Source organism: Haliotis rubra, unplaced genomic scaffold, assembly GCF_003918875.1.
Source record: "Haliotis rubra isolate DU_JTF1 unplaced genomic scaffold, ASM391887v1 Scf645, whole genome shotgun sequence".
NCBI lineage: Eukaryota > Metazoa > Mollusca > Gastropoda > Lepetellida > Haliotidae > Haliotis > Haliotis rubra.
The window spans coordinates 202,441-452,256 of NW_025767352.1; the positions used below are offsets into that span (position 1 = coordinate 202,441).

At 41.1% G+C, this 249,816-nt stretch overlaps 10 protein-coding genes and 3 long non-coding RNA genes across 23 annotated transcripts; 6 read left to right on the forward strand and 7 right to left on the reverse strand.

Annotated features, from left to right (window-relative positions):
- Nucleotides 1-5,785: 5,785 nt before the first annotated feature.
- Nucleotides 5,786-19,450, reverse strand: LOC124256963. Its single transcript, XR_006893145.1, has 2 exons — nucleotides 19,223-19,450; nucleotides 5,786-5,993 (listed from the first exon to the last, which is right to left on the reverse strand). It is a non-coding gene; the product is annotated as an uncharacterized LOC124256963 (long non-coding RNA).
- A 4,166-nt stretch (nucleotides 19,451-23,616) lies between these two features.
- Nucleotides 23,617-28,339, reverse strand: LOC124256971. The gene is made up of 5 exons (XR_006893151.1): nucleotides 28,215-28,339; nucleotides 24,603-24,745; nucleotides 24,085-24,204; nucleotides 23,869-23,933; nucleotides 23,617-23,727 (listed from the first exon to the last, which is right to left on the reverse strand). It is a non-coding gene; the product is annotated as an uncharacterized LOC124256971 (long non-coding RNA).
- Nucleotides 28,340-30,205: 1,866 nt separating this feature from the next.
- On the forward strand, nucleotides 30,206-42,946 carry LOC124256955 (kelch-like protein 20). Of its 3 annotated transcripts, none has more exons than XM_046690915.1 (10): nucleotides 30,206-30,329; nucleotides 30,787-30,919; nucleotides 31,538-31,715; nucleotides 33,885-34,001; nucleotides 35,169-35,330; nucleotides 37,363-37,533; nucleotides 38,427-38,538; nucleotides 39,380-40,005; nucleotides 40,753-40,915; nucleotides 42,555-42,946. In XM_046690915.1, exons 1-10 carry the CDS (start codon nucleotides 30,319-30,321, stop codon nucleotides 42,607-42,609), a joined length of 1,728 nt encoding a protein of 575 aa, XP_046546871.1. In that variant the 5' UTR covers nucleotides 30,206-30,318; the 3' UTR covers nucleotides 42,610-42,946. The 3 variants fall into 3 exon arrangements, with proteins under 3 accessions (XP_046546871.1, XP_046546872.1, XP_046546870.1); XM_046690914.1 differs by lacking the exon at nucleotides 30,206-30,329 and adding an exon at nucleotides 30,453-30,574; XM_046690916.1 differs by lacking the exon at nucleotides 30,787-30,919 and having other exon boundaries at nucleotides 30,213-30,329.
- On the reverse strand, nucleotides 31,121-48,069 carry LOC124256959. Its single transcript, XR_006893144.1, has 3 exons — nucleotides 46,398-48,069; nucleotides 34,506-34,511; nucleotides 31,121-31,131 (listed from the first exon to the last, which is right to left on the reverse strand). It is a non-coding gene; the product is annotated as an uncharacterized LOC124256959 (long non-coding RNA).
- A 232-nt stretch (nucleotides 48,070-48,301) lies between these two features.
- LOC124256958 (monoacylglycerol lipase ABHD6-like) lies at nucleotides 48,302-61,924 on the reverse strand. Of its 4 annotated transcripts, none has more exons than XM_046690920.1 (9): nucleotides 61,810-61,924; nucleotides 58,066-58,248; nucleotides 56,940-57,102; nucleotides 55,618-55,731; nucleotides 54,916-55,048; nucleotides 53,767-53,930; nucleotides 53,014-53,068; nucleotides 51,527-51,621; nucleotides 48,302-50,119 (listed from the first exon to the last, which is right to left on the reverse strand). In XM_046690920.1, exons 2-9 carry the CDS (start codon nucleotides 58,215-58,217, stop codon nucleotides 49,955-49,957), a joined length of 1,041 nt encoding a protein of 346 aa, XP_046546876.1. In that variant the 5' UTR covers nucleotides 58,218-58,248; nucleotides 61,810-61,924; the 3' UTR covers nucleotides 48,302-49,954. The 4 variants fall into 4 exon arrangements, with proteins under 4 accessions (XP_046546876.1, XP_046546874.1, XP_046546873.1 ...); XM_046690918.1 differs by having other exon boundaries at nucleotides 58,066-58,265; XM_046690917.1 differs by lacking the exon at nucleotides 61,810-61,924 and adding an exon at nucleotides 61,643-61,739 and having other exon boundaries at nucleotides 58,066-58,265.
- An 8,993-nt stretch (nucleotides 61,925-70,917) lies between these two features.
- LOC124256969 (G8 domain-containing protein DDB_G0286311-like) lies at nucleotides 70,918-76,676 on the forward strand. The gene is made up of 3 exons (XM_046690927.1): nucleotides 70,918-71,146; nucleotides 74,856-75,413; nucleotides 76,062-76,676. The coding sequence occupies exons 1-3, from the start codon at nucleotides 71,080-71,082 to the stop codon at nucleotides 76,532-76,534; spliced, it is 1,098 nt and encodes a 365-aa protein (XP_046546883.1). The 5' UTR covers nucleotides 70,918-71,079; the 3' UTR covers nucleotides 76,535-76,676.
- Nucleotides 76,677-81,719: 5,043 nt separating this feature from the next.
- LOC124256975 (deleted in malignant brain tumors 1 protein-like) lies at nucleotides 81,720-95,569 on the forward strand. Of its 3 annotated transcripts, none has more exons than XM_046690932.1 (10): nucleotides 81,720-81,878; nucleotides 84,523-84,593; nucleotides 85,188-85,438; nucleotides 86,283-86,396; nucleotides 87,017-87,142; nucleotides 87,795-87,973; nucleotides 89,067-89,266; nucleotides 93,455-93,646; nucleotides 94,590-94,834; nucleotides 95,335-95,569. In XM_046690932.1, exons 1-10 carry the CDS (start codon nucleotides 81,804-81,806, stop codon nucleotides 95,556-95,558), a joined length of 1,677 nt encoding a protein of 558 aa, XP_046546888.1. In that variant the 5' UTR covers nucleotides 81,720-81,803; the 3' UTR covers nucleotides 95,559-95,569. The 3 variants fall into 3 exon arrangements, with proteins under 3 accessions (XP_046546888.1, XP_046546890.1, XP_046546889.1); XM_046690934.1 differs by having other exon boundaries at nucleotides 94,590-94,820; nucleotides 95,335-95,558; XM_046690933.1 differs by lacking the exon at nucleotides 86,283-86,396.
- Nucleotides 95,570-99,812: 4,243 nt separating this feature from the next.
- On the reverse strand, nucleotides 99,813-112,219 carry LOC124256972. 2 transcript variants are annotated; one of them, XM_046690928.1, is made up of 8 exons: nucleotides 111,935-112,217; nucleotides 109,061-109,387; nucleotides 106,699-106,959; nucleotides 106,084-106,122; nucleotides 104,888-104,995; nucleotides 102,564-102,594; nucleotides 101,404-101,504; nucleotides 99,813-100,549 (listed from the first exon to the last, which is right to left on the reverse strand). In XM_046690928.1, exons 1-8 carry the CDS (start codon nucleotides 112,167-112,169, stop codon nucleotides 100,443-100,445), a joined length of 1,209 nt encoding a protein of 402 aa, XP_046546884.1. In that variant the 5' UTR covers nucleotides 112,170-112,217; the 3' UTR covers nucleotides 99,813-100,442. The 2 variants fall into 2 exon arrangements, with proteins under 2 accessions (XP_046546884.1, XP_046546885.1); XM_046690929.1 differs by lacking the exon at nucleotides 109,061-109,387 and having other exon boundaries at nucleotides 111,935-112,219.
- An 11,105-nt stretch (nucleotides 112,220-123,324) lies between these two features.
- LOC124256968 (leucine-rich repeats and immunoglobulin-like domains protein 3) lies at nucleotides 123,325-146,136 on the forward strand. Its single transcript, XM_046690926.1, has 11 exons — nucleotides 123,325-123,493; nucleotides 124,819-125,145; nucleotides 125,951-126,229; nucleotides 135,692-135,871; nucleotides 138,713-138,853; nucleotides 139,967-140,014; nucleotides 142,513-142,620; nucleotides 143,968-143,998; nucleotides 144,679-144,791; nucleotides 145,096-145,213; nucleotides 146,002-146,136. Exons 1-11 carry the CDS (start codon nucleotides 123,439-123,441, stop codon nucleotides 146,030-146,032), a joined length of 1,431 nt encoding a protein of 476 aa, XP_046546882.1. The 5' UTR covers nucleotides 123,325-123,438; the 3' UTR covers nucleotides 146,033-146,136.
- Nucleotides 146,137-146,321: 185 nt separating this feature from the next.
- LOC124256949 (protein PBMUCL2-like) lies at nucleotides 146,322-146,855 on the forward strand. The gene has a single exon (XM_046690908.1). It carries the CDS (start codon nucleotides 146,322-146,324, stop codon nucleotides 146,853-146,855), a length of 534 nt encoding a protein of 177 aa, XP_046546864.1.
- A 4,148-nt stretch (nucleotides 146,856-151,003) lies between these two features.
- On the forward strand, nucleotides 151,004-179,950 carry LOC124256964 (hemicentin-1-like). The gene is made up of 9 exons (XM_046690925.1): nucleotides 151,004-151,294; nucleotides 153,270-153,599; nucleotides 154,425-154,703; nucleotides 170,812-170,991; nucleotides 173,412-173,552; nucleotides 174,740-174,847; nucleotides 176,172-176,202; nucleotides 177,300-177,415; nucleotides 178,352-179,950. The coding sequence occupies exons 1-9, from the start codon at nucleotides 151,222-151,224 to the stop codon at nucleotides 178,456-178,458; spliced, it is 1,365 nt and encodes a 454-aa protein (XP_046546881.1). The 5' UTR covers nucleotides 151,004-151,221; the 3' UTR covers nucleotides 178,459-179,950.
- A 1,583-nt stretch (nucleotides 179,951-181,533) lies between these two features.
- LOC124256961 (tubulin alpha-8 chain-like) lies at nucleotides 181,534-221,716 on the reverse strand. Of its 3 annotated transcripts, none has more exons than XM_046690924.1 (8): nucleotides 221,599-221,716; nucleotides 187,649-187,874; nucleotides 186,716-186,864; nucleotides 186,179-186,331; nucleotides 184,970-185,273; nucleotides 184,039-184,299; nucleotides 182,981-183,121; nucleotides 181,534-182,435 (listed from the first exon to the last, which is right to left on the reverse strand). In XM_046690924.1, exons 1-8 carry the CDS (start codon nucleotides 221,599-221,601, stop codon nucleotides 182,311-182,313), a joined length of 1,362 nt encoding a protein of 453 aa, XP_046546880.1. In that variant the 5' UTR covers nucleotides 221,602-221,716; the 3' UTR covers nucleotides 181,534-182,310. The 3 variants fall into 3 exon arrangements, with proteins under 3 accessions (XP_046546880.1, XP_046546879.1, XP_046546878.1); XM_046690923.1 differs by lacking the exon at nucleotides 221,599-221,716 and adding an exon at nucleotides 198,753-198,849 and having other exon boundaries at nucleotides 182,981-183,118; XM_046690922.1 differs by lacking the exon at nucleotides 221,599-221,716 and adding an exon at nucleotides 198,753-198,846.
- A 20,785-nt stretch (nucleotides 221,717-242,501) lies between these two features.
- LOC124256952 lies at nucleotides 242,502-245,065 on the reverse strand. Its single transcript, XM_046690911.1, has 3 exons — nucleotides 244,597-245,065; nucleotides 243,645-243,852; nucleotides 242,502-242,797 (listed from the first exon to the last, which is right to left on the reverse strand). Exons 1-2 carry the CDS (start codon nucleotides 244,952-244,954, stop codon nucleotides 243,683-243,685), a joined length of 528 nt encoding a protein of 175 aa, XP_046546867.1. The 5' UTR covers nucleotides 244,955-245,065; the 3' UTR covers nucleotides 242,502-242,797; nucleotides 243,645-243,682.
- Nucleotides 245,066-249,816: the final 4,751 nt, after the last annotated feature.

A 249,816-nucleotide genomic window follows, 5' to 3' on the forward strand; every position in this document is an offset into this window, starting at 1 on the left:
ATTACGACTGTCAACAGCTGTGACAGCCAAATATGGTTGTATACTTGGTCCGGTCTAGTAAATTCATATTTGGCGGTGGCGCAATTTGGAACCAGAACTGGTTTTTCAATATACGCTTGTCACCGGAGATCTGGTACCGGAAGTAAACTGGACCCCTTCTGGAGCCGGGAAGCAGCTTAGTACCGGAAGTAGCGCCTCGAGAGACGTTCAGGCCCTATTAAAATGTTTGGTCGTTATACATCCACTGCAAAGCCACAGACGTATCCCTATATCCAAGTATATTCGGAACATACCATCCTGTATATTCATGCAAGCTTCTCGTTACGTCATTCCTTCTGATTCGCATACTGCAAATTACAAATAAAGTCACAAACCCTTTCCATATGTATGAGAAATATCTGCTGAAAGAGGAATGAGTTGAACGAGCTACATTGTAGGCATTTTTTTGTCATTAGTTCTTTGGGATTCAAAAACCCAAGATCTTGTCGGAATTCAGGGTTTGTACAGATTATCAGCCGATGTCCTCCCACTTCACCTAAGTTTTACCCATTATGTACGGAAAATTAATTAATTAATTAGGTGATGTGAGTATATCATGCCTGGTTGATTACTCAGGATTAGGTAAAGTGGGTATGGGATAGTTCATTTACTGTGATCAGAGGGTATTTAGCTACCATGTGGAGTAAAAGAATATATCGTATATGTATTTTAAATATTGGATATTGGAACTTGGATACATTTTAAGGGTAGATATTTTACTTGAAAAAAGTTGACGGAACTCTGACAAATTTTGTCAGGAACTATAAGGTTCTTTTAACAACGATTTATGCGTGTCTGCAAAATAGTTACATTTAAATAAATAGTGAAACTCATCTCCAATCAAATGTGAATCACATAAGTTACAAAATCTGTGTTTTGGGGGGGTATTTTGCCATCTCCCAGTTTCTGTGAGAAGTTTATGGTTACAGAAGTTTTAAGTTTAGAAATATCATCTGAGAGAAGTAGGTATTGTTCAACTTTGGGAGAGCGCTTCAGAACTTTATAATATATTCCTTCAGAGGAATTTTGCATATCGCTAGTCCATGATTGTACAAATTGCTCTTTTAGAATTGATTCAACATTTGAAATGATCCATGAATTTAAGGCTGAATTAATAGAGAACGGGGAGAAGGACACCCTCACTTGGAAACATAGCCTGCTCCGGCCAGACGCCACGGTTCAGTGGTTACAGATATCAGGCGTTCTGGGCTCTCTGCTAATTAGGTGATGTGGGAGAAGGTTAGGCAGGAATATTAGATGATGTGGGGATACTCCTATCCGCCATTACATTTAAGGTCCTTTAGAGGCTTTTCAAAGTCCAATCACCAATTTCAAAGAAATATAGAAACACAAATAACACATAAGTAGTTGAATACACAAAAGGTTGGTACAGTGGAATCTGTCAAATCCGGACTCTGTGTAATCCGGTTTTCTCCATAATCAGGACGGTTTACTCCCAAAAGTTAGACGTTCCAAAAGTCAGACATCCCAGTTGTCAGACGAATCAATCAGGCGTGACTGTGATTACAACCTAGTCTTACCCACTGATAAGATGAACCTGTCCCATACACTAACGAGATGGTTTTCGCATTTGTACAGAAATACTTTGATGAGAATACTGATGTTGACTTGCTTACTCAATCACTGGGTTCTCCAAATGTGTTTTCACAATGTTCAATTTTATCATAACAGGATTATAAATTTTGCATACTTGTTTTCACAACCTTCCCTTTGATAAAAACAGGATTGTTTATGTTTTTGAGTTTTCATTACTTCATTCCTGACATTGTTTTTCCAACATAAACAATATAAAATATAAAAAAAAGTTCAGGGTGTAGGGTTAACATTCAATTATAACTGGCAAATAATAGGAAAACATTATCCACTCTACTAAATTCAACAAACACTAAATGCAAAATGTAAAAATTAACCACCAAACACGCTGAACTGATGTTGCTTTTTATCAACTTCATTTTTTAACCTTTTATATGTTCATCGTTATTCACTTAATAAATATGTTTGTTCACTGGCGATGTGGAAGAGGAAGAGGGTCTACAGGGAAACTGAGAAACTGAGCACAGCCTGATGCGTCTGCAAGAGAGACAGCGTGCAGGAGGGATGACAAACATGGAGTTCCTCGAAGCAGTTGGGCATTTGCTCAGGCTTGGTTGACATACTTGCCTGTATAGTGAATGATGTGATAGATGTGAAATGTTAAATCTTGACCATTTAAATTATCCTGTTAAATTATCTTATTTTGTTTTTATGCCACACATACATTTTTTTATTTGGACTAGTCCATTAATAAACGAAGGTAACAGTGTAGTGAACCTCAGTGCAACCAACCATAACTTTTGTTGTTTTAACGCGTTTTAACTTTTGGGAGGACACCATCAGGACTACTCGTTGAGTCCCGGCAAAATTGTTCTTAATATATACATATAAGGTTGGTACATGTATAATGTGAGACCGACCATCAGAGAAAGAGGTTAATTAACACCCACTGTCATTTGTATTAAAGGTATTATTTTGTCAAAGGTATTTTATTATGTATTAGTTTCTGGTAAAATCATAAGTTGACAAGTTTTGCTACACATAGGGCCTGTTTAGGGCAAGTCACTGGCAATTAGGGCTTTTCAAAGCTAAAACAAATTAGAGCCTTTTAAAGGTAAGATGTCCAAATTTCAGGCTTTCTTAAGTCCAATATAGAACAAACTTTATGGATAACAACTTCTTTTATTCGTGAGTGCGACGTTTCGATACAGATTCTGATGATGAAGAAGGGAAGTGTATATATACTGGATGTAACAATGTAACAAAGAAAACAACATAATTAACATAATTGGCTGGGCCGAAAGCTGATGAAACCAGAGAGTAGACAAAGGACAGGCGTGGAAGCCAATGATGTACAAATAATAATGAGATGTTTATACAGCAGAGTTTATACAGTAGATCGGGCTTGGTGGATGAGAGCATCATAAGCGGATGGAATGAAGTATCCTTGGTCTCGGTTGATGGTGGGCTTTTGGCGTTTGATGTGGATGGCTTCGGTGAGCTTGCGTTTAGTAAAGTCTGTTTGTTTGTTAGAGAGAATGGTGATGTCAGACCACTCTATTTGATGATTTGGGCTTGCTTTGATGTGGTCGGAAATGGCTGATTTGCTGTCGGAATTGCTTCCACGCCTGTCCTTTGTCTACTCTCTGGCTTAGTCAGCTTTCTGCCTAGCCAATTATGTTAATTATGTTGTTTACTTTGTTACAGTGTTACATCCAGTATATATACACTTCCCCCTTCGTCATGTTCCATTATGCTTGACAACGGTACAAGAATCTGTATCGAAACGTCGCACTCACGAATAAAAAGAAGTTGTTATCCATAAAGTTTGTTCTATATTGTACTTCCCAACTTCTAAAATGCCACTCAAATAAGTTTTAATCCGGACTCTGTGTAATCCGGTTTTCTCCATAATCAGGACGGTTTACTCCCAAAAGTTAGACGTTCCAAAAAGTCAGACATCCCAGTTGTCAGACGAATCAATCAGGCGTGACTGTGATTACAACCTAGTCTTACCCACTGATAAGATGAACCTGTCCCATACACTAACGAGATGGTTTTCGCATTTGTACAGAAATACTTTGATGAGAATACTGATGTTGACTTGCTTACTCAATCACTGGGTTCTCCAAATGTGTTTTCACAATGTTCAATTTTATCATAACAGGATTATAAATTTTGCATACTTGTTTTCACAACCTTCCCTTTGATAAAAACAGGATTGTTTATGTTTTTGAGTTTTCATTACTTCATTCCTGACATTGTTTTTCCAACATAAACAATATAAAATATAAAAAAAAGTTCAGGGTGTAGGGTTAACATTCAATTATAACTGGCAAATAATAGGAAAACATTATCCACTCTACTAAATTCAACAAACACTAAATGCAAAATGTAAAATTAACCACCAAACACGCTGAACTGATGTTGCTTTTATCAACTTCATTTTTAACCTTTATATGTTCATCGTTATTCACTTAATAAATATGTTTGTTCACTGGCGATGTGGAAGAGGAAGAGGGTCTACAGGGAAACTGAGAAACTGAGCACAGCCTGATGCGTCTGCAAGAGAGACAGCGTGCAGGAGGGATGACAAACATGGAGTTCCTCGAAGCAGTTGGGCATTTGCTCAGGCTTGGTTGACATACTTGCCTGTATAGTGAATGATGTGATAGATGTGAAATGTTAAATCTTGACCATTTAAATTATCCTGTTAAATTATCTTATTTTGTTTTTATGCCACACATACATTTTTTTATTTGGACTAGTCCATTAATAAACGAAGGTAACAGTGTAGTGAACCTCAGTGCAACCAACCATAACTTTTGTTGTTTTAACGCGTTTTAACTTTTGGGAGGACACCATCAGGACTACTCGTTGAGTCCCGGCAAAATTGTTCTTAATATATACATATAAGGTTGGTACATGTATAATGTGAGACCGACCATCAGAGAAAGAGGTTAATTAACACCCACTGTCATTTGTATTAAAGGTATTATTTTGTCAAAGGTATTTTTATTATGTATTAGTTTCTGGTAAAATCATAAGTTGACAAGTTTTGCTACACATAGGGCCTGTTTAGGGCAAGTCACTGGCAATTAGGGCTTTTCAAAGCTAAAACAAATTAGAGCCTTTTAAAGGTAAGATGTCCAAATTTCAGGCTTTCTTAAGTCCAATATAGAACAAACTTTATGGATAACAACTTCTTTTTATTCGTGAGTGCGACGTTTCGATACAGATTCTGATGAAGAAGGGGGAAGTGTATATATACTGGATGTAACAATGTAACAAAGAAAACAACATAATTAACATAATTGGCTGGGCCGAAAGCTGATGAAACCAGAGAGTAGACAAAGGACAGGCGTGGAAGCCAATGATGTACAAATAATAATGAGATGTTTATACAGCAGAGTTTATACAGTAGATCGGGCTTGGTGGATGAGAGCATCATAAGCGGATGGAATGAAGTATCCTTGGTCTCGGTTGATGGTGGGCTTTTGGCGTTTGATGTGGATGGCTTCGGTGAGCTTGCGTTTAGTAAAGTCTGTTTGTTTGTTAGAGAGAATGGTGATGTCAGACCACTCTATTTGATGATTTGGGCTTGCTTTGATGTGGTCGGAAATGGCTGATTTGCTGTCGGAATTGCTTCCACGCCTGTCCTTTGTCTACTCTCTGGCTTAGTCAGCTTTCTGCCTAGCCAATTATGTTAATTATGTTGTTTACTTTGTTACAGTGTTACATCCAGTATATATACACTTCCCCCTTCGTCATGTTCCATTATGCTTGACAACGGTACAAGAATCTGTATCGAAACGTCGCACTCACGAATAAAAAGAAGTTGTTATCCATAAAGTTTGTTCTATATTGTACTTCCCAACTTCTAAAATGCCACTCAAATAAGTTTTTTAAGTCCGTGCGAGCCCTGGAATTGTACAATGGACTCTGCTAAGAAGGGTAGGAAGGGGCCTTGAGCCCACCGTGTTGAGTTGCAGTTACATGTATCATGTGACTTTCACACCATCGTATGAAATTAAGGCTGTGGTAATAGCGTTTGTGACTGATCTTTGGTGTGGTAGTACTAGTGATAAACATAACCAAGTAAAGAAACTCACTCACTCACGCTGATGCGCTCATAAAATCTGGGCTATACTGACAAAAATGTGCGACAACATGGATTGAAGACAACACGGGAAATAATCCATCTGTTTAATCAGTCAGGATTACAGGTGACGCAGGGAAGAGACAGATCCCTGTCACACATTCACTGAAGCCGTCGACTCAGGGAGTTGAAGCTAAGCAGCACATCCTGCTTCGGGGTCCGAAACACAAACCCGCCACAATGCCGCCATCTTTACACATCTCTACGAGCATGCATGTTCCTCCAATCTTAAGACAGGGAGCTGAAAATATATAAAATATACAAGTGAGTGAGTTTTGTTTTACGCCAATTATTTCAGCAATACAACGGCGGGGTACACCAGAAATAGGCTTCACATGTTGTACCAATGTTTGGAATCGAAGCCGGGTGACGCGAGAACGCTTTAACCACTAGGTACCCCGCCGCCCACAGCATACAAAATGACTGAGTTTAGTTTTACGCCGCACTCAGCAATTTTCCAGCTATATGACTGCCGTCTGTAAATAATCGAGCCTGGACCAGACAACCCAGTGGTCAACATCATGACCAGTGGGGAACCGACGACATGTGTCAACCAAGTCAAGGAGCCTGACCAGCCGATCCCGTTAGTCGCCTCTTACGACAAGCATGGGTTTCTGAAGACCAATTCTAACCCGGATCTTCACGGGTTACGAAATGGGTACAAGCCCTGAGCAATGTAGCTCGAGCTCACCACAGTGTAACCATTTGTTTATGAATGAGCTGCAGTTTTTCAAATCTAGATGACAAGTTAAACTATCACAGATGACATCATACTCAGTCTAAGTAAACTTAGGCTCAGTATAATTCGTTACACTGCTATACTGAGTCTAACAAAACCTTGTGGAAGGTCGCGTCAGGTAACCTTTTCAATGGACCAATCAGAACACAGCTTACCAAATCGCGAAAGTTGACATTCGCACATACCTTTTGATTTTTTACCCGAACGATTCCGAATGCTATTTTCCGTACGATTGCTTCCGAGTGATGCACATGGAGCACGCCACAGCAGTGAGTAAACAGTCGCTGAGAATAGCGTTTTGTCAGTATTCAAGGATGTCAGCTTGCGGAAATATTAGCAAATGATAGCCATGTCAACAGAAACTCAAAAGCGTATATTCTGCATGTCATATATCTGTGTTTTTTATGCTGGTTTTCATTTGTTATGAGATCAGTGTTGGCGACCGGGGAAGAGAAAATCCATTTTGTAAGTCCCGCCAAACCCTAAATAGTAGCCGTTGTCTGATTGGTTAAATCCGTTCGGCCGTCTCGCGTTTGATTGGACGGTCATAGGTCGCTCAAAGGTTACCTGACGCGACCTTCCACAAGGTTTTGTTAGACTCAGTATAGCAGTGTAACGAATAATACTGAGCCTAAGTTTACTTAGACTGACATCATACTGTGCTAGATAATAACACCATTGAATAGGTTCGAATATGACAAAATATAACTTGAATAATCGCCTCTTCTTCCGTTTAATACTCAATACAATTTTGAACATTATCAAAATGCAGATTGCATGAAGATACATGCGAGGGTGCAGGTATGTAATGAGCGGCGTATAACGTTCTTAGGTGCACGACAGTCAATGGGCACCTGACCTCATCACGAGTTATTAGTTAGTGAGCGAGTGAATGAGTGTGGTTTACACATCTTTTAGCAATATCACAGCAATATCATGGCGGGGGACACCAGAAATGGGCTTCACACATGGTCGAACCCGGGTCATCGGAGTGAACCTCTTATTGATAAAATCAAACTGCGCATGTTGTGTTTTTGGTCTAAAATAGTATCCGGAAAATGTGATTCTACGTTAACAGCATTATATCAAATATCATTAACAAACTCAATGAAATACAACCACAACTGTAACTGGCTCAATTACATTAAAACCATATTAGATGATATTGGTATGTCCAATATATGGCACTCTCAAGATATAGTTTCCTTTTCTTGGTTCAAAAATGCTGTCCAACTTAGAATCTGAGATCAATCGCTTAAATTGCTTAACAACCCCATAACATCTTCCTCTAAAGCTGTTATCTATGAATGTATTAAATCTCATTATGATATCTCTTTACTGGAACGTAAATTAGGAACAAAGGACTGTAATATTTTAATCAAATTTAAAACCGCCAGCCATAAATTACCTATTGAAACAGGTCGCTGGGAAAATATTCCCTCAAATAAACGATTCTGTCCGTCATGTCCCTCCCAACTCGGAGATGAGTTTCATTGTTTATTTCAATGTAATAAATTTACTGCTTCCAGAAATATGTATTTAAAGAATTATTATGTAAACAACCCTAACTATTATAAAATGATATGAAACTCATAATATGAAGCAATTAAGAAATCTATGTAAATTTATTTCCATTATAATGTCTGTCAGCATGACATGATTAGTTTATCTGTACATAATTGCTGGATTTGTTTCAAGTCATAGCCTAAAAGTGATATATTTTTGAAAAATACCCCCCATGATGCTTTGCATGAATTTGTAAACTTATGGTAATAAAAAGGATGATGATGATGATGATGATGATGATGATGATGATGATGATGATGATGATGATGATGATGGTGATGGTGACGTGTGCATGACGTCTATGGATAGTATTTAGCTGTGTCAGACAGTTTAAGCATGTTTTGTTTGACTGGTTTAACGTCGCACTCACGAACGCGTTAACCACTAGGCTACCCATTCTCTCCCCACAGAGGTTACTCCTGTCATATCTTCCTACGTAGGAAGATATGACAGGAGTAACCTCTGTGGGAAGAGAATGTAGGCTACCCCACTCTCCCTGAGTTGTTAGGAACCTATTCCTGGAAATAACAGAGTGCAAGTAGGTATGCAATGTGGGTATGCAAAATAAGTATCTTTTACACATAAAATAGCGATACAACTTTACACGCAGGACACTTTCAATCTGTCCCTGCAATATGAGATAGTTTGCTGAGTATAGCCCTAAGTAACTCTCTCAAATATTATTCACAATCGTCGAGACATTGAAGGAAGAACCTTTTTCACATTCACATAGTCTCTGAAGCAAAGCATTTGCTTGAATCAGCAACCAAAGAAATTAGCCAAGTAGCATTTGCCACAGCTTTGACTTTTCAACCGTGTACACAACTATCCCACACAACAAATGTTAGGGAAAATCTCCTACCTTGATCCATGCGGAATTTACATTTAAACGTGATAATCATACACATATATTTACATCTCTATCGGAACGACTTGTCAAAAGTAAATACAAATCCCATCTTAAGTTTTTGGAAAAATCAATAAAAGTAATGCTTGACACTCACTGATAACATCTGGGTGAAATAGACGGATGACATGGAGGCAACAAATTGGCTACGACATGGGTACGAATTGTGCTGTCCTTTCTGATGTGTTTCTTTGAGCACATTCATTCTTGAATTAGTAACATCTTGACAGGGAGATCAGAGTTGAGTGAGTGAGTATGATTTTTCGCAATATTTCAGCAATATCACGGCGGGCGACACCAGAAATAGGCTTAACACATTGTACCCATGTGGGGAATCGAACCCGGGTCTTAGGCGAGATGAGCGAACGCTGTAACCACATGGCTACCTTACCGCCCCGAAATCTAAGTTGAAATTTAGGTGTAACGTTTATGTGATATCGTCAGAAAGTGTCAAACAACTTATTCCGTTCCACTGATTCATTCACCTCACGAGAAATGTCACATATGCATTCATTTTGAGAACGACAAAATGTAAGGAATACATTTAACTGTCGTCTACTCAACTGCCCTTTAACGTTGAGGACCGCCTCCGTGGTGTAGTGGTTAGAGCGTCCGCCCGGAGAGCGGAAGGTCGCGGGTTCGATCCCCGACCGCGTCATACCAAAAGACGTTAAAATATGGTACTTGTTGGTCCCTGCCTGGCGCTCGGCATTAATGGTACAACAAGGACTGGTCGGCTCGGAGTCAGTATAATGTGTCTGAGTGGGGTATCTATGCTTCACTACGGCATGGTATCTCAGTGGGCTAGCACTATAAAACCAGCTTCAGTCTGGGCTGGTACAAGCAGTCGCACATACACACACACGCATGCACGTCGTCATATGAGCGAAATATTCTCAAGCACGACGTTAAATCCAATTTCACCTCACCTCACCTCAACTTAACGTTGAGCAGTGATGGGAAAGTTGACAAAAATCTTCTCTTCCTTGATGGGCATTTTAGGAGAAGAGGTGATGAAGAATGAAGATAATCTAATGGATATACAAGGAACACAGAGTGGTTGAGTTTGGTTTTATGCCGCTTTTAGCAATATTCCAGCAATATCACGGCGGGGAACACCAGAAATCGGCTTCACACATTGTACCCATGTGGGGAATCGAACCCGTGTCTTCAGCGAACGAGCGAACGCTTTAACCACTAGGCTACCCCACCGCCCCACAAGGAACATAGAAAGGAACCCGTCAGACTACAAAACTCGTGAAGTTTTGTAAAGGGTGCACATTAAGAAGATACAGAGATGAAGGTACTGCATGCCTAATGCCTACTATCACTTGCTTAAGTAACCATATGCAATTATAACTGATATCAATAATTCATAATTAATATTTCTTGTGTACATTATCTGATTCTGCCTTCAAACAACCTTACTTAACATGTTTTCAAGCTCTGTACATCAGTCACATCTATTATGCAAACATTCATCTGGCTTCCAATCATTTGGTTAATCCCTGATTCAATCTTTGTACGTCACTTAACTGGAACCCAATCAACTTACTTAAAGGTCACATGCAACGTAAAACACAACTTTGCAGATTCTGATACCTTTCGGTATGGACTTACCGAAACAAATCATCAAAAATGCAAATTCAACTTATAAAGTTGAAAAATAACGCGATGAAAAAAAACGCGCGAAATCGGAGTTCAAACGATTCACTAATTTTCCCCCAGCGCTTGGGAGAAAAGTGGTTTCAACAGCATGGGCTGCGCTCATAGCACATGCACAGTGAAATAGGTTCGCGCAGCTTGTAAGCGGGTTGTCCGGGGAATATTTGGTGAAGGCTTTGGTGTGAGCTATTTTTCTAATGTTTTGATATTTCACAGGCACGAGCTTTTTATATGTTATGACAGTAGATTACCGATTTAACTTTTTTATATAATTTCATTTGTCTATTTCACCACACGTTCGTCTTATCCGAGTCACTTTCTCAGTTCGATACTTAAAAGCAATGTCATTATTTAGCGTTGACAGAATTTCATAATGTGATATAAACTGAGGGGCAAAAGAAACGTCCCCGATCATTTTTGTATCATAAAATGATACAAACACGTGCAATTCAATGTTGAAATGTTTGATATAATTTTTGAACATATTATGCAGACTGTCATTACAGAACAATTGAAACAATTTGCTGTAAGTAGAGTTTTTGTGACGTTTTTTCACAGGAGGTTCAAATGTCCGGTTTTCGATCATGACAACACATGCACATCAGTACTGACAGAGTGTCTTTGAGTGTCCAACTCCTCAGTAGCGAGTTTGTCCACCTCTTGCAGCGATACATGCTGCCACACGACGTCGTGCTGAGTGCACAAGACGTCTGATCACGTGATGTGGGATGCGACGCCATTCTTCCTGTAGAGCTTGAGCCAAAGCGTTTCTTGTCTGTGGGGAATGTTGACGTTGCTTCACCTGACGGCCGAGATGATCCCATAGGTGCTCAATAGGTGATAAATCGGGGGATCTTGCTGGCCAAGGAATGACGTTTACGTTGTTGTTGTTCAGGAAGTTCCGGGTAACAACAGCAGTGTGGGGAGTAGCGTTATCCTGCTGAAACAACACGCCTCGATTCTGCTGGAGGAAGGGTAACACGACAGGTCGTAAAACAACATCAATGTATCGACGGGCATTCAGGTTTCCCTCTATCACTAACAAGTCAGTCTTCCTCTCGCCACAAATCCCCACACCATCACACTACCGCCGCCAAACGTCTCAACTTCCTGAACGCAACAACGTGCTGTGCGTTCGTTCCGACGTCTGTAGACTCGTACCCGACCATCAGCTTTGTTCAACTGGAAGCGGCTCTCGTCACTGAAGAGTACCCGGCGCCAGTTCCGCGGCTGCCACTGCCGAACTCTACGTGCCCAAGCCAATCGACGACGTCGATGTTCACGCGTTAACGTCACGCCCCGGAATGGTCTGTAGGCTCTGATACCGAATCGGCGGAGTCGTCTGGATATGGTCCTTCTACTGACTGGATGGGTAAGGCTGGTTGTTGCTGATGACGTCACAGTCAGGAATCTGTTGCGCAAGTGAAGCACCCGTAAATGGCGGTCTTCCTGAGGGGTGGTTACGGGTGGTCTCCCTGTCCTAGGCCTGTCTGCAGTCCGACCTGTTGTTCTGAAGCGTGTCATCAGTCTGGTGATGGTTTTCTTGCTGCAACCCATGATTCTTGCAACGTGACTGTGAGAAGCACCCAGCTGCAACATCCCAATAGCTCGTTCTCTCTGTTCTGCCGTGAGTCGAGGCATGTTCTTTGTGTCCAACGTATTGAAGTGATGAATTCGAACAGTCGAGCATAATTTTTATACTGTACTTTCATACGGGTATGTTTCCACAGAAGCATGCAAAAAAACGTGAATAAAAGCAATTTTCATGCTTACAAAAAACTCCACGTGGATTTCCTTTCTGTGAGACGTGGGGATGCGTTCGGGAGATGTGTTCCTAAATAAATTTCCGTAATAACGAAAACAGAAGAAATGTTTTTTACAATTTTACTTTGGGGACGTTTCTTTTGCCCCCTCAGTTTAGATATGTCGTTGTCACAGACAAAGCTCAATGTCTGTATTATTGACGCCTATGTGTCTGCCTGCCTGTCTGCTAATGACAATATTCAATTACATAACGGAGAATACAAACATTATGTGTTTCTGTATTTACAAGACATTTCAGTGATGTTTTGCAAATGAGTAAATCTTGTTTCCCGACTTAATCCTGTATGTCACGGTTTGAACTAGCATGAAAACGGCATACCGCCCGGGAGAAGAGTGCATTGATGATGCTGTGGTTAAATTTACTTCATCCAACGTTGCAATCCTATCATATTTCTTAATATCCTGTTGTAGATATATTCCTAATATGTTTAAACTGTGCAAACCGAGTTACATCACAATATTATGCAATGCATCTCGGTATTACAAATCAGCCATAACGCTTATAAACTTGTAGAAACAGTTAATCCTGCTTGATGCACGCTTTAATCATGCTCGACATGATATGAAATGGCATGAAAACAGATATGCACGAGAAAGGCATGCGATATTGACATGGCGCGACGTGATTCACGTGTAAGTTTCTTTTTCATGATGTTAGCTTGATTGTATTGGGGATTTTCTGTTGGTCTCTTGTGTGTGTTTTTTCCCCTTCACTTTCATGTTATTGAAGTTAACCAACATTATACGACAAATATATATGTCTTCTTTGATTGCATGTGTTTTAGTATGCAGGTTTACATCTCGTAAACGGGTTTACAATTTCTTTTCACAGTTAGTGTTTCTAAATTTAAGAGTCGTTTTCTTGTAAACTCCATGAATGTCCTTTTTCCCCCTCTCTACCCGGCAGATCATGGTTATAATCTGCCTTCTTACTTTTTACCGTCCTTTACAACAATTACTGTTCGTGACTTTCCCCTTCATGACAAATGATCTGAGTTCACATAGTGCATGCATGTTTCTAAATGTTATATTTTGTATTCAGAATGTAATTAATTGTTACCATTTTTGCAGACGTGACTTAATTCATGTTTCGTGGTCAGTTTATACCAGTTCTAGCTTGTATCCCCACCATTTTCGCCATTCATTTGATCTCATAACGACCGATAATGCCAGTTAACATTTCTCAATACAGGCAATCGGTGGGTTTGTTCTCTCTAAAAATCTCTTCTGAAAAAACACATTTATTAAACTTTCGAAAGTTTGTAGTAATGATGACGTGCCTTTACGATGCTAGAATATCTCTGCTCCTAACCTTATTGCTATAACTTTGTGGTGATATCCATCCCAACCCAGGACCAACGTGTTATACTGATCTTAAAATTATCCATTTAAATGCCTGTAGTGTTAAAGATAAAATTGAACTCATAGGTTTTAGAACTGAACGAATATGACGTTATCTGTTTGACAGAAACCTGGCTCCATGAAGGTATTTTAGATAGTAATATTTTTATTCCAGGCTTTCAGTGTCCCTTTAGAAAAGATAGACTTACACGGGATGGTGGGGTCGCTGTCTACGTTAAGAACACATTCATCGCCAAACGAGTAGAAACCTTAGATAAGATTGGTCTGGAAGCATTATGGATAGAGCTCCGCTACAAAAGCAGGAAGTATCTAGTGTGTGTATTCTATAGAGCAGACAAAAGTGAGCAGTATTGGAACCTGATAGATCAATCGATTGGAGATGCAATGGATATGGATTTAGATACAATCATTGTTGGAGATTTTAACATTGATATTTACAACAAATTAGACGCTAAAATAAACAATCTTATGGTGGCTTACGGTTTGCATCAACTTATAAACTCACCAACCAGAGTCATCCAAAACAGTAGAACCCTTATTGATTTGATATTTGTTTCTCGTCTCGATATGGTAAAAGACCCGTGAAGATCCGGGGTAGAATAGGTCTTCAGCAACCCATGTGCTTGCCATAAAAAAGGCGACTATCTTGTCGTAAGAGGCGACTAACGGGATCGGGTGGTCAGTTTCGCTGACTTGGTTGACACATGTCATCGGTTCCCAATTGCGCAGATCGATGCTCATGCTGTTGATGACTGGATTGTCTGGTCCAGACTCGATTATTTACAGACCGCTGCCATATAGCTGGAATATTGCTGAGTGCGGCGTAAAACTAAACTCACTCACTCACTCACGATATGGTAAAAGAGTCAAATGTTTTAGAACCTTTTTTGTAGCGATCATTGTCCAGTATCCGTAACAATAAAAGAATGTATGAAGTCAACGAAAATATATCTGAGAAAAGTTTACGATTACACATTGGTAAACAAAGACGATATCTGCTTCCACGTTGATAATACTGATTGGGAAAACGTACTGTCATCACCTGACATAAATGTGAGCACAGGTGCATTTGTGAAAACCTTATCTCATATCTGCCATTCCAATATACCAAACAAAATTGTTACAATAAGATGTAAAGATACTCCCTGGATGAATAATAACATTCGCAAACTCATGCGGAAACGAAATCGACAACATAAAATAGCGAAACAAAAAAATGGTGAAAATGACTGGGCTACTTTTAGATCATTAAGAAATCAAGTGACTTCTGCAGTTAGAAAAGCCAAGAAAGATTATACAACAAAATTAGACACTCAAATAAACAATAATCATAGCACTAAACTATGGTGGCGTTTAGTTAAAAACTATATGAACAGAAAATCTGAAAGTACCTCCTTTCCTCCTATTACCCACAATAACGAAGTCTATCAAGAACCAGAATCAATAGCAAACGTTTTAAATAATTACTTTATTGACCAGGCAACAATCGCTGACCCTAATAAGGATCTTCCAAATATGACCTTAAACAATAATAGTAAATATATGAGGAATTTATATCTTACAAAGCAGGATGTTGAAGATGAAGATGTTCTATCATCGTTAAACATTACCAAAGCGAGTGGACCAGATGGTATTGGAAACCGCTTCCTACGTTTGGTATCCCCCTCCTTGTCACTAGCATTAACTAACCTCTTTAACAAGTCACTTCAAACATCAGTTTTCCCAGACATATGGAAAGAATCATCAGTTATACCAATCCACAAGAAAGGTAATATTAACGACTGTTCTAACTATAGACCCGTTGCCTTAACATCTTGTTTATCCAAGGTCTTTGAAAAATGTATATTTAAATATGTCTTTAACTTCATGAGAGATAACAATTGCCTCTCAGATTTACAATCTGGATTCATGCCAGGAGATTCAACAGCTTACCAACTCACGCATTTGTATAATTTTATTGCTAAAGCTATAGACAACGGAAAAGAAGTAAGAGCTGTATTCTGCGATATAAGCAAGGCATTTGATAAAGTTTGGCACAAAGGGATTATCCATAAACTAAAATCATGTGGGATAGATGGGAACTTACTGAAATGGTTTGGAAATTATTTGCAAAATAGAATGCAAAGAGTAGTTATCCAAGGTTACAAATCAGAATTAAAACCGATAATAGCCGGAGTGCCCCAAGGATCAGTCCTCGGACCTCTTCTATTCTTAATATACATAAACGACGTAGTTGATGGAATCGAAACTAATATACGCCTTTTCGCAGACGACACATCACTCTATGTAATAATCGACGATCCCCATACGAGTGCATTTATTCTTAACTCAGAATATCTAAATGGGCGGAAACCTGGCAAGTAAAATTTAATCCAAACAAAACTGAAACTATCCAGTTTTCACACAAAACGAAACTTTCTATGAAACCTCCCCTCTCGATGAATGGTACACCTATAAATGAAGTGCAGATTCATAAACACCTAGGCATTATTTTTCAGGAAACCTCCTCTGGCATTCCCACATTAATGAAATGATAAGGAAAATTAGCCCTATGATTAATTGCCTTCGTAGTTTTAAATATAGACTATCACGCAAAACTCTCGAAACAATGTATAAATCCTTTATCTTACCTCTGTTTGACTATTGCTGTCATCTCTGGGACAATTGTACAAACGAACAGTCCTTGTCACTAGAAAACCTTCACTTAGATGCCTTACGCACAATATGCGGTGCAGTTAGAGGTACAAGCCATGCGAAACTATATCATGAGACAAACCTGACTTCCTTATCGAAACGGAGAGAAACTTCTAAATTAACATTATTTTACAAAATGGTAAACCTATACGGTTCCTGACTATCTTTGTGATCTTGCTCCAGGGAATGTTTCTGATAACAGTAACTACAATCTTAGGAATAATGAACATTATCAGACTATAAGATGCAAATCTACTAATTATGCCAAATCGTTTTTGCCCGATACAATTAAACTGTGGAATGACCTACCTACAAATGCTACAAACGCTTCCTCTGTTGGACAGTTTAAGAATTCAATCACACCACAAGTTAATACCATCACAATGTTCGATCTAAATTTTGGTAGCCGATTTTTTCAAATAATACACTGCCGCCTTAGATTGGGATGCAGTGACTTAAACAGTAATAAGTATAATCGTTTCATTTCTGATAATGCTTCTTGTTCCTGCTCACAAGATTATGAGGATGTATTCCACTATTTTTTCATTTTTTCTTGAATAGAATAAAATATGTTTAAACCATATTCAATACACAACTTCGATCACTGACCACATGCAATTTGAACTTAACACCTATCAGGCTATACGCCATAAACAAAACGCATTGATTTATGGCCCGAGTTCGGTCTCTGTCACATTATGTAATTACACAGACGGGCAGGTGTGATGCTTGTACACATGACATGTTATGATGTCTGGTGATTGCAAAATGTTATACACAAAAAATGAGCATGTATTTACAAAACCCAACATCTCTATATATACACACACAATGAACCGTGAAGGCATCTGCAAATGAACCAGCCGTTACACTTGAGTGCACACCCACCCGCTCTGACTGGGTTCGGTATCCCGGCTGCTTCGTTTCTTGGGAAGTAAACCCAAGTACAAAATATTGCACTTTTGATTTGCGATTGTAATCTTATAATTTTGTTTATATAATTGTTCATAACCAGCAATGTATATTATATGTCACGAATAAGTGATAATTGTGTTTTAATTATGTTTGATTTTTTGGTTGCATGTGACCTTTAAGGGATTAACGAAAGGATTATCGACTTACCTAGTCGAAATTGTAGTGGTGAACACATTTTAAATCATGAATGTTTTTGGTGAAAAGTGAACCTTTTTTCACGTTTAGTTTTATAAGTATGTGTCATCGTGAGCTTATATCAGTTAACTATGATAGCAAGACAATTAAAGTTTCTTATAAATGAGTCTGTTTCGAAGATTACCATCACTATCATCATGGCGAATGCACAACTCAAGAACAAATATCTTCCCTCTTGTAAAGGTGGCAGATATCTCTGTGTTGGAAATTATATGTATCGTATTAGTAAGCGAAAAGCAAATGATGTTGATTATTGGAGCCCACCCGAATATTTTCGAACTGATTCAATTCCTGATGAAGGATCATAAGACAACAGAAATGCATTTGGTTCAATACACCGCTGGACAACGCCTCCCTTCTAAAAACAAGAAGTATCAAGACCTTCAGCGAAAACTGGATAACTTGAAGACCAGACTTGACACTGGGCACGTCTTTGTCATCGATTATGCTGAAAGGGCATCGTACGCTCTGAAACTTGCTTTATGACTTTTTTATATGCGTCACAACATGTGAATAAATTTGTTATTGTTTGCCAGAAAAAAGCACAATTTGTCATGTAACATTTAATAAAATATCAAAATGAACTAGTTGTTTTGTTGTCGACATCGCCTCTTCATGCATGGAAGGGACTTGAACAAACATTCGCTCGCCCATTGTTTATGTTAATTGGAAAGGCGACAGCATTCGCGGGAAGGCGAAAACGAAATTCGCTCAATGTTTATACACGCTAAAAAAAGTCGCCTTAACGCGAATGAACCCAGACAATGAGGGTGGTGACGAAGTGTGTTGTGTTTGCAAATTGTTTCATTCGAAAGAACTGCATAATTGTGTCTCACAAAGAGTATTCACAAAAGTGGGCGCAGTGTTCGCACCCGAGTTGTCATCACTGGGTACATCTCAAATACTGTTCGCAGATGCGCGCTGTGAGATCAGCAGCAGGGCCTAGATTTTCGAAGCTGTCTTTGAGCTAAGATAGTCGTAAGTGCCATACATTAACTTACGACCATATCTTAGCTCTACTTACGACCATATCTTAGCTCAAAGAGAGCTTCGAAAATCTAGGCCCTGAATTCTGGTGTCCGTGTCATTCGGAAAACTCTGAGGAACAGAGCCCGTTTGTCGACTGAAGTTACAATTGTACGGACGTTTTAATGTTTGATTCATATTTACTGTAACTCATCGTGTCATAACAATACATGTACGCTTACGGCAGTGAGACGACAATGTGCCACAACTAACAGTGAAATCATATTCACGAGTCACTGTGCTATATTGTGCGGGCTCGAAAAGAGGTGACGTCACAATAACATGGCGATCAACTAGGTCACTTCAAACCTCGAGGTATGTTCTGCTGCAAACACACGTACGATACATCTCCTTAGCTAACAAATTCAACAGCAAAACAAATGTAGTTCAAGGTAAGATAAATATTATTAATGCATCCCAAAGCATTTCTCATGATTGTCGTTGTTTTCCTTCTGGGCTCGAAAACACCGTACGCCAGGATATATAAAGATATCACAAAAAAAGAAACAACACTTACTGTCGCCGTAGCAGTCGACAACGAGGAGAAGAAGGACAGTAAGGAGAACGTAGTTGTAAAACATAATGCAAGCTCGATACGTTGATCTGTGTCTCGAATGCCTTGTCAGTAGGTAGTGCTGATGTGTCGACTCGCACAATTGGGGTCGTATTTATATGTTGCGTAACCTGTTTTTATACAGCTGCTGCGGGTCACGTGAATGTGCTGGCAGGGGTGTTGCATATTCATGTTTACCAAGAACATCAGCTGAATACATTCAGAGAATACTCAGTTCCTGCAGGACGAAGAAAACGTAGATCCTAGAAATATGCTTGACCTCCTTTGGAATGTCAATACATAGTGGACCGCCTCCGTGGTGTAGTGGTTAGAGCGTCCGCCCGGAGAGCGAAAGGTCGCAGGTTCGATCCCCGACCGCGTCACACCAAAAGACGTTAAAATATGGTACTGGTTGGTCCCTGCCTGGCGCTCGGCATTAATGGGTACAACAAGGACTGGTCGGCTCGGAGTCAGTATAATGTGTCTGAGTGGGGTATTCATGCTTAACTGCGGTTGGTATCTCAGTGGACTAGCACTATAAAACCAACTTCAGTACAAGCAGCCGCACATACGCATACACACGCATGCACGTCGTCATATGAGCGAAAATATTCTCCAGCGCGACGTTAAACCCAATTTCACCTCACCTCACCTCACCTCACCTCACCTCACCTCAATAGATAGTGAGTGAGTTTAATTTTACGCCGCTTTTAGCAATATTCCAGCAATATCACGGCGGGGGGACATCTGAAATGGGCTTCACACATTGTGCCCATGTGGGGATTCGAACCCGGGTCTTCGGCGTGACGAGCGAACGCTTTAACCACTAGGCCAACCCACCGCCGTTGTCAATACATAGATCCAGATAGACCACTAAATGTTGTTTTTCAGTTTGTACAAAACGAAACATGAATGCACGCGCACTTAAGCAATTTAAGTAATGCTTGGATTATATCTTGTTTACTATGTTTACGACCTTTTCACAGCATCTTGTTCGAAAGATCATTTTTTGACGATGGTTGGGAATGGGATTTGATCAAAATGTTACTTGTTGCTTCAACAAATATGATATTTTGATCTAACATAAACTGGAAGGACAAAGATTGCATCTGACCCTGTTCAATTGTTTTAAAGATGTCTGTGAATAATTGAAGATAATTTAATTTCTCAAATCCAAAATAGAATTACTGATATCTCAAAATGTTCTAGAGATATCAAGAACATATTCGAGATAATTCAATTAATTAAAGATATCAGTATTTAATTGCATGATATCTGTAACCGAATTACAGATACCTTAAAAACATGATTTTGTACACATCTTCAAATCTTATCTTTAAACCAATTAAAGATATCAGCATTTCGCTTCAAGATATCATTTATGTGCTTTAACATATTCTTAATTAATTTCTCAACATCATGAATTGTATTGCAGATATCTATAATTACCCCTATTTAAGATATCTTTAATTCATTTAAAGATATCTTCAATGCAATTCAAGATATCTTCAATGCAGTTCTAGATATCTTCAATTCAATTCTTGATATCTCTGTTGTCATTCAAGATGTCTTTAAAACAATCGAAGATATCTTTAATTTCTCAGTAAATGTGAAAACGGCTTGCCATAATGGAACATAAGATTTAGCCAGCTGACGGCCAGGCACTATGAGATGGCTGCCAATGAGTCACAAGAACCACACACCTGTACCAACACCACCTGAAATGAGCCAAATATGGTCAAATGGAAACAGGACTGTCAGTAAAATTACAAAGTATGAATCGATATAATGCAAAAGTACATTTAGTTACCTGTGTGTGAGTGAGTTTTACGCCGCTTTTAGCAATGTTCCAGCAATATCACGGTGGGGGACGCCACAAATGGGCTTCACACATTGTACCCAAGTAGGGAATCGAACCCGGGTCTTCGGCGTGACGAGCGAACGCTTTAACCACTAGGCTACCCCACCGCCCCGAATGTTTTGAGAGTGCATCACCACTTGCACTCCCTTATGACGATAGTTGTTTGTCAAGTAAGTGCTCTTGAAAGATGTTTGGTGTATGACGTGAAATTTGCATGATTTTCATTTTCAAACAAAAGAAACGGCTAGAAACAAATACTAACAACTGTGTGATGCAAGATGATTGTCATTTGTCGACCTCTTGATAATTAAAATTGGACACCCTGACGTGCATCCCATGCGTTGTGTTTTGGGGTGGTGAAAAGTGAAATGGGGTTAACGTCGTACTTAAGAATATTGTGCAACAGGTTCCCCCACATTATTAAGATCACCCGTTCCGGATTACAATTGTTGTCACTTTTGTTAGTAATTTTGCAACACATTTGGTACAATGAGAAGACGGTGGCTCTGGGCCAATCTCTAGTATAATAATAGTACTAGGGTAGTTGACACGCCCCTGTGGTCTGTGGGGAAGTTAAGGATGTAACCACCGAAATGGCTCTCTATTACAGCTGGAGACCGATGAATTGAAACAGCCAAACCATATTTTGGTAATCAAACAAGCACATGAAATCGGTCATTTGTCTCATAATTTTGGAAATTTCAATTCCACACGAGGGTTGACCACTACTACTCAGTGAAATTTCAATTCCACACGTACTACTCGCACACCTGGCTGTTCTACCAGCAAGTGGCCCCTCCCTAGTAAGAAAAAGCGAAAAGTGGCAGTGGTTTGGATGACTTAAACGGTCATTATGCACTTTGAGGTAGTTCTCATAAAAACAAAAATGGGAAGACTATAGATGTTAATACTAACAACGATCTGTGTATCTTTAATGATAATTCGAACTTTCGCACGAGGTTAATACTGAGAGGTTCCCTTTTCTATATAGCTTCATAGGGGCATTGTATCATTGGAATTCGGGTTGTGTCCTCGTTTGAATTCAATTGGCCTGTCAATTTACTGTGAAATGTGTCAGTGTATTGTAGTACATGTCAGTTATAAAAAACTGACAGGTGTTCTAATATTGGTTTGAACTCAGTTAAACGGGTGGGTTTTTTTGCACATACGGCGTTTGTTCAACAGGTATGCTGGAAATTGAAACGAAGCTCTTAACGTTTCACAGTTGGTAATTAGCAGATGGCAAACAAGACATCGACAGAGAAATAGCGTTGATAACAGATGTTGATCTGGACGACCAAGGCTTTTTCACAGAACGATTGGGCTACGAACAAAATTGTCAAAGTGCCTCTTAAATTGGCGATGACCTTTACAGTTGATATATATCTGTAACATTAATACTTGGGAAAAGGGCCATAGAGTGTAACTTCGGATGCAGATAGTCATCGCTCTCATGTCATCCAACATTGGTGTAATAGCCAAGTTCTTCCCCCTGGTTCAACAACTTAGAAATAAACAAGACCATTAAACAGCCTCATCTGTTTCCTATGCTGAAGGGTTCCAAAGACTGACCAAAAGGAGTGACCAAAAGGGGTGACCAAAAGCTTCCACAAAGACTGTTTGACAACGGGGTGATTTCAACTTTATTATTGTCAAAATGTATACAGTACTATACCACTGGACCGACAGAGCGAACCATCAGTGTCAACATGTTTGTAGGCTCATTATTACACACATCTTTGCGACATAATCAAAGGAAATTGGCATGATCACTGAACGAACTTTACCACTTGTAAGATTGCAACGAATTCAGTATCTGCAGAGGTGATCCAATCTTAGTGTGAAATGTGTTTTGTGAGCAATGCGGAGGGCATTGTTCCAAGTTCCAAATATGACATCGTATGCTTGTGACTGATTATGCACGATTGAAGATGACTATTTTTCAAACTATGATATAGGTTGAGTATTATTCACATCTGCACGACAATCAAAGGAGATTTTTGTGCAATGTGAAGGGCATTGTTTCATGTTAAACCAAAGCTATCACATGTCAAACATCACTGACATCATATACATTTGGCTGATTATTCACGATTGCAGGTCACCATTTTTCACGAAATGGGTGTTTTGGTTGTTGCTGTTTTTTTGTGGGTTTTTGTTTGTTTGTTGTTGTTGTTTTGTGTTGTTGTTTTGGTTTTTGTTGGGGGTGGGGTGGTGGGGGTTATTTTGGGGGTTTGTTTTGTTTTTTGGTGTGTGTGTTGGGGTGGGGTGCATGATCACGGCAGGAAGTTTGTCACTTGTCACATTGAAACGGATTCATTATGTCCAGGGGTGATCCAATGTTATCTGTTATGCACGATTGCAGATCACCATTTTTCACGAGATGAACGTAGTGAAGACAATGTACATGTACATCAACTACAAGAATTACATATTGGATCACCTGCTGTCTTAAATTACTGTCGTTGAGTAGTCTAATGAACAAGACGCGACAAAGTTGATGGTTATGATGATTTATTGAAATCATACACTTGGAAGGAAATTATTCAGAATCATTTACGAGATCATCTTCAATGTTGTAGTGCCACTCTCTCTACAATCGGGTTATCTGCAATAGAAACACATCGAATTATGTGATGTTCCACAATTTGACATAAAATGTTAAACATATATTTCCTGATCTTCTATGGTGGCAATGGTGTCTACCTAATAAAACAGAAACATTTCTGTAAGATTTCATATTCCTTACCTCAATTCATTCCTCAATGTTCTCGATGCTCCTGGCGAACTCTTCCAAACTCACGCTTGTGTCTCCTACATGGAGAAATGTTGTTCAGGTCAGTGACAATATATATTCAGATACACAAGCATTCATCTTCCATCTTGTCAACACTTTCTGACTCATAAAACATATTTCAGTAAAGATTGAATTTGTATAATTGACAGAGTATGCAAAAGCTCTAACCATTTTCATCTGCAAAAGAGAGCAGCTCCGTGGCCGATCGTCTGTCCATTATCGTCTCAGCTTCTGATTGGTCAATTGTTCCATCCATGTTTGTATCAAGGCTTGCCACATCACGTTTGCCTTGAAGGAAAAATAATAATGTTTGGAAAGATACACAGTGAAAGAAAATGATTTCACCTACATGGAACATGAACGGTCTGTTTGTTTATTTGTTCGTTGTTTGTTTAAAACCCTCAGTTACATTCAAGGTATATAACGGTGGTCAGGAGCCGACGGAGTCTGGACCCGACATTAAGTGACTGAATCATGTGACTTGAGCTACGCAGGTGACTATTAATTCTCTTCATTTTGATCTGGATATGAGTCTCAATATGAAATGAACCTTCAAATGTCCGCAGAGCCATTCCATTACACCACGACAACGTATATAACTTTTCAAGCGAGATTCTAAGATATATTTTAAAGCAAAAATCTAACAACATTCCGGTTCACTATGTTTGTTTCTATACGGCACTCACCCAACAACCCAATTGCTACTTTCCCAGCTATTCTGCCAACTCTTCGCCATCGAATACGTCTGAATCTCCAGGCATCAGACTCTGACACCATCACTGTGGCCACAAGCAGGAGGACAAGGAACAAACGCATTGTGGGCTGTACTCTGTAGGGAACATAAATAATCCTTGCACGATTTCAGAATTTTGTAAACAATGAAGTCATGTTAACCTGTTATTATATATATATTCTAAATAATATTTCTATCATAAAGTCACCGAACAAGGAGCATTGTGGAATGTATTCTGCAGTAAACATAAATGAACCTCGAAAGATTTCAGAATTTTCTATACGCTGAAATTTCGTGAAAAATGTCAACTATATGCGTATTACGATGTAATTTAAGCTATATTAACGTTTATAACTTGCCCCAAAATATACTGGGAAATGACGTTTCCTTAGCGTTAGCGTGTTGATAATGCTACGCCACATAAATCTTTCTTACCTGGTGGAGTTCCGATATTGACAATTGATTATCATTACAAATAGACCCGTGAACATCCGGGTTAGAATAATTGATCTTCAGCAACCCAACTTGTCGTAAAAGGCGACTAACAGGATCGGGTAGTCAGGCTCGCTGACTTGGTTGACACATGTTATCGTATCCAAGTTTCGTAGATCAATGCTCATGCTTTTGATCACTACATTGTCTGGTTCAGACGCGATTATTAACAGATCGACACCATATAGCTGGAATATTGCTGAGTGCGGTGTTAAACAACAAACCAACCAATCAAACATTACGAATACCCTTTAAAGCTACATGCACAATAGAATATATGTAACCCTGGGCAGCTGACATTATTTAAAAAGCTTCTGCAAATGCTAAGACAATCAAGACGTTTAGTGTAATAATTAGGGCTGCGCAATATAACCGGTTTACAGGTATTTACCGGTTCAGACATGAAAACGATACGCGTTGCGTTACGCTGATCGAAAACCGGTATTTTGACTTGCATTCGGAAAACTTCGTAACACTCGGAAATCTTCGGATATTTCCTTGTTTCATTTGTGCCAAATACTATTTACATTTTTATTTTGTCATGATTAAAAGTTTTTATTGAAGCTTAATTAAGAAATACAGTTCGCTCCATCACCATGTATAGTGTAATAAAATACACTTTTGCCCTGAACTATTATAGTTAAAGCACGAGGACGCTTGCGTCCGAGTGCTTTAACGTCATAATAGTTCAGGGAGAAAGTGTGTTTTATTACACTATACATGGTGGTAGAGCGAACTGTATTTCTTTTCTAAGATGCCAAATTTAATACTTTCTAAGGATAATTACGATTAATTTAAGGCAGAAAACAAACGGCGGTGTCGGTGACCTAAATTAAGAATCCTCGCACAGGGCTAACTGGCGCGCTGTTCTATTGATGTGTCTGCCCCCCTACGTTAAGACGAACGTTACCAGAAAAAAACAAATGATAAACAGTTTCATGACGGTTTACGTTCGGATTAAATATATTCTCTAAAGTATTTTAATTACATCTGTGATTAACGTAAACCATGTGAACGTCGTATTTCTACTACCAACGTATGTTTAGATCAGTACATCCAGACGAAGCTGAGTAGTCTAGCGACATTCCACGATTGCATTGTGGGAATGTAAACATTGCGAACGTTACCGTGTCGCTGAAAACTTGCGAGTCGAATTGACACATTTAAAACGTCGTAAAACATAAACGTAATGTTTCCACCAGTGATGTTAGGTGAGTGAAGCAACTGCAAACCAAGAAACGGGATGCAACGCAGTAGTTTACTGTAGGAGGCTGTACGAGGCGCCCTGAAAAACTATTATAGTTAAAGCACGAGGACGCTTTTGCGTCCGAGCACGAGCTTTAACGTCATAATAGTTCAGGGCGAAAGTGTGTTTTATTACACCATACATGGTGGTAGAGCGAACTGTATTTCTTTCTAAGATGCCAAATTTAATACTTTCTAAGGATAATTACGATTAATTTAAGGCAGAAAACAAACGACGGTGTCGGTGACCTAAATTAAGAATCCTCGCACAGGGCTAACTGGCGCGCTGTTCTATTGATGTGTCTGCCCCCTACGTTAAGACGAACGTTACCAGAAAAAACAAATGATAAACAGTTTGATGACGGTTTACGTTCGGATTAAATATCTTCTCTAAATTATTTTAATTACATCTGTGATTAACGTAAACCATATGGGGGCAATGAACGTCGCATTTCTAACCAACGTAAGTTTAGATCAGTACATCCAGATGAAGCTGAGTAGTCAAGCGACATTCCACGATTGCATTGTGGGAATGTAAACATTGCGAACGTTACCGTGTCGCTGAAAACTTGCGAGTCGAATTGACACATTTAAAACGTCGTAAAACATAAACGTAATGTTTCCACCAGTGATGTTAGGTGAGTGAAGCAACTGCAAACCAAGAAACGGGATGCAACGCAGCAGTTTACTGTAGGAGGCTGTACGAGGCGATGACAACTGACATGCATCGTGACGTCGCTTACACTGTGACGTAATGTAAAATGGTTCGATTACGAGGGGGCACACTAGAATGGCGCAGTGACGGGAAAACGTCATTCAATTGTTACGTCATAAAAAAACTATACCTGTATTTAAGAAATACACTTCGCTCTACCACCATGTATAGTGTAATAAAACACACTTTTGCCCTGAACTATTATAGTTAAAGCACGAGGACGCTTGCGTCCGAGTGCTTTAACGTTATAATAGTTCAGGGCGAAAGTGTGTTTTATTACACTATACATGGTGGTAGGGCGAAGTGTATTTCTTTTCTAAGATGCCAAATTTAATACTTTCTAAAGATAATTACGATTAATTTAAGGCAGAAAACAAACGACGGTGTCGGTGACCTAAATTAAGAATCCTCGCACAGGGCTAACTGGCGCGCTGTTCTATTGATGTGTCTGCCCCCTACGTTAAGACGAACGTTACCAGAAAAAAACAAATGATAACAGTTTGATGACGGTTTACGTTCGGATTAAATATCTTCTCTGAATTATTTTAATTACATCTGTCATTAACGTAAACCATATGGGGCAATATGAACGTTGCATTTCTACTACCAGCGTAAGTTTAGATCAGTACATCCAGAGGAAGTTGAGTAGTCAAGCGACATTCCACAATTGCATTGTGGGAATGTAAACATTACGAACGTTACCGTGTCGCTGAAAACTTGTGAGTCGAAATGACACATTTTAACCGTCGTAAAACATAAACGTAATGTTTCCACCAGTGATGTTAGCTGCGTGAAGCAACAGCAAACCAAGAAACTGGATGCAACGGTGTAGTTTACTGTAGGAGGCCGTACGAGGCGATGACAACTGACATGCATCGTGACGTCGCTTACATTGTGACGTAATGTAAAATGGTTCGATTACGAGGGGGCACACTAGAATGGCGCAGTGACGGGAAAACGTCATTCAATTGTTACGTCATCAAAAAACTATACCTTTATTGTCTGATAATGTATTTTTTTTCGATTGTTCTAACCGCTAGGCATCTTAGCGCAATATATCGCAATATGAAATTTCTCTGCAATACCCACCCCAAGTAATAATGTAATACTCACCAGAAGTAGACAAATCACAACACAGTAACAATGATGGGATATTCCTTGTATTTATACTCTTCCCTGTGACACTCCTGTGACCCCAGGGTAGTGTGGGCAATGTGTTAGGTCCGTGGTTAAGAGAAGCGTGTAAAAGTGCATATATTGTCCGATCACAAAATATGGCAGTTCACACGTGCTTGGTGTCCTTTTCCGTGAGGATTGTGTTTGATGTCTGTTTGCATCTGTTGCAAGATAGACTGCGGTTCATCACTTTACACATTTATTTTTTTGCATCAGAGCTTGACAGGAGGGGATAATGTAATCCATTAGTCACAGATTATACAACATTCATCTTAAATGTCAGTGGCTAGTATGATTGGTGCTTACGGTTGTGTACTGGAGTAGGATCTGCAACATCTGGCGCAGGAGTTCCGTCCACGTCACTGTCAGCATAGTGGACAGATAAGGTATGTAGAGAGATATTGTGGTTGTGCAAACCAAGGCATGATTGCGATTTAGCAAATCCATAAGCACAGCACACCGAGCAAATGCAAATGACCAACACAAGATGGGATTTACGAACAAGACCAAAAGGGGTGAAAATGAGTGACCAAACACTTCCACAAAGATGGTATGACAACGGCGATGACTTCAACTTCAAACTGTACACAGTGCTATAAAAACAGGTTGGGCAGATCAAACGAGTGAGTGGGTGTGTGGGTTTGGTGGGTGGGTGTGTGAGTGAGTGAGTTAAAATTTATAGTCACTTAGGTAATATTTCAGCCATATCGTGACTAAACAGGGCACACGTTAATAATTCATAATTTATAACATCTGTCGCCAAAGGACAATAAAAGAACTAGAATATCACAGTTAGACACGTAACGTAACTGTTATAGCACTAGCTGTAGATCGCCCGCAAATGAAATAAGAATCACCATACTTGGTAGACAACGGGGACTCAGCTGATGGCGATACTGACAAATTTAGCCATGAATACCATAAATTAAACGAACACATATTCTACTATTAAAACTGCAGTCAGGTTAAATATACTTTCAAGGATGTGGTCTTATTTACACTTTCAGTAGGACAATCATTTCACAATACGTTCCACCTTTGATGATACAGCCACTGGTGTTGATATGTGTGTATATGATACACATCTTTACGACATAATAATTGCGATAAATGCGCAACCAGCATTACAATGAATTTTCAGTCAAATTATTGAAAACTGATTTCTGTTCGTAAAATAATTATCACAAATCTCATTTACGTCTTCGTTTCTAGTCTTTGCTCAAGTGAAGTCGGTGATGACTTTCTTTTGCCCTGTAATCTTTTAATGTCTGGCTAAATTGGAGTACAATCGCCAACGGCTTAAGGGATGGTGTAATTCCAGCTAGGGTCCATGCAGGTAGCAAAAGTACTGTAAACCCCGTGTTCCCTGGTATGGTGATCAACCTTCAGTCGCTGGCGATCTATAGCCTGTTTTTATATTGTGTATTGTCCAAATAGTGTTATTATGTTGCCGACAGGTGTATATAATATACAATTATAGATGTATAATATTTATGAATGTCAAATTTGTTCTCGTCCCGGTATGGCTGAAATATTGCCGATGTGACCCTAAATTTTAACTCACTCACTCAAATTGGACTGTCAGCTGCATTTCTTTAATGCTTTGCGTCATAACTACATGTATGTACGCTGTCTGCGTGTTCTTTCAAGGTTCCTAATAATATAGGACAGATTTGGTTTGGGAATGACAAATTTTACTTTATACTTTAGGAAAGGATTGGAACGTTATTATACGTGTTGTTGTGCAGTGGAAATGTTGGATGGAAAGCGAATGGTAGCGTAAAACAAACCAGGGGGTTGAAAGGAGTGTGAAAACAACTGTGGTCATTTTGGAACCGAACCAGCTTCTCTGTTGTACTAGCGAGCGGACACTCAAAATAGCGAAATGAGAAACAATTACTACAAGAGTTACCAGCCCCTGGCGTGCATCTTATAACCCATAGGTGTCGCATTGATAACATCAACAAAGAAATCCGATGACGCTCAGATAACACCACGACGTTTATTTGAATTTTACGGTAACAAGCATCATATCGCCGCGATGCCGCCGGGGTAAGGTGTTTCCACCCACTTCTCGATTAACTAACAGTAATCTGATGACTCTTGTACATATTAGCAAAGTAACGACGTTGATCCAAGATAAGATAACTCTTGATTGTCTTACATACCGCTAAGAAACAAAAGACAATACGTATATTTCACAGGCGATCGATGCATGGGATACGCCCCTTATACTACTATAGGAACAAGGCACAGGCGATCGATGCATGGGATACGCCCCTTATACTACTATATTTGTAAACGTTTTCTAACATAACACTGTATATACTAACAGTTTTTAGGTTTGGGATATCTAAGATACATGGACTACCTTTAACTGAAATGAAATATTTTTCAACTTAATGATCAATTTCTATTTAAAGGTATTATTCTAAAGGTTACTGAGCCAATGATTGGCCAATACCTCTTTCCCATTGAAAAGTACCCTTTATCATCTGTTCTCTTCCAGGAAACACAACAACTTTGTAATTAAAGAAAGCAATGATGGCCATAAAATTACAAACAAAACAATAAGCCAGAAGACATTAACTGGTTTGTCAGAGTTCTGGAAGAGCCAGGAGTTGTGTGATGTCACATTGAGTGTAAGTAATATGTGACACACATCTGTAGAGTTTTATGTTTATTATTTTATCATATCACTGAAAGTGCTATCAAATGTGAAAAACCCATCTGATAAATTTGGTATCATTTTAACATTAATAAGGAAATGAGATGGAAATTGCTAATTTCAACTTTCCTACATAAATGTGCAGCCTTCTTTCTCCAAACTCTGTAGTCTAATGTGGAGATTATGCTTAGATAGGGGTTTCCTAAAGTGTAACCCATGAAGATCCAGGTTCGAACTTATCTTCAGCAACCCACACTGGTCTTAAGAGGCGAATCGTCACTATATGGCTGAAATATTGCCGATGTGACGTTAAATATTAACTCACTCACTCACTTAAGAGGCGAAGCATCATCATATCCCAATTGCGTAAATTGATGCTCTTGTTGTTGATCATTGGATTGTCTAGTCCAGGCTGGAATATTATTGAGTGCAGCACTAAACAACAAACAAATAAATGTTAGAGGCGACTAACTCTTCTGATACTCTCTAAATACGGACAATAATGCAGTTCATATTTTGTTAAATCTGTCCTCAGTTATATATAAGCAATGTGAGATTTAGTTAGATGATAATATATCTTTCATAATTTCAGGTCAATGGTGAGGAGTTATCTGCCCATCGTCTGGTTTTGGCGCTTAACAGCGACTATTTCCGTGCCATGTTCACAGCAGGCTTCCAGGAATCCCAGACCGGCCTCATCACCATGGACAACCTCAAGATGGATGCTGTACGCCGACTTGTGGAATACATGTACTCCGGTATCCTCACAGGTGGGTGTGATGTGTGTTATCAGTACAGACCCCCATCAGTGTTATAATGCTGTATTTCCTCTGGGCTCTAAACATTTTTACCTTCTGCCTACTATTAAGTCAAAGAGAAAAGTTAGTAAACAATGTTTAGAACAAACCTGCCCCTACAGACATTATACAGTAAACTATATGTGAAGGATCAAAACCGGAGGGGAGGTTTATCAGCCCTCCCCAATTTCCCTCTGCCCCAGGCTTACTTTTTCAAACGAAACCTAGGAGGAGGTTTTGATGCTACTTATGAACCGACCAAAGATATACTTTAGACATAATTTCAAAATTTGGTATTAAATGTTGAAATCAACTGGGATGAGACTGGCAGCCGATACCTTGATACATGCAATGCACATTCTCTGCATGCGCTACCCGTGTCCTGCACATGCGCTGTCTGCACTACCCATCTTGTGAGGAGCACACGGTTCATACTGACAAACAATCATGATCTTCACAGCGATCCTTTGTAGCCTAGTGGATAAAACCGCCAAGCTAGTAAGTGAAGGGTTGCTGGTTCACTGCAGCACTGTATGTTGGAAGTTTTCAATATTGTGATATTTTGCGAACATATTTAGTAACAGCAAGACAAAGTAATATCAATGTTCAAAACCTGTACAAGTAAAATAATTCAAAATCAATGGCTATTCCTCATGAAGACCCCGGGCATTCTGTAGAAAATCCCCAGGATTTCTTAGAAAATGACCGCAAAACTACTTGTGGAGGTTTACTCTGTAACAGGAGAAGTGGGCGAGACAATAGGGTGACGTCACTAGAGGTTTGTAATGTAATGAGCTCAAGGGACCACTACGTTTAGTTCATTATGACCCTTGTAACCTAGATTCATCATGCACAGTTTGGACCCATGAAGATCCTGGTTAAATTGATCTTCAGTAACCCATGCTTGACATAAGAGTGAGTGAGTACTGTTTTACGCCGCTTTTAGCAATATTCCAGCAATATCACGGCGGGGGAACACCAGAAATGGGCTTCACACATAGTACCCATGTGGGGAATCGAACCCGGGTCTTCGGTGTGACGAGCGAACGCTTTAACCACTAGGCTACCCCACCGCCCCTGCTTGTCGTAAGAGGCGACTAATAGGATCGGGTGGTGATGCTCGCTGGCATGGTTGACACATGTTGTTGTAATCCATTTGCACAGGTAGATGCTAATGCTGTTGATCACTGGATTGTGTGGTCCAGACTCAATTATTTACAGACCACCGCCATATAGCTGGATTATTGCAGAGTGTGGCGTTAAACAACAAACCAAACGAACCAAATCATGTTTCTGATCTTTTGATTTGCCTGTAAAGACTGACAGTGCTGCTCTTTTGGGGACTTTTTATGTTGTTTATAATTTATGTAATTTTGTGGAAAAACATACTTTTTCATGTGTTCAAATGCTGATGCACAACTTGTATAGACATGAATAGCATTGCAGTTTGAATATGGTTTTGTAAGCAGGTTAGAGTTACCTGCCTTGGTTGAAAATCTGATATACTCAGAGGCAAAAGTTGTGACAGAATATTTTCATTGGTAATCATAGGTAATGAACTTTTGGATTTGAATCAGAGAATGGTTGAAGAGACAAAACCAGCCTTTTGTGGACATCATCGCCTCTTTCCTCTGTCCTGGTAACGATGTCCATTTGCACTTTCAGCATATGCTTGTAGGGCTGCGCAATATAACCAGTTTACCGGTATATACCGGTTCAGAAATGAAAACGATACGTATTGCGATACTCTGATTGAAAACCGGTATTTTGACATGCATTCGAAAAGACTTTGTACCACTCGGACATCTTCGGATATTTCCGTTTTATAAATTGTTCCTTTCTTTTTTTATTTGTGCCAAATATTATTTACATATTTATTTTGTCAGGATTAAAAGTAATTATTAAAGCTTAATCAAGCATGGTGATTTTGTTGTGTTTTTGCTTTATAAATCAAGCATTAACTCGATTATAAGTATTTTTTTGTTAATATATATTGCAATATGAAAATTCTCTGCAATACCGTGCCCTATATGCTTGTATGCTCAGATATTTACTTGTTCTTAGCATAATTTGTTGTCTTCGGCTTCCAGTCAAGCATTAATTTCAAAAGCTGCTCTTATGGATAACACATATCTGTTTCAGTGACCAGAGACAATGTGCAGGATCTGCTGGTGTCTGCAGACATTCTGCAGATGTCTGATATCAAGAGGATCTGCTGTGGTTTTATTGAGAAGGAAATTGATGCCTCTAATTGTCTAGGTATTATTGCTTACATTGAAAGCTTATTTCATTCATCTGTAGAAATTTTTGATGTCAGGGATACAAATTAGATCTGGGACAAATCCAGATTACCGCAGGTACCGGACATATTTTGTTTTGTTTGTGTGTCTCTCGTCTCCAAACTTAATCAGTAGGAGTGCAGGCCGGCAAAAAACATTTATGAATATATACATTTGATAAAAATATGTAGTGAACTAAGAGTGTAATTAATTTTATGAAATTTTGAAATATCTACTTGGTAGTAGTCTTTTAATTCATTTATGATGTAGAATGATTTGCTTTGCTTCTGAAACAATTTCTTAATATATGTAGACAAAGAAAGATCAAGCATATCAACTTTTATAAAACTTAATGTTTTGTATATAGCCAGGCTTTTTGTATGTCAGATCATTTTTCAGTGCAGATTGAAGAAGCTGTTTTTTACGACAGGTTTTCTACTAATCAGTATGAGACAACAGTGTCCATACATGAGATACTATCGACATGATGCTTTTAAGTCATTTATCATAAGTTGTGACAACTGAGTGTAAACAGAAATCAGTCTTATTTTCATGTGAACGTGTTTGTTTTAAGGTTTATATGTTATAGCAGTGTATGAAATAAGGCCCGTCCGACCGCCCGAGATGGACTAGATTTCTGCCGGTCGGTCTAATTTTACAGCTAGCCAGCCCGATGGACGGGTGAAAACAATATTCAGATAACGTGTCCACTGGCACTGTCTGTTTAGGATTTAAGAAGGACTGGTTAAATCTCTTCCTGTCTGGCTGGCTTTTGGGCTTCTTTCATACACTGGTTATAGCTTACGAGAAATTTGCATGTACTCAGTAAGGTAGCTGTGAAAATCTTGGCACTAATATTTCTTTATGCAATGGGAAAGTATCCACATAACATTTCTTGAAGTCAACATATATACCATTCCAAAAAATTAGGGGATATTGGATTTTCAAGATTGATAAAATGCAAATGATGAAGAGAAATTAAGGGAAAATGTGACCATTTATTCCATTCCTTTGGAAATGTTTCATCTGTATGGATATATATTACTTTTTCTCATGCATTGGCATTGTCTATTAGTATGCTCGAAAAATGGAATATCCCCTACTTTTTTTGAATGGTATATGACTGTTCCTGGAACATTCCCCATAGGTATCCAGGAGTTTGCAGAAAGTTTTGAGTGCACTGAACTCCAGGTCAAGTGTGTTCAGCTGGTCAAGTTGCGATTCCCTGTCGTCTCTAAGACAGAAGAGTTCCTGGCACTGAAGACCGAGGCACTCATCAGAATCCTGCAGTATGAAGACTTGTGTCTAGGTAGGTCAGACTCCATTCCTTCAGAATCTTCTCTCATGTAAGATGGTTAGGTCGTTAAATCGTGTTAGTCTTTATTTGCACTTACGAGGCCACAGGCCTATAGTACATGTATACTGACTATATTATTATTAGGCAGTAGAGAGTACCCCAGATAGCATTCCAACGTTGGCCCAACGTTGGCAATGGCTTTGCCAACATTGCCAATGTTGGGCCAACGTCCGAATGCTATCTGGGACATTTCTCCTGTGTAGAAAGGCATGGTTGTTAAATAGTACACTTGGTTTACAAATTTCATTATTAAGAAATAGGGCCAATGTTGAGGATGGAAAACTAAAAATTGGTTAAAATCTCACAAAACGGTACAGTTTTTTGTTGCATCTTCAAAAATAGATCCATACTTAGTATTCGTTGTTTTTATGAATGGAATATCTTAACATACTACTGTATGTTGACGTGAAAAGCCATATAGTTAAATGTGTTTATTTTTTTTGTTCACAAGTATTTTTATCACTTCAATCCCAGTAGAATTCCACGGGGATATATCCTCATGTTATGTGTCTACTTCGCACCCTTTAGAAACATTCATTTTCTCGCTAGTCACATGAGCAGATGTAAAACCTCTGATAAAGACAACTTTACCTTAAAAACAAGCCAATATTTGAGTATTTACTATATCTGAGTAGTGAATGTAGTACATGTGTATAGCACAAATATACACTGCCATCTGAAAATGTATGATGTCTGAAAACATGATTCAAGGGTTTGGGAAATCACAATAACATCCATTACTATATTCATAAAATGTTAAAATGTTTTGCTCTTTGTTTTAGTATTTCTGATCTATGGTGTATAGTACAGTATCAGAGCTCCAGATAAGATTTGGCTCATGTGGGTACTGTACCCACTGTATTTTTTTGGAGTGGGTATTATGAATGTTGAGTGGGTATTTCATTTTCCGTTACCCACTGCTTTCAAATACGTGCGTATTTCAGTCATTTTACTCACCTAAGTATTATGTCATTGAGTAAGTTTACTAAGCAGGTATGTTCTGCCTTATGTCATACCTAATCAAAACCAACTTAAATATAATGGAAATGATTTCATAAAAAATCACTAGTCCTGTACTGACAGTACAACACTAGTCCTATACTAACAGTACAACTTGATAGCAATCATGTCTTTTTCATTACGCAAGCGATGTTTATAAATATATTCCGTACGCATTTGTTTTAAACTTTTTGCATATGTAACATTTTAAATGCGTAATCGGTACACAACAATTATTTTTCAATGCATAATTGTAAATTTTCTATGCGTATTTTACCCGGATACGCAGCTTATCTGGGCCTCTGCAGTATTAAAAAAAACCTGCTGTTAAAGATCAGGGTTAATGAAACATTAAATTTTGTAATTTTCAAGAGTATTAAGCAAAATTATTGTCATTTTCGAATATAAACAAACTTCGGATGTTGATCTGTAATTTTTCGTGAACACATCTCAACTGACTATAAACACATGTTATAGTGTACAGCGATGAGCCAGCTGTCACAATAAATGATGGACTGTTCCCTGTAGTGTTCAGATCAATTGAAATAATTAAAGATTGGTCGTAGTGACCAAACAACCAAGCGATCGATCACGTTTTCTCATAATCGAACACAACGATTTTGCCACTACTGTTTTAGTGTTTGAAACACTTGACGATGGAACATATGTTAGAAGCTGTCAGTGTCTGAAAACCTGTTTAATTTTAGAAAACTCACTTCACTGACTGAAACATTATGGCTGCATATTTCTTAAAGACTCCAGGATGTTTATGTTCATGATATATTAGTAGCAAGTTGGATGTGAAGTTTGCCAATGAAATTTGCGCAGTTTCTAAATACATAAAAAACAACAGAGACCCAGTTATACTTATCTGCAATAACAACCTGAAAAGGAAAATCTGAAATTTTTTCGATGATTGCTCATTTGTAATCATCAATTGTGAGATTTGAACCAATTCCTAACACTACTGTTCCCCACACTTCAGGATTTTCTGGTGAGGCTGTCGTGCTTGAGGCCATTGTCAGCTGGATGGAGCATGACCCAATGTCCAGGATCCTGGACTTGCCAGACATTCTCAAATACGTGAGACTACAGTGTATCCCAGACAACCACCTGAGTCGATTCAAGAACAGCGCAGTAGTTGTGGAAAACCCAGGTAGGATATTGTTGCCATGACACCGGTTTTGACAAATTTAAACATGAAACTCATGCAACCGTTGTCATAACCTTATGTTGCAAGATACAGATTTTGGTGGTCGCCAAATTCAAATTGAGTGAGTGAGTGAGTGACTTAAGTTTTACGCCGCACTCAGCAATATTCCAGCTATGTGGAGGCGGTCTGTAAATAATTGAGTCTGGACCAGACAATCAAGTGATCAACAACATGAGCATTGAACCAAGCAATTGGTATACTTGATATGTCAACCAAGTCAGCGAACTTGACCATCCGATCCCATTAGTCGCCTCTGACGACAAGCATGGGTAATTGAAGATCAATTCTAACCCAGATCTTCACGGTTCTCCCAAATTCAAACACTGAAGCAGCAAATCTCTAGAACCAGATGTGCCCCATAGTCATGAAAATCATGACTATATACTTGTTACTATTAATATTGCTTGGCGACTGGGACCGCCTCCATGGTGTAGTGGTTAGAGCGTCCGCCCGGAGAGTGAAAGGTCGCGGGTTCGATCCCCGACCGCATCATACCAAAAGACGTTAAAATATGGTACTTGTTGGTCCCTGCCTGGCGCTCGGCATTAATGGGTACAACAAGGACTGGTCGGCTTGGAGTCAGTATAATGTGTCTGAGTGGGGTATTCATGCTTCACTGCGGCATGGTATCTCAGTGGGCAAGCACTATAAACCCAGCTTCAGTCTGGGCTAGTACAAGCAGCTGCACCTACACATACACACGCATGCACGTCAGTCATATGAGCGAAATATTCTCCAGCGTGGCGTTAAACCCAATTTCACTTCACCTTGGCAACTGGTCATTTAAACAACAAACAATCGAAACCAAATCTTACTCTGTCATGTTTCTAACTCAGATGTCAGGTTAGTCATTGAGAACCAGCTCAACTCCACTGGAAGTATCCAGGACAAGCGCAAGGCTGTGAAGTTCGTCTACAGCATTGGGGGATATCTGCAGTCTCGCACAGGGCAAGTTTCACATACTGGCAATGCTGGATTTCCAAATCTTTTATTGAAGGAGATAGGACTTTTCAGTTGCTTTTGAATGGATGTGTTTTAACTGAGGTTGAAGTAACTGATAACTTTTATCTTCCTACATAATGCTATTTAATGGGGTCCTCGTAAAATTGAAGGATTAAAAAAGATTGTTACATCGTTAGTCCCAATAACATTATAGTATATCCCCATTACATGACAACTGGCTAATTTTGTCAGCGAGGCGATGGAGCTTTAATATTTGGACATTGTTTTAATTTATGGCTACCATTGTCTACTACAACTACTAGTGACTTTTGAATCCTGTTGGAGAATCATGCAGGAAGCAGAAAGGGTTAGGTATTAGAACAGAGGTTATGAGAAGATTTTGTTTTGTTTTGATAACTTTTATTGCAAAATTTAATGGGGGTTCTGTCGGATAATAACATTTCAGTCAAGACAGCTGGATAATATATTTGGACATTGTTTTAATTTATGCAATCATGCTATACAAAGGTTAAACACAATAAATAACTTTATAAATGCATGTGTCAGACAGCAATAATATAAAAATGCATTCAGATCAAAAAACACAATAAAAACTTTATAAATGATGTGCTTCAAAAAAGCGACATACATCGTTTTCTTCAAGAGAAGCTTTATTAGATACCTACCTCATAAATATTGAGCAGCTTAAATATGGAATATATTTTTTCTTGATAGAGGCAAACTTGAGTGGTGAAGATAGATCACTTTTGTATTTCCCCTATGTCTTACGTTTAAAATTGTGTTGCGTTTATTTACCGTATGAATATAAAGTCAGTAAATATTTCAGGCCATTGTGTCCGAGATTGAGGTCAGTGGAGCGTTACGACCTTCGCCAGAACAGTTGGGACAATGTAGAGAACATTCCAATTCTTGCATCCAGCGTTCAAGCCTTCAACATCTATGGTCGACTGTTCTGTACAGCGTTCGAGTTGACAAACTCTCTACAAATAAACCCTGACACAGAACATGCCGGTTTCTTTGAATACGACACTCTTCAGAACAAATGGCACGATGCGACAGAGTGTTTTTCATCCGAAGCAGTAAACGTCTTACATGACTGTCTCAGGAAATCAGGGGCAATAACTCTCTGTCCTTCTTCTAACAAACTGTACACTGTAACAGAAGCAGACGTCAAGTGTGTTCACATCGAGCTGGAGGACGGAGACTTGGCGTGCAGGAGAGTGGAAACGATGCCACAGATTGACTTTTTCAAAAGTGAATCGGACTGTCGGTCCAACTACGCTGCTGTTGTGTGTCAAGGGAACCTGTATGTGATCGGCGGGGATGAACGCTTCTCACAGATGGAGATATTCCCATCGGCCATTGTGTGTATGTTTGACCCAACAGAGAACAAGTGGGTGACCAGGGCTAGCATGATGGAACCAAGGGCCAGATTTGATGCAGTGGAGATGAGTAAGTGAGATCACCTCCTTAAAGTTTGTTTGTTTGTTTGTTTGTGACAGCTGTCAGTAAATAATCCACTTCTGGCGAGACAATCCAGGGGTTAACATCACGAGCATCAATATGCGATTTTGGAATTCACTGACCATTGACCATTACTATGTTAGGCTGATCCAAAGAAAACAGTAGCATGGAGGGATGTAAACAACTGCCTTGAAATTATTATGAAAAAGGTTTCAGTTACAGCGACATTTGAACCAAGTTTACTCGTGTCAGCTTGGCCTATGACAACAAATTAAATTTTTCTTACAGCACCCTTAAAGTAAATTTTGGTGATTATGGTGACTTAAATATGAACTAGAAAAACCCAGTTCACTCGCTCACAATTTCTTGGGGCTTAGGGCCATGGGGTTGCCTAGTGGTTAGATCGTTCACTCGTCAAGCCGAACACCCGGGTTCCATTCCCCACATGACAGAGTAAAACTAAACTCACTCACTCACTGATTTGGGTTTAACATGTAACATACCTCGTAAGGATGAGAAAGCCGCAATAACTCAGTGCGCTTAGTGGCTGCAAGAGTTGCATGATGCCCAGGGAGTTGAGATTGATAATGCGATGTGCCGTTGAGATTGACACCAAATGATCAAGGGAAAAATTACAAGCGCCTTGAGCATGTACTAGTTGCGTGGATATGTGCGTTATATCAATATCCTATAATAAAAAACATCCTCATTGATTTTGGTTTTGCCATTCCTCAGACGGGTACATTTATGCTGTGGGTGGGTTCAACAACCGACGTCTGCGCAGCGTTGAACGTTACGACCCACGCTCCAACTCCTGGACGTATGTCACAGCCATGAACAAGGAACGAAGTCATCTGAGAGCAGTGGTGCATGATGGGAAGATTTTTTGCTATGGGTGGTGAGTGAAAGAGTTTCTTTCTAGATTGAAGTGCTGCAATAACTCAATATGCACCTAATTGTGAATCCTAGAAACTTCTAACTCATCTGCCATGGCAGCCATATTGGAAATACCTTTATGGCCTTTACTGCTTTGTCGTTTTGGTTCAGAAATGAACTTTGGTTTGTTCTGTGTTTGTTGTTTAATCTACATTCAGCAGGTGTACGAAGAGAGGACATTTAGTATATGGGTTCAGTGTATATGTTCTGTTTGTTTAAACATTCAAAATTATCACCTTGATTTGACTTTGAACTTTGCCGTTATGGTAAACTGAAACTTCCATTATTCAGCCACTTTTGTACATACTGTAATTTGGTGTTTGAGTGTGGTGTGTGGTTCAGTTGATCGGTCTACGTATCCAAGTGTCTTATAGCGTGGTGGCTGATTGGAGGGTATTGTGTGGGTCATTAAAACATGGCAGACGTTATGTGAAGGATCAAAACCGAGGAGGAGGTTTTGTTGAAAAAGTAAGCCCGCGGCAGAGGACTCCAACTTCTGAACCCACCGAAGATATACTTTAGATATGATTTTAATATTGGGGATGTACTGTTGAAATCAGCTGGGATGACACTGGCAGTCAATACCTTGCCTTCCACGCGTGTCCTGCACGTGCACTGCACGCACTACCCATCTTGTGAAGAGCAAAGTTATATCAATCTTCAAAACTTGAACAAGTAAATAATTCAAAGTCAAGGGATATTCCTCAGAAAATCCCCGGGCTGTTCTGAAGAAAATCTCCGGGACCCAGGCAATTGTGTAGAAAATCCCTGGGACACAGGCAATTCTTTAGAAAATCCCCGGGATTTCTTAGAAACGAAACTGCCTGTAGAGGTTTACAAGGTAAAGGGAGAACCTGGCGAGATATTAAAGTGACATTACTGGAGGTTTATAAGTATAGGATAAAACATGACCCGCGGGCATTATCAGGAGTAAGGATGTTTTCCCGAGAGAACGCCCGAGGGCATTCCTCGAGGGAAAACATCCTTACTTCTTAATAATGACCGAGGGTCATGTTTTATCGTACTTATAAACCGACCAAAGATGTACTTTAGATATAATTTCAATATTCGGTATTTACTGTTGAAATCAACTGGGATGAGACTGGCAGCCGACACCTTGCCTTGCACGCACAATGCACGTGCAATGCTATCCGTGTCCTGCAGGTGCGCTGCCCGCATGACCCATCTTGTGAGGAACACATGGTTCATGCTGACAAACAATCTTATTCTCACAGCGATCCTTCGTAGCCTAGTGAATAAAACCGCAAAGCTAGTAAGCAAAGGGTTGCAGGTTCGAAACCAGGTATCAGCACTATATGTTGGAAGTTTTCAATAAAGTGATATTTTACGATCGCGTTCAGTGATAGCAAGACAAAGTTACATCAATCTGCAAAACAAGTAATATTGCAGTAATATCCCGGGGCAGAGGGACAATATTTAAGTAATGCCCCCTGATCGACGGCCATCGGGATATGACTAGAAATACTACCTTGCAAGAACAAGAGTGATGTCACTGAAGTGAAAATGTGTGCTTTTTTAGGTGAATAATTGAATGCAATTGAATAACTACCAATGTTCATAAACAATTTTGTCTTTTGTAGGAAAGTCCTATTCATTCCGTCTAGGCGGGGCTCGCAAGGTGCTGAACAGTTGTGAAGTGTATGACCCTACAACAGATACGTGGACCTTCACACAGCCCATGAAGCAGGCCAGGTGTATGTTCGGTGCAGTTGTGTTGTAGCAGCCCTGGACCTCCACACAGCCCATGAAGCACGCTAGGTGTATGTTTGGTGCAGTTGTGAAGGAGCTACCCTGGACCTTTCATGTGTTTTTACTATTATTTCTCAATGAGACACAAGACATATTGTAATAGCTGAAGACTGTGATGCATTTTAGATCTATTTTTGTGATCTATTTCAATCTTAAACCACATGATCACTCATACTTAGTCTGTAAATAACAAGAATCTTAATAAATGCTCTATTTATCATAACAATTTTGTTGTAATATTTTGGGGATAAAAAGGTGATTTCAATCTGAAGGTATGGTCTGTAGATTGGATTTCTCTTAATTTGGTTTTGACAAAAAGGGCAAGAAATTGTATTACAATAGCAGTGTGTGTGTGTGTGGTACATAAACCTTTCAAGGTTTTCCCCACAGAGATGATACCCGTGAAGGTCCGGGTTAGAATTGATCTTCAGTAACCCATGCTTGTCACGAGAGAGGTGACTAACGGGATCGGGCGGTCAGGATGCTTACTTGGTTGACACATTGTATCCCAATTGCATCGAACGATTCTCATGATGTTGATCACTGGATTGTCTGGTCAAGACACGATTATTTACAGACTGCCGACATATAGCTTGAATATTGCTGAGTGCGGCGTTAAACAACAACCAACTCTAAGTTTAGCAGCTGTTGGTGTATATTCGAGCCATATCACCATCACAGGGGCCAACTTGCTTCATACTTCACGACCCATGTTATAATGATTAGATATTGACAGATAACATGTCTCCATAAAATGGCCATTCATAATTTATGGCCAGGGGGGTTGATGATTCTTTTAAGGGGGGTCACCCATTTTGTTCTTGGGGTGTGTGTGTGTGTGTGTGTGTGTGATCAGCAATTTTGTACACATGTACTAGGGGAGGTCAGTAATTTTGTACATAAAAATACTACAATATTATGCTTAAAAAATATTGGGGGTCATTGATTTTGTACATGATATGCAAGGGGTCACTTTCTTACTTTGTATGTAAATTTTTTTTTTGGGAGGGGGGGTCATTCACATTGTACATGCTTCTGAATAAAAATCATAATCACACACCCCTTGCCATAAATTATGAATGGACCCTAATGAATTTCTCGTTCAACCATTCCAAAAATAGTCCACCACTGTAGCTGTCATGGATGATCAGTCAAGTCATTTTCAGTCTCGTGACCTTGGGAGGAAAAAAGCTTTTCTGACAGTAGTCTGAATTGAAAAGCAGATTCACGCACAGGCATGTTGTGAGTGAGTGAGTTTGGTTTTACTCATCATACCACTTTGTGTTTCAGCAATATTCCAGCAATACCAGCCTCATCGGTAACGTTTCCAGGTTTTTCATCATCATACCGTGCTCGTGTGTTTCACTGGAATGGTGAGTGAGTGAGTTTGTTTTACGCCGCTTTTAGCAATATTCCAGCAATATCACGGCGGGGGACACCAGAAATGGGCTTCTCACATTTTACCCATGTGGGGAATCGAACCCGGATCTTTGGCATGGCAAGCGAACACTTTAACGACTAGGCTACCCCACAGGCATGTAAATCACTATATAAGTGACATAATCATGATAATAATAACCACAATTACAAGAATATCATATAAAACATTTATTGACACAACAATCTTTCACAGTGTATATTTACATTATTGCACAGATGTGTCAACGGAACACCATTCCTCTTGGAACAGCAACATATGCATGGAATATCAGCCACCAAATGAACGCATATGAGATGAACACATTGGAGCATAAAATAGCTCATGAAGTCATGACAAGGGAGGTAACTCTGAAAGACAAGTGGATACCACCAAACATATTTGTACATGAGAAGCATCATGAGTATCACAATAGCATCAATAGATTGCTGGGAAACTTGGAACCATTAAATACATTAGAGTAAAATCTGAGCAAATCAACACTGCGACAGATGACAAGTAACTTATGACAGTGTCTGTCCTGGCTTCTGTTAATACTTCAAGGGTTTGCACACACATCTTTCCCCCCTCATTTGTGAAAATAAATTTACATACAATGCAGCATTTCCCTATACATTTAGTGAAATAATACTGTACAGAAGTCGCCTGAACTTGATACCTCATGTTTGTATCAGTGTTTCTTAAATCCTACCACTGCCTGATATTGAGTGAGTGAGTGAGTGAGTGTAGTTATACTCTGCGCTTAGCAATATACAGCATTATCACAGCGGGGTACACCAGAAATGGGCTTCATACATTGTACCCATGTGGGGAATCGAACCCGGGGCTTTGGCGTGACATACGAACGCTTTAACCACTAGGCTACCCCACCGCCCTGATATTGAAGCAGGGTGTAGAGTGGATGACCACAAGGGTATAGTACTACGTAAGATTTGAAGTGCAATGCTACCTAAGGATCTAAGGTAAAGAAGATGCTAGATTCATTCTTGATGAAACTAGGCTGTAACTTTTCATTTCTTCTAAAATTAAGATCATCAAGATCATATTTGCCTCAGAGATATCAGGGTCACTGACATACAGAGGCCCAGATAAGCTGTGTATCCGGGTAAAATATGCGCATAGAAAATTTCCAATTACGCATTGAAAATCAATTGTTGCATACCAATTACGCATTTAAAATGTTAGATACGCAAAAAGTTTAAAACAAATGCGTACGGAATATATTTATAAAAATCGCTTGCGTAATGAAACAGACATCGATTGCTATCAAGTTGTACTGTTAGTATAGGACTAGTGATTTTTTATGAAATCATTTCCATTATATTTAAGTTGGTTAAATATGACATAAGGCAAAACATACCTGCTTAGTAAACTTACTCAATGACATAATACTTAGGTGAGTAAAATGACTGAAATACGTGAAATATGTGAAATACGCACATATTTGAAAGCGGTGGGTAACAGAAAATGAAATACCCACTCAAAATTCATAATACCCACTCCAAAACAATACAGTGGGTACAGTACCCACATGAGCTAAATCTTATCTGGAGCTCTGGACATACTTCCATAAACCAGTGTAAGTGTGCTGAATATTCTAGTGGCCCAAACTTTACGTTAGAATTTCAACAACCACAAGTGGGCTTTGAGGGGACACTTTACCTTACATAACATATAACATTAGCAGGTTAACACTGGCATGAGAAAACACCAATGAAACACAGTTTGTGGATGTGTTTTTGTGTAGTTCAATGGCTATCACACGGTTTGGATTTTCTCAGATTTTACTCAACAAAACACTAAATATTCACAGAAACATATGATTACTGAAAGACACAAATGGTCAAGACTAAAATATCTGCCATAAACACTTGACATATGATTCACAGTCTCATGTCCTTAAAATGCTTTGATAGTGTTGAATACTGCTGCCTCAGCATTTTTTCAGCCATTTGCAGCCATCTTGTTTTTTTAAAAATGAAAACAATGTTATATCCAAGGAATCAAAAGAATACAAACTCTAACATGAAAGAGACAAAGAAACATCCTGAAAATCCAATAGACAATTGCTTTCTGGGAAAACTTACTTGAAATCAAGCACAAAACTACTAACAGAAAGAGGTGAATATCAGTTTGTAAAGGTTTATAGACAGACATGTGTCCTCAGCTTTGTGACAAGACAGATCACTCGTGGCCATTGCTTGCCTGCTTGGAGAAAGAAAATACAATCGTACACTTGGTTCCTGGGTTGTTGTTGGTTGTTTTGCGACAAGTCCATGATACTGAGAAGGGAGAGCTTGCACAACGTCATTTTTGTACCAAGACCATAATAACTCCCATACTTGAACATGGAATGGCAAGTCTTAGTGCTAACCTCATCTTACCTTAAATACAAGGACACTAAATGACAAGTCAAATATATGGACACAGAATGACCAGTCTTATGGCTAAGATCACTTTGCCTCTAAAACTTATCAATAGCCTTAGTACTAAGACTGCTCCATGGGTCTTGGACCTCTTCTGGAATTGAGTCCACAAAGCCTAGATATAGTGTTAAGAACCTCTAGGCTACCCCATAGCCCCCTTAACAATAGCCTTAGTACTAAGGCTGCTTCAGGGCTCCTGGACCTACTCTGGAATTGAGTCCAGAACCAGCGTTTAGAACTTCTGTGCACAAAGTACAGATCTGTGAATGATAAATACACTGAAGCACAAAAGCAAGACACACAATTGTACGGCAGAAAGACAATTCATAAGAGAAAAATATGTATACCCAATATAGGAATTAGTAGAGAAAGTACATAAATAGCCAATGAGTGAGAAACAAAATTTGTTCCGATGCCATTTTGAAGAGATATTCAGTTGTATTGCAGCCAGTCTGTTTAACATGGGAACATGCCCACAAGTCTCAGATATCTGATGCAATCCACAAAACCTGGTCATGGTGCCAACAGTCCAGTGGTCAGAAAATACATGGAGAGTCTGCAGTTGTTAATACTGGACATGGGATGAGATATGCAGCATGGTGATAAGCAATCATTAGGCCACTGCCCCACGAGACTACTATATACAGTTTTGTTTAATATACTACACATCAAAAGTTTAGACTCAGTAGTGTAAATATAGCCACTTACTTCAGGCAACTGTTCTAAACTACATTTTGCAAAATATTCCATAGTAAAGGTACTGTTGACACATGAACTGATGAATTATAAAACAAATTCGTAACGTTGAAAAGATTATTGTCACAAGTTCAATAAATGATGAAACTTGGAGAAAATTGGCAAATTCTTAACAAAAGTTTACACCAAAACGCAGCTGTTCACATGTATACACAATATTTCCACATAATTTTCAGCAATTTGATGCGTGATCCTCCTGCAATTCATCTGCATAAGGTTTGCAGTTGGTTCCCCCAAGTTAGTGGAGAAATTCATCTTCGATGTAGCCATATAGATAATACATGACATATAGTGAGTGCTTTAAGTGAGTCTAAACTTTTGATGGGTATTACATAAAGACGTTGAATGGCATTTAGAAATGATACACATAAGGGGGAGAATTCATGGATATCAACCTAATTTTCATACAGAACACAACGGATCATTCTCTTCCCACAGAAGTTACTTGTCATATCTTCCTACGAACCTCTGTTCTAATACGGCCATAATTCCCGGTTCTCGTAAACCCCAAGCGGCAAAAAGTCGCAACACGAATTATCTCCCTTCTTTTTATCCAATCACAACACGTCTTACGTTATTTAGATCCAGCTTGACTAATACAAACAAATGTGGGGCCACAAATGTCCCCCATCTGCAGGGAATTGTGTTGATGTGACACACAAGACATTAAATGGCTAGCTTGTCCGTTGTCAACGAGGGCGATGGAGACGCCATTGATCCGCCATTACATGACTGAGTTCTGTCTAGAAGAAACGTTTGTGCATCGGGCAGGGGAAGAGGTTCTAGTTTTCCCGAAGCATACGGAAATTACCGAGGCCTTGCGAATGATCACTTTTGAACTAAATCTGATTGCAACCAATCACGAATCCTGAACACTCGCACCATGAAAGGGCCGTATTAGAACAGAGGTTCGTAGGAAGATATGACAAGTAACCTCTGTGGGAAGAGAATGACAACAGATACGCTAAGTAATGAATCAGCATAGATCACGTTGACATTCATAAATCATCTCCCTTGTAGTATGATCTGATTGTATGGTCGTTGATGAAAATATTTAAAGCTATTATGATGATTTGTACATAATGAGGACGACGATGATTATCTTATGATGATGTACATATCATTCACTGATTAAAAGTTTTGATTTCATGTAAAAATATACATCATTCAATATTTGTCTGGAATTTTTTTCAGAATCAAAGTTTCAATAAACAAATAATATTGTCAGTGTTTATCCTGCAGCAAAACAAGTAAATACACATATTAAGTTACCAGCTATCCAGTGTGGTAAATGCAAGCTTGTGTCGACACAAAGTATCGACACAAACTAACACACTGGACAATCAGACCTAAGGCAAGTATCAGGAGACAGGTGGACAAAGGTTTTACATGTAATAATTTCATTGGTAAGTATTAGTTACAGGTGATAAAATACTAATGGTCGCACATTACTACTTTTGAACATTTAATAACATTTTTCATTTTGAAAGAAGCATTTAGAGAAAACAATGATGTCTGTGAAAAGAAAATGTGACCATCATGATACAATGATTCTGCAAAAATACAGAACTTTCCGAAAATTACAATTTGCCTTATGGCTTATATTTTACCAGTTCTTTTGGAACAAGAAAAATCTTTTCGCAATGTCCGAATATATATAAGTCAGTATTTAATGCTCTTAAATATCATTTCATTCTGCATTGCTACTGATCAAAACAAAGAAAAGATCAGGCATAAAAAGTTTGTTAAAGAAAAATTTCCATGGTCAATGAAGAGATGGTTGTACAATTTCTGGGTTAAAATATGTTGGACATATCTTGTTTTGGAGAACATTGACAAAATTCTTCATGGCTTCAAACGACTGCTCCACCCACAATCACTATTGATAGGGACACTGGCAGCATTTACTGTTTAATATCCTCAGAGTACATTAACTCATTGTAAAGTGTTTGTTTAAGTAACTGCTTGTGTGACTTCCCTGACGAGTAACACTTAAGTCAGACTAATACTTATTTGAGTCTCATTTCTCATTTCCTATGTTTCACAACATAAATCATAAAACTTTGAACCAATTTTTCATTTTAGAGGATGCATTCAAATTTTAATGTACCATTCTTGCCCTGACTAGGTTAATCACTAAATACTAAAGATATTTTGAATGTTGATGGTACTGACAATACAACAGCGCTTTGAGCATGCAATGTGCATGGATAAATGCTCAATATAAATTTGACTATTATTATTATTATATTATTATCATGCAGACTATCACACATTTTTACAATTTTGGCAGAGGACCCGTTTTACAAATAAAATATAATTCACAAAATGTGCCCCAGAATACTACAGCAAAGCAATAATTTTATATGTCATCATAGCAAAGTATAAGCTAAATCCCCTTCCATAAACTGACATGTATCCTTTTCTCAGCCACACACAATTTCCTAAACATACATTACGACTTCTACTATTTGACGGACAAACTGCATTGTGCTGCTTAATGTATATCAGAAAAGGATAAACAATACTTCCAAGACAAAGTTGAACTAAAATCGTCAAGACTAGAAAACTACCCTGAGCAAATTGTTGTGTAGGTCTTTAAAATGCTGTTTCATGTGTGAGTTGTCTCCCTTGCTGTCCAATACTCCATGATAACTCGTGTGTAGGTCTCTGGTTGGTCAAGAGTTATGGCGTGTCCACACTCGGGAATTATGTCAACACGATCTACCTTGGACAGTCCAGTCTTCAAGGCATCTATGCCGGACAAATCTATGATCTGAAAATACATAAATCACAATAAGTGAGTGAGTGAATACGAACTGACTGACTGACTGAGTTTAGTTTTATGCCGCTTTTAGCAATATTCCAGCAATATCACGACAGGGGACACCAGAAATGGGCTTCACACATTGTGCCCATGTGGGGAATCGAACCCGGGTCTTCGGCGTGACGAGCCAACGCTTTAACCACTAGGATACCCCACCACCCCAAGTGAGTATGAAACTTTAGCAGCTTTTAGCAATATTCCAGCAATATCACAGCAAGGGACACCAGAAATGGGCTTCATACATTGTACCCATGTGGGAAATAGAACCCGAGTCTTCAGTGCGACAAGCGAACACTTTAACCGCTAGGCTACCCTATCATCCCTTAAGCACAATAAGAATACTGACTGACTGAATTTGGTTTTACGCCGCTTTTAGCAATATCCCAGCAACATCACGGCGGGGGACACCAGAAATGGGCTTCACAAATTTTACCCATGTGGGGATTCGAACCCAGGTCTTCGGTGACGAGCCAATGCTTTAACCACTGGGCTACCCCACCGCCCCCAATAAGAATAGGAATGGGAGAAGGAGAAAAACATTGTCTACAGGATAACTACACTAATATAGTGATGTGTGCCTGTCAGTGTGTGTCTGTGTGTTTAGGGTAGTCTATCTCATGTTCCTGTAGCTGCTCATATCAGTCCAGACCAACGCCCACTGAGAAGGTTCTTGTAATGATACCTGGGACTCGAACCACTGACCCGCTGCACTCTGAGCAGACACATTATCCACTACACCACGGAGACAGTCCAGTCCGGATGAAATAAAAACTGTATACAATATGGGAACCTGTTAAGATCCAGGTTAGAATTGGTCTCAGGCACCCGTGCTTGTCGTAAAAGGCAACAAATGGAATCTGGTGGTCAGACTCGCTGACGTGGTTGACACATGTCATCGTATCCCAATGCTGTTGATCATTGGACTGTCTGGTCCAGGCTCAATTATGTACAGACCGCCGCCATATAGCTAGAATGTGGCTGAGTGCAGCTGAGTGCAGGTTCCATGACTCTAATTCCTGAGACAGACTTAGTTAAAAAGCTTTGATTATTGTGCTGAAAGTGAAACAGACATCTGTCACAAGCATAAGCTACTTGGACATATTCTCGCTTGGATCGGAACCAGGATGATGTCTTCTAGGTAAGCTGCACTGTGCCTCAACCATCTGTGGGGCATAATATATCAGATAGAGTTACCTTCCTTGCCTTCCAGATGAGCTGAAATCTGACCTCCACTTTCTACATGTCTTGAGATATACCCTACAGAGTTACCTACCCTGACCTCTCTCCTTCAGATTAGCTCCACCTTTGACCTTCACCTTCTACATAAAGTGAGCCATACCCTATAGAGTTACCTACCTTGTCTTCCTTTCCCCAGATGAGCTGTACAGGGACCTTGACTTTCTGCAGATTGTCTTCAAGAGTGTTGCGTTGATGAGTGATGCAGAGGAATACTAAAGGATAAAATCATAAACAAGATATTATCATCACATGGATAAACATTAAAATGGGAATGCTTAAAACTGGTTCCTTAAATTACTTTTTTCTTTAATTTCTTAAACAAAACAAATCAAGTCCAAAAACTTGTGAAAGCTGGAAGTTCTCCAACATAATTATTCCCCGGGTGCATTATGAGTATTTTACCATCTTCATATTCAACAACCAGCTTCACACTCATCATGGTAATGAAAATAATGTTTTACCATTTTTGTCTTTTACCAAACATATTGAACCCCATTTACATACAAATAAAAGACATAAATACTTAACATTCCAAATAAGAGGATGCTAACAATCTCTGCTGTTTGACTCATTATTACTAAATCCACATGTAGCCTGCTTTGTCGCAGTCAGTGAGATTTTATTGGTATTTAACGACGCACTCAGCAATATTCCAGCTATATGGCAGCGGTCTGTATATAATCGAGCCTGGACCAGAAAATCAAGTGATCAGCAGCATGAGCATCGGTCTACGCAACTGGGATATGATGACATGTGTCAATCAAATCAGCGACCCTGACAGTGACACCCAATCCCATTAGTCTCCTATTACGACAAGCATGGGTTACTGAAGGCCAGTTCTAACCCGGATCTTCACAGGTAACTAACTCAATGAAATAATTGGCTGGGTTCAACACACCTTTGAACAGTATTAGACACTGTGTGTCTGCATAATGTTGGAGGAATGTCCAAAATGACAGTTTGTGACAGTTAACTGATCAAACTAACTGGAAACATGACAACCGAGATTCAAACGCATAATCATAGGTTCCTGGCATGCCCAAGGGACATAACTCTGCATAGTAAATTGGGGTGCTTCAGACAACTGGCCCATCTTTGTGGGTGGCAAGGATGGGATACCGTTGGTTCATGTCTAAATCTATGAAAACATACAAATGATTACATTGGTTGGTTGATTGTTGCTGTTTGAAGCCGCACTCAGCAATATCCCAGCTATATGGCTGCTATCTGTAAATAATGATCTGGACCACAAACCAGTGATCAACAGCATGAGCATCGATCTACTATGTCAGCCAAGTCAGCGAGCCTGACCACCTGATCCCGTTAGTTGCCTCTTAGGACAAGCATAGGTTGCCGAAGACCATTTCTAATCTGGATCTTCACGGGTAGGACTTACGAAAGGAACCGTGAAAACAATGAAAATTCCAGATAATGCTCTTTCATTATTTTCTATAATTCTAAAACCATGATAACAATCTTCAAGATGTGAACGGAACGGAACAGCTTTGTTCAATAATGGTAAAATCAGGAAAATGAACTTATTGTACAGGAAAACGTCCCTCAGCCTTTTCTCAAGCAACCGAATGTCTAACAAACTGACTTACATTTCAGGTAGAAGTCGTTCTTCTTTTTCCGTATGTCAGCAGCACCTTGTAAAATCTGCAACCGACAGCAGTCTCCATTACAAACCTCATCTATTACAGTGAACAGTGACAGTAACGTCGCTTTAGACATCCTACAATTACTAACTGGCTGGACAGTTTAGACTGCTGTTCATGTTGTCATATACTTATAAATGACAGTGGCATCGAAATACATTTCTTTATCACTTCCTTCTCAAGGTACAGTCATCCCTCTCCATTATGAGACACCAGCATTATACATAACATGGATTGGTTGATAGGCATTTTCTCTTGGGAAACTCTTTGGGGGGTGGGTGGTGGTTTATGGGAGCCACAAATTGCCCCGCAGTTTAACTAACACCGCGGTATCACAAAGAGTGTTATTGCAAGGAATGAATATTACAAAGTGCACACAAGTCCTAAAAACTCTCAGGAGTCTAGCTGCCAAGCATGGCCACCCATCAAAGGACTCTCGATGACCAACTGTGCTTAACTACAACTGATTTGCGACCTGGGTTCCAAGCACAAGACCACACACCACCATAAATAAACATAAACACAAATCACACACCACACCAAACAAAATCAGTGATGGTGATCAGGCAGATGCAGACATTACTGCAATGTCGCCAAGAATAAACTCGATTATCGGTGACTTCTGTGTAAAAATTAGCATGGGGAGATGGGAACAGAGTCTGTCTGTCCGGAATAAGGTGGTGAAAGGGAGGTAAGTACCTGGTACGGGAAGGTAGTCTTGTAAAATCTGCTGAAGTTGAGCATCTCCTGTACCTCGGCTCCATTCTGTGGCAACAAGATGCAACTTGTAACGTCAAAGTCCCTGCCATTTTCGTGATGCTGTCTCAGTCCTTCTGCAAATGGACTTGGTGTTGGAGTGATCACTGAAAACGAAAATTCCAATAATGTGCTTTGTTGTCACTAGTAAATCAAATTTCGATCAGTGCCATAAATTCTTCAGGAAAAATATTTATATTTGAATTTATTTGATTTTAGAAGTGATGGATTTGTAACTGTAGATTCAGTTTAAATCAAGATGATTTTCTGAATGAAGAGGTTTTAATGACATCATGCTTGACTTCGTTCAAGACCCAGAGCTACAGATAACTTTTTGGGTCATTGAGTTCATCTCAATTGTGTTCATCTCAATTGGGTATCCTAACTTTCCTTAGAGTAACCAAATAAATTGTACTCACCTCATTTAAACTCAATTGGGTATTTTGCCATCTTCCATTAATTTTGAAAATCAAAAAAGATTAAATGCTAGTTTTTGTATAGAACCTCTCAGTATGCCTAACTTATTTTATCTATCCACCTTAACGCAAGCTAAGATTTGACATTTTTGTGTGTACGCATGTAAGATCACATTTATTGAGTATTTACCAAAATTCAAGCGTACTTGTACGTAATAGTCTTAATGGGAATTGAGTTTTCACATAAATATTTGCGTAATTTAAGCAGATACGCAGCTTATCTGTACCTCTGAGACCATTGCACAAGTGAGTGAGTATGGTTTTACGTCGCTTTTAGCAATATTCCAGCAATATCACGGCGGGGGACACCAGAAATGCATTATGGGCTTCACACATTGTACCCACGTGGGGAAATGAACCCGTGTCTTCAGCATGACAAGCGGATGCTTTAACCATTCGTTACCCCTACTCCCAGTCAAAAACATGATAAATTATTTTGGGCTTGTATAAAATCAGGGACTAATTCGCATAAATGCTAAACGATCAAACCATTTCTGCTTTAAGTTGCATTTACAAGCCTAGCAATCGAAATGGAAAGGATAAACCAAACTCCCAGGCAGTTGGGAAACTGATTTTTCTAGTTGAAACTGATTATGACATTTAGATGTTCACTTACTAGATGGACATGAGAGGGTCAGTTTCTTCACCAGCTGGGGGTACTCAGCAGCGAACAGTCCCCCCAAGGCCGCACCCATCGACAGACCGACAATGTGGAATGGTTGCTTGTCCAGACCAACTAACTCCACAAACTGGAAAATGCAAAATACTAATTTCAATAGCTGGATTCGGTAGTGTTTGGTTTTGAGTGAGAGTGTCTGAGTGAGTTTTGTGTCTGTGTGAGAGTGTGTGTCTGTACATGTGGGGACCTGTGAAGGTCCGGGTTAGAATATAGATCTTCAGTAACCCATGCTTGTTGTAAGAGCCGACTAACGGGATCGGCCGGTCAGGCTCGCTGACTTGGATGACACATGTCATCAGTTCCCAATTGTGCAGATCGATGCTCATGCTGTTGATCACTGGATTGTCTTGTCCAGACTCGATTATTTCCAGACCGCCGCCATATAGCTGGAATATTGCTGAGTGCGGCGTAAAACTCAACTCACTCACTCAACTGTACATGTGGGCGCTGTTTACCGCTATACTATTCCAGCTAAATGACTGAAGCCTGTCTATCCATAATCAATCATTAGATCCACCAACAAAATCAAAAGTATGCGAATAATCACATTTCACCCATTTCTAATGAATGCTAAACATGAAACAGTCATTGTGGATGTCACTTTGAGTGACTGATGACCCCTGCTCATTGGCCACTAACCTTCCTGATCATCTTGACCTGAGAGGTGTAGTCAAGGTCATCCTCCTCTGGTTCACTGCTGCCACCATGACCTGGACTGTCCAGGGCGATGACATGCACACTGGACGGGATTCGCTGACCAAACAAGAGATCAAATGATTAGATAACAGCCATTATCATTTTCACCACGCTTGGAACAATAACTTGATAGGTGGGTGAGTGAGTTTGGTTTTACACTGATTTTAGCAATATTCCAGGAATATCACTGTGGGGGACACTAGAAATGGGCTTCACGCTGTACCCATGAGGGGAATCAAACCCGAGAATCGGCATGACGAGCGGGGACTTTAACCATTAGGCTACCCCGATTACCCCAATAACTTGATGGTTGTACAAGTGCCCTTTCTGTCCCTCAAGAAAGAGGTTTAACCGTTGACTGCCACCACATGTATACTCGTAGTATCAATGTCTGGCCGAATTTGCCACTACGAGTTATCTCGTAGCTACATCAATGGTATTTTGAAACAAGTTTCACATGTTGGCAAAACAGGCACAAGAAGCAATCGTCTCCTGGCGGTGCTTATTTTGCCAACATGTGAAAACATGTGCCAACAGAGTTATATTTGGCCAGTATTGATACTAAGAGTATACTATAGTGATAGGCAGTCAAACTTTTAACTTTTGCGATTGAATACATGACTGGATGGGTGGGTGGTTGAGTTTGTTTTTAATACCCCCATCGAAAAGTATTTTATTTACAACCTAGCCAGGTCAGAGTAATTTGTGAGGAAATCCTGAAGTCATGAAGACCTCTGATGTTTACAACTTTGGCAAAACCCTCAAGAATGAATGGTTTTGTCGGACCAAGAAACATCAGGCTAAATAAAAATATGTTGTGGTTCCGATTACACCTCTTAAAAATTTGGGTAGGTAGGTCGGAATTTTTTATATTTTTTTACGTATTTTTTTAGAAGTAAAGTACAAACCAATAACACATTTATCAATGTGTAATTGTTTATTCAATCAAGCTTGCAGCAATCATAACGACTTTATCTATCAGAATGGCAGATATCTGTTGGTGCCGGGAACAAACAATGGTATCTGAAAGCTTATTTTATTCATTCCAGAATTCAAGGGTCGGTTGGGTAATTGGAACCACAACATTTTTTTTTAGGCCTCACCCCAAACAAGGTAATCAAGCATATGATAATAGCCATTGGACATGCCCAAGGGAGGCAACTCTGCACAGGGAATGGGAATGCCCTAGACGACTGAGCCACCCATGCCCAAGGCCTTTTAGAATCGTTTGTGTACGATTATGGAGGCTAACAAGAGGTCCTCACCTTCACTACTGGGGTCCACATGAAGTGGTCGGCGGTGAAGCCGTGGAGGAACAGGAGGCTGACGCTGCCCTCACGCTGTTGTCCCTTCTCTCCGTAGCAGAACTGGAACTTGCCGTCGGGAGACACGAACTTAACCTTCATGCCGCTCCATAGCACGGCAAATCTGTCAGTGACAATGAAAACCAGTTTAACACAAGAGATTTTCTGATCCATGATCCAGTGACAATGTCACATTACGTCCCAAAATCTGTGAAAGGGTAGAACATGATTTTGAATGTTGTCCCAGTAGCTTACACAAATCAAACTGATGTTGTGCCCCACTCAACCATGTTGACAACTGGTTGAGTACAATTCTGCCACTACAGCTGTCTTGTTGACAAGAGCTAATATTGTATTTCAATAAACATTAAAAAGCAGATCAGCTTCATTCTGCACCACTCTTGTTTGCAACATACCAACATCACATTGAAGTTTCAGCATGCCTGTCATTACGTAAGATATATTTGTGTAACAGCTAAACAATAATTGTGTGCCATTCATATTCACAAACCATGAACGTATATCTTATTTCAACAAACATCCTAACTGTGCACCATGTATGAATATGCATAAGCTAATTGTGAAATGTCTTCACATCTATTTAATGAGATGCAGTAATTCATTACAGAAATAATCTATTTTACCGCAATGCAGGGTCGTAGTTTCAAAGCTAAAAAGTAAAATGAATTAGGGTCTTTTTAGAGTAAATATGTCCAAATTTCAGGCTTTTCAAGCCTGTGCAAACCCTGTACTGTTACATATTTTACTAGCATGATACACATGATGAATTATGGGTTGGCAGGGGTGGAAATAACTTTAAAATTGATAGTGTACTCCGGTACAGTGGCACATGTAAAGTCACTTGCCCTGATATTTTTCCCACTATACCGACCGTTTTCTTGCTGATTTTTTAAAGAAACAACATAATTAACATTGGAATGTCAACTAAACACCGTCAAGCGTGATATACAAATTAGCTCGCCCGACAGAAAAAAACACTGGACTCGGACGTCGGGCAATGGGTTATTTCCATCCCTGGTTGGTTGCCTTTACTTTTCTATGTTTTTCTATGTCAAAGTAGACTTACTTGAAATACACCTGGAGGATGAGGCTTGGGCACATGAGATACACCCCTAAACCCATCATCAGGTACAGACTGACTGTTGCCACGGTGATCGTCATGGCAACATCGGACACATTGGTCACCCCGAGAACTCCAATGAAGTCACTTCCAGACATCTTGTTTTGGGCGATGTGGTACCTGTTCAGCCTAGCAGAAGACAAACCCTGTAAGGATATGTTACCATGGTTATTATTGTGCTTATTACCATACAATCATGTTGGTAACAATATGCATCATTTATTCAAATCTTTCTCATTTGAATCTATTCTTCACAGATATTCTATGAGTGATGTATATGATGTAAGACAATTTCAGCTAACACATAATGTACTCAGCACTTGGTTTGTTTGCTGCTAAACAAGAATATGCAATGTTCCAGCTATGTGGCGGCGGTCTGTAAATAATCGAATCATGACCAGACAATCCAGCGTTCAACAGCATGAGCATCAATCTATAGATGCAATTGGGATACAATGACATGTGCCAACCAATTCAGCGAGCCTGAACAAGTTGGTCACCTCTTACAACAAGCATGGGTTACTGAAGACCAATTGTCACGTTTTTTCCATGGTTACTCAACACTAGGCCTTGCATCTATATAGATCGTGGAGATCACTAATCGTTAACTAAACATCAACTGATTATTGATAAATATCAGAGAATTAACTTTGAGCAAAAATGCAAACAAAAGTGTGAAAGAAATCAACATTCACATCACTAGTCAGTGGTGACATATTTAGGCATGGATTACTAACAGGCTTGTAGTCAAAAGGGCCGAAGGACAAAAGGGCCGAAAAATAAAGTCAAAAGGGCTGAGGCTAAAAGTCAAATGGGCCGAAATGAAAAGTCAACAATGGTCAAAGGGCCGAAAAATAAAAATTTAATAAATTACATAGCAAAATAGTCTAAATAGTTTTCAGTTTGTTGTTTTTGTTATTTAAATGGAATTTGAACATGAGACTCAAATGTTTTCATTGTGAAGCGTGTTGACTCAGTGTCATGACCAATCCATATGGGATGTTTGTTTTTGTTGTTGTAAGTTTTTAATCCAAATCTAATTAAAACATGGGAGTCTAACGTTTTTATTGTAAAGTATTGCCATTACATGAAAACTTGGCTACATGCTTGGCTATTACTATGCCATTACCATTTTATTAATGTTATGATGATATTATGTTTCCATGATATATGTGTCAATAAATAATGTATAACCTTTCTAAACTTTTTTTCTGTTTGGCCCATATGACTAGGAATAAGGCCCTTTTGACTTTTTGTCACGGCCCATTTGACTTTTACCTCGACCCTTTTGACTTTTTTCATCGGCCCTTTCGACTTGGCACTTCTCGGCCCTTTTGTCCTTCGGCCCATTTGACTAGTTCCCATACTAACAAAACAGCATCCTGAACATAATTAGAACTAGCCCATAAATAAAGGCGTAACTTTGTGTATTGTGTGAGTAAATTAAAAAAATTTGATGACAAAATTTTCACATCACTCATTATTACCAATTCTTCCCATCAATGATATTTCTGTTTATCAATCTTTTTAGCTAACCCTGCTCAACACGTTGGTAAGATTTCCTACTGCTCCTACCACTTAAAGTCAATAAAATCATATGCCATTTTCATTGATCAAGAAATATATCTAAAAGTAATTGAAGGTGAATTAGATGAATTAAATCAAGGTTAGGGTTAGGAAAATCCAACCTGTCCACCAAATAAAAAGTTGCAGGAACAGTTGGAATTCTTTTCGGGAATACAAAAATCATGATAATTCTGTCACTCACTTCACAAAATCAGTGTGCACATCCTAATATCATAAACTCTATGTGTGTTCTCCAACATTCATTCACCTGACGAATGGGGACAAGTAAAACCATTAACATGTTAAACGTGTGAAGAAGAACCCTAAGAATGTGCTTACATATACTGGACAAAAATAGTTAGGGATATATGTCAATTTTGAAATTATGAATAATGATCTATTTATTCATTGACACGTTCAGAAGATATAAATCATAGAAATACCAATTAATATCCCTAACTTATTTTGTCCAGTATATATTAACAATGCTTAACATGCAAAACTTTTTATTAACATGATTAACACAGGCTGGTATCCTAAACCGTTCTTGTCATATGACCAGATTCAGATAAAAACAATACCACATTTTCCTATTCGTCATATTTCTATGACATTTTAGAATCCTGAAGAAGCAGAATGAAATTCATTTGTGTCAGACCATATTTTTTGATGACTAATCATGTGAATAGCTGTGATCACTACTGGCTAGCGAACAGTTATCGCCGTGTAACAGTTATCGCCAATACATCAGTATCACACGTGCGCAGTTGCGGTCAAGTACAATTCCGGTATTTTTTCCTACGGTATTTGACAACAAATTGAACAATACAGGGCAGCAAAAGAAAATTCTTCACGGCAAGTAGAATAAGAGATAAATTACAGATCAAGTTATGAACCCAATAAAAATTTTTAACTTAGTCGGGGGGGGGGGAGGATGTCCCGCAACCTACATAATAGCAAGGTCAAGTTCACAAGCCATTAATTGTTTCATTCCCTATTAATCTACTGTAAAAGAAACACTGAAATAGTCCCACAATCAATTATTCGAGGTTACTGTATGATATAAATATATATTATTATTTCACGAATGTCATGAGAAATTCTGAATGGCGATAACTGTTACAGTTAGTTGTGAGAAAACATCTACTTATACTTCCATGATTCACTTCCGCCACATTATATTACAACATGATCGGCGGCAGTGAACGGGCTGGACACATCGGTGAATAGCTAATTAAGTATCATAATTAATTCTGTTTCATTAATTTAAGAAACAGTGGAGCAATTTTGTAAATACCGCTAAAATATGGCGATAACTGTTCACTAGCCAGTATAGTTACCAGAACTGAAAGCTGATGTCATCAACATTATCTAATCATTATCTTCTAATTAGCTAGAAGTACATAATTATAAATAACGGAAAGAGTTTCTTAGGTACCCCCCGCCAAACATGATCTAGTTTATAGGTAAAAATTAGGTGGGGGTACGTTAGGGAACTCTTACTTATACAGAGAGTAAAGCTAATGTGATAGACCCATAGGAATTGTCAAAACAAACAACAATACTGTAAGGTCTTGTTTAGATATATCACTGGCTCTACTGTACGATAAAAATTCATAAACAATATCTTGATCTTAGGCCATTTTAATGACCCGTTGTTTTAACTGAAACATACCTGTCAAAAAATTCACCAAGGCTAGATCAAATTACTGGCCAGTGTCCACTTATCCACTGCTCGATCGTCACCCCCTGAAGCCACAACTGATTTGGTGAATTTGGAAGCCACAAATCTATTCGTGGTTCGAGTCATCGCCTGACTCTGTGTGGGGTTCAAAGTCCACTTGTGGGACCATGAAGGCTTATAACTCGCGTGTTATGTCAAATATCCACGGTTGAATAACACTCGTATTAGTTCTAGATAATCGTTTATATGTCGGTGATAAGAATATACGTTCACCATGTTTACGATTCAGTATCCATGTGTTGTGAAGCCTGTGGTCAGTCTCACAACGATCGCTGCCACCTGTGCGAGATGTATTGACTCGAATCGGGACGACTGGAAACAGGAAATGAATGGGATGTGTTACCTGTAGGATCTGTTCTCCATCAGTGAATGAAACTTACCAGTTAATAAGCTACGCTAACACACCAAGTGAACTCTCAAAGTTCACGGCCTTTCTTCTCATCGTACGACTTATCAGCTGACAGTTGATCGCGGTGTCCCGCCCTGTTTTCAACAGGTGCCAGTATGGGTTATCTCCCCTGGTCATCGGCACTCAATTTCCATCGCGTCAGAGGTTTCAGACAGGTGTTAGCATTAGAGTCAGTACTCCGAATACCGTACACGTTTGGCCACCGGTATCCCCTGAATCGCTATAATTCATGGCGCATGCTGTTTAAAAGGTTGTCCAATCATCTTGCCTGCCCAGTAACATTGAACATTATTTTCTTGAAATTGGCTTTATGTCTTAGGGGGGTGTATTTACTTTTATAGACATACCATTTACAATATAAGGAATATTTAAATGTTTTTACTTTGTTTACCGATATTTTGTTGAAAAATAAATGAAAAGGCGGGCGAATAGAATAAATGAAATAGGCTTTCAGATAAACCAAGTATAATTATCAGGTCTAGTATGTGTATAATATGATATATCCCGGTCCATTTTGAGTCGTTTTGTATGAGCTTCAAGCATGGAGACTATTCAACAATTCATTTTGTCAAATACAATTAAATCCTTAGATTTTAAACCAAGTAGTTTTTGTTTTGTTTTGCCAACATCCATTTCGTACGCATGAACGCCGACCACCCTAAGTTAATTTGTTCTTGATGGTGGCTGTTTTGTTGTTGTTTTGTTTGTTTTTTCCCCTTTTTCTATTTACCACCAGCAGGGCGTTATACTGCTGACACATTGCATAGTATGGGTTGAAACAAGAGGTGAGGTGAGGTGAAATTGGGTTTAACGTCGTGCTTGAGAATATTTCGCTCATATGACGACGTGCATGCGTGTGTATGTGTATGTGCGGCTGCTTGTACTAGCCCAGACTTAAGCTGGTTTTATAGTGCTAGCTCACTGAGATATCATGCCGCAGTGAAGCATGAATACCCCATTCAGACACATTATACTGACTCCGAGCCGACCAGTCCTTGTTGTTCCCATTAATGCCGAGCGCCAAGCAGGGACCAACAAGTACCATATTTTAACGTCTTTTGGTATGACGCGGTCGGGGATCGAACCCGCGACCTTCCGCTCTCCGGGCGGACGCTCTAACCACTACACCACGGAGGCGGTCTTGAAACAAGAAGCAAACACTGTAATGATTATTTGTGCTTTGAGTGGGTTTTCATTTGCACTCATAACAAAACATAACAATATCCGAATCGAATTGGTTCAAAAGCTGAATCACATCCCGTTAGTCACCCCACACAACAAGGAAGTGGGTTGCTGAAGACCAATTCGTATCCGGGATCTGCCAGGGCGCTGTTCTAGTTCCTTGACAATATTCTTATGAAATTGTTTTGATTCTTGTGCATTCAGTAACTAAGGTTAAAGAGACAATACATTTCAGTCAATATGTAAATATAAATACAGATCATCCGTAATTTTACAATTCTGCTGAATTGAGATATTGAGGTAGAATTATACATCTTTGAAAAAACTAATTTCTTAGGGAACACCACCCTCAATTACCCACTATATAATCTCTCTGTGAGAGAGTGACGTTTCGTGAAAACAAATTTCTATGGGAACACCACCCTCAATTACCCACTATATAATCTCTCTGTAAGAGAGTGACGTTTCGTGAAAACGCCGCTTTTAGCAATATATTCCAGCAAAATCACGGCCGGGGACACCAGAAATGGGCTTCACACAATGTACCCATGTGGGGAATCGAACCCGGGTCTTCGGCGTGACGAGTGACGCTTTAACCACTAGGCCACCCCGCCGCCACAATCTCTCTGTAATACAAAGTATAAAAAGTATAATACACAGGCAAAAATAGGAATGAGGATCCAGGAAGCTGAAAGTATTGTATTCCATGTAAACTTCATGTTATTCATAATATAATAAAAAAAGCAAGGGGCGGTGGGATAGCCTAATGGTTAAAGCGTCCGCTCGTCACGCCGAAAACCCGTGTTCGATTCCCCACATGGGTACAATGCATGAAGCCCATTTCTGGTGTCCCCCGCCGTGATATTGCTGGAATATTGCTAAAAGCGGCGTAAAACCAAACTCACTCACTCAAAAGAAGCAAAGTGATGTTTACCTTTTATTTACAAAATAATTTAAAATAATGTGAAGCCTTCTTTAAAAAGGACATTGTATTTACACTCCTAGGCAATATAAAGCAAACACCTGGAAATGAGATTTGACCAAAATATTAAAAAACGTTTTCAAAACGATTCTAGATGTTAACGGTCGCAAACGTATATTACAATACATTGATACTCGTATCAAATGTATCAACACAAAATATATATAAATTTCACGTTTGTTTCGTTGCTACCACAATCATTGGTCTTCACTAGCTTTCATCCCAGCAAACGACCCGTGACTTGAGGTCCGGGTTAGAATATTGGCCTTCATTAACCCATGTTTGTCGTAAGAGGCGACTAACGGGATCGGGTGGTCAGGCTCGCTGACTTGGTTGACACATGTCATCGGTTCCCAATTGCGCAGATCGATGTTGATCACTGGATTATCTGGTCCAGGCTCGATTATTTACAGACCGCCGCCATATAGCTGGAAAATTGCTGAGTGCGGCGTAAAACCCAACTCACTCACTCACTCATCCCGGCAACTGAGGTCACATCTACTCAGCCCGGTCTCCGGTTTAGAATACGTCCCGCGCACGATACGACCAGTGATCGAAATAATCGTTTTTGTAAAATAAAAATGCAATTTAAGATTCAAAGGTGCGGGCAGGCAACATTTATTGGTCACCTACCCGACTGTCTGGTTGAGTTTGAAAATTATTTCGATCACTGCATACGACGGATGACTGGTACGTTCTGAGCCTCAGAGAGAAAGACTTGGCCTAAACATATATCTGCTTTAGTTTTCCACATCATCCTCTACTGTACTGTTTGTTGTTTAACGCCACACTCAGCAATATGCCAGACATATGGCGGCGGTCTGTAAATAATCGAGTCTGGACCAGACAATCCAGTGATGAACAGCACGAGCAATTTACGCAGTTATGATACGATTCCCATGTGTGTCAACCAAGTCAGCGAGCCTGACCACCCGATCCCGTTAGTCGCCGCTTACGACAAACATGGGTTACTGAAGGCCCGGTTCAATCCGATATTGACAAATATTTTGATATCGTGTCATCGTTCCTTGACGTAAGTTATCGCAATACACTTCCTATCGTGATACACGCATCGCAATAAGTAACAGGTCAGGTTTTCTTGCAACCCTAATATGCAGTGTTGACGCCAGGGTATATGCAGACTTCAAAAAAAAGAAAAAGATAAGCTTTGGTGATTTTGAGAACATTGGACTCAGGAAGCTGTGGCAAAAACAATACAAATATATTATTTGTGTGATTGCAAATAGCTTCAGTGCCAAAACGCGTCAATTTTAACTTTTGTACCTTATTTTAAAAGCACAGGTTTGGAGAAATATTCACCAAAACGTTACCGTGCAAAGCAAAATGCACGCGCAAGTAAGCGGAAAAGCATGCGGCATCGATCACTTTAAAAAGGCAAACGTTGTGTTTAATTTTGTCATTCGTGTTTAGGCCGCCTCCGTGGTGTAGTGGTTAGAGCGTCCGCCCGGAGAGCGGAAGGTCACGGGTTCGATCCCCGACCGCGTCATACCAAAAGACGTTAAAATATGGTACTTGTTGGTCCCTGCTTGGCGCTCGGCATTAATGGGTACAACAAGGACTGGTCGGCTCGGAGTCAGTATACTGTGTCTGAGTGGGGTATTCATGCTTCACTGCGGCATGGTATCTCAGTGAGCTACCACTATAAAACCAGCTCCAGCTTAAGTCTGGGCTAGTACAAGCAGCCGCACATTCACATACACACGCATGCACGACGTCATATGAGCGAAATATTCTCAAGCACGACGTTAAACCCAATTTCACCTCACCTCACCTCATTCGTGTTTACCTGGAAAAAAGGAAATCATCATGCCACGACTGAGTGTCGCCAATCGAAACATCGCCATGGGCCGCCTTGAAGCTGGGGAGTCGCAGTCTGCAGTTGCCCGACATTTCAACGTTCATAGAGCACCTTATCTCGCCTTTGGGATCTCTTCCTGCAGATCAATTCCGCCAAAGATCGCCGGAGAAGCGGCCGTCCAAGAGATACCACCCAAGCTACATCCGGGTTGCTCACTTGCGCCATCGTCTGGTTTGAGAAGAATTTCCGACCAAACTGCCAGGAATCGATTGCAAACCGTCCATTTTGTTTCGACACCCATCCAAAGGTCGCACGTACGGGACCTAACCCTTGCCATGGCCTTCCCGATCGCAAAATCTAATCCCGATAGAACACCGATCGGATGAACTCGATCGACGTGTACGTCAACGTCAAAACACACCTCAGACACTTCCACAACTGGCCATCGCATTGCAGGAAGAGTGGGGAAGAATTCCGCAAGAGCGACTTCGTCGACTTAACCAGACTGTGCCGAGCAGTAATTGCTGCCAATTGTGGCCATAAAAAGTCCTGACTTTAACGTCACCTTGTGGAATCAAGTGAACAAACACATAACAAAAAAGGCTGCTGTTGTGTTGACGAACTCTTTGTGTACAGACGTGTGAACTTTCATATTTTTACCATTGAAATTGCATGAAATAATTTGCTCTTAAACTAACGCCGTAAATTCTTCTTACAATGGCTTATTCGTTTCTTTTTTTAGTAGAGTGTATACAATACCAATGTATACTGATGTACAAAGCACACACCTGGTGTTTTGAGACTATTAAAACAACGTAAATATTTTGCTAGCAATGTTCCATTTGGGTACGATATCTATGGTGTTATAGCAAAGCGTACACAATGTTTGTGACTTATGAGTCGCAATCAAACACTTTTCTAAATATTACGCTGTTTTCAGGAAAACATTTTACCAAAGCATCAGGTGTGTACTTTCTTTTGTACGTCAGTTTATATATTATAGAGGATGTATAAAACTCTCCCTCTCCCCCCCCCTTCCCCTCCCTCTCCCTCTCCCCCTGAGAGAAACTACAGATTCACATTACTATCGTGCACGGAACTTGTGTGTCTAAATGTAGCACAACACGATCTTTATTTCCGAAATAGTTAGATTTCCTGACACCTCCTTGTAAATTGTCAGCCGTGTGGCTCTCTAAGGACACCATTGTTATGACGCATAGCTTGACCAACGTGACGTGCGTTACTGAAGGATCTGCAATCCCTTTGTCTCACTATAATAGATTAACAACAAACAAAACAACAAAGCACACACACACACACACACACACACACACACACACACACACGCACGCACACACACACACACGCACGCACACACACACACACACACACTGTCAAGCTAATCACAATGTAATGACACTAATAACCAAAGTACATAATATAATAATCCCCCGTGCCACATCATTGAAATCAGTATTACAATTTTGGAGGAAGATTTAGAAGTTTTATAAAGTTATGGTACACATGACTGAAGTTCTATTAGTAATGTAATACATGATTTTGAAACGACAGAAATTCATAACATTCATTTAAAAAGTGTGATGGACCCGACTGAATGGCCAGAGCTTTCTCTTGATTCATACTGAAAGGAAGAGGTTCGAAAGAGAAGCCGCAAATCTTGCTGGATATTTTTACAATTTTGTCAATTCTGTTATGTCGCTGCGTGCCCTTGGGTTACAGTCTGGCACGAATGAGAGGCACGGCAATGGAGCAGATAGCTGTTCCAGGAAACGGCGGTTACGAGAAATGTGGCTGAAGAGAACGGCGGTTGGGAGATACATGGTTAAATGGTATGGTGATTGGGATAAGTGTGGTTGACGGCAACGGCGAATAGGAGAGATAGGGTTGGAGGGAATGGTAGTTGGTGGTGTAGTGGTTGAAGGGGATAGCTTTTGGGAGTTATGTGGTTGGAGAAGACGTGCGTTGGGAAAGATGTGGTTGGAGAAGACGTTGGTTGGGAAAGATGTGGTTTGAGAAGACGTTGGTTGGGAGATATTTGGTCGAAGAAGACGTTGATTGGGAGAGATGTGGTTGGAGAAGACGTTGGTTGGGATAAATGTGGTTGGAGAAGGCGTTGGTTGGGAGAGATGTGGTTGGAGAAGGCGGTGGTTGGGAGAGATGTGGTTGGAGAAGGCGGTGGTTGGGAGAGATGTGGATGGAGAAGATGTTGGTTGGGATAAATGTGGATGGAGAAGACGTTGGTTGGGAGAGATGTGGTTGGAGAAGGCGTTGGTTGGGATAAATGTGGTTGGAGAAGACGTGGGTTGGGAAAGATGTGGTTTGAGAAGACGTTGGTTGGGAGATATTTGGTCGAAGAAGACGTTGGTTGGGATAAATGTGGACGAAAAAGACGTTGGTTGGGAAAGATGTGGTTTGAGAAGACGTTGGTTGGGAGATATTTGGTCGAAGAAGACGTTGATTGGGATAAATGTGGTTGGAAAAGACGTTGGTTGGAATATATGTGGTTGGAGAAGGCGGTGGTTGGGATAAATGTGGTTGGAGAAGGCGTTGGTTGGGAGAGATGTGGTTGGAGAAGGCGGTGGTTGGGAGAGATGTGGTTGGAGAAGGCGGTGGTTGGGAGAGATGTGGTTGGAGAAGACGTTGGTTGGGATAAATGTGGTGGAGAAGACGTTAGTTGGGAGAGATGCGGTTGGAGAAGACGTTGATTGGGAGAGATGTGGTTGGAAAAGACGTTGGTTGGGATTAATGTGGTTGGACAAGATGTTGGTTGGGATATAAATGTTTGGAGAAGGCGTTGGTTGGGATAGATGTGGTTGGAGAAGGCGTTGGTTGGGAGAGGTGTGGTTGGAGAAGGCTGTGGTTGGGATAAATGTGGTTGGAGAAGATGTTGGTTGGGATAAATGTGGTTGGAGAAGATGGTGGTTGGGAAAGATGTGGTTGGAGAAGATGGTGGTTGGGAGAGATGTGGTTGGAGAAGATGGTGGTTGGGAGAGATGTGGTGGAGAAGACGGTGGTTGGGAGAGATGTGGTTGGAGAAGATGGTGGTTGGGAGAGATGTGGTTTGAGAAGATGGTGGTTGGGAGAGATGTGGTGGAGAAGATGGTGGTTGGGAGAGATGTGGTTGGAGAAGACGTTGATTGGGAGAGATGTAATTGGTGAAGACGTTGGTTGGGATAAATGTGGTTGGAGAAGATGGTGGTTGGGATAAATGTGGTGGAGAAGACGTTGGCATGTATAAATGTGGTGGAGAAGACGTTGGCATGTATAAATGTGGTGGAGAAGACGTTGGTTGGGATAAATGTGGTTGAAGAAGACGGTGGTTGGGAGAGATGTGGTTGGAGAAGACGGTGGTGGTATAAATGTGGATGAAGAAGACGTTGGTTGGGAAAGATGTGGTTGGAGAAGCCGTTGGTTGGGAGATATTTTGTCGAAGAAGACGTTGATTGGGAGAGATCTGTTTGGAGAAGACGTTGTTTGGGATAAATGTGGATGAAGAAGACGTTGGTTGGGAGAGATGTGGTTGGAGAAGACGTTGGTTGGGATAAATGTGGTTGGAGAAGACGTTGGTTCGGATGATCGTGGTTGAAAAAGACGGTGGTTGGGAGAGATGTGGTTGGAGAAGGCGTTGGTTGGGAGAGATGTGGTTGGAGAAGGCGGTGGTTGGGAGAGATGTGGTTGGAGAAGACGTTGGTTGGGATAAATGTGGATGAAGAAGACGTTGGTTGGGAGAGATGTGGTTGGAGAAGACGTTGGTTGGGATAAATGTGGTTGGAGAAGACGTTGGTTCGGATGATCGTGGTTGAGGAAGACGGTGGTTAGGATGAATTTGATTGAAGAAGACGGTCGTTGGGAGAGCCATTGTGAAATATGACGACGGTTAAGAGAAATGTGGTTGAAGGGAACGACAGTTTGAATGGAGCGGGGATGGGGAGAGTTGTCGTTGAAGGGAACGGCAATTGGGAGAGATGTGGTTAAAGGTAACGGCGGTTGGGAGAGATATGGGACCAAACGGAATTGATCAGAATGGAGGTGGGAACAAAACTGAGTGGGAACAGACGGTGTTGATAGGAACAAGGGTGGGGACAGGGGATAAAAGGGAGCAGTAATGGGGTAAGATAGGAACTAGCAGGACTAGTAAGGCTCAGGGTAGAGAAAGGTTTTGGTAGAGTTTTGGACGCTGCCGGGAATGTCGGCTGACAGAGCGCACAAGGCGGGGAACACCAGAATCTTTTCAGACAGGGGTTGAAAACCGAACTTGATGTTTGAATCAAATATATTCATACAACCATCGTATTTTACAGAAACCATCAATTTACACTGATTTTTCACTTCGTTTACATATCAGATCACAGGATTGGTTATTAATTAAAACATTTAATCAATGCTTTTGTAATAACATTTGCAGCGGGTTGTATAATGTGTATATAGTTTGCCAGCATGTAGGTAGATACATGCTATCAGTAGTCATGGCATGAGATCAAGCTCTGAAAAGCAAAGCTTTAACAATGAGAAATATGTCATCCTCCGTGTTTTAATCGCAGAATATGTGATCTTCTAATGCATGGCTAAATGGAGTACAATCGCAAACGTCTGAAGGGATAGTGTAAATCCAGCTTGGGTCCTTGCAGGAAGCAAACGTTCTGTAAGTCCCCATGATGCCTGGCAAGGTGATCTACCTTCAGTTGCTGGCGATCAGTATCCCCCGTTTTCTATATTGCATTGTTACATAGGATAGTAGTTAATTTTAAATCTCTGTTATGTGATAATCTAGTTATTTTACTGTCCTTTGTTGACAGGTTTTAATTTGAAATGTATTATTTTAAAATATCGCCTTACTGTATAACTTGATCAAGTCGCAATATGGCTGAAATTTACCAACGTGACTAAAATTTAACTCACTCACTCACTTTCACACTGAGAAACAACTTTGCGAATTCTCCAGAGTCGCTTTTGTCAATAAACAAAATATTTACATCTCAATTAGTCAACAATCTCAGTCGGGTTAGTCTGTTTGTCCAAAATTGAGTCATTAACGGAAGTACGAACGGAAGCGACGCTTGCAATGATAAGCGACGGGGGCCAGGCAGCAACGCAATGTATCGAGGATCAACTGTCTCCTGTTTTCACGGATAGGGACAGGGGGTTCATGACAAGCAACGCCAAGATACATCCTCCTCAGAAGCTGGCGAAAGACACAGACCTACGACAAATATTCTGTGTGAATCGTTTGTGTGAAGATGAGAAGCATTCTCGGTTCATTCACATTACTTGTATTCATTCACTGGACGCTGGTCTCATCTCAGTGTGAGTAGAACCTATTTCAATAATTTATTAAGGTATGCACATATATACTGGGGTTTAAGTGAAGGGTCTCCTTGCTAAGTGTGGGTCGGTCTCTCTCTCTCTCTCTCTCTCTCTCTCTCTCTCTCTCTCTCTCTCTCTCTCTCTCTCTCTCTCTCTCTCTCTCTCTCTCTCTCTCTCTCTCTCTCTCTCTCTCTCTCTCCAGTTCAAGTGTATGTATATTCATTTAATTTAATTATTAATTTTTTTAATTTAATCAAGTTAATTCTTCTGGTGTATAAACATTACATGGAAATAAAATAGAGTCCAGGCATTTGTGCTGGTCAAAACTCCTTTTTATAAACCTCATGTGAATTTCTTTAAGTGGCATTTAGAATCTACCTTGGATGATGAACAGGAATAAATTATTAATTGACCATGTCTTGTGAGGTAATTGTTATTGTGTGCGAAATTACTTCATATCAAGTGAAGGCTTGTTTGGAAATTTTACGTCCAGAAAAATATCCGGGAATTAGAAAGGAATACATGATTATAATGTCCGATGGAATTCTCAGGCTTATTTGTAGTCCACATAACGTACAAATAGACCATGGACCCTATCCTCAAAACGTTTGTAGCAATATGCCATTCATAAGCCTATGGTAAAGTATAGAGTTGCGATAGGTCGTAACGTTACAAATGCTTTGTGGATTGGGCCCCAGAAACCGTACAAGAAATAACGAAACACCTCGAATTAGCAATTATCAACTGTTACAATGATATTTTTTTCAGATACATTACAAATTGAAGTTTAGTGTAATGTGCACCTTGTCTCGGCTGTTAGTTTCATCAGCGGGAACAAAGACATTGTAGACGAAGACATTTTTGACGTACGGAGCTCTCATGGTCTTCGCTTTTTACAATGTCGGAAACGGATGTATTTTGTCTTTCTGGTGAGCTCTTGTAGGTTCGAACCCTTTCACTTCTGAGTCCTGAAACAGTAACTCTTAACTAAGAACTGTTAGTGTATACACGAACACTTTAATTTACAAACCGCCTGCGTGGTGTAAACTATGTGGTTACACTCTTTTGCTATCAATTGAAGATGTCCGCCCGGAGTAGCTATGTTATAAATCGCGGGTTCGATTAACTTCGACAGAATGAAATTACAATACTCCCGTCGATTAAAATGTGAGTACTTGTTTAGTCCCTGCCGCACTCAGCAATATTCGGCATTAATGGCGGCGGTCAAGGAATCGAGTCTGGCTCAGAGTCAGTATACTGTGTCATGAGTGGGGATTCATGCTTCACTGGGACATGTGTTAACCAAGCCAGCGAGCCTAACTACCCGATCCCCTTAGTCGCCTATTACAACAAGCATGGGTCACTGAAGATCAATTTTAACCGGGACCTTCACGGGTCAAAAGTGTTAAGAACAAAAACCCACCAGTTACACGTATAATGCTTCCCACTTAACCGTATTCGTCCCTCCAGAACTACACAGAGATAATTTCTTGTATTTTGCATTGCTTTTAAAGGTATATATAAGCTTTAAATACGTTCAATGAATTTCTAGAATAATCCAACACAATGAAATTATAACGTTACCCCAAAAATGAATGTCATTTTCATTTCACTCGTTAATCCGACAATGACGTTAACCTGACAAACCAATGGAACCATTCAAAATAGTGATTATTTGTATAACGTATGCCTATAAAACAAATACACTAATATTCTAAATACAGACTTTGATTATCACTAAGACCAGAGACCATATAATAGATAATACTTCAGCTCATGCTTGTCGTGAGGGGCGACTAACGGGATCGGGTGTTCAGGCTTGCTGACTTGGTTGACACATGTCATCGTATCCCAATTGCATAGATAGATGTTCATACTTTTGATCACTGGATTGTATGGTCAAGACACGATTACATTACAGACCGCCGCCAATTTGTTTTGTCTTACCACTAAGCCTTATATTTCTAGAAGAAACACTTTCGATTTCTCACGCAACCTTGGGGGATAATTTACGAAGCTTAATTTACCGCCTGGATTAGTCTTCCATACGTTTTCAGAGTAAAGGAAACACATTTGTCCAGTGTGATTCCCATGCAATCCTGTAATCTGTGGGGACGTCATTAACCACAGACTCCTGTGCTCCTTAGTTAAAGCCAACGCTAGTCATAGCTGAAGACAATGGTTCGATTCAATACATGGGCCCCATTTCCCGTGACTCTTGCCGTTATATTGCGGGAATATTGCGAAAACGTGGCGTAAAACCATACTTACTCACTTCTTCCCTTCAAGCAAAGCAAAATAAAACCCCGTGAAAGAGACATTTGAGAGAAATATTTGAAATTCATAACAAATTCGCACGTGTATTTTTTAATAAACAAGGAAGAGAACGCAACTTGTCACACCTACCATACACATGCATGTTAAATTTACAACAATTGTTTACAAAGTTTTAGAAAAATTAGAAACACGCACAAACATAACGTTTTAACAACTTAATTGTTAATTTTATTAATTGAGAAATTTTAAAATATTAATCACATGAACACTTTACTTGCCAAAAAAGAGAAGAATCCAACAAATCTCTTGGTCTGTCTTCTCTTACAAAGTTCTCCTTCTCCTGGAGAGATTTTGACCGTGTGATTAACACTTCCGGCCCCGTGTCCATCACTCCATCTTATTTCATCACGACAACGTCGGACTTCCCCATCACTGAACACATTCCAGATACACCCATTAATTTTAAATTTCAACTTGATTACAATGCTCCAGCTATACCGGACACAGCCAATGATGAGGCATGGAGCTTGTAAAGCCAAAAACTGGCATCAAAGTATATAGTCACCGCCACTGAAACTCTCATCACTATATAAACGGTATTGGATGCAACGAGGTCAACACACCAAGTTCGCTTCAAGACGAATTTAACAATGCTGTCTGTATATACCTCTATAAAACAATACACGCACTTCAAGACAATAGAATATTTCCCTTAAAACTGAGACATAGCTTTCCCTTAAAACTGAGACATAGCTTTCCCTTAAAACTGAGACATAGACACATTAACGAAGCCGTACTGTGGGAGCTAGGGTCTTTGGAAGCTCGAAAAATCGAGATGTTTTGATTCGGAGCCAAAATCTCTGCTTTGAATTTGTATCGCCAACTCACCGAATTTCTTGTTTATTGCATCGTGTACTCAAACGACATGCATTAAAACGCGTTCAATTGATGACACCTGTCATCGCGCCAATAGACATTCTTTCCGAAACACTTACACCAAATTGTCATAATGAGTTTAGATACATTTATTCATAGCAATCAGGCCTGGGTCATGCCTGATCATCATTGACCACCATGGCCATGACCGATCCCGCACTGAAAAGAGACAGCGATCTGAGTTTCCATAAATACAATATGTCCCATCAGATAGCAGTCGACTATTTTTGCAAACATGACTTAATTCTTATAATTTCCTTTCATTGCAGCTTAAGAAACTCCGATGAAGGAGTAAAGATATGCTCCGAAACCTTGCGCTCCTCATAGTAAAGAAGTTGACATCAATAAAACTGTCTTCCTTCTGTGTATCACTTCTTCCTACCATTTAAAGACCCGAATCATAGAACGATTTTCGTCAGTTTCTCACTGTAACAAAAACATAATTAAGAGCAAAATTAATGATCACAATATTGTATGTTTGACGCACCTATTTCAGCATGCCCGTCAGTGAAACGAGACCTTGTCATCCTGCTGGACAGTTCAGGCAGCTTGACCAAGGAGGAATTCCATGAGGCAACGGAGTTTCTGGCAAGCTTCATCGATGACCTTGAAGTCAGTGCCGAGGCCTACCAGATTGCTGTCGTTCGTTTCTCAGATAACACACGTCGAGAAGCAAAGTTGGGCCAGTTCAATGAAAGGAAGGAGGATCTGATGTCAAAGGTGGTGAAGATCTACCACAATGGCGGAGGGACAAACACATCCAAGGCTCTGAATTACGCTCTGACGAAGATCCTCACCAAGGGAAACAGGAAGGACGCGTCGGATCAGATTCTGACTCTAACGGACGGCGAATCTGACGACATGAAAGCCACAGCTCGAATGATAGAAGTTGCGCATAGAAAGCAGGTGGAGATGATCTCGATTGGGGTGGGAGCGGGCGTGAACGACATAGAACTCCGAAACCTAGCGTCAAGGTCAGAGCTTATGTTCAAGGTCAAAAGTTACGCCGAATTGAGCAATATCAAGAGTCAACTTGTCGCCTCTTCATGCGGACGTAAGTATCACCCTAATATATGTTAAATTTGGGATAACACTTTCTGAGTGGGTTAGATTGTTGACTTTGTGTGCTTGTTCTTATGTACATCACTCTGAGTGTGTATGTTCGAATCCTGGAGGGACCCAACCACAACAAAATGTACCGGAATTTGTTACGATACATTTGACCACTTTCTAAAAGGCATTGTGTATTCTAAAATCTAACTGTCGTGTCATTACGTTTTATAGGTATTTGTTCTCTAAGGCGACTAACTGGATTGTAATTTTAAGCGATTATTGACAGACCGCCGCCATTTCGTTGAATGCGGCGTTAAACCACAAGAAACAAATCTTTGACGTGTCTGAAGCAGACAAACACGTGATTTTATCAAGAGGATGGTTCCATGCAGGCTGGTATGTTGACGTGCATCAACCATAAGCGTGCCGATTCTTCAATATTTCAGCAATATGACGGCGTGGGACAGAAATGGGCTTTACACATTTAACCCCTGTGGGGAATCGAACCCCGGCAGATTTCCTCTTATAATATAAAAATTTGAGTTTTACAAGTCATCACAGAAAACCTACTGAAATATGAAAGAACAATCATAAACTGTTACACACTATTTGATTTCAAATTGATAATTCATGAAACTATCGTTTACAGTGACGATGACAGTTCCAACAACCACTTCAACTACAACCACAACAACGACGACTCCAACGACAACAACCACGTCACCTACAACAACGACCACAGCTACATCCACGATAACCCCGCCTACAACAACAACAGCGACAAATCCAACAACGACCTCTACAACATGGGAAACGACAACGTCATTGGCCACAGACACACCAACTCTCAACTCAACATCGACGACGAACATGTCGCTTCCTTACTCTAACTCAACAAATGACGAGGCCTCCCGAGACGCCAACTACTACAACCACGAGGTCATCAACCACGGCTTGAGAGAGAAGCGTAATATGGTAGAATCGGCATCGGCGCATTGGCAGAAGGTGATGGGGACGTCTGTGGCGGTGTTCGCGCTCACTGCGATCATCTCAGGAATGATCGCGATAATCGTAAAAAATCGGAGGAGAAAACGCAAAAAACACACTCTCGACACACTTTGAACATAGCGATCTTCTAACGTCATTTTCTTCTATATTTTGCGTACAACTTATTAAAACCTAATGCCATTGAAAAATATATGTCCAAAGTATTTGTAACATGACTATTATCATTATTATCATTAAAGTTCCCATAATTCATTTTCTCAAAGCTTTGTTTGAATTACCCTCGAAGGTTCGGGTTAGAATGAACCTTCAATAACCCATGCTTGTCGGAAGAGGCGACTAACGGGATCGGGTGGTAAAGGTTCGCTGGCTTGGTTGACACATGTCATCGGTTCCTAATTGCGCAGATCGGTGCTCATGCTGTTGATCACTGGAATGTCTGGTCCAGACTCGATTATTTACAGACCGCCACCATATAGCTGGAATATTGTTGAGTGCGGCATAAAACTAAACTCACTCACTCACTCACTTTGTTTGAATCTGTGCATGTCGCTCTGAAGAAACAGCATGGGTGTCACGTTGTCACGTGGTTCTGTGTAAACGACACTAACGTCACCTGTTTCGGTGTAAGCATCATAAATTACCCCACACTCCGGCCCAGTGATGACTTTGCATAACATCACTGCCACAGGCTAATTTGTGTATCACGTGACCGGACTTTTCGCTTGTTTGTAAACAAATGTGCATATTCGTTAGTAAGAGACAGTTCTAACGTAAGCTCTTCGGTGCGATCTTCATAATGTTTTACATAGATATTCTTCTACAACAGCTACAATAAGGATTATGACAATACATTTTTATACATCAAAGTGGCTGCATCGTTTGCTCTCCGATGGGCTTCGATGATGTGGAGCCTTACATGCCATGTAAACAAAGGATCGCTACTCAAATCGAAATAGTGTTGCACGTTTTAGGATATTTTCTCATAACATCTTTCTGGCCTTTGACAGAGGTACTATGCTGGCCGCATGGAACTCTTGGTAAGAGATTGAAATTTCCTGTGATTCTGTGAAAGCAACAGGGACGTCACATTGTTCTGTGTAAGGAACAGGGACGTCACATTGTGCAGTGTAAGCAGCATGACGTCACATTGTTCTGTGTATGTAACGGGGCCGTCTCATTGTTCTTTGTAAGGAACAGGGACGTCACACTAATAGGTTGTACCTATTAATGCCGAGTTCCAGGCAGGGACCAACAAGTACCATATTTTAACGTCTTTTGGTATGACGTGGTCGGGGATCGGACCCGCGACCTTCCGCTGTCCGGGCGGACGCTCTAACCATTACACCACGGAGACGGTCTTGTGCTATGTTAGCAACAGGGACGTCACATTGTTCTGGTAAGCAGCACGTCGTCACATTGTTCTGTGTAAGCAACGGGGACGTCACATTGTTCTGTGTAAGCAGCATGACGTCACAATGTTCTGTGTAAGGAACAGGGTTGTCACATTGTTCTGTGTAAGCAACAGGGTCGTCACATTGTTCTGTGTAAGCAACAGGGACGCCACATAGTTCTGTGTAAGCAACAGGGACGTCACATTGTTCTGTGTAAGCAGCATGACGTCACATTGTTCTGTGTAAGCAACAGGGACGTCACATTGTTCTGTGTAAGCAACAGGGTTGTCACATTGTTCTGTGTAAGCAAAAGGGACGTCACATTTTTCTGTGTAAGCAGCATGACGTCACATTGTTCTGTGTAAGCAACAGGGTCGTCACATTGTTCTGTGTAAGCAACAGGGTCGTCACATTGTTCTGTGTGAAGCAACAAGGTCGTCACATTGTTCTGTGTAAGCAACAGGGACGTCACATTGTTCTGTGTAAGCAGTATGACGTCACATTGTTCTGTGTAAACAGTATGACGTCACATTGTTCTATTTAAGCAACAGGTCGTCATATTGTTCTGTGTAAGCAACATGGTCGTCACATTGTTCTGTGTAAGCAACAGGGACGTCATATTGTTCTGTGTAAGCAACAGGGTCGTCACATTGTTCTGTGTAAGAAACAGGGTCGTCACATTGTTCTGTGTAAGGAACGGGGACGTCATATTGTTCTGTGTAAGCAACAGGTTCGTCACATCGTTCTGTGTCAGCAACAGGGTCGTCACATTGTTCTGTGTAAGCAGCATGACGCCACATTGTTCTGTGTAAGCAGCAGGGACGTCACATTGTTCTGTGTAAGCAACAGGGACATCACATTGATCTATGTAAGGAACACGGACGTCACATTGTTCTGTGTAAGCAGCATGACGCCACATTGTTCTGTGTAAGCAACGGGGACGTCACATTGTTCTGGTAAGCAGCACGACGTCACATTGTTCTGTGTAAGCAGCATGACGTCACAATGTTCTGTGTAAGCAGCATGACGCCACATTGTTCTGTGTAAGCAACCACGACGTGTAAGCAGTATGACGTCACATTGTTCTGTGTAAGCAACAGGGTCGTCATATTGTTCTATGTAAGCAACCGGGTCGTCACATTGTCCTGTGTAAGCAACAGGGACGCCACATTGATCTGTGTAAGCATAATGATGCCACATTGTTCTGTGTAAGCAACAGGGACGCCACATTGTTCTGTGTAAGCAACAGAGACGTCACATTGTTCTGTGTAAGCAGCATGACGTCACATTGTTCTGTGTAAGCAGCATGACGCCACATTGTTCTGTGTAAGCAACGGGGACATCACATTGTTCTGGTAAGCAGCACGACGTCACATTGTTCTGTGTAAGCAGCATGACGTCACAATGTTCTGTGTAAGCAGCATGACGCCACATTGTTCTGTGTAAGCAACCACGACGTCACATTGTTCTGTGTAAGCAACGGGGTTGTCACATTGTTCTGTGTAAGCAGCATGACGCCACATTGTTCTGTGTAAGCAACCACGACGTCACATTGTTCTGTGTAAGCAACGGGGTCGTCACATTGTTCTGTGTGAGCAGCATGACGTCACATTGTTCTGTGTAAGCAACAGGGACGTCACATTGTTCTGTGTAAGCAGCATGACGTCACATTGTTCTGTGTAAGCAGCATGACGCCACATTGGTTCTGTGTAAGCAACAGGGACGTCACATTGTTCTGGTAAGCAGCACGACGTCACATTGTTCTGTGTGAGCAACAGGGTCGTCACATTGTTCTGTGTAAGCAGCATGACGTCACAATGTTCTGTGTAAGCAGCATGACGCCACATTGTTCTGTGTAAGCAACCACGACGTCACATTGTTCTGTGTAAGCAACGGGGTCGTCACATTGTTCTGTGTAAGCAGTATGACGCCACATTGTTCTGTGTAAGCAACCACGACGTCACATTGTTCTGTGTAAGCAACAGGGTCGTCACATTGTTCTGTGTGAGCAGCATGACGTCACATTGTTCTGTGTAAGCAACAGGGACGTCACATTGTTCTGTGTAAGCAGCATGACGTCACAATGTTCTGTGTAAGGAACAGGGTTGTCACATTGTTCTGTGTAAGCAACAGGGTCGTCAGATTGTTCTGTGTGAGCAACGGGGACGTCACATTGTTCTGTGTAAGCAACAGGGACGTCAGATTGTTCTGTGTAAGCAACAGGGACGTCACATTGTTCTGTGTAAGCAACCACAACGTCACATCGTTCTGTGTAAGCAGTATGACGTCACGGTGTTCTGTGTAAGCAGCATGACGTCTCATTGCTCTGTGTAAGCAACAGGGACTCCACATTGTTCTGTGTAAGCAACGGGGACGCCACATTGTTCTGTGTAAGCAACAGGGACGTCACATTGTTCTGTGTAAGCAGCATGACGTCACAATGTTCTATGTAAGCAACTGGGACGTCAGATTGTTCTGTGTAAGCAACTAGGACGTCATATTGTTCTGTGTAAGCAACAGGGAGGTTACATTGTTCTGTGTAAAAAGCAGGGACGTCAGATTGTTCTGTGTAAGCAACAGGGACGTCACATAGTTCTGTGTAAGCAAACACGACGTCACATTGTTCTGTGTAAGGAGGATGACGTCACGGTGTTCTGTGTAAGCAGCATGACGTCTCATTGCTCTGTGTAAGCAACAGGGACTCCACATTGTTCTGTGAAAGCAGCAAGGACGCCACATGGGTTTTTGAAAGCGATTGGGCGTCACTTGTTTCTGTGAAAGAAAACATATGGACGTCACGTTGCTGTAAAAGACACAAGAATCAGTCGTGGTTCTTGATAGGCAAGATTCGCTCCACATGGATAAATGAGTGAGTGCGTTGGGTTTGACGCCGTTTAGCAATATTCCACCGATATCACGGCGGGGCGTGGTTATTTGAGTGAGTGAGGGTAGTTTTACGCAGCTTTTAGCAATATCCCAGCAATATCACGGTGGGGGAATACCAGAAATGGGCTTCACACATTGTATCCATGTGGGGAATCGAACCCGGGTCTGCGAACGGCGTGACGAGCGAACGCTTTAACCACTAGGCTACCACAACCGCCCCTGGTTATTTGGATGAAACTAGGATGACAACATGCAGAAATGTTTACGTTCGCTTTCCCTTTCCACATCTTTACTATGTTTGTTGATAGGGTGGACAGGTTTGATGGTTCCTGCTTGGAACCATGCTCATGATGTCAATCACTGGATTATCTGGTCCAGACTCGTATATTTAGCGACCGCCATCTTATAGCTGTTCCAACTGAAAGATTCACCATCAGGGAGTCTGACCACCCGATCCCGTTAGTCGCCTCTTACGACAAGCATGGGTTACTGAAGACCAATTCTAATCCGGATCTTCACGAATGGCTGCTCTATAAGGGCTCGATAACAGAATAAAATTTTGTGGTGAGAGTAGTTGAATTTAACTTTATACGAAATATTGTATCACTCAACACTTCAAAACACAATAGACCCGTGAAGATCCGGCGTAGAATAGGTCTTCAGCAACCCATGCTTGCCACAAAAGGCGACTATGCTTGTCGTAAGAGGCGACTAACGGGATCGGGTGGTCAGCCTCGCTGACTTGGTTGACACAATTCATCGGTTCCTAATTGCGCAGATCGATGTGCTCATGCTGTTGATCACTGGATTGTCTGGTCCAGACTCGATTATTTAGACCGCCGCCATATAGCTGGAATATTGCTAGTGCGGCGTAAAACTAAACTCACTCACTCACTCACTCAAAACACAATGCACAGTCACTGAAAGGGAGCCATACCTTTCTTTGGGGCATTACTTTTTAGACCATCCAGCATGTCAAGAGAACGATCTCTTATCAGGAGACAAACAGGTTGTAAGTATGTCATAAGGTAGTGGCCCTCTATCAGTTGAGGTGAAGCCAACTGGAGAAGTTCACATACATACTGGATACCAAACTACCTCCCAATATGCCACAGTTGGAGACAGTCTCGCTGTGGATCCTTCTATTATTCGTGCTAGCCCAAGTTGACGATGCCGTACAGGTAAATGCACTATGTTGACTTCACTGCGTTAAAAAGCACACGGACCCATGACGATCTGGGTCGGAGTTACTGGTCTTCACCAACCCGTGCTTGTCGAAAGGGCGACTAACGGGAACGGGTGATAAGGCTCGCTGACATTGATGATACATGTCACCGTGTCCCATTGGCGTAAATCGATGTTCATTATGTCAATCACTGTATTGTCTGGTCCAGACTCGATTATTTACAGACCGCCGCCATAGAGCTATAAAGATTAATTTCGTGTTAGTCGTATGCTGTATGCTTGTTTAAGGTAACTATTCACTAGTATATATGTGACTGTTCAAGTACCAATGTCTGGCTTCGAACCTAGAGACTTCTTGTAGTTTGTCAAAGTTTAAATAACTAAGTTACCCAACCGCCCTTCTTGCACAAAGGAAGAAAGAAAGCCATGGAATATACACTGTATATTCTAAATATATGCCTATTTACCGTTAAATATACACTGCATTGGTCTTTAAATGTGCACTGTATTAGACTTTAAATAAACACTGTATTAGCCCTTAAGTCTTAGATGCAACCAAAACAATAAACATAATTAAAACACAGTTATCATTTTTGCATGACATATAATATACATTGCTGATTTTGAAAAAACAAATAAACAAAATTATAAGCGTACAATCGCAAATCAAAAGTGCAATATTTTGTACTTGGGTTTACTTCCCTCGAAATGAAGCACCCGAGATACCGAACCCAGTCAGAGCCGGTGGACGTGCACTTAAGTGTGCATTGGCTGGTTCATTTGGCGATACACTCAGGGCTCTTTGTGTTCGTATAGAGATGTTGGGGTTTGTAAATACATGCTCTTTTGTTGTGCATAACATTTTGAAATCAACAGACATCATAACATGTCATGTGCACAAGTATCACACCTGTCCGTCTGTGTAATTACATAATGTGACAGAGACAGAACTCGGTGCACGAGCCACAAATCAATGTGTTTTGTTTTTGGTGTATAGCCTGATAGGTGAAGAATGAGGACTATTTTTTTTATGGATATACAACTTCTTTATTCTGTATAGGCGACGTTTCGACATAGTTTCTAATGTCGTTGTCAAGCAAGTGGTGACAACGACATTAGAATCTATGTCGTAACGTCGCCTATACAGATTGAAGAAGTCGAATATCCATAAATAATAATCCTCATTCTTCATCTACCCAACTTCTAGAATACCAAAGTAGCCTGATAGGTGTTAAGTACAAATTGCATGTGGTCAGTGATCGAAGTTGTGTAGTGCATATTGGCATTATTGCATATTGGCAGGAAGACACATAGGTGTCAATAAAACAGACATTGAGTTTTGTCTGTGACAGAGGCATATCTATATCACAGTCAGAAATTCTGACAATGCTAAATAATGACGTTGCTTTTAAGTATCGAACTGAGAAAGTGACTCGGTAAGAAGAACGTGTGGTGAAATATTCAAATGAAATTATATTAACAGTTAAATCGGTAATCTACTGTGATAACAAATAAAAAGCTAGTGCCTGTGAAATATCAACAAAATATTAGAAAAATAGCTCACATCAAAGCCTACTCCGAGTACTCACCGCCAGCGAAGGTTTTCTGTCTTGAACTGTCGAACGCCTCACTGGTTGACACATAGTTGTGTAGATCTAGATCCTTAACAAGGTTCTTTTGTGTAACGAGTAGATTATTTACTATTTGTTGTTTGTGTACACAACCAAGATTAGACTACTCCTGCTCACGACCTTATAATTATGGCATCCCGCTTCAAGCTGCGCTAATCTATTTACTGCGCATGCGCTATGAGCGCAGGGCAGCACAGCTGTTGAAACCACTTTTCACCCAAGTTGGAGCGAATTTAGTGAATCGTTTGAACTCCGATTTCGCGGGGTTTTTTCATCGCGTGATTTTTCAACTGTATAAGTGCATTTTTCATAATTTGTATCAGAATCTGCAAAGTTTTGTTTTGCGTTGCACGTGACATTTAAATATACACTGTGTTAGCATTTACATATACACTGTATCCGCCTATACATATACAGTGTATTCGCCTTTATATATTCACAGTATTCGTCTTTAAATATACACTGTATTTCACCTTTAAATATACACTGCATTAGTCTTTACATATACACTGCATTAGCCGTTAAATATAAACTGTCTTAGTCCTTACATATACACAGCATTAGCCGTTAAATATACACTGTATTCGCCTATAAATATACAGTGCATTCGCCTTTAAATATTTACAGTATTCGTCTTTAAATATACACTGCATTAGCCGTTAAATATACACTGTATTAGCATTTAAATATACACTGCATTAGCCTTTCAATATACAATGTATTAACGCTTAAATATACACTGCATTAGCCTTTAAATATACACTGCATTAGCCTTTCAATATACAATGTATTAACGCTTAAATATACACTGCATTAGCCTTTAAATACACACTGTATTAGCCTTTAAATATACACTCTCTTAGTCTTTACATATACACTGTGTTAGCCGTTAAATATACACTGTATTAGCCTTTTTGTCCACGTGGTGCTGCTGCACGTGATTCATGAAGATTATTCCTTTTTTCCCTCATCATACACATGTGATCGTTGCGTCTTTGACATGTTCCAGGATGGCAACGTGTCACTGATCCTCGGTCCCGACCCCCACACCGGCCTGGTCCAGATCACGCACGGAGGGAGGTTTGTTTGTTATTTAACGTGACATACACATTCCCATATGACGAAAGGAAAATACTTACACCTGAACCAGACAATCCGGTGATCGTGAGCATCGATCTGTTCATTTTGGACAACAACCATAAACCAAGTCAACGGGCTTAACCACCCAATCTCGCTAGACGACACTTAAGCGTAACTCGTGACTTTACATTCTGACAGGCATATATCAGTAAACTCACGAGTATTATATGTCAGTTGCGAGTGAAGATATGTTAGTCCAATCAAACAGCACCCGATTCAGAGAGAAATTGCTGATGGCGGTTGGAGCAGATTATCTTTGATAGGGTGTCTCCCAAAAAACACGTATTATTTCGTTGTTAGTTTTACCTGGATTTCTTTGCAGTGTATTTGGGGAGAAAATAAGGGGTTTTTTTTAAATCATCCACTCCAACCCCCACAAACCCCCCACAAACAATGGAGTTAGACTGAATTTTTTTGTAGCTAATCGCTGATACATATTTCTTGATCCCTACCAAACACTTCACGATCAGTAATAAAATGCATCCAGTTCTTAGTTCAGTGTCTCATGACCTTAATTGTTTGACGTTCGAGTAGAACGGGACTTGTGTGTGATGACGGCTTTGACGTTCACGCCGCTGAGATCGCCTGCCGTCAAGCTGGCTATCCGACAACTAACCCCCAAATAGTGGTTGCCGGAAAATTCCATGAACTTCCGCCATCGATGACGTACATCCTTGATGACATCAAGTGTTTCGGGAACGAGGCTACCCTCTCCGATTGCCAACACTCCCCATGGTTTCTGGAGGACTGTGGGTCGGGAGAGACGGTCGCCGTTTACTGTGAAGGTAAGCCAGAAAGAACGTTCGGTTTGTCTGTGAACAAACGTGAAGTCAGTACACGAGTGAGGATTCATTACAATCTACCCGTGATGACACAGGTTAGAACTGATCTTCAGCAAAGTGATGTTTCCTTGTATCTTGTTGTTTTTGTTAACGTTTTTTAAATATTTTAGTCAAATCATTGAAAAGAGAGCTTCACATTATATTATGATGTGAAGCTCTCTTTTCAATGATTTGTAATGTATATATATAATGTGAGGCTCTCTTTTCAATGATTTGACCAAAATATTTAAAAAACGTTAACAAAACGATTCTAAGATAAAATCCCTGCAGCGTCGTCAACCAAAAGTCCATCCGTACAGAAGGAACCCGTGAAGATCCCGGTTAGAATAGGTCTTCAGCAACCCAGGCTTGTCGTAAGAGGCGACTTATAGGATCGAGTGGCCTGACTCGCTGACTTGGTTAACACATGTCATCGTATCCTAGTTGAGTAGATCGATGTTGATGCTGTTGATCACTGGATTGTCTGGTCCAGACTTGATTATTTCCATACCATATAGCTGGAATATTCCTGGGTGTTGCGTTAAATCACAATCTATCTTAGGACAAATCAAATTCTCACATTTCACTAAAACATATGCCTTTATCTTGAGCACATTTCGACAAACGTGGTCTTCAACTTTCTACTCCAACCACCGACCTGATGTCTGTGTGTATGCAGATAGTATGTCGTGTAAACTGTTTTAGTTGGACGAATCTGTCGAGATATAATTGCACCACAGACCCAAATTACAAACAGTGACTGGACCACATCCATAGCTGTATCTGAGTGATGTCTTGATATTGGCAGAAAACCCGTGCGCGAGCGCTCCCTGTGGCCATAATGCTTCATGTACCAAGGTCACGACTCATAACTTCCTGTGCACGTGTACTTCCGGTTATACCGGAAGTCACTGCGAATCTGGTATGTGGTACACTTTAACTCTTTTGATTTGTGCATAACTGTATGTGATGTAAACTAAGTGGATCGAGAATGATCACACAAATATGACATATTTAACTGTGTAAACTGTAAAAATCCATAATCTGAGTGTGAGTTATAAGTTAAAGTCACATAGGCAGTATTGTGCCTATATAATCTGTGTTAATGAAAACAAACTTAGACGAAATATATACCTGTAAGGATAGTAAGTGTAAATGGAAAAAATTGTTTTCGAGAATGATCACACACATAGTGACAAGATATTTCACTTTGCAAAATGCAACAGCCCTTTTATGATGCACATATATGAATATATATATTGTCTTTTCTTGCCAGAGAACATTGTTTTCCTGAAGGTGTTGAAAACATAACGTGATATATAAATAATCTTACCCTGAAAAACACATTGTCATTGAGGCGAGCAGGAAGCAGTTTCGCCACACACCTGTTTGGGATATCATGTTATTTTATTTGAATGAATATCGATTTGATTTCGTCAGCTAAACAATATTTAATCACTAAATTCTGAATACAGTCTTCAGATAAATATTAACACAATTGTCCATCTAAGATGAAAACATGACGCTTCCTTCTATTTGCAGATATTGACGAATGCGCTTTGCAAAATGGTGGCTGTAGCCACCAATGTGTGAACGATATTGGCGGTTATCGTTGTGAATGCCCGGATGTGGAACTGGACCTGTCACCAGACCATCACTCGTGCGTTGGTACGTTATTCCTGTTAGCGTTACTTTGTTTACAGAGTATTGAATGCGTTATGAATCCAAGAAACCCTATGCTCTCATATCACAGTCACAGATTTTATGTCCAGGTTTGATGGATGTGTGTAGATAGGTATTTTATTTTTGAACCAAGGCCCTGTTTTACGAAGCGTTCGTAGAGCTACGACTTCGCAAGCCTATGTTAAACTACTGGCCATCGTCCTACGCGATCGTAGCCCTACAACTGTCGAAAGGCATTATTAAAATGTAGGAGTTACGATCACGTAAATTCTACGATCGATTCGTGGAACGGGAGCCTGGTGGTACGATCATCTCTGCTCTGCTGTCGCTTTGTAAAGTCGAACACAGGCTGGGTGTCTTTCTACGAACTTTTAGTGCTCTTGATTTCGATTCCTGATTCTGTTCTTAGATTTGTAAGCCCCATTCCCATGCTCGTGGATTTCGCCAAAGCGGAACCCGTTTCAGATCAGCATACTTTGGAATTTCCTCCTGAATCTAGGTAGTACTCTGATATAACTGGAATTGTTCGAAGTTATTTTAAGCCAAACCCACGCACCTTTATATAAATAATATTGAAGGTGGTTTGTCTCACTCACTCACTCACTCACTCACCCACCAAATGTGTTCTCTGACCCAGCCACTGGGGAGTCCGTCAGTTGCACCTCACAGTCCATGACCATCACCTTCGACAAGGGTCACTTTCCAGGCCTTCATGCTCAGCACGTCTCCTTGACCGACCCCAGCTGTCGCGCCACCAGCAACGGAACCCACGTCATAGTAACCGCACCCCTAGGGGGCTGTGGGACAAAATCCACCGTAGGTATAACAGGAAAATACTGTGTTCTAGTCCTTTGGCCAGAGTCCATCAGGCTTAGGAGATTGTCTTCCATCAGTCCATTGGTATGCTTGACAAGTCAGTAGTGTACATGCATACTAAATACGTAGTATATGAACTGACGTATAAAAGTAAGTACACACCGGGTGCTTCGGGGTTAATTTTAAAAGTAAAATTAAATATTTTTTAAAGTAACTTACAAATCGCAAACATTGCGTACCTGTTGCCAAGATACCACGTACAGCAAAACGATCCGAAAGCAGCTAAAATCGGCCGGATATATACTGCCGATCTATCAGACGTCTGTTGTTATGCCCAGAGTCGGATGAAAGTTAATGGCTGTTTGCCGATGACTGATGTATATGCAGTGCTTTTTTGGCGCCAATTAGTGGAGGGTAATTGATGGTGTAGGGGTGCCTATCACATAACTGTAAACTTGACTTTGTGACGATCAGACAAAATCTAAATCGACAACACCACGTCAGTGACATCCTAGACAGGGTGGTTGTACCACACTTTAATGATCATCCTCTGAACACTGGGTCAGTCTTCACGACAATGCCACGCTTGTCAATGGTTAAAAAACAAAAGAGACAATTCAAACATAATTATAGAATATTAAGCATAAGTTGATAAAAGAAATTAAAAGATGATAAAAATATTTTTTTAATTTTTCAAGTCAGCAAGCCTGACCATCCGCTCCGGTAGTAACCTCTTCCGACTAGCATGGGTTGCATAGGCGGATCCAGAGGGGGGGTGCAGGGGTGCGCACCCCCCCTTTTGTCCTGAAAGTTTATTAAATGACCATTGAAACTCGGATGAAAATGAAGTGTGCACCCTCCCTTTTCTCAATAGTGTGCACCCCCCCCCTTTCTCAAAAAGCTGTATCCGCCCCTGGGTTGCTAAAGGCCGTTTAGAACGCTGACCTTCCCTAGCATTTTGATGTGAGTCATTCTTGTTGTGAGGGAAGTACAATTCCGTCTGTTATTTCCTGTGTTGTGTATACATGTGAAAGGATTTCAACCACAACAAACAAAAACGTCTTCCTGACCCCAGCCACGCTCTATGTTCCAGAATCTTGGCGGCAAGATCGTGTATGCAAATGTCGTGAAATCTCGAGAAGAGGTAATCGACGGCGTGATTTCACACGTACGGAACATAGAGGTTCCGTTCCAATGCATCGTACCCCTGTCTGAGAATCTGGAAGTACCACTCCGTGTCGACAGGGAGGTCCTGACGTTCTCAGCGGAAGCAAGGGGGCAGTTTGATACCAGGTATATACCCCCAACATCCCCTCCAAACACTGTCTCGATCATAATGCCATAATCGGTCATACCAAAAGACGTTAAAATATGGTACTTGTTGGTCCCTGCCTGGCGCTCGGCATTAATGGGTACAACAAGGACTGGTCGGCTCGGAGTCAGTATAATGTGTCTGAGTGGGGTATTCATGCTTCACTGCGGCATGGTATCTCAGTGGGCTAGCACTATATAACCAGCTTAAGTCTGGGCTAGTACAAGCAGCTGCACATACACATACACACGCTGGCACGTCGTCATATGAGCGAAATATTCTCAAGCACGACGATTTCACCTCACCTCACCAAACACTGTCTACCCAGTCGAGGACATAAAATTTGCATTGTTACTACAATGGTTTTAACGAATTGCAGAACGATATCTAATCACGTGGTGCGTGTCTATACCCGGATGAAATAACTGCAAGATTGAATACTGCAAGTGCATCCCATGGCAAATTGTGACTCCTCTCAACTGTTAAGATTGTCCGTGCTTGTTTCTGTGTTAGCCAACCCCGCCCGTCCTGAATTTTCATTCCTACGTGAAACAATGATAGGTTTTCTTATCTCAATTTTCCCCGCCGCCCTTGAAATTTATGTCCTGATGTATTATCAAAAGTACTTTTTCTCTTGCAAGCCACAGCTCAGCTTGATCTTTCTTCATTAGCATTGGTCATCAGCATTTCGTTTGTCTATCATAAGATACTTCAATCTCCATAAATGGTAACCGTGCGTATCGTTACTGTGACCGTTATATTGTGTTCATTCGTCACCACTCGCCCCTTTCCGTAACCTCCAAGAAGACTCGTCCCCACTCTCGATGTTTGTTATGTGCGAAAAATGCAACACCAATCAGGACGCGCATAATGATGGCGGTGCTTTGATAAAAATAATCCCCATTACTTAAACCGATTATGGCATTATGTGTTTGTTTAAAAACACCATTACAATATATACCGTACGTCATAAGAAGGATAACGCGGTTGACGGTGGGAGATTCAAATACACGTACGTGCGTTTGTTGTTATAAGGGGTTTCATGGGTCCAATTTAGGGTATATCTGACGATCTTGCGGGCTTGTTTTGGAGATTTACGTGCGCTTCCAACATATTTAGGAAATGCAATTATAAATCTCTACGAGTTTCAAAACAATATTATACCTGTATATAACTGATCAAGTTTAATCTTTAACATTGGGCTTATATTTCACATCTCTGGGGATATTTTAGTCTGACTTTCTTTTGGCCATTCATAATTTTTTAAGCGAATTCATTTCAAATTCCGTCAGGGCTATAACAGCAAGGTTATACGAATGTTTCAGAAATAGTTTAGTCATATTTGAGTATCTGATTTTGGATTTAACATAGCTATAAAAAAATTAATTTATTTGCATATTCAATAAAACAATTACCGTTTGTGGTTATTAAACCCTGTTTAGAAATATAATTGAAAATATAAGTGAACAGCTGGTTATAATTACGTTAGAATGTGTCTTTAACAAATATGGTTTTCTCCTTCTATTAATTGTATCAAAGAGGTTTAATTGTTTAAAATGAATAAGTAAAAACAAAAACAGCAATACAATGTACGAGTGCTTCGGTGAGAGTATCTATGGAATCAAACAGGCATAGAGTTATCGTTCTTGTTTAAAGTAGTTCTGATGTTCATGCGCCAATATGAAATCCTTCCAGAGGGGCACGAGTCTAACGCGAGTTGGTCACGAATGATATTGCGTTGTTAAGTTACGACCCAGGTTGAATATAGTTTAAAGGCACAATGTCACGCTTTTTCGACAATATTTTGGCCTGTATTTTATATATTGGAGGCATATGCCCTCACTTTAGCTTCCTGTTGATGCAATAAAAGACTTAGTATCCCTTACGTTTTGCCTGGAATCAATCATTGAAACTTCGAGGCGAACAGCTTCCAAACAGAAACATTTGCCATATATGGAATGTAATTGCTCCGTACATCGAAAACTGTCGCACACTGTGTTGTTGGTGTTTGCTGAACTGGTTTCAATCGCAAGTTGTGCGTAGGATATTCGTAAATAGCGCTTTAAGGGACATAACTCTAAAGGCTTCGCTTGAAATACTGTTCGGCCGGTAGAGGGCGCGAGGGTCGATTTAATGCAACGTTGCATTAATTCGTTCGAACTTTTTAATTTAATGCTGTAATCTAAATACGATATACCATATAAATTCTGTTTTGGGGAATTAATTATTTTGTAGCTTCCCAGAGAGCTGATAGTTAGTATTATTGAGAGAAATGCATTATGTATTTTTAAAGAAATGTGGTGTGACATTATGCCTTTACACAAACGTTGGGAATATATATATTTGACAGTATGGTGGTCATAAGTTTCTTTTAGGCGGCTTTTCTGTATTTGCTTTAAAATAAACAAAATAACTACGAAAAGTCACTTTAACAAGACTTCGACACATTAAAATAAAACAAATATTTCATTGAATGCTTTGATAGAGATTGACAGAGTTTAGTTTTACGCCGCACTCAGCAATATTCCCGCTATATGGCGGCGGTATGTAAATAATCGAGTCTGGACCAGACAATCCGCTGATCAAAATCATGAGCATCGATCTACCCTATTGGAATACGTTGTGTCAACCAAGTCAGGGAGACTGACCACCCTATCCTGCTAGTCGCCTCTTACGACAAGCATGGGTTGCTGAAAACCAATTCTAACCCGGATCTTCACGGGTAGCTTTGATAGTAATTAGCTTTACATATTTTCGATACTAGATGATTCCGTTTACAAGTTGAATATAATATCACATATGTAACTTTAATTATCATCTACGTAGATGATCTACGTCGATGTGAAAATACATTTGACTGTGACACTAATACACTTCTATACCTAGCCTTAATGTAACCTCGAGACGCGAGCAACATGTTCTGAGAATGTAACAAAGACGTCACGCCCTCTGAAGGAGCTTTGAAGCAGATTAACAAGGGGGCGTAACTCTGTGTACACTATGCGCACTGTTTCCCTTCGGCTTGAATACTGATAAGCTATTATACACTATGCCCTTCAGTTGTGGAAATTAGTATTAAAAACTAAATTCAGAATTTCTAGTGCTGATATTACGTTTACAAATCGACTGACATTAGTCAGTGTATATTCCCGAGAGGGGCGGTGGGGTAGCCTAGTGGTTAAAGCGTTGGCTCGTCACGCCGAGGACCAGGGTTCGAATCCCCACATGGGTACAATGTGTGAAGCCCATTTCTGGTGTCCCCCCGCCGTGATGTTGCTGGAATATTGCTAAAAGCGGCGTAAAACCAAAACTCAGTCAGTCAGTATATTCCCAAGTAACGGATTGTTTTTAAAAAATATTTCTTCCGACCGACCACAAGCCTTGACGTTTACATTATGACAAGAAACATCGTACGGACGGCCTTACGAACACGTGCCTGCTAATTGTAGATTTTCCCATATGTTAGCGACAATTATACGAGGCAGAAATAGACAAAACGACACATTGTGTAAGGTTGTATGAAAGGCCTGCTAGTGTGAGATCATTGGTTATGTCTGCATTCAGTTCTTGTGTGAAAGTTGCGTTGCCTCATTTCACAGCTCCAGAAATATGCAATATAAATATGTCACATATCTCGAAATATGCAATATGAATATGTCCCATATGTAGAAATATGCAATATAAATATGTCACATATCAGAAATTATCTGCGTGGCCTCATACTGCATAGAATCATCTTTTAAGCCACAGAAGCTTACTAATTTATACTCTCAGAGTGCATTGTTTATGTAAAAAAAATTAGAAATTGTTGAAATATATTTAAAGAATTTCGAAATTATCAGAGAGAAAAATGATTCATCACAAACATCTCACACATGGAAGGCACTGATGGGAGTCCAAGAGTTACTTCCCTTTATACAATATACAAAAATATGTTTTTATATATTTGTAATTATGTATTCCCCTCGTAGACAGATACAGTGAAACTCGTGATTCTCTGGGGCGGCGGGGTAGCCTGGTGGTTAAAGCGAACGCCCGTCACGCCGATTCCCCACATGGGTACAATGTATGAAGCCCATTTCTGGTGTCCCCCGCCGAGATATTGCTGAAATATTGCTAAAAGCGGCGTTAAACCATACTCACTCACTCACTTGATTCTCTTTTGTCAGACTGGAAATATTTCAAGACGGGACCTACCAACAGACTGTCCCCAACTCCTTCCTAGCGACCCCAGGTGACGTCGTTTACGCACAGGTTTTGCTCTCCTCTAACGGAAGTGACGTGAGGCCATTTCCGGTCCGATGCATTGCGACGCCAACACGCAACACATCGTACAACGTGTACGATCTTATCGATAATGGGTAAGCTTTAAGCTTGTAACGACACATGATTCAATCATAATTAGCCCCTTATGCGGTATCAAGGTAAATATTAAATTAATGGTAACACTTTGCCTTTGATGCAGAAGGAGGCACATATATAGTTGTCTATAAAGGTAAGGCACGTATATAAGAGTACTTTTTGTTTACTCCTGCTGTTCCTGTTTGGTAAACCGCCCTAAAGACATCAACGTCAAACTAGTGCAATAACGAAAAATAACTGAAGATTACGTCATCCATTTTAAGCGTCACTCTGTTTGTTTGTTGTGTAACGCCACACTCAGCAATATTCCAGCGATATGGCGGCGGTCTGTAAATAATCGAGTTTGGACCAGACAATCCAGCTATCAACAGTATGAGCATCGATCTACGCAATTGGGATACGATGACGTGTGTCCAACTCGGATTTTCACGTCGCCCTGATAATTGATAAAAATGTTATTGGTTCCGTTTAGATATCCCTAAACCCTATACGTCTTCATGGCACCCAAATTTGGCTTTAGGTGCGTTCGATTATTTCCGAGTCCACTGATTTTACCAAATGTCTGGTAATCTGATTCAACCTAAAGCAACTGCAGTATACTATAGATATAACGAACATTAGTCCTAGTTCGTTATAAACGTGTTCGGTATGTAGGTAGTTAACTGTAAGTGTAAACCAAGATAACTTACGACAGTAACCGAAATAGAACGCATAAAACCAAACCTTTGAGATAAAACAAAATGGCAGTCTGGAGGAGAAACAAACAGTCGTTTGTATTGCTGTAGGACATCATTATGAGAGGTGAAGTGTTTCATTGCCTGAAAACGCTGTAAAAAAACAAACAAACTAAGCATAAATAATACATAAAGTATAATGTATAGACACTAGCGCTGAGCAGTGAAGAACATTTGTTTGACATCAGATTCAACTGCGTTGTTTCAGGTGTGCGATAGACACGACCTTGACCTTCCATTCATCCCATGATGACGCCAAAGTACAGTTTTCACTAGAGGCTTTCAAGTACCTAGACAACTCCCCAGCTGTGTTCCTCAACTGTGACGTCACCATGTGTATGACGTCAGACACTGCGTTACGCTGCAGTCAAAATTGTTCAGCAACACATCGACGGAGACGTTCCTTACCACACGTGAACGGCAAGGGAGACAACCGATGGCATGACAACAACGGTAAATATTTTCTTATCCAAGCAAATATGTTTCTTTGCTTCAACTCCGGATCTCGAATAACCGCAATTATTCGATGGGCTTTGATTGAAATCCGGTCTGTCTTTTCATGGGCGATATTATCCATATTATTATTTTTCGAATGAATATCGGCTTCGAAAATTGTTTGAAGCAAATATATGGCCGAGCGTATAATGTGGGAAATACGGTATATGACAGGTAGCGACTAAACAACTAAATATGTTGGAAAGCCTGGATTTGTTGATGTGTAGAAGCCTTAGTCCATGATGGAGTTTGAGGGAGATGTTCACTCTAGATTCACTCTTGTCAGGTCGATCAGTATTTTAGTTTCGAAAATTGTACCATACATTTCTGAGAGTTTTAAGTATTCGCCCTTGCATGATTAGAAAATTGGAATACTACAAAATGTTCGATTGCTTATGCTGTACACATTTAATCTGAATTTCTTGATAAAGTACAATGCAGCTTTTCTATTTTTGCAGGAGCGCAAACTGTTTTTGACGAGTCAACACTCAGCCAATCAAAAGCTGTTCTGATAACTGGGATTGCGTCGTCGCTTTTGTCCTTGACCTTTCTGTTGTCTGTGAAACACCGCTCCGTAACATCTTCTCGAAAACACATGAGTCAACCAAAACATTTCCCTTTGACGTGCGAAATCAGGAAATGCATCAGTCGCACTAACTCCGTAATAAAGAATGAAAAGTAATTTATCATGTTTGATGTTTTACTATTTATCATTTAAATGAATTTCACGGATCTCTGGCTAACATTATACATCCGGGTTACTTGTAATGAACGTAAACAATGAGCAGTCTCACGAGTGGCGACATCCCCGCCCCCCTCCCCGAAGACTGTAACAAGTAGCATGTAAATTCAGCGCACTGCAGTGCGGGGGCTGCTGATGGTTGCCAAAGCTTCTATGGATTCTCGTGTTTGGCAGATGCTGCATGAACGTCAGCCTTCCACAACACGTCAATGATATTGTACCGTCACGTTTTTGCACGACACATATTCCAGCACGACCAATTTAAATAGCGACTTTTTTAGTATTTTACTTTTGTTTGTTGTTTAACGCCACACTCAGCATTATTCCAGCTACATGGCGGCGGTCCGTAAATAATCGAGTCTGGACCAGACAATCTAGTGATCAACAGTATGGGCACCGATCTACGGAATGGGGATACGATGACGTGTGTCAGCCAAGTCCAGCAAGCCTGATCATGATCACCCGATCCCGCTAGTCGCCTCCTCCGACAAGCATTGGTTGCTGGAGATCAATTCTAACCCGGATCTTCACGGATAGAAACTGTACAATATGCCTACAAACTGCGTTATGTGCCTCTGTGTAACACATGATTATACCTCTTTTAAAATAGATTAGAGATACATGGAGATAGATACTGACGTGTCTTTGGAATCCTTTGTCTGCCATATGCATGGTCAAGCCACACACACAATATAAATGAGGCTCGCTACCAAATCTTCATAAAGAAGTGCATACCCAAGGGAGGACAGACTATGACCAGCTCTAATGGTGTAGACATGAGACTCCTTCCACCTTGCAGAGACTCCCTACACATGTACATACAGACCAGCCCTTGGTCTGGGTCAATGCTGACAAGAATCACCCCAGAGTTGCTCGTCCCGTGGACACTTGGTGGCTGTAGGAGGGAATAAATGCCCTGAAATGTCAATGGACCAAAGGCAACTTCCTTCCACAAGCGTTGACTGACATGATATCCATCAAGAACTTAGATTTGACTGGAATTGAGTATTAAACGAAATTGAGATTGAGAGTCTTCTGGACACAGTCTATGATGAATGGACATAAAGGTACATACATAAAAGTAATGGTGAATCAATGTTATTGAATTCAAAAGTGAGAATAAACCATCACGCTTTAAGTGTAGCTGTAACATTAATTTTGATCATTTTAGAAATATTGAAGCACGAATACCATCTTAAAACAATTGCCTTCTAGAAAGTGTAGAAAAAACAGCTTTAAAGTTTGAATTTTCCATTAGACCCAATGCATTTATCAAAGTTAAAATGCGCCTTTAACTAATAAATAGACCTTAATTATTTTTATTGTTCCTGATAGAGATCAGTTATTAGAATGTATTTTGTGAATAAAAAAGAAAAATACATTTTTCCAAATTTGTACCCCCTGACCCCCTCTTGTTTTCTCACGCTGTGCAGGTGAATTATCACAGTTCACAGGGTAGTGGTCTAGGACAGGACAAACGTTCAGAAATGTTTCATATTTCTCTGTCAGCTTCGAAAACATATCAAGCATACATTACACCCCCTTTCTCTTTTGCACGCACACATACACACACGTGCATACACAACGTGACATGTGCACGTTGATATATAACTGCAACGGTCTTGCACCGAAACTGAAAACCCATTTCACCTCATCTGCTTGTGAACTATATTTGTTCGAAGGAGTCACAGAAAGGAGGAACAATGACAAACATGTTTTCCACAAGATAAACGAACACATATTTCATAAACGGATCCTGGTCGGACATCAGGAGCAAGTGTCACCCACCAGATGCTTCCCCCAATCACCATATCCTGCTTTCTGCTTTTAGCAAATGTCAACTTTTTGTCGAGAGCGATATGAGTCAATGCAACGTTTTTTTGGAAAAACATTACCATGGGCCTTGAACCAACATCGTGGGATTTGAAAATGGGAAATACTTGATATTTGCTACTTTTGTGTGGACCTGTGAAGATCCGGGTTAGAACCGATCATCCGCAAGCCATGCTTGTCGTAAGAGGCGACTAACGGGATCGGGTGGTCATGCTTGCTGATTTGATTCACACATGTCATCGTATCCAAATTGCGTAGATGGATGCTCATGCTGTTGATCACTGTTTTGTCTGGCCCAGACTTGATTATTTACAGACCGCCGCCATATAGCTGGAATATTGCTGAGTTCGGCGTTAAACAACCAGCTAATCAACCAACAACGTTTGTGTGACATTATCTAATATCCTTTAAAATATTTGTTAATCTTAAGAACCAGTTTATGTAACGCAGATCCCATAATATTGGTACCTATAACGAAGTTAAAGGTATTAGAAAACCCGTTGTTGAGAAAAATTTGATTGAGGCATGTTTTCCACAGTTTTATTAAAAGCGCCAGAAACATAACCATTATAGTCCGAAAAAGAGACTACATTGTACGCTTTCGACATTCGACATTCGCAATTCTATTAATTAAAAGTGACAAACATTTTCATTATCATAAAAAGTACAAAACAAAGAGTACATGGTAGCACTGACATCAAAAGCGCGTGTTTCCGTTTATGAATCACCATCAAACAGCGTTGACACAAGGTGTTTGCCACCAAGCGATTGTATCCAGTCCCACCGGCTGTTCTCGTCAAAAACACATGCAAAGGCAAGGCAAGTATACACCTGAACAAGTGTGAAGATATGGTAAAAGTCAAAATGCTGATTTGAATCTGATGTCAGTTTAGTGAACATTGAGTCCACATGTCTACTAACATAGAAGTCATGAAGTCATGATTATCTTAACTCGCAAACTATGGACATTTACAACCTGAAGCATATTTCTGGGTTTAATAGTTGTGTTTTACGATTGTGTTAATAGCTCACAAAGCAGAATTAAGACAGTTACCGCCATGACAAAGTGGATTTTGCTGCACTGATATATATCATAAGATGACACATAAGCAAATAAATAAAGTCGCAGTTACAAAGTGAACAATATCTAAACTGCACATCTGAAAGTTATGTTCGAGACTTCCTAACCGTAACAAAGGCTGAATACTTATCAATTATTAATCGATAGCACAAACGACCATCACATACATGTAAATCGCCTTGATATTGCCTTTCAAACACTGCAAAAACCAGTTATTTCCAGATATATGTAACATCCAAACACCACAAAATCATGGACACTAACATTTATAAGCCTTCTGATATTTGTTATGGAGTGACTTTTTACATTTCTATCGTTATAGATAGCATATTATGACATTTACCAGGCAGGCAGTGGTCTGGTATATGTCGTAAACGATACGAGTACAGTACACGTGCGCGTAGACTAACGCTTAAGTCTCTGAAATATATAATTTTGAAAGTAGCAATCAAAATGGAAAAGGAGCCCCAGTGAGAAGGGAAATACAGAGGAAATCTAGACTTGCTTCATTTAGGGCTGCAGCATTGCAGGGAGGGCGAGACAGTTGGGAAACTAATGTGGTTCATGGTTCTGTTGTACAAAACAACATTAGCGCTAAGACTACCTTAAGTCTGTGTTAAGGTATGGGAGTTCGCCTTAGCGCTCAGATCGGTTTGTACAACGGCACCCAGGGACTGTGAGACAGACTAACGCGCAAAAAAAGTGTAATGATCTTGCAAATATACTAAAAGATAGATTAGATAAGAAAGGTAGACAGCCAGGATTAATAGAGACCAAATGTCACAAACTACATTGATAAGGCTGTCTAGTACGACACATCCCTACACCAGACTGGTAGAACCGTGTCAACAGATATCCTTAGAAGATCATTGAAACAGATGTCCAACTATATGATGTCAGAGTGAGTGAGTTTAGATATTGTATGAGGTATCAGTGAGTGAGTGAGTTAGTTTAGTTTTACACCGCACTCAGCAATATCCGAGCTATATGGCGGCGGTCTGTAAATAACCGGATCTGGACCAGACAATCAAGGGATCCACAGCATGAACATCAATCCACACAATTGGGATACGATGACATGTGTCAACCAAGTCAGCGAGCCTGACCACCCGATCCCGTTAGTCGCCTCTTACGACCAGCATGGGATGCTGAAGATCGATTCTAACCCGGATCTTCACGGGTAGAAACTGTACAATATGCCTACAAACTGCGTTATGTGCCTCTATGTAACACATGATTATACCTCTTTTGAAATAGATTTAAAATGTTGGTGTTCCATCCCACAGAATGACACTCTGAAGATAACTTCACACTTCTTCTGCAATATAGTGCAACTATGCGTATGTACAAATCGGTTTCCACAAACAAGAAACACAGTCTTGAAACTATTCACATACTGAACAGCAAAAGAAACGTAAGTCTGGCTTTTTTCACTTTACCATGAACGTTCCATCAACATGGACGCTTACTTTTAGAGGTTTCATTTTTTTTCGAAACCGGCGTCTCTTTTGCTGTTCTATATACATTAACAGAGTGCAGGAACCAATTTTATTGTTTAATGAATGTGATGTGGATTGGCATCTGGGACACATTTTATTCCTCAGCATCAGTGCGTCTCGCAGCCGATTCAATTCAATTCATTTGCTGCCCTTTTGTGAAGGACCCAATGCAGAGCAGATCGTGGAGCCTCTTTACTGTGAAGAAGTATAACCTCAATGTCATGTTCATCAGATCTGTACCAGAAGGTAGCTTAACACAAACAGGAAACACGTGTACTGCTTAATGGAACATGTTGACGGTGACAAAGAATCTATAGTATGGAAACGTCACTGATGCATATGACGTTGACGTCAACGTTCAATGTGACCTTGGTGACCTCTATGACCGCCCATGTGAGTCCGGGGTTGTTCTTACTTAGGTAGGACCCTGTCGTCGTGGATGAGGTCGTAGACCGGGTTGGTTGCCGTGATGGTGTTTGTGCCGTCGGTTTCTTTTGTGTCAACCTTCCTTGTAAACACTACAAGGACAGGAGATACTGGGTCTTAAGGTTGATGGGTCTGTTACAAGACTAATGCCGCTACTATCACCACCACCATCACTACTACTACTACTACTACTACTATGACTACGACTACAACAACCACTACTACTACAACTTCTACCACTACCACTACCACTACCACACCACTATTACTACTGCGGCGACTAATACTGCTACAACCACCACTACTTCTACAACTACTACTACAGCAACCGCCACTACTGCAGTTTCTACTACTACAAGCAGCACCACTACTACAGCCTCTACTACCACCACCTCCACTACTCCTTCGGCGACTACTGCTTCTACAACCACCACTACTACTACAGCTTCTTCTACTAGTGGCATCACTACTACTACTACCACAGCCACTACTACTACAGTTTCTATCGGTACTACTAGAAGCACTTCCACGGTTGCAAATACTCCCTCTACTACAATTACTACTAGCCTAGTGGTTGAAGTGTTGGCTCGTCACGCCGAAGACCCGGGTTTGATTCCGCACATGGGTACAATTGTGAAGCCCATTTCTGATGTCCCCCGCCGTGATATTGCTGGAATATTGCTAAAGCGGCGTAAAGCTAAACCCTCTCACCATTACTCTAAGAACTATTAAGTGTATTACCTCTGTATCACTAAATATAGTACACGCATCTATTACCGCCCCAACCCCACATCACCCCTACCCCCACACACACACACACACACACACTCACACTTCACCCTCCCCGGATAGGATCTCCCCTTTTCCTTTCCTTCCCCCTACACTTCACTACAAACATTCACAGGCGGCATCAGCGTAATTTCTCAAAATGAGCATAATTCCTTACCCTCAGCGCGGTCACCATCCGCCAGACTGTATCCCCCATCAACCAGTTGGGGGGTGGGGAGTTCCTGGTAGTGGCTGTGTTCCATTCCAGCATTGGGCAACCTTGACAAACAGTAACGTGACGTGACAGATTAATTACAGTACTTTGACAAATATGGGTTGTGGTTGGGCTGGGTTGGGTTGGGTTGGGTTGGTAGCTGATTGTTCTGTTACATTCTCTCTCTATCTCTCTTACTCTCTCTTACTTTCTACCTTTTTCTTTCTTTCTCTTTCTCTCTTGCTTTCGTTCCATTCAGTCATTCAGTCATTTCTTGCAGATATAATCAAGTGATCTCTTCAGGTGTATAAGCATTACATACAGTCGAACCCCAATATTTCGAACTCGGTTGAGACGAATTCTCGGTTGTGTCGAACTCATCTCTCGGCCCCTGCCGATTTCCTTACATTTATCATTGTTTTTACCCTTATGTCTCGAATTAGATGTGTCGAATTAACGGTTGTGTCGAACGCTTTTTAGGGTCCTCAAGAGCCCTAATAAGTACAATGTATATAAGAGAGTCCAGATATTCCTTCTTGTCAAATCCCCTTTATCTACATAAGAGCTTGTAGTCCGATGAGCGGCGTACGAACTTGTGTATATAAAGGAATTTTTACAAGATAATCTCTGGACCTTTATATATATACATATATCAGTGTAGCAATAAACATGGGCCAAGATTTTCGAAGCTCTCGTAGCGCTAAGATAGTCCCAAGTTACTGTTAATGTATGGCACTTACGACTATCTTAGGGCTAAGAGAGCTTCGAAAATCTTGGTCCTGAACTACATAATTCCACGAACATAACTGGGTGCAACACATATTACATGCTCCAGGTCATCGACATTGTACAGTGTTTGGTGTCAGGGGCATAATATTTTGCCTTCCAGATAAAACTGTTGTAACTATTTATCAGAGAACATTTACATGGGCGCGATAGCACTGGGAGTCGGGAGGCAACTGTTCCGAAGCCTTACACAAATGTCAGTTTATGGGGCGTGCTAAGTTAACACACTGTATATCAGTTAAACTTGTACATGTTAAATGTCATGTAAAATATGTGAAGCATTTTGGGAAATTGCGTTTGGTCCAGCTGTTCCGATTTCACAGTAAAGCTTCACATACTGCTGCGTGGAGGCGTACGGGAAATCCACAGCTGAAAAGACAAAAAAAAGATGTAAATCTTCTGGTTTCTTTTCTAACACAGTCACACTTTGAATTGATTAAAACATATTATCTCTGTGTGTTGTAGTGGTTTTTTCGCATTTTAAGAACTAATTCATAACCCTACTAAGCACTTTAAAAGTCTCGATCAGAAACGTGTCAGTTTAATACTGGAACTGGGGATTTGAACAAGTTTGAAGAAACTGAGGGCCCAAATCCGCTGTGACGATCAGTACATCCTGAACATGTTAAGGGGCACAACTCTTCAAGCCCATACGCGATACATTAGATTGCTTGGACACAGATAGTATCAAGGAGCTTCAGATGATTTGTATGCAGTGTTTCCTGTGATGTATTCATGTTAGCAAACCCTGTGCATCTTAGATTCGTTCGTTCGTTCGTTCTATGACGGCTTCGGTTATATGACTGCGGTCTTTTAACAGTCGAGTCTGGACTAGACTATCCTGTGATTGACATGATGGTCGCGATTGGGATACAATGACAAGCATCAACCAAATCAGCCAGTCTTACCCCTCAACACCGTTAGTCGCCTCGCAGGACAAGCATGGGTTGCTGAAGACCAATTCTTGCACGGATCTCCACGTGTTAGCTTACATTTGAAACACCCTTCGGTACGTACTATAGTCTGTTTGCAACGAAAACGTACCGATGAATTTCAATGGAAAACAAAAAGTAAAACAAATAAAGTGAAATTAAGACTGCGAATCCTCATAATTTTACCTTGCCAATTGCCATCGCTATTTATTGGTTTGTATTACAAGAGGGTATGCACATCAAATGAAACACCGAGAACGACAAGGGTTGTTCTAAGTTAACGCTCATCACTTACCCGGGTTCATTTGTTTCACTGTTCCAACTACTGCGCTTACCCTATTGTAATAAACCAGTAATAGCGATTTGAATCTATGATCGTTTGATAAACAAATTTTATCCTAGTTGAACAAAATTCTGAGATTTAAATGTTTAATTGGCAAGGTAAAATTATGAGGATTCGCAGTCTTAATTTCACTTTATTTGTTTTACTTTTTTGTGTAAAGTGAAATTCATCGGTACGTTTTCACTGCAAACAGACTATAGGTAACAGTGGCAATGATCATTTCGTGTGATAGAAACCAAGAACGTTCGTGTCTTTTTGAAGACCTTACAATCAGGATATTGCTCAAATAAAAAAACATTGCCTGGTGAAATACACAATCGTAATTAAAGAATACATTATTTTCGTGAATGACATTGTTAGAATACGTCTTCAATACATCTGATGAAAACACAATGGCGTGGAAATAGAAATGACAAAACCCTTTCCACATCCAAAAGAAATCTCTTCAAAAGGCAGAGTCGTTTGTGCAGTTCTGACTATATCATGAGTATCTGTTTGTTGAGACCGCATTCATCTGTACGACGCTGTTTGTAGACAATCTCGATTGTAGCTGCATGATTGGCATTTAGAAGTTGGAGTGAGTGAGTGAGTTTAGTTATACGCCGCACTCAGCAATATTTCAGCTATATGGCGGCGGTCTGTAAAAAGTCGAGTCTGGACCAGACAATCCAGTGATCAAATGCATGAGCATCGATCTGCGCAATTGGGAACGGATGACATGTGTCAACCAAGCCAGCGAGCCTGACCACCCGATCCCGTTAGTCGCCTCTTATGACAAGCATGGGTTACTGAAGGTTCCTTCTAACCCGGACCTTCACGGGTATTAGAAGTTGGAAGGTAACATAACAACGTATGGCGTGGATTTATTTACAACACGACGTTTCTGGGCTATTTCTTGTCCCTTCATCACGTGAATGGATTCAGAACATTTGACCAGCCTTTGCATGTGTTTGTGACGCGTGTCATCGGTGGATCAGGATGAGCTCATCTGTTTGTGACACCTGGTATCATTACTATTTGCTACTGAGTGTGCATGGGTGTTACGTCAGTGTTACATGAATTCATAAATAAATACGTTTGAAGAAAGAGCATACGGACCCCATTCACCCGATGAAGGGACAAGAAACCTAGAAACGTCGTGATATAAATAATAAAGAAGCTGTAAATCCATACCATACGTTGTTATGAATCTCGATTGTGCTTCACACCATGAGGAGTGTCTATGAATCACTGTCAAATATACCACGAATGGAATCTCAAGGTGTGTTATAAATTTGAAAAATAACGTTTATTGTCAAGGCAATGCCTTCAACCAAATCAGATGTGTAAAAGTTCACTATTAATGAATAATAACGTTAACTGCATGAACGGAATTGTGGATATTTACCCCTTTTCATCCTCCGGTATTTTCTGAGGACGAGGCAGGAAACGATTATAACGACAACCACACTGCCGGCGACGCCAGCACCCACACCAAACCCAAACATCGACAGTCCTGGAAACAGAGACATCATGTGTCATCACCACGTGTCGCTGCGTTTATATCGATAATGAACAATGTGATGAAGAGTGATGAACATATACCACTATATAACAGAACCATCATGGCCTGGCACATTACACCTGTATCAATGTGAGTGAGTGAGTTTAGTTTTGCGCCGCAATATTCCATCTACACGACAGCGGTCTGTAAATAATCGAGACTGGGTCAGACAAGTCAGTGATCAACAGAATGAACATCGGCCTACGCAATTGGGATACGGTGACGTGCCAACGAGGTCAGCGACCCTGTCTATCTGATCCCATTAGTCGCTTCTTAAGACAAGCCTGTGCTACTGAAGTTCAATTCTAACCCGGTTCTTCATGGGTCCAATTGTTCTGGAGTTTGTCCAGCAGAACACTTGACCTGCCTTTCCATGTGTCTGTGACGGGTGTCATCGATGGGTCAGGTGTCATCTTTTCGTGACACCTTTGTCATTACTATTTGCTACTGAGTGTGCATGGGTGTTACGTCAGTGTTACGGGAATTCATAAATAGATATGTTTGAAAAAAAGAACATACGGGCGTCCTCCTGAGATGAATTAATTCAAGATTCGTTGTGTTATAAATAGTTCATTGCATCGCTAATACACATATGTATCACATCAATGCAACAGCACAACATCCGTCACTCTCGTCGTAGACAGAGGCTGCTTCTGCATGTGGATAAGGTTTAGCCGATTGTATATATGTTAAGTCGTCTAATTTAATTTGGATAATGGTTGAATCTGTGATGCTATTTTATTACGTTACCGTAATGGCAGCAACCGTAACAACATTCATATCGTATTCTGACTTGTTTTCTGAATTATGAATTCAGTTAACATGATATAAAGATCTGAGCCTCTTTTCACAAAGCACAAAGGTGATCGTAAGTCACTAAAGTAACCTTAGTGAAATGTTAAAGAATGGGAGTTAAGGTTAATCTAAGTAAAGGTTGCTCGTGAAAGGAGCCCCTGGTAATAATGTATTCTTTATAGGGTGTTATAATATATCACACGACTGTGATGCTACTACTCTGTAAAGAGCAGTCCTCGGCCTACCTGCATCAGCAGCCACGGGGTCATGGGATGGAGGAACATCTAAAAATGTACAAAACAATACAGAAAAGTAACGTACTTGCTTTTGACTTCTAAACGATTGAAAATGAACCATATGACACAAATATATGTTAAGAACCTTTCAGGGTCATTAATGTGAAGAAAATACGTGGATGCCAGATTGATGACCCTAAATATCTGTAACGACAATTTAAGGATCCCAAAATTCTTAAAAGAGTTTAAGGATGCCAAATGTTCTTAAGATAAAGTGATGATACTAAGTTGTGTATCCCCAAATATTTGTTCAGAATATATGAGGATTATATGACCATGCCATTTACATATGCAAAGACAGCTATTTATTATGTTATCATTCAGGTGAGTGAGTATGGTTTTACGCCACTTTTATCAATATTCCAGCAACATCACGGCGGGGGACACCAGAAATGGACTTCACAGACTGTACCCATGTGGGGAATGGAACCCGGGTCTTCGGCGTGACGAGCGAACGCTTTAACCACTAGGCTAACATTTTCATCTATCGATTCCGCTTATATCAAGGAATATTGAAAAAGGGACATCAAAAGAATAGACACATATTCATTTTATTGTACGTACTCTGAACATATGATATGCTGTTGGTGTGATTTGACAAGAGGTTGACGGCTGTGCAGGTGTAATATCCACTGTCCTGCTTCCTGAGTTCTAAGACTTGACCCCGACTCCCCCTGGTTTGACTGGTCAGATCCTGTCCACTCTTGGTCCAGCTGTACCGACAATCAGGGAGACAGTTGGCCGAGCAGGTCAGGTTGACGACGTCTACGTCCGTAGTCGGGGGTTCTGTCTTGCCCAGTTGTATCTGTGTTGGACCTTCAGGTTCTGGAATCAGTGGATCAAGATTATTAAAAGTATTCTGAATTTAAATCATATTTCCAGCTAAAACAATACAACTTTCAGAAACCTAGTTATGTATTAAAAACCTTCATAATTAAGTAGAACCATATTCATAATGATTTATGTGCATCGCGTAAAACGCTGTTATGCCCACTAAAGACGTCCTTATGTTCAATTCCATTGTTAGACTAACAACTAGTCTCTGAAATGAACATTTTTTACAGAACAAAATTTTATAGGAAAAAAATAAATAAAATACAATGAAAAGGAGCCCTTAGACTTTCTTCATTTTCAGAAGCTGTGGAAATCTAGACTTGCCACATTTTCTAGACTTGCGTGGTCTTTCTTGGATATATTTGCTTCAGGGTCTGTATGACAGACTCTTCCATTTTCTACAATGGTTTCCATGGTCTGGCAGATCGAGCATCTGCCTGGATAGCGGAAGTATCTCAGTTCCTTGGCACAATAATACCGGAATTATACCTGACCAGTACTTGCAAACACACGTACGTACGCACGCACGCACTCATACATACGGACAACTTGGTTGCTACACTCGATATGGACAAGTGATAACAGCTGCTCCGACTGGACACACCCAGGAACATTTGACCAATTATTAGCCGAACTGTGATCACTTTTATCCAGAGTCAACTTCAGGACAATCTCCGCAAACATTTGGTCTCATACCTGATACAATTTTCAAGGGCAGTGCCATGGCTTAGGTTTGTCTGTCACAGTGAAGGAATAGCATGAATGATTACTTCCAAATAGTTGAATGGGCGATAGCATAACACTGAAATACGTCAGTTGGGGAAAGGTATTAAGGTGAGGACGAACCCCCGTATTGTGGTAAGGCAAGTGACAGTAGTTGCAGCTGCGGACTGTAGAGATGAAGAACACCCCTCTCTCCAGACCTGGTCCTCTCTTCCTCAATGGGAAGACATTACTGTCGCCTTTTAATATCAGTTAAAATGAAGATGCTAGCCGCACTACTTGGGTAACTTGTGTCAGAAATATTTTATTTAAGTATAGTTTTGAATTTGCATGGATCAGTCAGGATGTTGGCAATGTTGATTATTTCATATCTTTGTTTAAGCCAGAGACCATATACCGGTATTTGGTCTCTGGTTTAAGCAGAGACTTTCGGATAATCTTAAACAATGTTGGTTCTCTTCAACTCAAAATCCTAACAAATGTTTTTACTCCCAATTTAAGACACTTTTGTGGAAAGATATTTAAATTCTGATATTCCTTTACAACTCAAGTCTGCACTGTCGAAATTTAAATGTGGTAATTTTAACTTAGCAGTTGAAACTGGAGGATATAAAATGTTAATTACAATTAGAGATTATGTTTATTTTGTAAATTGAATGGCAAAAATGTTAGTGAAGATGAATTTCATGTACTCCTAAAGTGTGAACGTTTCTCCGATTTAAGGGTAAGATATATTCAGGAATATTTGACGGATTTTGATCCAAATGCCAATCTTTTTAACATTATGAAAACACATAATGACTGTATCATAAAAGATGTTAGTATTTTTCTGTATGACATACTTCAGCGCATTAGAAATGTTCCTCTTAAAGAGCATGTGCACTAACCTACCAAAATCATATTTATGCAAATGACCGTATGATGGGCCTTTTACTGAATAAACTTGTCTGTCTGTCTGTCTGTCTGTCTGTCTGTCTGTCTGTCTGTCTGTCTGTCTGTCTGTCTGTCTGTCTGTCTGTCTGTCTGTCTGTCTTTGATATCAGTTAATGTTTGTCAATGTTTTATCTGAATACGTTTATGTCAATATTAAAAAGTCAGGTTGTTTGTCAATGTTTTATGTCAATACGTTTATGTCGATATTAAATAGTCAGGTTGTTTGTCAGTGTTTTATGTCAATACGTTTATGTCAATATTAAATAGTCAGGTTGTTTGTCAGTGTTTTATGTCAAATATACGTTTATGTCAATATTAAATACACAGGTTGACATGGACGCTTTTGCTAAACACAGACCCCTCCTGCGTTTTTGAGATGGTTCATCAGCAAGGTAACGAAGAGAAAATGGCAGGACAAATTTACGTTAAAGTTTACCTGTCAGATTAACATGGATGATGTTGCTAAAACCGTAATGTTCACATCTCCAGTCTCCAACAACGTCGTCGTGTAAGGAAGAGGCGTTGAGGATGTAGACGTAGTTACCGTCATCCTGCTGACCACATCCACAGGAGTACTTGGTCTTGGACTTCCTGTCGGACGCGTATTGGGTACAATCACCTCTCTCCACCGAACACTTGTTGAAAGTGTTCCTATGGAAGAGTAGAGCTCCAGATGTTGTGTTTGTCTTGAGATGACACTTAAATTGAAGCGACAGTCCCAAGAAAGCGAGAGGAGGCGTTTGGGTCATGTTCAGTGACGTACCTGAATTATATTTTAACAAATTTAATTAAAGTAATTAATTAATCAAAATAATCAGGCAGCATATAAAAGGCATCTCAAATACCTCTTAAGATACCATTACATTGATATACTGTAAATCGACAAAGTTTTGAGGGCAGGAAAGTTTTGCTAGCATTGCGAATGAACTCCAGGCGCCAAACTTTCCAGACGTAATGACATATCTCATTTTGTTAAGCAATTATTCCTGGTCCATGTAAATTACGTGATCAAACAACGTCAAGAAGTCCAGATGTTCGCCTACCGGTAATTCCTCAACACAATGATCTTACTTCACAGCAATCACTAACATATTGCGTCTACTCACGTCTCGACATGAAGTGTAGTTGACAGTTAATGGATACGCATACATATTTTGTTTCGCCAAAAGTCATAATTAGTGTAGCTGGACAATCACATGTCAACAAACTGCTTTCGCATTGGAAATAGCGAGATCGCGCGAAACCTCATCGGTGACAGGTTAAATTCTTCCATGCATAAAAACTATCTGGCAATACACCAAAAAGCTGTCGCATAACCTTAGTTAAAGTTATATATATTTTACGTTTATCGAGCACAACCTTGTCTTGTTGATGGTCTGTCACCCTCATTGAGACTGAAATGGGGTCTATTTATAAGACGAGTATATGGATGGCAACTTCTTATTTATTGTCTTCTTTATTGTATAACAGGACGTTTCTGGACTACTTCTTGCCCCTTCTTTGTTTATTGTTTTGAGCCATTCAGAGACCATGTACCGATATATGGTCTCTGCGTCATTGTGCAATATTGTATCAAAACCACGGTTGCTTGTAGATAATCGAGACTCATTAAGGCAAGTCATCACAAACCATCAAAGGTAACCTATACTTCACACCACTCGACCCTTCCCGACCCCTGTAGGCAGTGCGGTAGCCTAGTTGTTAAAGCCTTCGTTTGTCACGCCAAAGACTCGTCTTTCTTTCTTTCATAAAGTCTTCGGGTATCCCCGCCCTAGTATTGGTAGAGCAAAAGAGAAGAGATCAGGTAGTAGAGCACCTCAAGAGAGAGAGAGAGAGTGAGAGAGAGAGAGAGAGAGAGAGAGAGAGAGAGAGAGAGAGAGAGAGAGAGAGAGAGAGAGAGAGAGAGAGAGAGAGAGAGAGAGAGAGAGAGCAGGGTACATATCTGTTTCGATAGTGTTTTAGATTTCACATTTTTAATATTTATGTTAGGCTGTTCTGTTTATTTAAGTTCAGATAGCTGACTCTCTTTCAATTGGTTGGGTTTGCATTTCCTGGCTAAGATCCAACACTATACGATGTCATTAATTGTGTTTAGTCTACAGTTTGAGTTTCTGTCAAAGATGGCTTGCAGCGAGTCTGATACGAAGTTGTATCCGCTTCCACTCGTTTGGTATAGGTTTGAGTGCATAATGAATTGCCTTCAATTCGTCAGTAAATAATGGCTGATTGCGACACAGGTGGACCGCATTAAATTTGGGGATATGGAGATCGTTGATCATGACGTCAAACCGGGTTGAATCCAGTAACATCCCAGCTAACGATTTCACGTTGTCACAACGTTGTCACAGCGTTTTGCTTTCGTTGTTACAACGTTATTCTGTGGACTCCCAGTTACGTTGTCACAACGTTGTGGCCTGACGTTGTGATGCGTCATTTTTACGTCGCCACAAGGTTAAAGTTATTTGATGCTAACGTATTTTACGTTGCCGTTACGTTCTATTTAACGTCAATAGTTGAATAGTTTTCCCAGTAGTGAACAGTAGTCTTCATAAGAAACAAAGCAGCAATTCACTTTAATGTTTATTCTTCAATTTGCATGTTGTTTTGGTCGTGTGTTTTCTGAAGCTGTAGCTGAACAGTGAAGAAAGAATCTCAAAATTAAACGTTTTACAGAAAACTCTATCGTGACACCAAGTTATGAGAAACTTCGGTATATAACGTTGTGAGAGGCGCAGAGCATAACGTTTCTTTAACGTCAATTGAGAGATAACGTTATAAAAATGACGTAATACTATCGTTGTGTCATGACGCTACCAATCTACAACCTTCCCACAACGTTGCGAAAACGTTGCGTGTTAGCTGGGATAGGATCATAAATTTGCCGTCTACTCATCTCCAGCATTTAGTGCTAATCTAGTCAATTGTGAGATAACGATATAAAAATGACGTAATACTATCGTTGTGTCATGACGCTACCAATCTACAACCTTCCCACAACGTTGCGAAAACGTTGCGAAAACGTTGTGTGTTAGCTGGGATAGGATCATAAATTTGCCGTCTACTCATCTCCAGTATGTGGTGCTAATCTGTACCGTCACAACACGTTGAAGGCTTTGCTGTACTCCAGGAAGAGTGATACTTGGCTTCCTCTCTCTCCCCCCCCCCTCTCTCTCTCTCTCTCTCTCTCTCTCTCTCTCTCTCTCTCTCTCTCTCTCTCTCTCTCTCTCTCTCTCTCTCTCTCTCTCTGTCTCTCTCTCTCTCTCTCTCCACAAACTGTGTTTTCACTGTAGACATACACGTAAAGTCTTACCAGCTATAGTGCCAATTGGTAGAGTGGTTATTGCTCCGACAACGACGACAGGTAACATAATCCTGGCAGACGCCATCTTTGTCCGTCGTGTCACCTGCCTACCAGGTACGCTCGTAGCAAGTCCTGTATGCCCGTAACAAGCCGAAAGTCTGCTTCCTGCTACGGAAAGTGACGGGTGTTGCATACTTGTATTGACGAAAATTTGTACGACAAGAATCAACACTAAATATGTCATATTCTGTTTGTGTATGAGTTTCAAATTATCAGATTGGGGAAGTAAACACGACAAGGTAAACATAACACTGCATGTTTCAGTCGACAGATAATATATAAATCAAAATACCAGGAAAAACACATTCAATTACATTCCACTGTATTCGAGCTTGTCGGCTCCTGGTTTGGTCGTAAAGAGGAACTAAATAAAATCCTTTCAGAAAGACCGATTTGATAAGGCAGGGATCTGAAAGCCAAAGCGTTTAATTGTCCACAGATCACAAAAGCTCCACATTACGCTTTTAGAGGCCTTGAACACTGTTTACCTATGTTGAGTGTATATATTTGACGGATATATAAATTAGATAAAAATCTGTATACCCTATTTGGGGATAGTGAGTAATGTAAGGTTTAACGCCACTTTCAGCAATGTTCATAACAGCAGGGAACACCAGAGATTGGTTTCACACACCCAACTCAATACGACCTCAGGGGGAATTTGGTTCCGGTAGTAGAAATGCCGCGTCCGTCGTTGTAGTGAGTGAGTGAGTTGGGTTTTACACCGCTTTTAGAAATATTCCTGCAATATCACGGCGGGGGACACCAGAAATGGGCTTCACACACTGTACCCATTTTGGGAATCGAACCCGGGTCTTCAGCGTGGCGATCGACCGCTTTAACCACTACGCTTCTCCACCGCCCTTATTTGGGGGAGACTATGCAGCAGCAGAAACATCATATATACATCCTCCTCCCAAACAGCAGTGTTCTCGCTTCACTCATTCTTTTGCCTAAAGCGTTGATTTGGAGATTTTAGCAAAATATTGCCCAAGAGACTATAATGTTTTCTTTTAAATCCATGTCCTCCAGGGAGCGGTGGGGTAGCCCAGAGATTAAAGCGTACGCTCGTCACTCCATTCGATTCACCACATGGGTACAATGTGTGAAGCCCATTTCTGGTGTCCCCCGCCGTGTTATTGCTGAAATATTGCTAAATACGGCGTTAAACCAAAGTCACTCACTCACCTATGTCCTCCAGATCCGCAAACTTGAGAAACACCGTCCTGCACTAGAGCTTCCCGACGCTTGCAATGTTGGTTTAGTTCCGGAAACTTGTCATTAGTTCATTGACGCCCTACTACAAACGTGTAAAGAGGTTTGTAGGAGTAAAACTGTCATAATACATACTAGTATTACCCCTACTCTGTCATACAGACCCTGAAGCAAATATATCCAAGAAAGTCCACGCAAGTCTAGAAAATGTGGCAAATCTAGATTTCCACAGCTGGAAAATGAAGAAAGTTTCTAAGCCCCTTTTTATTGTATTTATAATTTTAATTTAAAAACTTGTATTTTCTGTAAAATATGTTCATTTCAGAGACTAGCTGTTAACCTAATATTACCCCCCAAACAAGTATACATAGTGCAGATTCAGGCGTGTAGCAAGCCATATTTTTCGTGTAAGTCCACGTGGTTGCAAAGCTTTATATTTAGATAGTATTAAATTGAGGGCTTGCCCAAACATTGTTTTGACAATCATGTGTAAGCCCTGACCTTTTTGGAATAATGGTAGCTACGCCCCTGAGATAGTAACTGAATCAGACAGTGAATGGCATTCTTTGGTCGCCGTCTTCTGGCTGGAGGCGGTACGCCCGCTGAGCGAACCAACAGTGTACCAGTTTACTGCATAGACGCCCGACTCTGATATATTTATAAGCATGACCTATATATATCTATAGGTCATGCTTATAAGCATGACCTATATATATCTATAGGTCATGCTTATAAATATATCAGAGTCGGGCGCCTATGGTTTACTGCTCTCAGCTCTTCAGTCTGCAAGTGCTAAACTCGACTCTCTCAAATGTAAAGGCCGTGACGTGTGATTCTTGGATAAACATATGTCGCATTACAAGAACACATTGTCGGGTAATGGATCGAACAGACACAGTAACATCGCATCTCACCAGGAGTAATGAAATACACAATGCCATTTTAACATATGTTATATTTGGGATTACACTATCTTAGTCAAGTACAGATTCTAGTACTTTGGGGGTTGAGTCCCATCCGGGATTCGAACCCGCACCCTCCAGGATGGGACTCAACCCCAAAAGTACTTGAATCTGTACTTTACTAAGAAAGTGTAATCCCAAATATAACATATGTTAGATTTCACCAGGAGTTGTCAACGCCTTAACGCGACCCCTGGAACTCTATGGTCGCGTGCATGGAACCAGGGTCACAAATCAGTTGAAGTTCAGCAACGTTTGTCACAGAGAGTCCTTGGATTGGTGACCGTGTTTGGCACCTTGACTCTACAGAGTTTCTAGTTCTTCAGTCATACCCCACAACGATGTACATCTTAAGCAAGTGAGTTTAAAAACTTGCCTCTGTTGACCCAGCAGTAAATGGGTACCCGGTGGGATAAGTCATATGACTATTAACCTTCTAGCGCCTCACAATCAGCTTGGGTTCACCGAGGTTATTAAGTCTATTAAGTTGTATTCGCTTAAAACATGCCCGTGCGGCGTGAAGTTTAGCGCTATAAAAGTGGCCTTATTATTTTCACGCTGAATATTCAACACGTGACATGAGGTGTGTTTTTTTTCTGTTTGCATACTGTATCACTGGGTGGGTTTGTATATCGTAACATTTATACCATGCAAACACTTGGGATCGTAGGTAGGTAGGTGGGTAGTCAGGTAGGTAGGTAGTCAGATGGGTAGTCAGGTGGGTTGGTAGTTAGGTAGGTAGAGAGGTAGGTAGGTGGGTAGTCAGGTAGGTAGTCAGATGGGTTGGTAGTTAGGTAGGTAGAGAGGTAGGTAGGTGGGTAGGTAGCTATAGGCAGTCAGATGGGTTGGTAGTCAGGTAGGTGGGTAGGCAGCTATAGGTAGTCAGATAGGAAGGTAGGTAGGCAGCTATAGGTAGTCAGATAGGAAGGTAGGTAGGTAGCTATAGGTAGTCAGATAGGAAGGTAGGTAGGTAGTCAGGTAGGTAGTCAGATAGGTAGGTAGGTAGGTAGCTATATGTAGTCAGATAGGAACGGAAGTAGGCAACTATAGGTAGTCAGATAGGAAGGTAGGTAGGTAGTCAGGTGGGTAGTCAGATAGGAAGGTAGGTTCTTAGGTAGGTAGTCAGGTGGGTAGTCAGATAGGAAGGTAGGTAGGTGGTCAGGTGGGTCGTCAGATGGGTAGATAGGTAGGTGGGTAGGGAGCTATAGGTAGTCGGAGGTTGGTAGGTAGGTAGGTAGGTAGTCAGGGTAGGTAGTCATGGGTAGTCAGATAGGAAGGCAAGTAGGGTAGTCAGATAGGAAGGCAGGTAGGTAGTCAGGTGGGTAGTCAGATAGGATAGGTAGGTAGGTAGTCAGGTGGGTAGTCAGATAGGAAGGTAGGTAGGTAGTCAGGTGGGTAGTCAGATAGGAAGGTAGGTAGGTAGTCAGGTGGGTAGTCAGATAGGAAGGGTAGGTAGTTAGGTGGGGCGTCAGATAGGTAGGTAGTTAGGTGGGTGTAGTCAGATGGGTAGGTAGGTAGGTAGTCAGATGGGTTGGTAGGTAGCTATATGTAGTCAGGTTGGTTGGTAGGTAGGTAGGTGGATGTTGGGTAGATATGCAGTTAGGTGGGTGGGTAGGTAGGTAGGTAGGTAGTATTACTTAGAGTACATTTCTGTTTGCCTCCATTATATTACATCTGTTTGCATACTGTATCACTGGGTGGGTTTGTATATCGTAACATTTATACCATGCAAACACTTGGGATCGTAGGTAGGTAGGTGGGTGGTCAGGTAGGTAGGTAGTCAGGTGGGTTGTCAGATGGGTTGGTAGTTAGGTAGAAAGGTAGGTAGGTAGCTATATGTAGTCAGATAGGAAGGTAGGTAGGTAGTCAGGTGGGTAGTCAGATAGGAAGGTAGGTAGGTAGTCAGGTGGGTAGTCAGATAGGAAGGTAGGTAGGTAGTCAGGTGGGTAGTCAGATAGGAAGGTAGGTAGGTAGTCAGGTGGGTAGTCAGATGGGCAGGTAGTCAGGTGGGTAGGTAGGTAGGTAGGTAGGGAGCTATAGATAGGAAGGTAGTTTGGCAGCTATAGGTAGTCAGATAGGAAGGAAGGTAGGTAGTCAGGTAGGTAGTCAGATAGGAAGGTAGGTAGGTAGCTATATGTAGTCAGATAGGAAGGTAAGTAGGCAACTATAGGTAGTCAGATAGGAAGGAAGGTAGGTAGTCAGGTTGGTAGTCAGATAGGAAGGTAGGTAGGTAGGTAGTCAGGTGGGTAGTCAGATAGGAAGGTAGGTAGGTAGTCAGGTGGGTAGTCAGATGGGTAGGTGGGTGGGTGGGAAGGGAGCTATAGATAGTCAGATGGGTTGGTAGGTAGGTAGATAGGTAGTCAGGTTGGTAGTCAGATAGGAAGGTAGGTAGGTAGTCAGGTGGGTAGTCAGGTGGGTAGGTAGTTAGGCGGTTAGGGAGCTAAAGGTAGTCAGATGGGTTGGTAGGTAGGTAGTTAGGTGGGTATAGTCAGATGGGTAGGTAGGTAGGTAGTCAGATGGGTTGGTAGGTAGCTATATGTAGTCAGGTTGGTTGGTAGGTGGGTAGGTGGATGTTGGGTAGATATGCAGTTAGGTGGGTGGGTAGGTAGGTAGGTAGGTAGTATTACTTAGAGTACATTTCTGTTTGCCTCCATTATATTACATCATTCATAACAAAATCGAAGTTTCAAAAATATGATTTAAATATATCACACAATTGCCCTCACTGAATCTACAGGTACCATGTGTAAGGGCTGAAACACGGCTGCTAACAGAAAAATACTGTCCCATAACAGTTAACATGATAGTATAATATATCTAGCTCATAAGGAAGTAGTCTAGATGGCCTGCTGAACATGTTTATCGGATCGAAAAACTGAGTTTGGTGTTTGTTATCCATTGCGTGACAACATGACCACCAGCAGTGTTGTAAATACGGATACCGTCACTGAGACTGACTGACTGACTGAGTTTAGTTTTACGCCGCTTTTAGCAATTTCCCAGCAATATCACGGCGGGGGACACCAGAAATGGGCTTAACACATTGTGCCCATGTGGGGAATCGAACCCGGGCCTTCGGCGTGACGAGCCAACGCTTTAACCACTAGGCTACCCCACCGCCCCACCGTCACTGAGAAATGTTGTGACCACAACGTCAGAAGGTCAGATCAACACAGCCATGCTCTGCGTCACTAAATACCTAAATGCACTGCCGTTATGGCGTCTGCATAAATGTATGGAAGTCAAGGTCGGCAGACATATGTCCATATCGATTTGGAAGAAATATCGGTGAAGCATTTAATCAATCAGTAACCTAAATGAAATATATGAAGAAAGAGTTCTCAAGTCAGCCCGTAAGATTATATCTGATCCAGATCATCCCATCCACTATGGGGGCGGTGGGGTAGCCTAGTGGTTAAAGCGTTGGCTCGTCACTCCAAAGACCCGGGTTCGAATCCCCACATGGGTACAATGTGTGCAGCCCATTTCTGGTGTCCCCCGCCGTGATGTTGCTGGAATATTGCCAAAAGGGGCGTAAAACCAAACTCAGTCAGTCAGTCAGCCATCCACTATGAGTATAAATTACTGCCTTCTGGGCGCCGTTATAACTTTCCCCGTTTTAAATCCAATCTTGCCATGAAATCCTTTGTTCCTACCAGTATTATTTTTTTAAAGGATTCCTAGTGTTTGTCTTACCTTGTTGCATGTGTGTTTAAAATATTAAATTAATTTAATCATTTATCAATGTTTGAGCTCTATACTTTATACAAGAATTCCCTCAAGGGTAACAAAGTATTGTCATTGTCATTGTCAAGTCTAACGGACATGTTGCATTTGGGTCTTATCAAAGTAGCACCGGTTTATATTTTGCATGTACAACCAGTGGATCTGCATTCACGTACAGACCCGCAAAGATCCGGGTTAGAATTGGCCTTCAGCAACCCATGCTTGTCGTGGAAGGCGACAATCGGGATCTGGGGCGGTATTCATTGTCCTGGCCTAAAATGTCAATGACAGCATCGGTCACTGGGCTGATTGGTGTTGGTGCTGGTCCACCTCCTGCATTAAAATTTAATCACAATCATTAATTTGATTTCTTTTATTTAAACTAACTTCATATATATATGTTCATTGGAATAGGGAATAGGACAATCACTATTCCATTCAGGATCACATTTTTTAAATATTACCCTTCATGCAAGAAATACAACAACAAAAACACAGGGACGATTGTTACTGATTATTGATCCATCAGTAATAACGTATTTGTTAAGACAATTGACAGAAGACTGATAGATATCATTTAATACCCGTGACTCATATACAGGATATATTAACTGAAGAAAAGTACTTGCCTGTTCCTCTAGTCATTCTGCTGAACTCAGAATACTTCCGTTTTGATTGACTCTTTATGTTCTTCCACTTTTTCTCTACCTCTTCTTTAGATCTGGGATGCAGACCAGCGGAGTTGATGGTTGCTGTAATAACCTGTTGAGTTGAATGAAAACTGTCAACCTTTATTATGATATACATATGTTACTATCTGCTTATGAATTACTATGTCATGACCATAACTTGTTAGAAATCAACTATATGTATTATGATTGTGGACAAATAAGAGGCAGAGCATTTGGGAGAAAGGATACTTTTATCAAAAGTTGGATTTCCTATTTTTTTAATTTTCCATATATTCTTGAAATCAATTGTTCTAAAGTTGATTACACTTATGATGATAATTCCTTTAATAGATATCACTCAAAGCTTTCATATTTAGTCATATATTTATAAACTAGGATTTCCTAAAAAAAATTATAAAGTAGGATTTCCTATTTTTTAAAATTTTCCATTGTTAGTAAACAAAACACAGGAAATTTTACAAATATTCCTGACACTACATGCTGTAGCCTCATCAAACTATCTATTTGTATGAGGTCATGTTCGCTTAAAAAACTTTTTCGTTCATACATGTTTCTTTCCTTCGTCGTGTGACCTCGGCTAATCATCACCTACACTCACTACATTTTTCCAGTGTTTGATGCATTTTGGGCTGTTTCATAGGCGTACCATTGCAATTCAGAAAAGAGAACAGAAAATCGTACTTATTCAAAACAAATAAAAACTATGTGGGGCACGTAGTCTAAGACATTTCTGTATTCTTGACTACACCTTGACAGTCGGACCCAATGTTTACATTACCTGCCACGCCTCTTGCCGCTTCGCCGACGTCACGCCCGGAGGTTCACACCCATAACCCCTACATGCCACTACCCCTACACTCCAGTACCCCTACAGCTAGTTAAAACAACACCTAGCATTTACCTGTCTGATATAATAGACTAATCCTAAAGAGGGATTAGTGCATGGAGCATAGATGAGATCAAGGGATGCATAAATGTGATTAGTCTTTTGTGGCAAGGAAATTAGTGGTCTCATGATGAAAACAAACCTCAACCCTGAGTAGAAGAAACATACAATTGGAAAAGTGTTGTGATTGCTAAATGTTGTTAAGAAAAGTTGTTATAGTGCACTTTAATGTTACATATATTACAATGTTGAGAAGTTGAGAGAAATAAAACGTGGAGATGATACAGGAAATTGAGATTGTTCCATACAGTATATAAGTGCTGACATGAAACAAACATGGCATCAACATGGCTGGTCTTCGCAATGTTGAGTTTGTTATGTCACGGAGAGGTAGCCGTCAAGTTCTGTTGGATGGATATCTTCACACTAAGAATGTTGAGCGACAGACCTGTGTACACTGGAAGTGTGTGCAGTCAACATGCAAAGGAAGAGTCACAACTGTTGGCGATGTGGTAAGAAATACGACTGAACACAATCACCCACCAGAGGATAGCCAGAAGGTCCGGTTTGTCAGCAACCTGAGGAAGAGAGCCAGGGAGGAGTCAATACCGATGCGCACCATCTACAACAACGAGCTTACCAACCTGACTGATGACGAGACACGTACCATGCCCTCCTTTCAGCAGCTGGACTACCTCTACTTCCTCAAGCCGCGGTCCAAGACACTTGGATTGAAGCCATGGATGACACTCCTGACGTCCCAAGAGCTGGCGACTTCAACGACTACATCGTGACAACATGGGTCGACGACACTGCCAGATTTTTTCTTCACCTGTGGAACCACAACTTGACAGCTGGGCCGAGGACAAACAACAACCTGGAAGGATTCCACAACCGTTTGAATCGAGAAATTCCACACAGGCACCCGAACATCTACAGATTTGTAGAAGTCATCAGGAGAGTCGAACACGCCGAGAGAGTGAGGATTGCTCAGATTGACTTTGGTGCTGCGCCAACAAACAGAAAACGAGTGTACAGAGAGATCGACAACCGTCTGTGCAGACTCAAGGAACAGCTTCAGCGTGGACAGAAATCCCCTCTTCAGTTTCTTGACGCCGTCGGCTACCTGCTCAAGCTTGGATAGACTGTAACACTGACACTTGAACACTTGTGATAATGTAATAATGTGGTCTTTCTCTCATCCTGATATGTTGATATGAAACACTTGTGATAATGTGATCTTTTGTTCATCCTTATATGATGATATGAAAACACTGAATGTAAATAGACTGAAAAACTTGACAATTATTGATCTCAATGTGTGATGTATTAAGGTCACACTTTTGATAATGTAATAATTTGGTTTTTCTCTTATCCTGATGTGATATGAGATGAGATGATTAAAACACTGAATGTAAATAGACTGAAAAACTTGACAATTGATCTCAATGATGTGGTACTTTGTGATAACACATGTATTAAAGTCACTTTTAAAATCTGTCTTGTGTCATGTTGTGCATCTTAAGTGGACCAGTCCACTGTATGGAATAGGTAACAGGCAGGAGATTAGTTATGCAACAGACCATAAACTATGTTGTTATAAGCTGTAGGGGTAGTGGCATGTAGGGGTAATGGGAGGTTACCCGCCCGGACCAAACTTCCCCTTCCAATACTCTGGCGTTTGTTTTCACGAGTTCTGTCAAAAGCAGGACCCCGTCTTTAGTCCAATTAGGGTTTCTCTTCTTTATCTCAGACTCCGACATATTTATCACAATGTATTACCGCGGTATCTCAATGTGTCGTCTGCCGTAAATAGCAAAAGGGAGATCCCAACGAAAGCCATTTTCACACCTTTTTTATAAAAGAGTTCCGCCGGAAGTCTAAAAATAACTCGGATTCACCCTAGTGATCACGCGGGTATGCACTACGAAAAACACTTAGTTTTTCTTTGGAAACTTAGCTAAGTTTCTGACTTAGTAGCTTTATGAATAGCATCTTATGTCTCAGACTTAGCTAAGTCAGTTTTAAAAAACTTAAGTTTGGACTTAGGAAAAATCTTAGTTTCTTTATGAATACCGCCCCAGGTGGTTAGACTCGCTGACTTGGTTGACACGTGTGATCGTATGCCAATTGCGTAGATGTTCATGTTGATCACCGGATTGTCTGGTCCAAACTCGAGTATTTCCAAATTGCTGCCATATAGCTGGAATATTGCTGAGTATGGCGTTAAACAAAACCAAAAAAAAGCATTCGCTCACATTTTCTAAATTTTAAAGATATGACGATCGTAGACTGACAGCGTCTTTCACAAAATTTGCCAGGTTTTTAAACAGTAAGACATCAGAGAATTGTAGCATTCTTACAAGAGTCTCTCTGTGACTGATAGTGTCCACGTGTAAATAAGAAAAATATTTAAGACGCATATCATGATGAATAGGACAAACAAAAATAAAATGAATTTCATTTTCAATAGCATTTAAATTAAATAGTGGGCAAAAACGGATGATACTCTGCCTCCTTCCTGTACTTTGCATTATATCGAGTTCGCCAATTCTGAACAAGGTAAGCATGCGTGCGTATTAACTGCTTAGGTATAGCTCGGGAAGGAGGGACACTTTGAACTCTGCATAAAAATTTAGTGTGGAACAGTTTGACACCTCAGCATACCATGCTTGTGTATAACAATCTTTAATCCTAGCGTAAATTCATTTATAAAGCAACCCACATCACCAACACCTTGACATTGCCAAACTATTCCAAAACCTGGTGAATACAATAGATGCTTAATATGAGTAACCCAAGTTTCCCTTCCAGCTGCATCTAAACCTACTAACATACTATAACACTGTTTGGGGTACCAGTTTTGAGACATATATTAAGAAGTTTGAACCAGTATATTATACATCTGACATATGTATCTACGTAAATACCATAACGGCCACATTCCCCAAATACAGCAACATTGGTAGATTTGGAGCCAACCACCAAAACAAATTTACAAAATTTAGCTTGAAGCGTTCAAGAAACAACCACTGCTGGACACTCCAAATCTCACCGAATTATTGGTTTAATTTGTGAATCAAACATTTTAAACAGAACCTTTGGAGAAATATTACGAAGTTTATAACTTAGTTGATGAATGGAAACCACATTGCACCCATGGATTCGATCCTGGGTTTGCCGCATGACGAGCGAACGCTTTAACCATTAGGCTACCCCCACTGCCCCTCAATACGCAGTAAAGCCAAAGCATTTAAACCATCAGCTTTGCGTGGATTGTAAAACAACTTCATTTCGAAATACTTAAAACGTATCACATGTTAGATGTATCTCATCGTGTTGTACAAGGTTATCAACACTGAATGTTTGATGTCTGGGTTTCAAAATTTTTAACCAATATCACATGATAGACGCATTTTATAATGTCTATTAAGGTTATTAAGAGGGAACGCTTGATATTTGTTTTTTTTCTTCTAAAATTCACATTTTGGTTCTTTCGAAACAGGGATAACTCGAACGTTTCCTCAGGTCTCTACGAGTTCGACACAGCTAGGTTTGAATGTATGCTTGGTTTGTACCTATACACTGTAATTATTCAGTCATGTACAGAAAGGGGATATCATTAAGGTCATGTGATACTTTAGGTCTTCCAATCTCTGTCAATGCCTCGCTGACCACCTTTAAAACATAAATCCAGGGGTATAAACAGCCCATTCACCATGGGATATTGCTATACGTGGCTAAAAACCATTCTCACTCACTCATACTCGCAATCTCATTCACTCACATGTATATTTTCACCGAACTGACAGGAAAATACGTACACACGTACATTTATATCACAAAACGCCAATTCACTTCCCGGAATGAGTATAGTCAGTCGCCAATGCGAGGGTTGAGTAGTGCGAGAGCTGCACTCTCGTCCGTGCCGCCGAACACAAAGTTCTCAAACAAACTGGTTCGAGAAACGAGATGGCACCTGTCGTGGCACTGTTCTTCATCTGGGCTCAGTTGGACACTATTGCCGGTAAGTAACTCCATACATAAACACACACTGTGTGTCGAGTTCTTGCAAAGGCAAACTGCATGTTTCAAGTGTATGGATCATGTTTCCTAATGGAGCCTTTCCTTGTTAAAGAAATTTTCCCACGGTGATTTGGGGACCTTCAGTTTATATTTGATATCTTTTTCTTGTGTTTGATATTTCGGGGGAAAGAATATTTTTCTGTCACTACTTTAAGATCTGCTTTTATCGCACATGGTATTTTTTACTTCTTGACATCAGCACGTGCACAAAACAGATACTCTAACTGAAATAAGCTACCAAACATGTGAGCACTCCCAATACACTTTTGAACTTGATGTCAATTTCCATTGCCTACTTGGATGATAATCTTCAGAAAATTACTATCAGATAAGAAAGGTGCAACAAGTGCTTTTATTTTATCTTGAATGCATGTGATACTCGCCTTTAATTTAAATTCTGTGAGGGTAATGTGTTCTCTGTGCTGGACTGGGGAAATATTTGTCAACCCACTTACAACTACTTCAGATATGAAATTAAAATAGTTTCATCTCAGAATTATTCACAGGATCATTTTTAAGTCAGTTTTATATTATATCACTTTAACGGATAGTAATTTATATTCATTTTGTCAAAGTGAAATTTGAACCTTACTATATTCTGTTGTTTTTAAAGCAGTATATATAAGAGTTTATACATAAAGTAACACAATTTAGTATTGTTTTCAAAACATTACATTTGTAAATGCAATTAAGCCAAAAGCAGATTAGGTTAAACTTATCCAAAGATTCCGTTTATATAAAGTATAATTTAAATTTTGTTACTTTAAACAGTATACCCACAGCAGGTAAATCATTAAAAGAAATATTTCTCATAGCAAACTGTACCAAGATAAATTCTTTATCAAGTGGATGTTGTACCATGCACCAGTAGATAGGATTATTTCTGGAGCTCAGCAATCTTTATTTAATATGGTCAAATATTCTTGTTTATATAAATGTATGGTTTGATGTCACTATTTAAAACCTTTTCATTAGCTAATACGGAATAAGAGTGAATGAGAGTCATATTTAACAAATATCTGAATCCATAACATCTATACATCTAATATGAATAAAAAACTAACAGAATTAGCAAGCATGATAATAGCATTTCGAACTCATTTAATAAGTCTGCATGTGTTTTCGAAAGTTGTCTGTATATCGTTTAATATTTGGGCCAAGTACTGCTCTGGAAGTCTTGGTCTTGTCTCTAACAGGAACAGAAATGAAACATTTATTACAAAAAAATACTTGCACTCTCAACGACCGTTCAATTTTGTTTTTCAGGGACATCGCTTAAATTGACCCAGACGCAAACTCAAGCCTTCTTGGGACAGTCGTTGCAATTTAAGTGCGACGTCACGACGACCAGCAAAACGGGAGCCTTGCTGTTCGAAAGGAACACGTACGTGAAATGTTCGGTAAAGAGAGATGACTGTACCCAATACACGTCAGACTCGTTGTCCCAGACACAGTACACCTGCGGGTGTGGTCAACAGGGTGACGGCAACTACGTCTACTTCCTCAACGCCTCCTCCTTACATGCTGACGTTGTTGGGGACTGGAGATGCGAATATCAAATGTTCAGCAACACCATCCGTGTCAACCTGACGGGTAAATATTGACACCTACACTTGTATCATATCTAAACGAAAACATCACTTCCTCGTTACCGCTGAAACATCTCTACAACGCAGGTGTGATTTGTGGTTAGGAATATTAGCACATGGTCAGGAGTTGACATGGCCAGGAGTCGGTGTGGCATGGGGAGGTACTTCCTGGCTGCAGGCGCGCGGTAGGGTAGCCTAGTGGTAAAAGCGTTCGTTCGTCACGCGTGAGACACGGGTTCGATTCCCCACATGAGTACACTGTGTGAAGCCCATTTCTGTGTTCCCCCGCCTCGATATTCCTGTAATATGGTTAAGAGCGGCGTAAAACAACACTCACTCACGCATGACTGCATTAGGCACTGCTCTGCTACTTTTCACTTGTAAAGCAGTACGAGTGAGTGAGTGAATATGTTTTTACGACGCTTTTTGCAATATTCCAGCAACTTCACGGCGGAGGACACCAGAAATGGGCTTCACACAGTGTACCCATGTTGGGAATCGAACCCGGGTCTTCAGCGTGACGAGCGGACGCTTTAACCACTGGGCTACCCCACCGCCCCTGAAACTGTTGATCACTGGGACTGTGGTCCAGACACGATTATTTACAGACCGCCGCCACACAGCTGGAATATTTCTAAGTGCGGCGTAAAACTTAAACTCACTCACTTGGGAAATTTATGGGGTTTCTTTATTTTTTTCAATTAAAGAATGAGTGATGTTATCACACGAACATCAGAGGAATCCAGTAGCAAGCTGTGTTCATATATTAAGTCATGTTTAATGAGTCACATGATTAAATATTTTCCCAGACTCGGAGGGTCCAACAGAGATGTCATTGGACAAGACAGAAGTGTCGACCAAGGAGGGAGACAGTGTCAACCTGACCTGCTCGGCCAACTGTCTCCCAGACTGTCGGTACAGCTGGACCAAGGGTGGACAGGACCTGACCAGTCAGACCAGGGAGATTCGGGGTCAAGTCCTGGCTCTGAACAGGGTGGTGGGCGACGACAGCGGCAACTACACCTGCACAGCCGTCAACCCTTCTTCAAACAAAGCCAGCAACGTCTCCATGAACCTTCACGTTCTGAGTAAGTATGTTCGTTTTGCTTCTTTTGTAAAAGCCCATGGGTATTCTAGGCATGCGTTTGGAATCTTTCAGTGATCTTTTGTTTACTGATTCTGGAAAGGGGTTTGTCGCTTTTATTTCGCGAGGTATGATAAATCCTCAGTAACTTGATATCAAGGTCACGTGATATCAAGGATGTGCTTGAGCTCTGCCTGGAATTAATTAGATAGCCTCCGGACTGGTCGACACGGAGTATGCTGTGAGTGGGTGTTGGTGTTAAACCTGCGTCGTTCGTTTTGAAATATTCTGTCTCACTAGAGTAGGACTAGTTGAAGCTCTACACGAATACACGTACAAGCGCCCACAGTTAAATAAACGTGGAGACACAAATATACACACATTCAGGGCTTGCCCCCGGTTTTATTAGTGCAATGATCGCGACGTGTATATCCATCCATTGCACCTCAGTGCCCGTGCTCATCTTAAGAACCCGTGAATATCCGGGTTGGAATAGGACTTCAGCAACCCGGGCTTGTTAAGGCGACAAACGGGATCGGGTGGTCAGGCTCTCTGACTTGGTTGACATTTGCTGTTGATCACTGGATTGTTTGGTCCAAAACTGATTATTTACAGACCGCTGTCACATAGCACATAAGCCACATCCGTGTTGTTAAGTCACACCATTGTTGTTGAGTTACACCCATGTTGTTAAGTCTCACCAGTGTTGTTCAGTCACAATAGTATTAAGTCACACCATTGTTGTTCAGTCACACCATTGTTGTTGAGTTACACCCATGTTGTTAAGTCACACAAGTGTTGTTGAGTCACGCATTGTGTTAAGTCACACAACATTGTTGTACAGTCACACCATTGTTGTTGTTCTTAGTCACACCATTGTTGTTGAGTTACACCCATGTTGTTAAGTTACACAGTCACAATCGTATGTTAAGTCACACCATTGTTGTTGTCACATTGTTGTTAAGTCACACCATTGTTGTTGAGTTGAGTCAGTCACAATCATTGTTGTTAAGTTACACCCGTGTTGTTAAGTCACACCATTGTTGTTGAGTTACACCCATGTTGTTAAGTCACACCAGTGTTGTACAGTCACAATCGTGTGTTAAGTCACATCATTGTTGTTAAGCTACACCATAGTTGTTGAGTCACACCATTGTTGTTGAGTTACACCCATGTTGTTAAGTCACACCAGTGTTGTACAGTCACAATCGTATTGTTAAGACACACCATTGTTGTTGAGTCACATTATTGTTGTTGAGCTACACCATAGTTGTTAAGTCACACCATTGTTATTGAGACACATTATTGTTGTTGAGCTACACCATAGTTGTTGAGTCACACCATTGTTGTTGAGTCACACCATTGTTGTTGAGTTACACCCATTGTTGTTGAGTCACCATTGTTGTTGAGTCACACCATTGTTGAGAGTTACACCCATGTTGTTAAGTCACCCAGTGTTGTTGTCACAATCGTATGTTACACCAGTGTTGTACAGTCACAATCGTATTGTTAAGTTGTTAAGCTACACCATAGTTGTTGACACGCCATTGTTGTTGAAGTCACACCATTGTTGTTAAGTCACACATAGTTGTTGAGTCACACCATTGTTGTTGAGTTACACCCATTGTTGTTGAGTTACACCAGTGTTTGTTTGTTAAGTCACACCATTGTTGTACAGTCACAATCGTATTGTTAATTGTTGTTGAGTGTTGTTGAGTCACACCATTGTTGTTGAGACACATTATTGTTGTTGAGCTATACCATAGTTGTTGAGTCACACCATTGTTGTTGAGACACATTATTGTTGTTGAGCTACACCATAGTTGTTAAGTCACACCATTGTTGTTGAGTCACACCAATGTTGTTAAGTCACACCATTGTTGTCGAGTCACACCATTGTTGTTGAGTTACACCCATGTTGTTAAGTCACACCAGTGTTGTACAGTCACAATCGTATTGTTAAGACACACCATTGTTGTTGAGTCACACCATTGTTGTTGAGACTCATTATTGTTGTTGAGCTACACCATAGTTGTTGAGTCACACCATTGTTGTTAAGTCACACAAGTGTTGTTGAGTCACACCATTGTTGTTGAGTCACACCATTGTTGTTGAGTCACAAACGTGTTATTGAGTCACACCATTGTTGTTGAGTCATGCCATTGTTGTTGAGTCACATCATTGCTGTTGAGTCACACCATTGTTGTTAAGTCACACAAGTGTTGTTGAGTCACACCATTGTTGTTGAGTCACATCATTGTTGTTAAGTCACACAAGTGTTGTTGAGTCATGCCATTGTTGTTAAGCCACATCATTGTTCTTAAGACCACCACTGTTGTTGAGTCACACCATTGTTGTTGAGTCACACCATTGTTGTTGAGTCACACCATGGCTGTTAAGTCACACCATTGTTAAGTCACACAAGTGCTGTTGAGTCACACCATTGTTGTTGAGTCAAACCATTGTGGTTGAGTTACACCATTGTTGTTGAGACACACCATTGTGGTTGAGTTACACCATTGTTGTTGAGACACATCATTGTTGTTAAGCAGCAGCCGCGTTGTTAAATCATTCACTTTTAATGAAGGTTTTGAGGTTACAATCTCCTCAGATCGTTAAGTAATTTTATTTTGGACTACAGTGCGCTTTTATTTATAATATAATTACATAATAGGACTGCAAGCACAGCCTGCCAAGAGACGTCTTGGCTCCGTTTCAGTTTGTAATCTAAGTACAGGCCACGTTTTACAATTGAATGGATTTGATGCAGCTATCCTGTACGCTTCCGTCGACGTTCTGGAGATGAGAGAAGAGTCCCATATGTACACGTAGAGAAAATGTGTCACAAGACCTACACTGAGGGAGTTTAAACCCCTTGTAGCCATTCATATCCATAATTACTGAACGCTCTGAACCGAACTTGGAGCCGAACTTGGAGCCAGGCGACCTATCAGATATCCGTTGCTATCCCACTATCTAGGTGGCATGTTCGACGTTACTGGGATTTGACGGTCTACTGGCCGGACGAGTCAATTTCTTTTGTTCGTGACTGAATGCTGAGCTCGTATTTGACGCTGAAGATACACTGTATATCCACAGCAGAATATCCTGGCTTGGGTTCATTGGTGGTATAGGGGTGCCTCACACATGACTCTAAACTTGACCTTCTGTTGTTCCTGGCGTCGTTGTACAAAGCAACCTTATCAGGGGCGTAGCTACCATTATCAAAAATGCCTGGGCTTACTCATGATTAATGTTAAAAAGGTTGGGAAAGCCCTCAATACTATTTAAATCTAAAGCTTGGCAGTCTATCTGGCTTACACGGAAAATGTGGCTTGCTACGCACATGACAGTCGTTAGTTTATGTTTGGGTATGGGAGTTACCTCACTTTAGCCCTAAGTTCGCTTTGTACAGCTCCACCCACACAAACTCTAAACGGACATCCTAGACAGGGTTGTTGTACCACATTTCGATGACGATCCTCTCAACACAAGGCCGGTCTTCATGGACGACAAGGCGAAGCCGCACCGTGTCCGTGCCATGATATCACGTGCCTCAACTCCCCTTGGCCTAATCCTAGATCCCAGTCCAATTGAAAATGACCGCAATTGTTAATGTCATAGGACCATAATTATCAGCACTGCAAAATGAGTCAATTTTCTGTCATGTTTGCTTCTGAATGAACCAACGTTTTTGGTTCTCTTTGCGTTTAGATCTGCCGTTTAATTATTCCCTGAGGGTCTATATATCGAGATACTAAGTTAAATTGAGGTTTAAATTGCTATTGTTAATTTTAACATGTCGGTTCTATGCAAAATATATGGTGTTGCGATACTTTTTTCCTTGTGTATACAAAGAACTGGACTCGTGAAGGCTTGGTCACAAATGCTGATTTTCTTTCTTCAATCTGTAACACATGTCATCGGTTCCCAATTGCGCAGGTCGATGCTCATGCTGTTGATCACTGGATTGTCTGGTCCAGACTCGATTATTTCGAGTGCGGCGTAAAACTAACCTCACCCACTCTTCAATCTGTAGTGTTATGCCAATATAAATATCGCCAATACGCTGCTATGCTGGGATAAGGACATCGTTTTATCACCATCAGTTACGGTCACGGGATCGTCGCGTGTTACCGTCACCGGGTAACTGGGTAACCTACCTCTCACGACTGTAACAGCAAATTATCACCATTGGTTAAGCCATTGAGATTCGGCTGCTGTACTTGTCTGTTGTATACGGGTCCTGACTTTGTATTGTCTGACGACAACAACCCAAGGGTCGTGCAACTGCTGCTACGGATTGTCCAACGTTAAACCTTTGAACAGTTGACGTTAAGCAACGTTGAGCGCGGAGAGTCCTTGGATGGGTGACCGTGTTCGGTAGCTTGACTCCTGAGAGTTTCTAGGACTTCACTTCTGTCCCACAACGAAGCACATGTGACACATGTGGTCTCACCTTAGGCAAGTGAGTTTGTTCAAACTTGCTTCTGTTCACCCAGCGCTTTGAGCCTGATAGTCATCCTGGAATGGCGCTATGAAAGTAGACTGTTATAACCCACCCTAGGCACGCTCACATTGTTGATTTGTTAGTCGCAGCACTCTCGCTTTTTGATTATATTCAAAATGAGCAATGCCTGCTTTCCAGTATATGTAAATAAAGAGTGAGTGAGTGAGTGAGTGAGTGGGTTTTACGCCGCTTTTAGCAATATTCAAGCAATATCACGGCGGGGGACACCAGAAATGGGCTTCACACAATGTGCCCATGTGGGGAATCGAACCCGGGCCTTCAGCGTGACGAGCGAAGGCTTTAACCACTAGGCTACCCCACCGCCCCTTGTAAATAAAGAACATATAAACACCATAAATATATTTAAAAGTGGTTTGACTGTAGTATATGTTGTTTAATCGAATATAATCCCGAAACAACCGGTGTGTACTTTCTTTTGTATACCGGTATATTTGTGGATGTCCATCACCACAGCAACGACAAAAGAGGACGGTGTGCTACTGTGGCGACGTTTCTGTTGAATATCCATGTGTACATATGTGTTTTGTGTGCCACAACAGAGACATAAATTCCATTTCCTTCGACCTACTTATGAAATAGCTTCCTTGTGCTGTAAAAAGGTGACGGCAAGCCTGTCCCATTCTCTCCTACATAGTTGTTGCCTGGTAACATATATTTACCCGTAACATATTCATTGTAGCTTCCTCAGTATATATAATTGTTTATAATTAACTCTTCTGTTTTTTCCTGGTTGTCACAAGTTTCCTGTAACCAGAAAGTGAGTGAGTGAGGGGGTGAATCCAGTTTAACGTCGCGCTCAGCAATATTCCAGCTATATGGCGGCGGTCTGTGCATAATCGACTGTGGACCAGACAATCCAGTGATCAGCAGCTTGAGTATCGATCTAAGCAGCTCATGCTGTTGATCACTGGATTGTCTACCAGAAAGAACATTCTGTGCGTCTAGTGTATATTACTACTCTTTACGTGACTTGTAATGACGTAAATGCGGTCTAGGTGTATCACACAAAGTAAACGAACGCATATAATGCCTTAGATGCACCTGAATCCCACATATTGGATTAATCTATATCGGAGCTAGTTTCACTCGTCTACGTGACGATCACGTTACAAAACGCAGTCGTTACCCTTATCTATCTGTTGTACTATCAATAACAAATATCATGTGACGTTGCGTCACTTACGTGTTCCCGGCATGAAGTAAACATCATCCTCATTTATCCAGTGCATTATATCTTCATTATGTGACGCAGGGGTGGATCTTTAGGCACCGCCATTCGTTGCGCGGAGTAGTGAGTGAGTGAGTGAGTGTGGTTTTACGCCGCTTTTAGCAATATTCCAGCAATATCACGGTGGGGACACCAGAAATGGGCTTCACACATTGTACCCATGTTGGGAATCGAACCCGGGTCTTCGACGTGACGAGCGAACACTTTAACCACTAGGCTACCCCACCGCCCTCACCGGAATGGTAAACGTCACTCACTCACTCACTCCATGTCTTCATACCACAGGAACCTGGCACCCTGATATAACTAGCATGCTGATAAAATCCCACACACTCCATTCTAATATATTCCCTGAACACATTCAGAGCCACAACCGTGATAAGTAACTCTGACGTCAGTTCCGACAGAATAGAGAAAACACCCTGGAATATCGAGGATGGTATTAGACCCCACGTTTAGTAATCGGAGCTTACAAAAGTGACAGAAAAAAAGGAAATAAGACAATAAAAACAGAAGTGTACTTTCTTTTGTACGTCAGTTTATTATATAAATGATTTAGAAACTCACAGAAGCATATGTTTCTCGAGCCAGCATGCTTGCCGAGCGTTCAGTGAGTTGGCAAACATTAGCCTCAGTGATCTTATCCTAGTGAGGTCTGGCGATGAGGCTTTTTAATCGTTCCGTACAAGATTATTGCTCCGCTTTGCTGCTTTGCATGCAGGGGGCCAAGTCTCAAATTACCACTCCTCACAATCTGTTGCCTTTGATTAGAATTAAAGCCTGTTATTCAGGGAAGCAACTAGGCTACATTTAAGTGGCTGCAAAACCCTTTGTGCGAAAGTCTCCAATCCCCCGCTAAATCACCGTCCCATCCCATTCACCGGAAACAAACATTCAGATTAGGTCCATTTAAACGCTATGACCTGCATTTTACGTAAAAAATTATCTATAGCAAATAATAAAGAAAGTTATCAAAATAACCCTAAATAAAGCACATTGCATGAAATTTGATGTCACGTATCGGGTATGTGCACAGTGAACTCACTCACTTTTTGCAAGCTTTTGTTTACATCTGAAGTTCACACATCTGATATAAAAGATTGAAGTACGGTTGATAATTCTCTCTTGCCTTTGAATGTTGTGGAAAACACATTAATTTCAACCTAAATGGACGTACGGCATGCCACGGCTTGCATAAAATCAGCGTCTCCGCACCGTTGCTATTCTGGAGACTGGAATGGCCCAAAATGACGAGGCCAGACATTTTGGTGTCCATCGAAATACGATCTCATCTCTATGGAGACGTTTCCAACATAATGGAAACACGAGAAATTTGCCTCGGACCTGCCGTCCACGGGAGACGTCACGTCAGCAAGACAACCACATTCGGCTGACCCATCTAAGGAATCGCTTCCATACTGACATTTTGACTGCTCGGACCATTCCTGGCTTACGCCGAATCAGTCCCAGAACTATACGGAACGGACTAGGGGAGGACAACGTACGGCCCTGGCGGCCTGCAATACGTCTAATTTTGTTCCAACGTCACCGACAGGCACGTCTTGCCATCTACAGCATCAACAGTACACGAGACAAGATTGGGGTGGTGTTTTGTCTACTGACGAGTTGATATTTCATCTTGACAGCTCAGATGGCAGCGCGAGGGTGTGCAGATGGTGAGGTGAACGGTATGCTGACCCGTGCGTTGTTCTACGTCGACAGTATGGTGGCGAAAGCGTTATGGTATGGGGAAACATCACATCTCATGGTCGGACACAAAATGTCATTGTCAATGGCAATCTGACAGGTCTGCGATACAGGGATGAGATAAATGGGCTTCATGTGCAGCCATTCATTCAAGGACAGATTATGCCCGTCCACATGGCGCTACTGTTGTGACAGATATCGTGAGATAGCAGAACATTCCGGTACTCCCCTGGTCAGCTGTTTCTCCGGACCTGTCCCCTGTCGAACACACTTGGGATGAAATGGAGAGGAATGAGCCATTGACGCAAGCTGAATTGAGACAAGCGATTGTTTAGATATGGAACAACATTCCCCAAGCTTTGTCAACGCCAAACCCGACATACTGAATTTGTGACACCACATCTCTTCAAAGACTCGTGTCACGATGCCTGGTGTCAAACTGGGTGCTGGGTGCTAAACTCAGAATAACATCAGGTCAGCCATTGAGAATACAGAAACAACTGTCACGGCACACAATACTGACAAATAGCGAGTCTGATGCCGATTTAATTATATGTTTAATCACAATCGGACTTGGTTTAATCAATGTTGAAAAGTACCACTGACAAGAACTTGTAACATGTAATAGTATGAAAACGACAGAAACAATCGGTTTACTTCATGTAGAACTGTTTTCGCGATTAAAATATAAATGATATTTTTGCATTAAAATTTGGTATACATGTTCCTGATGACTTTATCTTGAACCCAGTCAGTTATAGCAATTTTCTAGTAAATGTTTTAAGGCCTTAACTTCCAATACCGTTTAGGGAAGAAATGTGGAAGACATCTCTGGATTTAACATTTCAATTACCAACCTGCTAAAATATTCGATATGAAGATAAGCCCAATACTTCTATATGGCTTTGAAATATGGGGATTACAACAATATGACAGTATTGAAAGAGTTCATTTATATGCATGCAAAAAGTTGCTTGGTGTAAAACCGAACACATGTAATATGATGGTTTACGGAGAATTAGGTAGATTCCCCTTGTTTATGTACTCTTCCATTAAAGCCATAATGTATTGAGTAAAATTACTGCACATGACATGCCATAGGTTTCCGAAAAAATGTTATGATATGATGAAATTGTATGACGAAAATGGGAAGAGAAATTGGGTGACTGATATTAGAGAGCTGTTGTACAAAACTGGTTATCGTTATGTGTGGTGTGATCCCAATGTTCAGTTCCATGCAAATTTTATCATATCATTTACACAAAGACAGAAAAATATGTATTTCCAATCTTGGTCGGAATTATTACTTCTATCCACAAAATGTTTATACTATAATCAATGGAAATCGGACATACGTTTTGAAGACTATTTAGCAAAATCGACGTAAAGAAGTTTTGTATAGCTCTCTCTCATTTTCGTTGCTCTTCCCATGCATTATTTATTGAAACTGGTAGGTATACAGGTATACAAAGTGAAAACAGAATATGTCAATTATGTAATATGAATTCTGTTGAGGATGAACTACATTTCCTTCTAATCTGTCCTGTTTATACGACTCTACGAACGAACTACCTAAAGCCATACTATTATAAGCATCCAAGTGTAAGAAACTTAATTCCACTATTAACAGATACTACCACATCACTATTACAGAATCTGGCAATGTTCATCTATTTCGCTTTGAGTTTAAGAAAAAGTATTGTTACAGAAAAGAATTTATAAATGATTTCTATCAACTCATGTAAACTCTAAATGTACTACAGGCCTGTGGCCTTTTTAAGTACTGAAGTAAATATTGATTGATTGATACCAACCTGCTATTTAACTAGCCTTTGCATGTGTTCGTTGACAGAAGTCACCGGCAGGATCCCTGACACCTTGTACTAGCACTACTTGGTAGTTATCCATTAATACATTAGTATGCTATTGCTTGAATTGAACAGTGGAGTCTGTTTTAGCGGCTATTACATGCGATTAAAAATTGTTTCGTTTGTTTTTAGCCGCTCCGAAAAAGAAAGAGGGGGCATCCTTCACCCCGACCTTGAGAACCTCGAAAGGTGAAACGGCCAGATTGGAGGTCACCTTCTCCGGCGACCCGCCACCAGAGGTCAGCTTGTGCAAGATTGAAGAGGGAAGTCTGACCCCTGTGAACAATGTGGTCGAGGAAACAGTGTTTCAAGGTAGGTAGGGCTCCATTCTGGCTCCGTTAAAGATGGGTGGGGAGTTCTGTCCTTTGAACAGAGGAGACTGGGGAGATAATACACCAAGGTAGGTGGGGAGATCTGTCCTTTGATCAGAGGAGAGTGGGAACACAGTAGTCTAAGGTAGGTGGGGAGCTCTGTCCTTTGTACAGAGGAGAGTGGGAGATAGTTGTCTAAGGTAGGTGGGTCGCTCTGTCCCTTGTACAGAGGAGAGAGTGGGTACATAGTTTGTCAGAGGGAGAGGTAGGTGGGGGGGCTCTGTCCCTTGTACAGAGGATGTCCCTTGTACAGAGGAGAGTGGGAACATAGTTGTCTAAGGTAGGTGGGGAGCTCTGTCCCTTGTACAGAGGAGAGTGGGAACATAGTAGTCTAAGGTAGGTGGGGAGCTCTGTCCCTTGTACAGAGGGAGAGTGGGAACATAGTAGTCTAAGGTAGGTGGGGAGCTCTGTCCTTTGTACAGAGGAGAGTGGGGAGATAATAGACCAAGGTAGGTGGGGAGATCTGTCCTTTGATCAGAGGAGAGCGGGAACACAGTAGTCTAAGGTAGGTGGGGAGATCTATCCTTTGTACAGAGGAGAGTGGGGACATAGTAGTCTAAGGTAGGTGGGGAGCTCAGTCCCTTGTACAGAGGATAATGGGAACATAATAGTCTAAGGTAGGTGGGGAGCTCTGTCCCTTGTACAGAGGAGAGTGGGGAGATAATAGACCAAGGTAGGTGGGGAGCTCTGTCCCTTGTACAGAGGAGAGTGGGAACATAGTAGTCCAAGGTAGGTGGGGAGCTCTGTCCCTTGTACAGAGGATAATGGAACATAGTAGTCTAAGGTAGGTGGGGAGCTCTGTCCCTTGTACAGAGGAGAGTGGGGAGATAAAAGACCAAGGTAGGTGGGGAGCTCTGTCCATTGTACAGAGGAGAGTGGGGACATAGTAGTCTGTCCCTTGTAAGAGGATAAGGGAACATAGGGGTGGGGAGCTCTGTCCTTTGTACAGTCCCCAAGGTTGTACAGTCCCTTGTACAGAGGAGAGTGGGGACATAATAGACCAAGGTAGGTGGGGAGCTCTGTCCCTTGTACAGAGGAGAGTGGGAACATAATAGTCCAAGGTAGGTGGGGAGCTCTGTCCCTTGTACAGAGGAGAGTGGGGACATAGTAGTCTAAGGTAGGTGGGGAGCTCTGTCCCTTGTACAGAGGAGAGTGGGAACATAGTACTCTAAGGTAGGTGGGGAGCTCTGTCCCTTGTACAGAGGGAGAGTGGGAACATAATAGACCAAGGTAGGTGGGGAGCTCTGTCCCTTGTACAGAGGGAGAGTGGGGAGCTCTGTCCCTTGTACAGAGGATAAGTAGTCTAAGGTAGGTGGGGAGCTCTGTCCCTTGTACAGAGGATAATGGGAACATAGTAGTCTAAGGTAGGTGGGGAGCTCTGTCCCTTGTACAGAGGAGAGTGGGGAGATAATAGACCAAGGTAGGTGGGGAGCTCTGTCCCTTGTACAGAGGAGAGAGGAGTAAGGTGGGGGGAGCATAGTAGTTGTACAGAGGATAAGGTAGGGGGGGAGCTCTGTCCCTTGTACAGAGGAGAGTGGGGAGAACATAATAGACCAAGGTATAGCTAGTCCCTTGTAAGGTAGGTGGGGATAATAGACTCTGTCCCTTGTACAGAGGAGAGTGGGGAACATAGGGGAGCTAGTCCAAGGTAGGTGGGGAGCTCTGTCCCTTGTACAGAGGAGGGAACATGGGAAGAGGAGAGTGGGAGGTGGGGGTAGCTCTGTCCTTTGTACAGAGGAGAGTGGGAACATAATAGGTAGGTGGGGAGCTCTGTCCCTTGTGTACAGAGGAGAGTGGGAACATAGTAGTCTAAGGTAGGTGGGGAGCTCTGTCCCTTGTACAGAGGAGAGTGGGAACATAGTAGTCCAAGGTAGGTGGGGAGCTCTGTCCCTTGTACAGAGGAGAGTGAGGAGATAATAGACCAAGGTAGGTGGGGAGCTCTGTCCCTTGTACAGAGGATAATGGGAACATAGTAGTCTAAGGTAGGTGGGGAGCTCTGTCCTTTGTACAGAGGAGAGTGGGGAGATAATAGACCAAGGTAGGTGGGGAGATCTGTCCCTTGTACAGAGGAGAGTGGGAACATAGTAGTCTAAGGTAGGTGGGGAGCTCTGTCCCTTGTACAGAGGAGAGTGGGAACATAGTAGTCTAAGGTAGGTGGGGAGCTCTGTCCCTTGTACAGAGGAGAATGGGAACATAGTAGACCAAGGTAGGTGGGGAGCTCTGTCCCTTGTACAGAGGATAATGGGAACATAGTAGTCTAAGGTAGGTGGGGAGCTCTGTCCCTTGTACAGAGGATAATGGGAACATAGTAGTCTAAGGTAGGTGGGGAGATGTGTGTGTGTGTGTTTATATATATATATATTGACATCTTTAAATAGAATACTGATTATCAATATATTTAAAACAATTGAACTGTCTTTAATTTCTTGATAAATGTTAAAACGGCTTGCCATACGTGAACAGCAGTAAGTGAAAACGTTCCGTACGTAACCAGACAGAAGGTTGAGACAAGGTACAAAAGGTAACCAGGGATCTCTTGCTCTGATAGAGACCCATGTTCAAGGTTTGACGGCATATAATTTCGAAATACATTATTTTTTCTGTTGATCAACTTTAACAACGATTTTAATCTGAATCATTCAGTAGAGGTATTTTCCAAATCCTCTATGAAGTTTGTTTTTGGCGCATGCTGTTTGTAACAGACCCCACCGTCGCGGTGTGGGTGCCAGTCTGCTAGTTGGTTTTGGATTTTTGTGGACCAAGTTTCACATGATTGTTTCAGCTACCCCAGGGAGAGTGGGAGGCAGTGTGACTGCTGTGTTTGACGTGAAGGTGGAGACGGACGGCGACCTGGGCATGTACTATGTCTCAGCCGTGAACATCGTGGATAGGACCGTCGTCTACTTTGAACTGCGGGGTGAAGGTTAGTGACAGTTCTGCAGGCACTTGGTGAGTGTCTGTCTGTAGGTTCGCGTGTGTGCATATATGTGTCTTTCTTTTAGTTTCCCCCTCCATGTCTAGTTGGAGTTTTTTTCCGCTTGTTTTTCTGAATGTCTTACCTAAGTCACCTACCTTCTGTCAACATTCATTCTCACCCATCGCTCAATCTCTGCTCATCTCTTGTTATCCCACTTTAGCTCTCCTCTGCTTTCTCTCCCGTTCTCCAAGTGTTTCTACGGAATTCAATTTATTTCCAATGCCCTTCTCTCCCCATCTGTCAATTTGTCTCCGCCTCAATCCACCACTCAAGAGTTGCCTCCCTTGCGCTTCTCTCCCCATCTGCCAATGTGTCTCCGCCTCAATCCACCACTCAAGAGTTGCCTCCCTTGCGCTTCTCTCCCCATCTGTCAATGTATCTCCGCCTCAATCCACCACTCAAGAGTTGCCTCCCTTGCGCTTCTCTCACCATCTGCCTCCGCCTCAATGTTGCCTCTCTTGCGCTTCTCTCCCCATCCCAATGTGTCTCCGCCTCAATCCACCACTCAAGAGTTGCCTCCCTTGCCCTTCTCTCACTATCTGTCAATGTATCTCCGCCTCAATCCACCACTCAAGAATTGCCTCTCTTGCCTGTCTCTACCCATCTGTCAATGAATCTCCGCCTCAATCCACCACTCAAGAGTTGCCTCCCTTGCGCTTCTCTCCCCATCTGCCAATGTGTCTCCGCCTTAAATCATCCACCCAAGAGTTGCCTCCCTTGCGCTTCTCTCACCATCTGCCAATGTGTCTCCGCCTCAATCCACCACTCAAGAGTTGCCTCCCTTGCCCTTTTCTCCCCATCTGTCAATTTGTCTCCGCCTCAATCCACCACTCAAGAGTTGCCTCCCTTGCGCTTCTCTCCCCATCTGCCAATGTGTCTCCGCCTCAATCCACCACTCAAGAGTTGCCTCTCTTGCCCTTCTCTCAATCATCTGCCAATGTGTCTCCCCCTCAATCCATTATTCTTTACCTCATCATTCTTTATCGTTTTGTATTGGTGTAAAGTTGGGATACTGATAAGGCTGTATTGATATATTGGCATGACTGTATTATATTGTAGGTGATCAGACTCTGGGTGCCCTTTGCAGCGAAACAGACAATGATGGAGGTACGTCATAACATATCCTGATAGAGGTACGTCATAACATATCCTTATGGAGGTAATTCATAACATATCCTGATAGAGGTACGTCATACCATATCCTGATAGAGGTATGTTATAACATATCCTGATGGAGGTACGTCATAACATATCCTGATAGCGGTACACCCAAACATATCCTGATGGAGGTAATTCATAACATACCCTGATAGAGGTACACCAAAACATATCCTGATGGAGGTACGTCTTAACATATCCTGATGGAGGTACGTCGTAACATATCCTGATGGAGGTACGTCATAACATATCCTGATAGAGGTATGTCATAACATATCCTGATGGAGGTACGTCATAACATACCCTGATGGAGGTACGTCGTAACATATCCTGATGGAGGTACGTCATAACATACCCCGATGGAGGTAAGTCTTAACATATCCTGATGGAGGTACGTCGTAACATATCCTGATGGAGGTACGCCATAACATATCCTGATGGAGGTACGTCTTAACATATCCTGATAGAGGTACGTCATAACATACCCTGATGGAAGTACATCTTAACATATCCTGATGGAGGTACGTTGTAACATATCCTGATGGAGGTACGCCATAACATATCCTGATGGAGGTACGTCGTAACATATCCTGATGGAGGTACGTCGTAACATATCCTTATGGAGGTACACCAAAACATATCCTGATAGAGGTACGTCATAACATATCCTGTTAATGGAGGTACGTCATAACATATCCTGATGGAGGTACGTCATAACATATCCTGATAGCGGTACACCCAAACATATCCTGATGGAGGTAATTCATAACATACCCTAATAGAGGTACACCAAAAGATATCCTGATGGAGGTACGTCTTAACATATCCTGATGGAGGTACGTCATAACATATCCTGATGGAGGTACGTCATAACATATCCTGATGGAGGTACGTCATAACATATCCTGATGGAGGTACGTCTTAACATATCCTGATGGAGGTACGTCGTAACATATCCTGATGGAGGTACGTAACATATAACATACCCAAAACATATCCTGATGGAGGTACGTCATAACATATCCTGATGGAGGTACGTCATAACATATCCTGATGGAGGTACGTCATAACATATCCTGATGGAGGTACGTCATAACATATCCTGATGGAGGTAATTCATAACATATCCTGATGGAGGTACGTCAAAACATATCCTGATGGAGGTACGTCTTAACATATCCTGATGGAGGTACGTCTTAACATATCCTGATGGAGGTACGTCATAACATATCCTGATGGAGAGGTATGTCATAACATATCCTGATGGAGGTACGTCGTAACATATCCTGATGGAGGTACGTCGTAACATATCCTGATGGAGGTACGCCATAACATATCCTGATGGAGGTACGTCGTAACATATCCTGATGGAGGTACGTCATAACATATCCTGATGGAGGTACGTCATAACATATCCTGATGGAGGTACATCTTAACATATCCTGATGGAGGTACGTCGTAACATATCCTGATGGAGGTACGCCATAACATATCCTGATGGAGGTACGTCGTAACATATCCTGATGGAGGTACGTCGTAACATATCCTGATGGAGGTACGTCATAACATATCCTGATGGAGGTACGTCGTAACATATCCTGATGGAGGTACGTCATAACATACCCCGATTGAGGTAAGTCTTAACATATCCTGATGGAGGTACGTCGTAACATATCCTGATGGAGGTACGCCATAACATATCCTGATGGAGGTACGTCTTAACATATCCTGATAGAGGTACGTCATAACATACCCTGATGGAAGTACATCTTAACATATCCTGATGGAGGTACGTTGTAACATATCCTGATGGAGGTACGCCATAACATATCCTGATGGAGGTACGTCGTAACATATCCTGATGGAGGTACGTCGTAACATACCCTGATGGAGGTACGTCATAACATACCCTGATGGAGGTACATCTTAACATATCCTGATGGAGGTACGTCGTAACATATCCTGATGGAGGTACGTCGTAACATATCCTGATGGAGGTACGTCATAACATATCCTGATGGAGGTACGTCATAACATACCCTGATGGAGGTACGTCTTAACATATCCTGATGGAGGTACGCCATAACATATCCTGATGGAGGTACGTCTTAACATATCCTGATGGAGGTTCGTCATAACATACCATCATTGATGGGGGTACGTCATAACATACATGTACCCTTATGGAGATACGTCATAATAGATCCCGATGGGGTATGTCACAGCATATACCGTTTGAGGTAGGTCATAACATAACCTGATGGAGATACGTCATAACATAACCTGATGGAGGTACGTCATAACATATCCTGATAGAGGTATGTCATAACATATCCTGATGGAGGTACTTCACAACATATACTTATGCAGGTACGTCATAGCACTCTCACCTTACGTCTTCTTATCCACGTCCAATTTCACATACCACTACATATCTGTATTTCCAGGAATGCGCATGTTCGGATTTGGAGCCTGTGTCGGTGCATGCGTCATGCTCGCTGTCGGAATCATAATTGCTGTTGTAGTCTTCAGAAAGTACCACAAGATGAAAAGAGGTAAACTGTCTTTGGTTGAAGATCTCAAACACTTATCTCATTACTGAAATCCTAACTCATAAGGACACATGCCTGTGTCATACACTTCAAGGTGCTCACCGGTCAGCGAACACTTAATGCTAGCATTGACTTGTCGGGTGTTCCATGTATTTGGTTGAATTTTGTTTGAATTATGTTCATGGTGTCTTCATGTGACACTGACGAGAGGATAATTTGGTGCAATCTGAAATTCTCTGTGTGTTTGGAGAGGCCTGTGCCCTTTTCGCGAACACCATGTCTCAATTATCAAATTATTAAATCAGGTACTTCCCATGACTATTTTGCCTTAACGGATGATGGAACTAGTGTCAGAAGATGATTCCTTTCATCGACAAAGCAGTTGTCTAACCTGAGTGTCTATCACTGATGAATGACATATCTTCCATCAGAAAGTTGATTTGTGAATTAACGAATGACATATCCTTTATAAGTCAATGGGCATAGATGAGTTAATGAATGACATACTTTGTCAGTTAAATGAAGGATAAATTGCTGGGGAATGAATTGCTGAATGGCACATCCTTTATCAGGCGATGAATGGATGCATGAATCTACGAAACACATATCTTTTGTCAGTTAATGTATGTGTAACTTACATGTGTAACATATCCTTTATAAGGGCATTGGCGCATGAATGAATTAATGATATATTCATCAGGCAATGAACGCATGAATTAATTAATGGTATATTCATCAGGCAATGTACGCATGAATTAATGAATGACATATCCTTTGTCAGGCAATGTACGCATGATTTAATGAATGATATATTCATCAGGCAATGGATGCATGAAGTAATGAATGACATATCCTTTGTCAGGCAATGAACGCATGATTTAATGAATGATATATTCATCAGGCAATGGATGCATGAATTAATGAATGACATATCCTTTGTCAGGCAATGAACGCATGATTTAATGAATGATATATTCATCAGGCAATGGATGCATGAATTAATGAATGACATATCCTTTGTCAGGCAATGAACGCATGATTTAATGAATGATGTATTCATCAGGCAATGGATGCATGAATTAATGGATGACATATCTTTTGTCAGGCAATGAACACATGAATTAATGAATGACATATCCTTTGTCAGGCAATGAACGCATGAATTAATGAATGATACATTCACCAGGGAATGGATGAAAAAGTAGTAAATGGCAAATTATTCATCTGGCAACGAACTACCAAACATACAAGAGAATGAATTTATGCATCATTTAATTTTCTAACTGTTACTTTTAAGGTTTGAAATATAATTAGGCCACTGGCAATATTATTTGTCATTTGTCTTTACAGATTTGGAATTCCCATATGCTTCGACTATCAGGTTTGTGAAACTTGTCACATGTAGCAACTTACATCGGATGAGGACAGTATAGTATGCTAGTATGATAAGCTTCGGAAGTATGTGGAGGTGAAACATATTGAGGATAACTTCTTCCCGTTTCCTGATGCAGAGACAATCAAGGTCGCTCGTTGTAGTGTAGGGGAGATAATTCAAACTTGAAACTCGTATTTTCCGAATAACTAAATTCTTTTCACCTGGATTTTTCCCTTAGGAATATATATTTCACTAATTAACGCCTATAGTTTTGTATAGATTCTTAATTTCTTCAATACTTAGATATTTAGTCTGTGAACTTTACATTCGCTAAACACCGTACATAACCTGACCTTATATTTGCAGTAAACATACAATTTCTAGCAAAGCTGAAACAACCGTACCAGTGAGCTAGTTTTGTCTTTCACCAGTATTCCAGTAATATCACAGGCTCCGGGGGAATCGAACCATGGATGTCAGAGTGGCGATCGATTGCTTAAAACGAAAGTAACAAACAAACAACACGAGACGTCTTTCTTTCCAACTGACAAATCGTGAAATGTGGACCTCCCTAAATATTCGGTCTCAATTAATAACTAACAAAATCGTCCTTCGTCTGTTACAAGATTCACGAGAAACCTAATTTGCTTCGTCACCACCTGATATGTTTTTACCTGTCTCCGTAGTCCCCTCAGTGGTATGGATCCGAGCCACTACCAGGAACTCCCCTCCCCCAAGGATTGGAAGAAACAGCTGCAAGATGGAGGGTACATTCTGCCGGAAGGGGATCGTCCTGAGGGTAAGGAACAATTCTTTTGGTTAAGTGGTTGTTTTCTGGACCGCTTCCCAATTTGATGAAACAATATTTCCGCTATTTTCCTGTGGATGAAGGATCGCACCTTTAGGAACAAGAATTGTCCTAAAACGATAGGATAGGGGATGTAACTCTTGGATAAGGGGCAACGCCCTAGGGTTGTGGGAACGTGAAAGAACAATTTACAGTATTAATATAATGACTTCACAGAATATGCAGTAGTAGTACGTACCATAGACGTAGATCTAGCAGTCAAATATGTTATAGCAATCGATCTGTTTTATTGCAGTGTACTCTATTAAGACTCATGAAAAACCGGTTGAGGACAAGGCCATCGCAACCAAGGCGGCAACTAATCCAATCTACGACCACATCAGCCTCTACGGCGACAGCACCTTCCCAAGACAGTAAGGATGCCACCATACACACGGCATTATTCTGCCATCATCCATAACCCTAGCATCAACACGAGCCCTATCCTAATCACTAATCATAACATCATACATTCATCCTCATCCTCATCTTGTACATCAACATCAACATCAACCCCATCACCAACTTATTCCCAACATAAACCCAACCTCATTCCCATTGTCATCTTCATCATAACCCTATCCCAACGTCGTCCTCATCCTCAACCCAAACGTCAACGTTTTTCCGGAAACTTGAAGGACGTGTAGAGAAACGGTCCGGAAACCTAACTGAAACTTAAGTTTCCATTTCATTTCCGTTGGGTTTCCGGTGTCCAGAAATCAAGTTATTTTTCCTGTGAACCTTCACCCCAAACCATGGGTACAATGAGTGAAGCCCGTTTCTGGTGTCCCCCGCCGTGATATTGCTGGAATATTGCTAAAAGCGGCGTAAAACCAAACTCAGTCAGTCAGTCACCCCAAACCATCCTTATCACCGACCCCACGTCCATGTTCAAATTCAGCCTTAATTCAAAGGCTAAAGGCCTAAACCCATCACCAACACCAACCGTAGTTAACCCCAACATCATCCTCAACCCTAACATCATCCTCAACCCCAACATCATCTCTGCATCATCTTCTGCCCAAAAGTCCAACCGGAACCTCAAGTACCTGAACACAAACATCATCCACATAGAGCAGGTAACTTGTGCTGACCAATGCATGTTTATTCTTCCGATGGTCGTTACGGCGTTGTTTTGCTTATATAATTTCTTTGGCCACAGGAACAGCAACTGCAGCACCAGTAGCAGCTAAACAACTTGGCCGACATGGACGATGTTGAAGGAGACACTGGCCAGTGTCCATTCAATTCAAGCAAGAGACGCCAGTCTGTTTGAGAGAATAGTTACGAAGCATAATTTGTCTGCGGTACTTCACAATACGATTTCTATGATCAACGGCTTCTATATGTTCATGTTCTCAAAACCTAGCCTGATTTATGTATGTTCAAGTTTAGGTGCATATACTTCTCTGAGATGCATTAACCTCACTGTGGTTTCTTGTTTGATTCTAATTTGAATTTGTTGCTGTCGAGATCGCATGTATGGCAGAAAATAGTCCATCATCCATCAATAGCCCCAACCCGCAACCTCGCCCTGTCAAACACAGGGAATGTGTCTATATTGACACACCCAGCAGGGACTTTATAACATTTGACTCCATGGTGACCAAGGACTGTATAACAGTTGACTCCACGATAACCAGGGACTTTATAACAGATGACTCCACGATAACCAGGGACTTTATAACAGATGACTCCACGATAACCAGGGACTATATAACAGCTGACCTCATCCTGACCTGGGACTTTATAACAGTTGACTTCATCTTGACCGGGGAGTTTATAACAGCAGACTTCATCTTGACCGGGAACTTCATAACAGTTGACTCCACGATAACCAGTGACTTTATAACAGTTGACTACATGGTGACCAGGGACTTTATAACAGTTGACTTCATCTTGACCGGGGACTTCATAACAGTTGACTCCATAGTGACCAGGGACTTTATAACGGTTGACTTCATCTTGACCGGGGACTTTATAACAGTTGACCCCACGATAACCAGGGACTTATAACAGCATTCTCCATCTTGACCAGGGATTTATAACATTTCACTCCATGGTGACCAGGGCTTTATAACAGTGACTGATTCCATGGTGACCAGGGACTTTATAACAGCTGACTTCATCTTGGCCGGGGACTTTATAACAGTTGATTCCATGGTGACCAGGGACTTTATAACAGTTGACTTCATCTTGGCCGGGGACTTTATAACAGTTGATTCCATGGTGACCAGGGACTTTATAACATTTGACTCCATCTGACCAGGGACTTTATAACATTTCACTCCATGGTGACCGGGACTTTATAACATTTAACTGTATAACAGTCCATGGTGACCAGGGACTTTATAACATCTTGATTCCATATCTAACTGTATAACAGGGACTTAATTCCATGGTGACCAGGGACTTTATAACATTTGACTCCATCTGACCAGGGACTTTATAACATTTCACTCCATGGTGACCGGGACTTTATAACAGTTGATTCCATATCTAACTGTATAACAGTTAATTCCATGGTGACCAGGGACTTTATAACAGCTGACTTCATCTTGACAGGGAACTTTATAACAGTTGACTCTATGGTGACCAAGGACTTTATAACAGTTGGTTCCATGGTGACCAGGGACTTCATAACATTGACTCCATGGTGACCAGGGACTTTATAACAGTCGACTTCATCTTGACCGGGGACTTTATAACAGTTGACTCCATGGTGACCAGGGACTTTATAACAGTTGATTCCATGGTGACCAGGGACTTTATAACAGTTGACTTCATCTTGACCGGGGACTTTATAACAGTTGACTCCATGGTGACCAGGGACTTTATAACAGTTGACTTCATAACAGTGGACTTCATCTTAACCGGGGACTTTATAACAGTTGACTCCATGGTGACGAGGGACTGTATAACGGTTGATTCCATGGTGACCAGGGACTTTATAACAGCTGCATGACTTCATCTTGACCGGGGACTTTATAACAGTTGACTCCATGGTGACCAGGGACTCTATAACGGTTGACGTCATGGGTACCGATGACTTTATAACATTTGATTCCATGGTAACCAGGGACTCTATAATTACCAGTGACTTTCTCGTAACCCGGGAATTGTAAGCAGGGTACATATGATTTCCCAGGAATGGTGTAATCGATTGTTATAACGGAGGACCTTTAAGATACAATGGGACATATCTATCAACCGGGACTATGCTAAACCAGGAAGCTCATCGTGTTACGGGGAAGTGGAAGAAGATGAGGGGTGCGAACTATGATTATATTCATCTTATAGTTTTCTGCTTTGTGTCCTGATGAACCTGATAATAATATTTTTCATCTTAATACCATTTTGCTGTACAAATATTGTGCTTAAACTAGTATAATACCCCAGTTCCGCTATAGGGCTGTAATAACATCGATGCAGCTTTAAATTTTAATTCTCTCACTCACTAACCTAACAATTCTTCATTTGTACATAATGTTAAGATGGAAAATTTTATACGCACCTATTCAGAATAGATGGAGACGAAACCAATACTTATAACGCGGAAACAGCTGCGCTCCACAAAGACTGTCCGCATCAACACCCCAGTGCACTTGAACTCTACCCTTTTTGTGGAGCCTATTGTATCGACTTTCATTATCAAGGAACTAAATTATGTACATGTTATCCTCCCTTCCTTCTCAGCTTTTTGTTTACCTAATAATATATTTTCCCACAGCGATGATACGAGCGTTAGTTTTTTCACGTATCTAAATGTCTCAGCTTTTTTTATATTTTATAATAAATTTTCTAAAATGACATGAGTTTGTTTGTTTTTTCAGAAGATCTCAGCTTTTTCTATACTTGATGATAGATTTGACCAAATGATCCGAATGTATATGTTATCAGAGTGAGTGTGTGAGTTTAGTTTTACGCCGCACTCAGCAATATACCAGCTATATGGCGGCGGTCTCAGTGTAAATAATCGACTCTGGACCAGATAATCCAGTGATCAACAGCATGAGCATCGATCTACGCAATTGGGATACGATGAAATGTGTCAACCAATTCAGCAAGTCTGTCCACCGGATCCCGCTAGTCGCCACTTACGACAAGCATGGGTTACTGAAGAGCAACTGTAACCCTAAGTCTCTTTCCCTCTCTCTCTCTCTCTCTCTCTCTCTCTCTCTCTCTCTCTCTCTCTCTCTCTCTCTCTCTCTCTCTCTCTCTCTCTCTCTCTCTCTCTCTCTCTCTCTCTCTCTCTCTCTCTCTCTCTCTCTCTCACACACACACACACACATACGCACGCAGCATTAAGACTGTACGAATTGTGAACGTGAAAAGTATAACAGGTAATGGATATGTATCACGCTCGCACGCACACACACACACGCACGCAGCATAAAGAAACGATATAGAGTTTTTAGCGAGTATCTGCAAAGTATAACAGCTACACCAACAGGAAAAATAGATTTTACTTTCCTGAAGGTTACAATGACATGTGTTCACATATTACTTCTGGGTACTCGACATGCATATCAGTCATATCTACACATGGATACAGTGTGTGAAGCCCATTTCTGGTGTGCCCCGCCGTGCTGGAATATTGCTAAAAGCGGCGTAAAACTAAACTCATTCACTGACTCACTCATTTGCCATAAGCGGATCCAGAGGGGGGTGGGGTTGCAGAGGTGCGCACCCCCCCCTCCCCTTTATTCTTCTGAAAGTTTGTTCAATTACCATTGAAACTCGGGTGAAAATGAAGTGTGCACACACCCCACCTGTTCTCAATAGTGTGCACCCCCCTTTCTCAAAAACCTGCATCCGCCCCTGTTTGCACTGACCTCTTTTCCAGAGTCATGCGCCCATATAGTAACACATTTTTTCTCCTAGCCCTTAGATAAAAAAACGACAATATAAGAAAGGCACAGAATTCATTTATTTTTTAAAATAAGCATAAGAGAAAGCCAATACCAAATTATTCATTTTCAATCAAATCACGATTTGTTAACACCTTGAAGAGTATCATTTAAAAAGTAATATTATTGAAAGAAATGTCCACACAATTTCTGTAACTCGAATTCCATTATATCGATATATCTTCTGATGCAATGAAACACGTGTACCAAACATACCCATAAAAAAGGGATACAAGTACCAAAAAAGTCGATATGGCGGAACAACATTAATCAATTAATCTAATACGTTATGAAACTCGTGAAGATCTGAGTTCAAACTGATCTTCAGTAACCCATGCTTGTCAAGGCATTCGACTAAGGGGATCGGGTGGTCAGGCTCGCTGACTTGTTTGGCACATCGTATTTTAAATGCTGGGAAATTTTCTGAGCGCGGCGTTACACAACAAACAAGTGAGTGAGTGAGTGAGTTAAAATTTATAGTCACATCGGCGATATTTCAGCCATATCGTGACTAAAACTAGTTCTAAATTTATAATACATACACAACAAACAAAAGAATCTAATGTTACATGGGGACACCAGTATATCCCATATGAATATGGTCTGAAATCTGTACCCTGTTATCTCGAACTAGTGAAATATCGTGTGTGTACTGGTTCGCAGGACTCAACTTTTTCTACATAAAGATCAAACGTAATCGTGATTAACGTCACTCGTGTTTGTTTGTTTGTTTGTTCGTTCGAATTCGTTCGTTCGTTCGTTTAACGCTGCACTCAGCAATATTCCAGCTGTATAACGACGGTCTGTAAATATTCGAATCTGGACCAGACAATCTAGTGATCAACAGCATGAGCATCGATCTACGTATTATGATACGATGACATGTGTCAAACAAATCAGCGAGCCTGACCACCCGATTCCGTTAGTCGCCTCTTACCGCGAACTTGAGTTGCTGAAGACCAATTCTAACCAGGATCTTCACGGATGTTTCTAAAAAGGAAATGCATAGAAGATACTGGGACAGTTGATTTTGGTAATTCGTGAAACATTGAATACAAAATGAAAAAAATTGTACTGAACCATGCTTGTCCCACATTTGTTAACTGGCGTCGTGCACAAATAACCGTATTAGCTTTACACACCAATGTTTATAAGACTACACGAAAGCGTCATGTAAAGGCTGTGACAAGCTGTGACAGTCACGTGGTGTGACAGTCATCAGTGACAAGAACCATAAAAGGTCACTTTTACCACGGGGATATCCGACAAACAATTGATTGATCTCAGGCACGTAACTTTTAATCAGTGTTGTAGTTACTTCCTTGACAATTCTGCGGCGTCTAAATTACAAGGAAATACAAGTGGAATTATAAGTGCTGTCGGGCCTGTATCCATAGGCATTCATCGCATTTCGAGAGAGGAATAGGAACATCTGTGCAAACGTTCACACCCGAACACCGCTGTGCCGCGTAATGGCGGTGACAGACAAGATGACCTTGATATTTGCCATGGCGTTCTCCTACGTTCAGATATACTCCACAACCGGTGAGTACGTACAGTTATTGTAAAGTTCGGTGTTACATAAAAGTGTGAAGGAGATTTTATCTTTGTCTGCTGAGAGTGCAGGTACGCATGTCATAAACAAACCTGTCTTTATGTTTTAATTTTGAACTCATTATCTGTCATCTACAAGCAAATTGCTTTTGCCATGTTCCAGCCTCACGATCCCCATTTTTTTGACTCTCTATCTTCGTAACACACACACACACGCACGCACGCACGCACGCACGCACGCACACACACACACACCTTTAGAAAAAGCCCGCAAAATCTGCATTAAATGCATCACAAACTGCAGGAAACAAAATATGCAAGAAACATTTTGTGGTTTTGAGATAGGCAGACGTCCTCTAGAATCAAATGTAGATATCAAAATGCATAAAAATGCAAAATCGCTTGTTAAAGTGACCTCTCGGTCCCCCCCCACCCCACCCCACCCCCATGACGTTTCTTGAAAGAGCTTGTTTTGGAGACACTACCCAACCCCTTTCATATGACGGAATCATAAGGACATAATGTATTCTAATGTTTTCACTTATTCATACATGATGCCAAGGGTTCAAACTAAATACTGAATGGTCACACGCGTGTCAGCACTCAGTATATTGTAAGCAGTGCCAGCTTGAATATCTGGACACAATGGTTTTGAAAGATTAAAATAGGGGTGTCCTTTAAAAACAGCCCCGTCTAAATACAAATCAAGCCATCCAAATCTTTGAATGCTGCTTATGACGGGAAGTCATTCAATACTATACTGAACATATTTCAGATGATATTATCTGAGGGCATACCATTATCCAAGAGGTACAAAATGACAGATCGTTTTTCACTGTCTGCAATTTTTAAAGAAATATTATACCCCAATGTGTTGTGATGACTAATATGTCGTTAACCTCATTGCCCACATATGTGAAATTTTGGATATGGCTTTGATAATGATTCCTTCAAAATAAAATGGAAGCTTTTCTAACATTGGGCATCGAGAATATAGTTAGGCCGACTACTTTTGGGACGCCCCTCGTACATATTGGCTGTTATTATGATGATAGGGTAGGAAATACCCGACTTCTAGGTAAGCATAGACTTGAAAATTGAATTTTACCAAAACATCCTTTTATAAATGTGACTGGGACAAAACAAGGATTATCTATGTATGAATGTGTGAATTACTGTGTAGATATTTAATCATGGATGTTTACGTAATGAATTCTTGTAATGTAAAGTAAAGTGTTGTTAAATTCAATAGATTAAGTACCGATATCATCAATGAATGTATCCGAGCAACTTTAAGCATATCTATTGCTTCACACGTTCATTATTAGCTTAGCATCTTTTCCATAAACCCTTCTGTCCCCTCGGGCGGTTAGCAGTCAGGTGGTTAAAGCGTTCGCCGGGTTCGAGTCCCATATGTGTACAGTGTTTGAAAGCCATTTCTGGTATTCAACTGACTTAATATTGCTGGAGAATTGCTAAAAGTATACTTACTCACTTCAAGTCATACGACGCGTTTGTTTCATTGTACTCTTTCCAAATGATACGCCATTTCTGATTAAACGTTAAGCACATTGCCTTTTGACCCGTGAAGGAGCGGTGGGGTTGCCTAGCTTAATCACACCGAACACTTAGGTTCGAATCCCTACATGGGCACATCTGGTATCTCACTGTGTGATAATGTTGGAATATAGCTGAAAGCGACGAAAAACACATACTCACTTTTACCAGTGAAACGCCATTCCTGCATCATAGTGTGAGTGAGTGAGTACGGTTTTAAGCCGATTTTAGCAACATCCATGCAATATCAGGGCGGGGGATATCAGAAATTGGTTCATATATTGTATCAATGTGGGGAATCGAATCCCAGGCCTTCGGCGTGATGGGCGGACCTTTAACCACTAGGCTCCCCCACCGTCCCTTCTGCATCATAAGTTGATAATCTTCATAACATGAAACGTCATTACAGGTACGTCCTTGACCTTGACCCGGGAACCTTCAGAGGCATTTCCGGGTATGTCGCTTCAATTCAAGTGTGACGTCACGACAGAAAACAGACAACCTGAAGGACTCTTCTTTCATAGGAGCGGTTTCTCCATGTGCACAGTGAAAGTAGACGATTGTACCCAATACATGTCAGCCTCTTGGTCCAAGACACAGTACACCTGCGGGTGCGGCCAACAGACGGACGGCAACTACGTCTACTTCCTCAACGCCTCCTCCTTACACGCCGACGTTGTTGGAGACTGGAGATGCGAATATGATGGCTTTAGCAACATTGTCCGTGTTAACCTGACGGGTAAATATTGACACATATTCGGTTTTAAACATCTAAATTTTATCGGTGGCAATCACTTAACATGACTGATAAATATTCAATTGAATTACATTGAATGTGCTTTGACGGATCCATTGTAAAAGATATTTCATTCACCCGTAAATGTTTCCGGATTGGAAATAATTAACTTACATCCGGAGTGGATTACATTTTTTCTAGATTACATTTTCAAGAAGGAAGCAATGGCTAGGGTATATTATTACAAAGGGGCAATGTGCCCATGTGGGAATCGAACCCGGGTGTTCGGTGTGACGAACGAACGCTTTAACCACTAGGCTACCCCACCGCCCTCCATCGTTGAAACGTTTTTACCTGAATTGCCTAAAGTATGGCAAATCGAGTGAAATGGTTACACCCGTGTTGAATAGGCTTTGTAGTTACCTCAAAACTTTACAGAGGAAAGTATGGAGTCCTGGAAGGGACACTGTCGCGTTGTCGCATTGTTGCACTGGTTAATTTTTAGTCTCTTTGCTTATTTTCGTGAGGGCGACAACGCGACAAATGTCCCTTCCTGGATTCCATACGAAAGCCATTATTGACACCGTTTGTTTTGTTCACATAATTGGTGAAGATATGGTATCAGCAGGTCCTGAAACTAAGGGGGAACAAGTCTACACAGCAAATTGCTTCACCCAGACCTCTAGACCCATCTTGCCCCGTTGCATAATTATTGAAAGTATCGATACATATAAATACAATAACTCTCTCAAACAGTGAAATTAAAACGAAGTAGTTTTTATTACGTGTTGTAAATTATTATACAATCAACAGTTTTTAACCCTCCAGATCCCGAGGGTCCATCACAGACGCGACTGGACAAGACAGAACTCCAGACTAAGGAGGGAGAAAGCGTCAACCTGACCTGCTCGGCCAACTGTCTCCCCGACTGTCGGTACAGCTGGACCAAGGGTGGACAGGACCTGACCAGTCAGACCAGGGGGATTCGGGGTCAAGTCCTGGCTCTGAACGGAGTGGTGGGCGACGACAGCGGCAACTACACCTGCACAGCCGTCAACCCTTCTTCCAACAAAGCAAGCAACGTCTCCATGAACCTTCATGTACTGAGTAAGTACACTTGTTTGCAATATGATACGAAAGTTTGAAACCTTAAATTACTTGATATTAAAAAACCGGATATATTAAATTCAAATAATACAATATGTTATTTTAGTTGGGTGTTTTATTTGAAGTTACCCAATAAATAACATAATGTAAGAAAATTTTAACCCGAAAATCGACGAGCTGAAAATAATTTGTGCGGGCCTTAAATGTGATCTAACAGATAAACTGACAAAAAAAAGATTTGACAGGGAAACAAAAATGTCGTGGTAAACAAAACCTGAACACGTGGATCTCGAACAAGGGATATCTCGATATATGTTCGGGTGACTACGAGAGTACGAGGTTTGGTTATACCTGAATCCGGTATTTGACACTTGTTTGTTAATACGACTGTGAAATATACTCATGCCAATAATGGTTGTCACCCCCTTCAATTTTTTTAATTGGAGAGGGTGGGGGGGGTGTTGGGTTGGGGTGGGGAGGGGGGTGACAACCATTATTGGCATGAGTATATGTTAAAACAACAAGCAATATTAGAGTGAGTTCGAGTTTAAGAGGAGTATTTTGACTCTTCTTGCACTACGATTGTATATACAATACAACGACCGATGCTCGACTGACTGACTGACTGAGTTTGGTTCTACGCCGCTTTTAGCAATATTCCAGCAACATCACGGCGGGGGACACCAGAAATGGGCTTCACACATTGTACCCATGTTGGGATTCGAACCCGGGTCTTCGGCGTGACGAGCCAACGCTTTAACCATTAGGCTACCCCACCGCCCACCGATGCTCGAGTAACGACCAGTTATCGAGGTTACCTTGATACTTGATTTATCACGATTAGCAAAGGTACTATTCTCTGCAACGAACGGAATTGGGGAAGTAGTTTTGTGAAAATACGGCAACAAAAGCTCCCAAGTATCCAGTGTCCGTTTTGAAAAGGCTACTATAAGGATGTGGTAGACTGTGGCGTCGGCAGTCGTTGCACATTTTATCAACCACTTGTTTGACTGATAATTGTTTTTCTTTTTTAAGTTGTATCCACTATCATGAATTTATTTTTATTATTTATTATAGTATCCACTATCATGAATTTATTTTCGATAGACCGTTGTTTTATGGTCAGAAATGGACTCACTTTCACGCATTCCGTGCAATATGATGAACGTTGAATGTTTATGTCAATGTCATAGAGTAAACCATTTCAATAAGTTTCTGTAAAACTTCATATATTCAAACAACATAATTGTTTCCATATATATCCAGAGTGCACCGAAATTCTATCCCCTTTGTCTGTTTAATGTATTCAGCAATCATTCGGTGTATCCCTTTTATCATAAACCCCCCTCAGGGCAGGACCCTTAATTCTCAATGCCATCAGTAAATGTCAATTAACATCTCCCCACGTCGGCAGATCTTATGTATGTACATGTGCACAGGTCAGTGACCTTGCACAACGTGGCGTAATGTCCAATGCGAAATTTTCACCAATAGTTGACGTGAATGTGTTGTCGCATTTTGACAAATATGTTTGTATTGAACCAAAGGGCGATAATTTGACAAGAAAACAATATTATTGTAAAGGTCAAAATATTTCGCATTGTCGTCCCATCAAAAATGTGTTGTAAAAGGTGTTACAATCTACAATAGCTCAACAAGGTAACAATATCTTGGTATTATCACGTTTCTAAGGGTACTATTATCCCAAAGCACCAGGTGTTTACATACTTTTGTACGTCAGTTTATAAAACTAGTGTTGTAGGGGAAGGGGTTGAGTCCAAATGTCCAAATCGATTAGGCCACACAAAGGTCACACACTTGTGTGATGACGTCATAAAAACAAAATGGCCGATTTGGGACTCAACCCCTTCCCCCAACAACAAACGAGGAATTAGCATAACTGGAATAGTGTTGAGTGCGGCGTAAAACTAAACTCACTCATTCATTATTGATTTTCATCTAAATAAAAAGAGAGCTTTATGTCTGTGCTTTCCAGAGTGTTTATCCCTAGTTTACAATAGGAAAGCCAGCCATGATGTTGCTGGAATATTGCTAAAACCAAACTCAGTCAGTCAGTACAATAGGAAAGCAACATATTACTTCCTTCTCTCCTTAATCGCCGCAACAAACATACAAATGGTTTGACATATCTATTAGGGTGTACACTTGTTTCCCCGGACAAACAAAGACTTTTACTTCCCTTAAACAACGTTTAAACAATTTCCCTGTTCTGGCAAAAGGGTCAAGATCGTTACATACTATTTTCATTGTTTAGTGTGATCATGTAGCCAGAAGTATATTACATGACTCAACTTTGGCCCACTTGCTTTTACTGTAGCATTCTCTGTTGCCTACATAAAGGCGAAGGTTAAATAGGTTTAATGGCGTTTAATTCATACATACACTAATGCATACATAGATACGTGCATGCATGCATGCATACAGACAGACACACACACACATACATACATACACAGACACACACATACATACACGCATGCATGCATACATACATGGACACATACATACATACACATGCATGCATACATACATACACACACACATATATATACACGCATGCACATACATACATACATACATACATACATACATACATACATACATACATACATACATACATACATACATACATACATACATACATACATACATACATACATATTTTGTGGATCAATCCTAATTCTAAAACAAGGAGAGATGTCAGCAAACTATGGAGGTAAAGCGTTGAGCTGTACTTTATCAGAGTCTGCTACACCATATGTGTGGTTCGGATAAGTCCTTCAGGCTGAACTAACGCTTCATTTAAATATGTCGAAGTTTCGTTGAATATACCTAATTGAGTGAGGTTTTGTTTTAACGTTGATCGATAGATAGACAGACAGAGAGATTGAGATAGATAGATAGATATAGTCCGTTTGGCTCAAAAGCGGACCGATGAATTGCAATCTAACTCGAAAACTAATAAACATCAAATTCTCAATGAAACGCTGATCATAATCAAAACATCATACCAACTCTGTGAGGTTTTTGCAGAATTTTTGTCCTAAAAATAAAAAAGTTATTTAACAAACTATCATTAAAATATTGACACAGTTCACTATTTGTTACGAAGGAGGAGTGCAGAGAAAGGGACAGCCAGGTGTTCGAGAAGCACGTTCACAGACAAAGTTATTTATTCATTAACCTGTGCTGTGCCGTCTCCATCCGTTCTCGAACACCTGGCTGTTCGCTCTAAACGTGGAACCTTAGAGCACTTGTATAGCATTTATTCAGTTATAAAAAATAGAAAACAGTCTTATAAGTCTACTTTTGTTTGCTATATTGATGCTATGAAGGCTTTTGATAAGGTAAACAGACACTGTCTTTGGTATAAACTACTGCAGCTTGGCATTAACGGGAAGTTCTTACACGCAGTTCAGACCATGTATGACAGTACCTCGGCCCGGGTCCATATTAACGATGAATACACAGACAGTTTCTCTGAAACCTCCGGCGTTCGTCAGGGGTGTGGGTTGTCGCCAACGTTGTTTTCAATATATGTGAACGACCTTGCTCACGAGATCAACAGTTTAGGATGTGGCATTGATGATGTTAGGTTCAGTTTGTTATTATATGCAGATGACATAGCACTTATCGCTCCTGACGAGGTGTCATTGCAGAGAATGTTGGATGTTGTAGCTGATTGGTGCTCCCGCCGGCGAATTCTGGTTAATATTCAGAAAACCAAAGTTATTCATTATCGCCCTAAACGGTTTATGAGATCTAAATTTGTTTTTATGATTGGTGATGATTATGTTGATTATACTAACGCCTATAAATATTTGGGACTTTGGCTTGAGGAGAATCTTGATTTAAATTACACTGCTAAAGAAATAGCGAAATCTGCTAACCGCGCGTTGGGATTGGTGATGTGTAAGTTTAAGTCCGTGGGAGGTATGGCTTATAACGTCTTTAATACGTTGTACAGCAACTTAGTGCAACCTATTCTGTCTTACAGTGCAACACTCTGGGGAACTAAGGATTTTAATTGTATAAGTGCAGTACAGAACCGTGCTTGTAGATTTTTCATTGGCGTTAATAGCAAAACCCCTAATTTGGCAGTAAGGGGTGATATGGGATGGACTAGTACTTTGTCAAAACATAGAACAGAAGTATTACGATTTGGGTTAAGTTGCACCGTATGGCACCTGATAGATTGCCTTCTGTTATTAGCAGCTGGTCACGGCGTTTAGCCAAATCATGGGATAACACAGTGTCATCTTTATTACAATCGTTGCAACTCCCAGTGCAAGACCTGTTACACATGTCTAGTAGTGAATTGACTTTGTCATTCCAACATATATAGTTGTTAGATCATCAGGAGTGGCTACGGGAATGGGGAATGACCAGGGTAATCCCAACGGTAATAAGCTACGCACATATAGACAGTTTAAGTACACTGTTACTCCAGAACCATACATAACTGCTATACTGCCCAGATGGCACCGTAGCGTTCTAGGTAAACTTCGCTGTGGTACACTTCCATTAGAAATAGAACGTGGTAGATTTTCTCGTCCTGCGACGCAACTTGCAGACAGGCTTTGTCGTCACTGTAGTAGTCAGGCTGTCGAAGACGAAGTCCATTTCTTAGTTAGCTGTCCTTATTATTCTGATCTTAGGTATGATTTGTTTAGAAAATCTAGTATCTTACACCCACATTTTGCTCAGTTATCAAACACCGAACAAGCTACATTCCTCTTACAAACAGAAATTATTGTTAATCCACTGGCCCCTTTAGTTAGCCGTATGTATCGGCGTAAGCTATGATCCCTATAAAGTTTCCCGCTTTTCCCTTAGGTCTTTCATATGTGTGATACTCCTGAATGTTTTAATCTTATATTTTATACATTTTATGCACATTTTGTCTAGTGTGTCTCATTGGCCATCTGGCCTGGTGTCTGTATTTTTCTATGTCTTTTTACCGTTGCCATGTTTGTCATGTACATTCACGTGACACATAAATAAACTATTTTGTCTGTCTGTCTGTCTGTCTGTTTCAAGTTTCAGCACGTACATGACCCTACTTAACTATAGTTTTATTAATTCATGTAATGAATTATGATCACTGTTAAAAGAACCTTATTGTTCCTGGCCTAATTTGTCAAAGTTCCGTCAACTTTTTTCAAGTAAAATATCTACTCTTAAAGTTCATTTTAAGATTTTTTGTAAACACTTTAATTGATGTATCATTTAGTCGTCATTTGTTATACACGTGTACCACCGATATCTGTTTTCCGGCGTGAGCGGGCATCTCATTGTGAACTACCTGAGGGAAGTTCATCTGTATCATAACGTGTAACTATGTAGCGAACTGAGTGCCTTTGAATTAAGTGTTATGACATTTTCTGTTTTATAATAACAATGTCATCAATAAATATGTTTTTAAAATAAAACTCATTTGGACTTTGTACTTAAAATGTTTATGAATGCAGACTTGATTTCGTCACTATATGGCTGGAATAATGCCGATGTGACGTAAAGCCAACTCAACCTTTCTGGCACTCCACGACCAAGCATAAAAAGTAGTGTTTATTATCCCCTCAAAGGCTAGAAATCTCCACATTCCTATCGATTGTTTTGTTTAAATGTTTTGACTACATGATCCTACCAATCATGTTACATGGTTGCGAGGTGTGGGGACATTCAAATATAGACATTTTAGAAAATGTTCACAGGTTATTCATGAAATCTGTCTGAAACTATCCAAGAGTACACCATCCTAAATGCTCTACGGAGAGACTGGACGAATTCCTACCTCTGTATATATTAAAAAGTTAATAATTTCAGTTTGGTTTAAACTTGCTACTAATGTACATCAACATAATGTCAGTTATAATTCACAATGTTTATCACAACTGCTAGAAAATAATATGTATGCTTCACCATGGCTTGCTTATGTTAAACGTATTTATTTATTTATCTATTTTCTACCATGACTACGGTATCAGATTTCTTTGAGTAGTAGGGGGAATGGGGGTATGAGACCAAGTCCAACAAAAGCCTCTGCAAAGCCTTATTTCACAAATAAGGCTTTTGTCAGGCCCTTAGATCTCGCCCCATTACCCCTACTATAAAAAAAAAGTTTGAGACGCCAGCGCGATACGAACTACACATGCATACCTCACAGCCGCACCACTCAACCGACTGAGCTACCGGGAACTTAGCTGAAGTATCTCGGTTTAACGGGTCTATCCTGGGATTGCATCATCCAAAGCTGGGCTCCGTCTATAATAGCTCCACGTGTCGCTATGACACTATTGTGATTACCCTATGTCGCGTTGACCTCGATGAAACAGTTTAATGTGAATCGCCTATGATCTCTTTGGTGTTTGTAATAAAGGCTTGCTGGGCTTTTTGTATCCCCTGTTCTATATACTTTTTTTTCTCGTCTTCGCTGATAGCAGACTTACGAGACTTGGACCGGATTTCTTGTTTCATCTTACGGTACTTGTCGAGTTCAGAGAGGATTGAACGAAATTCCTCCTCTGAGATCTTACTGTCAGTGCGTGCCGCCGAAATACGCTCACTTACCGTGTTCAGCTTTGCTTCAGCTAGAATTCTAATTTCGTCGTGTTTCAATGCTTTACGGTGCAATTTGCGAGATACAAACTTAAATACCAATCCAGCCAACCCTGACACCCCAGCTGTTATTTCAATACCCAGCACTATGGGTGCAGCCACGATGGTAGCTAACAACCCAACACCTACTGCCCCTAGTCCCATGCTGGTTGCCATAAGGGCAGTATCAGCCCCGTCCACGATATTGAAAGCTCTATGGTACTTCTTACATAGTGCTTTCCGCGTGTCGCGGTCTTGCTCTAGTTGGCGTTTTACATCACATAACTGTCTCAAGCGGAACCCGTCTACGGTTTCCAGGGTCTTCGCTACTTCCTCTACGACTGGGTATAGCCCCATTCTGTATGCCTATAATATATCTGGCAAAATATTTTTTAATTGGGCTTCAGTTAACAGTCGATCAACGTACTTGAGGCTTATAAGGTATAAATCCTCATGTAGGAGAATAGGTGAGAAGTTAATAGGTAACTCTGCATCCACACGAGCCCCATAAGAGGGGCTTATTGAGGAGGCTATAGAACCCGTTGAGGGGTCCGGTTGTATGATGATACGGTAACGTTGACCATGGGTCCGGGGACTCCAGTGTACTGTCACCCCGGGTAAAAGTTGTTGCTCTTTACTAACAGAATGTCTCAGGAGATAGACTTCGATGATGAGTGTGGAGCCTGGTACCATAGCCGGAACCTCCTGGTACCAGTAGCGGTTAAACCTTAACTCACCCCCCTCGTATGCCTGTAACATATTGGGTAAAACCGGTCTTAGTATAATATTTGTATTAGACCCCGGAATGAAACCCCCGGGCAAGGTACCGTTATTCCTAATTTCAGAGATACGACTATATTCGTTCAATGAGATATAAGGTGCGGTGAGGGTCATATTGAGCAACCATTCAGGCTCTTTAAAATCTGATAACGACACCCGCCTATACACGTTGTCTTTGAAGTGCAGGATGTATAAGGTGTCTTCCTCACCAGGCTGATCGAATCCCTCCGTGTCCCCTAGGTCGTTAAGCGTAGCGTTGGGGTGATGTCTAGTCATTGCTATAATATATACTATTACGAGATAGTTTCCAATTGTTTTTCTGATAATTTCTCAGGAATGCACTTCACCCCCATGAAGTGTATGTTGTCGGGTAGGAAGATCTTGATGAGTGATATCGTGTCTTCCACGATCACGGTGACTCCCTGCAGACTGGTGTTGGAGTCGACACCCACCCGCACGTAAACAGTGCAAACGTGATACTGGTGTCGTTTCCCCCACCGGAGTTTGATCCCCTTCACGATTTCGACATCATCCCGCAGATGGTTCCCCTAGGTAGACTTGGATGACCAGCGTTGAGTTCGCCGGTAGACTCTCCAGGATGTTGACCACGCCTTCGAATTCAGACACCAACTGCAATACCACGTTTTGCATCCCGGGCTTGCTAGATAGCATGTGGGCTGCCATACTGGAGACTGGGCTGATGATTACGCTACGCCTCTGAGCCGGGATGTAAGCCACGAGCAGGGTTCCGTTGTTCACGACTTTGTTTAGGTAGTTGTCTTTGTTCTCCGTGAACCCGTAGGGGGGAGCCGAGCCTAATGTTGAGAAACCAGTCGACTTTAGCGGGCACCAACACCCACTTGTCTTCGTCGGTTAAGACGAGGGAATACTGCTTATTTTTGGTGATGGCCGTCACGTTGCTCTCAACTTCGTCTAAGTCGAACAGTTTGCCCCCGAACGATGGGTATATTATCCATTTATCATCTCCGGTGTTGACTAGGGTGTACCGAGTGTTGGCGACCGCTCTTGAGGTATCTACTATACCACTTAGATTGCTAGTACCACCGATGGAGGGGACTTCAACGTGTTTGTAAATGTTGTTTTTCAGTTGCAAGGCGTACAATTTACCATCTACTCCGGGGTCGTCGAATCCGCGTGTGTCTCCGAGGTCGGATATCCCCGCATTGACACATTTTTTCACCTTCATTCCGGGGCCTTGTGCGCTGGTCATTTTATGTGCAGCGTTATGCTGAGGTATCCTATATTCACGGGATTATGATTTATATCTAACACCGATATTATCAGCTCAGGGATGTTGCCCCGAGTTAACCTCTTATACTGCCGCGGTGAAAACGACTCGGTTCTACCGTCGTTGTATTTCTCCGTTTTCACCGGTACGGCTCTCAGTATCGTGGAAGGGTGACCCCCTTGAATGTTGTCCGTTGTGCTCACTTGGGCGAGATGAATGCACAGCTCTCGGTATGGTACTAGGTCGGGTAACTTCGTGCCTGTGACGGTAGTTGTTGGTTTTATCTCGTCAGGCGACATACCGAGTGTCCTCGCCAATGGCCGGCTGAGTCTCAAGGGGTTTCTTCTGTTGTTGATTAACACCACTGTGCCGTTTGAGTCGTTCATCTTGAGTTCGGCTCCCAGGGGCTTGAAGACCTTGTCGCTTAGCGAGCACACGCTGTAGTAGCCGTCAGTTATCTGGTTGCGGGCGCCACTAACGATCAGCTTATTGTTGCTGGCGTTGATGTTAGTCCATTGCGGTAGGTAGGTGATATCGCAGAGTGCGACTTCGAGTTGACCCGACGTGTTATCGATCGCGTGTATCAGCTGAACGGCCTCGCCGCTCGTTATTCCTGGAAGTGTTATGTACATGTTAGAGTATATATGCTCATTATATAATAGTTTTAAAATGTACTACCAAAGAGGAGCATCCTCTCAAGGAGTGTCTTACTCCCCTGGAGTGTTTTACCCTAAACTGGGCATAGATTTCCCCCACATGAAGATCGTGGTCGCTGATGGGCTGTATTTCAATGCCCAGTTCATAGATGTGTTCAATCGGTATAGGTTTTCGGTGACTAACGCTAGGGTAGTTCATGCTTGGTTCAACAACCCGATGCAGTTCTGGCAGAATCAACTCAACTTTGCCGTGTGGTGCGCTACAACGGGATGTGGTGTGACATTGGCCGACACTCGGCGTGGACCGCTGAGTCAGTCTGTGTTCACGTTCCACGTGTACTACCAGGTCAGGCGTATCCTTAAAGAGATCAGCGCTCCGGTCCCACAGGACAAAGCATGGAGCGCAGTAAACAACCAGTACGATAGGCGGGCCTACGAACGTATTTGCAACGAATTCAAACTAAACCCGAAGACGGATTGGCGTTTGCCGGGACCGAACCACGGGTTGGGTATCCCCATCGTTCACAACATGCCCCTCGTGGATGCCAGCGAGAAGATGAAAGAATGGGGTTTCAAGTCGTATCATCACCTCACAACGAACAAGTGGGATGACCGTTACATGGCTTTCAACAACAGCAAGGATTACCGAGTCTGGAGGTTTGAGCAGGGGGCAGCGGATGACTGGAAAAAGTTCATGCTGGACACGTCGAAAGGGTTTACTCGTGTTGGTGTCACCAGATTGAACGACTCGATTCGAACATACGTGTGGGCGCTGTTGGGTGCGCAGACGCAAACGCGTTCCAACATCCTCGGTAAGGGGACTGCTTACGACGCTCAGAAACAGTTCGTTGTTAACGTTGAGGATGCTATCAATTCTCCAGTTGATCTCCCGAGTGCCATCAAACGCTACCAAGACGTGTTGGAATACGCCAGGTCGAAAGTCGACTACGTCTTCGACGTGGGACTGTACATGGCTCTGAGTGATATGCAACTGAGAGTAAAAAAAGTGGTGGGCTACAACAACGAAATAGTCATAGTCACGACGGACCAAAAGTTGGGAGTCAATTTTGATGTCAACGTGCCCCACGTCCCACCACCCACGACCGGTGAAACGGGTATAGTGGCACCATCCCCAAAGCCTAGGGTTCAACCAACACCCCCTGTGGGATCACACATTCAGGCGTCCAACCAGCAGCACATCGACCGTAAAACAGCCCTGGTGGTTGGTGGGGTCGCGGCCGGTCTCATTTGGTTAAAAATTCCTTAGCCGCTACGTACACCAAACCCGCCACGGCGACGATGGCTGCGCACAGGTTTTGACTGAGCCATGTGGCAGTTTTAGCCAGAGCGCTCAGCAGCCACGAGACGATGCTACCCAGGATGCCGGGCAGGGCTTCGCGGCCTTACCAGCCAGTTTAGCCAGGGCCTCCCCTAGGGATTTCAGGTGTTTTTTTATCCAGTCTTTGACACCACCTGTGGGTGTGGGGGTACCCCCACTTGGTGTGCCGCCGGCAGGCGTCAATGACACCACCAGGGTTGATATGATGAAGCCCAATGCAGTCAGAATGCTGGCGATGGTGATGCCTTGCTCTCGGAAGAGGATTCGGACCCTGTCAGCTAGCGTGGTGTCCTCATTTAGGACTCGAACGATGGTTTCCGCATTACCCACTGATCTGGGATCGGAGGGCTTCCCGTTCGAGGAAGCGGATTCCAACCGAAACGCGCTCTCGCCTTCCAAGTTTTGTTCTCTCCTCGATAACGACGCTTCATATCATCGCCTTCAGTTTGGGTGAGTTTTATTTTCTCGCGAGCGATGTGCTCGTCGACTTTGTTCAGTTTCCCCATGTTGTTAACGAGTTCTCCGCGTACATGTTTCAAGGCTTCGTCTAGGCCTCTTAGAACACGCTTAGAAGTGATGGGCATAGGATATATGGACTGACTATAAACAAGACGTCCCTGTCTCCGATGGACACTAAGCGTTGGATAGCTATTGATGGGATAAACACGTACGCGTACGGGCATGAGAAAATTGAACCAAGAACATAAGTGTATATAGGTGACATGTCACGGAACCAGAGAAAGTTTGAGGCTATTTACTACAGCCCACGTGGGTACTGGAAAGGAGCTAGCGCTGTACATAAGCTGGCTAAAATGGCGCGAGTACCCCAGGAGGAGGCCAAAGCGTGGCTTGAAAAACAAGCCCTGTGGCAGATCTATTTACCGGGCACCACGCTACGTGCCTAGAAGGAAGTTTGGTATTAACATACCCAATAGCGTTCACCAGGCAGACCTCCTGTTCCTACCCCACGACAGGGTGAGGCGCAAAACCTACAAGTATGCCCTGACTATCGTGGATGTGGCCAGCCGGTATAAGGAAGCGGAGCCCTTAACCGCGCAAGATTCGAACCAGGTGGCTCAAGCCATGGAGCGCATATATAAGCGTAGTCCGCTGACGTGGCCAACAGAGCTGCAAGTCGACCCCGGGCGGGAGTTCATGGGTGTCGTGTCACACCTGCTGGATAAACATGACACCAAGGTCAGGCGTGGCACGGCCGGAGCCCATCGCAGCCAAGCCATAGTTGAGAGATTCAATAGGACTTTGGCTGAGCGCTTATTCGGCCATCAGTATGCGAGAGAGATGGCCAACCCGGGGGAAACGATCGACTGAATGGGTAGCGCAGTTACCTCAGGTGGTGTCGGCCATAAACCACGAAATCACCCGTCTCACCGGCAAGAAACCAGCAGACGCTATCAAACTAAAATCAATAGTGGCAGAGTCGGCTGCACCATCGCGTGGGAAAGAGAAACAGATACCAGATAGGGCCCTAGTGAGGTATCTATACCAGCCGGGGGAACACGAGGGTGATAGCCGTAAGCGAGCCACCGATCCTATATGGTCAGTCAAAACTTACAACATAGATAAAGTGGACAGAAAGCCGACGAGCCGAACTTGTACTACTTGAGAGATGGGCCAGGGAGAGGGTTTGTTAGACAGGAATTATTAGTCATACCGTACGGCACAATGTTACCCCCCAAGCAAAATATTTAACACTTACCAAGTAATCCCAATATAGTATCCTGTCAACACGACATGTCACATGATCAGGAAAGTGCTAGTTCGCTATCTCAGGATAGACCCGTTAAACCGAGATACTTCAGCTAAGTCCCCGGTAGCTCAGTCGGTTGAGTGGTGCGGCTGTGAGGTATGCATGTGGAGTTAGTATCCCGCTGGCGTCTCAAACTTTTTTATAGTAGGGGTAACGGGGCGAGATCTAAGGGCCTGACAAAAGCCTTATTTGTGAAATAAGGCTTTGCAGAGGCTTTCGTTGCACTTGGTCTCATACCCCCATTCCCCCTACTACTCTTTGGGTTTTTTTGTGAGTACCGGGAACGCTAAATTCAGTGTTCACTGTAACTTGACTGTTCCCGCGAAAGCGACACCTAAATTGAGGATGTTTGGTCCAGATTTTGCTTTCCCGGGCCATAACCGTACACACACGCTACCGTCAGCTCTGAACAGAGAGAAGCGGCTTTCATCCGAAAATAGCACCCTCTGCCACTCACGTCACTGCCAACGTCGAACCGTCCGAGCCCATCTAAGTCTCCGGCGACGATGTTCGCCTGCCAACTGCTATCCCCGGAAAGGTTGGTAAGCCCGGATTCCATAGGACCTCAGTCGTCTGGCTACTGTGTAATGGCTTACACGATGAGCCATCAGGAAGGGGTTTCTGAGATGCAGCGTGCGCAGATACTGGTCCTCCTGGGGCGTTTTGACTGGAGGTCTGTCTGATAGTGGCTTGTCTGAGGTCAGTCCTGTCTGTCGATATATATATCGCTGCATGAGTCTGGTGATGGTGACGCGATGACAGCCAAGCGTTCTTGCAACGTGGGTGTGAGAGGCTCCCACTTCGATCATTCCGATCGCCCGTTCTCGTTGTAACAAAGTTAATCGAGTCATTCTTTTGGTGTTTTTTTCAACAGAACGAATATCTGACAACCCGTCCTTTTGCATTGGTTTTATACCCATTGGGTTTTAATGTTTTCGCACTACGTGAAAAACATGAAACCATATTTGGACAAAATGGTGAAAAGCATTTATTGCATGCCTTATTTCCAAGTGAAAAACTCATTATTGCGTTTGGGCGAGGTGTTTTCATGTGATGGTGATTGTAGTTAAATTTGGAATTTTGGGTAATTTCAATTTCAAAGTGGTAACTTTTCTTTAGCCCGTCAGTTTAGTAATCACGGCAAGCTGAACGTAAAAATACATGTACATAATCTATCACTAAAGAAAAAAATGCGTGCATGTTATCGCTATTGCCACATGTCAATTTCACACAGATGGATACAGTATACACATATATAAGCATTTGTTTATATCCAGCTGGGGTTGTAACTTCACAACACAATATCACTGGCTCAGTAACATTGCGCACGACTATCACATGCTTCCAGAACTTAGTCTGAGAGAATTTACCATCCAACGGCACAGAGATCGTGGGACAGATATGATCAGGGATGTTTGTCCTAAGTGTGTGATTGACATATGTGTGAAACTGACATGTGGCCATAGCAATAAAATGCACGCATATCCTTTCGTGATAGATTATGCATTTTTACGTTATGCTAACAGTGAGAACTCCCGCACTGAAAGAGTTTACCGGAGGCAACTTTCATAACTAAGTCTAAGAGTACCGTATTTCCTCTAATAAACGCTTTCGGACTTTGAAACCCGGCGCTTATTAAAGACCCGGCCCTTATTGGAGACCCGGCGCTTATTGGAGACCCGGTGCTTATTGGAGACCCGGCGCTTATTGGAGACCCGGTGCTTATTGGAGACCCGGCGCTTGTTAAAGACCAGAGCCCTTCTTGGAGACCCGGCACTTATTAGAGACTCGGTGCTTATTTGAGACCCGGCGCTTATTAGAGACCGGTGCTTATTAGAGACCGGCGCTTATTGGAGACCTGGCGCTTGTTAATGACCACAGCCCTTATTGGAGACCCGGCGCTTATTAGAGACCGGCGTTTATTGGAGACCCGGCGCTTATTACATAATGTCCATCAACCCATGCCATGTGGAGAACAGGAAGTTACGACTACGACCATTCCTTAATAAATCTATTTTTGGATCAAGGGAGAATCCATCCATAAGAAACGTACCCGGTGCTTATTAGAGGCCCGGCTCTTATGCGAAATCCGGCGCTTATTAGAGGAAGTGCGGTACTTTCCGTCTAACGATACAGAGATTGTACGCTTCGGTGACAGATCTCATCAGGGATGTTTGTTCAACATGCGTGAATCGTCGACTCAATCAGTGTAAAGCTGGCATGTGGTCATAGCGATAACATGGACGTGTTTCCTTTAGTTGTAGATATGTATTTGAGATCTCGTGCATTGGAAGAGCTGACTGGATTCAACTTACACCACAAGCAACATCTTACCCCATGTCAAAGAGTAGCATGGTGCGGTATATGTTTACTCATGTATATATAATTTCGGTAGCGTATAAATACTTTCTGTAATTTATGTTATATCTGGGATTACACATTTTTAGTAAACTAGAAGTTCCAGTACTTTTATGAGGTTTAGTCCCATCCGGAAATACAACCAAGACTGTCAGAATCAGCGATCTAACCCACTCAGCCACCGCCGATTCTATTGCCATCATTTCTGTATAAAATACAATTTTCAATATGGCTATGGTTATATAATCAACTGGCACAGTGTACAACTGCTTTTACCATATTCTGGAGATTTTCGCTAGCTTTGGGAAAGGTGTCACTCCAGTCTAAAATAATGTTGAAAGGAATATAAGCCGTATTTCCTGTAATAAGCGCTAGATCTCTAATAAACGCCGGGCCTCTGTATTCTCCCTTGATCCAAAAATATATTTATTAAGTAATGGTCCCTTTCGTCATAACTTCCTGTCCTCCACATGGCATGGGTTGATTGATATTATGTAATCGTCGAGGATGCAATCATGGGGTTTCTTATAAACGCCGAGGGTAAAGCAGCGGTTTAAGAAATAAGAGCCGGGTCTCCAATGGGTTCACACCCGGACTGTCGAATGTTTTATCGAATACACACCAGGAAAGCAAAAGCTGTTGAGTGTGGCACTGAACTGATTAGAACTTTTTTTCTCAGGCATTATTCTTTTGATTTCTATACATCAGTCATCAGTGCTTCTTAGATTTATCGACCCATGAAGATGCGGGTTATTTGATCTTCAGTAACCCATGCTTGTTGTAAGAGGCGACTAACGGGATCGGGTGGTCAGGCTCGCTGACTTGGTTGACACATGTCATCGTATCCCACTTGTGTAGATCGATGCTCATACTGTTGATCACTGGATTGTCTGGTCCAGACTCGAATATTTACAGTCCGCCGCCATATGGCTGAGATATTGCTGAGTGCGGCGTAAAGCTCAACTCACTCACTCTTTCCTTGGCCTAGTAGTTAAAGCGTCCGCTCGTCACGCCGAAATCCGAGGTTCGATTCCCAACATGGGCTCTTGTTTCCCCTGCCGTCATATTGCTGGGAGATTGCTAAAGGAGGTGTAAAAGCATACTCACTCACTCACACTCAATCGGTGAAGCTATTGATGAATGGGCGAAATACGTCTCATGTGTTCCGGAAGTGAGGATTAATACAGTCTCGTGGATCAATATATTGCGCAGGGATTTCGGGTTCATTTTAACCCGGACCTTCACGGGTTTCCAATGACAGAAGAGAAGGTGGCTTGATTCAGTAGCCGTGACTGAAGGATTCTGAGGACGAGCTGATACTTTGTCTCTTTCTTTTATAGCCGGCCCGAAGAGGAAACTTGATGCAGCCTTCACGCCAACACTGAAGACCATGACAGGTCAAACAGCCAGACTGGAGGTGACGTTGTCCGGCGACCCATGGCCAGATGTCAGCTGGTGGAAGATTGAAGAGGGTGCTCTGACCCCCGTGAACGATGGCGCTGTGGAAGCGGTGCGTCAAGGTAAGCATGGAGGTCGCTTTGATCCTGGGACCGTTGGTAGTTGTGAGCAAGGAATATTGAGTTGGACTGGGAGCTTTTGGCCTTGAACCTTGGTGCTAAGATCACCTCGTGAGATCACCTTAGCGGTAAGATAGTCGTAAGTTAATGTTAATGTATGGCACTTACGATTGTCTTAGCGCTAAGAGAGCTTCGAAAATCTAGGTTCTGGTTTGGACGTGAGAGAGCGCACAATCACGAATGCTGGTGCTGTTTGAGAGGGGATTGGAGTGGGGACACAGTACGCCAAGTTACGTGACAAGCGCTGGTCCTGGTGTAGATTGGAGTGGGGACACGTTACGCCAAGTTACGTGACAAGCGCTGATCCTGGTGTAGATTGGAGTGGGGACACAGTACGCCAAGTTACGTGACAAGCGCTGGTCCTGGTGTAGATTGGAGTGGGGACACATTACGCCAAGTTACGTGACAAGCGCTGGTCCTGGTGTAGATTGGAGTGGGGACACAGTACGCCAAGTTACGTGACAAGCGCTGGTCCTGGTGTAGATTGGAGTGGGGACACAGTACGCCAAGTTACGTGACAAGCGCTGGTCCTGGTGTAGATTGGAGCGGGGACACAGTACGCCAAGTTACGTGACAAGCGCTGGTCCTGGTGTAGATTGGAGTGGGGACACGTTACGCCAAGTTACGTGACAAGCGCTGGTCCTGGTGTAGATTGGAGTGGGGACACAGTACGCCAAGTTACGTGACAAGCGCTGGTCCTGGTGTAGATTGGAGTGGGGACACAGTACGCCAAGTTACGTGACAAGCGCTGGTCCTGGTGTAGATTGGAGCGGGGACACTTTACGCCAAGTTACGCGACAAGCGCTGGTCCTGGTGTAGATTGGAGTGGGGACACTTTACGCCAAGTTACGTGACAAGCGCTGGTCCTGGTGTAGATTGGAGTGGGGACACTTTACGCCAAGTTACGCGACAAGCGCTGGTCCTGGTGTAGATTGGAGTGGGGACACTTTACGCCAAGTTACGTGACAAGCGCTGGTCCTGGTGTAGATTGGAGTGGGGACACAGTACGCCAAGTTACGCGACAAGCGCTGGTCCTGGTGTAGATTGGAGTGGGGACACAGTACGCCAAGTTACGCGACAAGCGCTGGTCCTGGTGTAGATTGGAGTGGGGACACTTTACGCCAAGTTACGTGACAAGCGCTGGTCCTGGTGTAGATTGGAGTGGGGACACTTTACGCCAAGTTACGTGACAAGCGCTGGTCCTGGTGTAGATTGAGTGGGGACACAGTACGCCACGCCAAGCGCTGGTCCTTACGTGACAAGCGCTGGTCCTGGTGTAGATTGGAGTGGGGACACTTTACGCCAAGTTACGTGACAAGCGCTGGTCCTGGTGTAGATTGGAGCGGGGACACTTTACGCCAAGTTACGTGACAAGCGCTGGTCCTGGTGTAGATTGGAGCGGGGACACTTTACGCCAAGTTGCGTGACAAGCGCTGGTCCTGGTGCAGATTTAGTTAGGACACACTAAGCCAAGTAACGTGGCAAGCGTTTGTCTTGTTGTAAATTGGAGTGGGAACACTGTATGCCACGTTACGTGGCAAGCGCTGCATTTCTTGCTGCGAATGAAGTGGTCTGTGGTGCCGTACTTGCAAGTAGAGTTGTCTGGTTCAAATAGGGTAGGTAGTTCCGATATAGCAGCGAGGCAGTCGAAGCATTGGTTTTGTCTGTCCTTTGTTTCCGGGCAGTAGGCGAGAACGTTTCGGAATTGGTCGAAATTGGTTTGGTGGGTAGAGGTAGACAAGATCCGTCTTTTACGAATTGGCGAAAGCACAGCAAATAGAGTTCGAGAAACTGTCTAGGGATCTGGTATCGCTCGTAGAAGGTGTGTCCCGATCGCTCGAGGATTTGTTTCTCTTTGTCGGAAAGCAAGAGACGATGTGTGTGTCTCTGTTTGTGTCTTGGGGTCTGTTTTGGAGCTGCCCCGGATTCGCATACATCTGGCTTGCGATATGTGGTACTTTTTCTTCGCCTCCCGAATAAAAGGGACAAACGGCTCGATCGGATCTCGGCAAAGGCTTCTCGTGATTCTTGTGCACCTGCATATCTCTAATTGGAGCGCACTTCCACGGGTGGACCACTTTTGTCTTCCTGGACTACTATTGTGTGGACAAAAGTGCACCACGGGCTTTTCCCCCATTCCTTTAACATTGGCTGTAGCATTGCGGCTTTTTCTCCCCACCCCCTATAATACAAGCGCTGGTCCTAGTGTAGATTGGAGTGGGGACACAGTATGACAAGTTACATGGCAAGCGCTGGTCCTGGTGTAGATTGGCGTGAAGACACAGTACGCCATGTTTAGCAGGATCCTCTGGGAAATATGGTGTTTGTATTTTTGTTGACTAAGTTTCCATTGATTGTTTCAGACACCCCGGAGAGAACGATGGGCAGTGTGACTTTTGTGCTGGAGGTGAAGGTGGAGACAGACGACGACCTGGGCATGTACTGTGTCTCAGCCGAGAACATCGTGGATAGGACCTTCGTCTACATCGATCTGCAAGGCGAAGGTCGGTGACCTACGTTATTCGTGTTACATGAGTGTATATTGAGTAATTGCCTATAGAGATGTCTTTTTTCTCCATTTTTTCAATGATCCCATAGAGAGAGATGATTATTATGCAATCCAACGTAAATGGGTTCTAATTTTGATAATGTTATAATTTTAGACCTTGGTGTTGAGGTTGGAGGCTGTCACTTCACTGCGAACTAGAGAAGGTATGTTGAAGAAGTGTCTAACGTGATCTTGGCTCGCTGACCTAGTTAATGCACGTCATCGTATCCCAACTGCGTAGATCGGTGCTTATGATGTTAGAGTCTTGATTTATTTACAGACCGCCGCCATACAGCTGTAATATTGCTAAATACAGTGTTTAGCAAGAAAACTTGGCGTCTCGTTATGACGTGAACTACGCTCATATGACGTCAGAAGCAGTTAGTGCGCATGTCATTTTACATCAGTCAGCAATATTAATGCAATTTCAAGACACAAGATGACTGAGTGAGTGGGTCTGGTTTTACCCCGCTTTTAGCAATATTCCACCAATATCGCGGTAAGTGACACAAGAATGGGCTTCACACATTATACCCATGTGGGGAATCGAACCCTGGTCATACCGAACGCTAGATGATGAAGGTCAATTATAATATTCTTAGTGGATGAAGTATAATGATGAATGTTCGTCAAACATGTCACGATGAAGGCATAACATGGTATGATGAATGGCTTGTGATAAAGATACATTAGGAGGAGTGAGTGAGTTGGGTTTTACGCCACTTTTAGCAATATTCAAGCAATACCGGGGGGACACCAGGAATGGGCTTCACACATTAGGACTAAATAAGGCACGTTATATGAGGAAAGTACATCTAACTATCCCATCGTGATATCGGTACGTCATGACGAAGGTACTTCATGTGATACCCAATTGCGCGGATCGATGCTCATGCTGTTGATCACTGGATTGTCTGGTCCAGACTCGATTATTTACAGACCGCCGCCATTTAGATGGAATATTGCTGAGTGCAAAACTCAACTCACTCACTCACTCACATACATACACACGCGCGCTCACTCACTCACACACACACACACACACACACACACACACACACACACACATACATACATACATACATACAACCTTCACTGCGTTACACATGGGTAATCTACCATGGCGTCTATCTTTATTTACAGAACTGTTGACGTTTTGGCCCGGTGTCGGTGCTGGTGCAGGTGCCATGCTGCTTGTCGTCATCGTCGTGGCCGTCACCTTCTGCAGAAAATACAAGGAGTTGAAGAGAGGTAAATATCCGTCAATCAAGGAACGGTTAGGGTCAGGGTTTGGATTAGGGTCAGGGTCATTGTCAGGGTCAAGGTCAAGGTTAGGATTAGAGTCAGAGTTAGGGTTAGGGTTAAGGTCAGGGTAAGGGTTAGGGTTAGGTTAGTTAGAGGTTGGGCATACCGAAGTCAACTATCTTGACAATACACCTCTGAATAACGAATTCCTGATGTGTCGAACTTTTCCGCGTTATCAAGCTGTACAAATGTGTTGTTTCAACACAATATAAATGCCAGTTTTGTAATCAACAAAGAGCATATAGGCAAGGGTTATAACAGCATAACCAGTTACCCCTCTCTGATTGAGTGAGTGAGTTTAGCTTTAGTTTTACGTTTTTAGCAATATTCCAGCAATATCACGGCGGGGGATACCAGAAATGGACTTCAAACAGTGTAGCCTTGTCGGGAATCCAACTCGGGCCTTCAGCGTGACGAGCGAACGCTTTAACCACTAGGCTACCCCACTCCACTCTGTTGTTTATGACCACCGATTCAACATGGCATCCTGTAAACTTCGTTTATTACGAACTAACGGATATAGTGACGCAGTGCCCAAATCACCTCTACATATTGAATCGAAATATCTCGAACATGAGTTATAACGAAACAAACCGGTTGTCCCGAGTTCGTCGTAGTTTACGAAATGTGACGATGGGTTTCCTTCACCCATACTCGATGAAATTTAACTTAATGGATCGAGTGATCATGCTTGGTGACGTGGGTTATTGCTCATAATACTGATCACTGGGGCAGGGTTCATTGTTTACAGACCACCATCGTATGACAGAAGCATCTCAAGGTTAAGCGTTAGACAACTAACTCTTCCTGTCTTTGAGGAAATAATTGTTATTGGTAGGTGCGACCGGTAGAGCAGGACATGAGCACCCTTTTCGCAAACACCTGATATTCAACGAGCCATTCATCCGGGTTAGAACTTGCCCCAGTAACCCATGCTTGTCGTAAGAGGCGACTAACGTGATCGGGTGGTCAGGCTCGCTGACTTGGTTGACACACGTCATCGACATCGTATTCCAGTTGCGTATATTGATGCTCATGCTGTTGATCACTGGATTGTCTGGTCCAGACTCTATTATTTACAGACCGCCGCCATATAGCTGGAATATTGCTGAGTGCGGCGTAAAACTAAACCCACTCACTCATAAAACGCCTCATCACTGTTTCACGTTTCACGTTCAATGGACATTTTGAAGGTGACAATCGAAATGCGATTTATAAAAAAATCCCTACACATTATTGTGATAAGTATTGTTACTATTTCTCTCGGCAGCGCTGGATTCGCCGTACGCCTCACCACAAATGTGAGTAACACAGTTTTCATCAATCAGACCTGACAATTTCAACATCCTGACGAACCACGACTCTCATTTATGCTTTGATGCTGTTTGACAGGAAATATGGAAGGAAGGAAAAAGAATTAGATTCCTGCTTCATCTTGTTTATCTAACCCAGCGGCGCGGAACGTTCTAGTTTAATAACACCAAGGGGGTGTGCACCCCCCACCCCCTTTTAGCCCCCTAAAAGCCCAATTAGCATATGCTGACAGCGTAAATGACATGCGCAGTCCGGCTACCACAAAATGATTTTCCTTAGCGTGTAAAGTAAACAACGTTTACAACGAACACCGCTTATAACAAACTTCGGATATTGCGAACTGGTTTTTTCGAAAACTTCCTGTATACTTCAGTCGAAATCCGTAAAACGAAAAACGCTTACAACGGACTGCAATTAGAGGTCCCTATGAATCCGTTGTGAACGTACTGTAATAATAGTAATATTATGAAGTTTTGTCTGAGGAAACATCGTCATGAATTCGATGAGAGTTCACACTGGTTTTTCTTGATGCTGCTATCAACGATTTGGAATACATATGTAGTGGCGTGTGCAACCGATACGACATGCTTACCCTTTTCGTGAACACCTGGTGTCGTGATATCCACTGAAATAATTGTCAGCACAATGTTGCCTTTTGCGCGCAACGGATTATGTTTCGTTAGATAATGAAGGCAGGTTTTATTTATTTTTATTTTTATTTTTTATTTTTATTTTTTATCTTTTTATTTATTTACTTTTTATTTTATTTTTATTTTATTTTATTTTATTTTTTTATTTTATTTTATTTTATTTTTTTTATTTTTTTTTTTGGGGGGGGCGTTTTGCGTTCACTTTTATGTTTACAATTTGGAGCGAGTAAATATGTTTTTATATGTTTTTGCAACGTTTTGGGTAAAGTCCAGCGATATCGCGGCAGGGGAGACCACACATTGAAGCCATGTGCGGAATCGAACCCGGATTTGCGAAAGCTGTAACCACCTGGCTACCCCACCGCCCCTTTACAGTATGGAATATCATGATTGTAAGGTTGATAGGGAACTGAACTGATGTGGTTTTGACCTAGGATCGCCAATGCGGTGATGGATGCCAATCTATACCAGGAGCTCCCCTCCCCACACTCATTGAGGAAACGGCTGCAGGAGGAGGGATACATTCTGCCGGTTGGAGGCACTGCTGAGGGTGAGGAATTGGATTGGTGTCGGGTTGGAGTCGGGGTGGCGTGGGAGCGGGAATTATGGTGAATGAGATATCCACCCTGAGGAAGACAATGACTGTGAGAGTGAGTGAGTTTAATAACAGTTACGCCGCACTCAGCACTATTCCAGCTATATGGCGGCGGTCTGTAAATAATAGAGTCTGGACCAGACAATCCAGTGATCAAAAGCAATCGATCTACGCAACTGGGATACGATGACATGTGTCAACTAAGTCAGCGAGCCTGACCACCCGATCACGTTAGTCGCCTCTTACGACAAGCATGGGTTACTGAAGATCAATTGTACTGACTGAGTTTGGTTTTACGCCGCTTTTAGCAATATTCCAGCAACATCACGGCGGGGGACATCAGAAATGGGCTTCACACATTGTACCCATGTGGGGATTCGAACCCAGATCAATTGTAACGGGTAGAGGAAGACATGATTGGGGAGAGTGTGTGTCATTTTGTTTTGTATTTTTCTGTGAGGACAGACGTGCAGTTGGGATGGGTATATATAACAATGGGAAGGCAGTCCATATTTGGGGTGGGGAGAAAAAACGGGGGGAGGCATTTCGGCGTGGAAGGGGGGAGGAGTTGGGTGTTTGTTAGACGAGGCACCTTGCTTTGGGGTTACATTTAGTCTGAGTGTGGATTGGCTTGTGCCCATTGGGTGGAATTTCGAGGGCGGGTGTATACATGTGCCTGCGGGTGTGAGCTACAGAGCATTGTTGGGCTGAAGCAAACACAGCCGGGGACATATCCATGGGGCAAGGAACAGCACTGGGTTGGAGAATGGATGTACGGTGGAATATTTTGCCAGTTTCAACCGTAGTAGGAGTAGTAATACTTGTCATGCCAGATGAAGGATTTATATTTTGAAATGTTTACACAGCGATGTTATCCTATTTCTTTGACAGTGTTTTCGACTAAGGTTGACATGAAACCAATTGACGGCACTCACCCCATCTCGAAAACTAATTCGATCTACGACCACATTCGCGACGATAACATTGTGTCCAAGTAAGAAACACTACCTCATTGGCCAGCCCTGTCGAAGGTAATCAAAGTCACATCAAAGAACACTGCTAGTCATAAGTTCACTTCAGAAACGACGTTTCCGAGTCACAGACAACGTTTCTCAGTCAGCAGAACAGGCCAGCAGATTTTTCCAAGAACCGTTTTGACTCTCTGAGGTTACACAAGTGGTGTTACATTCTCCAGTTTTTTTCCCCTCCAAAACTTACCAATTGTTGTACATGACCTGATAGTGGTTGAGCTGACCTGAATCCAAGAATCTCCCCTCATCCACAACCACATCCACAACCTCAACCTCAACCTCCCCACCTCTCCCTTCTAAGAACACAGTCTTTACCTAACATTTAAATTTCAACCGTCATCCTGACCCTCCCTGAACCCAATCCTAATTATCTTTCTCCTCCCTGAACCCAATCCTAATCTTTCCCCTTCCTGAACCTAATCCTAATCGTTCACGTCCCTGAACCCAGTCCGAATCTTTCCCACCCGGAACCCAATCCTAATGTTTCACCTCCTTGGACCCAATCGTTAGACTAAGGCTGACCATTGCCCGCTCCACAGTTATCACACCATTCTTACTCTTCACTCATCGCGGAGCGGTGGGGTAGCCTAGTGGTTTGTTCGTCACGTCGAAGACCCAGGTTCGATTCCCCACATGGTTACAATGTGAAGCATGTTTCACTCATCAACTCATTCCAACTTTGGCTCGTTCTATGTTTATACCTATCCTATTCCTCATCCCCAAACCAGCAATTGAACCATTGTTACTTTATTTTCTCATCATCATCTTCTGTTTTATTATTATTATTATTATTATTTTTAGCATATATATCGCTCTGTAAATATGGCCCGACTATTTGATATTCTACAAAGAGGTGGAGGAGTTGTATGAAGAACAGATATAATTCCAGCTTCATCTGTTAAACATTTACCTTTTTATTAAAACAATTGTCCTAAATATGTTAGGTTTACCTCTAGCTACAATGTATATTTATGGCAGACATATTTTTATTGGGCCTGGTGCTTTGTTATTTTGGGACAATTTATACTTTTCATTAAAATCCCAGGACGGTTAATTTGGTATATTCAAACCGTAATATTCCACGCAAGAGAATAATCTGTATCGATTATATATCGAAACAGATTCCACTGGGCATAAAAATCAAAACAGTGATTAAACCAGGGAACATTGTGATATCCAGAGATCCTATCTGTTGAAATTTGATGTAAAGGTTGGATCACGATATATTAGAGAATCACTCACAGTCTGTAAATAATACATTATCCTAATTTGAGACGTACTGTTTTGTTATTTTGTTATGTGTAAATAAGATGATATATCACTTTTTAAACTCAATTTCACGCTTTTGTTTGTTCACTGGCAGTATAATAAACAGTGAAAGTACTGTGCTTTCCTTCGGACAATCGTGTTTATGTTTCACTTATGTTTTATAAGATTAAAATAGAAATGCTTTTTACAATTACGTCTTCAATGTTTGTTTTTTTTCATATTGAAATGTCATTGTCTAAATGGCTTAAGTCTGTATGCTCAGAATTCGCAATGATGAACTGTCATAATCGCAAAAGGGGAAAGGGAGATAACTGTCGTAATTAATATTACCTCCCTTGAACAGAGCCTCCGCTGTGCATATGTTTTGAAAAGGCATTACACAGAACTGAATTTTACAATGCTTGGAAAACACTCTATGGTGTCTGGTAGGTTGACCGGCTGACTAGTGATAATTTATTCGGCAGCCAATAATTTAGTGCTTCAAAATATGTATATTTCTCATGTTTTTGTCTGCACGGAATCTTAAAATGGCTTCTCAGGCAAAAAGAATATAATTGGTGACCATTTTTGTTGTTGTAATATATCTAGGTATTGGATGAAATAATTATATGTTGAAAATATATCCTCCATGAATTGTGTTGAACATGGATGTGGAATGACACGCGTTCTAGCTGTTGGGTTTCATGAGAAAGAGTGCTGCTTTACACCGGGGTTGACAATACTCAAACTGTCAAGGCAACCTACATATCATCGAGTCTGGACCAAGCAAACCAGTGAGAGTTTAGTTTTACGCCGCTTTTAGCAGTATTCCTGCAATATCGCGGTGGGGGAAACCAGAAATGGGCTTCACACATTGTCCCATGTGGGGAATCGAACCCGGGTCGTCGGCGTGTCGAGCGCACGCTCTAACCACTAGGCTACCCCACCGCCCTGACTGAGTTAGTGAGTGGTATATAACGCCGCTTTGAGCGGTAATTCAGTTCAATCACGACGTGTCGGGTTGATGTGGGAGGAAATCCCGAAGTAAATCCGGTCTGTTGTTAACCACTTTGTTTCGACAAACCATAACATCATGGCGTAATAAGTGGTGGATAATGGGGATTCGAACCTGCGATCATTGGCTTCTACATCAGTGACTGAAAGAATGAACAACGATATGGTCGACGAGGCACGTGCAGGACATTGGACAGTAAATAATCACGTCTGGACCAGACAATCCGGTGATTGACCTTAAGAATCTGGCCACTCGAATCTTGTTAGTCGCATCTTACGACAAGCATGGATTGCTGAAGACAGACCAATTCCAACCCGGATCTTCTAGGGTCAATCATGTTTGTTGATTGACGCCGCACGAGCCCAGACCAGTCAATCCGTTGATTGAAACCAAGAGTCTGGCCACCGGATCGACAAGCGTGGGTTGCTGATGACCAATTCTGACAGAGCCTGATCATCCGATCCACGACAACCATGCGGTACTGAGGACCTCTTCTGACCCTGACCAGTGAAGAACCAGGTTAAAATTGGTCTTCAGCAACCCATGCTTGTCGTAAAAGGTGACTAACAGGATCGGGTGGTCAGGCTCGCTGACTTGGTTGACACATGTCATCGTTTCCCAATTGCGTAGATCTATGCTTTTGGTCCAGACTCAATTATTTACAGACCGCCGCCATGTAGCTGGAATATTGCTGAGTTCGGCGTTAAACAACTTAACAACCAACCAACCAATCTGACCCTAGATCACCAAAGGATACAGATTCAAAGAAACAAGGAAAACATATTGCAAAGTGTTTATTTTTTTATAACTCGTATCCACGCGTCTACAGAGGATGACCGTTAAACATACTCATGAATTTACTGTAGCAAAGGCCACGTGCATCACAGATATTGAGTAATTTCAAAAATAAAATTTCATAAAACGTGTTTCTTTTGTCACAAGAATATTGACATAAATTTCCAAACCGTGTTGAAATGATGGGTTCAGAGAGAAGTACCAGACGAACTGGATCGGAGGGTCAAGGTCGTGTAAAACATATTTGAGGTTATAGGCCACGCCACAATAAATACAAGCACAGTGTATAGCCAATCATTCTTCATTCTGTTTAGTTTGAATGAACACAATTGTTTCCAACAAACAGCGTGTACTTGATATGCCATGCTAAAGAAATTATCTTGGTTAAATTTTGTTAATTTTTAGATGTGTATTGAACATAAACTGGAACAGCATAAAACGAAGATAGGACAATACAATGTATATGGACGCATGACGCGCATAATGATAAAATAGAATAAATGCATATAAATTAAAATAAATATCAACTGGTTCATTTGGCCCCAGTTACAATATTAGAAAGTGTAAAATCATTTTGAAAAAGTGTAAATTGGTTTTGCACGAATATATCTACATGTTGTAAAAATCATATTTATGTAAAATGATGACGAATTGCATAGGCAGCGCATTGCACAAGGTCGTGTTGAAGGCTTCTGAGGTTTGAGCATTGGGCATTTACTTCCGCTTCCGGAACTGTCACTTCCGGCCGTGGGCAGAGGTGTCTAATATTCCTCACCCTCCTCTTCATCCGGGTTCTCCTCGACAGACTCGAGACCAACTTCTTCATAATCTTTCTCGAGTGCCGCGAGATCCTCCCGAGCCTCCGAGAACTCACCCTCCTCCATTCCTGAAAACACGAATCTTAATGTATCCTTTTTACATATTTAGGCAGCATGTGACAAGTATTGAAAAACTGACGTATAATGTTAACATTTTGCCATCGCTGAACGTTCATATACATAAAAATGCCTTTAACTGGACAAAACAACCCAACCGCTGTTTCGTTGACATATTTTGTCACAATTTGTGAATTACATCTTCATAAATTTTACAAGAAATACTAATGGCCATTTACTTTCAGTCGGCCTAACTAACTGAATGTTCCTAGTGTGAAAATGAAACCAAGTCTCAAAATATTGGAACATCCTACTTAAAGCATAGATAAGTATATATGTCGGTTATCAAGCGATCTGTGTCCCGTTCCACATAGCGATCGTAGAGCTAAGATGATCGTAACTCCCATACTTTAACATTGACTTACGACTGTCGTAGCGCTACGATGGGGCTCTGTTCAGTTCAAACACTACAACGGTTGTACGTAAGAGGTCGTTTCGCAAAATTGAAAATCGTATATGACTGGTGATTATCCGAAAAACAGACGTTGCGACTCACCTTCTCCGACGTACCAGTGGACGAAAGCTCTCTTGGCGTACATGAGATCAAACTTGTGATCCAGTCTGGCCCAGGCCTCGGCAATGGCGGTGGTGTTGCTCAGCATGCAAACGGCTCTCTGAACTTGAGCAAGGTCACCTCCTCAAAGAAACCCAACGAGTAACTAGTAGAGGCTTTAAAATTAACCAAATTCTCAACCCCCGACAATATAGTATACCTTACCGCGGGGATATTTCCATATACATCTACTGCCAGTTATATAAATTACGTTCAACAATCTATCAAGATGCCGTCTGGTTGAATTTCATTTATATAAAGAAATGTTTTATCACGGGAGTTCACATGGCATTTTACGGGTGCTTCAGTAACCTTACACTTGTATAAACTTTTACATGCCCAAACGAAGAGGAGCATTTAACAATAATAGCAAACTATCGATGTAATATTTTTACGAAATCATATTTCTAGGTTGGTTAATACGCCTGACTGCTTTAATTCGATAAAGCGTTGCCATCTTACTGTGAGAACATTAACCTTATTTCGGGTTAACGATCTAGGCTTCATTGTGGTATAAACCAAACCTGCTGAAAGTTGTTTATATGCGTTAATCATAATGTAAATATAGTCTGTATCAATCTGTAACTGACATAAGGGTTTTGGACTGTAAATTAAGTGTATTCAGTAAAACCTCGTTATTGTGGATGGCAAATTACAACTGGATTGTTTCGGCTCCAACACCTCCGGAATATTCGGCACGGAGTAGTGTCCCTTTGAATATATTCACACGTTCCGAACATAAAACGTTTGTTTGTAGTTTATGCCGCACTCAGCAATATTTCAGCTATATGGCGGCGGTCTGTAAATAATCGAGTCTGGACCAGACTATCCAGTGATCAACATCATGAGCATCGATTGGGATACAGTAAGCCTTACCATCACGTTAGTCGTCTCTTACAACAAGCTAAGTTGCTGAAGATCAATTCTAACCCAGATCTTCCCATGAAATAAAAGGTTTCACTGTTGGTATATAACCTGCTCGCGTTTCACTTCAAACCGACCTGGGACTACCGTAGGAGGCTGGTAGTTGATGCCGACCTTGAAACCAGTGGGGCACCAGTCGACAAACTGGATAGTCCTCTTGGTTTTGATGGTAGCGATGGCTGCGTTGACGTCTTTGGGGACGACATCACCTCGGTACAACATGCAGCAGGCCATGTACTTGCCGTGGCGGGGGTCACACTTGACCATCTGGTTGCAAGGCTCGAAGCATGCGTTAGTGATCTCGGAAACCGACATCTGCTCGTGGAAGGCCTTTTCGGCTGAAAGAAAAACATTGGCTTTTTACACAGACTGATTATGGTTTATAGTTGCTCTAGCAAATCATTTCTGACGTATGAAGGCCTTGAGCTAAAAAATGGATTTTTAAAATTTTACCCATTTCGGGAATCGAACCCTGGAATTCGGAATGGTTTAGGAGCGATTTAACCACTAAATTACGAATCCACCAACAAAAGGCGAATGTTAGGGGTGGCTTAATATGTTTTAAATTGAGAAAAAATAACCAAAGCGTCAAGCAAATGCACTATCCAAGAGGTGAGGTGAAATATTTCGCTCATATGACGACGTGCATGCGTGTGTATGTGTATGTGCGGCTGCTTGTACTAGCCCAGACTTAAGCTGGTTTTATAGTGCTAGCCCACTGAGGTACCATGCCGCAGTGAAGCATGAATACCCCACTCAGACACATTATACTGACTCCGAGCCGACCAGTCCTTGTTGTACCCATTAATGCCGAGCGCCAGGCAGGGACCAGCAAGTACCATATTTTAACGTCTTTTGGTATGACGCCTGATCCAAGAGATGCAGGATAGTTAGATAACAGTCAAATATCTATACCAGTTCGTTATATCCGTCAGTTCGTCATAACCATGTTCGTTATAAACATAGCGTACTGAGTACACTCTTAGCGTTAGGCAACACACGACTCACCCGACACAATAGGGGCGTATGTTACAAGAGGGAAGTGAATCCTCGGGTAGGGCACCAAGTTGGTCTGGAACTCAGTCAGATCCACATTCAGGGCGCCGTCGAACCGGAGCGAGGCGGTGATGGAGCTGACGATCTGACCAATCAGACGGTTCAGATTGGTGTAGCTCGGACGCTCAATGTCAAGGTTACGCCTGCAGATGTCGTAGATGGCCTCGTTGTCGACCATGAAGGCGCAGTCGGAGTGTTCCAGGGTGGTGTGGGTGGTCAGGATGGAGTTGTAGGGTTCCACCACGGCAGTTGAGATCTGGAAAAGGTGAGGGTTACGTGAAGCGCACGTATAATCATAGTATGCATGCAGTTTTCTCAACTCCGGAAGAAAATGCTATTCTCGAATAACACATAGACCCCAAAATAGACATGCTTCTCGTGCATGAGCACGTCTTTTAAAAACCTGCTCAGTTTGCCTTTCTATTTGTTTTTGTGTCTCAAGCACCGTATGCTTGTATTCAGCGTCACTGCTGTTACGTTGATTTTTATTCCCAATAAGGGCGGTGGGGCAGCCTAGTGGTTAAAGCGTTCGTTCGCCGCGCTGAAGGCCCGAGTTCGATTCCTCACATGGGTACAATGTGTGAAGCCCATTTCTGGTGTCCCCCGCCGTGATATTGTCAAAAGCGGCGTAAAAACTCACTCATTCACTCACTCAAAATTATTCCCAATAATACATTGAGGCAATGTTTCTCATCTTAGTTTGACAATTTAAGTTCGAGAAACACAGTTGATTATTTTAAGCAGTCCTACCAACTTTGTCTTTGTTAAAAATCAGAACAGATTTAAAGGTAAGTCTAAAATAAGTCTGAAATAAGAAGCCTATTTCTGGTGCCCCCCGCCGTGATCTTGCTGGAATATTGCCGAAAGCAGCGTAAATCCATACTCACTCACACACTCTCAAATTCAAGTGAATGTATCTGAGTGTAAATAAAGATATATGTATTTCATTTTGTAGAACACTGGCACATGGCCTGATCTTGATATTACTCCTCATTCATGCAAGAAAAGAAAGGTGGCCTGTGTTGTGTGATCGTCTAATAACGGGAGACTCCGTTATTTACAGGCCGCCTTGATATTTCCGGAATATTGCTGGCTTCAGTGTGAAATGCACTTTTCATTGATATTAATATCATAGCGAGACTACAGAGGTCACGTGTCTACCTGAGGAGCTGGATACACGGCAAACTCCAGCTTAGATTTCTTCCCATAATCCACTGACAGTCTCTCCATGAGCAAGGAAGAGAATCCACTTCCGGTTCCGCCTCCAAAGCTGTGGAAGACGAGGAATCCCTGTAATCCTGTACATTGGTCCGCCTGAAGAAGGTGAAGTCAGAGATTCGTTCACACTGGTACTGTATTACAAAACGTAACATGGCTGCATTTGTGCAGAGACGTTTTCTCTACTTAAACAGGAATATCTTTCTCAAAATAACTGTCTTATCAAAACAAGACACAGTATGCAGTTGACAGGCAGTCTGTTTTTAAGCACATTATCCTATTTCAAAAGAAAATACACAACAATTCCAGTCTCTTCTTTATTATAATATACCGAGGAGTATGATGGTTTGAAGTTAATAATTGTGTCCTTTCCCTTTCGTCACAAACTAGTGGGTTCAACTTCCGGATCTCTCTTCGTACGTACCCTACGTACCCCTTTTCACATGAAGAGACAGAACCCAGTTTGGGGCTTTTACTCACCATTTTCCTAATTCTATCCAGAACTAGGTCGACAATCTCTTTGCCCACGGTGTAGTGGCCACGGGCGTAATTGTTGGCAGCGTCCTCCTTGCCGCTGATCAGCTGTTCAGGGTGGAACAGTTGGCGATACGCGCCCATTCGTACCTCATCTGGCGTCAAAAACGTCACAGTCATTAGTAAATGTTTTGCGGTGGAAACGTACAATTTCATCTAAAAAATGTTGGCTTGGGGAAGCGAATACAATCGCATCTCATTATCTTAACCCCAGCTGTTTTCTGAATGACGGATAGCCCAGTGGATTAAGGCGTCGCAATTTACACCAAAGGCATTCTGTATACGGTGTAACATCCCGTTTTAGCTCACTTAAGAAGTACAATAAACGACATCGCCCATGGAGGATTCTTTCTCCAGCTAAGTACTTTTGCGACATACGCAGAAGTTTATTGGTACCGCCGTAGCAGTCTTAAATAACAACGTTGAGTGAGTCAGGTTTTACGCCGATTTAAGCAATATTCTAGCAATCTCACTGCTGGGCACCAGAAATGGGCCTCATACATTGTACCCATCTGGAGAATCGAACCCGGACCTATCGACGTGACGAGCGAGCGCTTTAGCCACTAGGATACCCCACCGCCCCTAATACCCACTTTGATAATATGTAGGACGGAGGACGTGTTACTGCTCTGTAGAAAGTATTACCACCGCCGTAGACCTTGTCTCATGCGTAATTATAACATGCGTAATTCGTTTTGTTTTCTTCTTAGAAAATATTACGACCTTTTGTGATCCACTGACTGTGCATAGACATAGTAACAAGTGCAAAGTCTGAATCCCTTGTCTAACTACCAACAGTAAATATTACTTATCACCCGGAATTGACACAACTGTTGCGTACGGTCACTGGTCAATAGTTTTATACTACAGTTAACCTACCGACGACACTAGGTTCAAGGTCGACGTAAACTGCACGTGGCACGTGCTTCCCGGCGCTTGTCTCACTAAAGAAGGTGTTGAAAGACTCGTCCCCATTGGCCATGACCATCTTCTGGTGCTCCATCTGTCCGTTAGGATGGATGGAGTGCTCCAGACAATACAGCTCCCAGCATGCATTGCCGATCTGGACTCCGGCCTGGCCAACGTGGATAGAAATGCACTCCCTCTGAAAGAAAAGGGAAAACATTCGTGAGGGAGAACTGTTTGTATAAGTGGGTGTGAGTGAGTATGTTTTTACGCCGCGTTTAGCAATATTCCATTGACATCACGGCGGAGGACACCAGAAATGGGCTTCATACATTGTACACATTGTATCATTGGAATGGCAAACGAATATATTACATTCGCTGGATCTGAAATAGGGGTGTTGCATGATATAACTTTTTTAGTTTCAACAAGTTGGTGCGCTATCGTATAAGGCCATTCGTATTTTAGTATTTCTCATCTCCAACCTTAACAAGCAAGATAGCGGGCGGGCAAACAAAATATTTTTAAAAAGCTAAAAATATCAAATGTTTCTCACTAAATGTGTAATTTTATTAAATTTAGATTACTTGGTAATTTAGTCTTTTAATTGTAGACCGAGTCGCTTTGTGTCGGAATCAAATTTAAATATAAAGAATGGAAGACCTGGGTTTCTTATGTGTGTTGAAGGGTAAGAGTATCATTTCAGAGTGGTTTGTGTCATTAATGAGCCTGAGAAATCCATTGATGCAATTTTCACAGATTGTTTGAATTTTACGCCAAGTGGAATCTGTCTTGACGGGTAATCGGGACTGATTTATATCAGCTGTTGACGTTCTATATAAAAAGTTTAATTGGGTAGTTAATGCATACGCACTTATTTGGATATCAATCCGTTAATAGTGCATTCAAGTGCTCACAGTGACCGTACATTTATCCTACGTTCTTGCGCACTCTTAAAGTATTATTGATAATTTTATAGACAGGTTCGCGCAACAAATACCCATATCGTTTTCACCGTTTTGACATGCTGGTATGTGTATACAAACTTTTGATATCCCATTGCGGTTATTCAGTATGATAATGATTTAAAAGAGAACAAAAACATTTCAGTCATCCGCACTGTTATTGATTACAGCAAAATAGATTATCAAATTTCCCAGACGTATTAAATGCAATATGCCGTTAACGCCATCCTAGGACAGCACAGTTTGGTTGTTTTGGTTTGTTTAGTTTTTTAACGCCACATTTCCCCAGCTATATGATGGCACTCTGTAAATAGTCGAACCCGGACCAAACAATCTAGTGATTGACATCATGAGCATCGATCTTAGCAATTGGGATATGATGACATGTGTCAACCGAGTCAGCGAGCCTGACCTCCCGATCTCCTTAGATCCTCTTACGATAAGCATGGGTTGCTTGAGATCAATTTTAACCCGGATCTTCAAGGGAGACAAGCATGAGTTGCTTAAGACCAATTTTAACCCGGATCTTCAAGGGAGACAAGCATGGGTTGCTTAAGACCAATTTTAACCCGGATCTTCAAGGGAGACAAGCATGGGTTGCTTAAGACCAATTTTAACCCGGACCTTCAAGGGAGACAAGCATGGATTGCTTAAGACCAATTTTAACCCGGATCTTCAAGGGAGACAAGCATGGGTTGCTTAAGACCAATTCTAACACGGATCTTCAAGGGAGACAAGCATGGTTTGCTTAAGGCCAATTCTAACCCGGACCTTCAAGGGAGACAAGCATGGGTTGCTTCAGGCCAATTCTAACCCGGACCTTCAAGGGAGACAAGCATGGATTGCTGAAGACCAATTCTAACCCGGACCTTCAAGGGAGACAAGCATGGGTTGCTTAAGACCAATTCTAACACGGATTTTCAAGGGAGACAAGCATGGGTTGCTTAAGGCCAATTCTAACCCGGACCTTCAAGGGAGACAAGCATGGGTTGCTTCAGGCCAATTCTAACCCGGACCTTCAAGGGAGACAAGCATGGGTTGCTTAAGGCCAATTCTAACACGGACCTTCAAGGGAGACAATCATGGGTTGCTTAAAGCCAATTCTAACCCGGACCTTCAAGGGAGACAATCATGGGTTGCTTAAGGCCAATTCTAAACCGGACCCTCAAGGGAGACAAGCATGGGCTGCTTAAGGCCAATTCTAACCCGGATTTTCAAGGGATCGGTAAAGTCAAGGATTGGTCTAGCAGCAAGGTCAGTTGCCGAATATCACATGGACGCTGGGTCATGTGGAATAACATGACCATTGGACGTAATACATTGATGAAAATTTCAAATACCGCATAGATGCTGCAATAAATCATCGAGCAAAAACGGTTATGATTTATTTTTTCTGTTTGTTTTTTTGTTTGTTTTGTTTTTAAATTTTGTTTTGATCATTTTATCATTCTATTTTGGTATCCTTTCATCATAATATAATTCACAGTCATATCGGATAACAATCAAAGACATCCTTTTTTCAAACGGGGCGGTGGGGTAGCCTAGTGGGTAAAGCGTTCGCTCGTCACGCCGAAGGCCCCGGTTCGATTCCCCATATGGGTAAAATGTGTGAAGCCCATTTCTGGTGTCCCCCGTCGTGATATTGCTGGAATATTGCTAAAAGCAGCGTAAAATCAAACTCACTCACTCACTCACCCTTTTTTCACACACTAAAGACGTCCTTGTAAACAGTGAGTGAATGTTGTTTATCGTCATGGCCACTAATTTGCAAATATTGATTTCTGAAAATCAGCCATTCAAGTGCTGCACGTTTTTTTTTATATCAACATGTCTATTTTAACAATAAATCGGTAATCTTCTTTACCTCCGTTAACAAGGGTCGGGTTCAATACCATAGCATAAACAACGTTACCTATCTCGACATGTTGCGACCCACAAGCACACAACCTAGCTGTTCTTAAATTAGATTGGGTTGTATTTCAGACACATATAGACACATTTGACGGCTGGGGAGATACAGGTTCATGTGCATTTATTTACACAGGCTCCACAATCTAATGAAAATAGAAAACGCTGTCTTAACATTGAGGGGTTGCATGATGGATTGGTGGAATTCATGAGGGTGACGGACGTCCCGCCTAGAGATGTAGATGGGTGAGGGAAGATAGACAGTGACAGGCACACTGACGGCAATGTTTGGCACCGTGGGGTCACTGGCAGTGATAATTGCATAAGTTCAAGCCAGGTAATAGTGCAGGACCGTTTCGCGTGCTGCACGTGAGTCATTCCTCGCGAGAAATCTGATAGTCTAAGAATCTTGCACGCACTGCTCGCGTGCATGTGCACCACTCCAAACATGCATGTGCGGTCACAGCTTTATGCAAATGTTGAACGGGAAAGTAAATAAAATCCGATGGATATTTTGGGGGGAATCACAGACGCACTGAATAATCAGAGAAGAAAAGGTGAAAATGTCAGAAATGGAATAGCTGTTTCTGTCAACAAAAACAATGATCCAGTTTGGCTTCGTAGCGTATACAGCTGTTTAATCGTAGATGTGAACTGGTATGGGTTCGAGTTGTCAAATAACACTTTCACGCAGCATGTTCGCTTTACATATACACGTGAATATTGATTCATGTTCCAAGGGTTCTGTCCTGCCAGGCTGAAATATCAGTTGATCATGAGAGGCTGCAATAACCTCGTGGCAAAGTGCCCAAAAGCAAGAGGAAATTATAAACAGTGGGGACATCACAGAACTGCAATACTTAAGTAATGATACATGTTATCGACAACATATGTGGATTCCACTTGAAGGATCCACTTCATAATCACTGAAATAAACATTTATGAGGAAAACTAATTTTAAAGCAATTCTACAATACTTTGTCAAGCATTGCATTAAAAAAGTATCTGACATACCTTTAAATAATGTATTAAAAGACGAGGATTCATGATTATTAAACCAGTATTAAACATTACGCTCTTCTACTCTCAATATTTTTTGTTACAGCTACAGTAAAGCCTAAATATCTCAGACCCCATGTTTCTATACATTTACAAGCATAGTTCAAAACGATGTAACTCTGGTTCCCGTTTAATACGAATCGACATTTATAGTCTCATATCGGCATACTGCTTGTCTCAGTTTGGTTTGGTTGTATAACGCCGCACTCAGCAATATTCCAGTTATATGGCGGGCCTGTCTCGAATAACTCGAATAACTTGTTTCAAAACATACATATTTCATTCTATCGAAACGTTTCCGCTTATGCCGATACGGTGTAGTGGTTAGAGCGTCCGCCCAGAGAGCGGAAGGTCGCGGGTTCGATCCCCGACCGCGTCATACCAAAAGACGTTCAAATATGGTATGTGTCGCTCGGCATTAATGGGTACAACAAGGACTGGTCGGCTCGGAGTCAGTATAATGTGTCTGAGTGGGGTATTCATGCTTCACTGCGGCATGGTATCTCAGTGGGCTAGCACTATAAAACCAGCTTCAGTCTGGGCTGGTACAAGCAGCCGCACATACACATACACACGCATGCACGTCGTCATGTGAGCTAAATATTCTCAAGCACGACGTAAAACCCAATTTCACCTCACCTCACCTTATGCCGATAGAGCCTTTCTAGCTCATTTAACCACATCGACTTGCTAAGAGACTAAAGTCACGTGGACGACAATAATCGGATGTTAGTAAAGCCAGTCTCTAGACAAGGTTTCAGTGTCGTAATGTTTATAAGTAGTTTGATAACAGAAGCCACTATACGGAAGGATAGCAGTAAACAGCACTGAAATTAGTTCTGATAAGACCAGCTGTATGTTAGGAGATACATTTCACAGATGCCTGACGTGGAAGCGACTTTCATATCAATTCATTTCTAACGATGACTCGTTAGATAGTTGCGGTGCTCGATCACAGACATAAGTGAGCCATATCGCCTAACGCCCTGTTTGACAAGCAGTGTTGTATGTATTCGGAACTACATGGGGTGATAACGCCACTGAACAAAGATGTCTTGTGTGGAGGGTTACTATCTGTAATAACGGAATAGCTGGGTGGAATCTACAGGAAACATACATCTGTCACTTGATGGGTTTAATGCTGTGGGCAGTCTTTTTTCATCTGATCAGTAGATGAGATTCTTGCTTACTATTTGTGCATGTTAATAATTCATTTTGGTTGAGTAACATTATTGCGGCTGTCTCGCTGTGAAGCTGTTTAAGTTACGACTATATTTCACCGCAGTCAGCGATATTTCAGATATATCACTGTATAGTCGGTGATGTAACAGCTATATCACGGTATAGTCTGTGATGTTAGAGCTATATCACGGTATAGTCGTTGATGTAACAGCTATATCACGGTATAGTCGGTGATGTAACAGCTATATCACGGTATAGTCGGTGATGTAACAGCTATATCACGGTATAGTCACGCTGATGTATACATGCTATCACGGTGTCACGTGATGTATATGTGATGGAACAGCTATATCACGGTACAGCTATGTCACGGCGGAGACTGTGATGTCAAAGCCACATCACACTGGGGCGGCAGTGCCGCCTTGTGGTGAAAGCGCCCGCTCGTCACGCTGAACATCCGGGTTTGACTCTCCACTCGGGTGCATCGTATAAAGCCCATTTCTGGTGTTCCCCTCCGTGATATTGTTGGAATATTACTAAAAGCGGCGCAAAACCAACTCACTCACTCATTCACTCACTTACTTCATCACACTGCAGACAGCGATTGGTGACAAAATCCCGACACCGCGGAGATATTTTAGATATATTGTGGCGTAATCTGCTATATTACAATTTTACACGCAAAGTCAGCACTGTTATCGTCGGCGGCGATATTTTATCTAGATCACTGTTTCGTCGGCGATATTTCATCCAGATCACTGTTTCGTAGGCGGCGATATTTCATCGAGATCACTGTTTCGTCGACGATGTTTCAACCAGAGCACTGTTTTGATATTTCAACGATCACTTTTCATATTTCAACTAGATCACTCGTCGGTGATATTTCAACTAGATCACTGTTTCGTCGGCGATATTTCAACAAGATCACTGTTTCGTCTGCGGCGATATTTCATCTAGATCACTGTTTCGTCGGCGATATTTCAAAGCAGAGCACTGTTTTGTCGGCGATATTTCATCTAGATCACTGTTTCGTCGGCGATATTTCAACCAGAGCACTGTTTTGTCGGCGATATTTCATCTAGATCACTGTTTCGTCGGCGATATTTCAACTAGATCACTGTTTCGTCGGCGATATTTCAACCAGAGCACTGTTTCGTCGGCGATATTTCATCTACATCACTGTTTCGCCGGCGATATTTCAACCAGAGCACTGTTTCGTCGGCGATATTTCATCTAGATCACTGTTTCGTCGGCGATATTTCAACTAGATCACAGTTTCGTCGGCGATATTTCAATCCGAGCACTGTTTCGTCGGCGATATTTCAACTAGATCATGTTTCGTCGGCGATATTTCAACTAGATCATGTTAATTACAGTCGGCGATATTTCAACATATGACAAATATCCCCACTAAAGTACTGTCGGAAATAGAAAAAAACTGTTTTAGGCTGTTATTCTGTATCCCTAAATTTGACAAATTTACAAATCAAATAGCATATATCGAAAAAACCCACATCTGTCTAACTGGGCAGTCAGTGGGATGCGTAATAGTATATCCAGAAAAGCATGTTTGAATCCTAAAATCGGGCAAAACTTCGAAAAAATACGAATAGCTGCTCAAAACAATAGATCGGACTATAGATGGCAATTAGATCGCTCAGCCAGGTATGACGACGGACCGTCGACTCACCTGGCATGAAATGCAGACAGACAGACAGACAGACAGACAGACAGATATTTTATTTCAGTCTCACCTCACATAAAATACATATATAAATATATTTATAAAATATAGCATATAAATGAGCCACCCTTTAAGGGTTACGAGAGACTAATGTATTAAAAACATTATAAATACTAAATAATAAATAATTATATCGGTACATACAGTGTAAAATCTATCCGTATAAAATATGTTTTCTTCTTTGCAAGATATAAAAGCAGGTTTTGGCACTGAAATATACATGGTGTTTAAAAAGTAAAACTAACTTATCATCATCACAAAGATCTAAGAAGTTGGGATAGCTAAAACAGACATTTTCATATAAACTTTCACGCAAATCATCATACATAGGGCAATACAACAGAACGTGTCTTTCATCCTCAACACTCTCACTGCACTGAAAACATACCCTCTCATTCACATTCACATTTGTATATCTGCCGGTTTCCAAATGCAGAGGAGCAGCACCTGATCTGAATTTGGAGAAGGCAGAGCGGTAAGAACGGGGCTGCCTACAAACACAAGGGGTCATCTCAAAGATATTTTATGCTTTTTCATATGTGTTGAATATGTCTCATCTATTGATCATAAAGTTTATGTTGAGATACGTAAAAGGGTATGATACCCATGGAAAAGCTTAAATCAGCCATCGTATTAAATGTCTCAAAATATAGAGGTGGCATGACCACCCGAAGATCGACAGGACTGAATATTATTTGTAAATTGTTATGACATGCCGTTTGCTTCCCAGTTTAATTCCCCTAAAGGATTATCTTATCTCAGCTTATATCTCTATCCCCCAGCCAGACCCCAGCCACCGTCTGCGACATCCGTCCTGGATTTGCTTTTGTGGCGACCCCTCCTACCAGTTTCTTGTTATAGTGAGACCGCCTCCGTGGTGTAGTGGTTAGACCGTCCGCCCGGAGAGCGGAAGGTCGCGGGTGCGATCCCCGACCGCGTCATACCAAAAGACGTTAAAATATGGTACTTGTTGGTCCCTGCCTGGCGCTCGGCATTAATGGGTACAACAAGGACTGGTCGGCTCGGAGTCTGTAGTGGGGTATTCATGCTTCACTGCGACATGGTATCTCAGTGGGATAGCACTATAAAACCAGCTTAAGTCTGGGCTAGTACAAGCAGCCGTACATACACATACACACGCATGCACGTCGTCATATGAGCGAAATATTCTCAAGCACGACGTTAAATCTTTTAAAATTGTGTGTCTCTATAGGCCCCCACCATCAAGAGTGAATAACGTCACTAACTCAAACTTCTGCGATGAATTTTCTTCACTCTGTGACTTACTAAGTCCCAAACTTGGATCTTGTGTAATCATGGGTGACTTTAATGTCCATTATGATATCAAACAAAATTCCTTAACTAAGCAAGTGCTCAACGTACTGGAATCCCACAGCCTCAAACAACATGTCAGCTGTTCCACACATCGCTCTGGTCATGTGCTTGACTGGGTTATCTCAGGATTTGATGATCTGGTAACAGACCTAGAAGTCAATGATTTGCAGATATCCGATCATTTCATGATCTCCTTCCTTCTGAATTTCCAAAGACCCACTCCGAATACCGAGTTCATCACAGCTCGCAACCTGAAGAAAATTGACATTGGCATATTCTGTCATGATCTGAGCAATTCAGGTCTGTTTTCTAACACATCTGATGACGTTAACGAGCTATCTGATCTCTTTAACTCTACTTTGACGGCCGTCTTAGATAAACACGCCCCCGTTAAATTGAAGCAAATGCGTAATCATGAAGCATCACCGTGGTACAACGATCAAGTCCGTGAGGCAAAGAGGAAGAGACACTTTGCTGAGCGCACATGGCGCATCTCTGGCTTGAGATCCATAGACAATTGTACAAATGTGCCCGAAACAATGTTGCCAAAGAAATCAGGAATGCTCGCGCCCATTACATCAATGAGGAAATTTCTAGGATTGCAGAAAATCCAAAACGTTTACACAGCTCTTCCACAAGATCCTTGGAAAATCTAAGGAAGTGTTACTTCCTCATGGCGAGGAAAAGACATTGGCAGAGGATTTCAACACCTTCTTCAATGAGAAGATCACGAAACTACGAGGTGATATTGATTCTTCTTCTGAGGATGTTGTATTCGGGGAGCCCATTGGTACCCAGCTCAGTTCATTCCGTCCAGTAACAGAATCTGAGGTCAAGAAAATAATGCTTTCGTCAAAACCAACTTCATGTGAGCTTGATCCTATCCCGACAAAATTCCTTTTGAAAAATACTGGATATCATTCTGCCAATCATTACCAAGATCATCAACCTAAGTTTATCATCAGGTTGTGTACCATCATGCTTTAAGCGAGCTGTAGTCAAACCACTCATCAAGAAAACCACGCTTGACCCTCAGAGTCTAAAAAACTATCGTCCTGTCTCAAATTTGATGTTCATGTCTAAAGTTCTGGAGAAAGTAGTCAAACAACAACTCTCGGATCATCTTTCTGGGCATAACTTGACTGATTGTTACCAATCTGCCTACAGGCAGGCTCACAGCACAGAAACTGCTCTAAATTATGTCTTGAACTCTGTCAGATCCGCAGTCGACCATGGTGAATCTGCTTTGCTTGTCCTCCTCCTGGATTTATCTGCGGCTTTCGACACAATTAACCATGAAATTCTTCTTGAGCGTTTGGTGAAAGAATTTGGTTTGACTAATACAGTTCTTGACTGGCTAAGATCCTACCTTTCAGACAGAACCCAGTCCATTCACATCGGAACGTCTTCATCATCCAGTCACACCTTAACCTGTGGAGTTCCCCAGGGATCAGTTCTTGGACCAACTTTTCTCCCTGTATACTCAACCGCTCGGAAAACTGATGTCTGCTTATCATGTGCCTCATCATTTCTATGTGGACGACAGCCAATTGTTTGACAGTTTTAAGTCGTCAGAACAAAGTCAGTTAGAGTGCAAGTCCAACCTTGAAGCATGCCTCTCGAGCACAAGATCCTGATGTCTGCTAACAAGCTGAAACTTAACGACTATAAAACAGAAACAATGGTCATCTCCACAATCTCAAGACAACGAAACCTTATCATCAAAGATATCTCCATTGGGCAATCTTCGATTCCTTTTTCTCCTCTTGTGAAAACCTTGGCGTTCTTTTGGACTCAAACCTCAGCATGGACAAGCAAATAAATCATCTAGTAAAGACCTGCCACTACCATCTGAAGAACATCGGCAGCATCCGCAAAGTCCTAACAAAAGAAGCCACTGCCACCCTTGTGCGGACACTGATTTTATCCCGCCTGGATTACTGCAACAGTTTACTGTTTGGCATCTCTTCCTCTCAACTCCATCGTCTTCAGAAAATCCAGAACAAAGCTGCACGCATCATCACTCTCACCAGTCCTCGCTGTCACATCTCTCCCATCCTAAACTCTCTACACTGGCTCCGTATTCGTGAAAGGATTGATTTCAAGATTCTCTGCCTCACCTACCAGTCTTTCTACAACTCAGGACCTTCCTACCTTCAAGACCTTCTGACACATTACTCTCCAGAAAGAACCCTGCGCTCATCACAACAACTGTTACTTGCTGTCCCGAGCTACAGTCTCAAATCATTTGGCTCAAGGACCTTTTCATATGCAGCAGCTTCTCTGTGGAACTCTCTCCCTATCGAGTTAAAAATCATCTCCTTCCCTAAGTACATTCAAAACACGACTAAAGACTCATCTATTTCTTCGCTACAAGTGACTTCCAATCATCCGTACCTGCCAACTGTATATAGTTTTAACTTGAGCTCAGGAAGCGCTTTGAGCATATCCCTGTGACGTGGAAGGCGCTATATAAATGGCCTATTATTATTATTAATTTCAAAATGGACATTTAAAAATTGTCCTTTGTAATATATCATTGCACACTAATTTGCATAAAGCCATGGTCTGTTTCACATAAGTCTCTTTGGACTTAGAAAAAGACTGCATTTCTCTTTTCTGCACTAATCTCTCCTCAGTAAAGTCCTTTTTCCACGTTTCCTATCTCCCTACCACTGAGACTGTAGTTAAACCGAACTTAGTTCAACAGATATTCCACACTTACACATATTAACTACATAAATTGTAGATATCAATGCGAAAAAAAACAGTTTTTTTCCGACAGTACTTTAGTATAGCACGACCATGACTGTTTAGATTATTGTACCTACATGCATACCCAGGCATTAAGTGTCACTATACAAGCACAGGCATACAGACTTACCATGGGTCGGTTGTAAGACATCCCCAAGCTCTGCCGTGACTCCACGAACAGATAAGCAGTGCTAATAAGTCCTTTGAGTCACGATGATGTGATTCATAGGACATTAAAATACCGTTTAATCCTCTTCCGGATTAGTGGAATCTTAACATCAGATGTCTTCCAGGTGGGCCGTGAGCCTGTAGCTATCACTGCAGTGGCCCAAGCTTGTGGAATGGGTTTTAAGAAGCATGCATTTGTCAACATACATGTGGTTAGTCCATGAGAGGCTGCAATAACCTCGTGGCAAAGTGCCCAAAAGCAAGAGAGGAAATTATAAACAGTGGGGACATCACAGAACTGCAATAATTTAAGTAATGATACATGTTATCGACAACATATGTGGATTCCACTTGAAGGATCCACTTCACCCCCAATCACTGAAATAAACATTTATGAGGAAAACTAATTTTAAAGCAAATTCTACAATACTTTGTCAAGCATTGCATTAAAAAAGTATCTGACATACCTTTAAATGTAATGTATTAAAAGACGAGGATTCATGATTATTAAAACCAGTATTAAACATTACGCCTTTCTACTCTCAATATTTTTATTGTTACAGCTACAGTAAAGCCTAAATATATCTCAGACCCCATGTTTCTATACATTTACAAGCATAGTTCAAAACGATGTAACTCTGGTTTCCGTTTAATACGAATCGTCATTTATAGTCTCATATCGGCATACTGCTTGTCTCAGTTTGGGTTTGGTTGTATAACGCCGCACTCAGCAATATTCCAGTTATATGGCGGGCCTGTCTCGAATAAATCGAATAACTTGTTTCAAAACATACATATTTCATTCTATCAGAAACGTTTCCGCTTATGCCGATACGGTGTAGTGGTTAGAGCGTCCGCCCAGAGAGCGGAAGGTCGCGGAGTTCGATCCCCGACCGCGTCATACCAAAAGACGTTCAAATATGGTACTGTTGTCGCTCGGCATTAATGGGTACAACAAGGACTGGTCGGCTCGGAGTCAGTATAATGTGTCTGAGTGGGGTATTCATGCTTCACTGCGGCATGGTATCTCCAGTGGGCTAGCACTATAAAACCAGCTTCAGTCTGGGCTGGTACAAGCAGTCGCACATACACATACACACGCATGCACGTCGTCATGTGAGCTAAATATTCTCAAGCACGACGTAAAACCCAATTTCACCTCACCTCACCTTATGCCGATAGAGCCTTTCTAGCTCATTTAACCACATCGACTTGCTAAGAGACTAAAGTCACGTGGACGACAATAATCGGATGTTAGTAAAGCCAGTCTCTAGACAAGGTTTCAGTGTCGTAATGTTTATAAGTAGTTTGATAACAGAAGCCACTATACGGAAGGATAGCAGTAAACAGCACTGAAATTAGTTCTGATAAGACCAGCTGTATGTTAGGAGATACATTTCACAGATGCCTGACGTGGAAGCAACTTTCATATCAATTCATTTCTAACGATGACTCGTTAGATAGTTGCGATGCTCGATCACAGACATAAAGTGAGCCATATCGCCTAACGCCCTGTTTGACAAGCAGTGTTGTATGTATTCGGAACTACATGGGGCGATAACGCCACTGAACAAAGATGTCTTGTGTGGAGGGTTACTATCTGTAATAACGGAATAGCTGGGTGGAATCTACAGGAAACATACATCTGTCACTTGATGGGTTTAATGCTGTGGGCAGTCTTTTTTTCATCTGATCAGTAGATGAGATTCTTGCTTACTATTTGTGCATGTTAATAATTCATTTTGGTTGAGTAACATTATTGCGGCTGTCTCGCTGTGAAGCTGTTTAAGTTACGACTATATTTCACCGCAGTCAGCGGTATTTCAGGTATATCACTGTATAGTCGGTGATGTAACAGCTATATCACGGTATAGTCTGTGATGTAAGAGCTATATCACGGTATAGTCGGTGATGTAACAGCTATATCACGGTATAGTCGGTGATGTAACAGCTATATCACGGTATAGGCGATGATGTAACATCTATGTCACGGAGTTCCCCTCCGTGATATTGTTGGAATATTACTAAAAGCGGCGCAAAAACCAACTCACTCACTCGCTTCATCACACTGCAGACAGCGATTGGTGACAAAATCCCGACACTGCGGAGATATTTTAGATATATTGTGGCGTAATCGGCTATATTACAATTTTACCACGGCATAGTCAGCGGTGGCACAAGGATATCACTGTTTCGTCGGCGATATTTCAACCAGAGCACTGTTTCGTCGGCGGCGATATTTTATCTAGATCACTGTTTCGTAGGCGATATTTCATCGAGATCACTGTTTCGTAGGCGGCGATATTTCATTTAGATCACTGTTTCGCCGACGATGTTTCAACCAGAGCACTGTTTTGTCGGCGATATTTCAACCAGATCACTCTTTCGTCGGCGATATTTCAACTAGATCACTCTTTCGTCGGTGATATTTCAACTAGATCACTGTTTCGTCGGCGATATTTCAACAAGATCACTGTTTCGTCTGCGGCGATATTTCATCTAGATCACTGTTTCGCCGGCGATATTTCAACCAGAGCACTGTTTTGTCGGCGATATTTCATCTACATCACTGTTTCGTCGGCGATATTTCCACCAGAGCACTGTTTTGTCGGCGATATTTCATCTACATCACTGTTTCGTCGGCGATATTTCAACTAGATCACAGTTTCGTCGGCGATATTTCAATCCGAGCACTGTTTCGTCGGCGATATTTCATCTACATCACTGTTTCGCCGGCGATATTTCAACCAGAGCACTGTTTTGTCGGCGATATTTCATCTACATCACTGTTTCGTCGGCGATATTTCAACTAGATCACAGTTTCGTCGGCGATATTTCAATCCGAGCACTGTTTCGTCGGCGATATTTCAACTAGATCATGTTTCGTCGGCGATATTTCAACTAGATCATGTTTCGTCGGCGATATTTCAACATATGACAAATATCCCCACTAAAGTACTGTCGGAAATAGAAAAAAACTGTTTTAGGCTGTTATTCTGTATCCCTAAAATTGACAAATTTACAAATCAAATACACAGCATATATCGAAAAAACCCACATCGGCCTAACTGGGCAGTCAGTGGGATGCGTAATAGTATATCCAGAAAAGCATGTTTACTCGTAAAATCGGGCAAAACTTCGAAAAAATACGAATAGCTGCTCCAAACAATAGATCGGACTATAGATGGCAATTAGATCGCTCAGCCAGGTATGACGACGGACCGTCGACTCACCTGGCATGAAATGCAGACAGACAGACAGACAGACAGACAGACAGATATTTTATTTCAGTCTCACCTCACATAAAATACATATATAAATATATTTATAAAATATAGCATATAAATGAGCCACCCTTTAGGGTTACGAGAGACTAATGTATTAAAAACATTATAAATGCTAAATAATAAATAATTATATCGGTACATACAGTGTAAAATCTATCCGTATAAAAATATGTTTCTCTTCTTTGCAAGATATAAAACAGGTTTTGGCACTGAAATATACATGGTGTTTAAAAAGTAAAACTAACTTATCATCATCACAAAGATCTAAGAAGTTGGGATAGCTAAAACAGACATTTTCATATAAACTTTCACGCAAATCATCATACATAGGGCAATACAACAGAACGTGTCTTTCATCCTCAACACTCTCACTGCACTGAAAACATACCCTCTCATTCACATTCACATTTGTATATCTGCCGGTTTCCAAATGCAGAGGAGCAGCACCTGATCTGAATTTGGAGAGAAGGCAGAGCAGTAGAACAGGGGCTGCCTACAAACACAAGGGGGTCATCTCAAAGATATTTTATGCTTTTCATATGTGTTGAATATGTCTCATCTATTGATCATAAAGTTTATGTTGAGATACGTAAAAGGGTTATGATACCCATGGAAAAGCTTAAATCAGCCATCGTATTAAATGTCTCAAAATATAGAGGTGGCATGACCACCCGAAGATCGACAGGACTGAATATTATTTGTAAATTGTTATGACATGCCGTTTGCTTCCCAGTTTAATTCCCCTAAAGGATTATCTTATCTCAGCTTATATCTCTATCCCCAGCCATCTTCACTCTGTGACTTACTAAGTCCCAAACTTGGATCCTGTGTAATCATGGGTGACTTTAATGTCCATTATGATGTCAAACATAATCCCTTAACTAAGCAAGTGCTCAACGTACTGGAATCCCACAGCCTCAAACAACATGTCAGCTGTTCCACACATCGCTCGGGTCATGTGCTTGACTGGGTTCTCTCAGGATCTGATGATCTGGTAACAGACCTAGAAGTCAATGATTTGCAGATATCCGATCATTTCATGATCTCCTTCCTTCTGAATTTCCAAAGACCCACTCCGAATACCGAGTTCATCACAGCTCGCAACCTGAAGAAAATTGACATTGGCATATTCTGTCACGATCTGAGCAATTCAGGTCTGTTTTCTAACACATCTGATGACGTTAACGAGTTATCTGATCTCTTTAACTCTACTTTGACGGCCGTCTTAGATAAACACGCCCCCGTTAAATTGAAGCAAATTCGTAATCATGAAGCATCACCGTGGTACAACGATCAAGTCCGTGAGGCAAAGAGGAAGAGACACTTTGCTGAGCGCACATGGCGCATCTCTGGCTTGGAGATCCATAGACAATTGTACAAATGTGCCCGAAACAATGTTGCCAAAGAAATCAGGAATGCTCGCGCCCATTACATCAATGAGGAAATTTCTAGGATTGCAGACAATCCAAAACGCTTACACAGCTCTCTTCCACAAGATCCTTGGAAAATCTAAGGAAGTCTTACTTCCTCATGGCGAGGAAAAGACATTGGCAGAGGATTTCAACACCTTCTTCAATGAGAAGATCACGAAACTACGAGGTGATATTGATTCTTCTTCTGAGGACGTTGTATTCGGAGAGCCCATTGGTACCCAGCTCAGTTCATTCCGTCCAGTAACAGAATCTGAGGTCAAGAAAATAATGCTTTCGTCAAAACCAACTTCATGTGAGCTTGATCCTATCCCGACAAAATTCCTTTTGAAAATACTGGATATCATTCTGCCAATCATTACCAAGATCATCAACCTAAATTTATCATCAGGTTGTGTACCATCATGCTTTAAGCGAGCTGTAGTCAAACCACTCATCAAGAAAACCACGCTTGACCCTCAGAGCTTAAAAAAAACTATCGTCCTGTCTCAAATTTGATGTTCATGTCTAAAGTTCTGGAGAAAGTAGTCAAACAACAACTCTCGGATCATCTTTCTCAGCATAACTTGACTGATTGTTACCAATCTGCCTACAGGCAGGCTCACAGCACAGAAACTGCTCTAAATTATGTCTGGAACTCTGTCAGATCTGCAGTCGACCATGGTGAATCTGCTTTGCTTGTCCTCCTGGATTTATCTGCGGCTTTCGACACAATTAACCATGAAATTCTTCTTGAGCGTTTGGTGAAAGAATTTGGTTTGACTAATACAGTTCTTGACTGGCTAAGATCCTACCTTTCAGACAGAACCCAGTCCATTCACATCGGAACGTCTTCATCATCCAGTCACACCCTAACCTGTGGAGTTCCCCAGGGATCAGTTCTTGGACCAATTCTTTTCTCCCTGTATACTCAACCGCTCGGAAAACTGATGTCTGCTTATCATGTGCCTCATCATTTCTATGCGGACGACAGCCAATTGTTTGACAGTTTTAAGTCGTCAGAACAAAGTCAGTTAGAGTGCAAGTCCAACCTTGAAGCATGCCTCTCGAGCACAAGATCCTGGATGTCTGCTAACAAGCTGAAACTTAACGACTATAAAACAGAAACAATGGTCATCTCCACAATCTCAAGACAACGAAACCTTATCATCAAAGATATCTCCATTGGGCAATCTTCGATTCCTTTTTCTCCTCTTGTGAAAAACCTTGGCGTTCTTTTGGACTCAAACCTCAGCATGGACAAGCAAATAAATCATCTAGTAAAGACCTGCCACTACCATCTGAAGAACATCGGCAGCATCCGCAAAGTCCTAACAAAAGAAGCCACTGCCACCCTTGTGCGGACACTGATTTTATCCCGCCTGGATTACTGCAACAGTTTACTGTTTGGCATCTCTTCCTCTCAACTCCATCGTCTTCAGAAAATCCAGAACAAAGCTGCACGCATCATCACTCTCACCAGTCCTCGCTGTCACATCTCTCCCATCCTAAACTCTCTACACTGGCTCCGTATTCGTGAAAGGATTGATTTCAAGATTCTCTGCCTCACCTACCAGTCTTTCTACAACTCAGGACCTTCCTACCTTCAAGACCTTCTGACACATTACTCTCCAGAAAGAACCCTGCGCTCATCACAACAACTGTTACTTGCTGTCCCGAGCTACAATCTCAAATCATTTGGCTCAAGGACCTTTTCATATGCAGCAGCTTCTCTGTGGAACTCTCTCCCTATCGAGTTAAAATCATCTCCTTCCCTAAGTACATTCAAAACACGACTAAAGACTCATCTATTTCTTCGCTACAAGTGACTTCCAATCATCCGTACCTGCCAACTGTATATAGTTTTAACTTGAGCTCAGGAAGCGCTTTGAGCATATCCCTGTGACGTGGAAAGGCGCTATATAAATGGCCTATTATTATTATTATCGAACTTAGTTCAACAGATATTCCACACTTACACATATTAACTACATAAATTGTAGATATCAATGCGAAAAAAAACAGTTTGTTTCTATTTCCGACAGTACTTTAGTATAGCACGACCATGACTGTTTAGATTATTGTACCTACATGCATACCCAGGCATTAAGTGTCACTATACAAACACAGGCATACAGACTTACCATGGGTCGGTTGTAAGACATCCCCAAGCTCTGCCGTGACTCCACGAACAGATAAGCAGTGCTAATAAGTCCTTTGAGTCACGATGATGTGATTCATAGGACATTAAAATACCGTTTAATCCTCTTCCGGATTAGTGGAATCTTAACATCAGATGTCTTCCAGTGGCCGTGAGCCTGTAGCTATCACTGCAGTGGCCCAAGCTTGTGGAATGGGTTTTAAGAAGCATGCATTTTGTCAACACATGACAGCTTCTAGGAGGTGGAATTTCGTTATTGGATGCTTATATGGGACTTGTCTGCGTCAGTTAAACTATTCATTATTTAGAGTTAACTTTTTTAAAGAACTGAAGAGGAATGGTTAGGATGAGACTGTTGATGATGTAAGTAACACGAGTGCTGAGTCATCACACATACTGAATCATTTTAGATACGCAACAGAGTTGATAGATTTAATGCTACTTAGAAGGGTATTGCAGTTGTACTGGTGCAGCGTCTTGTGGAAGGAAAGCTCAAAATGGTGCAGGATTTAGGCGTTTACTCATGCTTAATCATGAAACACGTGTGCATGTGATGGTGTTAACATCTCACGGATCATAAACAACAAATCTGGGATTCAAACCAACCATCACTGGATCCTGGAGTGATCAATTAACCAGCGTACCGCAAATGTCTGGGACTTAAGTACAATAAATAGCTGGAGGATATCGAGGGATATTTACCGGGGTTATTGTGACAGTTGTTTTCGGATTTGGTTGGCGTTGGACGAAATACAATGTGTAGGTCTAGTGGCCGTCACTTGGCACTGAATTCTATGGTAACAATCACATAGGTTTAACTAGACTAGCATCTAGTCTCTGATATGAACATATTTTACAGAAAATGGTTCCTAAAGTACATTCTTAACATATAATAAAAAGAAGTCCATATTCTTTCTTCTGAAACTGTGGTAATCTAGACGTGCCACATATTACGACTTGCATGGGCTCTATCAGGTATATCTATTTCAGGGTATGTATAAACTATAGCGACAAATCGGTCACTTCAGTCCCGATATAAAACACATCTGTGGTGCATTTGTGAAAGGGATCGTTATATGACTTGATTCTCCAAAGCTTACATACACTTTTTATGTACCCATTGAATAAACCCATTGATGTTAGAAGCGTTTGTGTGGGTAATTCAGACATATTCAATTTAACCCTGACCGTTTCCTGGTTGCTACCAAACAGACCCCGCGTTGTGATTAAATATTTATGTGTAAGTCTGTCATACCCTGTCTAGTAAGTAATATAAAGATCTATTTATATGAATCGCTGCTGTTTCATGGTTCATTTGTTTACCCATAACCGTTCGACATAAAACTGACACGGACGTGTTTATGTGGAGTACAAGTGCATATCAACTTTAAAAAAACTGTCTTGACATTCGCTCGAACGCGGCTATCAAGCATCTGCGGTTAATTTAAGAGCAGATTCTCCGCGAGTGCCTGTGTAATGAAAGGTTTGGGCTGTGCAAGAAATATGTCAGGAGATGCGGCATGTGTTGGTGGATGAAAACCCCCATCGCCAGCTGAGCTATGTTTTTGTCTTTCCATCAGGACCGGCTGTTGGTGTATGGGGATTGTTAATACCCGTTTGGATTGTGTTTACTGTGAAACCTTCGGACTCAAAGTTTTAATAGAATTGTGCATGCCTGAATCTGTCAAACTTAGGGTTGCTATAATCAGTTCTTTGTAAATGTACTTCTTTTAAACACATGAAACAAGTTATATTGGAAACTGATTCACTTATGTATACATCGGCTATACGGTATATTCATTGTGTACGTGAAATCTGGGTTCCAGAAGAGCTGATTTGTTTACAGTCACGATTAATTTTAATATGGGGTCGCAAGCTGGGAGACGTGAGACTGACACGTGCGTGTCAGGTGATGTACCGCGAGGAAACACGAGACGAAGGCCCCGAGCAGCAGTAAAGGCATATCTATCGCACGGGCAGAAATAGCTTTCTCGATGTGATATAGTACTTACGTTTAAGTAAAAGAACCATGCGATGATTTTCTATGTTTAACAGCGTTACTTATGGAAGAGGCATATCGCATTATCCCTGAGAGTGGCACTTTGTCGTGTCATAGGTCGCATTTGTCTGGTCCTGACAAGGCGAACATGTAATTTCAGGGAACAAGGAAAACCAAAATAATATATGTGTATACGGAACTATATGTGTGAACAGACCTACATGTATCTAACGAACTATATGTTAATGAAGAGCTATATGTGCATACAGAACTATTTGTGTATGAAGAACTACGTGTGCACAATGAGGGGTGTGTGTGTGTACAAAATATGTGATTAGTCCATGGGCACAAAGAACTAAATATACCAAAATTGTGTATGTTTTCAGAGCTATATGTTTAGACAGAACAATATGTGTAAGTTTACAGATGTGCGTCATAGACACATGTAGAAATTACCATCAAGTTATGATATTGATATACTGACAGACAAAAGAAAGTATACACTGATGTTTGAAGAATGCTAAAACTTGAAACAAGCAAGGCCTGGTTATTCGACGTGGTGTTCTTCCTAATATCAAAGCCAAGAGATAAGATTTGGATTCACAAAATAAAAAAACCAGAATGATATGTTAAGATAAGGCAATTTGATTTCCGCATATTAGCCGAAATGTGTATTCGTTATAACTCCGAAATTCAACACTCAACCCTCTACCTGCTTTCAAACCTGAACCAAATATGGTAGGGGCAATATATCAGATTTTACTATATTCTGAAACTACAATTTTCGAGTTATGACTAAATAATACCATATTGGAAGGATAGTCTACCTTGAGGGAAGTAAAATTTGAAAGTGAAACCTCTTTGTCATTTAAGTGGCATGACACTAAGTTCGTTCGTTGCAAGCCTCGATACTTCAAATTCATATCAAACGTACAGATATAGCAAATGCATTCGATCTATCTGTTTGCAAAAGGGTTGTCCTTCTCTATTTGGTAAGTAATCAGTTCTCTATAGCAGAATTTGTCAAACCGTCTATTTGATAAAACAGTATGTTGTAAAACAGATGGGAAATACTTCATTAACCTGTAAATATATATTATCGATTCTCGATAACGACATTTTCTACTGTATAATATCTATGTATATCCTAAACTTTTAAATAAAGTATAGTGTGATTATAAGAAAAGACAGAAAATCAAAATTTGAAAATGGCTGTTTACAGCTGCCTTGATATTCAACATTCATATAAACTGGTATGCATGCACATTAACAAGCAAAGAGCTTGAAATATTTTTAATATATATCTTCAAATAACTCCGGAACATGATCTTAATTTTAATTACACTTTACATCACCTCCATATAATTGGTGAAGACGAAGTTAGCTTTTTTCTGGTGTCCTAGAATTGCCATGCCCTACAACATACAGGCAATGTCGGTGACTGACATTCAAAGACGTTCAGACCCAGCAATATGAGTCTACTGTAATCTACCGACCGACAGGTGCGCGGGAAGATTGGCTGTGGTTAGGTTATATGACTTCTGACAAGAACTACGATCAGGGATTGTCTCAACAGCTACACTGAAGAGGGGTATTGTGCATATGCGGAGAAGTTTCTAACTTATGAATGTTTCGTAATGAATTGCTTCCGTCTTACGCTGTAAAATGTTTCATGATCGGTCAGGCTGATATGCTGAATATATGTGTTTGCGGAACAGAGTGAGTACTTCCTCATATAATCCATAGTTATAGAAGTATAATATAACGAACGAAGACATTGCCTGCGGTGCGATATACAGGACTCAAAGGCTGTAAATTGGGAACTGTAAAAAGTAGCTGTATGTGTCTAGGGAACTGTAAAGGTAGACTCTATAGGACCTAAGAGCTGTAAAAGTAGGCTATATGTGTCTAGGGAACTGTAAAGGTAGACTCTATAGGACCTAAGAGCTGTAAAAAGTAGGCTGTATATGTCTAGGAAACTGTAAAGGTAGACTCTATAGGACCTAAGAACTGTAAAAAGTAGGCTGTATATGTCTAGGAAACTGTAAAGGTAGACTCTATAGGACCTAAGAACTGTAAAAAGTGGGCTATGTGTGTCTAGGGAACTGTAAAGGTAGACTCTATAGGACCTAAGAGCTGTAAAAAGTAGGCTATATGTGTCTAGGGAACTGTAAAGGTAGACTCTATAGGACCTAAGAGCTGTAAAAAGTAGGCTGTATATGTCTAGGAAACTGTAAAGGTAGACTCTATAGGACCTAAGAACTGTAAAAAGTAGGCTGTATGTGTCTAGGAAACTGTAAAGGTAGACTCTATAGGACCTAAGAGCTGTAAAAAGTGGGCTATATGTGTCTATGGAACTGTAAAGGTAGACTCTATAGGACCTAAGAGCTGTAAAAGTAGGCTATATGTGTCTAGGGAACTGTAAAGGTAGACTCTATAGGACCTAAGAGCTGTAAAAAGTAGGCTATATGTGTCTATGGAACTGTAAAGGTAGACTCTATAGGACCTAAGAGCTGTAAAAAGTAGGCTCTATGTGTCTAGGGAACTGTAAAGGTAGACTCTATCGGGCCTAAGAGCTGTAAAATGTAGGCTATATGGTACTCGGGAAGTGCGAAAATAGATTACATAGGACTCGAAAACTGTAGAATTAGGATATAGGAGACTAAATAAGACGTAAAGTATATTATAAGAGACTAAGATATTACGTAAAGTAGAATATAGGATACGTGTATTTCCAAGATATTGTCAACCGGAAGTCTGAGGTACGGAAAATGTATGTCACAATAGACTCAAGAGGCAAAACACAAAACCTATGTTTTGAATGATTTACACACCATACACCACGATACGAAATGTGTACTTGACATGGTACGTACGTGAGCTCTTAAACTAGTGAAGCAGTACTTGGTGAACCATTCCTGTCAATTTCTGGCCCATCAATCAAAGGGCACGTGCTCTGAGAGCATCTATTCCATTTTCCTGTAGCCAAACTCTTCCCACTGTCTACCTGAGATAACACGACCCTTCTGCACCTCTCCCTCCCCTCCCCGAAGTCTCCCTCCCACTGCCAGCTGTTTAGTCCCTCTTCGTTGTCACTGAGCATCCCCTCAAAACCTCATATCTCACGAGCAAGTAGGGGAAGGAGTTTTAAACCGGCGCTTATAACATAACTGTGACTTTTCCTAATAAACAAAAACACATATAGAACAAAACTTTTAACGCTCCACGAATGCTTTTGGCTATAGTCATTCTAAGAAAGACGCTGCACCAGTGACGATAGTAGCGTGGATCCTTCTGTCTGTTGTAGGGTATAAACTTGAAGGGATGTTAATGATCTTCTCTGACGTTTAGAGCTATTTTGCTTTTAAATAAGTAGTGCTTTTACTCACAGAATGCTTTTAAACTCAGTAAAGGTAAAGGTAATTCCATCCATTGGAATTTTCCGAGTAAGTAATCTATTTATGCAGTACTCGAGTTGAGCTCATAGAGAAGGTTAGGATAACCTCAGTAGTCCAAAAATATTTAAAGCTGTAAGTCATTGCTGTCTTGGGGGTGGTGGGGTAGCCTAGTGGTTAAGGCGTTTGCTCGTCACGCCGAAGACCCGGGTTCGATTCCCCACATGCGTAGAATGTGTGAAGCCCATTTCTTGTGTTCCCCCGCCGAGGTATTGCTGGAATATTGCTAAAATCGGCGTAAAATCTAAACTCACTCACTCATTGGTGTCTCGCTGCTTTAATCAGTATTTCAGATAAGCCATGGTGCTCGCATGTCAGTGAGTGAGTGAGTTTAGTTTTACGCCGCTTTTATTGATATTCCAGCAATATCACGGCTGGGAACACCAGAAATGGGCTTCATACATTGTGGGGAATCGAACCCGGGTGTTCGGCGTGACGAGCCAACGCTTAAACAACTAGGGTTCGCATGTCAGCCTGATATGGGTGGTATTTCTGAAGTGTTGCAGATCGTAGACGTCAACCATATCGGTGGCACTCACCACGATTCGGGGCATTGTGTTGACAAACAAAGAAATAGTTGCATGGCGAATGAGAGATACGAACATACGATCTTGCCTCCTGGCACGCCTAAGGGAAGTAACTGCTCAGTGGATACAGACACCACCACCCCTCCCCCTACCCTGCACATTCACACCCAAATCTTTTGTTCAAACACGAATAAAACAACGTAAACCAATCTAGACTAAATCTGCGGTATCCATTTATTGAAAGATGGACAATATCAACAAAGATAACGTCCTAGACAGTGCAGTGTCTAAAGCAAATATGTCAGGCCGATCACGCTGAAAATACGGCGCTAACCTTTAAAGTTCTTCCTCAAAAGAGTTCATAAACTTTGAGTAGACATTCAAACAATCTCATCTCAGGACCTTCACATTCCTGATATCAAGGAAGAATGGTAGCACGTGTTGAAAGAAGAGCCCCGACAGTATCCGGTATCCTGACAAAGTCCATCAGTTGTGTTTTTTCAGGAGTTGTTTCTTTTGTCAGTTTTTTTTCGACATCGCTTACATGTTTTGTGAATGTCAGACTAAGAGACGAGATTATGCGAGATCTTAACTTTCATTCGACATTTGTATCACGTAGTGTGGCCATCTGTGACATGGGGAGATAATACAAAAACATCCCCCTGTCAGCCCATCGGAGACAGGCAGCGAAGGATGTTCGTTAAGGTTTATATCAATAAATACTTAAAGTACAGCGGGCAGGGGTGAAGCGGAGGAGGTAGACTACGTAGACTAACATCTAGTCTGTCAAATGGACATATTTTACAGAACATTGGAATTGAAAAGGACCCCAATCTAGACTTGATTCATTTACTGCTTTCGCATTGCAGAAGGGGCTTGACAGAAGGGAAAATAATGCAGTGCATGGACTGTGAGACAATCTTATTTGGCACATCTAAGCTTCCGTAAGAGGAAGGTGAGGTGAGATGAAATTGAGTTTAACGTCATGCTTTAGAATATTTAGCTCATATGACGACGTGCGTGCGTGTGTATGTGTATGTGCGGCTGCTTGTACTAGCCCAGACTGAAGCTGGTTTTATAGTGCTAGCCCACTGAGATACCACGCCGCAGTGAAGCATGAATACCCAACTCAGACACATTATACTGACTCCGAGCCGACCAGTCCTTGTTGTACCCATCAAGAGGAAGGCAAGATTTAGGGTGTGAAACAGTATTGTTAATTACGACATGATTTGTCATGAGTATCATATTTCAGGTAACGATCATCAAAACCTGTAGGTTTGACTTCGCAGCTGTAAAAGACAAATCCATACATTTCAATTCATTGACTGTTTTCAATTTCATTATTACATTACGTCATGAGCGTTATATTTAATGACCAATCAGCGAGGCTGTTGTTTAATTACTACACGTTTTTAGCCGTTAACTGAAAGTTGCTCAATCAATGCAAATATGTGGATCCCTGATGGAAATGCAACTATGTATGTAACGAACACACTTATTACGGATATAAAGAACTAAAATTCTCTGGCTGTATATTTTGGTCGAAATGCGTATATCGAACAACGGTTATAACCAGGGAGACTATATAAGAAAGTTGTAGAGTATCCCTGTTATAACTAACGAAAATCAGTGATCACTTTAAGTTCGTTATAACCGTAGTTTTTTTCAGTTATCGTATGTGGGCCCTAACTAATCACTGGATATTCTGCATAGGCGGATCCAGAGGGGGGTGCAGGGGTGCGCAACCCCACCCCCACATCCCTTCTGTCCTGAAAGTTTATTAAATGACCATTGAAACTATCGTGAAAACAGGTGAAAATTAACTGTGCACACGTACGCACGCACGTACGCACGCACGCGTTTCTCAAAAAGCTGTATCCGCCACTGTTCTGCGTGCATACATACAGTATACCATTCACTATTCAAAGAGTGAGTCGGGGCTCTACATGCTCAATGGAGAGGGGGCATCAGAACGTTGTTGAGGAACAGGAGGGTACTGATATTGAATGACACAACAAAGATCTGGCCAACACATGGGTGAACCTTCCGAACGCTCTTTGTTTTCCTGCTTATGTTTGTTGTATGGTAAACGTCTCTAACACCCCAATGAGCTTTATCTCAGGTTAAATGCTATGCCTTGATGTCTACCATCGGGGATTAAGGCACAAGGGGCCCCATCTCTCACTGTCAGCCTAAGGGATGTAACAGCAGTCTCAGATTGGAATAGACGCCGTGCTTCTTCAAAGCAGATGATGACGGGTCAGATTGATGCCACTGAAACATATTCTTGCTTCTAATTTACTGGGAAAGTGAGTAAAAGTGGGCAGCCTCTTATACGTGTTTGTTTATCAGGTGCAGACAGACATAGCCTCGTTCCACAATGGGGCCGTAGAGATGCTGTTACAAGGAGTCTTGAATGGTAGATGTTCTACTGGTTACAACCCCTTGTGCATATTTATTAGCGACCTTGGACGGCGTTCTTCAGGGTCAAGCAAGAGCCATGTAAATGATGCTTTATTGATTGTTGATGTAGGTAAAGGGAAAATGTGATTTGTAAAAGGAAGCCTGTTAATATTGATCATATACAGGTTACACAACCTCCATTGCTTTGGGGGGCGGTGGGGTAGGCTAATGGTTAAAGCGTTGGCTCGTCACGCCAAAGACCCGGGTTCGAATCCCCACATGGGTACAATGTGTGAAGCCCATTTCTGGTGTCCCCCGCCGTGATGTTGCTGGAATATTGCTAGAAGCGGCGTAAAACCAAACTCTGACGAGCCAACGCTTTAACCACTACGCTACCCCACCGCCCCCAACTTTCAAGGAAAATGACTAATTATGATACGCGTGAACCGAGCAGATATTCTTTTTAAAACTGTTTTCTTAAGTATTACATGTATATTTACTTAACACTGTGGTTAAAATATTTTTATTGTTTATTGGTACATGTATTTCACATTACAGTAACTAGAGGTTACGATGGTAGACCAGTAGGGTCACACATGAAGAGGCTTTATTGGGGAAGTGGCGTTCGGTTCTGAGGGGGTGAGTAGCACCATAATTGCCTTTTTACCTTGAACAGAGAATCTTAATAGCTTAGGCAACCTCTGGGTAGTTGGCAGGTAATTAGCCAAATGCAAGATCGTTCAAGGTGATATTTTCTATTTTTTGCTGTTAGCTCTCACTTGAATGATTCTGTCAAACACGAACAGAACACTGTTTAGTACGCTCAGGATAAACAGAGCAGAAGACCCCTCGTTTTTGTTATATCGTTTCTTTGGGTTATAGTCACGTGATGATGACCACGTGACAAACAGCACGTGCTGATCAAGTATGACTCACGCATGAAGAGAAACCTGGATTAAAGTTGCATCAAAGTGATAGATGTACGACGTAATTTATAGGATTACTTTTAGTAATCCAATCCGTCTTCAAAGACAACCTAACTGAAGAAATATCCTCAGAATGATTTTTAACACTATTATGAGTAATATGTTTTGGGCCCCAGCCAGAACGTCCAGCATTATATATTCCAATTAGGTAATAGGCTGAGTTCCGTTTCGCGACGCGTTGAACAGTCTTAGAATTATAACACGGCGTATCAGCTAAATATGAGTGGAAACTCCAGATGATGTCTCAAATGAACCACGCTGGCTCAGGTATGATGCTGTGACTGAACTGAAGCAACGCATGATGTAATTTCCTTAGATTGACATAATAATATATTCCAGGGCCTAGATTTTCGAAGCTCTCTTAGCGCTGATAGTCATAATGTTATGTATGGCCAGTATATCTTATCTAAGAATCTGCAGTTCAATAATTATGGGAATCTGCAGTTGCAATAGAACCTAATATGCTTCTCTTAGAAACGGGCAGTGACAATCAATTAAACCGTAACTTACTTCTAGCCTTTTCCTTATGAACGGGTTGAATCATATACACCGAGATTTCTGTGCTACACAATTATACATGTGTCGCAATATCCGTGATCTGCGGGACTGAGTATCCGTAAAGCGGCAGTCCGATGGTTGTCATACAAGAAAATGTTAAAAGATTATCTTTGTTGTTACCCTGCCTGCTGCGCGAAAGAGATACAACAAAGGTTAGTTGGATAGGAGTCGGTATGCTGTATTAGAGGGGAAATAATATCGAAACTCACATGGGATTGCAATGCAAAAACAGCAAGTTACTACAGGTGCACTACAAGAATAACGCTTAGTCTCTGAATATATATATAGTTTTGATAGTAACAAACAAGCCCATTTAAATTGAAAAGGAGCCCTAGGGAGACCAGAGATTCAGAACCTGAACCTGAGGAAATCTAGACTTGCTCTATTTAGGGCTTTAGCACTGCAGAGAGGGATTGGCAGTAGGGAAAATAATGTGGTTCGGGGACTGTGAGACAGACTAGTGCACTACCAGTGCCATGGTATAAAAAAATCAGCTTCAAGTCTCGCCAGACACCGCCTCTTTGGGTTATCACTAAGCGCCTAAGAACGGTTTCGAATCCCTGAGTATCTGCACCCGAACCATTCTTCGTGTCGTCCATCGTGTTGTTGTGTCGCAAATCTTTGCTCGTGATGAGCCCGTTTCGAAGTCAAATATTAGTACAATGCCGATAGGGACAGCGTGAATCTGGTCAATTCATGAGGCACACTGATCAAATGACCAAGTTTCTGGCTGAGACCCGTGACGATCCGAGCTATGAAATGTTCTTGAGCAGCCCATGCTTGTCGTAAGAGGCGACTAACGGGATCGGGTAGTGAGGCTCGCTCATTTGGTTTACAAATGTCATCGTATCCCATTTGCGTAGATCGATACTCGTGATGTTAATGTTTGGATTGTCTGGTCCAGACTCGATTATTTACAGACCGCCGCCATATGGCTGGAATATTGCTGAGTGCGGCGGTAAACCAACAAACACACACACAAACTATTGGCTAAGATTTGTGGTAGTGCAGTAGGCGATAGAAGAATATTGAAGTAACATCTCATTAATTTACAAATTCTAAGATGCTCAAATTCTAAGATGCTATATTTATATAATAAAAGATTATAAGGCTTTCACTTCTACAATGAAGGACAAAAGGATGAAAATTATATAAGGCAGCTATCACACCGAAGGCCCATTACATGTACGGAAGCACCTTATCACAGTCCCTGAACAACATTATTTTCCCTACTGCCTAGCATGCAGTGCAGGCCCTAAATAAAGCAAGTCTAGATTTCCTCAGGTTCTGAATCCCTGGCACCATTTTCAATATAAATGGGCAGCTTGTCACATCCAAATTATATATACTCAGAGACTAAGCCTTAGTCTAGTACGAAGCAGCCTGACCTGGCCACGTGCCTCCGTCAACCTGGAAACCATTCTCCTTTGAGAACGCCTGGCACGTGGCTGCACATTGCTGATGTCAAAGCTTATTGGTCAGAACATTCAACAGTTGCATCAGAGGTCAATCGCTCCCCTTACTCTCTGCTCAGAGATTTTCCGATTACATTTCCATGGAGTTAGTTGGCTCTTGCTCAGGTATAAACAGTAGTAAGCAAAGGCGTTGTCTCTCAAATTGTATACTATACATTCTTGAATAAATCCGGTTACGTCGTTATGATCCATTATGCCAGAATATGGAATTGAACCTGGACCAGGACTTAAAAGTCAGCAAGTTTCAATTCAGACTTTGTGAAGCAAACATTATCATAACTGACATGATCAACAACAATTAGGTTTCCATACAAATATCTTTTCCATCTTAGTATAATGTCAGTGATAATCCATATGGCAAATACGAAGTGAAATATCCATAAAAAGCTTCCTGTGTGACTGTGTAAGCTATATTCCTCTCAAATACTTATCATTTTTAAAGAAGCAATTTATTCATGTGAGATAACATACCATAATGAGACAGTGAAAATTATACTCAGTTATTAGTGAGTTGGGTGAATGGATGTGTTCTGTATCCATGTCTACCTTAATCAAGGACTCTCATCTGGCGTATGCCATTTAAAATGGCCCCAAATGCTGCATTTTTGTCAAAGTTCTCTCCGTGCACTTTCCCTTTCAAGTTTCTATTTAACAAAACACTCACAAATGACCCACCCGAGAACCTAGACTGCATTGATTAACTGCCAGGGATATTTTTTACTTGTATGAATCAGAAATGAACTGAATCGAACTAATGTATTTCCGTTATTGCTCTGCTTTCCCGTCATACACCTCTTCACACCACTGCAATTCCACGCATGCCCAGTCGTTGGCTGCGGTCCAGATTCCAGACCCCGCACTCCAGTCTGGCAGAGGGATGACACGTTACTTCTCAATCAACATACTATTCGTAACAGTTCCCCATTATGTCCAGTGTTTGTAAATCTGGCTCCATTCATAGACGAAGCCCTACAATCGAGGAGGTTAGAAAATGTGGGTTCAGCGATGTAACACCAAAATCACTGTTTCAGATTATCCCCTCGATCAATTTCTTAGTACAGCTGGGACGTGGGGTAGGTAGCCTAGTGATTAAAGAGTTCGCTCGTTACACCGAAGACCCAGGTTCGATTCCCCACATATGTAGGTTCTATATCACATCAGCATTGTAAAAGTATTTCTTTTGATCAAAGGCTAAAAGAAATGGATGATGTCAGGAATTAGGCATCCCGTAACCAGTATAAGCCTGTTATAAACATGTGTTCTTTTATACCCAGCTATCTTAAAGACTATAGACTATGAACAAGTCGAACGGCAAATGTCTTGGGCTAAGATCAGAGTTACGTATACGTACGTAAGTAAAGGGTTCATATTAAAACTGTTAATGTTCAGTCCATGAGTAAGATAATTAAGAGAAAGCGAGAGTGTCTCCATTACGTTTCCTTTTTTTAATATGAAGCCTGAAATATTTTAGCATTAATATCCAGTCAAGGACAATGCATTATGAGGTACCAATTCTGCATTGGCTCAAATATGTCAAAATTAAACTTTGTTTTCATTGTAATGTTTTTAGAAGAGATAATGCTAATATACTACTTTAGAAGAAATCTGTGCAATAAGAAATGATAACAATATGCACTTTTGAAAAGAGATTTATCATTGCAAACCTAATAGAATTTACGTACCAAATGTATTGTAAGAAATTCATATCGAAGGGTTATAAATGATCCGGAAACTTTGCATGAGTACATCAGTATAACATACCCTACCTGAAACAGTCCTCGACACATCAAGGCACAAACTGTTTCAGAACTGAAGTCTACTTCAAAGACTGGCAAATACGAAGACATTGTTCACGATTCGCCCGTGAAATAATATGTTAGAACAAGAGCCCATAGCCGACATACATGTTTTGGTTTTTATCGCGAAAAGATCCACAGTGCATAGGCGTAGCTATACGCTTAGATAAAATGGCGAATTGTATTGCAATTCTAAACCCATCCGAGCAGATATCTCGAAATTCGAGGATACCGTCAGGATTGTGTCATGTCAAAACTACAGCCCTGAACATTAAGATGAAGCTAGTCAAAACAGTAGATTGATTTTTAAGGCTCTCTTAAGAAGCTGCTGCGCTACTCCAATTACGTAATGTCGTCTGCTTGCTTTATCGATCGCCTGCTCGTCCTCGAACCTTCGCAACATTCATCCAGCCAGCATATCGGTCAAGGGCATATTCGCGATTATTCTAGCCATTGTTTTCTTCACGTCTGATGCTTAGCATGAAAGACAATGTTTGTGATCCTCATGGAATTGACGGTCAGTTGTTTATCCTTATCGGACAAACACAACTCATAACGGAGGCGATAAATGTTGAAGGCAGGCTTCCAGTTCCAAACAATTCATGTAAAATACCTCAACTCTACACCCATCTTGTTTATGATGAGGTTCGATAATCCTGTACAGATAACCTAAACATTTACCCGTTAACAAAAATCACAGTATGTCGAAGCGTTCCTTGTAAATTACTTGAGATTTCAGAGCCCTGTGCACTTTTCAGATTTTAAAACATCCATTGATAACTCAAAAGAACTCAAACCATATAAGTAAGTCGTTTTTGCATATAAAAAGGTAAACACATTGGAAACACGATGGTTCTCATATCCTGTTGAAATTATACACAGTGTGCACTTTACCCTCGATAGTTCAAGCACCTTCACTACCAAATACTGTCTGCTTGGCGGCTGAAGTTTTGAAAATTTCATTGCCCGTTATTCCGGAAACCAGTTAAACCGGGCAGTTCATAATTGCATCGGTTAGATGGTTCTGCTGAGGTTCAAGGTATGAGGTGTACTTCTGGATACGGCGCTAACTTGCGTTTTTACCCTGAGCCTGCTGCTGTAGACATCATTCACCAATCCCACAATGCCGTGGAACGAGACCACATCGTGACCCACGGATGATATCACGCACAAGCACTCCCTCGCATTGATAACAATGCAGATGCACAGGGGAAAGCCTGATACGAGTTATAGCGGCGGTGACATCAGACAACCAGTAATGAGGTTTACCTCAGACTCGTCTATATGAATCAGCACTCTGTCACAGCAGATATTTCTGGCCACTAAAATTGTATTCCAGGTCTGAAACGTGCGTCATGGTAATCTAGACTGTGGTTCTGTCTGCTAGCATGAGTAGATCGAGTGCCAGACGGTCGCGTATTTAACAAAATGTACCAGTTAACAAGAAAACCTAATTTAAAAAGCTCGTTATAAATCGTTATCATTCTATGAATGATTTATTAAGCTCGATATGTATCCATCTTGTCATTCAAAATAGTATATGGTAATGTATTTCTCCTGGGTCATACTGACCGTGAATACAGAAATCATATTAAGCCCCTTGATTCACAAACATCCCCGGCGTTTTAATCGTGTTAGGTTGATAAGCACTCTGAATTTCGCTACTGTGTAACAGAAGTGCTATATTTAGCAATCTGTTTGCGATTTAAAGGATCTTTAACTCTTCTAAGGAAATATGCGACCTGCTTAGAAACAAAGCCTGTTTTCAAACTGTCTGAATAAACACTTCGGATTTGCTTCGAAACCGAATCAAATATTTTTTGTCTCGTTTTAAGTTTGACATGCTAAGAAATGTTTGTTATCGTTTACTTCAATAAACAGTTTCGGGGCCCACTCGGGCGGCTGAGGATGAGACCAGTGTGTAGAACAGAGGAGCATACATATCTCCCACAAACAGATGGCCCGATACACTGGTTAGCCAGCCATGGCCACATAGACACAAGGGCTTGGGTGAAGGTCCACTGAAGGGAAAACTCAGCGGAGGGGAGGCAGAGTATTGTCCTCGGGGGTGGCGGAATTTCCCCGGGGGTCGGGTCTTCATGCAACATCGTCATCTGATGAGATGTTTATGTAGTGTTAGCTGGTTATCCTAGTATGGAATGTGAACCTTATATACAATTGATGTGGGCAGATTTAAAAGCTACAGAAGTAAGACGATACACTTAGAGATATGTATCTCCTCCTGTGCAAATCTTGGGGTTGTTCCAAATATTTATGGAAAACTACGCCAAAAGGCAATCCTTGAAGCATTCCAACTCAAAGGATTGCTTGTTTTACAAATTGGTTTAACCTGTTGTTTCTAAGACTTTTAACATCATGATAAAATCTGTGACTCCTGTATATGGAAGCGATACACATGCTATACAGACAAATTCAATATTTATGTGAAACACATACATCAGACTGTCATAATGTACAAGCACGTCTGAAATACCCATTCCTTGTTTTTGTGACAAGTACATGGAGGCAAGAACATATGAATTTAAACATAAAAATTGAACGAGAAATACGGGATGAATAAATATAGATAGAACACTTTCCGAAAAGATAACAAACATATTAACTTTCGTTCTTAATCTGTTCGGAACGTTTTGAAGTACAAGAAACTGAGATAATACAAGGCAAGACTATGTGCACGTGCACTGTCTAGCAGACGATAAAAAGCAGACGATAGTACATATGAACTCACCATATTGTCTGTGTCGGTGTGTGGAGTTTCACGGTGAGGAGAAAAGCGCCGGGTTCGGTAGTTGTACTGGGTTGTGCTACGGGCCCTGTACAAATCGGAACTGGCGAGATTTCGAGCAACGCAGGGGTTTTCTCAATTCCGTGACGTCATCGCTTGTGCTCGCGACGGCAACCGGATTACTCAGACAATTGTATTCGGCAGAGATCACTCACGCGCGATTCATCCTCAGGGAAAATATTCTTTCGTAACTTAGTGGGTACGTGTCATAGATAACTGAAAGTTATTAACGAATACCAACAGATAAGAACGGTGAGAATTTCACCCAGAGCACATTGTTAGCATTAAGTTAGAACGTATTGAAAATGTTTAATCGGTGAGAATTGTAACGCTTATGTAACGACTCCTGTAAAGGGAGGTTATAGATTCAGGATGTCTTCTAATTTTCTGTTATTTTTTCTCACAAACCCAATTCAAACACTCCCACGTTGTTAAATTTCCGCCGACCCCATCACGACATATATTTACCAAATTGATCGGGAACTCAATGTTTTCGACAGACAACGTGTTTCAAGTCCACACAGATGAAGGTTTTCTTGCTCTCTTTCTGAAGTAAATCTTTGTTGTTTGTATTTGTTAAGATTAAACAATATTTTCATATGCAGAAAATATAATGTAATTATATAAATATTTGAAATAATATATTTCTGTTGATGTCGTACATGCATCGGATGACAAAATCTGTTCATACTAGTACATCTTGAACCCATACTGTTAAGTTACCACCGCATATGGTGCATCGGTATTCCGATATGGTTACCTACACATTCCTCTGTTAAGTACGTACTTAGTATTAGGCCATGCTATTCCAGACTGATTGGTTCATGTACTGAGCCAACGTCCAAATCCATGCCTCGTCGACCCTCTGACCATGTCATTCTAAAAGACGTTCAAACTTCATGTTAAGAGAATTAAACAAGGATCGAAGTCAGGATACTGAGTGTATTTGAGGTATCCTTTTAAAATGCGGAATAGTATGTCAGTCGGCTACCACAAAGACACCATTTGTCCTGCTCCCATCACCCCACATCACATAGGCGCGCGCGCACGCACACAACGCACACAAACACACACGAATGTACATCGTTTGAGTGCAATGAACTTGAACGCGGTGTTAACCTCATTTCATCACACCTCACGACCATGCTTTCCGTAATTTTACAAGAGGTTAATTGATATCCACTTACTAGAATCCTTGTGGTCTTTTTGTCCATTTACCCATAGTTCGAGACAAGGGGTACATATGGTAGACGATATTAATGATAATGACCGCATAGTCATTAACGACTTAAACTATATATCCAGATAATGTCTGCAGTGTAACGGTGACTCTATTATCGCCTGAGCAACGGATCCCACCGGCCTAGACTAACAACTAGTAGATAAAATGAACATATTTTACAGAAAAAAACAGCTTATAATAAAAAAAATATATATATAATGAAAAGGATCCCTGACTTGCCACATAATCTAGACTTGCATGGGCTTTCTTGGATATGTTTGTTTCAGGGTCTGTATGACAGACTAGGATCCCACCCTGACAAGTGGCTTTTATGGGTGATTACTCTCAAAATGAGTTTTAGCTTTTCAATGCGTTACATCATGTACATTGTATATGTACCGTTACAACACAGTGATACTTACAACTCGACGTTCCTGGAGGAAGTCGAGCAAACATCGAGACGTGCGTAGTTCGACACAATCGGAATGTCATGTTCATCATATCATCCGGAAGGCTTCGATATGGGCCTTATTGTTTAATCGTGTAAAACGATATCCACTTGAAGAGGTAACTCGGGAATGTTTACAAGGAACCATAAGATATATATGTTCAAACTTTACTAAAACGGGTTAAAAACAATTGAAGTGAACATTTTAAACGTAAGCAATATGATATTCACTTTGAAACTTAAAGAAAAGAAATACAATTACTTGCACTTCACACGTGATAGAGACCCGTGAAGATCCGGGTTAGAATTGGTCTTGAACAGCAAACTAGCATTGTCGTAAAAGGCGATTAACGGGATCGGGCGGTCAGGATGCTGACTTGGTTGACACATGTCATTGTATCCCAATTGCGTGGATCGATGCGCATGATGTTAATCACTGGATTGTCTAATCCAGACTCGACTATTTACAGACCGCCGCCATATAGCTGAAATATTGCTAAGTGCGGCGTTAAACAACAAACCAAACAAACAACCATATGATAGAAACAGCCTTATGCCTGAAAACCTGTAAATATAAATACTCCTAACCACAGAAGGACATCGTTGAGAAACGATAAATTTTAAGGTGTCTTCAAAGTTTATATCATATCCTTATTTCAGAATGGCTAGCTCACATCGAAGAAGGAAGTTGCTGCTAAATGATCAGAATCGTATCAATCTAGTGAGTTTAGTTTTACGCCGCTTTTAGCAATATTCCAGCTATATCACGGCGGGGGACACCAGAAATGGGCTTCACATATTGTACCCATGTGGGGAATCGAACCCGGGTCTTCGGCGTGACGAACGAACGCTTTAACCACTACGCTACCCCACCGCCCCCGTATCAATCTAACGCTCGGGGCCATTTCACGCCTTGTGTCACTAACATCATATGTCGTCATATTCATCTGATTAGCCCAGACCATCAATCGTTATAACATATCACAGAGTATTTTGTAATGTGATGATAACACATTATAGATAACAGCAGCCCCATATATATAACTTATGTTCACACTTGATTGCACACAGCGTGATCAATATCACTCGCTTTCACATTACTGCAGAGGTGGAGGGTGGCCTCGTGATTAATGCGTGCTCTAATCACGGCGAAGACACGGATTCGATCCCGTACAGATCGTGCACAACATAACGGTTATTACTGGAGTCCCCCCATTCTGTTACAGCTATGTGATAATTTTGACTGACTCATCTACCTGCAAGCCCGGATGTCATGTGTTACATAACCCTACCACCCGTCCAATTAAATATCCAACACAGCCCTCGATATTGGTTTTGTGAGAGACAGAAAATTCTGTTACGGAATTAGCCGAACGCGAGATTGCTATCAGTCATGAAATAATGACGACGTTGAAGACAACCTATCAACCACAGCCAATGAGAACGCAGGCTTCAATTCCCCAGTCAGCTGATGCACCACACCGAATGCCTGGCAGTGCCCTTGTGTCGAGAGCAATGTGTAACAATGATCGCAATAACAAGACGCAGATGTGAAAGTTGTTATCAACAGGATCAAGGCACTTTATTTTTATGTTTAATAAAGCGGTGATAAGTACGATAATAATATGATATGAGGGATCAAAAGGCAGAACTACTCTGTATGGTACAACAGTAGAAGTCCTGTTTGCAGTGACCCGTGAAGATCCGGGTTAGAATATTGATCTTCAGTAACCCATGCTTGTCGTAAGAGGCGACTAACGGGATCGGGTGGTCAGGCTCGCTGACTTGGTTGACACATGTCATCGGTGTCCAATTGCGCAGATCGATGCTCATACTGTTGATCACTGGATTGTCTGGTCCAGACTCGATTATTTACAGACCGCCGCCATATAGCTGGAAGTTTGCTGTGTGCGGCGTAAAACTAAACTCACTCACTCACTCACTCATGTTTCCGGTTGTAAGGGTACTTGCTGTAGTGTTTGTTGTTGTAGTACCTTAGTTACATAAGTTGCTGTAGAAGTAACTGTGGTAGATTTAGTATTTATTGCTGTAGTAATGTTGATGTAGGTAGATGTTGTTATATATGGCTGTAGTAATGTTGATGTAGGTAGATGTAGTTATATATGGCTGTAGTAATGTTGATGTAGTTATATATTGCTGTAGTAATGTTGATGTAGTTAGATAGTTGCTGTAGTAATGTTGATGTAGGTAGATGCTAGTTATATATTGCTATAGTAATGTTGATGTAGGTATGTAATGTGATGTAGGTAGATGTAGTTATATATTGGCTGTAGTAATGTTGATGTAGGTAGATGTAGTTATATATGGCTGTAGTAATGTTGATGTAGGTAGATGTAGTTATATATGGCTGTAGTAATGTTGATGTAGGTAGATGTAGTTATATATTGGCTGTAGTAATGTTGATGTAGGTAGATGTAGTTATATATATGCTGTAGTAATGTTGATGTAGGTAGATGTAGTTATATATGGCTGTAGTAATGTTGATGTAGGTAGATGTAGTTATATATGTTGATGCTGTAGTAATGTTGATGTAGGTAGATGTAGTTATTATATATGGCTGTAGTAATGTTGATGTAGGTAGATGTAGTTATATATTGCTGTAGTAATGTTGATGTAGGTAGATGTAGTTATATATGTATGTAGTAATGTTGATGTAGGTAGATGTAGTTATATATGGCTGTAGCTGTAGTAATATGTAGGTAAAATGCAGTGTATAGTAATGTAGATAGTTATATATGCTGTAGGTAGATGTAGTTATATATATGCTGTAGTAATGTTGATGTAGGTAGATGTAGTTATATATTGCTGTAGTAATGTTGATGTAGGTAGATGTATATGTAGTTATATATGGCTGTAGTAATGTTGATGTAGGTAGATGTAGTTATATATGCTGTAGTAATGTTGATGTAGGTAAATGTAGTTATATATTGCTGTAGTAATGTTGATGTAGGTAGATGTAGTTATATATTGCTGTAGTAATGTTGATGTAGGTAGATGTAGTTATATATGCTGTAATGTAGTATTGGTGTAGTAATGTTGATGTAGTGGCTGTAGTAATGTTGATGTAGGTAGATGTAGTTATATATTTATAGCTGTAGTAATGTTGGGTAGTATGTAGTATATATGTAGTATATATATATATGATGTGCTGTAGTATATATGCTGTAGTAATGTGATGTAGGTAGATGTAGTTATATATTGCTGTAGTAATGTTGATGTAGGTAGATGTAGTTATATATGTATGTTGATGTAGGTAGATGTAGTTATATGTATATGCTGTAGTAATGTTGATGTAGGTAGATGTAGTTATATATATAATGTTGATGTAGGTGTGTAGTTATATATGCTGTAGTATGTTGATGTAGGTAGATGTAGTTATATATGGCTGTAGTTATATATGCTGTAGTAATGTTGATGTAGGTAGATGTAGTTATATATGGTAGGCTGTGTTGTGATAGGTAGATGTAGTTATATATTGCTAGTAATGTTGATGTAGGTAGATGTAGTTATATATGCTGTAGTAATGTTGATGTAGGTAGATGTGTAGTTATATATTGCTGTAGTAATGTTGATGTAGGTAGATGTAGTTATATATTGATGTAGTTATATGTAGATGTAGGTAGATGTAGTTATATATGGCTGTAGTAATGTTGATGTAGGTAGATGTAGTTATATATTGCTAATGTAGTGTGTATGATGTAGGTAGATGTAGTTATATATGCTGTAGTAATGTTGATGTAGGTAGATGTAGTTATATATATGCTGTAGTAATGTTAAATGTAGTTATATATTGTAGGTAGATGTAGTTATATATGGCTGTAGTAATGTTGATGTAGGTATATGAATGTAGTTATATAGATTGTAGTAATGTTGATGTAGGTAGATGTAGTTATATGGCTGTAGTAATGTTGATGTAGTAGATGTAGTTATATATATGCCGTAGTGATGTATGATGTTGATGTGAGTAGATGTAGTTATATATTGCTGTAGTGTTGATGTAGGTAGATGTAGTTATATATGGCTGTAGTAATGTTGATGTAGGTAGATGTAGTTATATATTGTTGATGTAGTAATTATATATGGCTGTAGTAATGTATGTAGTTATATATAGATATATAGCTGTGTAATGTTGATGTAGGTAGATGTTATATATTGCTATAGTAATATGTATATATTAATGCTGTAGTTAATGTTGATAGTTGATGTAGGTAGGTAGATGATGTAGTTATATATAGATGTATTATATGCTAGTAGTAATGTTGATGTAGATGTAGTTATATATGGCTGTTGATGTGTAGATGTTTATATATTGCTGTAGTAATGTTGATGTAGGTAGATGTAGTTATATATTGCTGTAGTAATGTTGAATGTGTTGATGTAGGTAGATGTAGTTATATATTGCTGTAGTAATGTTGATGTAGGTAGATGTAGTTATATATGTGTAGTAATGTTGATGTAGGTGCTGTAGTTATATGCTTAGTGATGTAGATGTAGATGTAGTTATATATTGCTGTAGTAATGTTGATGTAGTTATATATGATGTAGTAATATTGATGTAGCTGTAGTTAATGTAGTTATGTAGTTATATATATGCCTGTAGTAATGTTGAGTAGATGTAGTTATATATGCTGTAGTGTAGGTGATATATATGCTATAGTAATGTAGATGTAGTTATATATTGCTGTAGTAATGTTGATGTAGGTAGATGTAGTTATATATTGCTGTAGGTAGTAATGTGTGATGTATGTAGATGTAGTTATATATGGCTGTAGTAATGTTGATGTAGGTAGATGTAGTTATATATTGCTGTAATGTAGTGTGTTGATGTAGGTAGATGTAGTTATATATTGCCGTAGTGATGTTGATGTAGGTAGATGTAGTTATATATTGCCGTAGATGTAGTTATATAGTAATGTTGATGTAGGTAGATGTAGTTATATATTGCTGTAGTAATGTATGTAGGTAGATGTAGTTATATATTGCCGTAGTAATGTTGATGTAGGTAGATGTAGTTATATATTGTAGTGATGTGTAGGTAGATGTAGTTATATATTTATATATTGCTGTAGTGATGTTGATGTAGGTAGATGTAGTTATATATTGCTAGTGTGTTGATGTAGGTAGTGTAGTTATATATGGCTGTAGTAATGTTGATGTAGGTAGATGTAGTTATTATATATTGCTGTAGTGATGTTGATGTAGGTAGATGTAGTTATATATGGCTGTAGTAATGTTGATGTAGGTAGATGTAGTTATATATTGCTGTAGTGATTTTGATGTAGGTAGATGTAGTTATAAATGGCTGTAGTAATGTTGATGTAGTTATATATGCTGTAGTAATGTTGATGTAGGTAGATGTAGTTATATGTTGATGTTGGTAGATGTTGTTATATATTGCCGTAGTAATGTTGATGTAGGTAGATGTAGTTATATATTGCCGTAGTGATGTTGATGTAGGTAGATGTAGTTATATATGGCTGTAGTAATGTTGATGTAGGTAGATGTAGTTATATATTGCTGTAGTAATGTTGATGTAGGTAGATGTAGTTATATATTGCCGTAGTAATGTTGATGTAGGTAGATGTAGTTATATATGGCTGTAGTAATGTTGATGTAGGTAGATGTAGTTATATATTGCTGTAGTAATGTTGATGTAGGTAGATGTAGTTATATATTGCTGTAGTGATGTTGATGTAGGTAGATGTAGTTATATATTGCTGTAGTAATGTTGATGTAGGTAGATGTAGTTATATATTGCCGTAGTGATGTTGATGTAGGTAGATGTAGTTATATATTGCTGTAGTGATGTTGATGTAGGTAGATGTAGTTATATATGGCTGTAGTAATGTTGATGTAGGTAGATGTAGTTATATATGCTGTAGTGATGTTGATGTAGGTAGATGTAGTTATATATGGCTGTAGTAATGTTGATGTAGGTAGATGTAGTTATATATTGCTGTAGTAATGTTGATGTAGGTAGATGTAGTTATATATGGCTGTAGTAATGTTGATGTAGTTATATATGCTGTAGTAATGTTGATGTAGGTAGATGTAGTTATATGTTGATGTTGGTAGATGTTGTTATATATGGCTGTAGTAATGTTGATGTAGGTAGATGTAGTTATATATGCTGTAGTAATGTTGATGTAGGTAAATGTAGTTATATATTGCTATAGTAATGTAGATGTAGTTATATATGCTGTAGTAATGTTGATGTAGGTAAATGCAGTTATATATTGCTATAGTAATGTAGATGTAGTTATATATGCTGTAGTAATGTTGATGTAGGTAGATGTAGTTATATATGGCTGTAATAATTTTGATGTAGTTATATATGCTGTATATGCTGTAGTAATGTTGATGTAGGTAAATGTAGTTATATATTGCTATAGTAATGTAGATGTAGTTATATATGCTGTAGTAATGTTGATGTAGGTAGATGTAGTTATAAATGTATAAATGGCTGTAGTAGTGTTGATGTAGGTAGATGTAGTTATATATGCTATAGTAATGTTGATGTAGGTAGATGTAGTTATATATGCTGGAGTAGTGTTGATGTAGGTAAATGTAGTTATATTTGCTATAGAAATGTTGATTTAGGTAGATGTAGTTATATATATATTTATTGCTATAGTAATGTTGATGTAGGTAGATGTAGTTATATATGGCTGTAGTAATGTTGATGTAGGTAGATGTAGTTATATATGGCTGTAGTAATGTTGATGTAGGTAGATGTAGTTATATATGGCTGTAGTAATGTTGATGTAGGTAGATGTAGTTATATATTGCTGTAGTAATGTTGATGTAGGTAGATGTAGTTATATTGATGGCTGTAGTAGTATATGTTGATGTAGGTAGATGTAGTTATATGGCTGTAATAATGTTGATGTAGGTAGATGTAGTTATATATGGCTGTAGTAATGTTGATGTAGGTAGATGTAGTTATATATTGCTGTAGTAATGTTGATGTAGGTAGATGTAGTTATATATTGCCATAGTATATGTTGATGTAGGTAGTAATGTTTATATATGGCTGTAATGTTGATGTAGGTAGATGTAGTTATATATTGCTGTAGTAATGTTGATGTAGGTAGATGTAGTTATATATTGCTGTAGTAATGTTGATGTAGGTAGATGTAGTTATATATTGCTGTAGTAATGTTGATGTAGGTAGATGTAGAATATGTAGTTATATATTGCTGTAGGTAGATGTAGTATATAGTTGATGTGTTGATGTGTTAGATGTAGTTATATATTGCCGTAGTAATGTTGATGTAGGTAGATGTAGTTATATATGCTGTAGTAATGTTGATGTAGGTAGATGTAGTTATATATTGCTGTAGTAATGTTGATGTGTAGATGTAGTTATATATGGCTGTAGTAATGTTGATGTAGGTAGATGTAGTTATATATTGCTGTAGTATGTTGATGTATGTAGATGTAGTTATATATGCTGTGTAGTGTTGATGTAGGTAGATGTAGTTATATATTGCTGTTGTAGTATTGTTGTATAGTAATGATGTAGATGTAGTTATATATGCTGTAGTAATGTTGATGTAGGTAGATGTAGTTATATATGCTGTAGTAATGTTGATGTAGTTAATGTAGATGATGTAGTTATGTAGTTATATATTGCTGTAGTAATGTAGATGTAGTTATATATGGCTGTAGTAATGTTGATGTAGGTAGATGTAGTTATATAAATGTGTTGCTATGTAGATGTAGTTATATATGCTGTAGTAATATTGATGTAGGTAGATGTAGTTATATATTGTATAAATGGCTGTAGTAGTGTGTTGATGTAGGTAGATGTAGTTATGCTATGTAGTAAATGTTGATGTAGGTAGATGTAGTTATATATTGCTGTAGTAATGTTGATGTAGTAGTAGATGTAGTTATATATGGCTGTAGTAATGTTGATGTAGGTAGATGTAGTTATATATGGCTGTAGTAGTAATGTTGATGTAGGTAGATGTAGTTATATATTGCTGTAGTAATGTTGATGTAGGTAGATGTAGTTATATATTGCTGTAGTAATGTTGATGTAGGTAGATGTAGTTATATATGGCTGTAGTAATGTTGATGTAGGTAGATAGTAGGCTGTATATGTAGGTAGATGCAATATAGTAATGATGATGTAGGTAGTATGTAGTAACATGTATAGTTATGCTGTAGTAATGTTGAAGGTAGATGTAGGTAGATGGCTGTGTTAATGTTGATATTGCTGTATTTATGCTGTAGTAATGTTGATGTAGGTAGATGTAGTTATATATTATGCTGTAGTAATGTTGATGTAGGTATGTAGTTATGCATTGCTGTAGTAATGTTGATGTAGGTAGATATTAGTTATATATTGCTGTAGTAATGTTGATGTAGGTAGATGTAGTTATATATGTAGTATATGTGATGTAGGTATCGACATAGTTGATGTAGGATTTAAGTAGATGTTGTTATATATATATTAATTGCTGTAGTAATGTTGATGTAGTTATATGTGTAGTTGTATATAGATGTAGTTATATTGCTGTAGTAATGTTGATTTAGGTAGATGTAGTATATATATATTAATTGCTGTTGATGTAATATATGCTTGATGTAGGTAGATGTAGTTATGTTATATTATATATGGCTGTAGTAATGTTGATGTAGGTAGATGTAGTTATATATTGCTGTAGTAATGTTGATGTAGTTATATACTGCTGTAGTAATGTTTCATAGATGTAGTTATATATATTGCCGTAGTAATGTTGATGTATATGTAGTATATATTGCTGTAACAGTTATATGAAGACTGAGTTCAACAGTACTGTTCCAGAATGTGGTAGTGTGCCCAGTTAAGGCTACCCACCGCCCCCTTGATTTGTAAGTCACATAGTTATATATGCTGTATTTCTGACATATCGTGACTAGTAATATGTAGTTATATACTGCTGTAGTAGTAGTAGTAGCAGCAGTAGTAGTAAATGTACCCTCTGTAGATGTTCAGTTTTAATGGAGCTGTAGTGTTTAAATGTAATAATTTACATGAACGATAAAACAGTAGTAGTAGTAGTAGTAGTAGTAGTAGTAGTAGTAGTAGTAGTCCAACTATATGGAGGCGGTCTGTAAATAATCGAGTCTGGACCAGACAATCCAGTGATCAACAGCAGGAGCATCGATTGTGGCAACTGGGATACGATGACATGTGTCAACCAAGTCAGCGAGCCTGACCAACTGACCCCATTAGTCGCCTCTAACGACAAGCATGTTAACGGGTCAGAAGTATTAATAGTTGTAGTAGAAGTAGTAGCAGACGCCGAAGAAAGAGTAGTATGTTTGTTTTGTTTTTGTTGTTTAACGCCGCACTCAGCAATATTCCAGCTATACGGCGGAGTAGTAGTAAGACCTACTGTAGAGAGATGTAATAGTAAATTAGTCGTGATGGTGTACGAGTCAGGCCCTATATACATGGTTACGGCAGCGGCTGTAGATAGCAAGGTATATAACTGCCTCCCGGGCCCACAACAGCTAGGCTTCTGTCGACATGCGGCGCCCCCAGCATGTAGGCCTGTGGTCGCTTCACAGACAAGATAACATCAGAAATAGATGGCTCAATGTTGAGAGATAGTCCCGGGTGTTATATGAGCTTCCAAAAGTCCATTTTTTTATCCCATTTTTACTCGTTGTCATGACGACAGAGTGAAAATACAGTCGATGTGCTATAGCCTTGTCGACTACCCAACAATGCCACATGTGTACGGTGTATTTTTGCAAGTCTATACTATTTCAGGCATGTTTGATGAACCGACGGGCAGATGAGGAAAATCTCTTTTTATGAGGGAAAGCGTCAAATACCTTAACGTACATACACATGTACAAAGCAGTCTGTCTATACATTACTATAAAGAAATATATTGTAATATCTCTTGCAATGGGTCGAGTATATGATAGAATCGCCGTCAGAGAAACGATATCCTAGCAGCACTATCTCGTATTAATATAACCGAGGGCGACATAAACGATTATTAGACCTCGTATCTTAATACATGCATATTGGCTTTCTAAGCATGGTTAAAATATGTTGATAAGTCAGAATTAAACCAAAGGAACACATAAAAAGCTTAGAATTAGTGAAAAGATGATACTATCCAATTCATAAGTTGTCTGGTTGTTTTATGGAAGTAATATTGCATCTCTACTTAAATATCTGTTTCTCATCATCATCTCTCACCACCTGTACATTTCCCTGCATTTTTGTACATAAAAATATTTAAAAATTGTGGGAGGGGGGTCATTGATTGTGTACATGACAAGCATGGGGGATCAATTACTTTGCACATAGATTTTAGGGGAGGTCATCCACATTGTATATGCTACTCCATCATCGACGCCCTAGCCATAAATTATGAACGGTCCCTTATTATATAAAATGTCGAATATTGCGAAACTTCGCGGTGCATGACCCTATATATACATAGTTATGGTTGCATCAGCCATATCACTAATATCTAATCATCAACACAATAGCTGTAGGTAATGATACGAAAAGTGTGGGCTAGTTCAGCCCAAGTCCCGTTGACTTTATTATTATAAACAGTTTACAACCAGTGGACGTACCCTATTCTATTTGTTTTGCTTCTTCTTTATCATCAACATCATCATCATTATCGTCATCATCAATCCGTGAAGATCCGGGTTGGAATTGATCTTCAGCAACCCATGCTTCTCATAAGAGGTGACAAACGGGATCGGGTGGTCAGGCTCGCTGACATGGCTGACACATGTCATCGTATCCTAACTGCATAGATCGATGTTCATGCTGTTGATCACTGGATTGTCTGGTCCAGACTCGATTATTTACAGACCGTCGCCATATAGCTGAAATGTTGCTGAGTGCGGCGTAAAACTGAACTCACTCACTCACTCATTATCATCAGTTCTTGCATTTAAGTGTTTTAACAGATCATTATCTATGCCTCTACCTGAAAACGCTTACACAACATAGCTGATACTTAATACCTTCCTCTCAAGTGAATGTTTTCATCGCAGGTGTATGATGTGAGTCCGGCAAACTGAAAACCGGAGGGCGTGCATTGCATCTCACTTAATCGACAGCAGTGAGTGAGTGAGTGAGTTTAGTTTTACGCCGCACTCATCAATATTCCAGCTATATTGCGGCGGTCTGTTAATAATCGAGTCTGGAACAGACAACCCAGTGATCAACAACATGAGCATCGATCTGCGCAATTGGGAACCGGTAACATGTGTCAACCAAGTCAGCGAACCTGACCACCCGATCCCGTTAGTCGCCTCTTACGACAAGCATGGGTTACTGAAGATCAATAGTCTAACCCGGACCCTCACGGGTTTCGACAGCATTGGCTGGAGTGGGGTTAGGATTGGCACACACTGACTGGGATCCCACCACTGATAAATCGAGATAATTTCTTACAAAATCGTTGTACAAAGGAGTTAGCGAGTGGGGGAATGAGTAAGGTTTTACGCCGCTTTTAGCAATATTCAAGCAATATCACGGCGGAGGACACCAGAAATGGTCTTCACACATTGTACCCATGTGGAGAATCGAACCCAGCGTGACGAGCGGACGCTTCAACCATTTGGCTAGTGAGGTAGTCAAGGATGAAGCTTTGCGTATTCAATCGTACGGCATCATATGGAGCGCATACACGCAACGAAGAGTTGTTAGTTTTTATCCCGACAGTGTTTTCTTTTGTCAAATGCTCAACATTTTGACAGGAGACCTGACTGAATATTGATTCTAATTATTTTGTTGTCCATGACAAATGTCTTTTGTTCATAAACATTGTCTTCACGCAGTATTCTCCTTTTGACATCTTTTCAGTAAATAACTGAATTTATAAACATAACCTAAAATTTGAAAACGGAATAACCTCTTAATTCTCTCATTGCTTACTGATCGCAATTAGAGTAATATACTATTCGAAAATGGATCATTTACAAATAGGAATAAGCTTTCAGACAAAAACAGCTGACACTACAACTACCTTTCTTTTGTAACTGGGGTATCAATTGGGTATGGACTACAACCGCAACTCATCCTTACACTTCACCATGCATGCGGAGGGTTATACTTTCCCCACTACTCGGAACATATTGACCAGCAAAATACACCCCCTATATCTACTGACCACATTCTTCACAGGGAAAGTCCAGCATAACATGGCTTTCTCAGAATGGACCCCACGTGACCACGCACAGTTGTAGCGTGTAACCCATGTCCAGGCACCTTGGTCGTCTAGGTATATCCCATGTTATGTATAAACCCATGTTATGTGACTATTCAATTTATTGACAGATAATGGTGGTGCCGAACATCTGTACATTGTGTTGTGTTCATGTTTCTGCATCTGTCTTTACAATTACAATAACAAATTGTATCACAGTCGGACTTGACTTATTGTACAATAAACTCTACTTTTAGTGGAGGTTTCTATTGGCTGTGGAAATGGATGGGGCTCATATTTGGACTCCCACCTTATCAACCTGATCGCCATTATCAAGACCTAACCATCCCCGTTAATGTTTGCTAACGTAATAAATTCGATGTATAAAACGTAAGTCAAAGAATATGATTTGGAATTTATTGTTACGAGGTAAAGATGCTTCGTTGAATAGTTACACCCTAGCATACCTGCCGCATACAGTTCGCGTGAAACTTATATTCACAGAATCTTCACTTTGTTTGTGTGTTTTATAACGCCACACTCAGCAATTTTCCAGCTATAACTCGAATATTTGTAAATAATCGGGACTAGAACAGACAATCTAGTGATCAACAGCATGAGCATCGATCTAAGAAATGGTATTCGATGACATGTCAACCAAGTCAGCGAGCCTCACCACCCGATGTCGTTTGTGCCCTCTTACGACAAGACAACAGGAGATTAGTTTCAGAAGACCAATTCTAAACCAGGGCCTCCTTTCACAAAGCACTAAGGTGATCGTAAGTCACTAAGGTAACCTTAGTGCAGTGTTAAAGAATGGGAGCTAAGGCTAATCTTAGTAAAGGATGCTTCGTGAAAGGAGCCCCTGATCTTTACGGGTTCATGCTATTTTTACTAGTGGTTAAAGCGTTGGCTCGTCACGCCGAAGACCCGGGTTGGAATCCCCACATGGGTACAATGAGTGAAGCCCATTTCTGGTGTCCCCCGCCGTGATATTGCTGGAATATTGCTAAAAGCGGCGTAAAACCAAACTCAGTCAGTCAGTCAGTCAGTCTTGCTATTTTTATGAGCAATGCAACTGGAAAATTGTTATTATCAACGTGATATGCATTGTATGGTCATATATAGGTTATTTACTTACACATTAATCAAGTTACAGTCTGTTTGAGTCAAAATCTCCCCAATACGAGTGCACTCTGATGACTATGACAGCAGTGTGTCCATGTCCGATTCAGAATCACAGTGTGATGACTTTTGATACCACCCCCTTCCGATGAAATCAACATCGCACGTGTCTCTCGCTTACCTGGCTGTTACCTGAGCTATCGCTACACCCTTGTCACAAATAGTGATATAGTTCATGAAAACAACGATGGTTTGTTAGCGAACTTTTTTTATTTTGAAGGCAAAAATTATAACAAAATTCTGCAGCGTTGGTGTGTTTATCCTATTTACTTTGGCGTTGGTTTGAGTCGTTTACGATTATTTGTATTTGGGTTAGAGTACACAGGGGCGGATACAGCTTTTTCAATTCTGAGCAAAGGAGGGGTGCACACTTGGTGAGTTTCAATGGTCATTTAATTTGGCTTTGGTTTGAGTCGTTTACGATTATTCTGTATCCGGGTATGAGTACAATTCACTGGGGAGATTTTGATTCAAACGGACTGTGCTTTATTTTCAATATTCCTCAGCAAATCACATAGGCGCAAGAACAAAAGTAAGATTGTGGCGCATAATATTGTTTCACACAAAATATGTTCGCGACTATTTGAGAGTAATCAATCATTAGTGTCTAAACACTATTTTCATGTCGGTTTTAACGAATTCTTACCTTCTTGGTTGAGTTAAATGGACATACACTGGCGTGGTTGTTGAGTATTTGGTTACGTCTGCTCCCATACAGTCTGGAATTAGCGCGCACGGGAAACTCGTGCAACTGAAGTGATCTCTGATTGGTTGAACTCGATCATAATGACGCACCACGTGACAATGCTGGCGAACACCTGCGTGAAATTTACATCACATCAGACCTGATTTGACATTTGTTTATGCTATTGTTCAACAACCACGCCACAGTTTAATGAGGTTTAGATGTTGCAATTCGGTAATGTGTCTTGGGATAACTGACGGCATTGTTAGAATATACTTAACTGTAATTTTCACATACCCCCCCGCAAACAATAATTAATATACATTATTCATAACGTAGAAACTGATTTGACATGTAATAAGAAAACGCCAGATATCGGCCCGGGTGGCCCACTCGTCCTGGGTTGAGCAATTCACAGAGTTGCGTCCCTTGGGCATGCCAGATTCTGTAGGTTCGAGTCATAGACATAGCTGCTTCTAGCTTCACCCTTTTTTCTCTCGCATAAAGAGGCCACCAAGGGAGGCAATTAAAATACATACTGCTCAATGTGACATTCAAACAACCTCACTCACATACTTTAGGGACCGTTCATAATTTATGGCTTAGGAGTGTGCGATAAGCATGTACGATATGAATGATCACCCCACCCACCCCAAAAATTATGTGGACCACCTTCCCCCCCTCGCTGCATATGTCATGTACAAAATCAATGACACCCCCCTTGTACATGTGCACAAAATTGATGACCCCCTACCTCCCAAGAAATGGGCGACACACACCACACACCCCGGGGACATTTTATCTATGAAAATAAACATAGTTGCCTATGTATCGGTTAAAATTTACATAATTTTAAACATAGTGCTGGGCCACGTGGTTGCGAATTCGTTTTGTCTTCATTGGACCCGTGAAGGTCCGGGTTGGAATATTGGCCTTCAGTAACCCATGCTTGTCGTAAGAGGCGACTAACGGGATCGGGTGGTCAGGCTCGCTGACTTGGTTGACACATGTCATCGGTTCCCATTTGCGCAGATCGATGCTCATGTTGTTGATCACTGGATTGTCTGGTCCAGACTCGATAATTTACAGACCGCCGCCATTTAGCTGGAATATTGCTGAGTGCGGCGTAAAACTAAACTCACTCACTCACCCTGTCTGCATTGAACCAAGTCGTGTTTACACAAAATTACCTAGCCACGGGTTACCTTCTACCAAACTGTTGCAGGTGACGGTTAAATAGACGTGATCGAACATAATACCAGTTCTATCAATTTTCAGTTTCACTAAAACAAAAAAAATACTTTATTTGTTTAAAGTTTTCACATGTCATACGCACACTCAAAGTCACAACTGCCAAGTGTACGATAACAAGCATTAACCGAGTCAACTGACCTGACCACCCGATCCTTGGTCGTGAAGGATTTCATTGATCTTGACTACCTTCGAGAATTATATAAACATAAACCGAAAGATCCGGGTTAGGACTGGTCTTTAGCAACCTATGCTTGTCGTAAGATTCCACTAACGGGATCGGATGTCATCGTATCCTAATTGCGTAGATCGATGCTCATGATGTTGATTACTGGATTGTAATTTACAGACCGCCGCCACAATATTGCTGAGTGTGGCGTTAAGCAACAACAAACAAAACAAGCACAAACTAATTTATATAAAAAAGGACAGGAAGGTGAAATACGAAGCTAAAGTGAGTGCATATGCCCCAATATATAAAATATAGACTAAAATATTGTCGAAAATGTGTGACATTGTGCCTTTAAACAATAAACTAGTCTGTCTCGCAGTCCCTGAACCACATTATTTTCCCTACTGCCTAGTCCTCCCCTGCAATGCTAAAGCCCTAAATAATGCAAGTCTAGATTTCCTCAGGTTCTGAATCCTTGGTCTCCCTGGGGATCCTTTTCAATTTAATGGGGTTTGTTTGTTACCATCAAAATTATATATATTCAGAGACTAAACGTTAGTCTAACAATAAGCCAGCAAACGCTGGCAAAGCACTTCGCGAACACCACGTCATTTTACTCCGCTTCCAATTCACCGGGCTTTATGAGTGAGTGAGTATGGTTTTACGCCGCTTTTAGCAATATTCCAGCAATATCACGGCGGGGGATACCAGAAATGGGCTTCACACATTGTACCCACGTGGGGAATCGAACCCGGGTCTTCGGCGTGACGAGCGAACGCTTTAACCACTGACCTACCCCACCGCCCCTGGGCTTTATGAACAAGCACATTTTCAAGCACACCAGAAAATATATCTCACTGTGTCAACGTCGTCATGTGGTTGGCAACACTGGTAATAACAAAAGCATCCCCTACCACAATTCTTACAGATTGAGGAGGGGCAGTGGGGTAGCCTAGCGTTCGCTGGTCTCGCCGAATACGGGTTCGATTCCCCACAAGGGTACAATGTGTGAACCTCGTTTCTGGTATCCCACGCCGTGATATTGACAAAATATTGCTAAAAGCTGAAGCCGTATTCACTCAGAGGGTGCGTTTCTTAATCAAATCATTGGCGGGATTTCCATCAGTTAACGCTTATATACTGACAGTTGATTCCTACAGTTTAAGGTAATGTTAGACGTGTGTTTTGAATATAAAGGAAAGTTTGTCTGTGTAGTCTACTCTTTTGCCGGTTGAACAGACAAGATATAAACACGACAGTGTCGGTGTCCGCCCGATCTCGCAACACGGGAAGACAGGGATACTATTGATTTATTTAAGACTATGATTGGACCTAGGATACATGTGTTATGACAGTGTCTAAAACTCCCAAAATTCCAAGGTGGACCATCGTCACGATATGGCTGAGATATTGCCGATGTGACGTTAAATATTAACTCACTTACTCACCCCAAGCTGGACAGCCGGACTGCATGGTAACTTTAAAAAAATACCTGTTCGGATACAAACTTGCCTGTCCGGTTTTCAAAAATAAAAAAATGCGACTGCCATTTCCAACTCGCGCAAGCTCCATTCAAAATGAACTATATAGCACTAACAGGCAATGAACCGAGTTTAGGTAAACTGAAACTGGTTATCGTAACAAGAACTGTCCAATCTTAAGTAGTTTAATAGAATTTTCATAATACCTTAAATACCTCAAACTGATGACAAGAGATCCTGTCTGATATTATGAAATATATTTACTGTTAGGGGTAAAAATATCTACAAGACCACCGTACAGGCTACTTTTGAAATTTGACCGTCAGAAATGAAAATAGACCGTTCCGGACAGTCTGGCAGGCGGGAATTTTAAACGCTGGTTATGAATACATATTTATATTTCATGAAATCCGGTGTAAGCGAGGTGCGATATGATGAAGGAAGAGGGGGATAAAGGAAGAAGGGATGGCGAGTGAGGGACAGGGGGTGAAGGAGAGAGTTGGAGGAGGTATGAGGCTTCTAATATATATTTCACTTTATATACGTTAATAATTAACGTAAAACACAATAAAATACATGATTTATTATAACCTTCATTTGTTATAATCTCTTCTTTACAAGCCACCACAGAAACTACCACATAAACATACTACGCACCCTCCCAGTAGTAGCATAGAAGCAGCAACCATTTGAATGTTTAATCCTGTCCTGTTTATTCTAAACGTTAATAATAATTTAATGTGTCCATTTATATAGCGCCAAACTCCAAACTAGGTATGCTCATAGCGCTAATAATCAAGGCACAGCACATTATTACCCCGGATAACCCAAGCTGCCTGTTAGGCGCTCGAAGGTTATAGTCATATGACTATTTTCCCACCGGGTACCCATTTTCCTGCTGGGTGAACAGAGACAATTTTGAACAAACTCACTTGCCTAAGGTGAGACCACATGTGTCACATGTGTGTTGAAAGCATTGCTCAAGAAGTTGAAGATCCGAGTTAAAATATTTTTTGGTCTTCAGTAGCCCATGCCTGACATAAGAAGCGACTAACGTGTTATCGTCTTCAGGTACGCGGATATATTCTATACGTATCCCATGTGCGTCATCCATGCTTATAATGCTCATGACGTTGATCACTGGATTGTCTGACAGGGACTATTCTATACGTATACCATGTGCGTTATCCATGCTTATAGTGCTCATGACGTCGATCACTGGATTGTCTGACAGGGACTTCATTAACATTACAGACCGCCGCTATAAAGCCTGATTAAGGTTGTTCAGCTTGACCTGAGCTACTCTACATATGCATGACCCGGGAGGTCAAATGGCACAAACGGCTGGTCGAGTTAACTTCATTAAATAGGGGAGCAGAAGATGTTGTTATTGTTGCGTTTGTGCGAAACATGCATACATGGCTTCGTTACAGAACTTGTCCCGGAAAACAACACTTCTGAAAAAAACAATCATTTCATGTTTTAATAGAATTGTTTTTTACAGTCATATGCTATCTAGTTTGGTTTACTAACTTTACTATGTGCAGACGTCAGTAATTTTCACAATCCGATTCACTCTCGCTAGATCACTCTCTCCACCCAGTTCAATTATCACTTTTTCCATTTCATGTTCAACTGCAATATTTCTGTCCCAGTAGTCGCTTTCCAAGTTTTCAACATGGGCACAGCAATCAGTCCACTCGTTTACACCAATTTCAAGAAACCTCGCCTCAGCGAATTTCCTAGAATCGGTGTACACTTCACATTTTTGGCAGCTACAAAATTTTCACATTGGCCCATATAAGTTCGATTGGGTTCAGATCTGCGTGGTATGGAGTTAGCCTGATTCCTGTGTGACCGTGTAAAGAAAGTAAGGACATTGCTGGCGATTTCTCGACACTGAGATGTCAAACGGCGACCTTGTCTCGGCTGTTCGGACATGTTGACAATCAGCCGACAAAGGCGCACCCCTTCACAATAATAGACCAAACCAGTTGTGACATGGTCACGCAATCCATTAGTATTCACTTGATCAGGTCAAGCTGAACAACCTGTACTTGCTGAGTGCGGCGTAAAACAACACAGTATAAACTGTTAGTGTTGGTGGTGGTTGTAGTTGCCACTTTTTGCTACGATATTTTGCCACTAAATGATTAGCGAACCTGGCATCAAATTCATGCAACACGCTTGCATTCGGATTTCAGTCTTTTTTTCCTCGCTCACAGTTTTATCAATAAAAATATATTAATAATAATAACACGTCGTTGAGCCGAAAGGAATGCACCGTGCACAAAAAGAGGAGAAAAACATTCCGTCTGGACATTTCAAAACGCCCATAGTTCTTCCTCTCTCACACCTCAGGTACCACGGGTAGTTGGTCCGGGTTGGCAGGGCGTGGTTCCCGTCCGGTTTACCAACACAGGATGGCCGGAGCTCCGAACAGGGCAGACAGTGAGGATCTGTGCATGTGATGTTGAGAGCCTGGTAGTCGCCTGTTGGTAAAATGTGAAATGATAATTTAATATTCTCAGTCCGAGGTATGTGTCAAGTGAGTGAGTGAGTGTTTGATGTTTGTCAATAATTATTTGATTATTGTAAATACTTAAAAAGGAAATAATCAAGCAATAGGACGGTATGGCTGACCATGTGGGTACATTCTATAAACGATTAAATGTCTACCCTACGTTCATTGGCCAAATGTTTGAATTGTTTGATGGTTAACGCCACACTCGACCATTGAAACTCTCGTGAAAATGAAGTGTGCACCCCCATCTCTCAAAAGGCTGTATCCGCCCCTGCACTCAATAATATTAAAGCTATGTGGCGGCGGTTTCTAAAATATTCGAGTCTGGACCAGACAATCCAAAGACCAACAGCATGAGCATCGATCTACGCAAATTGGATACGATGACATGAGTTCCAGATATATGACGATCTGATATATTATCGAATCTTGTATAAACTAAACTCAGAACTATAATTTATAAAGTCTACATGCATGTTACAGGCGTCACGACTATGACCAAGACAGTACATGCAGTGACTGACGTCATTAGCTTTGATCTACGCAGCTGCTATACCACCAGATTCCGTTAGTCGCCTCTCACGACAAACATATTACGCGTACAGCCTGGTTCCCTGGGTCTGTTGCGCATGCGCTAACGCTCCGACACTGAGCGTTAGCGCAGGCGCAAACAGACCCAGGGAACCAGGCTGATTACGCGTACTGTATTTTCAGATACCGTTATTTTACGATCAGTTTTAATTACCACTGAGCTTATAAAATAATTGCTTCTATTTGATATTTACCCCTATTCAAGTTATACGACAGTGACTTACATGGGGCTTTGGGCACTGGTCTTCCATTACAATGTATCTCAGCTGACCGGAAGTCCTCGCAGAGACCGGATGATGGGTTGAAGAGGTCGGGGTAACTGCATTCGCGCGCCACCCCTGAGTGCCGGCATTGCAGTCATAAAACAAAGCGCAGCTCTGGGTGGAGGGTAGCGACCTCTAGCGGTCAGGCGACAGAAGTTACTCCAGCGAACTGTCAAAGATAAAATGGTGGATGGGGAACTTGTATTTTGTTGTATGTATATCTTATTTAAAGGTTATGTTGAGTGAGTGTATTTCTATATCTGCGAAATAATTATTGCAGCAATATTTCTATATCTGAAATTTGACGATATGTTATCAAAATGCAACCCTAAGGTTTACAATACAATTATGATAACCATAAAGACTCTTTGTTGTACTTTTTATTTCAGAGACCATCAAACATGAATGTTGAGTGAATGTATTTCGTGAAAACTGTGTATACCCTTGATTTCTATATCTGCGAAATAATTATTTTGCAGCAATATAACAAATTAATCGAATTTTTCTAGTAAACTGCCGGACAAAAAATGCATACCCTTGAAAATTTGACGATATGTTATCAAAATGTTACTACGACAAACTGCAAACCTAAGGTTTACAATACAATTATGATAACCATTCTAAAGACTCTTTGTTGTACTTTTTATTTCAGAGACCATCAAACATGAGTGTACAGTTTCTTTTTCCTGTCAGTATATTTCGTTCACTGCTTGTTTCATTCTGTAACCAACCCGTGCTATTTCGAGACAAACCGAGGACATTCTTGCGGGTTACGGAAAGGGGCGAATGGTTACGAATGGTTTCACCCATGACCCAATCCTGTTATTCCGGGACAAACCGAAGACATTTTTGCAGGTTACGGAAAGGGGCGAGTGGTGACGAATAGGGTTGTTTTTGGATGCACATGTCCCACCTTTCTCCTGTCTCTTACACTCGTTCCGGTCCATCACACAGATCGGTTCCTTCAGACCAGTGACGGTTCTGGCATCCAGCGGGCACCTGCTCCAGTAAGCTGAATCTCCAACACACCGGACATACCCAGTACAGGCCCAGGGGAGGAGAAACATGACACCGTCCTTACCCCTACACAGGTAGTTCAGCTCAGGGTAAGGGAAGCCAGGCCCTCCTTGGATGAAGCGGGGTTGGCTGGCTGGAGGGTCCATATATTTAGTGAGGGGGTATATATACATGGCTGCGTCTGTGATCACCAGAAGGATACTGAGGGCGAGGAGAGTTAGGGTGGTCATTCCGCGACTCAGGGTGGTGGTCATCTTGGACGTCTTCTGGATTCATCCGATGTTTCTGATGAATACAAAAAAGAACCGTTTCACAGGACACTCACCTTTCAGGATGTTTTTTGATGATAAAGATGTAAAGTAGTTTCTCACTCCCTCCAATGGCATTTGGCTCAGGAATTGTGCTAATCCGGACGCATAATTTGGATTAGTACAGCTCCCAGAAGCTACACAGCAAGGGAAGATCCGGGTTAGAATTGGTCTTCAGCACCCCATGATTGTCGTAAAAGGCGACTAACGGGATTGGGTGGTCAGGTTCGCTGACACAGCGTATGCCAATTGCGTAGATTGTTGCTCTTGCCAAACACAGGATTGTCTGGTCCAGACTCAGACAACTTACAGTCATAGAGCTGGCAAATTGCTGGGTGCAGCGTTTAACACCTTTACAAACCCAGCAGTAACAAGATTTCACTGAAGAAAATGGTAATGTCAGGCTATCACGTGAACAAGGTTATGACTAACATCAATCATTTTACGTTCGCACCTATCGATGATTCATTCGCGTTTCGCATCTCTAAAGGATAAACATCCAAAACTCGTCTCCATCATCGATTCTTCCTGGTAATTATTAATAACCTACTCCTAGTCAATTACTTTTTATTTTTATTGTTTTTATGAATACATCACCTTATACGGAGCGGGGCGGTGGGGTAGCCTAGTGGTTAAAACGTTCGCTCGTCACGCCGAAGACCCGGGATCGATTCCCCACATGGGTACAATGTGTGAAACCCATTTCTAGTGACCCCCGCCGTGATGTTGCTGAAATATTGCTACAGGCGGTGTACAACTCACTCACTCACTTATACGGAGCCACATATTATCCAAATAATGTTATCTGATACTTGTGATAGTGCAGTTTTAGCAATAGATCGCGATAGAAAAATCAATCCATTTATCCAGTTTTTTGTTTTATGTGAGTCGTGCGGAGTTTGGGCGTTTTCATCAGACTGTAGTTACTTTGCGACAAGTAATTCGAGCTGTGTAGATCGATACCCGTGATGTTGATAACCGGATTTTCTGTTCCAGATAGTTGGAATATTGCGGAGTGCAGCGTTAAACAACAAATAAACAAAAATAAAATTCAAAAATTTACTGCAGTGAGTACTCACGTAAACACAAAGGAAATATTTATGTCACAGATAAAATAAACAGTAGATAAAAAGATATAATATCCCCTGAAATTCAAAACCTTAACGGAAAAGCAGACTCACCTATGCAGTCTCTTGATTGAAAGTGTGCCTGTCTCGTTTATACGTCAGGCTTATATACCTGACCATTCATCACTCAACCTGACAATCTAATACTGTCCATCGTATCACGAGCCACTGGACCATGGGTGGACAGTTACCGTCCACTATAACACTTTGCTGACGTATCAACAACACAATTTATGCAGGGTGTTGAAGGGTCACAGGTTACCTACACGTGTTTTATGTTTGTTTATGGCAATGTAAACAAGTATAGGTATGTTCTTTTGGTTTACGTATGCACCCCGATATTACAAACGGGAAATTGGATTACATTTTGGAGAACAGCAATTTTCTACCTTACATTCATGTTAATTAATTCTGTAGTTCTGTATCTACAAAACCTCAATGTAGATATTTAGGGATACCTGTTTGACATACCACTTATAGTCCGTTTGGCTCAAATGCGGACCGATGAATTGCAATCTAACTCGAAAACTAATAAACATATATACTCAATGAAACACTGATCATAATCAAAACATGCATCGGTACTATATCGCTTCAAATTTCAAAACACATTTAGTTTATCTCAGAAACATATTTTGCCTTTAATGATAGCATATAAGAACTTTTTGTGAATATTCAGGAAACATATACACCCTGAAGATAAAGTTGAAACGCGTAGGAGGGAAATTCGTGCTTTTATTTTGTGGATTTCTCTACATATGCATTGCTGTACACTGCTGAAGTTAACCTTTTTATATCACTATGTATTAAGGTGTACAAGAAGAAATAATTAATGCTTTCACGAAACCCAGAGGAAAGGACATTTGAGGAGCAGTATCTCTCTATTTTAAGAGATATCAGTGGAAAGCTTTCTAAGTTGCTTGATATAAGTACAAGTGTTTTACGAGATCAAACCCAAATTTTGCCATCAACTTTGCCACACGAGACCATATTGCAGGAGGCGTTGAACCAGGCAGTATACGGGAATAGAGAGGACTGTAGGGAAACTGGCGACATCAGTACCACACTTCCACGGATCAAACAGAACAAGAAGTTGGCAAAATATTTAATTCCAACGATGGTATGCAGCCTCGAAAAGTCTGCTACAACACGTGCAACACGTGGACCGGCATGCACTTCTACAATGTTACGACGCTGTACTTACACAAAGGGTGGAACATGATATGGACCGATGCTGTTCCGTTAGCACACTCCATTAAAATTGCCATTAACAAATATAAGATGTGATTTCCCGCGCAACTGGGATAGGAAGACATGGTCAACCAAGCTAGCGAGGTTGAGCACCCGAACCCGTTAGTCGCCTCTTACGACAAACATGGGTTACTGCACGAGGAGTGGATCTTCGCGGGTCTACTGCAGTTACTTGTTAGTAGGGGCTGTAGCCCAATGGTTAAATCTTTGGCCAGATCAGCTAGCTTGACCATCAGATCTCTAATAATATAACAATAGCACCTGTGAAAATCCCGGTTTGAATTGGTCTTCGGCAACCCATGCTTGTCGAAACTGAGGCGACTAACAGTATCGGGTGGTCAGACTCGCTGACTTGAATTGGTTGACACATCTCTTCGTATCACAATGGCGTAGATCGATACTCGTGATGTTGATCACTGGATTGTCTGGTCTAGACTCGATTATTTACAAATCGCCGTTGTAAGGAATCTTGCTGAGTGCGGCGAGCGTTAAACAACGAACAAATATAACATTAGATCAAAAACACCGTTCATCCGTTCGTTCATGCATTCATTCACCCATTCATTGCGATAAGACTCAAACAGATTACATGCACTATGGAAGGCTCTCACTCTTTTGTGGGCACAATGTGTGAAGCCCATTTCTGGTGTCCCCCGCCGTGATATAGCTGGAACATTGCTAAAAGCGGCGTAAAACCCAACTCACTCACTCACTTCACTCTTGTGATTATTCGAGAATGTGAGAATTTGTGTTCTATGTACAGGCAGGGCTCCGGGCTATGGTGATGACAGAAACATGTGTCGTTTATATCCTACTTTGTTGTTCAGGCAGTGGCCAGCATACATTTCTCCAATGAACCAATGCATAAACAAGCAGGGTGTTTACACCATGCGGTGACAAGGGATTAGTCTGATGGATAGTACCTGAATACTGTATCGGGAGGAGCCCTTTTATCTACAACAAATACTTCATAAACACATAGTTTGTAGGAACATGCTACGCAATATAACCGCTACTAAAAAACCTACGTTGAATCGCATGCGTAGCTGACATGCATAATCGACACTTATTTTTATTAACCCAAAATATATTTTGCTTCTTAGGAGTGATTTGTTGAGATCATGATAAACATATTTTTACATGTTAAATTTATGTCAATACCTCTGTAGTTGACACTCTTTGACATGTATAAAGGGATGGGGTGGTGACGGGTTAAATGTATGTCAAAATGAAAAAAGAATGGTATACACACGAAAAAAGAAAGTATACACACGAAAAACTGATTTGAAGTTATCAAAACTTTACTAAACTGAAAAAGATGTTATTAAAAGAATGCCGCGTGGATCCAGTAATTGTATCGATCCTTCGATCCCTGCCGAAATACATTTCTCCTAAAATATTAATTTTATTATCGGTCCTTTACACACCACACAAAAGTACGTGAATGAATTTTATTCAACCTTAACTCCACAGTAAAATCTATAATTATGACTAGAGTGGAAAGACTTGGTACGTATGGCATCAAACACTGGTTTTCTTGGTCTAGCCTGTGACCTTGACACGTGTTAATGACAACTGTGATCAAAACATTCATTCACTACCATGCACGATGCAGACTTTGGCCTTCGAATTCTGACGAAAACGTGGAAATGAATGAATTCGTGGTATTAAAGTTTTCGGCACCTCAGGTCTGGAGGATTAAAGCGATTGGCATTTATCACATGGTTCCCAGTGCATGAGCGAACCGTTTCACACTTGCTGCCAATACACTGACTGACTGAATTTGGTTTTACGCCGCTTTAAGCAATATTCCAGCAACATCACGGCGGGGGACACCAGAAATGGGCTTCACAAATTGTACCCATGTGGGGATTCGAACCCCGGGTCTTCGGCGTGACGAGCCAACGCTTTAACCACTAGGCTACCCCACCGCCCCTGCCAATACAATTCTGAAGAAAACAATAGCAAGCAACCTTCCAGGAACGTGATCAAATAGTCCAGCCCCCGTGGTCAATATTGCGTGGTCCTTGTGTTGTCCACTCGTGATGTCCTTTCAGTGAGTGAGTTTGGTTTTACGCCGCTTTTAGCAATATTTCAGCAATATCACGTCGGGGAACACCAGAAATGGGCTTCACACATGTGGGGAATTGAACCCGGGTCTTCAGCGTGTCGAGCGAACGCTTTAACCACTAGGCTACCCCATCGCCCCATTTCCTTTCAGACGAGTGCAGATTGTCCACTCTATATATCTCACATCGTTTAACTGGTGTGCTTACACATAAAACAGGTAAGCATAAAACGCTAGAGTTACATCGACGTGATTAAATATGTTTCTTGTAAATAAAATATCACTTGCTTGAATAAGTTGAAGACATAGAGGAATATTTCGATGTATATATATATTGTTTTATTTTTTTTTATTTTTTTTTT

Excerpts from the sequence above, each read along its gene's own strand:
- LOC124256964 (XM_046690925.1), top strand. The coding sequence starts at position 151,222 with ATGGCGGTGACAGACAAGATGACCTTGATATTTGCCATGGCGTTCTCC. Across the intron at positions 174,848-176,171 it reads ATACAAGGAGTTGAAGAGAG|CGCTGGATTCGCCGTACGCC; the intron begins GTAAATATCCGT and ends TTCTCTCGGCAG. Across the intron at positions 177,416-178,351 it reads GGTTGGAGGCACTGCTGAGG|TGTTTTCGACTAAGGTTGAC; the intron begins GTGAGGAATTGG and ends TTTCTTTGACAG.
- LOC124256949 (XM_046690908.1), top strand. The coding sequence starts at position 146,322 with ATGGCAGAAAATAGTCCATCATCCATCAATAGCCCCAACCCGCAACCT.
- LOC124256958 (XM_046690917.1), bottom strand. Across the intron at positions 53,069-53,766 it reads AGACTACCTTCCCGTACCAG|ATTTTACAAGGTGCTGCTGA; the intron begins GTACTTACCTCC and ends TGTCGGTTGCAG. Across the intron at positions 50,120-51,526 it reads TCTGGGGAAAGGAAGACAAG|ATCATAGATTTGTCCGGCAT; the intron begins GTAGGTAACTCT and ends ATGTATTTTCAG.
- LOC124256969 (XM_046690927.1), top strand. The coding sequence starts at position 71,080 with ATGAGAAGCATTCTCGGTTCATTCACATTACTTGTATTCATTCACTGG. Across the intron at positions 71,147-74,855 it reads GACGCTGGTCTCATCTCAGT|CATGCCCGTCAGTGAAACGA; the intron begins GTGAGTAGAACC and ends CACCTATTTCAG. Across the intron at positions 75,414-76,061 it reads TGTCGCCTCTTCATGCGGAC|TGACGATGACAGTTCCAACA; the intron begins GTAAGTATCACC and ends TATCGTTTACAG.
- LOC124256975 (XM_046690932.1), top strand. The coding sequence starts at position 81,804 with ATGCCACAGTTGGAGACAGTCTCGCTGTGGATCCTTCTATTATTCGTG. Across the intron at positions 84,594-85,187 it reads CAGATCACGCACGGAGGGAG|AACGGGACTTGTGTGTGATG; the intron begins GTTTGTTTGTTA and ends ACGTTCGAGTAG. Across the intron at positions 94,835-95,334 it reads CCGATGGCATGACAACAACG|GAGCGCAAACTGTTTTTGAC; the intron begins GTAAATATTTTC and ends CTATTTTTGCAG.
- LOC124256961 (XM_046690922.1), bottom strand. The coding sequence starts at position 198,773 with ATGTCTTACAACCGACCCATG. Across the intron at positions 187,875-198,752 it reads TGTCTTACAACCGACCCATG|AGGGAGTGCATTTCTATCCA; the intron begins GTAAGTCTGTAT and ends CTTTTCTTTCAG. Across the intron at positions 186,865-187,648 it reads CCTTGAACCTAGTGTCGTCG|ATGAGGTACGAATGGGCGCG; the intron begins GTAGGTTAACTG and ends TTTTGACGCCAG.
- LOC124256952 (XM_046690911.1), bottom strand. The coding sequence starts at position 244,954 with ATGACCACCACCCTGAGTCGCGGAATGACCACCCTAACTCTCCTCGCC. Across the intron at positions 243,853-244,596 it reads GTGTAAGAGACAGGAGAAAG|TTCGCTGGAGTAACTTCTGT; the intron begins GTGGGACATGTG and ends TATCTTTGACAG.
- LOC124256955 (XM_046690914.1), top strand. The coding sequence starts at position 30,489 with ATGCATGGGATACGCCCCTTATACTACTATAGGAACAAGGCACAGGCG. Across the intron at positions 30,575-30,786 it reads CCCCTTATACTACTATATTT|GAAACACAACAACTTTGTAA; the intron begins GTAAACGTTTTC and ends GTTCTCTTCCAG. Across the intron at positions 40,916-42,554 it reads AAGATTTTTTGCTATGGGTG|GAAAGTCCTATTCATTCCGT; the intron begins GTGAGTGAAAGA and ends TGTCTTTTGTAG.
- LOC124256972 (XM_046690928.1), bottom strand. The coding sequence starts at position 112,169 with ATGACATATTTAGTGTTGATTCTTGTCGTACAAATTTTCGTCAATACA. Across the intron at positions 106,960-109,060 it reads CATCCATGTTAATCTGACAG|AACCTGAAGGTCCAACACAG; the intron begins GTAAACTTTAAC and ends CACTGATTCCAG. Across the intron at positions 101,505-102,563 it reads CCGTACGCCTCCACGCAGCA|GTTGCCCAATGCTGGAATGG; the intron begins GTATGTGAAGCT and ends CTGTTTGTCAAG.
- LOC124256968 (XM_046690926.1), top strand. The coding sequence starts at position 123,439 with ATGGCACCTGTCGTGGCACTGTTCTTCATCTGGGCTCAGTTGGACACT. Across the intron at positions 138,854-139,966 it reads CTTTGAACTGCGGGGTGAAG|GTGATCAGACTCTGGGTGCC; the intron begins GTTAGTGACAGT and ends ATTATATTGTAG. Across the intron at positions 144,792-145,095 it reads GGAAGGGGATCGTCCTGAGG|TGTACTCTATTAAGACTCAT; the intron begins GTAAGGAACAAT and ends GTTTTATTGCAG.